The 288358-nt window shown below is 42.0% G+C and overlaps 1 protein-coding gene and 1 long non-coding RNA gene across 5 annotated transcripts; both read left to right on the top strand.

The window, feature by feature from the left end:
* The first annotated feature begins 88775 nt into the window (after positions 1 to 88775).
* Positions 88776 to 213062, top strand: LOC148016664 (uncharacterized). 4 transcript variants are annotated; one of them, XM_087663731.1, is made up of 8 exons: positions 88784 to 89027; positions 125337 to 125455; positions 126554 to 126619; positions 129447 to 129560; positions 163000 to 163071; positions 180902 to 180967; positions 181641 to 181684; positions 212601 to 213059. In XM_087663731.1, exons 1-8 carry the CDS (start codon positions 88841 to 88843, stop codon positions 212728 to 212730), a joined length of 798 nt encoding a protein of 265 aa, XP_087519857.1. In that variant the 5' UTR covers positions 88784 to 88840; the 3' UTR covers positions 212731 to 213059. The 4 variants fall into 4 exon arrangements, with proteins under 4 accessions (XP_087519859.1, XP_087519860.1, XP_087519857.1 ...); XM_087663732.1 differs by having other exon boundaries at positions 88786 to 89027; positions 126554 to 126613; positions 212601 to 213058; XM_087663733.1 differs by lacking the exon at positions 163000 to 163071 and having other exon boundaries at positions 88776 to 89027; positions 212601 to 213062.
* A 28085-nt stretch (positions 213063 to 241147) lies between these two features.
* Positions 241148 to 242549, top strand: LOC148016665 (uncharacterized). Its single transcript, XR_015688170.1, has 3 exons — positions 241148 to 241264; positions 241350 to 241560; positions 241665 to 242549. It is a non-coding gene; the product is annotated as an uncharacterized LOC148016665 (long non-coding RNA).
* Positions 242550 to 288358: the final 45809 nt, after the last annotated feature.

A 288358-nucleotide genomic window follows, 5' to 3' on the forward strand; every position in this document is an offset into this window, starting at 1 on the left:
CCTTCATCATCAATAGGCAGAAGCTCATCAACTGTATCAATAGGATCAACATAGAAAGGCTTGAGCTGACTAACATGGAATACATTATGAATCTTAGTGGAAGAGGGTAGCTCCAATCTATATGCCAAGTCTCCAATGCACTTCAGGATCCGGTAGGGACCATAAAATCTGTGAGCAAGTTGTTACTAGATCCATATTTCAAAATAGAATACTGAGAATTGCGCACCTTCAACAAAACTAATTATTCTTCTTGGAACTCTAAAGGTCACCTCTTCTCATCTTCATATATCTTCATTTGGTCTTGGGCTTTCCTAAGATTCATCTTACACTACTCAAGAAGGTCTGAATTATTTTCAATTATTCTTTCCCACGAGGATTGATTATTTCATTGAAGATGACTGTGGGTAAGGGCACCTTATAACCATACATAGCCTTAAAGGGTGAAACTCCAATACTAGAATGAGTGGAGTTATTGTAGGCAAACTCAATCAAGTGTAACCAATAATCTCATAAATTTCAGATATCACAATAGAAATGGCAAAGGTAAGTCTCCAACCACTTGTTTACCCTTTCTGTATGTCCATTAGTTTGTGTATGCTAGGCTATAGAGGGAGCCAATTTAGTGCCCATGGATGTGAATACAGTGTGTCAAATGTTACTCATGAACTTTGAATCTCTGTCATGATCAATCACCTGCGGTAATCCATGTAATCTAAAAATCTGCTCCATAAATTGACTAGCCACTTGAGAAGTAGCAAACTAGGTCTTGGTTGTGGAATGAAATGGGCTACCTTAATGAGTCTATCCCCCACCACATATATACTATTCCATCTCTTTTTAGTAGTAGGCAAGCCAATAATGAAATATATGGTAATGTGTGTCCATTTTCCTGTAGGAATGGATAATGGCTGCAACAAACCACCTAGCTTATGGGTGTTGTACTTAGACTACTAACAAGGCATTCACTTCATGACAAAATCTTTGACATCTTTACATAGTCCTTTCCAACAAAAGCTTTTGCTAATCCTATCATAGGTTTTGAAAACTCCAAGGTGTCTGGCTAACGGTGAAGAATGCAACTCCTCCATAATTTTTCGTGTAAAAGAAGAAGTAGAGGGAATGACAATCATACCATTTAACCAGATTAGGCCATTTTGAAGCTAATAATGCAATTTATCTTCCATGAGACCATGCTATGATTTCTAAAAAATATGGCTGAGCTCTTCATCCAAAAGATAAGCCTCTTGTAATTCTTCAATCTAGTCACTATGTAGCTCAACCATTGATGAAACTTTGGAGGCCCACATACGAGAAAGAGAATCACCCAGTACATTGTCTTTGCCCCTTGTATGAGTGATGTCAAAATCATAATTTTGTAGTGTAGCTACCCACCTACGCTGCTTAGGAGTAAGATTGGACTAAGTGAGGAAATATTTAAGGAGCATGTGATCACTTTGAACTCTGAATTGATTGTCATACAAATAATGGTGCCATTTCTTAATTGCATGCAAGATAGCCAACATCTCTTGGTCATAAACATTCATAGCCGTTTTGTTATCTATAAGCTTGCGACTTTCAAAGGCAATCAATCTATGCTCCTGTAACAAAGCAACCCCTATACCTCAGCCACTAGCATCACACTGTATGGTAAACTCCTTCAAAGAATTTGGGCATACTAGAATAGGAGCAGAAGTAAGAAGTTCCTTCAAGTAGTTGATGCTACTATCAGTAAGAGCATCCCAAAAGAAAGCTTCCTTCTTCAACCTATTAGTCAAAGGAGCTTCAATAGCTGCATAATGTTTGATAATTGGCGATAAAATGAAGATAGATCAATAAATCCTCTAAGTGAAGTAGTGGTAGTAGGTTTTGGCCAATCTTTAACACATTGCACCTTCTTGGGGTGAACCTACATCCCTTTTTCACTAATAATATATCCCCAGTATTCCACTTTAGTCTACACGAAAGAGCATTTTTTTCTCCTTAACAAAGAGTTTGTGATACCTCAATACATCAAAAACCTTCCTCATGTGTGATAAATGGTCCTGAAGGGAACTACTATAAATCAAAATGTCATCAAAGAAGACCAAGACAAACTGAAAGAGGAAATGATGCAAAATCTTATTCATTAGAATTTGGAAGGTAGCTGGAGCATTTGTAAGCCCAAATGGCATCATTAGGAAATGATAGAGCCCTAGATCAGTCCTAAAAGCAGTATTGATTTCATCACCTTCTCGTATACAGATTTGATGATACCTTGACCTCAAGTCAATCTTAGTAAAGAATCTAGCCCCTTTGAGCTCATCAAGAAAATCATCAATTTTGGATATAGGGTACATGTTCTTCAATGTGATCTTGCTAAGACTCCCATAATCAATACACATCCTGAAAGATCCATCTTTGTGTTTAACTAACAAGATCGGAGATGCATAGGGTGAAGAACTAGGTTCAACGAATCCCATTTCAAAAGAAGCTCCTTGATTTGCTTGGCTATTTCTTCACTCTCACATTTGGACAATCTATAAGGTGGCTTATTAATTGCATTTGAGTTGGGCTCCAAATAAATTGGGTCATCTATTGCTCTCTTAGGAGGCAATGAAGCAGGCACTTCAAACAAGTCCATGCACTCCTCAAGAAGAGCTACTGGATGACTTGCTGAATTTATGGATTGACCTTCAACCTCTTTATTCAAGTGCAAAATAAATATTTGTGAGTGCCCTTGTACTCCATTTTAAGTTGTTGAATGGTGATAAGCTAAAAATATAATTTACTAGGAATTCCTTGTAAATGAATGAGCTATCCCCATCAAAGATAAACTCCATATATAACTGTGACAAATCTATAGTAATGTTTCCTAATGTCATCAACCAATCACAATCGAGTACAATATTTATGGGCCCCATTTCTAAGGTTATTAGGTTTACTTTTGCTTCATAATTTTCAGGCAGCTGTAAAGAAACCTGTGGGCCTAATTTCTTCTTTACCATTGGCTACCTAGACTCTTATGGGTTGCTGTAAGTCAGCGGGAAGACAATTCAACTTGTCCATAATGGAATTACTAACAAAATTGTGTGTACTACAACTATCTATCAAGATGAACACATCCTTACCATGAATATTACCCTTCATACGAAGTGTATTAGGCCTCTTAGAACCTACCCAAGCATCCATGGAAATGGAATAACTAGTGGGAACAAGTGGCTCATCATAAATCCCTCCTAGGTCGAAAGGAACACACCCACCTAGATCAAAGGAAAAGAGTCGACAGGATCATAAAAATATTATTGCCCAACTTCTTCCTCAAGATCATCATTTTCAGTAATAGATACAAATGCATTGGCCTCATCGATGTCATCTTCATAATCTTCAAAGACTAACTATACTATGAACCTTGGCTTCTGTATTTTTGTATACACACTTTGTGGCATGATCAGCTGTATACTTTTCCCCACATCTAAAGCATAAGACTTTTTCATTTCTTTCTTTGTAGAGGTCCATAGAAATAGAATTTGAATTTATATTGGTTGGAATAAATTTAGGCTTGTTATCCCCTTTTTTGAGATCTACTCTTACGCTATTTGCTATCCTAAAATTGCTTTGAGGTCTTGAAGCATTGAATGATGGATAAGTCGGTACTCTTAAGCTCCCACTTGGTGCATGATTGCTGCCATAAACATTGCCAAATTGTCCCTATTTTAAAAGAATCCTTGGTTGTCCATAACTAGGCTGAAATGGGGACTTCCTTCTATATTTTCTTCCATAGCGTTGTGCAAGCTCAATAGCTTTGAAGAGAGTGGTAGGGTTTTGTGCCATAAAATCAACTAATAAAGATTTCTCTAAACCATACATGTACTTGTGGAGTTCAAATATATCACTAATGCTCTCTACATACATGGTAAGATTGAGGAATTGGTTTGTATACTCCTGTACAATTAGGCCTCTTTGCTCTAACCCATACCATCTTTGTGCCAATTTCTCTTTTTTAAGAGGAGAGACAAAGACCTCAGCCACAAGTGTCTTGAATGCATCTCAATTCTCTACACGTATGTTCTTCTTCTCTTAATGTATCTCCACCAAGTATGCACAAATCCCTCCAAATGCAAGGATGTAAAATGAATCTTTATATCATCAGTTTTGGAGAATATATCAAAGTAAGATTCCAATTTTGAAATCCATTCCTCTAGATTGGATGGCGAAGATGATTCACCATTGTACTTTGCCAAAATAATCTTATCCTTTAGCTCTCTTTCATGAAAGGGTTGCTGCCCCAAAATAGACTAATCATGAGTATTAGGCATGGAACCTCCAAAATAAGATGGAACTCTCCCAATAGGTGGCTGAAAACTAGTATGAAACCTTCCCTTTGGTAGAGGACCTCTAGGAAGTTGAGTATTTAGCCCAAAATCTTGGGAATGAGCACCATTAAAACTGCCCAAATAGTCATCATGCCTTTGTGAAGTCACTTACTTCATATTAACTATTTGGAATACCCCTTCATCCAATGATACCGTGACCTTAACCATTTTGGTTAGGTGGCTGAAGTGGGACTGAGTGTTCACTGTTTGAATGAGCTTTCTCCTTAGCTTCTTTGGTTTCCATTTGCATTTGCATCCATTGGGATATTTGAGACATTATTTAAGGATTAGATTCACTTTTCAATGGAAGCCTTTGTTGGGGTAGTGGAATCCACCAATTTCTCAATGGAAGACTAGTAGATGATTTCGTCTGCTCCACTTGTGATAATATCTCCATATATATTTGGGCATATCTACTCTCATGGTCACACATGGTATTATTGAGTACACTGATTTTTCCATGCACTTGCGGCTCTTCAGGGCTGAGGTATATTGTCCAACATGAAATCTCAGATTTGCTATGCATTGTCATCCTGGGCCTTATTCTTGTCTTTATGTCCTCCTATAGTAGTGTAGTTCTACAGTACCCCCTGTCAGCAAATTGGCTATAACTTAAGCTAGGAAAATCTGATTCGCAAATTTTATGATTCAAATCAAAGCCAATGATGCCTCTTTAAGATGAGATATAGCACGTTATAACAAGTTTAGGATAGAAAATTTTGCGATTCAATCTCTGAGTCTGAGAGCTCCAGGCCTGCACCCTGTTTCAACCTGTAAATACCATGTTTCCACTTGTAAGAGTAAAATGGTGGTCCAAAATGGATACCAAACCCTATAGAAGGCTGAGTATGACCTATGGACACCCTATAGTACCTGCACCTATACTTCAATATAGTGAAGTTGGTACCTGTAATGGCCTATATATACCCTATAGTGACCTACAATCCCTCGTTTTACCCTATTTTTCTCTTGAAGGTACTTGAGTCTTTGAAAATGCCTCAATCTTCAATACTCCACTCGTTGTACCTATGTGATATCAAGAATCGCATGGTGGGGGACTTTGCTTGAGTTGCTGCGCCAAACACACACTGTATACTCAAGAGGAAGCTCACTCAAGAACACAAGAAGAGAGATGGAGGCCAAAATGTTTTCTTGCTGATTTTTTCTTCTTCTTCCACACAGTATACAATGTACACAAATTATAGATAATATAAAATATAAATGAAAGTGGCCTTCTTAGTCAAACAGTGCATAACGGACTACACTAATCGACTGGTGCTATATCTTTGCCAAATGTAGGTAGGTGTAACAACCTAAATATAATAACTGATAAGTCAGTGGCCATGTGAGTATCATAATGACCACCAACGTGCTAAGTGTAGATGTGTGGACCCATCTAGTTGGGCAGTCCATCATCAATGTCCGCACGTGTTGAGCTTGCCATCTCAACACTCCCCCTCAAGCTCAACTCTATCTCTACAACTCCAAGTAAGCTTCGAAACTTTCAAAGTTTCTCTGCACCCAATGCCTTTGTGAAAATGTCAACTATCTGATCCTATGTGCTAACATATACCAAGTCAATCTCTCCTGCAAGTATCTTCTCTCTCACAAAGTGGTAGTGCACCTCAATGTGTTTTGTCCTAGCATGGAACATTGGATTCCTAGCTAATTGTATGATGCTTATGTTGTCAGAATGAATGACAACTGGACCATCTCCCTGCACATCTAAATCACCTAATAACTTTTGCATTCATACCACCTCACATGCTGCCATAGCAGTACCTCTATACTCAGCCTCTGTACTTGATAAAGCAACTATAGGTTGCTTTTTGTTGCTATAACTGCTGCACTAGCAAGGGAAAACATGAATCTACTAGTAAATCTTCTGTCTGACATGCTACCAGCCCAATCAGCATCTATGTATCCAAATATATGTACGTCCTTACTTACCTCATAAAAAATTCCATAATGTAAAGTGGACTTCACATATCTCAATATATGTCTAACTGCATCCAAATGAGGCTTTCTAGGCCTGAGAGGCATTCCTCCCAGCCTAGCTCTTCATACCATTCCTTTGAAGCAAGGTAGCCACCCTATGCGCGACAAAAAGTAAGGCATATGCCTTTCGAATTAAGGGACGAGCTATTTGAAGATTTGACAAAGCTACAAAAGGCTAGCCTGATATTTTCGATTTAACACATAGAATGGTGTTCACCAATTGTTATCAAGAAGAAGAAGAACAATCAGATTTGGCTTTGCATAGATTTCAGAGAACTTAATAAGCAAATGGTTAAGGATTACCACCTATTGTTATTCATTAATCAAATTTAGGATCAATTAGCGGGTAGGGAAATCTATTTGTTTATGGATTCCTTTGCTGGATATAACCAGATGGGTATTGCAGAGGAAGACAATTTGAAAATTACATTTATCACTATCTTAGGTACCTTTTCATATCATGTGATGGCCTTTGGTCTATGCAATGCGCTTGGATCTTGGCAATGAATAGCTGACTGATAAGAACTTTGGTGATATCTCCCTAGAGGAGTTAAAAGTATTTATTGATAATCTTGGGATAGCTACCACAAGGGAGTGACAATTGATAATTTTGAGGAAATATTTTGAGCGTTGTAGATAGTTTTGCATTGCTCTTAACCCTAGAAAGTGTGTATCTGGAGTGCCCTATGGGTTGTTACTCAGCTATGTGGTTAGTTCAACCGATAATGCAACTAACCCTGAAAATATAAAGTTTATAGTCTGTAGGAGTCCACCGCATACTCCAAAAGAGGTGCACAACTTTCTATCCATCAATAGGATATTATCAAAGATTTATCAATGCATTGGCGAAAAGAGCATTGCCATTAACAAACCTTCTATCTTTTAACAGTTTGTTTGAGTGGAATGAAGCTTGTTAAGTATCCTTTGAGGATGTGAAGCAGGAATTACCAAAAGTGCCAATCCTAAAAGCATCCAGAAGAGGTGAAGTTTTCTATATATTTTTAGCAACCACAATATATAGTATTAGTTGTTGTTTAGCTCAAATTTGGGAGGAGAAATAGTATCATCCAATTTCCTTTGCTAGTAAGAAATTGGAGATATCTGAAGTTAACTATATGTACATGGAGAAATTGTGCCTTGGAATGGTCTTTATGACAAAGAAATTTAGGCATTATATTCTCTATGAGAAGGTAGTATTCTTTATGAAGGTGGAAATACTTAGATTGTTGCTGTTGCAACCACCTAACCATTTAGCAAAGTAGTTAATCACCTTGCAAGTGTCCGATTATGAGATTAGGAGCAAGCCACCGAAGCTGCACGATATTGTAGAATGTCTTGTGGATTTTGGGGAGCCAAAGAAAATTCTAGCTGAGGGAAGTGATATTGAAGGTCTATTTAAAATCGATACAACTTCCATCCCTTCCTGGTATGTGGCTATAACACATTATTTATCTACAGGAGGATTTGGGACTACTTTGTCAAAGGTTGAAAAGAGAAAGATCAAGCAACAAGCATTACACTTTTCAATTATAGCAAGTGTCTTGTATTGGAGAGGAGTAGATGATATCTATCATCATTGTGCATTACCCAATGAGGTACCATTTATTCTTGAGGAGTGCCATGATTCAGCATGTGGGGGACATTTTGTTGGAAAGCTCTCTGTGCAGGATATTGGTGGCCATTGATTTTCCAAGATGCTTTCAATTATGTTAAGTGCTGTGATTTTTGTCAAACATAAAATGCGAGGGAAAATCGTAGGCAACCTTTAAATCCCATTTTGGTTGCATTACCCTTTGAAAAATGGGAAATTGATTTTGTGGGACCAATATAACCTTCATCAACTACGCAAAAGTGATATATTATTGTAGCAACATACTCCTTTACAAAGTTGATGGGACCTAAAATAGGCCGGCATTGGCTATAGCACTAGCCAAACCTCTGACATGCACAAGATAACCCCAGGGCCTCACAGTTAGGAGCGTCTACAGGACACATTGCCCTGCCATCGTACGTACATTTTACATTTGTATCATGTTTATAGTCCAATCCTTAACCTTCTCACACTCCACAGAGGGAGACCCTACACATTTTGGTGTAATTCACCACGTAGAACAATATAGGAGGCACCCCTCAGCTGATTGCCGCGGCCTCACTACGACCTTCCTATACCTTGGGGATTGGCCCCTCGATGCGTCACTAACACATATAACACATACAAAACAGACTTTTCTCTTAGTACCAATATTATATCGTTCCAGGAATGTACCAGTCCTCACTTACTTGTCCCCTTGGACTCATCGTCTAAACCTACAGCTTAGGTGTCACAAATCACGTGTGGTGGGGGGACTTGCTCAAGATACTGCGCCGAACACACACAGAATGCACAAGAAGAAGCTCACTCAAGAGACAAGAGATGGAGACCAAAACGTTTTCTTGATGTTTTCTTCTTCTTCTTCCACACACTTTACAATGTAAACAAAGTATAGATAAGATATGACATAAAGGAAAGTGGCCTACTAAGTCAAACAATGCATAACCGACTACACTAGTCGACTGGCGCTATAACTATGCTAGCTGTAAATAGGTGTAATAACCTGAATATAATAAGTAATGAGTCAGTGACCATGTGAGAGTCATAATGACCATTGACATGCTAAGTGTAGACGTGTGGACCCATCTAACTAGGCAGTACATCATTAATTTCCACATGTGTTGAGCTTGTCATCTCAACACTCCCCCTCAAGCTCAACTGCATCTCTGCAACTCCAAGTAAGCTTCGAAACTTTTAAAGCTTCTCTGTACCCAATGCCTTCGTAAAGATGTCAGCTATCTGATCCTATGTGCTGGCATACACCAAGTCAATATCACCTGCTAGTACCTTCTCTCTCACAAAGTGGTAGTGTATCTCAATATGTTTTGTCATGGCATGGAACACAGGGTTCCTATCCAACTATATACTGCTCATGTTATCACAATAAATGACAACTGGACCTTCTACCTGCACATCTAAATCAGCCAATAACTTTCGCAGCAATACTACCTCACATGCTGCAACAGCAACACCTCTATACTCAGTCTCTGTACTCGACAAAGCAACTATAGATTGCTTTTTGCTACTCCAAGTAACTGCTGCACTACCAAGAGAGAACATGTATCTGCTAGTAGATCTTCTATCAGACATACTACCAGCCCAATCTGCATCTGTGTATCCAAACACCTATACATCTGTACCTGCCTCATAGAAAAGTCCATAATATAATGTGGGCTTCACATATCTCAATATGCATTTGACTGCATCCAAATGTGGATTTCTAGGTACTTGCATAAATTGACTCACAAGACCAACAGCGTAGCTCAAGTCTAGCCTTGTAATGGTTATGTAGATCAAACTCCCCACTATCCTCCTGAACATAGTAGGGTCTTCTATCTCATCCCCAACATCAGCACTCAACTTTACATTCTGCTCCAACGGGACTGAAAGTGGTTTGCATGCTGTCATACCATACTTGGACAACATATCCAAGCCATACTGTCTTTGGGACAGCCATATACCATCATCACATCTGATCACCTCAATGCCAAGGAAGTACCTTAGCTCACCTAAATCCTTCATCTCAAACTTCTTCTTCAAAAAGTCCTTGACTTCAGTAATCCCACTATCACTATCACCTATAATAATCAAGTCATCCACATAGATGACTATGATGACCAAACCTGCATCTCCCTTTCTCACATAAAGTGAGTGATCAACATCAGAAACATAAAAGCCAATATTGACAAGATACTCTCTGATATTGTCAGACCATGATCTAGGTGCTTGCTTGAGCCCATAGAGCGTCTTCTTAAACTTGCACACATATCTGGGATGCTCTAAATCTTCATAACTTGCTGGCTGATCCATATACACTTCTTCTTGCAAATCACCATGCAAGAAGGCATTCTTCATATCCATTTGCTGCAACCTCCAACCTTTGGCTACTGCCAAAGTAATCACACATCTGACAGTTTCCATCCTAGCAATTGGATTGAAGGTTTCTTCATAATCTATGCCATATGTCTGGGCATAGCCTTTTGCAACCAGCCTAGCTTTGTATCTACTAATAGAACCATCTGCATTGTGCTTAATCTTATAAACCCACTTACATCCAATAGCTTTCTTGCCCTTCGGCAATGATACTAGATCCCAAGTCTTATTGGCTTCTAATGCAGCCATCTCCTCATCCATTGCTACATCCCAATGAGCATGACCAACAGCCTCCTCAACACATGTGCTCAACATCCTCAATCACTTTCACCATATAAGCATAATGGTGAGCTGCATAACCTTCAAAACCAAATCTATTAACAGGGTATCTCACCCTGCTAGACCTACATACCATTGGATCACTCAATGGAGTCTTTGCATTGGCGCGTGCTCTCTGCACACCTGGAATCCTCACTGAAGGAATGCCAATCTCATCATCCAAGCTCTTTGAGCCACTAGAGTCTCCATCAAGAACTGCATCAATGCCATCTGACACTTCATTCTTTCCTTTGTCTTTGCTTGTAGTGCTACTAGATGCACCTAAAGATGTAGAGCTAGTCCTTAGTCTCCCAGACCAAGGACTACCAGATGATGTCTCTGGTCCACTAAGAGTCCGTGATTCTTGCTTTTCAGCCTGCACATGAGTGTCATGATCATGATCATCATCCAATGCATCACCACTAGATGCATACCAAGTGCTCATTTCATCAAAGATGACATCCTTGCTCACTTTGAACTTACATGTGACAGGGTTATAACAATGATGCCCTTTTTGCTCTAAAGAGTATCCAACAAAGACACACTTTTCAGCCGTTGGATCCAGTTTCTTCCGCAACTCATCTGGCACATGAGCATATGCAATACAACCAAACACTTTCAAGTGTGAGACATCAGGCTTCTTATCTGTAACACATTCTTCGGGGGTCATACCATGAACTGCAGATGTGGAAGTTCTGTTCATAATATAAACAACAGTATGAACAACCTCAGACCAAAAATGCTTAGGCATATTCTTTTCAGCCACCATCAATGAGGGTGCAACTTCTGCAATATGCCTGTTTTTCCTCTCTACAACCCCATTTTGCTGTGGGGTATACCTGCATGTAAACTGTCTCTTTATCCCATGAGACCTCAAAAAATCACTGAACTCATTCGAGAGGTACTCTCCCCATCCATCTGAGCTCAAGCACTTTACTTTCAAGCATGTTTCTCTTTCAACTGCAGCCTTGAAAGTTCTAAAGTGCTCAAACGCTTTACTCTTTTCCTTCATAAAATATACCCACAGCTTTCTAGAACAATCATCAATGAATGTGACAAAGTATGAACTGCCTCCAAGAGATACATTTTGTGCAGGCCCCCAAATATCTGTATGCACAACATCAAGGATATTTCTGCTTACATCTCTGTCATGTGAAAAGGGTTGTCTTGCCTGCTTATCAAACTAACATACTTCACATACCTTATGAAATTCTGCAATTCTAAATGTAGGCAACCCTTTGGATTGCATTAATTTTAGCCTTTGTACATTTGCATGTCCAATGCGTTTGTGCCAAATTTCAATATCTGCAACAACACCTTTTCCTTTAGCATACATAGTAGGAATTCCAGCATCCAAAGTAAACATACGTCCAACTCTACTTCCCTTTGCAACCAACCTGCACTTGTCATTGAAGTCTTCTACAAAGCAACCCTTTGTATTAAATCTAACTTGCAGTCCTTACTCTACCATCTGACCAACTAACACCAAGTTCTTTGTAATAGATGGCACATGTAATACATCTGAAAGACTCTTTGTCTTATCATCATGCAAGGACAAGGGAACTTTTCTAATGTGTGAAATTGGGTGGCATGAATCATCATATGTCTGCACATAGCCTATATTTTGCAAATCCTACATCTCTCCAAACCATTATGCATGGCTAGTCATATGATTGGATGCACCCGAATCAACATACCAAACATCATCATGTGTTCCCTTTCCTGTAACAGCATTCAGCATATACTGCATAACAAACAGACGTTCATTTTTGTCTTCATTCTGTCATGAAGACGATGCAAGCATAACATTGGGCTGCAATATGGCCTGTTTTTCCACAGTAGTGACACACAATACCAGAGTTGTTAGAACCTCTGTTTTACCATCCACCTCTTCCTCTAGAGCTCCCCCTACCTCTAAAGTTACCATGACCTCCTAAAACTTTCATATCGCCAAATTGCTGATTCAATTTGTTTTGCTAGTTGTCACTACCACGTCCTGTACCATGGCCTCTTGAAGAGGACCTGCCACGTTCCCTTCCTGAACTGGAGTAGAAAGCTTAGACTTGTTCACCACTTTCTTTAGATGTCTCACTCTGCATGTTGATCTCTTCAGTGATCATAAGGGAGACTAGCTCATCGAAATCTGAAAATGGCTTTCTGACATACACAGAAGTTACAAAAGACTTCCAAGCCTTTTCATTGTTAAGTCCACCCAAGGTAGATGACACCAAATCATCATCATCGGGCATTGCACCAATCGCTGCCAAGGCAGCAATGCTCCTTACCTTTTGTGCATACTCATTGATAGACATCTTCCCTTTCTTCAATGTATTCAACTCTTGCTTGAGTTGAATCTTTCGTGCCTTTGTATTTACAGAAAACATATTTTCAAGTATGGTCCAAGCTGCATATGAATTCTCTGCATTTCTAATATGTCCAAGCATATTATTGTCAATTACTGCTGCAGACAACCAATACATGATCTTTTTGTCTTTTGCATTCCATTCCTTCTATGCCTTTGTCTCTTCTGCAGTTAGAGGATCACTCACCTCCGGCTCCTTTTCTTCACTTGAAACAAACTCGTAGAGGCCTTTTCCAATAAGAAAGTTCGTGACACGGAACTTCCATGAAGGGTAGTTGTTCTTGTCGAGCTTCTCAATGATGGGGTTTCCACTGTTCTCTGCCATTATCACAAAACTAATACCAAACAGCAATCAAATCTTCTGCAACCCTCGACCTGTAGTGCACAGCAATACACCAAACAGCCTTTTTCACTATTTGCTCAACAATACATGCAATCTACAACCAGTTTGCAGATAAACCTTTTATTTATTCACTGGTAAACACCTTTGAACTTACAAATCTGAAATCTGTTAACCTGTGCACATGTATACGACAGACACATCTGAAATTGCAAGATACCTCAAACTGTTGTCCGCAACCTTGCGAGTCTAAAACGAGGCTTGAAATGACCTCGGATGGCCAAAATAGCAGCAGATAAGTCCTAAAGGATTTTTTTGCAGAATACACAACGCTCTTTGTGCACACCAAATCTCACTGCAATCTGAGATTTTTGCTCTGCCCTCCTGCTTCCGGTGCCTCCATAGGCACTGTCCAAGAGAAGAACTAGAGAATGGAAGAGCTTCTTACCCATTGCTTGCTTGCTTGAATCCTTGGCTCCTCTCCTTTGCTTTAGCCTTCAAAATCAGCCTCAATTAGTCATGCAGCTCTGATACCATGTCACAAATCGCGTGGTGGGGGGACTTGCTCAGGATGCTGCGCCGAACACACACAGAATGCATAAGGAGAAGCTCACTCAAGAGATAATAAGAGAGATGGAGGCCAAAACGTTTTCTTGCTGGTTTCTTCTTCTTCTTCCACATACTTTACAATGTACACAAAGTATAGATAAGATACAACGTAAAGGAAAGTGGCCTACTAAGTCAAACAATGCATAACCGATTACACAAGTCGACTGGCGCTATAACTATGCCAGCTCTGTAAATAGGTGTAACAACCTGAATATAATAAGTAATGAGTCAATGGCCATGTGAGAGTCATGATAACCATCGACGTGCAAAGTGTAGACGTGTGGACCCATCTAACCAGGTGGTCCATCATTAATGTCCGCATGTGTTGAGCTTATCATCTCAACATTAGGTGCCTTACTCTCTCCAGCGTGGGTCATTTATAATACAACCAAGTGCTATTCATGCCAAGAATAGATACCATGTGTATGATTCATGCAATGGTGGATGCATTATTATGCACAAACAATTATGGTTTAAAATCAGCCTATGTGTCGTGCAAAAACAGTCCTTTTAATGAATTTCCGCTAGTACGCAATGCTGTGTTGTAGGAACCTAGCACCAAGGCAAACCTCATGTTGCTAGATCCATTATTTCTAAATAAACCACATCCTAAATGTTATGCATAAAGAGAACAATCACAATTTATATTATTTCAGCACTTAAACTATGGTATAACATCATCCTCCCCCTCACCGTTTAAATTTTGCTGCGATGCATAGATGTAAAGGTTCTTTTATGTCACTTTTGGTATGTAAAAGCAATAAATACGCACTTTAACACAAAGGAAAAGGCCAAACTGAGGCTTAATCCCATGCTTTAGCCCCATCAGACATTCACATATATAGATCTTATTTTTTTATTTTTTTTAAACTCAAGAAATCCATTTTTTCTATTTTTCTCTATTTTTTCTATTTATTTTTAATAGAAAATAGATATTTTCTAGTTTTTTTCTGATGACTAATCATTTAAACGGAAACTCAAAAGCGGATTTACGCTGCACTTGGTTCAAGGAGAATGGGAAACGAGAGGGATGCAAAGCTCAACCTCTCTGCCACCATAAGGCATAGTCCCATTCCGTTCCCCTAAAACAGCGTAAATCGGTTAAGACATGACTCTAGGTCATTGCTTTCGTTATTCATTTTCTTTGACGATCATTCCGCTGTTCTTTGAGATTTTGAGAAAAGTTCCCGGCTAACCAGGACTGCCCAACCGTAGGACGGACCCATGGCCCATCCTCCACACTTTCCTCGGTTTGTTTTAGTTATGTAATTATCTAACACATTAATTTGACATATAACAATCAGCTTCTTTAATTAATCCGTTAAGCACTGGTTCCTTCACGTAATCTTATCACGTGACATAGAAAAACAATATCAAACAAGTTCTTTATTAACATTTCATCATTTTATCTTTGAAATACAAGGAGTTCCGCAAATAGCCAATATGAAATAGGTGAGACTTCACAAAGGCATGATGACTATTTGGGCAATTTGAATGGAGCCAACTCTCAAGCTTTTGGGCTGAATACTCAACTTCCTAGGGGTCCTCTACCAATGGGAAGATTACATAGTGGTTCTCAACCACCTATGGGGATATTTCCATCTCAATTTGGGGATTCAATGCATGGTACTCATGATCAGTCTATTTTGGGACAGCAACCATTCCATGAAAGAGAGCTGAAGGACAATATCATTTTACCCAAGTTTAATGGTCAATTATCTTCACCATTTGATTTAGAGGAGTGGACCTCTAAGATGAAATCTTACTTTGACATATTCCCCAAAACTGATGACATGAAGATTCATTTTTCTTCTTTTGCATTTGGAGGGATTTTCCCATACTTGGTGGAGGTATATAAAAAGTGAAAATATACTTGTAGAGAATTGGGAAGCTTTCAAGGCACTTATGACTGAGGTGTTTGTCTCCCCTCTTGAAAAAGTGAAATTGGCACGGAGATGCTATGGTTTGGAACAAAGAGGCCTAAGTGTAAGAGAGTACAGTAACCAATTTCTCAATCTAACTATGTATGTAGAAAGCATCAGTGATGAAGCTAATCTCCATAAGTATATGTATGGTTTAGCGTCATCTTTATCAGAGCTGATGTCATGGCACAAAATCCTACTTCTCTCTAGGCTATTGAGCTTACGGAGCACTATGGAAGGAAATATAGAAGAGAATCTTCATTTCAACCTAGTTTTGGATAGCCAAGGACGAACCCGGTCACTTCAAGAGGCAATGTCCCAAGCTCAGCGGAGGACATCGCCAAGCGCCTTTCCAAGGAGCAGGCCGTGGTCAAGGAGCCACTACCCGAGGAAGAGGAAGAACCGCCTACATAGCTAATAGGCAAAGATGCGAAGAAGAAGAAGAGGAAGATCTGACCATGGAAGCAGAATTCGAAAGAGCGACAGTCCATGCCGCTTTACACAAGAAAGGGCCAAATCACCAATTCTTGGTGATTCAGACACCGTCGGACTATCAAGGTAAAGGTTTCAAAACCTTGATTGATTGTGGCACTACACATTCCTTTATCTCACCAGCATGTGCAAAAAGATTAGGAATAGCCACAGTAGAAGCACCTACCCTGCTTGTAACTTGTACCAGGAAAACTACTAAGGTGAAATTCTTTCTGGGAGAAAAGAAGAATTCAGTTAAATTCAGAGTTATGAATTTAGGCATCCATGAGTGTTTACTCGGAATGGATTGGCTTAAGCCCAACGATGCCCACATTCACTGTGGAAAGGGTCAAGTTTCCTTTCGAAACACTGAAAGGGAATTTGTCACAACTCAAGGTGGGGCAGGAGTGCCAAGAATCCAATTGGCCAAAGTATCTCAGATCATAAAAGGAGTCAGAAAAGGATTACCCTTATACTTGATCAAACTCAACAAGTTAGATCAAAAGCAAGAGTCTCATGAAGGACCTTCTTGGCTAAAGGAATACGCTGATGTATTCCCTGAAGAATTGACTGAACTTCCGCCTCAAAGAGAAGTAGATCACGAGATTAGGTTAGTGCCTGGAGCTGCACCAATTGCAAAGAGACCTTATAGAATGTCCATACCAGAAGAAATTGAGCTGAAGGAATAACTCAAGCAACTCTTAGATCAGGGCTACATCCGGCCTAGCAATTCACCATGGGGAGCTCCAGTACTATTTCAGAAAAAGAAAGATGAGACACTTCGACTATGTATTGATTACCGAGGGTTGAACCAATCAACAGTCAAGAACAAGTATCCCATTCCTAGAATAGATGAGCTTCTTGATCGTCTTCAAGGTGCAAAGATCTTTTCCAAGATTGATCTCAAGTTAGGTTACTATCAGATAAGGATCAAGGAAGAAGATATCCCAAAGACGGCCTTCAATACAAGATATGGACACTTTGAGTTCATGATTATGTCATTTGGGCTTACGAATGCACCTGCCACCTTCAATAGATTAATGTAGGATATCTTTAGACCATATCTTGATAATTTCGTGCTTGTCTTCTTCGATGACACCTTACTCTATTCTAAACAGGAAGAAGATCATGAACCTCAACTTCGGATTGTCCTTGAGACAATGAGGTCACATAAGCTGTATGCAAAAATGAAGAAGTGTGCATTCTTCAAGCGTCAGATTGAATATCTGGGATTCATAGTATCATCAGAAGGAATATCAGTAGACCCAGCCAAGGTTAGAGATGTGCTTGAATGGCCAATACTAGTATCCGTCAAAGAGATACGTAGCTTTCTTAGATTGGCAGGATGGTATAGGGTCTTCATCAAAAGCTATGCTTTGATTGCAGCACCTCTTACAGACTTACTAAAGAAGTAGACTTCCATTACATGGTCAACTTCCGAACAAAATAGCTTTGACAGATTGAAGCAACGTTTGGTATCAGCACCTATTCTAAAACTTCTGACCTCAATAAGGAGTTCGAGGTAGTAACTGAAGCTAGCATTCTTGCCTTGGGGTGTGTACTTATGTAGGAAGGTCATCCAGTAGCATACTCTTCAAGGAAATTGAAGAGCCATGAAAAGAATTATGCTACGCATGATCTAGAATTACTAGCTATCATCCATGCTCTAAAACTTTGGAGACACTACCTGTTGGGTAACAAGTTTACTCTAGTAACCGACCATAAGAGCCTCAAATGGATCTTTACCCAAAACGAGCTCAACATGAGGCAATGTCGGTGGATTGAAGTATTGGAGGAATATGACTTTGAAATCAAGTACCGACCAGGGAAAGAGAATGTAGTTGCCGATGCACTTAGTCGCAAGGCATTTCTAAATTCCCTAATCTTGCAGAATCCATCAACGGCTAGATCTCTAGCTACAAAAGTATTTATGCCAAACAATCCAATACTTGAATTAGCTAGAGAGGAAGCATGCCATGATTTGGCCTACCAAGAAATGCTAAATGAGATCTCTACCAAGGAGCAGAATCAAAAGTTGCAAGCTAAATATCAGGAATTTTCCATTGATAATGGACTTGTCTACTACAGAACAAGGCTATGTATACCAGCAAGCCAATCACTTAAGCAGAAGATAATGTGGGAAGCTCATGATTCTCCTTTTGCAGGACATCCTGGCTATGCTAAGACTCTTAATGCAATTAGGAAGAGCTACCATTGGGAGAGTCTCAAGGGTGACGTTCTCAAATATGTCACTGAGCGTTTGTCTTGCCAACGTATCAAAGCCGAACATGTCATGATGCCAGGGAAACTGCAACCGCTTGACATCCCTCAAATGAAATGGGAATTCATCAGTATGGATTTTGTTGTAGGCTTACCCCAAGTCTAGGGAGGATACAACTCCATCATGGTTGTGGTTGACATGCTTACTAAGGTTGCACACCTTATTCCAGTAAAGACAAACTATAAAGCCTCCAACATTGCAAGATTGTTTATCAAGGAGATATTCAAGCTACATGGTTTATCCAGAAGAATCATTAGTGATCGAGATTCTCTCTTTACATCACACTTCTGGAGAGCTATCTTTGAAGCTATTGGGACTCAACTCTGTTTTAGCACCGCCTACCATCCCCAAATGGATGGCCAAACAGAACGAGTAAACCAAGTCATCGAGGATATGCTTAGAGCATACTGCTCTCGAGAACCCAAGAAGTGGATTCAATACTTGCCTTTGGTAGAATTTGCCTACAATGCTTCTTACCAGCAAAGCATTCAGATGACCCCTTTCCAAGCATTATATGGTCATGATTGTCGAAGTCCTCTAAACTTTTTTGATCCAACCCTAAGGGTTGAAGCATCAAGGCAGATGTTGGAAGAGATGGATGATCAAATAAAGTCAATAAGACAAGACATACAGGCGGCCAAGGATAGACAGAAGGTATACGCGGATCTGAAACATCAAGAAAGAGTCCTCGAAGAAGGAGACATGGTCTTCATTCACGTATGCCCTAAAAAGAGTTCTCTATCCCTAGAAGATTGGAACAAGCTAAGTCCAAGGTATTGTGGGCCGTACAAAGTCCTCAAATGCCTAGGACCCAATGCTTATAGATTGAAACTCCTTGAGATCTAAAAGTTCACAATGTATTCCATATCAGCCTATTGAAAAAATATGTACCCAAACCTAACCATGTACTTGATGACCAACAAATTGTAATGCCTAGTCAAGGAGTCCTTAAACTAAGGCCGGATAGGATCTTAGATGTTAGGGAGAGACAATTAAGATCCAGAACCTTGAGAGAATGCCTCGTCCAGTGGAAAGATTATCCCGAAGAGGATGCCACTTGGGTAGATGAAGGCACTCTCAACCATCAATATCCCCAGTTTATCCTGAGATGAGGTCATCTCGATTCCTCTAAGGTGGAGAGAATGTAATATTCTTGTTAAAAATATTATAAAGGCCATGAGAAGTCTCGGGGAAGTGACAATGTTACATTGGGACGGGTTAATCTAATACACTCTCCACTGAGCCCAATTGAGACAATAGCTTAACGAAACCCCGTATTTCTCATGAGAACCTCCTCTTGGAAGGAGGATAAGGGATAAATATTGATTTAATGCAAAAAATTTTATTACCTTCCCCCAACCGAAGTGTGGCTGAGGGAAGGGGATGGTGCTAAAATGGGAGAGTGAATGAGGTGGAGGGGAGAGTCTACATGCGGCCAAACATGTGGGGGGAAGGGAAGGCCTTATCCCTTCCTATAAATACCCCCTCTAAGGGGTGAGTAGAGGGAGGGTCATGGTGAAAATCGGGTGGATGGAGGCATCCACGCAGGCACGGACAAGAAGGGACGTCGCGAGCCGTGTCGTGAGTGGAAGGCCGCTCAATCAAAAGAAGTTGATAGAAGAGGAGAGTCTCCACCCATTTTTCTTTGATGTGAATGCGCAAATAGATAGGTATGCCATGGTGAGATTACTCATTTGTGCTACATTACTACCGGCATACTATTTTGAGCTACTAGAAGACATGAACATTAGCCAATTCACTAGTTGTAGCCACCCTTTTCGCCCAACAACACCCTTGGCAACAAGATCTACACTCTAAAGACCTATGCAATTGAGAAAGCACTCTGAAGAACTATATAGACCTTTCTTGCTGGTCATGTGATAGGAGGCACCACTATTCAATACCCATGAGTTAGTATTAGATATTTTTTGCACTGAGGAACACACTTCCTCAATGGTTGCCGTGAATAACTCCAACTCTGCTTCAACGGTATTGGTTGTCTCCTTTCCTTTTGTCTTCATGATGCTAGTCTTTTTATCTACCTTCTTGACATGACAATCTACAATTGCATGTCCTTTCTTCTTGGAGTAGAAGCATCTCTTTGAAAATTTTTCTTACCACCCTTCTTTTTTTGTCACTGTTGGTAGAAGAACCACCTTTGCCTTTTGCATTGGTGGAGAATGTAGCATCTCCATTGATGTTATCTTCTTGGCCTTTAAGCCTCAACTCCTCCTCCATTAGTAGTGCACAAAATTCATCAAATGTCAAAGATTGGGGTCTCACCTGAGTGTTTAGGGTAGTTACCGATCCATCAAACTTTGATGGACAAATCTAAAGACACCTCCGAGCTAGTTCCTCACTAGTTTTTTGTATCCCAGTGCTAGCCATCTAGTCATGCAGATTCTTGATTCGAGTGATGAATGCTTAAGCTATCTCTCCTTCAAAAAACGTATATCCTGCTAATTGATTCTCTATGTTCTGAATCCTTGTTTGATTCCGTATTCTTCTAACTCCTCAGTATGTTTCAAGCCTTTGATGCCTTGGTTGTATGTTGAATCAAGGTCAAAAGAGAACAACTTGTAACTAAGACACACAATGCATCCATGTTCCTTCATTTTCAAGCTCATAGGATATCTACATTTGGAGGAATCATATCACACAAATTTGATGGATTGGGGGTGGGTTGTGGTTTTGGGTGTCAGCAGTCCCCAATACTATCTCTAGAAGCTCATAGGAATCAAGGATAGTTGTGATTTTAAACTTCCACAAAGTATAGTTTGTACCATCTAACTTGCCGTCTTTTAAGGTTGGTGGATGAATCCTCAATATTTGAATTCCCTGTATAGCACCACCACCACTTGATACAAGAGATCGCATTTCTCCTCTTCGTTGTTGAAGCCCTTGCCTCTCACGTAATATTCACTCCTCAAAGCTCCTTGGGTTTTGATACCATGTAAAAATTACATGGCATAGTGGACAGAGCAAGGAGTAGAGAACACACAGCAAATATGAGAAGAACAAAGACTGCTTTAATTTCAAATGTACTAATACAAAGATGGCTCCATCTACCTATGCGCTTCCACTATGAAGCTTGGATGGTGATCTAGACAGATGATAGGAAAAGAGCTTAGGGTAGCTAGAGAAACTTTGATCGGGTGAAAGATAGGTTGACAATTGATTTAGAAGGGTTTTCTTTTTATAGCCCAAAAAGGTAGTCTAGTTGGCATGTTCAACCATATTATAAACCTTCTCTAATTAGCATTTCTGACCATATTATGAACCTTTATGAGACCCCCCAGCCATAGTGACTTCAATGGCCCTTGGACCCCAAAATAGGGGTCTTTGATAACTCCCACATCCTGCAACTTGATGCATTGTGCCTTGAGTTGCTACCATCATAACTACTCAATCTAACCCAAAGGCTGCACTCACAAAGATCACCTTCTTGCCATTCAGCCACATAGACCTCATCTGACATACAAGTCAGGACCCACCCAATGTCCATGCTCACACATGGCTTCTCCGAAGAAGAAGAAGAAGAAGAAGAAGAAGAAGAAGAAGAAGAAGAAGAAGAAGAAGAAGAAGAAGAAGAAGAAGAAGAAGAAGAAGAAGAAGAAGAAGAAGAAGAAGAGGAAGAGGAAGAGGAAGAGGAAGAGGGAGAGGGAGAAGAAGAGAGAGGGAGAAAGAGAGGAGAAGATGAAGAAGAAGAGGAGAGAGAGAGAGAGAGAGAGAGAGAGAGTCTCTAAGGGTTCTCCTTCCTTTCCTCTCCTTAGAGGGTGACCACACGTGTTTACCCCCCTCCTATCTACATGCCTAACCCCTCCCATCGCAGTAGAAGGAAGTCACCTCGCATGCCATCTCTCCAATAAGAGAAGGGGAGAAATAGATTTACAATTTGAAGTATGGCCCCAAAACAGAGGATGACATGCACCAATGGGAATCCAACGTCCAACAGTGGAGCCATTAGTCCGGGAAATACCGTCAATTCGAATGCAATGTTGGGTATGGTTAAGCCATCTTCGAATACCCTGGTATTAATTGCCTTCTTCCCTATTCCTGAGTCATAGGCTATATCACTTTGGTATGTGCAAATGGCTTGAACCTATTCCTATCATTATAATTTGGCATTTCGATTGTTCTTTTTAACCCAACTTAGTTGCATACTTTCTATTTGTTGATAGCGCAATTGCAAGGAGAAACTAGACAAGGGTTGTGAATGGTATAGTCACTAAAAGAATGACACTAGAAGATTGTGCATGCAGGTGCTAAGTTAAAGCATAGTCAAGGTTCACAACTAGCATAATTAACAAAAGAGTATGATATTAAGATTTGAGAAATAGCAGGTTCTAGTTTAAAGTTTGGATACTTCAAAAGTACCTAGCCTAAGGGCCCAAATAACAAGGAACCCTAGATTCTAGTTCAATGCAAAACCTGTTAGAGTCCAGTTTACCTAAGATTTTCTAGCACTTATCTTAACAAGTATATACACATTATGCCTAAACATATTCGATATATGGCAATAACTTCCTATTTCTTCATGGCTTGACTAGGGGCTAGTACAAGAAATTAATCATGAGGGATTGGAACTGAGATGCCTTAAGATCCATATGTTTACTACGACTCCCACCAATCCAATTCAGGGTTGGGTTATCGAACAATGCAAGTGACCTATAGAAATTACGTCGCGTACAATGTTAAAACCCCTAGCATATGCCTTAGTCAAAAGAAGGGTATGTTAAGTAAATTTTATGTAAAATCGCTCCTGATCCCAGGGGGGAGAGTAAATATGTGATGGAAAGGTTATTGCGACTATTCCTGCAATGTTTGAAAAGTATACCATTGCTTTTGTTGAATGATGAAATAACGTGCTAAATGCTCTTGCATTAAATTGACAGTGGGATGTGATTTGGGTGATTATTCTAAGTGTTTGTATTTGATGATAAATGCATGGCAAGGGTCTATGATGACAAGTTGCCATGGGAATAAAGGAACATTTTCTTGGAGGATGATAATAGGCTGATTGCCTTGATTGTGCTTGGTTCTTAATTGGATTAATTAAGGATATTTTGCACGGGTGGGTCATCTCCAAGGTCATGCCGTGTTTCAACCCGAGAGGGCACTACTCGATTCACGAGCCAAAGTTTGAGTAGTGAAAAAGCCAACAACGGAAGTTGTATCTCACTCCTAGGTTGCTTGGGGTTAATGGAGCTCTATACACCCCTTGCCTAGACTGGAATGAAGTTGTAGGCTGTTGTGAGCCCAACGTCTAAGGCATTGGAAGATCCTATTCTAGATAAAGGATGAAAATTATGGTGCCATGTGATTTGGATCGGGTGCTTGTGTTGGAAATAAAGGATACATAATTTCTCCTATATGGGCAGGAGACAAAGATTAACGTGAAGATAAGGTAAGGAATTTGTTTGAAATTGTTTATCAAAGGATTGCTTGCTCTATATTCGTGCATGTGTTGTAAATTACACGAAAAAGCCTTGTTCCCTAAAAGGCTTAATTAATGAAGCTAATTTTAAATGTCACACATAGCTGTGGTAGGACCTAATTAGAAAACTAAAGCTATCAAGGGAAGCGATGGGCAGAATCTCACCCGCAGAACCCTGACGGGTCTATAGCAAGGTGGTCCCAAAGATGTAGGAGGCTTCTTACAAGGTTTTATCACCATTCGACCTTTAGGTATTATTAAGTTAGAACCCGATTCTTGCCATTTTAGGGGACCGAAATGGTACTATGCCCCACAGACAGAGAGGTTGATCGGTGCATCCCGCTCGTTTCCCATTCTCTTTGAACCAAGTGCAGTATGGATTTGCTTCGGATTGGGTATCTCTACGTAAAGTAGGATGTCCAAAACCCAACGCTAGAATGCTATCAGGGGACCTTGACCACTAGGGACTCAAGTTTCAGGTCGATCCTAGTGGGTTCGGCCATAAACGTTCCATTGCGAGGCGACTCGGGAAACCCTAGGTGACAAACCCGAAAACATTCCATGGGAGTGTCGGGCAGCAACGCTTAAATTGTTTCCTTGATGGACCGCTAAAACGTGCTTGGATATCCGATAGGCGGCGAGCACATTACATCTTCGTTTGACCCTCTATTTGAATCATAATCTTTCCCAAACTCTGAGATCACCCTATCCTAATGGGTCCACCTTATAGAACATGTAAGATACAACATGAGTTCAAAAGAATGGGTATTATATTTTATAAAATTTATAGGATTATATTTATAAATTAGATTTTCTAATTACAATTTGAAAAAAAATGTGTAAGTTTGGTAAAGTAAAAGGGGTTATTTTAAGGCCTTATATCATGTAAAGAAAGGGTATTTATTAATATCCTTTGAATGCACGCTATATAGATGATTTCTTATAGGTGGAGCCCTTGAGCACCCTATATTCTTTCTCTCACTGTAACACTGTGATGCTAGCCAAGATGGTCTAGTCTATAGTCATATATTTCTTCTAAGTAATTACCCTTTTGGGATGTACTCTATATTCTAATGTTTACTATTAAACCTCGTAAACTCGTGATGGAATATACGAGCATTAATTTCTAGATTAAGCACTTGTCTCGGTTGTGTAGATTGTATTCTTCTCTTTTGGTATACTATGTTATTGAATCCACAATACTAACATAACCTTGTGCCGAGTCTGGTTATGATAAGGCTCTATTATTTTGCAAAGCTAGTGCAACCAGTTTGCACTTGGCGACCACAAATGGAACTTGGACCCACATGGAAACCACAATGATCTTTCCCACATGTATAGGTATGCATGTGCATGCACTCTCAGGGTTTGCCAGAGGATATCTAGCCTCTATACTCATGGTGGTCTAGGTGTGAACTATGGTATCGAAATCCATCTCTTGAGGAAACTTCATTCCTAAGTGATGATGATTTCTAAGCATAGTAGCCCACTTTGAAGCCTAACAAAAACACTTGTGCTCTATCCCTAGACCTTGAGATGTTCACCTTGGTTGACTAATCACTCTTGTGATATGGATAAAGCTAGTAGGGCGGTTGTTTTCATTAGTTCTCAACCAATTGTGGTTTTACCCATTCTACCTTGTGGTATTCCAATTAACACTTGGATGGTTGTCTAGGCATGAGTTTCATTTTCAAAGTTTTCTAGCTCATGAGCTAAGGACCTAGGATGGCCATATTTGAGTCATCGAATGTGGAAAGAGGTGGTAGCTTGGCTTGTGGTGGAAAATAACTTGGCAAGGTTTGGTGCTTCCTAGACAACATTCCCTTTACAGTTTCAGTTGGACATGACTAATACCCAAAAGTTAAAAAGATTGTGTAGGCTAAAACAAGGTGGTACCATAGTCCAGAGCTATATAACTCAGTTTAAAGTCTTGAGAAGATGTATATTCCTAAACACCCAACCCAATGTTAAAATGTTGCACTGATCTTCATATGTACAAGGCTTGAATTGGGATATTTCAAAAGCTTTGGCTTTAAAAGACCTATCAATTCATACCCTAGATTATTTTTACAAATGTGTTAGTTTCATTGAGATGTTTTTGGCCAAGGAGCACTGACAAGTCCCATCATATGAAACCCAATGACTCTGATATAGATTTGGACCTAGAGGAAGAAAGTAGCAATGAGGAGGAGGACTCTAAGGAAGAGGAATACTAGAAGCCAACTAAGTCCAAGAGAAAGGACAAGACCCATAAACCCTCAAAGGGTGCTAGAAAACCTACCATTAAAACCCTCTAGCACCAAGTGTAGTAATCCAAGTCACCTAGCTATCTAGTGTAGTCTAAATCAACGGTGGTGTGGCATTTGCCATACGGCTACACAAAATACCAAAGTTTACTAGTGTAATGCCCATAGTTAGATGGGAAATGCCAAATCTTAGCTATGCATGAAAGGAGCATAGTCAACCCATTAGAATCACCCCAGACCATCTACTACCATGTCTTTGATAGTGTTATACACACAACAAGATTATATGTCTCCCAACATGGACCGCAGAGGAAAAGGAAGACATTGAGGAGGTGGAGGAGGATATTACTACCCCCCAAATAAATCATGTTTCTTTTGTATGCATGAAGGCCATTGGAGATCTAAGTGTCTTGAATCCCAATAGTATGATGCTTAGAAATAGCAAAGTCACGATCAGAGTCCATTATCATCTATCAATATGGTTGAAATCAAAGAGCTCCCTAAGCCAAAGATCAATGTGGTTACCCTATCAAGTAAGAAGCTAAAAGGTAGAGAGAAGAAGCCCACACGAATTTCCTAGGGTGAACAAAAGAAAGTCCACCACTAGGTGGTTGTAGTGACAGTAAAAAAAACTAGTAGTGTTGAGGGACCTGTAATCACTACATGTACTAGATTCAAGACTCACAAGTACAAAAGGGATTGCAAAAACATTGGCACCCCAGTAGAGACTATAGCTGATTCCGATTCCAAAGTCAACATTTTCCAAAACCAAAGCGACCATCAGAGTACTAGTTGTGGTGCAACATCCATCATTGAATCCTAATCTTGCACAACCTGTGATGGTGAAAGGGATCAACCTGCAATTACAACCAAGACTTTGTCCTCCACATAGAAAATTCCAACCAAACTAGATACCCAAACTTTGTGGGATTCAATCTCCATTACCATTCCCTTGGGATAGCTATTGAATCTAGTCCCAACATTCAAAGACCACTTGCTAAAGATGATCCAACCATGTCACCTTTCTCTAACATAACCCAAAGTTGTGGTCCTAACTGCATCTGCCCTGAAGGAGGAAGTTTTGAAAGTGCACTCTAGATAATACCAAGGAAGCAAGGAATCTACTACAAGAAAATCTATCTTATGTTCATCAATAAGCATGTTTTCATCCTTTATGTAACTGCAATAGGAAAAAGAACACCAAGCACAACAAAACTTCATGCAACATCATAGAAACAATCTCCCATGGCTTTATCTTTAACAAAATTGGTCACATTCTTCATATTCTTCTTAGAATCCATCAAAGAACCACAAAAATAGAAGAGAATGCTCCATTTTTAATGGAATTTCATGATATAGAATTCATTTTCAATGTCCTCATGGTCTTCTCTCAATCTCTAAAATACAATCAATAATACTAAATAACCCTCTTGGCCTTCTCTCAATCTCTGAAATACAATCAATAATCCTCAATAACCCTCTATTGGTTGTGGATATCCCTCACAAAAGAGGTATGTCTGATATGAAGAGTCACCAAAGCAACTACAATATCCCTTGAGAACTCGCTACTATCATTGTCATTGTAGTCTTCACTTCAAGTCTTCTTTAGCTACTTCTTCTACTTCTTTGAGCTATTTTAAGCTTGTATTCTTCCTCTCCTAAGATTGCAAAACATTCCCAAACTAAACATCCATCCATCAAAACATTCACAGAAGCAAAAAAAGACTTACAAAATAAAGACACAGGCTCTACAGAACACTATAGAGGGTCAACACAAGGCATAAAAATATCAGGACATAAAATGGGTCCAACATTGGCTCTAAGGCTCTAGCTAGGCCTCTACGCTCAACCAAAACAACCCACAACCTCGCAACCAGGAGCATCCAGAGGCTACACAAATATCTAACTTCTAATTTAGATATTTGTTTGTATGGCTCGTAGTCCAATGGATAACCCTTTCCAAACTCCTCATCATAGGGATTCCCTACACATATTACTATTATACACCACATAGAATAGACACAAGGAGCACCCCCCTCAGCTACTTGATGCGGCCCCACTCTATGGCTCTCCTACAACTCAGGGATTGCAGAGTGACATTGAACATAGCAATCTCGACCAGTGTGTTACCCCAAGTTTGGAGTAGTGCATGGCTTAGCACACTCACTCTTGCCCCTGTGTCTACAATTCCCTTTCTTGTGACATCCCCTAGAGCTAGGACTAGCAGGACTACATTTTTTTCCGTGCCTTCCTAGAAATCATTGATGTGCAAGGATTTAGGCATGGAGTGTAGCATCAGACTCAGTATTTGAGTTTCTACGTCGTGCTCAGGAGAGGTAAGTTTGTGGTAATTGGCTCATTTGGTTCTTCAACCCACTGCTTTAGTTCTAGCCATAGCGTTGGATGCTGCCTAAGCAAGTTGCTTAAGCTTGACACCAAGAACAGGAGGATGTCCTGGTATTCTAGTTGTGGTCAGCAATGGAGGAGCAAGGAAGGCTGTAAAGAGAGATAGGAGTTTTGTTGAAGGAAAAGGAAGAGGCCATAGAAGAAGCGACCAAGAGCCTATAGGACAACTTGCAAAATGCCCAGCAGGAAGTGGAGGGACTAATAGACATGGCCATGACCAAAAGAAAACTGCACCTGGTGGAGCTAGAAAGCCAAGCACAAACTACTGAAGATCAATTAGAAAGGCTCACAGAGGCCCACCAGCACTTGTCCGTGGTGGGTTGATCAAGGTAGAAGAATAGATAAAGAGCAGTTGAATTGTCAAGATAAAGAGAAGATCCAAATGCTAGAAGTATGGGATGAACAGCAACAGGTGGTAATGATATTGTCTCAAGAGATGGAAAGGAGCAAGGAAGATCTAGAAGAGAAGGCACAACAGTGGGAGAGGCACAACTTTGAAAGAGTGTGAAGGTTGACAGAGCGCCTAGCAGTGGCAGAGTGCAAGTGGGTGCTCGCAGAATCTAGAGCTGAGGCTGCTTAAGCGTGCTCCAACATGTAGAGGGGTAAGCCTTTTTGAGCACTTGCTTCATGTCAAACAAGTTGAAGGAGAGGATTTGGTGGAGAGAACGAAAAGGAATTTGGAGTTGACAACCAGAGCCTTAAGGTATGGCCTGCAAGAACGCATACTCCCAACCGGCCCAAGCATAACCAAGGAGCAACAACACAACTACCTACGACAAGCCAGCCTCTCCACCGATGAGCTCAGGGAACTTGGATTCGAGGAACAAGAGCAGCCCCATACACCCCCAATCCAACCCACTATCGAACAAGACACTGAGGAAGGGCCTGACTTCAAGCATGCATTCAAGGAAGAACTACGAATCAGAGAGCCCAATCTGACCTTGTCTAATCTATCCTTAGAAGAGCCAGATGGTGCCCAAGTTCCTTAGTGCATTATTGTTGCAAGAAGAAGAAAACGAGAACTTGTGGAGCAAGCCCAACAGCAAAGAGCATGAGCATGGCCACAATAGCTTCCTGACGAGCCCATGCCACCACGCAAGGATCACCATCCCATCAATTGGCCATAGGAGCTGACTATCTGGCAACAACGGGAGCTCCAATCCCAACCCTTCGAGTTCTCCTTCCTCTATCCACAAGCCTGGACCGAGTCTTACTCCTGGAGGTAGTGGAAAGGATCATTCATTTGGGCAATACTCTAGCGAATCGAGGGGTCAAGGAGCGGAGCATTGTAATCACACAATGGAGGTGGGAACCCACAGACTACTGGTAGGATAAGGTCTATTAGGTTCCCAAAGCCGTCCGAGGTTATGAGCCACAACGAAAGTGCTAGAGGAGGATCTAGGACACCAATTTTGATGCATGGATGGCCTTCTGTGACACGCTACAGGAAGAACGAAATGATCCTATCTACATGTCCTATCCTCACAGACACGGAGTGGATTATGATAGGGGGTGCATGGTAGGTACAACTTCCCGAAGATCTACAATGTCAATGCAACAACTCCTGAGGACTGCATGACCTTTAAAGCAAGGGACTTGCACCCACCCATCAACCACTTCCTCAAGGATTTCTCTTGCTGCCCAGACCCAACCTTCATAACTACTTGCAATTACCTTAGGACCATTAGGTTCTTACTTAAACAAAAGCCAATAGCTAAGGAGGCCCACCTTTCCCCACTCTTTTTTTACATTAACCTAGGAATAGATAGCTACATTATGGCTAAGCTCATGATGAGGGCAACCCTACTTCCCTCATTTTGTATGAGGATTCTTGAAGATATGAGCGATAGCCACTTTACGAGGTGTAATCATCCTTTATTGTCAACCACACCTCTTAATGTAAAGGTTGACATCAAGGAATACATGCAGAGCCTTACCTTTTTGACTAAGTCCCTAAGACCACCTCGCGAATCATCCGAGGAAGATTAGGGTGGAGCCTAAGATCACCCCTTGCATCCAAATGCCATCTATACTCATCTACGTCCAAAAAAAAAAAGTAGAAACATTGAACCCCCCAAAAGCACCTTGAGCACCACAATCACTGCATCTAGGGTTTCCATGCCTAGCCTCGGCCCCCATGACACATGCTTAGGGCACATCAAGGGTAGGGCATACCTAGCAAGATAAATCTTGCCTATAGTTTGACCTTTCACCCTAAGCCCCCTGCACCCCACCTCCCTTAGGCACAAACCGGGTCCTCAAGTGTGGAACACCATCGAGGGCACCCAACTCCTAGTTCCACAAACACGGGCACCACTCACTCCATGATAAGGCACAAACATCCCCAAGTAGTGCACCTTCTTTTCTTTCCAGATACAAACAACGACCCCGACTAGAGGCCCCATCGTCCATGCAATGCACTCCCTATCTTATGTGACATGTCACCATTTAGGCACAACAAAGCAAGGAGCGAATGCAACAGCCCTAGTCAAAAAGTGAATGAAGAAGCTCGTTTGGAACAACACAGGAGAAGGCAGCCCCACTGAGGACCACATGATGGATCTGTCCAACTATATCTTCAATTTTAAAGATGGATCCGCACATCTGCCTCTCTCCATGCACGAATTCGCCCAACCTTATCTTCAAATTCAAAGGCATGAATCCCTCCAACATACCTTCCAACAAGGCTCGTATCGAAACTCAAAATGTCACCTAGCTACCCCAACCACACCATCCGACTCACCACCCAGTAGTGCCATGGGGCTAGCACTCGGGCTAGCACTCAACTAGGAGGGGGGTAATGTTTACTATGTTTACTGCAAAGTGAAGGAAGCTGAAAACGAGGCATCAACAGGAAAAGCACAAGGTGGAAAAAAGGAAAGGGTGCCCTACAAGAGAGTGGGCCACTCAAGAGAAAGCTAAAAGCATGGAAACAACCACCTGGAGTACAAGACACAACCATGGAAGCCACAAGCAAGAAGGTGCACCTTTAAATATGAAGGCATAGCCAAAACCTCTGTAAAAGAGCGTCAGCGAGCTCTCACTTATGCAAATTGTAAAGGTAGATAAGCGTTAGGAAAGAAGCTAGGAAGATAGGAGAACAATGAATAAAAAGGGCCTAAGATATGGCCGGCCATGTAAAAAGAGGATGACCGCCCAAGGGAAAGAGGGTTCTATATATAAGGTTCAAAAAGTGAATGAGAGCTCATTTTTTGGTGCATGGCAAAGTGGACTCTTCTTCTTCCTCTCTTCTTCTCTTCTCTTCTTGCTTCTTGCTTCTTGCGTGTGGTTGCTTGAGGTAGGGAGTGTGAGTGAGTGAAGGAGTGAGCGTGTGAGAGTGAGTGAGTGAAGGAGTGAGTGTGTGAGAGTGAGTGAAGGAGTGAGTGTATGAGAGTGAGGGATCTTGGAGGTGAAGCTCTCTACCATCTCCTCTCTTCTTCTTCTCTTCTTTTCTCTCGTCTTGCACGTGGCTATGGAGGATGGAGCTTGGAGGAAGAGGCTTGAGAATGCTTGAGATTGCATCACGAATCATGGAGCTATCGGAGTGCTTGAGAGAGGAAGAAACTCAATCAAGCACCAAGGTAAGCTCATTACACTCGTAGAGAGGGATGACACGTCAGCTATGTGAGAGATGTCCATTAGTGCTCGCTTGAAATGCTTGAACAATAAGCGGTCCATGGGTCTTGGGGGTTGAGCTTGAGCTCGCCTCTACACATTGGTTGCATGACCTTTCTCATCTCATTTCACCATTTAGCCTTCTTTTTTACACACAAGTGTTTAGAGAGAAACTCCATTTTTGAGCAACTTTAAGCAATTACCTCAGTTGCATTTGTATATTCAGTGTGTGGTAGGATGGCATATAATGAGAATGAGTTATTTGGAATGCTTTCTCCTGATGTTGGATGGTAGTAACTACTCCACTTGGATGTACATGATAAAACAAGTATTGGTTGTTGCGAAAGGCTTTTGAAAAATTGTCATGGGTTCAAAGGTATGACTAGTAAGCCCTAATGCACTACCACTTCTAGCTCTTCAAGAGTTACTATTGCTACTCCACCTACTACCGATTGGCTATGTTGAGATTTTCATGATGCTCAAGCACACTCTTTGATTGCTATTTTGACCAAAATACTCATTATTCCATACATCCCTCTTGTCAAATTGTGAAGAGAACTTGGGATAAGCTTGCCTCTTTTTATCAAATTAGAGTGTTGCCTATTTGAGGCAATAGCTAGATTCCAAGAAGAAGCATGACTTCCATAGTCCTTATCAAACTTTCACATAGTTTCTACCACCTTATGACTGGTTTCTCAAGGAAATTGGCATCAATATTCTCTTGAAAAACAAGATAGTCAGGCTTTGATACCATGTAGAAAATGTCGAATCTAGAGCATGGCTATGGAGGTTGAAAGAGGAAGAGTGAGTTAATGAGGTAACAAACATCAATACTAAATGTCACACAAGTGAATTAGGTTCCAAGATGGAAGCTTGGACTCATAAACACAATCTTATGTAGTGGACTAACAATGACACAAACACTATGTTAGAAGTACAAGAGTACTATGACATCTCATTCAAAAAGAGAGCAAGTACAATGCTTTATAGGAATAGACTAGGCTACAATTTCCACCTATGCATATTGGATTCTGCATCTTGAGCCCACATTGCTCCATATAAAGAGGCTAAGCTGAGTGTGATTGCCAATATCTCGACAAAAGACTCATCCTCCTCACATGTCTACTTATCTTCATCCTCCTTTTTGTATCCTAGATCCTTCATAATATTTTCAATCTTTGAACTTGCATCCATTCTCCATCCTTCTCCCTTTCCATAATGCTCTATCATTTATCTTCTTGTTGAACTCCTTTGGGGTAGAGGTAATACACTTCTCCTTCTAGGGGGTAGTCAACATAGAGGTAATCTCCTTTTAGCAGGTGGAAGTAGATTGGGTATTCTTCAGAAAAGTAGCATCCATCTTCTTCTGGGTAGTAATCACTAGGTTATTGATCATCATGATAGTCTTCCCTATAGTAGCCTTTCGGGTAGTAGCAATTGGCTCCTAATTGTCAGTACACTTCTTTTTCTTCTTCATTTAACTAGAAATATTTTTTTTCTATCACCTGCTTCTTTTCTTAGCTTTTCTTGGCATTTTTATTCTTATTTTTCTTGCTTCAATCCATTCTTCATCTCTTGGAATTTTCAAGTATGGTTCAGTCTGCTCATTGGCTTCTTTAGATCCAAAAGTAATCTCCCAATCCCACCTCAACATAATTTCTCCTTGTAGTTCCATATCAAGGTCTCGGGCAACCTTGATTTGCCATAGCATGGCTCTTTAACACACCATGATCAATTGGTAAACCTCCTCTAGGTCCTCATCTAGCTCTTTGGTTCTCTCTTCCAAGTTACATTATGCATCTGTTCCTTTCTAAGCCTTCTCCAAGTTCTTGATTATTCATATTTTCTCCATCTATTTGAGCCGCAACTCCTTCTTGTATGTGGTCTTGATCCATTGACATAGCTTGTCATCCTCTTCAAAAACAATGTCCTTCCATAGTTTGAGCTCTCTCCAAGTCATTTTGATTGGTATGCACTGTGTCCTTATCACACCAGGGCTTCTTCTCAACTTTGGTTGTTGCACATCAAGTTCACTTTTATTTTCAGCAAGTATCACATCCAGGGGGGCATTGGGACGTGGGGTGTCGCACCATGTTGTGTCATGTCGTGTTCTGTCACATCATGTCATGTTGGTGTTTTCATGTCACAGTGCGTTGGGATCCTATCTACAATCGTGAGCCTCCTTCCCTATTGAGCTAGTATGCTCCATGCTAGAGTTGCTCTTATACCACATGTTACGGACCTTCATGGGATTTCAAGTCATAACCTATCATGAGGCATAGAAATGGCATAGTGGAAAGATACACAAGTTAAAGATACACAAGTTATATCAAGGAATCTTTGCATTCATGATATCGAAAGATACCACATTGAGGCATACATCAGGACTACACCCTTGTGACACTGCACATTTGAGGGCCCACCACTAAGCCTAGGGAATCATATGTAGAAGCACAACCCAAGCAAAGCTTGAGTGAGTACTACCCCCTATATATATGCATCGATATGCATCCCCCTGGTATACCTACAGAGTCCTTACCCTTACACCCCCTCTTTTCGTTTTTGTAAGTATGAATAAAGTTAAAAATTTATACTAAATCCATTAATATTTTCTTCCTTCTAAAGCTAACTAATAAACAAAAATTCCTCCTCATATAATAAAATAGTTAACAAAAAGAGTCCCCTATTATTGTCTTAAGACAAAGCCTCCCCTTGGAAACTATTTAAAGGAAGCCCCCCCCCCCCTCTTCGCAATTACAACTCATGATGTGACGAGGACACACACACACACACACACACACACACAGAGCATGAGTGAGTCATGGAGAGGTGAGGAAAATTCTGTGCGAAGAAGATACCACCCATTCATGCACTCGCATCCTACCTTCAAAACCCTTCATTTTCATCACTTTTCCCTATCCACTATGGTTGTTGGGATAAAGGGCAAAGGGCACTGCCCATGTCCCCCGCCCATAAGGGCCAGGTTGTACATAGTACATATACCTATCTAAAATCATTTTTGAGGTACACTCTTCAATACCACAAATCATGTGTCTCTGTCTCTTCTCTCTCTCAACATGTATCTCTACACAGAAGCTCCATTGCAACTAACTCAACAAAGGGGAATCAGAGCTTGGTTCAGGCAATCAGGAGCTTGGCATTTCTTCAGATGCAAGAGCTTGAAGTTGAAGAAGAGTTCATTGTGAAGAGTTTGCAGGGAGAACAACAAGGTTGGAAGCTTCTTCTTGAAGCTTGAAGCTTCCTTCTTCATTGAGCTTGTTGGTAGCCATCATTGGCCACTCATTAGGGGCCCTTCCCATCATCCACAACACTTGGACCAACATTCCAATCTCTTCATGGTTGAAAGCATCATCACCATGGGTATGTAGATCTTGTTTTCAGCATGCTCATGACCTACAGCAAATCTTCTCCTCTTCATTTGGCATCATGGTTGTGCTCCAGACTTTGCATCTAATGCTTAGCACTGAGCAGAAGTGTAGTATTACACTTGGGGTTGATGTACATTCAATGTAATAAACATGGTAGAAACTATTTCTTGAGTGAATAATGCTTATGATTCACTTATGTGATGATCTGATGTCCATTAGGTGCTACATGACTTGGAGATGTTATATCCATGATTAGAGTCATCATTTTGCTTGGTTTTGACAGAGATTTAATTGTTGGAATAATAGGGTTGAATGACATTTTGACTACATATGCATTATGTCTTGCTTCTAGACTTGGTCTCGAGCATTCTAAACCAAGTATTCATGCTTATGGTTGATGTTACATACTTGGATTTGATTCTGCAGAATGCATTTGAGGAGCGATTAAAGTTCATTTTTGGATCATCTTTACCTACAAGTCTACTACTGTACATTCAAGACAGTTTTCTGCTTATTCAGGACAGCATACCTCACTGCCAGGAATTTTGATATGTTTCTATGCAAAAACATTATGGTGATGTTTTGAGAAGCTTTGCATGATCTTTAGAGCTCAATCTCAATCAGTTTGAGAGGTTGATAAGTAGTAGCACCTCAAATCTAGTAATATATGCACTAGATCCCATGGATTTTTCACTACATTTACAACACCTTATCACATAAGTATGACCAATCAATGAGGATAGAGCACATAAGGAGACCCATGAAAGAAATATTAGCAAACATGGAAACTTAAAGAAGGATAGGTAGAGGCCTCTTGCAATAATTGGCCAAGGACCTAAGCCTGAAGAAGAGCTAAGGGTGTTGAACTTTCACAAGAAAATCTTACACCCTTAGAACTCCTAATCAAGTGAAATGAAATAGCACTACTCTTGCTGCTTCAATCTTAAACTAACTAGGATGAAGGGCTAGTCATCAATTCCAATTGTCACAAGCCCATATAGTTTTGATGAATAATTTTAGGTTTTTGAGGCTTATTGTTAATCGAATTTTGAAAGGACCAATTTTTTTGAAAAAATCGATTATTAGGAAGACAAGAGGTTGTGCTTGATGTTCAAAGCCTCTGTCAATGTCTGTATTTAGAAAGTGAGTTCCACATACATAGACTAGCTTTTTAAAGGACCAAATTGACATATAATTTTCTCTAAGATACAACTTGCCATTTCCTTACCATTATCCTTCACAATTTCATGGGCGTCAAACCACTTTGTAAAGTATGTGTTGCAACAATAATTTATAGTTTATGTGATGTTGATGAAGGATGCACAAGTCCAACAAAATCAATACCTAACCTTGTTAAAAGGTAACATCACTAGAATGGGGTTTAAAGGCTTCTTATGGTTCTCACTAGTGTCATGCCTTTAACAAATATCACGTCGCTTCCCATGTGTGAAAGTATCCTACAAAATCATAGGCCATCAATATCCAATGCAAAGGTCTTTTGGGTGGTAAGCTGCCTGGCAAAGTGACCTCCACATGTTGAATCATGGCATTCTTCTAAAATTAAAGGCGCCTCTTTTGGTACCACATAATGATAAATCCTTAGAATTGCTAAGGTTGGCCCATTCTTCTTTTAGCTCATTAAAGTCCACAAGGCATTCAACAATACCTTGCAACCTCGATGGCTTACCATGAATCTCATAGTCGAATTCTTGAAGCAAAATCAATCATGGTCAATCAATTAGGGGGTTGAATCTTATTAAGTAATAATCATGTCCCCTTAGCATTCATAAAGAATACTACTTCATCATACAAAATATAATATCTAAACTTTTTGATAGAGCAAATACCATAGCTAAGCATACATTCTCAAGATAACTATAATGAGTTTGAAAGCTTCTAGCTTTTGGCTCACAAAGCCTATAGGGTGATAAATTTATGCCTCGTAGATCTCAGATAAACAACTTATGTTGTGCACTATCGCTATTTTAAAGATATAGAAAACTTCCCCTCTTTTGGGTGTCTTAAGGATTTGTTTCTTAAATAATTCTAGCTTCACGTTCCTCAAGTGCCACCTTACATGGCTCCATCAATTCAAATACATGGCTATGTGATAAGATATATATCAATGGCAATGAATTCTCAACTAATGAATTAATAAACCTATGATGGTACAAGATTGATGAGATGAAACTATGGACCTCCTTGGGAGTGGTGGGTGGATGGTTCATGGCTCGGATAACAACTACCTTTTCACGATTGGTAGCAATGACAAGTGCACTCAAAAAATGGCCCAAGAGTAAACTATAAGCACCCCAAGTACACATTCCTATGGATTTAGAGCAATATAGTGCTCTCAATAATACCAAAATCTTTTACCTAATAAAGCAAGCTATTGATTACCCACATCATCTATGAATACATCGAGATCCTCAAGTGAAATATCACCGAAGGACTTATTGACTATCCTCTTGGGAGATTGCATAAACCAAATGCCATCACGTGGTCTGTAAAAGTACCAAAAGCTATGATAAATGTTGTTTTTGACTTCTTTTCTTTGGTTATGGCTGTTTGATTATACCTAGAAAAATACTCCACATATCTTGCCCCTAATTGATCCAAAATCTTATCAATGAAAGGCAAGGCACAGTAATCCTCGACTATTTTCTTATTCAATTCTTTAAAGTCCGTATATAAATGAATTTGACTATTCTTCTTTATCCTTATCACCACCACTTAGCACCATTTTGTATGCTCTATAGGAAAGACTAGTCCAGCTTACTTCCATGTTTCAGGAGGATTGCGTCCACAGAAACAGTAGGGGGGATCCCCTTTAAGTTGTTGTAGCTCCATGTGAAGACATCCCCTTTGAGTAGGATTGCTTGTGTCCACAGACATCATTTAGAGTTGCAAGTTCGAGCTCCACTACATAAGTATAGTATAATAGATCTAGTCTTTGGCCCAAGTAGACTTATTTAAACTGACTTCATACACATCATGTGTGGTGGAACCCTCATCAAATTCACGTGAACTTGAGGGTTCATCAACCAAGGCTCCTTCAAGATTCTCCCACTCTATTGTAGAAGGTGAATCTCTTTCATTCAACAGATGCATAGCTAGGGTAAGCATAAAAAATAGCTCTTTCTAGACCACATCAAAAAATCAAGCAACCAGCTAAAAGATTAACCACGTAATTAGCCATTTCTGTACATAGCCAGCCCAAACTCCTTGCCTTGTATAGCTCCGAAAAAAGGGCTTCCAACTGTCACTTTTCATCGTGGATGTGCCAGATCTAGGTGATGGTTTTGGGTCCAAAACTTTGGATGCCAATGTGTCTTGATAGCTCACCCGTAGGTCCACATAGGTTGCATATTTTCGGATGTATATGGGATAGTTACACCCAATGATAGTCAACCGTGGTTGGTCGTGTATCCATGTTGTGGGAGCCAAGTTTTGTTGTCAGCACCATCTTTTGACGCAAACATCGCACTCTTCTCTGTATTCTTAGTTTACAGTGAAAAAGCCGCTTTCCCAATGAGACGAACATTGTAGGGAGCCCCGCATTCCGTTCTTATTTGTCTTTCATATATTTGTGATGCATAGCTAGGGTAAGCATTAAAAAACCACATCAAAAAATCAAGCAACCAACTAAAAGATTGACCACGTAATTAACCATTTCTTTGTATAGCTCCGAAAAAAGGGCTTCCAACTATCACTTTTCATCGTGGATGTGCCAGATCTAGGTGATGGTCCAGCACTTTTTGGGTCCAAAACTTTGGATGCCAATGTGTCGCGATAGCTCACCCGTAGGTCCACATAGGTTGCATATTTTCGGATGCATGTGGGATAGTTACACCCAATGATAGTCAACCGTGGTGGTTGGTCGTGTATCCATGTTGTGGGAGCCGAGTTTTGTTGTCAGCACCATCTTTTGACGCAAACATCGCACTCTTCTCTGTATTCTTAGTTTACAGTAAAAAAAGCCGCTTTCCCAATGAGACGAGCCCCGCATTCCGTTCTTATTTGTCTTTCATATATTTGTGATGTTGGCCGCTGGATGATTGCACATGGCTATGCACTAGTTCAAGGCGATTTTTTCGCCGAACATGTTAGGAGGAAGAGGAAAAAAGCTCCCTCGAATGGGAGCATGCTGAAGATTTGAAGAAAGTCTGAGTGTCTCCATGGGGATAAAGCGAGGTGGGTTGTGTAACCATGTTGCGGTCACGCGGTGGCACTACCACTGCCATAGCATCTTTCTTTTGACACCACCTTCGTATCCCCATTTCCGTAGGGCTCCATGGAGCGGTGTACGACTCGAAAGGCGAGAAGCGAAGTTCTCCGAGGCCCGTGTAGAGTTGTTGCTCGTTTGTATGCTTTCATGTAGACCGGATCCAATGGCGTGGATGTTTCCTATACAAAAGGGAGCCAGCAGTGGTATGATGATGGGGCTTTACTCGATTTCGGTTACATTGAAGGGTGGCTTTTCTTGCCAAGTCCCATGAAGAATGGGTGTTGGAAAACGATGCTCAAGCACGTGGAATAGTAGCCCTCGAGGGGGCAACCAAAATAAATTAGGAGGGTCGTTAGTACGCGCGTGTGAGAACGTACGTACGTAAAATGAACAAAAGAATCGAGGATAACGGGGGTCGTTAGAACGCACGTGCGAATCCGCGACTGGTGTGGCATGATGCATTCGCACATTTGCAGACTCTCCCCTCCTCGGGTTACAGGCGTCACAATACACCCAGGAACGAAAGGGAAGCGCGCCAACTGCGGCTATCTAGATCGCATATTTTGCGCAATCTTCACATGTGGGATAGTATACAACTTCCACCAGACACACGCCTACATTTGGAGCCGCCGTCCTGCCTCCCGTGAAATCCGGAGCATCATCGTCCGGCGTTCGCTTGGATTCTGAATTGGACGTCTGACTTTTGTTCTTGAAGTAAATAAATTACCTACGCGTAGGTATATGCCGTTATTATGCATGGATGCCGGAATCGTTATGAACTCTAGAATGAGCTTTGCACGGACACTCGTACTGCGCTCAGCATACGTGTTCACTATATCCCCTATGTCATAGGTGGAGCTGTAACCGTTTATATTTTGCCATTCCACTTCTACTTCGCCTCACCTTGTCTTCCTCTTACCATCAACATCAACGGTGGGTCAAGAAGGGCCTCATACCAAAAGCCCGGCAAGTATAGCCAACTTAAATCTATAGGTTCTCGGTAACTTAACTATTGGGCTCACCTCGACACCAGGCTGTTTATGTGAAGATAACCTCCTCTCCCTCCTCGAATTGGAAGCTTAGCGCACTGTTCCTGCTCTGTTCCTCGAATTGGAAGCTTTGCATAAGGCAATTGAGGTTGGCTAATTCATCAAGCGTGATCTCAACACAACTTCATTTGAAGGAGGTAATTAATCTTCCTTTCAGTACCTGGTCTTGTGATAAATGAGTTGTAATAAGCTCCTTGTCGATTGAAGCAACCTTGGTGAAGATGAGTTCATATTCTTTGTTATGAGCATGGTAGAGACCTCACATCATCTACGGTGTTTTCATCAAGTAGGCCCAAGTTAAGCCATTTGTAGCTACAAGCAAATAGAGTGAAGGTGTTATCAAACCGTCAAATACATGATACCTTGTCTTTGTGTATTTAGCGTCGAAACCCATAGTTGATTGTTCCTATTGGATGGATATATCTAATTGGTTGGCCTATCATGGGCTATTCAAGCCTTGAGCAACTCATTGAGAAGAGAATCATTTCTCTTTTTGAAGGGTGAATTGGGGTGTATGGGGAGCATCGATGGTACTTCCTTTTCCGTCGAGGCATTAGTACCCTTGCTGAAATTTGTGATAACCTTGATGTTGGGTAGCTCCAAATGGATACATTGTAGTTGGAGGTCAAGTATACACTTGATGAGTCATTTAAATAGGCATCCCAATAGTACCTCATTACCAACTCATTCCGTGTTAGGCAACACATAGAAGATGGCAGGTAGACTTTCAATCTTGGCAGTTAAGGTGATTTGACATTTCCCTAATAATGCATAAGGAGACCCCCCATATGGACAATAATTCTATGTATGTTGACATTGGGCATGGACAATATAAAGATGCCAAACTATGACATAGAAGGATTAGGCATGCGAATTCGCAAAGGCTTAAATAGATGTAGTCTACATAGGTTATTCATGGGTTTCTCTAGTTTGGATATGTCAATTTTGATAATATATGTGAGTCTTGTCAGCTTGGCAGGCAGTCTAGACTCCCATTTTCAAGGGGGGGGGGGGGGGGGCGGGGGGGGGGGAAGTGAGCACTTATCTTTTGGAAATGGTACACTCTGACATTTGGAGTCCATGTCAGAATGTTTCCTTGAGTGGAAGATGCACGTCCTATATCATTTTTATTGATGATTTCAATAGGATGACATAGGTGTACTTTTTGCAACATACTAGTGAAGCATTTGAAAAGTTTTGGAGTTTTAAGGTATGGCAGAAAAGAAATTTGGGGGTTACATAAAATGCTTGAGATCAGATAATGGAGGAGAATTTATGTCAAATGATTTTTCTTACTACTTGAGAGACCATGGGATTAGAAGACACGTTACATGCAAGTATACACCATAACGGAATGGTGTTACTATAGAAAGGAAGAATAGGATTATTACCAAAGTTGCAAGAGCTATGATGAATCAATCAAGCTCTTTTTTCCCAGCTATAGGTTAGCTAGATGTCATGTGTGCCTCAATAAATGAGTCAAGATCTAACTCTAGTTAGGAACATGGTTAGGTTAGCATTGTGGTTTGAACTATATTGTAGTTGTGTGTAGTATGTGGGTTACTCAATGAATAATGAAGAATACTATTGAGAGCACTGTGCTCTTTGAGCTTGCCTCTCTCCATATCTCTCTCTCTCCCTCTACATCTTGAACATGATATCAGAGGAGGAAGGCCTTATGTGGCAATGAGTAGAAGATGAAGAGTGACCTTGACCTACAGCTTGAAGAAGGAACCCTATGGAAGTGCATTGACAGCCCCACAGATTACACCTGGAATGGTATGTTTTTTTTTTTTTAAGTCTACACTTGATAGAGCCTATTAGGGCTTGGAAGGAGGGGTCATTGGCCTTCACTAGAGCATGTGATGGAGCTAAACAACACTGGCACCTTTAGCAACAAATCTGCATGATCGGTCTAGACTGCACTTGTTTTTTTGGGGGTTGAATGGGCAACATTAGCAAGTGGGTATCATGACCAATGGGCTGACATACTTAGCATTATTTAGGGCCACTTGAAGCTCATTCGTAGTAGGATATATAGAAATTGTGAGTGCTCATTAGAAGGCCATCAACAACAACCTCATGGACTTTAGAAATTAGCATGGAGTTGGGAATATTGTAAGTATACCATTTTTTAGCACTCTTGGTACATTACCAGCCCCTGGGTTGTTTGGTTGCATTTACAAGTTAAAGACTTGTTTTCCTCTATATTTATTGCTCCCTTTCTCTACCCGGCATTATGTGTTCCCTTCGATATCAAATACGCCTTGTCTACCTTTCCGCGGTTAGTCTTCTTCTATACTATGGCCCGATGAACCAAGAAATTTTGCATGGAAAATTTCCTATTTGGCAAAGGGTATTGGGACCTTATTACAGGTGTTGAAGTTGTGAACCCAAGCTTCCAAAAAAGAGTCCAACTGTTGAATAGCTATGAAAGGGGATTTTTAGAACCTGTTTTTGAAGTGGAAAAGTAGTCGGGGAGGCATAAAATATCAAATTTTCATGCAAAATGAAACAATTCCAGATCGATGAGCTAGAGTTTTCCTAGATGGAGTTTCATGCCATGAACACAATGCAAGTCTCGGTTCATTAATTTGAGGTCGTTTACCCCCCATTTAATCCCCTCAAGGTTTCACGTTATAAAGAAGCTATGTGATTTGAGAGCGAGAAAGTGCATGATAGAGGCCAACTTTATAGATTTCGATGCCACGGAGCCTAGTGTCCAGTCAGATCTTGAATATGAGTTCATTTGCCTTGCCAAAATGCCAAAATCCACTTATTGGCATTGTGAAAACACAAAACTTGAACTAGTTATTTTAAGGCTTTAAGCCTTAAGCCTTGATTAAAGAGGCTTAAGATCAGTTTTTAGTCTTTCTCTCTTCTCTCTCCTCTTGTTGTGTGTTTCCATGGTTGATTCTATGAGGGAAGGGGGTGGGCTGAGATGAAAGAATTTAATCATGGGATGATACTGGAGCATAAAGAAGTATAGATCAAGGTTGGAAGGATCATAAGCAGCTGTTGAAACTGTCAATAGGTCTCCAATCACAAGATACGTACGTCATAAGGCCCGATTCTATGAGTAAGTGATAGATTTTATTATTTTAGGATACATTTTGGTTAAAAATGGTTGCATTTGGTTGTCAATACTCTAATCTATTAGAAATTTTAAAGAAATAAAAGAAATCAATCATCTAGCAATTTCTTTATAAACACACAAAACCCGCAACATGGCACTTCTAAAAGGGAAATCATGCGGTTTTGGGGTTTTGTCGTTGCGTATAGTGTTCGTATGGAATGGAATATGTTAGAAAAATAGTTCTCGATAAGATTAATCAGTCTAAATCAACAAATCAAAAAAATTTAACAAAGTATCAATAAATAAATAGCAAAAAATAAAGAAAATTTAAATTTATGCATCCGAAAAATAGAAAAAATAACATTTGTGTTTGTGAATGTATCATAAGGCTGAGGCATGAGATCTAGCCTCAGTTCAACCCTATCTCTATGTTAAAGTGGATTTTTATTGCTTTCATGAAGGAAAAAGACATTAAAAAGTTGCTCTCTCTAAACCTACCACCGAATGCACAACTTTAAGTGGTAGGGAGAAGGGGGCTGTTAAGTGCTTAAAATACTTTCTTTTTTTTTTTTTTTTTGCATGACATATAGGATACGTGTGATTTAAAGTTAAGAGGGTCCAGTAGCTCGATCATCTTGGTGTTGGCCCTATGCAACATAGCAATCTTGGTTTCGAGAAAAGGCATGAAAAGACATGTTTTTGCACCTTCACAATGCTAGTTGCCAATAATAAAATTGTTTGAGCACTATAAATCATACAAATTGCATTGCACGCAACATATGGTATCATCCTGGATGCATAGCAATTGTTTTCATGAACAATGACCTACATTGGAGGAGGTGAGGCACCCTAAGCTATAGGGTTATTGATTCGATCTCTTTTGGGAATATTCAGTGAGGGATTATCTATTATCTCCTGGATCAATCGATTAAAAGAGTGGATTATGTATCAAACATGATTTATGTGTCCACGGTGCATCTTAGGGGCAATCCCTAAGGTGTAGGAGAGACATAGTGGGGCCATGGCAATCACTTGAGGGATGCTCCCTTTGTTTCTACTTATGTGGTGTATTGCACCAATATGTGTAGGGACTCCCTCTGAGGAGTGTGCAAAGGGTTATCTGTTGGATTACAATCCATACAAATGCAAAGTTCTGCATTAGAGATTAGGTTAGTATACCCCTTAGACGCTCCTAGGCTGCAAGGCTATGTGGGGTGGTTTGGGTGTGTAGTAGAGGCTTAGCTAGTGCCATAGTGTTAGTGTCAAGCCCGTTTTCGGTCCCGATACACTAAGAGCACATTGTGCTTGGCTAGAAAGAGCTTGTAGAGTCATGCATTGGCTCTCACTTTGTATTTCAAATGATGCCATGGTAATGTAGATTATGAACTGCAAGATACCAAAAGATGCATGGAATATCTTGATGAGATATTATGGTACTACTACTAGTGCAAGGAAAATACAACTGAAACAGAAGTTCAATACCATGGATAGGAAAGGAGGCTCCACTCAAGAGTATGTAATAGAGATAAAAACTCTATATCAGTGAGATCTGAGATGCCCAAATTTAATTGGCTAGTCTCATTGTAGGTTAAGTTGGGTTTAGCTACTAGCTCAAGTAGCTTGAAAGGCAAGGATGTGGCGGTATTTTATTCAAACTAGAAAGGCCGAGATAGCCGTGGTAGGGGGTCCTTTCATGGTCAAGGGAGTCAATTAGAATATGCAAAATCAACAATGACATAATGTTAGAGGCATCGTGGATACTCCCACGGGGATAGTCCCAAGCATAAGGCCATTACTGTGGGAAGTTTGGACACATTGTTGAAGAATGTTGGAAGAAGTAAGAAAATCAAAGTGGTAGGCAGCAAGGTCATTGTGTCTCATCCAGTCATGTAGAGCATGAGAGTGGTGACTAGTTATTTGCTATGACTTATGTACAAAACAAGGCTACTCATCAAGAAAAGTTAGATGACATATGGTGTATTGATTTAGGAGCATCAAACCATACGACACCACATGGGGAGTGGTTTGATGAAATGAAAGTAGGAACAAATAGTTATGTATGCGTAAGAGATGACACTCAACATGACATAGCTCATACAAGAGTTGTTCCATTGGTTATGCTTGATGGTAAGAAGAAGAAATCGTATGATGTTTTGCATGTTCTATCAATCACAAAAAGTTAGTTATTTGTTGGCTAGATGGTTAAACAAAACTTGTAGGTACGATTTAACAAAGGTGGTTGTTTTCTAGAGGAATATGGCAAAGGTAACAAGCTAATTACAAAGGGGAAAAGACATGGAAGAATGTTTACTTTGAATGCAAATATTCCTAAGCTAAAGGCTACAATGTTTGCTCATGATGATGCAAGTGTTAGAGACATAGATATCTGGCATAAATGCATAGGACACATAAATGTACAAACAATAAAAAATATGTAGCAAAAGGGTATGGTTTCAAGATTTCCAAATTTCAAATATGTTGATTTGGGACAGTTTAAATCACAAAGATAAAGTTCTTGACAGCTTTATGGATTCTAAACATCATGTAGAGAAAGAGTTCAGTTGTTATGTCTCATGCCTATGATCTGATGGTGGCAGTGAATATGTGTCAAAGGAGTTTGTTGACAAGTACTTGACTAAGTATGGGATCCATTGTGCATGCCTATTGGTTGCTGATTGTCACTATTTGATAGTATAAATTTTCATGCAATATACTAATGTATTCTTGAGCTATTTATTAATCAATATAGCATTATTTTGTCTACTTTGTCTCTTGAATGCCATTTGTAACTATCTATTGATACATAAGTTTTCATGCAATGTACTGATGTGCAACCAAACTATTCATTAATCAAGATACATAACTTTGTCTACTTCATCTTTGAATAATTTGCCCTCTATTTTTTTCATAATTCTTTTATAATCAATGCATTGTGAGTAGTATTCTTAATCACATTGCACCATGTGTCAATTATAGATATGATATTATGTGGTATTTTGGATTGTGATATGTGGTATTTCTAGTAAGATTTTTATACCTATTCTATTCAAGAATGTTCATGATTGTGAGCACCAAGGCTTACATTATTTTGTCCACTTTGTCGCTAAGTAATTGTCTCTTCAAATTCATTTGTAACTATCTATTGACATATAAGTTTTCATGCAATATACTGATGTGCCCCCAAAGTATTTAGTAATCAAAATACATTACTTTGTCTACTTTCTCTTGAAATAATTGGCTCTCTATTTTTTTGGAATTCTTTTCTAATCAATGGATTGTGGGTACTATGCTTAATCACATAGCACCCTATAGTGAGTATAGATATCAGATCATGTGGTATTTTGGTAAGATGCTTATACTCAATTGTGATGTGTGGCATTTTTGTGAGATTTTTATACTTATACTATTCTAGTAAGATGGTTATATGTGTGGTATCGTGGTAAGATGTTTATACCCAATTAGACCTTCATGTCTCAAAATGTCAAATGACAGCCTTCCACCTTTGATTTTTGTGTGACTTACTAACCTAGACTTTTAGCAATTTATCGATCCTTGATGAAAGTTGTGGTGATATATTGGGTGTCTTTAATTAACACCTTTTTTAGGAACATTCATAAGGTGTGGCTAATTACATCACATGGTCTTGGATATAGATGGCATTTGATGTGGCTAGCATTTTCCTAGGTTCACATGGTGGCAATAAAGTCAATTAAAGGATCTATTAGTCATATTATGATCCGACATGTGAGGTTTCTTACCTATGTAGTGAACCTAGCATTTGAATGCTACTTTGTACAAGCATCCTAAGGCCATGTATTTTTCTATCTTAACATGTCATAGCATGTAGCAGGATCTCACACTCGACCGCCAAGACCCATGGAGGACCGCTTATTGTTCAAGCATTTCATGTGAGCTCTAATGGCTATCTCTCACCTAGCCGACGTGCTTTCAATCCTACGGGTGTAGTGAGCTTACCTTGATGCCCGAATGAGTTGCCTTCTCCCTCAAGCACATGCTACATGTCATACTCTCACACTCCCTCAAGTTTACACAAGCAAGAAGGGGAGAAGAGAAGAGAAGAAGAAGATGTCACTTTAGCCACACACAAAGAATAAGCTTCTCATTCACTTTTTGAGTTGGTCTCCCTTACGATCACACTGAAGAGATCAACATGCAGAGTGAGACATCTGAAAGAAGTTGTGAACAGGTCCAAGCTTTCTACTCCAATTCAGGAAGGGGACGTGGCAGGTTCTCTTCAAGAGGCCGTGGTATAGGACGTGGTAGTGACAACCAGCAAAACAGATTGAATCAGCAATTTGGCGATATGCAGGTTTCAGGAGGTCGTGGTAACTTTAGAGGCAAGGGGAGCTTTAGAGGAAGAGGTGGATGGCAGAACAGAGGTTCTAATAACTCTGGTATTGTGTATCACTACTGTGGCAAAACAGGTCATATTGCAGCCCAATGTTATGCTAAGAAAGATTATATTCGCAGTAGTAAGTTGCAGCAAGGAAACTATACATCGTCTTCACGACAGAATGAAGACAAAAATGAACGTCTGTTTGTTATGCAGCATATACTGAATACTATTATAGGAAAGGGAACACATGATGATGTTTGGTATGTTGATTCAGGTGCATCCAATCATATGACCAGTCATGCAGAATGGTTTGGAGAGATGCAAGATTTGCAAAATGTAGGTTATGTGCAGACGGGTGATGATTCATGCCACCCAATTTCACACATTGGAAAAGTTCCATTGTCCTTGCATGATGGTAAGACAAAGAGTCTTTCAGATGTATTACATGTGCCATCTATTACAAAGAACTTGGTGTTAGTCGGTCAAATGGTAGAGCAAGGGCTGCAAGTCAGATTTAATGCAAAGGGCTGCTTTGTAGAAGACTTCAATGACAAGTGCAAGTTGGTAGCAAAGGGAAGTAGAGTTGGACGTATGTTTACTCTGGACGCTGGAATTCCTACTATGAATGCTATTATGTATGCTAAAGGAAAAGGTGTTATTGCAGATATTGAAATTTGGCACAAACGCATTGGACATGCAAATGTACAAAGGTTGAAATTAATGCAGTCCAAAGGGTTGGTTACAAATTTACCTACATTTAGAGTTGCAGAATTTCATAAGGTATATGAAGCATGTCAGTTTGGTAAGCAGGCAAGACAACCCTTTTCACATGACTGAGATGTAAGCAAAAATTTCCTTGATGTTGTGCATACAGACATTTGGGGGCCTACACAAAATGTATCTCTTGGAGACAATTCATACTTTGTCACATTCATTGGTGATTGTTCTAGAAAACTGTGGGTATATTTTATGAAGGAAAAGAGTGAAGCATTTGAGCACTTTAGAACTTTCAAGGCTATAGTTGAAAGAGAAACAGGCTTGAAAGTAAAGTGCTTGAGGTCAGATGGAGGGGGAGAGTACCTCTCGAATGAGTTCAGTGATTTTCTGAGGTCTCATAGGATAAAGAGACAATTCACATGCAGGTATACCCCACAGCAAAATGGTGTTGCAGAAAGGAAAAACAGGCATATTGCAAAAGTTGCATGTGCCTTGATGGCTGAAAAGAATATGCCTAAGCATTTTTGGTCTGAGGCTGTTCATACTATTTTTTATATCATGAACAAAACTCCCACAGCTACAGTTCATGAGATGACTCCTGAAGAATGCTTTACTGGCAAGAAGCCTGATGTATCACACTTGAAGGAATTTGGCTCTGTTGCATATGTTCATGTGCCAGATGAGCTACGAAAGAAGCTTGATCCAAAGGCAAAAAAATGTGTCTTTATTGGATACTCTTTAGAGCAGAAAGGGTATCACTGTTATAACCCTGTCACATGTAAGTTTAGGGTGAGAAAGGATGTCTTCTTTGATGAAATGAGCAGTTGATATGCATCTAGTGGTGATGCATTGGATGATGATGATGATCATGACACTCATGTGCAAGCTGAAAAGCAAGAATCACGGACCCTTAGTGGACCAGAGACATCATCTGGTAGACCTTGGTCTGGGAGACTAAGGAGTATCTCTACATCTTCATATGCATCTAGTAGCACTACAGGTAAAGACAAAGGGAAGAATAAAGTGTCAGATGGGATTGATGCAGTTCTTGATGGAGACTCCAGTGGCTCAGAGAGCTTGGATGATGAGCTTGCTATTCCTTCTGTCAGGACACCAGGTGTACAAAGAGCTCATAGTAATGTAAAGGCTCCATTGAGTGATCTGGTGGTACGCAGATCTAGAAGGGTCAGATACCCTGTTAAAAGATTTGGTTTTAAAGGTTATGCAGCTCACCATTATGTTTATATGGTGAAACTATTTGAGGATGTTGAGCCCACATGTTTTGAGGATGCTATTGGTCATACTCATTGGGATGTAGCAATGGATGAGGAGATGGCTGCATTAGAGGCCAATAAGACTTGGGATCTAGTATCATTGCCGAAGGGCAAGAAAGCTATTGGATGTAAGTGGGTTTATAAAATTAAGCACAATGCAGATGGTTCTATTAGCAAGTACAAAGCTAGGCTGGTTGCAAAAGGCTATGCCCAGACATATGGCATAGATTATGAAGAAATCTTCAGTTCAGTTGCTAGGATGGCAACTGTCAAATGTGTGATTGCTTTGGCAGCAGCCAAAGGTTGGAGGCTGCAGCAAATGGATGTGAAGAATTCCTTCTTGCATGGTGATTTGCAGGAAGAAGTATATATGGATCAACCAGCAGGTTATGAAGATTTAGAGCATCCCACGTATGTGTGCAGGTTGAAGAAGGCACTCTATGGGCTCAAGCAAGCACCTAGAGCATGGTCTGACAAGATCAGAGAGTATCTTGTCAATATTGGCTTTTATGTTTCTGATGCTGATCACTCACTTTATGTGACAAAGGGAGATGCAGGTTTGGTCATCATAGTCATCTATGTGGATGACTTGATTATTACAGGTGATAGTGATAGTGGGATTGCTGAAGTCAAGGATTTTTTGAAGAAGAAGTTTGAGATGAAGGATTTAGGTGAGCTAAGGTACTTCCTTGGCATTGAGGTGATCAGATGTGATGATGGTATATGGCTGTCCCAAAGACAGTATGGCTTGGATATGTTGTCCAAGTATGGTATGACAACATCCAAACCACTTTCAGTCCCGTTGGAGTAGAATGTAAAGTTGAGTGCTGATGTTGGGGATGAGATAGAAGACCCTACTAAGTTCAAGAGGATAGTGGGGAGTTTGATCTACATGACCATTACAAGGCCAGACTTGAGCTACGTTGTTGGTCTTGTGAGTCAGTTTATGCAAGTACCTAGAAAGCCAACATTTGGATGCAGTCAGACGCATATTGAGATATGTGAAGTCCACATTACATTATGGACTTTTCTATGAGGCAGATACAGATGTACAAGTGTTTGGATACACAGATGCAGATTGGGCTAGTAGTATGTTTGATAGAAGATCTACCAGTGGATACATGTTCTCTCTTGGTAGTGCAGTAGTTGCTTGGAGCAGCAAAAAGCAATCTACAGTTGCTTTGTCGAGTACAGAGGCTGAGTATAGAGGTGCTGTTGTTGCAGCATGTGAGGTAGTATGGCTACAAAAGTTAATGGCTGATTTGGATGTGCAGGTGGAAGGTCCAGTTGTCATTTATTGTGACAACATGAGTAGTATACAGTTGGCTAGGAACCCTATGTTCCATGCCAGGACAAAACATATTGAGGTACACTATCACTTTGTGAGAGAGAAGATACTAGCAGGTGAGATTGACTTGGTGTATGTCAGCCACACAGGATCAGATAGCTGACATCTTCACGAAGGCATTGGGTACAGAGAAGCTTCAAAAGTTTCGAAGCTTACTTAGAGTTGTAGAGATACAGTTGAGCTTGAGGGGGAGTGTTGAGATGACAAGCTCAACACATATGGACATTGATGATGGACCGCCTGGTTAGATGGGTCCACACGTCTACACTTAGCATGTCGGTGGTCATTATGACTCTCACATGGCCACTGACTCATTACTTATTATATTCAGGTTGTTACACCTATTTAGAGCTGGCATAGTTATAGCTCCAGTCGACTAGTGTAGTCGGTTATGCATTGTTTGACTTAGTAGACCACTTTCCTTTATGTTGTATCTTATCTATACTTTTGTACATTGTAAAGTATGTGGAAGAAGAAGAAGAAACTAGCAAGAAAACATCTTGGCCTCCATCTCTCTTCTTGTCTCTTGAGTGAGCTTCTCCTTGTGCATTCTGTGTGTGTTCGGCGCAGCATCTTGAGCAAGTCCCCCCACCACGCGATTCTTGACAGACATCGGCGAGCTTGGAGAGGCATGCAAAAGGTGACCTGAAGACAACGACAGAGGAGTGACAACGCAGACGAAGTTGCGACAGAGGAGAAAGAAGTTGCTGCAATGGAGGAAGACCAGAATGCTGCAATGAAGCTGAAGGAGGAAGACCAAAACGCTGCAAGGAAGCTGAAGGAGGAAGACAAAACTGTGATGGAAGAGAATGAAGAAGCCGTGATGAAACGCCATTACTTTCTTCATTATCTTCTTCATCAAGCATCGGGGAAGTCCTATAGAAGGTGACGAAGGGGAAGACGAGCTTCATGTAGATGAAGAAGAGGATGGCCAAGTGTAATGATTTTGATGCAACGTGATCATGTGAAGATGATGGCAATAAGCACAGCTTGTGTGCAAAATTCTCAAAGCCCCCTCTATCTTTTTGACTTCGACTAAGAAGCTGTGTGTAGAGGAAGACGTCCGTATGAAAGGGTGATCCGAAAGCAAACAAAGTAGAAGAGTGAAAATATGCTTACTTGTATATTCTAGTCATTGGAGCTGCAGACCATCAAGAAGCTCAGCATCAAATCTTCCAAAGGAACTTTCGACCTCTTTGCAACCTATCATCCATGAGTGCCCTTAATGAGACTGGCCATATTCTACCTTCCTGGTCATGCAAATAGTTCCTTGGTCAACCCTGATTTTAGCACATATTGTTTGAGATCAAGGTGTTGATACTTGAGTTTATCATTTGGACTGAGAAGTTGCAATCATAATTGTTTACTTTCTTTTGCTATGACAAGGAATGATGCCATGTTGTTCCTTACACGGGAACGAAGATGCCAGAAGCTACTTAAAATTTTGAAAGAGATGGAGCTATTATTTATCATATTGACATTGACATCCAAACAGTTGACCATATTTCTCTTCATGTTTGATGTATGAACACCTAATTTGGTATGTATTCCTTATAACTCTCCTGATAGAGTTTTGGATTTGTAATTTTTCTTGGATTGTGCTTGGAATTCCCATCTTGCTTATCATCCCTACGGCGAGCAACTTTCACAAACCCTCGCGTGTATTATACCGTGCGGCATCTGGTGAACGCGACGTGAAAGCGTTACTTCTGATCGTCAAGATGAGAGACTTTTCGAATACTCCACCCACTTCATCATTGAGTGCTTCTTTCTTTTTGACCAATGAGATGAAGGCTTTATTGCAAACTCTTTCTTCAACCATTATGATGCAGAATCAGTAGATGCAGTTATCGATGCAGCAGCAGCAGTTACCCTAGTAACAATTTGATCAACAACGAATGCTACATAAAGAACAAGAGCATACGCATGGTGCAACCAAAGAGATCGAAGCTGTGGTTGCACAAATTATTTGATGGACGGAATGTTTCAACCTATCTTAAAGCCTTTGAAAGCCATATGCACTTCCTCAGAGTTCCTATCAACTGGAGCAACTATTTCCTACAGCTTGTCATACGTGCTTTGTGGGTTAGAGTGACTAATTTGTTTGTGCAAGACTCAAACTAAAAGTGCTCAAAGATTAATATTTTTTGGAGGATTATGGTATTGCTACGCAGAAGACATTCAGAGAGTGGGTCTATCAGCCCAACAAAGGACTTGTTGCTTCTGAGTTGTTGTGGGAATTTGAAGAGCGATATACCCAATTGGATACATTAGAGCAAAGAGCTCTAAACTCGAAGAAAGTGGAGTTATTCTTGCAGGCCACTGATCCTACACTTCAGGATGAGTTGGGAGAACTTCTTGAAAACCGTACGCAGCCTATGGGATTGAAAATGAATTTGCAAGATGTTGTTGATGCAGTCTCTACATTGACAAAGAGGCAAAGATGAAAGGCTCACTTGCAAAACAGCATGCAACCACCACTAGCGATGTCTTCTCCTACCTCAACTTCACCTACTTCTCATGTTGCTCCTTCCACTTCTTCTCCTATTTATCATCTTGTGTGTATGCCTATGCCTATTCCTGCTGCGGTTGTCAGACCATCTGCCAAACCAACTGTCGAAGACATGGTGGAGGAAATTTCAAAGAACTTGAAAGATCTTCAAATTAAGATGACCAGAAGAGAGTAGCAGCCACTTAACCTAGCTCCAATTCCTTCCCCAACCTCTTCTACTGCTATAAATTCTTCCAAAAATGATCATGTTTGCCATTGCATGTGGTGCGATAGTCCAAACCATGAGCAGAAGGACTATCAAGATTTTGAGGAGGCAAAAATGCTGAAGTTGGTAGTCTGGAAAGACAAGATGATATGTTTCGGAGATACGGAGCAACCAATTAAACCGAATTTTGATAAAGGTGGTATGAAGAAATTATTGGAGGAGTCTCTTTTGCGCTCCTCTTATATGATGCGAGAGGTGGCAAGAGAAGTTGTTGCCTATGGTCTTCAGTTGGAGCAGTTATTGGAAGACAAATCTCCTTTATGGTCCTATGCATTGCATGCAAAAAAGAAAAGTAAAGCTTCATGATCCAAACTTTCAGCCATAGGAGATACATTCAAAAAAGGGATTGGGTGGAATGATCGAGTTGATGTCTTTTCTATCTATGCTTACGTCACAAAATCTCAAGGATTTGAAGCACTTGTTGAAGAGAAGTAGAAAAGAGATAATGATCAGCCTGAAGGATCGAAGAGGGCGACTAGGAGGAGTAATCCAGTTCTTCAACCTTCTTCTTCAGGACCGGAGTAGAGTATGGCTGATGTTCAAAAGCCAAAAGTTCAAGAAGATTAGAAGGCCCCAAAGACAAAGAATCCGAAACTGAAAAAGCAACCTGGATTCAAGCTGCTATCTAACATTGAGACAACCACGAACTTGACAAAAGGTACTTGAGGATCAGATTCTTAATTGCAAAATTAAATTTACTCTTGGGAAAGTCTTGGGGATTGCTGAAAGAGAATTTCATGATGTTATTGTCAACATCATTAAAACAAAACGACAGGTTATTGAAGAGCCGACACAAAATATGATCCATCAAGAGGCTTTAGCTGTTGCCGAGGCTATTCTCTATAAGTTGTAGATTGAGGAGATTGATTCTGATGAGGTGACTATTAAGGAGTCTATAGATAGAGCTTTATGTATGCAATCCAAGAAGTCTCTTCATCTTTTACTTCAATCTGTACAATATGATGAGAGAAAATATGTGCCTGGATTAGTGCCTCGTAGCCATTTTTTTCATAGTCACTGGGCTTGTGCGACTACAGAGACTGTAGTCAAAAGCTTAGTGGGACAGAGACTCCTTGTGTTGCTCTTTTGGATCATGGCTCTGAGATTAATGCCATAGTGCCAGGTTTATATGATACTAGTAGATGGCTAGTTGATGTGGATCATGGTTGGCCCATGCGTGCGGCCAACAACACTACAGGAGATTTGTATGTTGCTTGTCCAAACTTGAAGATTTCTATTGGAGATGTGGGTAAGTCTTATCATTTATTTGTGCAAAACTCTTGTTCCTGTAGTTCATGACTGTTTGTATCAACCATTGACGGATTAAGGATTCGTTGGGGATTCCCCTCTTCCAGTAGGAGAGATGGATTTTTGTTAGGTACCACTGTCTTGCGAGACGATGGTGGTACGAGTCAAGGAAAGCTCTCGCCTCCTAGCAATGGCAGTTTTTCCTCATGTGTTTATGGTGTATCCACTAAAAGTACTTTGTGTTTTCAACATATTTTTTATATGCTTAGATCTGCCAAGCAGTATGTAAAAAGAAAAGAAAACGAATTGATGCTTGCAAGTGTTTTGTAAGAAGAAGACCAGATAGATAGTCTCTACGATGGCCTTTCATGCTTTAATACTATGGAAGATCTTTCGATATTGCTAAATACTAACAATCAAGAGTTGTCATATGTCTTACAGGTCCATTCTTTAGTCATGTATTGTGAATTGCTAATTTCATGCTTCAAGAAAATTTGGGTGCTGAGAATTCTCAGCAAAAAGTATTCTTTGCTTACATATTTTAGCAAAAAGAGTTGGATGTTGCTATTTATACACGGCAAAATTTGTGTCTACCACAGTATTTTCAACAAGGGCTGAAATTTGTAGGTTGTAGCAATGAAGCAAGAGTTCAGACAAAATATAAGATAGTTGACAAGAAGGTTAGACCATTGCAGGACCGCTACCTTTGGACAGTGATGAGATGGTTAGGAGAGCTGCTTTGCAACCTCCTTTACGAGATCTTGCAGGTGTCAGACATAAGTTTTCAATTGAGACATTGAAAGAAATGAAGATTGGGACTGAAGATTTTCTACATTCTGAAGAGGTAAGATGTTTTGAAGAGATGTTATGCAGACATGGGAAAGCTTTTGCTTTCTTCTCACATGAGATTGGATGTGCTAATCCTAGGGTTGTGACACCTATGGTTATTTTTACCATTCTGTATGTCCCTTGGAATCTACGGCCTAATCTTGTGCCGAGGGCTCACTTGCCCAAATTGGTAGAACTTTTGAATGAGCAGATCAAGATGGAGATTCTAGAGCCATCTTCAGCTCCATTTTCCAACAGATGGTTCTCAGTTCCTAAGAAGAAGGGACACTTAGATTCATATATGACTTACAGCCAGTAAATAAGGCCACTATTCAAAATGTTGGTGCAGGACCTATTGTGGATGAGTTTGTTGAAGCTTTTGTTGGACATGCTATCTATTCACTCGTGGCTATCTTTATTTTGGATATGATTAGAGCCAGCTTGCCATTGAGAGTAGAGATTTGACTAGGGTGAAGACACCTTTGGGCCTTGTCCGAATGTGTACGCTTCCGCAAGGAGCTACTAATTTGTTTGCCCATATGATGAATGGGATGAACAAGGTTCTACGAGATTTTATTCCTGAGCTTACCATGCCCTTCATTGATGACTTACCTATCAAGGGTTGCTTGGAGAAAGAGAAGGATGATTCTTTAGACGATCATGGATGCTAGTTCTTTCTGGCTTCACATATTAGAGATGTTGAGAGAAATCTTTCAAGCTAGAGGAAGTAAATTTGACCTTATCATGGTTGAAGTCTATTTTTGGAGCCACAGAATTTTTGATTGTTGGACATATGTGTGGATATTATGGCAGGAAGCCTTCTCCTATGAAGGTTGACGCCATAGAGAAGATTGCGGAGACTTGCTCTTCTACTTCGAAGGTTTGCAAGTTTCTTGGAGCTTGTGTGTTTTATCTTATTTGGATTCCTCATTTTGCTCATATTGTAGATGATGTCTACCAGCTCTTGAGGAGAGAGCAACATTTTTCTTGGGAGATGAGACGTACTAAAGCTATGCAGAAACTAAAGAAATTATTGAGAGCTGCTCCGACTCTTCGAAAGCCAGATTATGAGTGTGGGAGACCTATTGTTCTGACTGTTGATACTAGTCCTATCAGCATTAGATGGGCTATTGGCCAAGACGATGTAGATGGGAATAGGTATGCTATTCAGTTTGGGGCAAAAGTCCTAAATGAGCGACAATGTAGGTATTCTCAGATTAAGAGGGAGCTCTTGGGAGTTGTCACGGCTTTCAAGAATGATAGAGAGTACTTCATTGGTGCTGCCATGGTGGCCGAGACTGATTGTTTGCCTCTTCTAGGTATGATCACGAGTTGTTCTACTCTAGATATTGCCATGCTTAGGTGGATTGGGTATATAAAATCCATGAATCTTGGGTTCAGGCACATAGTAGGTAAAGACAACCTAGTGGCTGATATGCTTTCACGAGCAAGGTATGATGGTATGGATTTTTTCAACATTGATGATGATGATGATGATGGGGCTGATCTTTCAGCCATGCATGTTGATCATATTTGTCATGTGTCTGCTTTGGAAAGCTTTGATGAGTCTTTGTATACAGAAGAGTATTTACAGATTGGTCGTTATTTGAGTACCATGTCTAGACAGGATAGATTGTGTGATGTAGACTTCAAGAAGATTAGGAGAAAAGCTCATGGTTTCTTCTTGAGAAGTGGGCTACTTTGGAAGCATCCATGAAAGCGAGGAGGACATCCATTGAGAGTTGTCTGTGATAGAGCTTCACATGTGCAGATCATGAAAGAATTTCATGAAAATCTTTGGGTTGGACATCGAGCTATTTGGGTGACCTATGATAAGATTAAGGAGCATTATTGGTGGAGAGGCATGTATAGAGATATCTCACAGTTTGTTGAGATATGCCCTGATTGTCAGTTGTTCTCTTTAGTGAAGCATAGAGATGAGCTTCATCCTAGCTACCCGCTATGTATTCATTACAAGTAGGTTCTTGATTTCATTACTATGCCTGTTGGTTTATGGCGGATGTGCTACAACATAGTTTTGGCACGAGAAGATCTCACAATCAAGTGGAAGGAAGAGCATTACGAACAAAGTCTACTTTAGTGGTTTGTAAGTTCCTGTAGGAAGATGTTATTTGCAGGTATGGATGTATTGGAAAAATTAGTGCAGATAGAGGTGAGTTGGATACTGATGAGGCTAGGGAATTTTTCTCTCGCCTTGGCATTAAACTTGCTTTGACTTTCGCATATAATTAAGAAGGAAATGGGAAGAGCGAAAGAGGCCATCCACCGATTGTGAAAGCCTTAGCCACAAAGCATGTGGTGGACGAATTAGGGAGTGGCCTAGGTTGTTTCCTTATGCCTTATGGCCTGATCGCACTACTCATAGTGTGACTATAGGTTATATGCCAATTGAGTTGATGTATGGGTAGAAGCCAATCATGCCTACAGAGACTTGCACACTTACTTGGAGTGCTTTACTGTGGCAATAAGAAAAGATGACTAGAGAAGATATTTTGGCTCTTCGTATTCATCAGTTGGAGAGAAGAACTGAAGATATTGAGAGAGCAATTCAAAATCTCAAAGAGGCCAGGATTTGCAACAAAGATCACTTTGATAGCAGACACAGATTGAGACCTAAAAAGATTAAGGAAGGAGATTGGGTGTTAGTCTCTATGACAACAATCTAGACAACCAATATAGTGCTATCCACAAGGTTTCGAGATGATGGTTTGGGCCCTATTTAGTACAGCATGTCCATAAAAATGCTACATATTCCTTGGCAGAGCTTGATGGTACGGCCTTGTGGATTCTGATTGCAAGGAAGAGAATCAAACTATTCAAGAGAAGAGATGATGCAAGCTATGCGATTGAGGAGTTGGGTGGTGAGATTTATGATGGACTTGAGCCAAGAGATAATGAAGATGAAGATGTGGACATTGTAGATTCTTTTACAGAAGATGAAGAAATTGCATTGACCATCGAGCTTGGCAGTGATGAGCATGGGTAGTTGTGGCCCATCTGGAGGATGTGTAGATTTGGAGGGGGCGGATGTCACGACAATGTGCGTCCACCACCATGAACCTGAGGGGACGAAGTTTTTTTTGCCAAGGATTTGAACACATTAGTCAGCATCATTAGGATTTTGTTTCCCGTTGTGTGTATCTTTTGTGTTTGCATTTGCATGACGCACGAGCACCTGTAGTTAGGCTATGAACAAATTCTTCAATGCATTCATAATTTTTTGTGTGGAAGCATTGCTCAATTGATTGCATTGCATGGATTTTAATTTTCTAATTGCATGAATGAGTGGGAACAAAATACTCTTTTCAAAGCATAATTTTGATAGGGCACAATGCAGGGAAAAATAGGTTCATAAGAAGATATCCACGTTGAAAGCTCAAAGACATGGGTTTTGTCCGCTAAGAAGATTACACATCCTAACATTGCCTTCTTGGCATAGGTTGATTGTGCTCTGAAGTTACATACTCCTCTTTGCGATCAGTTTGAACTTGGACATTATCCTACTCTATTGTGGGGTCTTGTTTCAAGTCTTACACGCTCAAGATGGCCATGCAAATTGGGAATCTATTGAAAAAGCTCGCAAATCAGAATTACTACCACAATTTACCAATATCAAGATTGGCAATGCATACTTTTTGGAAGATGCACCTTCCCTTGAGGCCCAACTAGTATCAAAGGAGTTGATAAGAGTTGTGATTTTGTGGCATGAGACATGGTATGAAGCAATAGAGGAAGCAAGCCGCTTATATTTTGGAGAGCACAATGTAGAGGAAACGCTAAATGTGTTGTTACCTTTGTGCAAGTTGCTTGAGAAGGAGGGTGCTACAAACACCCAAGAGATCACCATGCAAGAAATGCATTTTGTTCAGAATTATGGATGGGAGCTTCAGGAGGCCTATGAGTGTTGCATGAAATACTAGAGAACAGGAAAAGAAGCATGCTTGGGACTTGTACTATCATGTGCTCAAGAGAATACATAGGCAGTTACCAAGGCTTACCACACTCGAGTTACAGAATGTATCACTAGCACTTCTAAATGCATGAGACTTGGTGCTTGCTATGCCACGAACTTACAAAGCAGGGGCTCATGTTATCACAATCATTGGATTTGCACCTCAGCTTGTTGTTATCGTATCAAAGCAACGCTGAAGAAAATGCACAATTCATGGTAGTGATGGTGAAGACCATGCATTCTTATTGAAAGGTCATGAAGGGTGTGTGGCTATAGATCTTTTTGCTTTGGTATGATCGTGCTTATAATAATATGGTCAGAGTTCAACAACGAGCTAGAAGAAGTCATTGACTATTCAGTACTTGTGAACTCAAAAGGAGCTAATGAAAACCATGATGCACTTATTCGAAAGATGTGGCATGATCGCATTCGTGGCACCAAACGCAATGTGGAGGTCGCAATCTTTGTTCACTATTCGTGCTCTTGTTCTTCCTCCTAAAGAAGATATTGAGACATGGCTGAAGTTTGCCTCACTTGCCGGAAGAGTGGCCATATAAATCAGTCCCGTACTACCCTTGTGAAGCTATTTCAATATGATCCAAAAGTTGTATCTCCTCCAAGGGTAGACGTGTACCATAAAGCATCTGAGGTCATGTTTGCATATTTAAAGCATCAATGGAACTTGGGAGAAGACCACAAGTAGTTAGAGGCATTTCATCAACTGCAGGAGCTTGCTGTTCATTTGGATAATGCAACAAGACACTCTTCTCCACTGGACCTAAATGCAGGCTTATCTTCAGCAAACAATGAGCTAGCAACTACAACAATTCCATTAAGAGCGTGAGTGTATCAAAAGCTAGGGACATAACATTGATTGTTGAACTCGGTGTTGAATGAAGAGTCAATAAAAGGAATCATTTCTACACTACAAAAAGCTACAAAGTATGCCCCATTGTGGGCAAAAACGTGGCATCATGTGGCCACAAAGATATTATTGTAAAAAAACTCACCAATGAAATCTCTAATGTTAGAAAAATGTGAATTTCGGAAGCAACAAGTTTGACGTATGCATTAACGTCAACCAACAAAACCTTTTCTGAAGCTTTTCTTTCATGTAAAAGCCATGATCTTTCAAGGTGGTGGCGCTAATTATAAAAGGAGGAGGGGGCGAGCTTTGTAGGAGGGAGGCGGACGAAGTGCAACAGTGGTGACGGCTAAAGGTGATGATGAGGTCACGATGAAGTTGAAGATGAAGCAAGAGCTGAAGAAGAAGTTGACGAAGACGAAGACACAAACGAAGGTGAAGGACGACAGTCAAGTAGCGACGGCAGAAGGTGTCAACGAGGGGATCATTGATCACAACAGTCATGCGGAGAAGAAGGACCAAGCTGCAAATGTGATAAAGGAAGCGGGATGTGTGATGATGGAAGAGGGACGAAGTGAAGCCAAAGAAGCATTTTTGCAGCGAACGTAAAGGTGACGATGGGAGGCAAAAAGACAAAGTTGACGACGGGAGGCAAAAAGACAAAGTTGATGATGGTAGGCAGAAGGACGAGAAGACGAAGGAACGAGTCAACGACATCGGTGAGCTTCGAGAGGCACGCAAAAGGTGACCTGAAGACAAAGACAAAGGAGTGACAATGCAGACGAAGTTGCAACAAAGGAGAAAGAAGTTGCTGCAATGGAGGAAGACTAGAACACTGCAAGGAAGCTGAAGGAGGAAGACGAAACTGCGATGGAAGAGAATGAAGAAGCCGTGATGAAACGCCATTACTTTCTTCATTATCTTCTTCATCAAGCATCGGGGAAGTCCTGTAGAAGGTGACGAAGGGGAAGACGAGCTTCATGCAGATGAAGAAGAGGATAGCCAAGTGTAATGATTTTGATGCAACGTGATCATGTGAAGATGATGGCAATAAGCACAGCTTGTGTGCAAAATTCTCAAAGCCCCCTTTGTCTATTTGACTTCGACTAAGAAGCTATGTGTAAAGGAAGACGTCCGTATGAAAGGGTGATCTGAAAGCAAACGACGTAGAAGAGTGAAAATATGTTTACATGTATATTCTAGTCATTGGAGCTGCAGATGATCAAGAAGCTCAGCATCACGTCTTTCAAAGGAACTTTCGACCTCTTTGCAACCTATCATCTGCGAGTGCCCTTAATGAGACTGGCCATATTCTACCTTCCTGGTCATACAAATAGTTCCTTGGACGGCCCTAATTTTAGCACGTATTGTTTGAGATCAAGGTGTTGATACTTGAGTTTAGCATCTGGACTGAGAAGCTACAATAATAATTTTTTATTTTCTTTTTCTATAATGGGAATGACACCATGTTGTTGATGGGACCTAAAATGGGCTGGCACTGGCTATGGCACTAGCCAGACCTCATGCACAGAACAGACAACCCCACCACATGGCCTCGCGGGCCAAGAGCGTCTGAGACTCACTCTACACTAAATGCTAATGTCGATTCTGTGTTAAGTCATAGTCCAACATTTACCATCCGTTCTCCTCAGAGGGAGATCCCATAACATATAGGCATGGTGCCTCATAGCTCAAACATAAGGAAGAACCTCTCGGCTGATTGCCGCAGCTCCACTGCAACTCTCCTACACCTTGGGGATTGGCCCCAAGATGCATCGCTCCAACATAAAGTACACACGAGACAAGCTCCACACTTTCATTTTGAACGTATTCCAAGAGATACCATGTGTCCTTACCAAATAATTCCCCAAGAAAATGACCAACTAGCCTACAACTTAGGTCATCTTCCCACTCAAGCGTAGGTCATCATAACAGAAAACAAGTACTATGCATCCATCTCTTCATATTCTGATACCATGGTTGATATGCACATGAAAAAGTGGATGATCCTAATGTGCTCAAACATAATTTTCAGTCAGAAATGTGTCGTGCACAACCAAGCTTTCCAATGCTCATTCACTAACTCGTTGCGACGATGTAAGGATAGCACTGAGACAACGCTCATGCTACTATTCTTTTAATTAAAATACAAAAATCCCTATATCATGCTATGCATTAGCAAAATCAACAGTAAACAGCCCCCAAATTGCATCATTCAAACACCCCACACCCTACTTTTAGGTAGTGCTTCCATTGCATAGGTCTAGGGGTTCATTTTGTCATGTTTTGATGTAGGAAAAGTGATAAATCACAAACTTTGACAAAGAGATGGGGCAAACTTAGGCTAAACCTTATGCTCTACCACTACCATACATTCACAAACACTCGTATTTTTCCTTTTTTTAATGAAGTGTATTCCTATTTTTTCCTTATTTTTTTAAGCATTTATTTGACAATAATCACTATTATTTTCTGATTTTTTCATGCCAACCATTCTAGCATAGTCAAATTTAATTTTATTTTTCATTTTCCCCCATATGAATACATTTCACCCACTCGAAACAACAAAACCATCATTTTACCCTTAAATACCGCATTTTGGGTTTTACGAGATTTAAATAACACATGTAAATCATTATGAAATCAGAATTTTCTGATAGACAGCAATTAAACATGATGCAACCAACACTCAAACAATTTTTCATCACATGAGAACATCATTTCCATCATAAAATGTCAAAAAAGCTTCATTTCCTTCATAAAAAATAGTCATATCGTGTTTCTTCGAAACCCGAGACGCATTAAATGACTGTGTTACCAGTGGATGAAGCCTCCATTGCTCTCAATTTCATGCTAGACAACAAGCTTCAGCATCTCCATTAATCTCCATCATCATTTACTTCAATCTCCTTCCCAATTCCTCCTTCAAGATAATGCGCATGAACATCCCATAGAGGAGGAAGGAGAGAGAAAGACTTAAAATGAGATTTTTAAATTCTCCATTAAAATGGGCAAGCTTACAACCATCTTGTTCCTCTCTCTGCCCTGATCGAGAATCTCCCTCTCTCCAAATGGCTTTGAATTAGAGAGGCATCGAGCAAAAATGAGGAGGGGCATTGACGCTTCCCTCTGCTCAACAGTTGTTGCATTAGTTTCAAGGCTTTTATTAAGTCTAAGGTCTAAAACATTAAAATAATCAGTTCATCTTTTTGCGTTCACACTATCCCACAAGTGGATATTTCAATTTTGAGGGGGCAAATGAGCTCTGATTCGCAATTCGACTGGGCATGCCGCTTTGTGGCGTCGAACTCCATCAACCTGGCCTCTCCCACGCACTTTAGGGCTTCCCGATCCGGTAGCTGCTTTATAACGCCGAACCACCCCGGATTAAATGGGGGGTCAAACAACCTCCGAATGACAAACCAAGACTTGCATTAGATTCCTGATGTCAAAATGCATCTAGCAAAACTCCAGCTCAGCCATCCGCCATCGTTTGATTTTTCATGAAAATTGACTTGTTAACTCGTCCTAGCCATGTTTCCACTTTAAAACAACCTTTAACCGCTTCTAGATCGGCTTAAAGTTGGCTCCTAAAATGCAGCTCTCATTGGCAACCACGGGATAGGGCGACTTAGCCCATCGAACCCCACGAACAAATCTGCACATCAACACAACCACAAAGAGCATCAAGCTGATACAAAAAATACTCAACAAAACACATCACAACTTTCACCCTACCCCTTTACAAAACCAAGAATGAAATCCACGAGGAGTAGGTCTAGCATAATCCAACAGAAGGCCAAAACTAGTTACTAAACGACTGCTCCAACATGGCAAAGCTAAAAAGAACTATCAAATAGCTCATCCTAAGTGGTAGTCTGAACTACCTACTCAGGTCCTATCTCGATACCCAAGAACCTACCAAGTCCTCGCAAGGCGATACTTAATCCTTTTCTAATGCTCACTTTTATTTTCGCTCCAACTATCTTGTATTCTTATTCTTGTCTTTATAGCTAGCTACCACCCCCCGGAAGACAAGGCATTGGCCCTGGGTCTGACTTGTCCCTAGAAACCTACCAGGCCTTTGCAAGGCAATGAACAACTGCTTAATACACCTCCGTATATTCATATATTTTTAGCTATTCAAGATATTGCTTCTTTGCATCATCATTTTGGCTGGCTGGCTTTTCTAACTGCCTCACAACTAACAGAAACTCCTAGAATGGACACCTAGCATGTCAGCAGAATAGGGTCACTAGGATTGTCTTCTAAAGCAGGTCTTTTAATGCTTGACAATGCCTTTATAGGAGGCAATGACTACTCAGACCTCCCACATGCATACTAACCTATACCTAGGACTTCATGCCTTGATTGCTGGTCCCCAACAAGAAAATGAAATCCCTCACAAGTACACAGATGCGTATAACATAAAAAAATGGTACTCACAAAAGGAAAGATATCACTTGGATTGGGCCACAAGAAGCTTTGGTACAGCAAAGGCTCCCCCCAGTTCCATGCACTCTATCTGGCACATCACTAAAACAGAAAATCGTAAAATGCACCCGTACTACACAGACAAATGGCCCTCTTAGCCTAAAATGGATAGGTCATTCTAATCCATGCAATACATGGTCTTCTTGGTATATACACCACATCCTATCAAACTAACCAAGATACCAAGGATAGCATACAATAGGACAGCTAGCCCCATGCTACTCATGCCACGCAGCTCAAGGTTTGATCTTGGGCTCTTGAAAATCCACTAGCCCAAGCCTTTCTATTGATATAACCTCGATATGGCCTATCCTTCCTTGGGAACCATTGGCTAGGTGAATGACATCATTGGACTCGCATGTCCCACATTTATTATCATCTAAATGAACCAGTCATTCAAGCGGCTTAGAGGCTCCTTTGGAAAAAAGAATTACACCTTGGTGCTCATTCGAACCTTCCCTATTTGGGTTTTGGCATAAGTCAGTGTTGCAACCCAAATTAGGTAGGGTTTCAATCCGAGACCCATCACATGATTATATCCTAGAGCAGTGCATATTGTCAGATGTATCATTATGGCCTTTTATCACACCTACGTGGGAATTGATCACAATATATCCGCATGGTGTTATTGACCTTGTATCTAACGCACCAGCCACATTTTGAGAGATCTTGGGTTTCCAACCCCATCTCACATCCCTTCTTTCATTCTTAGGCTGCCTCAACTACCCACATTGGTCCAATGGACTCATTGTGGATTTATCACTATTACCAGATGGCCTCACATCCTTATGGCTTCTATTTAGTACAAGTGGCCCTTTGGCATGCTGCATCTTCTCTACCCGAGATGTCTTTACTTGCCTTTGTCCACTCTGCAATTGCCTATTTATATGAACCATGCTCTTCCTAATAGGAACAAAACCTACTCGAAAGCATGAATCATTTAAAGATGGCAAAGGTCTCTTTAGAGCCTTTCCACTGGCAAAACTAGAACATCCACACTCATAGGCCCAATGGTTCTATCAATGTTACTATTACAACTACCTCTCATGGAAGCATTGCAAGCCTTGATGGGACTTGCTGGGCTTGGAATCTTTTGATCCCTAGGGGGTATATTATCCCTACTATTGCCATTTTCTGCTTGGAGATTTTGGCTACCAAGGTTCCCCTCATAGGCGTCCTTGGTATCAATAAGTGAGTTGTCTCCTTGTAGAAATGGTTGCAAGCTGGGATGCAATTGTACTGAGCGGGGAAAACTTTTGGCCAACATCTCTGAATATGCCTCTCATAATCAATGGCATGCATCTTGGCTTCCCATAATGACTTAGGATTCCGCATTCCCACTTGGATTTTCATGTTAATCTCTAAGCCACTCAAAAAGAGCTCACATAGCACATCACCTGGCAATGCGGTAGCTTTTCTTGGCCAAAGCCTCAGAATGTCATCAAAGGCTCTAGCGTATTCTTTAACAAAAGGATAGGACTCGTGCCTAATCCGCATTAGCTACCCTAAAACTTGGGTCATAGGCACCTTCTTCTCATATTCATCTAAAAATTGATCACTCAACTTGGATTTAATAGACCCTCTTGGGAGGCTCCAATACCATTTTCTAGCTTCTCCCTTCAGGGTACTAGAAAATAGAAGCATTCGATGAATATCATTGAACCCACTTGTAAGGCAAGTTATGCCATATTCTTTTAAGTGCAACATTGGGTCCTCATTTACCAACCGATGAAATACCAGGAGATCCCTATAAGGAGGAGAGCATTTAGTCCTCTCATTTGGGATTAGCACTGGGACCACTAAAATCTTCATATTCATGACCTAACTCTAGTGTATTGGGATCTCCAACCTCTTCCATTTCCACCTTTACTAGTGTGGGGAGGTTAATATTATCCTTGCCATCTGTTTCTGCCAACTCACAGAGTGGTCTAGGGAGTCCTATAGCTCTTAGCATGTCATTCCGATCCTTTCTTAGAGGATCTTCCATAACTTGCCCCTTCCTAGGTAGCTCCATGATGGCTTTACACCTAGGAGCTTCTACCCCTCATCAAAGCAAACTTATCCTTAGCACTTAAGACTTGGGGACCATGCCTTTTAAGCAACGGTTTTCCCTTTTACAGCTAGGGCTTCTAGCATCCTTGTGATACGTAGAATTTTGGCATGATGCCCCACCACATGGGATGTTTCAGCCATAACAGCACTCCACTGTATGTCGAGTTTTTCCCATGGCACTATAGCTTTAGCATAATCACTTGTTGATGCCATGACCGCCATAGCTTCCAACATACTTGTTCCATGCCCTCTAGGTTGATGGATGGTTATACATGATTTCTCTTGTGTAGAGACCACACCAAGGCGAACCTTAGCCCATGCCATCGCATTAGAGGATGGGGTAACCACTAATTGGTTACTCTTCTAATCACCTAAATTATCTTCTATAGAGGACTCATGCTCTACATAACTAACTAAATCCATCAGTAAGTTTTGTATAGGGAAAGCCAAGGTCTTCCATTCTTGAACGGACCCCATTTTATGGGCAACTTAGCACACTACTAATGGAAATTATAAACCTAGGTCCCTTTACAACCTAGATTCGAAAACCGCCACTTATAGGCAGCTTCCGACAAGTGCACCATTGATGGGACCTAAAATGAGCCGGCACTGGCTATGGCACTAGCCAGGCCTCATGCACACAACAAACAACTCCACCACACGCCCTCATGGGCCAAGAGCGTCTGAGACCTACTCTACACTAAATGCTAATGTTGATTCTGTGTTTGTATTAAGTCATAGTCCAACGTTTACCATCCCTTCTCCTCAGAGGAAGATCCCATAACATATAGCCATAGTGCCTCATAGCTCAAACATAAGGAAGCACCTCTCGGCTGATTGTCCCGGCTCCATTCCGACTATCCTACACCTCGGGGATTGGCCCCAAGATCCGTCGCTCCAACATAAATTACACATGAGATAAGCTCCACTCTTTCATTTTGAACGTATTCCTCCAAGAGATACCATGTGTCCTTACCAAATAATTCCCCAAGAAAACGACCAACTAGCCTCCAACTTAGGTCGTCTTCCCACTCAAGTGTAGGTCATCATAACAGAAAACAAGTGCTATGCATCCATCTCTTCATATTCCGATACCATGGTTGATATGCACATGAAAAAGTGGATGATCCTAATGTGCTCAAACATAATTTTCAGTCAAAAACGTGTCGTGCACAACCAAGCTTTCCAATGCTCATTCACTAACTCGTTGCGACAATGTAAGGATAGCACCGAGACAACGCTCATGCTACTATTCTTTTAACTAAAATACAACAATCCCTATATCATGCTATGCATTAGTAAAATCAGCAATAAACAGCCCCCAAATTGCATCATTCAAACACCCCACCCCCTACTTTTAGGTAGTGCTTCCATTGCATAGGTGTAGGGGTTCATTTTGTCATGTTTTGATGTAGGGAAAGCGATAAATCACGAACTTTGACAAAGAGATGGGGCAAACTTAGGCTAGACCTTATGCTCTGCCACTACCATACATTCACAAACACTCGTATTTTTCCTTTTTTTAATGAAGTGTATTCCTATTTTTTAAGCATTTATTTGACAATAATCACTATTATTTTCTGATTTTTCATGAAAACCATTCCAGCATAGTAAAATTCAATTTTATTTTTCATTTTTTCCCATATGAACACATTTCACCCACTTGAAACAACAAAACCATCATTTTACCCTTAAAAACCGCATTTCAAGTTTTACGAGATTTAAAAAACACATGTAAATCATTATGAAATCAGAATTTTCTGATAGACAGCAATTAAACATGATGCAACCAGCACTCAAACAATTTTTCATCACATGAAAACATCATTTCCATCATAAAATATCAAAAAAGCTTCATTTCCTTCATAAACAATAGTCATAGCATGTTTCTACGAAACCCGAGATGCATTAAATGACTACGTGACCAATGGATAGCCTCCATTGCTCTCAATTCCATGCTACACAACAAGCTTCAGCATCTCCATTAATCTCCATCATCATTTGCTTCAATCTCCTTCTCGATTCCTCCTTCAAGGTAATGTGCATGAACATCCCATAGAGGGAAGAGAGAGGGAGGAGAGAGAAAGACTTAAAATGAGATTTTTAAATCCTCCATTAAAATGGGCAAGCTTACAGCCATCTTGTTCCTCTCTCTGCCTTGATCGAGAATCTCCCTCTCTCTCTCCAAACGGGTTTGAATCAAAGAGACATCCAGCAAAAATGAGGAAGCTCATTGACGCTTCCCTCTGTTTGACAATTTTTGCATTAGTTTCAAGGGTTTTATTAAGCCTAAGGTTTAAAACATTAAAATAATCAATTCATCTTTTTGTGTTCACATTGTCCCGCAAGTGGATATTTCGGTTTTGAGGGGGCAAACGAACTCCAATTTGCAATCCGACTAAACATGCGACTTCATGGTGTCGAACTCCATCAATATGGCCTCTCCCACGCACTTTAGGGCTTTCCAATCCGGTAGTTACTTTATAACGCTGAACCACCCCTGGATTAAATGGGAGGTTAAACGACCTCCAATAGACAAACCGAGACTTACATTGGATTCTTGATGTTGAAATGCATCTAGCAATACTCCAGCTCAATCATCCGCCACCATTTGATTTTTCATGAAAATTGGCTTGTTCACTCGTCCCGGCCATGTTTCCGCTCATAGTATTGGCGCAACTGTCAGAGCTTTTTTCAACTTTTCATATGCACATTGGCATTCCTCAGTCCATTCGAATATTATTAGTAGTTTGTAGAGTGATCTAGTGATTAACACATAGTTCAACAAAAATCGCCAATAGTATCATATATGCCCTAGGAAGCACATAACTCCATCGTAATTGTTTGGTGATGGATGGTCAAAAATAACCCTAAATTTTGAGAAGTCAGTGTGGCAATGTTGTTCTTGGACACCACATACCCCAGGATGCATCCATGCTTCACCCAAAACTAGCACTTAAGGGGGTTTAACAAGAGACGATACAGTCTATATCATTCAAAGATTGCGTGGAATTTGTCTAGGTGTTCTTTCCAACTCGAGTGAACACATAGGTCATCAACAAACACCTCTAAATCCTACTGAAGCATGTCCTTAAAGATGGTACATATGAGTCGTTGGAATGTGTTTGGTGTGTTTTTCAGGCCAAAGGGCATGACTATGTAGGCAAAGATACCCCACTCGGTAGCAAATGCGGTCTTATGCATGCCATCAAGATACACTTACACTTGATTGTAACCTGAGAAACCATCCATGAAACTATAGGCTTCCTTGCCATTCACTCTCTTGAGCATATACTCAGTGTACGTCAATGGATAGTTTTCTCTCTTTGTTGCATCGTTGACTTTCTTATATTAATGCATACTTTGATACTTTCATTCTTCTTGAGGACGATTACAATGAGTGAGACCTAGTCCGTGTGCTCAATTTCATAGATGAATCCTACTCTTAAGAGTTTTTCTATCTCCTCCTTGACTGCATGAGCATGCTTGGGATTCATCGAATACGGTCGTTGCTTTGACCAGCATTGCATCAATTGTCATGGGGATGTTATGAGTCACTATATTCAGATCCACTCCTTTCAGATCAAAGACGCCTATATACACGTAGGAGAGCAATGAGAATGACTTCTTCTTGCTCGCTCAAGTCATTAGCGATAAAGACATGTCAGGGCATCTCCCCTTCCTTAGCCAAATTAACCTCTTTCACTTCGGCACGTCCTTCTATAGGCTCGCTCACTTGCCCTTATCTTTTGGCTCATAACAAGATCACTATCCTATCGCCTCTCTTAAACTTCATAAAGCATTTCAATAGGTCTTTTGGTTTTTTCTATTCTCTAGCTTTTGGCTCCCTAGACTACCTCTTCCTTTCCTCCTCCAATCTTCAATGCCTTAGGTGGACCGGTAGGTCCCCCTTTGTGCATTTTGTATTAGGAGGTCGAGGTATCTCAGGGTTGCTGTCCGAGCTCACTTCTAATTCAAAATCAAACTCTCCGTCATCGCTAGAAGAGAGAATCTCTCCTAGTGAGCGTGGCTCTGATGATGATTCCATTCTCAATAGAGGCGCAACAAGTGGTTGAACTAGCCCTGCTGCTTGCTCATAGTCTATCACCCCTAAATGGTCTAGCCAAGTGCGATCACATTCGGTTTTGATAAGTCCTCTTTTGATTCTAAATGTGTTGGTGCTCTGCACCTTTGAGTTTACTCTAATCTGCTCAATTACCCGACTATCTATGTCATATTCTATTGTGACGGTCTCCTCTTTACTATCTTCATTCGTAGAATAGCAATCTTCACACTCATCGTCTAAACTATCCTCATCCAACTACTTGTCATATCCTATGCCTCGATGCTTTTTTTTCTTTCTCATTGGTGGCTAAGGCCTAATTGTACATTAAGTTCAGATCATGCATCTTGGTCCTCCTCCACTTTGGTTCGTCTAAGAGATCCTTGACGGGTTTGAGGTTAGAGGTTGGGTTGCCAGGCTAGGTCATCCATCAAGTGCTCTAAGACCTCGTGGAGCTCTCGCTTGTTGTTCGGGATATGGAATGAGATAGGGGTGGGCTATTCACTAGGGTTTCTAGCCATCATGCATAGTCGCATTTTTTAGGGTTTGTTGTCCTTGGGTTCACCAATTGCATTAGCAACTTGTCCGCATTCCTCATTGTTTGAGAATGGCATATCAATCATGGCTAACACATGCATCCAATCGCGCTCATCCTCAAGGTGGCAGGGGATATACTTTGTTAGCAGCCCAACCCATAAATTTCTAACCTGAGTATCACCCCTCTCAGCAGAGCTGAGATGGTATCAAAGTTGACTAGTGTAGTCTTCCAGGTATCCATCTCTACCTCTCATTGCTTCCATTTAATAGCCTAAGAAGATTAGATCATTGCCCCAGTCTTCTATGACTCATGTATTCTGCATCCAAGGTCGATCTAGCAAGATATCGTAGTTGACTCCCTTCATGATGATGAAGTCTGCTGAGAACTAGACTCCTATGATTTTCCATGGCAAAATTTTCAGCACTCCAAATGGTTTGACCTTTGTGAGAAATGTGGGATCTAGAGCATGGCAAAACCGGAAGCTATGGAGGATGAAATGAGAAGTGTGGACTCATGATGGAGAAGACAAAGACACTGTTTGTTACACAAGTGAATTAGGTTCCAAGATTGAGACTTGGACTCATAAACACAATCTTGTGTATGTGGACAATGACATTGACACTTCACTGAAAAGAAAAGAGTACTATCATTTTGCATTAAGAAAGGAAGCAAGTACAATGCTTTATAGGAAAGTAGGAAACTGCAGTAGGCACCATTGTGCATATGGGATAAGTTAGCCTGCATATCCTTGACCCTGAGGCTCCATATAAAGAGGCTGTTTAGTGAGTGTGATTGCTGATTCTCAACACCCCTTCTCAATCACAACTAGAAAAAGCACAAAGTGTGTAGAGGTTGTAATGAGAACCACCTGCAAAGTGTGGGCATACCGCAGACATGGCAAAACACCAGAGGCTGTCGCAAAAAAGGCTAAGTGTGGGTACCATAAACATGATGGACATCCAGAGGCTGTAACAGGGGCCTCACAAAGTGTACAGGGACTGTAATGCCAAGTTACATAAGGAGTTTACAAAGCTTATGGCAGGAAGCATTAGGGCAAGGAAGTACAAGGCTTTTAAAACAGTCTATCAGAATTATGAGAGTACAAGGACTGATGAGTCTTGTCCTTCCGATCCTGGTGGTCTTCATCTTCATCTTCTTCTTCCTTTGCTCCATTTTCTTCTTCTTCTTTGACTGCGACTAGATAGGCCTTTTGGGATCTCTTTCTTGCGTGGCAGAACTTCTCGGTGTGTCCGGTCCTTTTGCAGAAGTCACAGAAGAGCTGATCCTTCTTGCCTTTGTACCTGTTGCCAACATATAATGCATGCTCATCTCTAGAGGTACTTGGTTCTTCCTTAGTTTTTAGCTTCTTTTCCTCTTCTAACAGTGATGCCTGGATATCAACAAGTTCAGGATTTGGCATGTTGATTAAGGTTGTTGATACATTATTATATTCAGGAGGCAAGCTCTTAAGTAGAACACCAATGCAAACATCTTCATCCATTTTAATGTTGATTCCTGCAAGTTGGGTTAGGAGTCCTTCCATGTAATTGAGATGTGTGGCAAGTGATGTACTGGACTTCATTTCAAGTCTGAAGAACTCAATCAGGAGATCATACTTTGATGATTTAGATTGTGCACCAAACAGGGTGTCAAGTCTTTTCCATGTATCCTGTGAGGTCTCACAGTTATCCACATGATGGATATAACTATCGTCTAGCGCCAGTTTGATAATGGCCTGGGCTCTGTCATCATTCTTTTGCCAAGTAGTTGCAAGGTCTGCGTCCCGAGGTTTCTTCTCTTTGCCATTTGTGATGGCCCAGAGACCCTTTTTCATCAAGATGAGCTTGATGCGGGTTTGCCAGGTGTGGAACCCGACTCCTTTGAATCGAGCATTTGGAGAATCTTTTCCCATGTTGAGGTTGCAAGAGCAGCAGCAAATCAATACCAGAATTCTGAGATTTTATCAGTAGAAGAGCAGAATGCAGTGTGTCAAGAGACACAGTTAATGACAGTGTGAAAATACACTATGTCAGTGTTGATGTTTGAGCTTGGGATCGTTCGGTCGTTCTTCAAATCTTCTCAGGTTCTTCCCCTCCTTGATTTGATGCTGATACTTTCAAATCTGAGTGACAGTACTTTAATGAACTTCAGAGAGTATTGCTCAGTGATTAAAATCACTGTTGATAACTTCAGTGAGAGAAATAGTGAAAAATGTCAGAATTTTGAAGCTTTGGCTATGGCTTTTGCATTAGGGTTTCTGGGGGCAGCTTGGTTTTTTGCTGATTGCAGGAGCTACAGTGGATCATTTTCAAAAAATTTTATATGCCTAGGAAGCTGACTTCATGGGCTATCAAAGCCCCATGATAATCGTCAACATCGTGGATTGTATGCAGTACGCAGGCAGCTCGAACGTAAGCAGGTGCAATTCTGATAGATTTCCGCAATTTCCGCAATGCTGGAGTCAAGGCATAGTAATGCAGTCTATTTTTGTTACAGGATGAATCGCCTTGAGTAGAGGAACAACTCCCTAGAAGAAATCGTGGGCTGAAATGGCCTGGTTGAGGAGTTATTGAAGCTCCAAGTAAGGTAGGTCCTGTCTGGCTATGGCAGACACAGAGCAGAGATTGAGGATTTTCACAATGCTGAGCTCCAGATGGTCCAATGTCCTGGATTGATGTGATACAGGGAAGCTTTGTGAGTTGGAGAATACTTTTCTAGAAGGAAGCTCCAAGAGATTTCACCTGTGGAGTGAGGTATAAGCAGCTCAATCTGAAAGGGTGCTGCTGGCTATGGCTGCCATGGAAGCTTCAGTGAGAGTAGAGTTGGGAGATGAAGTCATGAGCTGACATTGAGTTGCACTGAGGTTGAGAGGAATCAAGAGAGGCTAGAGAAGCAATGCCATGCCCAACTGGGCTCTGATACCATGTGAGAAATGCGGGATCTAGAGCATGGCAAAACCGGAAGCTATGGAGGATGAAATGAGAAGTGTGGACTCATGATGGAGAAGACAAAGACACTGTTTGTTACACAAGTGAATTAGGTTCCAAGATTGAGACTTGGACTCATAAACACAATCTTGTGTATGTGGACAATGACATTGACACTTCACTAAAAAGAAAAGAGTACTATCATTTTGCATTAAGAAAGGAAGCGAGTACAATGCTTTATAGGAAAGTAGGAAACTGCAGTAGGCACCATTGTGCATATGGGATAAGGTAGCCTGCATATCCTTGAATCTGAGGCTCCATACAAAGAGGCTGTTTAGGGAGTGTGATTGCTGATTCTCAACAACATTCATCCTATTGGTCAGTGTGACATTAAACCTAGCGTTCTCAACATGCAGGTCACCCTAGACCTGGAGCCTGCATGGCTAAACACACTGACTCCTATCCCCGTGTCTATGATTTGTTTCCTTGTTGTATCTTCTAGTGTTAGGACTGGCAAGACTACACGCATCTACATGTCTTCCTAGAAAGTGTTGACATGTAAGGTCCTGGGCACTCAGTGCAACGTCAAGATTGGTATCTGTGTCAATGCATTGTAGTCATGCAAGTCAACTGCCCCTTGCTGAGGCGAAACTTCCACCCATTGTTTCAACTCTTGCCATAACATCGGATGCTGCCTAAGCAAGTCTCCAAAGCTCAAAGTTACTGGGGTGGTTACTAGCGTTGTAAGAACATCGCTAGTTGCTTGCTTATCTCCTAATTCTACACTCCTTGGGTAATGCCCCTAGCTAGCTTGTTGGCTCATGGTATTCAAGATTTCCCTATTTGACACACTGTTTGAGGTGTAGTGGCATCTCTAGACTTCGGTCACATAGGTAAAACTAGTGTGCTCACACTAGCGAGATCATCAATTTCATCCTCCAAAATGGGCTCAGCGTCCTTTAAGTGTTCCTGGACTTCTCTCACCCACACCTTGACTTTATCTATGGCTTCGAGTTGGCACTTTGGATTGTGGTACTCCCCAACCTTAGCACTCCCTTTTTCCATAGTGTTCAGAGTGGATGTTCCTGCCTCTGTGTCCATGACTTTCTTCCTTTGTGGGTAGTGTCATGGCACTCTCAATTTTAAGCGATGACCTTTTATTTGCTTTTCTTCTTCCTTTGCCTATGGCTCTTCTTTCCTATTGAGGCTGCGTCCATGTTGCTAGGCCCTGGCACTGATATGCCGGCTTGCTTCATCTGTGCTCGGGTCATAACATGCAATGGGATGGGCATAGCCTCTCAATCAAGAGTTTCAACTCCAAATAGCGCCAATGGTACTAATGGAATGATTGTCGAGCTAGAAGATGGTTTTCGTCTAGGTCATTCGGCAAATTGATGGGTGATTCCACACTCTATGCATCTGAGGTTAGGCTTTTCTTGGTTGGCTTGCTCCCTCTCGGGGCAATGTGAGGACATGTGCCCTCAGTGACCGCAAGTCCAATAAGCAATCAACTCTTGGGTCTACCCTCCTAGGCCCCTACCTCTACCTCTGCCTAATGCCATTATCGAAATTGGACGATAGTCCATAAGGATCAAATTGCCCTTTCATCGTATAAGATGTAAGGGTTTACATATGCCTCTCTGTCATTTGGCTCCTCCATGTAGTGGACTAGAGCATCGCTCTGGTGGGTGGGTTACAAAAGGTCCTATGTGGTGTAGGTATGCTTGTGGGGTTAATTTCCATCCTAGGGATGGCTAGTTTTGTGTCATTAGGTATTGGAAGAACCAATGGGGCTCCCCTCCCAATCAAATTCAGTGGCCTACTCCCTAAGTATGATTGGTTGTAAGAGTGTGAGTATGGAAGTCTTCTTGGAAGTCTACAATGCATGGCATCATGACCAAACCTACCGCAATTGGCACAAGGTCAAGACCAAGCTAGTAGGTGGTTTTTGTCACAATGCACGCATTGGACATATAGACACATAGGTATCCTTACCATTCCTTACAGTCTAGCTAGCTCCATCTTCATTTCTACCAGCTACTCTTGACTCTAGTCAGTGCTTTTCCTTATATCTTGGGTGCTTGGGGCTGACCATCTGCTAGATGTTGTGGCCCTTTCTAGGGATCTAGGGTCAACTTCGTTCTGATTAGAGCTCCTAGAGGTTCTCTCCTTGAGCTTGTCATCCACTAGTATAGCCTCTTCAAAGACCTTAGCTAGTGCATCTCTCTACAAGCTCGAGTTTCCTACCGAGGCCTTGTAGTGTTCCTAACTACATATTCCATTGATAAAGACTGTGGAGACCACTCTCTTAGTGGGTCATTCATTAGTTGGAATCCTCTTATAGAGACTCTGCACTTGGGTAACATAGTCCCTAATGTTTTGTTTGTCCTTCTCCTTGATATTCATCAATCGACCTATGAGATTGTGAGAGTACCCAACCTCAGAGAATCTCTTAATGAAGAGATTATCAAGGTTGTTGAAGTTTTTTGCGCTTTACAGCGTCTAAGCTTGGGTACCATGTCCTACCCTTATCGCCTAGGCATAGGCTAAAAGCTTGTGAGCACTGAGCAAGATCAATGAGGCCGTTAGCCTCACAGACCTACTTGAATTTCTCTATGAAACTATAACAATTGTTGTCTAGCTATTTCTTTACGACTACAGGGATCTTTGATTGGCTCTTGGAGCTCTGGATGACTCCTAATCCTATAAGCAATGAGGTTGCTAAGGCTTTAGCGCTTTGCTCTGCTGATGTATTGTCAATTAGCCTCTTTGTGAGAAGCTTGCTCAGTGTTAAGTCTGCCTCTAGTGCTCTCTCACTCTCTCTCTGCATTAGGTCCTGTTCAATTCCTATTCACTAGAGCTAACACACACTGGACTTCTCGTATCTCTATGTCCTGCTGCAATTTCCTAGTATTTTGCTCCTAGTTGTAGGCTATGATGCTTTGTAGCGCCTTACATGCTAATTTCCTCTCTTCCTCAATGTCTATGATGATGTCCTCTGATGGCCTACCATGGTGGTCCGTTCAAGTTTGTAGATCGGACTTACTCACCATTTGTTGGATTTCGACTAGGAAATCTCCCAAGTTGAGTCGCTTTCGTGGTTTGCACTTGTTTTTGCCATGTTTGCGGCCTCTTGCTCCACCAAGTTGTTGATGAGGTTGAGCAAGTTAGGCAGTGTTGCGCCTCCAATAGTGTTGATCCTTCTACGCATCTGGCTTTCTATATCGAGATTCTCTCTCGGTCCTATAGATCAAGACTCTCCCATCTCAGTTTGAGGGTCATCTCCTATTGGTGGTTTTGTTCTGCTTATTATGTGTGAGTGTGTTCTTTTCTTTATTACAAACTATCCTCAACTTATATACACTTTGAGTGCATGTGGTGTTCTTTTCATGCACTCTATGCAAAATCAGGCTTTCAATTTTTTTAACTGCACTTGAAGTGTCAAAAATAGTATAGTGTGCACATGTAGGATGACATGTGCAACTCTCAAGCTCCCTTCTACGTCCTCAACCAAGTATGGCTCCATGCTCAGTTGTTGGTCGCTCCTAGTGGTCTCTAAGGCCTCTACTACATCTTTTAGCAACTCGATCAATTTATAATCGGGGTCTATAGGTCGATTTGTGGCTCTAAGTAGGCTGGATAGCTAGCATTGCTTCTAGGTCTGCAAGTCACACTACGAGCAGTCAGGAGGCTCCATGAGCCGTCCGACGCATCTGGAAGGCTACCGAAAGGTGCTCTGCTTTGCAAGGGATGCACTAGATTTGTCAATTTTCATTTCCAACTTGGACCAACTTGAGAGGGTTTGATTCTCAGTGTTCGATTCTCAAGATCGAACGTCTGAGTGTGGGCAGTTCAACTTTTGCGAGTCTGAGTGTCTGATGAGCCGATAGTCTGACTCAGATGAGTTATGCATCCGATTGGATGGGTCACAAGGGGTCCAAATTTGATTGTTAGTTTGCATTTGATCAGATGGTTCAAATAGTCACTGAGCATTCAATTTTTGAGAATCGAACACCGTCTGATGATCCAAAATTGGACACCCGAGTTCGATTATGGGAATTAGACTTTGAGATGATCTGGTCTGATTTCGACGGTGCAACAACTACAATGGAAAAATCTTTATTCGTGGTGCTGATTTAATGCATGTAAGGTCACACACACCTCCAGAATGCAATAATGGGCAAGCGGCCAGGTTCATATATTCTTGGAATGCCCTGAAAATTCCCGCACAAGGTAATGGATCTGTCACAAGCCCTAAGTATCTCTCTTCTCTCTTCTCTCTCTCTCTCTCTCTCTCTCTCTCTCTCTCTCTCTCTCTCTCTCTCTCTCTCTCTCTCTCTCTCTCTCTCTCATTGCTGAAGCTAAAAATGGGCCCTCAACCCCCCTTCCTTGGGTCTTAAACATTTTTTCTAATGCCTGAGTGTTGCCTCATTAGTGCTCATGCCTTATCAATGGATTTCAACACCATTTTTTCCCCTGTTTTTTCCATGTTTTGGGCATGTTTACGATAGCAACCCTAAAGCAATTTGCTTCGATCTCTCGATCCTATCCTACTCTAAATGCAACAAAAATCAAAACTCAAGTACTGAAATGATTTATCCTAATTGCTGAATCATCAAAACCCGAAATACTTACTTGCATTGAAGATTAAACTCTGAAATCTCCTACCCATATCAAGCATCGATTCGAGGATGAAACCCTACTTCGATGCTCGATTTGAAGCGTGCAAGTGCTCAAGCTTGAATCTGCTGGTCCCGACAACGGAACCAAAATGTAGTGGGAGCTCATGCTGGACTGTTAAGACCCACAGAGATCGCTTATTGTTCAAGTGTTTCAAGCAAGCTCTAATGGCTATCTCTCACCTAATCAACACACTTTCGATCATCCTAAGGGTGTAGTGAGCTTACATTGATGCCCAAATGAGTGGCCTCCTCCCTCAAGCACTCCGATAGCTCCACGATCCTAAATGCAAGCTCAAGTAACCTCAAGCCTCCTCCCTCAAGCTCCATCCTCCACAACCATGCGTGAGAAAAGACAATAGAAGAGAAGGAGAGAGGAGAAGATGGAGAGCTTCTCTCCTAATATTGAAAAATTTGGCATAAAAACTAAGTTTTGATCACCTAAAATGACTATTTCTATAGAAGAAAATATGGATATCTGAAGATATCCATAGAAAAGTATATACCAACATGTGATAAGGTATCTCTCAAGTTGAGAACCTTGTTGCGAAATAATGATAAATTTTTGAAGAGAGGTCTTTGGAAAAGAAAATCATTGATCGTGGAAATTTTGAGTGACTATGTACATGCATATTACCACAATATCATGAAAACAAAGTAGGCTAACTTTAGAGAAGTTTGTTAGGGGAGAAGCCTTCATTTGTTGCTTGAACTTTGCCATTTTTTTAATATTCTAGGACAATGAGAGGTATATCAATGGGAGGAATATCTCTCCATCATTCATCTCTACTATGAAAATGATGGTAGTAATAGCTCTTGTTTCTACTACTTGTAGGAAAGTGACAGAGGATTGTCTCTTTTCCACAATAGACTTGCACATACAATGATGGAATGATTGTTGCAATTTTCCTCATATAAAAGGATGATGAGGATATCACTTATTCAGGGCTTTTCCAAAGTGAGCTATAGAGGGTTGTGATTCCTCCATCATAGATGGTTTGTGCAACATGTGGTCTAGTGGATAATATTTCTTAATCCTAATGCTATTCTTTTATAACCCTCGGTGAGCTCCTTTTCTTTCCAACTCCACGTTATTTATGTTGGATATAATAATGTAAGGGCCTAGTCTATGGTACTTGAGTTTCTACTTGTTGTCCTTAATCAAGATTAACAATCTCCTTCAAATTAACTTGATTAATATGTTGGTTGGCATCTAACTTAATATAGGCTCTTAGCATGCTAGTTGTTAGGCAAGGAGGACAGGTGTCAAACTCATGGAAAATCTTATAGGAAATTTTGTGGACCAAAAAAGTGGTGTCAAATTTTTCTTACTAGCCCAAGAAATAGGCATTCATTGTTCCAATGAGGAATAAAACAAGAAATTTGGTCATCAAACCAACCCATGCATTTTCTTAGGGATAGTATGGTGTCGATTTCTTACGAATGAGCATGAAGGTATTGACGAGATACCCCTTTTCTTTATTCATGATGTGTGCCTTTAATTGTCTTGTAAGGTCATACTTCCCCAAACTAACTTGGTAATTGTCCTACTGTTAGCCTTTAGGTGGGATTTTCTTTAGCCAACACTACTTTGTATGTCGAGCACTACACCAATGTGAATGCTCTAGCGTGCTTTAGATTCAGGACAAGATGCAATTGACCCCAAGCATCATCAATTTTTTGAAAAGTGAGCATCTCACTTTGTAGCGCTAGTTAGTTTGACCATTAACATACATAAGCAAGCTTATTCTAGTTTTCGCGTTTAAGGCCAACTTGATTGAGATTGAATGGCTTTTCCAACTATGACAATAGTATTGGCATTAGTATATGAATTGTCAGAGCACACTATTAAGCTCTTATTATCAGCAATTGGCCTACCAAGAATTTTTTATATTGTGTTTTCTAAACATTATGGGGCAAAGGAGCATTGTCCCTTTACAGGAGGCTAGGATTGAAGACAGACACCGTGGCTCATAGTCACGAGCCTTAACTAGCTCAACTATTCATTTTGTTGGTTGTGATTTTTTTTCAATAATTCTACAATTTCATTGCCTCAAGAAAGTTATAAAAATTCGTAAAACTATAGACAACTTCTAGATTAGGATGACATGTAAAAGAAAGCATGTAGCTTTCAGCCAAATTGAGAGAATTTTATGTAAAAAGAGGGATTGACAAAATTGTGCAATCGTTGTTTTCAGGCAATGAACAACACTCCGAGGGGGAGATGAAGAAGGAGTGATCTGGCAGAATTCTGCCTAGGTGTGCTAGTAATTTACCCCCCTTTCGGAGCCAATGGAAGTATCAAATTGGCGATCTGAGTAGCATAGAGGAAGGTATTATTTTATACATGTTTTTGTCTATTAGAGTTATATCTTCTCATAATGCTAAAAGAAACTGACTTCTTTGTTAGTATTCTTCTTCATTTTCTATTTCTTTTTTTGAGTATTCTTCTACGTCTTCAATTTCTTTGAACCCCTTCTCTTCCGTCTACTCCTCTCCCTAAATCTACCTTTACCCTACTGTCTCTTATCTTCAAGAACTTGGCTTGAAACCTTCAACCCTTCTCTTATCTCTACCATCTCCGAAGTCTAAGCTCTTGAACCCCCATACATTCTTCTCTTGCCAAACCCCTATGGTGACCTTCAACCCTACGCGCTGCGACAACGTGTATGTAGGTCATGTCAAATTTTTTCTATAGGCTATATCAGATCCTACCCCACTTCCTCAGGAGTCTCCTCCTTCTATTCCTTCTTCTCCTCCTATGCAACCCAACTTAGATTCAGCAAATGTGCCCCTTGTCAGGTTCATTCGTAAAAAGCGCTACACACAAGCTGCTCCTAGCCGTGTCCTTGTTCCATTGCCTATGGTACAGACTCCCATACTTGAGGTGTCTCTTAGCTCCCTTTCCCCATTCCTTGCATATCCTGATTTATTTGAGGTATAATGGGAAGGTAAACTCGATTCACAAATTCCTTCATCTCTCCAGACATTCATTATTGGCACCCTGTTCTCCCAACTCGTCAAATATCCAAGCTAAAATGGAAATAGCTTTGACTTCATGTCTCTGGTCTATCTACACAAGAGTTTCTACCTCTTTGCAAGACAAGGTGGATTCCTTAACTTGTCAATTGAGCAATGTACTAGAAGATTTGGCTTCAGAAAGGTCTATCATGAGTGACATACATAAGCAAATGCAAGGAGCTACTGTTTTAATGGATTCTCAAAAAGCTACTATTAGAGAGTTGGAAGTTAAAGTTGCAAGATTAGAGCTAGATAAGGTGTCCATTACACAAAAGAAGGATGATGCTTTGGTAGAGATGCTTACTTTAGCCATGAAGCTTAGTCTTTGTGAGGGTGGATTAAAACATGCCCAAGTAACTGTGGAATCTCAATAGAAGCATATTGATGAGTTGTAGTCTAAAATAGTTACCCTCTCTGTTCCCCCTCATGCTCTTATTATTCCTTCTATTTTGCCTTCTAAAAAGAAGCTAGAGAATTCATAGGAACATCCTAGGTTGTGTGATATCTTTGATACTAAGGTGGAAAGGTTACAATATCGTATGGATTGTGTGCAGAAAGCTTTTACTCATTACAGTGAACTTGTCTCCCCTCTACCCTCTTTTTGGCTTATCATCAGCAAAGATTGGCCTACCAACCGTCCTTGTCACATGGATACGATGAAGTTGCTATTGAAGAAGATTGAAGTTGAAACTGATCAAAGCTAGTTGGAGGTTGAAGTTAAAGATTGCCTATATAACTATGTGCTGCAACACAGGATCTCTTATATCCTTTACTGATTTGTTTGGTTCTAGTTTGTCATACTAAGGATTGATCTATACTTTAAGGTGTTTTCCTTTCCTCAATCTGTTTGCTAGATCCAGATTATTTTAAAGAATGGATGGAGTAGTGATTGGTTGCTGCCTATTGGATGATTGTTGTGATGAAGATCAATGTGATGAGTTAGTATTTTGAGCTTTTATTTTCTTTTTCTACGGCTGTGAGGATGCTCCACGATTAAGTGTGTGGATATGTTGAGAGCTAAATTGACTTGTTTTTTGGGTTGATTTTTGTTGTTTTTGTGAGCTAAATGATTGATTTTGAGTATTTATTGATCAATTTTTTGTTGTGTTAGAAGTATCTTGGAATGTGTTAGGATGGGTTGAGTTGTTTGAGAAGCTTATGATAGTTTTTGGTTGAGATATGATGTTTTTATATGTTCTATGATGAGTTTGTTTGGTCCTGATAGGGTCCATTTTGCCTCTGTTTTGATCTAATTTGATATTTATTTGTGAGGTTAAGATTGTGAATAAGTCTTTTGAGGAATGATTGAGAGCGTGTTGAATGGTTTTGGATTGTTTGAGGTGGTTTTGGTTTCAAGATGTATGTGTTTTTGAGAGCGGAATTTAAATGCCTAAGACATGCCAAAAAGGAGTGGAATGATGCAAAATTTATGCTGAATTTAAAGCTCGACCGAAGTGGAAGATGTAGATTCAACAATTTTAAGTGAACGTGGAAGACAGAAATACAAATTTCAACCTTCACAGTGGCTACAGATTTTTCATAATTTTTATGACCACACTGGATCGAGGTAAGATGACTTTTTGGCCATTTGGGACTTCAAGGCGGAGGCGTAGGATTTTTCAAATCGTCAATTGAGCACTGGACAGGGATGAAGCAGAGTTAAATGATGACCAAGATTGTAAAAATAATGGCCATGGGCCTTTGGGGGGCCTTGGGTCCCCCCAAATTTTTGATGATTTGGGGAGGGGGCATTTTTTCCATGGCGGTCGTAACAAAACAAAACATCCTCTCCTACACAATGATTTTGAGAGGGGAATTTGAGGCAACAAAGAAGCAATTAAACATATGATATTAATGGAACCTTTGAATTTTTCACTCCCAATTGCTAGTTATCTTGAAAATAGCTATTGATGTCAATTTCCTTAAGAAACAATAGAATTTGATAAGGTGTTGACACCTTGAAGAGGATGCCCCCCTCAAGATTTAGTTGTAAGTGGTCCAGTGGCTTTTCCTAGGAATTGTCAAAATGTTAAATGTGATATATATGGTAAGTCCTCCAGCCACTTAGCTAGTACCTATTGGAATGAGATTAGCTCTCTCTAGCAAGGAAGTAAATAGCCAGGTTCAGTGAACCATCGAGTGCAAGGGAATAATCTCTAGCATTTTGAGCATTGCAGATAGTTTTGCATTGCTCTTAATCCATAGAAGTACATCTTTGGGGTGTCTTATGGGTTGTTATTGGGTCATGTGGTTAGTTCAACCGGTATTGTGGCTGACCCTGAAAAGATAAAGGTCATGGTCACTATAAGCTACCACACACTCCAAAAGAGGTACACAACTGTCTGTCCAGTGGAATATTATCAAAGATTCATCAATAAATTGATAGAAAGAATGTTGCCATTGGCAAACCTATTATCTTTTAACTGTCTATTTAATTGGAGTGAAGCATGTCAAGTATCTTTTGAGGATGTGAAGCAAGAACTAGCGAAAGCACCAATCTTAATAACATCCAAAAGAGGTGAGGTCTTTTATATATTTTCAACAACAACAATGCATAGTATTAGCTACTATTAAGCCCAAATTTGGAAAGAGAAATGGCATCATCCAATCTCCTTTGCTAGCCATAAATTGGGGATATCTGAAATTATATATATATATATATGAAAAAATTGTGCCTTGGAATGGTTTTCATGACAAAGAAATTTAGGGACTATATTCTTTATGAGAAGGTGGTATTTTTTACGAAGGCAGAAGGACTTAGACTGTTGATGAACAAGTGGGAGCTGCTTGATCATTTAGCCAAGTGGTTAATCACTTTACAAGAGTTTAATTATGAGATTAGGAGTAAGCCACCAAAGTTTCAGGGCATTGTGGAATGTCTTGTGGATTTCAGGGAGCCAAGGAAATTTTTGGTTGAAGGAAGTGACATTGAAGGTTTATTTAAAATTGATACAGCTTCCATCTCTTCTTGGTATGCAAACTATAACACATTATCTCTCTATAGGAGAGGTTGGGGCTGCTCTATCAAAGTCTGAGAAGAGAAAGATTAAGTAGCAAGCATCACGCTTTTTGATTATAGTGGATGTCTTGTATCAGAAAGGTGTGGATGAGATTTATTGTTGATGTGTAGTACCCAATGAGGTACCATTTATTCTTGAGGAATGCCATGATTCAACATGTAGGAGACATTTTGTTGGGCGGCTTACTAGCCTAAAAGCTCTATGTGCTAGATATTGGCGGCCATCGATTTTCCAAGATGCTTTTAATTATGTTAAGTGCTCTGATGTCTATCAAAGGTACAATGCCACGGAGAATTGTAAGCAGCCGTTGAATCCTATTTTAGTTCCATTATCCTTTGAAAAATGGGATATCGATTTTGTTAGACCAACATACCCTTCATTGACTACGTGAACGCGTTATATTATTGTAGTGATGGATTGCTTTTCAAAGTGGTTAGAAGCTTGAGCAACGATGAAGGATAACACTAAGGAGATGGCCAATTTTATTATGGAACAAATTATTTGCCATTTTGGTCCACCTAAGGAGTTAGTGTTTGACCAAGGGACACACTTTTTGAATAAGGATATAGTAGCCTTAACGAAAGCTTTGAAGATTAAACACAATAAAACCACCCCATATAATCCGCAAGCAAATGGCCAAGTCAAGAGTATGAATAAATAGCTTGTAGGGATGTTATCCAAGATAGTGTTTGAAAGTAAGCGAGATTGGGATAAGAAATTGTTTGTGGTAGTTTGGGCTTACAATACGATATTTATGAGAGCTACATGCCACACCCCATTCAAGCTAGTATATGGGGAAGAGTGTGTCTTACCATTGGAAATAGAGCTTCCCACTATGCGATTTGCTCTCAATCATTTGTTAGATGAGGCAAAAGCATTGTCAGAAAGATTGATTTCTCTTGTGCATCTTGATGAAATTTGATTCCAGGCTCTATTATATCAAGAGGTAGGGAAGAAGAGAATAAAAGTGCTTCATGACCTTCGGGCTAAGAAATAATACTCTATCATTTTTTCCTCATCTTGACTTTCTTTAGGTTGGCATTCTTTGGGATAGAAATAGTCGGTGTAGAGGTATTTTCCTTCTGGGTGGTAGTTGATGGGAAAATCTTCGGGGTAGTAGTATCCATCTTCTTCAGGAGGATATTCGTTGTAGAGGCATTGGCCTTCAAGATAGCTTTCTGGGTAGTAGTCTTTAGGATAATAGTTGGGGTCATAGCAGTCGGCTCCTTGTTGGGGGACTAGGTGTTCCAAGATCTAGGCCGAGCTCACCCTCTCCCTTGTCTTCTTCTTCATCTTCATCTAACCAACGATCTTCTTCTTCATTCACTTGTTTTTGGTTGGCTTCACACCATTCTTCAGCTCTTGGACTCTTTCAACTCTTATTTACCTCAAGTATAGTTCGACCCATTGTTTGGCTTCTTCAGATCCAGAGGCAGTCTCCCAGTTCCACCTTAGCATGATTTCTTCTTACAGCTCCATGTTGAGGTCTCGGGCCATCCTTACTTGCCATAGCTTGGCCCTCTCTCACACCATGATCAACTAGTAGTCAACCTCCTCATGGTCTTTATCCAGCTCTTTAGCTTTCTATTCGAGATTATGCAATACATCTATCCTTTGTGGGTCTTCTCCAATGCTTTAGTGGTCTTCCTTGTCTGCTTAATCAGTTTGAGCCGCAACTCTTTTTTCTTGTATGTGATTTTGAGCCAGTGACATAACTCGTCTTCCTCTTCAAAGAAAGTATCATTCCATAGCTTCAGCTCTCTCTAAGACATTTTTGAATGGTATGCCACGCGTCCCTATCACGCCATGGCTCCCTCTCAACTTTGTTGGCATAGTAGGTTTTCTCCCAATTTCCACTAGGTAAGTAACATGTCCGGGGGGAGGACACTGCGACATGGAGTATCACATCGTGTTGTGTTGTGTCGTGTTGGGATCATCGTGTCGCATATTATAGATCAAGCTTTTGTAGCTAGTTAGAAAGGTAAAGGAAAATCTTCTTTTTCTACCAATAAGCATAAATCAACAAATCCTATTTAGATAAAAAAGATTGATAAGAATGTGAAGACACCAAAGAGAAATATGTTTTGTAGGTATGTAGGAAAAAATATAGATAATTTAGAATAGTCCTAAATTAGCTACCAAGTGCTATGGACTTTCATAGGACTTCAAGTCATAACCTATCATGACACATAAACAGACACAACGAAAAGACACACAAGACATATCAATAAAGAATCCTTTGTATTCATGATATAAAAAGATATAACATTAAGATATATCTCAAGACTACGCCCCGTGATGTTACACATGTGAGAGTTCACTATTGAGTATAGAGAATCACATATAGAGTGAAAACTAAGCAGAGCTCAGAGTCACTACTACTCGTTACATAAGTGTTTCTGGCTTCAACACCATGGTATAACTACAAAGTCCATACCTTTATACCCCTCCAGGCTCCCCCCCCCCCCCAAACGAAAAAAGAAATTGTAGTGGGAATAGCTCCTTCGTATAGCCCCAAGTGTGAGAGTGAGAGTCCTTGGGGTTCCACCCACGCACTCCCCAATATTGACCTCCTGGATTATTAAAAAAATAATTAATGAGATACGTCCTTAACTTAGGTGAAATTTGGTGGATAAAACATCGTATTTATTCGACAATGGCGGCTTGGCGGGGATGCGTGGGAGTACGGAGAACGCACCTGTCGCTGGCAGCTGCCTCTGCAGCAGCCGTGGCTATTCTCGAACTGAACACTACTTCCCACCTTGAAGGTGCAAGGCAGCCAGGTAATGCTTAGAAAGAGATGGGTTTGCACCATTATGAGAAAATGAGCCGCTTGAGGTCCAGGCTACTTTTTGTTACAGAATTTGATTGAATGGATTGGTTGTGAATATGGATGGCAATGCAATATGATATACAGTGTATGCTCAGAAGATATAAGGCTGACACCGTGGGTAGGCACGTCTTTAAGGAGTCTGGATTGCAAGAGTCGTCCCAGGCTGCGCAACATCCATAACATTTATTGACGACCATGATAAACCACAATTTATTTGGTTTATATACTAACAGTCTATGGATAGTGGCAAGGGCAGAAAAATATGGGCTTATACTAACAGTCTATGGATAGTGGCAAGGGCAGAAAAATATGGGCTAGCGGAAAGAACTCCTAATGCCCTCCATTGAGTTACGTGTGGCCTTAAACTCACAACTCTATGCCAAAATTATGGGTCACAAACTCATTGCAATTTGTTGCAATTGATAAATTTCTATGTCAAAATCTTTTCTTGCAATTGTAGAAAATCCTTGATAGTCCTTGTATTTTGTGAAAATTGATAACCACCCATGTCCTTGTAGACTTTGTGGAAATCAACAATTTTCCATGCCAAATTCAGCTTCTCCAAGGACACAATGGCATGGCACGTGTGGTTGCATGTCAAAGGGGATCTTGGTAGTCAAGGTGAGGTCTTGTGTTTAGAGTTACCTTTCTAGAGTTGTCGTGAACAAAACCCAAGGAGCGGAGGTAGCTGCACGCGACCATCAGCACTCGACTGTGGCCAAAGCGTCTCCATCTTGCCTATCTCTTTCAAATCCATTTGTGTCCCTATAGTGTCACTCTCTTGTGATGTGGTCCCATAGCAAACTGCCCACATTCTTGAAAATATGCATGGGATCCAAAAAGTGATTGACCTGTAAGTGGGTCCAATATGACAACTTGTAGAAAACTGAGAACCGTCGCATTCTATTTGGATGTGACTCCGCGTGGATCATTTTCAGCTCGTTCCAGCTTGCGGCATTCATACGTGTTGGAGATCGTCCAAGAAAATCTTCCCTGAGTTCATGACCCTCTGGTAAGAAAGCGGCGTGTCTTTGATATTTAATAACCTGAAAAAAATCATAAAACACCTTGAAAAAACACAAATATTTTTAATAATAGTGCCCAAAAGAAATCAATAAAGCGTATGTACAAGGTACTTGAACAACTCGATCACACTTGCATCACTCCACCCGTATTTTGCTCGCACACTTAAGAGTGCAAGCAGTGTCTTCAGGCAAGATACTCGGTACCCATCATATAATGGTATGGATGTTTCCTCTCTAAGCGAATTAGAAGTCTCGACATCCATGGGAATCAATGCATCGATCGTTACCTCCATCTCATGAGGGGTCACTTTGGTGGTCTTATTCAAGGCAGGGAATCCATGGTCATGATGTGCTTTTCGCAAAGCTAGCTCATGATAGGCATTGAGATTTGATATGGCTACTTTCTATTTTCAAGGCTTAGTGCAATCGACATCAACATAAGTATCTTTCCAAGCCACCTTGACAATGGCGTGATCACTCTATAGCTTGTGTATCCATAATCCTCTCTGAGTGTCATTGATATAGGTACTATGATAAGTCTTTATCATTGTATCTTTTATTATACTCATCGTCCATGATATGAGAGAGGATATTAGTAGATTGTATATATAATGGGTTAGAGTTTGTGCTTTAGTGGGCATTTTTGTGTTTTATACTAGCGACGATTGAGGTTGGTTGCCATGAGTCATATTTCTAGTAATTGTTTAAAAAAGAAAGCTGAAATCAGAAATGGAAAAATGCAATAAGGAAATGATGCTTCCACTAGCAAAAATAATGATGAGACAGAAGTGAGTAGCTTTTAGTCATGTAGCATTTTATAAACACTGTGATTATTGATGGTTCGTCTAAGAACGATGTATAGTACATAGATTCAGGTGTCTCCAATCACATGACTTCTTGTGGGGAGTGATTTAGAGAGATGAATAGTTCAATATTTTTGTATAGGTGGAGATAGGGGATGATATAGACCATCCTATTACTTATATTGGAAATGTTTCCTTGAGTATGCAGGACTGTAAAACAAAGTACTTGGTTGATGTGCTGCATGTATCAAACATAACTAAAAGCTTGGTTTTTGTCGGTTAGATAGTGGAATAGGGATTGTAGGTTTGATTTACATACGATGTTTATTATGTAGAGGATCTTAGAAATGATTGCAAGTTGATTGCAAAAGGTAGGCGTGCTGGCAAATTGTTTACTCTTGATGTAGGTTTGTGTGAAATGAACGTTGTTGTGTTTGCACAAGGTTCAGGAGTTGTGGCTGATATTGTAATTTGGCATAAGCAGATTGGTCATGTAAATGTGTAGTGTCTGAAAAATTGTAGTAAAAACAAATTATGGATGGCTTACCGAAGTTTAGAGTTGATGAGATGCATAAAGTATGTGCTAGATATCAATTTGGAAAGTAGTTAAGGCATGCATTTTTGCATGAAAAGTATGTATGCAAAAAGTCACTCGAGTTGATATATTTTGATATGTGGGATTCTATAAAGATTGCATCTATGAGTGGTTGCAAGTATTATCTCTTTCATTGATGATCATACTTGAAAAATATAGGTTTATTTTATGCATGGAGAAAAATGAGATGTTTATTAACTTTAAAGCTTTAAAGCTTCGATCGAGAAGGAGATAGGGTTATATATTAAATGTCCAAGGTCAAATGAAGGGGGAGAGTACTTTTTCAATGGGTTTTCCGATTTCTTGCAAAAAAATGGTATTCAAAGGCAGTTTACTTGTAGGTACACTTCGTAGCAAAATGGATCGTTGAGCAGAAAAATAGACATTTTACAGAGGTGGCTCGAGCATTGATGTCTAAAAGAAACTTATCTCATTACTATTGGGCGTTCCAAGCAGTTGAAATCGAAATCTATTCCATTGAAAGTTTTTGGATATATTGCTTATGTATATATTTTTGATGAGTTACGTAGTAAATTGGATCCCAAAGCATAAAAATTTGTATTTGTTGAATACTCTCTTGAGAAGGGTACAAATGCTTTAACCTTGTTACACGTGAGTTGAGAGTTGTTTTCGATGAAATGGGTAGCTAGTATACCAATGTGTAAGATATAGTTGGGGCTAATATACATGAGAGTGTCACTGTGCAAAAAGTAGGCCAATAGTCACAGACATTGAGTGGGCTATAAGAGTCTCCCAGTCATGGGTTTGTTGATAGACCTTGGAGTGGTAAATTACAATCACAAGTGGCTCCACTAAGTATATCACAAGAGTCAAGGAAAGGCAAGGAGAAGGTTGGGGACTCACCTATTATAGCTAATGTATCGTCAAGTTTCTCTCATGTTGATGTGGATTCAAATGGTTTTGAGCAAAGCTTGGATGAAGAGTTTGGGATTCCATCTGTTAAGACACCTCGTGTGAGGAAGGCATAAGGGGATGCTAAGACACTTGGTAGTAATCCAAGTCTATGCAGGTTAACACGAGTTAAAAAGTGTATGTAGCGATTGAAATATGATGCATCTATGGCTAAGATTGTGCAAGATATAGAGCCCACTAGTTTTGAGGATATAGTGGGTAATGAGCATTGGGATAATGCTATGGATGAAGAAATGGTTGCACTTTGAGTAAATAATACGAGATTTAGTACCTTTATTAGAAGGCAAAAAAGCTATTGGCTGCAAATGAGTTTATAGAGTGAAGTACACTGATGGATCAATTGAGCCATATAAGGCAAGGCTAGTTGGCAAAGGGTATGTACAGACTCATGGTATTGATTATGCCGTTTCAAAAAATTTAAGTAGAAAAATTTGGGTCTTTTTGCTCTTGGGCCTTATAGAGCACACTATAAGTGGTGGTACATCATTAAATTGCTTTTTTGATCAGTTTGGGCGCAAAAATGGAGGCATTGACATTCATTGTTTAGCAACACATCAGTGATTCAACACTTGATACTTTTGGTACAGCAAGTGTACTTGTTTACATTGGGATCCCAAAGAGGATTTTTTTCATTTTACGCCTCTTTCACTTTGGAAATTTTAGTTACAGCTTCTATTTAATTTCTATTCAACAATGGTAGGGAATAACAACGATGTTCTTGGCATTCTTACCACTGAGGACAAATTGGATGGTATAAATTACTTGCTTGAGAGTTTCATGATTTGGAATCCCCTTGTGGCTCTTTGGGATTCAATCCTTAATGAAGAAATCAACCCTTAATGAAGAAATCAGAAGAAAGTCTAGTAGTGAAAGCAATGGCTCAGCTTACCATGTAAGAGGCAGGTCTGAAAAGAGGGGTAATGCAGTTAGTAAAGGCAAAAACAGAAGCAAAAGCAGGGCAAACAACAAGATGTCACATGCTATTAGTGTGGGTGTAAAGGGCATAAAAATCTCGATTGCCGGTACTTCAAGAAAGAGCAAGAAAGAAAGAAATTGCAGGGTAAGAAAAAGAAGATGATAAGAAAGATGATGACAGCTCTTCCTCAAAAGAAGTTGCAAAGGCAAATGTTGCATCTAGTGTGGTTATTAAAGAGCTTCCTGACACTAAAGAGGTACTTGTTGCAGCCTCATACACTGATGTAAACGTTATGGCAGCAGTAGGTGATATGCACATCACCAAAAAGGATGTAATCAATGCTTTACTTTCAGCTCATGATGGGTTGTCACAATCATGGATAGTGGACAACATTGCCTCTTTTCATGTTACCCCCTCTTTGGAGTCATTTTCTGAATACATTGCAGGTTGCCTAGGCAAGGTTTACTTGGGTAATAACTATGCATGTGAGATAGAGGGTGTTGGCACCATTCACTTGGACCTTGAAAATGGCTAAGAGCTGATTTTGCAGGATGTCAGATTTGTACCTGGCATAAAGAAAAGTCTACTATGAGTTGGGCAGCTTGATGCTAGAGGGTACTTTACTACCTTTGGTGGTAGATCTTGGAAGGTCCATAAGGGCTCTATGCTGGTTGTTAAAGACAGCAAAAGGGGGAATTTATATTACTTGCATTGTAAAGCATTACCTGGCAAGTTCTTGGCTGTGGCTGAAGTCCATTTACAAATGGAGCTTTGGCACAAAAGACACGGTCATATAAGCCAGAAAGGCCTTCAGGTTCTCTCCTCTTTGGGGAGATTTGATATAAAAGGCTTTGGTTTCGAATTTTGTAATGATTGCTTATATGGAAAACATGTGAAGTCTCCTTATTACTCTGGTGTCGTTAAGAAGTCTAATGCTCTTGACTTAGTACACTCTGATGTGTGCACTATGCCTATTAATTCGTATGGGGGTGCACGGTACTTTGTTACTTTCATTGATGATTTCAGAAGAAAGTCATGGGTGTATGTACTTAAGAGCAAAAAGGATGTGTTGGATGCTTTTAAAAAGTTTCATGCTTTTGTTACCACATAGAAAGGGCTTAAGTTGAAAGCCATAAGAACAGATAATGGGGGTGAGTATGTCTCAAATGAATTTAACAAGTTTTGTGAGATACATGGCATTAAGAGGGAGTTGACAATCCATTATAATCCTGCATCAAATGGCATGGCTAAAAGATATAACGCACACTTTGTGAGAGAGTCAGATGCATGCTGTCTGCAGCTAATCTCCCGCAATAGTTTTGGGGAGAGGCTCTTAAAACTACATTTCATGCATGCAATCGCTCTCCCAATTATGCATTGGAAAATGACCTTTCTAAAGAGGTTTGGTCTGGCAAACCTGCTTCATATGACCATTTGCGTGTCAAGAAAATGCTGAAAATCAGCCACCTGGTGATGGTGTGTACATTCCTCAGGATATAGGCCTACTGTCTGATAATACAGATCATTGGGTAAGAAGGTCTACACATGTCAGAAGCTAGCCATAGAGGTTTTAGCCATGTTTGGATTGCATTTTGTTGATTGATGAGGGCGAGTCTTTGACATTTATAGCCATGTGAAAACAAGAGAAAGTGGGAGCTTGCTGCGCAGGAAGAGATGAAGTCTCTATATGCAAATAACATATGGGAACTTGTAACTTTGCCCAAGGATAGGAAAACTATTCCTAATAAATGGGTTTACAAAGTGAAATGTATTGATGGAAAGTCCAAGTACAAGGCATGATTGGTTGCTAAGGGCTATACACAGAAGGAAGGCATAGACTTCCAGGAGGTCTTTTCACCGGTGGTGAAGATGACTATGCTCCGTGTTTTGTTTGCTCTCACTGCATCCTTGGATTTAGAGTTGGATTAGATGGATGTGAAGATTGTTTTTCTTTATGGTGACTTGGATGAAGAGCTGTACATGAAGCAGCCAGAAGGATTTGCTATTCCAGGAAAAGAGCATTTGGTTTGTAAGCTGAAACACAGCTTTTATGGGCTGAAACAAGCCCCTAGACAATCGTAAAAAAAAATTGATACCTTTATGCTTAGCCATGGATTTAAACACAGTCATGCAGATCATTGCTTATACACTAAAAAGGCTGATGATGGAAGCCTTATTGTGCTGGTTTTATATGTGGATGACATGCTGATTGCAGGACAGCATAAGAGTACTTTGAATGCTCTTAAAAGGCACCTGAGTACAGCCTTCTCCATGAAAGATTTTGGGGCAGTTGAACACATTTTGGGCAAGCGCATTAAAAGAGAAAGAGGGCCGCGTTTGATGTTTCTCTCATAGGATAAGTACATCAGCAAAGTACTTGACAGATTTAATATGGCTGATGCTAAGCCTCTTGGTGTGCCTTTACTGCCATATATAAAGCTTAGCAAAGCTGATTGCCCCAAGGATGATGCAGCTGCTAGTGCCATGAAGGGTATACCTTATGCATCAGCTTGTGGATCTTTGATGTATACCATGATTGCAAATCTCCTTGACATTGATCATGCAGTGGGAGTTAGTAGATTCATGTCTAACCCTGGCAAGCCACATTGGGAAGCAATGAAATGTATCTTCAGATACTTGAAAGGTACACAAGAAAAGTGTATATGCTATGGAAAGGGTACACTAGAGTTGCAGGGATTTTCTGATTCGGACATGGCAAGAGATCTTGACAGTAGGAAATCTATCAGTGGGTATGGTTTTACTTTGGCTGGTGGGGCTATCTATTGGTGTTCAAGATTGCAGAAAATTGTGGCATTGAGTACTATAGAAGGTGAATATATTTCAGCCATAGAAGCTTCTAAGGAAGCTATTTGGCTTGGTCGTGTGGTCAAGGATTTTGGTCTTTCTTCATGTACTCTAGTGCTTGGTTGTGATAGCCAGAGTACAGCATGTCTGGCTAAGAATGCTATGTTCCATGCACGTACCAAACACATAGATGTTCGGTACCACTTCATTCGATAGGTCTTGGATGATGGCCTTGTTACATTGACTAAGGTCAAAACCCAAGATAACCCTACAAATGTTCTCACTAAGTGTCTTGCAAAGGCTTAGCATAAGCATTGCATTCGTTTAGTGGGAGTTGGTTAGCTTAAAGGTACCACTTCGGGCCTTTAAGTGGGAGGTTGTTGGGTGTGAAGGTGTAAAGTCCCTTCGTCTCCGTGTATATAGTCATACGGGTGTGAACACACCCTTATTGTACCCTAAGATACAAATACATTATTTCATTCTTTGTGTACCATCACATTCTAGTACACCTATCTCTCCGTTCACTCTCTCTAACTCTCAACTCTGCTGTTTGTGCCTCTATCTTGCACTCCATTGCTCACTCTCTCCCCTTCATTTTTTGTGTATAGAGGCAAGGGGATGCTTTTCTCTTTACTCTCCTTCTCTATTAATCAAAAGCCATATCAATGACCCAATCGATTACTTGTAGTGCTTAGCATCCGCCACTGGTGAATCTGTATGGGTCTTAGCCTTCCAGTTTGGATCCATGGAAGTAGAAATAGCCTTACATTCCTCCATATCAAAAGCAGTCAATGTTGGGTGTAAAGGCCCTTTACGTGCTCTCCCGTGTATATATTACTTCACACATGTGAACCCACCCTAACGGGTGTAAGTGTACCGTACCCTAAGTATAAGTATATTCTTTCATTCTTTGTGTGTGCCACACTAGTACACACCCATTCGACGACTCACTCTCACTCAATCACTGTCAAACACTCTTTAGCTCTGAGTCCTTAAACTCCTCGATTACTGTGCCTACTCTCAGCTCTCTTTCTTGATTTGCTTCTGCTTCGACTCAACAAACTGGTATCAGAGCTAATGGCTCACGCAAGCAGGCAATCGGTCTGTCAGGCTGTTGAGGAGTAGACGAGAAGGTACCAGGCGACTGATCGTTGGCAGTTGTAACAAACGTTAGTCGCAGCGTCAACAATCAGACCAGGCGACTAGTCGTAGGCAGTTGTAACAAATGTCAGTTGCAGCATCAACAGTCGGGCCAGGTGACTGGTTGTGGGCAGGTGTAACGTCAGTCTCAGATTGATGACTAATGGACTGCGTGAAGTTGAAGACCTGCATGACGGGACTGGGCAAGACCGCGTGACGGGGCGATCTGCGCAACACGACTGCATGCATGCGACACGATGACCCGACTGCATAGGGCTGCACAATCAACAGGGAGAAGATCAATGATACTTTTCGTTTAATTTTTCATTGCCTCGTTTTCTTTCCCCCCCTTCTACCAGGTGTTCACACCTATAAGCACAGAGTGCAAATCTGTGCAAGTCTGGGTCTTAAAATTTGGGGCTTTTCCCAAATCTAGTGCCTGACACATATTGCAGTGATCTCTGGACCATAAATTGCAGACATTAAGTGTACAGGCCTCAGAAATTTTCGGGGATTCTCAAATGCAAGTGAAATTTTTGCTTGGACGAGTCAATTTCTTGGAAATTGTGCACTGTGGGACCTCGAAATTTGGGGCTTTTACCGAAATTGTGAAATTTCTGCAACATTAGCCTGCACTTGATGCTTGGGATGATGTATTTATGCAATTGGAGCAGATTCACTGCGGAAATTTTGGGGCATTTCACATTGGTGATGTATTTTTGAGTCGTGTTGAGATTGGACAGTTAAATTTTGCAGCATATTCACTGCTGAGTGGGAGTCTTTATAGTTTTGAATGCTTCAAATGTTGAAAAAGGGCAGTTTCTCTTGGTAAATGCATTGCTAAATACTCATTATACAGTGAAACAATGGTAAATACAGCATTTGGGTCATTGCATTTGGGAATTTTGGTGATGTACTACTGAAGTGGGATCTATCCTTAATGCAAATGTATCAGATTTGATTCATGCACATGCTGTAATCAGTACTTGAGACTGAAATTTGCAGCTAAACATATGCTTCTTGGACACTTTGGAAGTACAAGAGTGTGTACTTGTTGTTACAATTTAGAAACTTTGCTATTGGCTGAAAGCATTTAGCTTGTTATTGCAGTTGTGTATTGCTAAGAATGGCTGGCAGTGTATCTATATCTGACACAAAGAATCTCTTTGAGATTTGTAAATTTGACGGAAATGGTTTTGATCTTTGGAAAGATCGTATGCAGGGTATACTCTTTCTAAAGGATTGTGATGATGCTTTAGAAGAACATAAGCCTGTTGCTTTGTCAGATGAGGATTGGGCTAAAATGAATAAAAAGGCCATTACTTACATTAAAATGGCCGTCACAGATGACATCTTGGTTAATATAAAAGGGCTTGATATTGCCTATGTAGTCTGGGAAAAGCTTAAGGCTACTTATGAAAACACAACTCCTGTCAATCAAGTACATCTCATGTGGAAGTTGGTCAACTTGAAGCTTGATGAGTCCAAATTTGCTTCAGAGCATTTGAATGCTTTCACTGGTATTTTGAGTCAGTTATAGGATGCAGGTTTGCCAGCTTTTGATCCTAAATTGAGGGCTATCTTCTTGCTCATGACCTTACTCGATTCATGGGAAGCATTGGTTGTGTCATTGAGCAATAACTCCAACTTGACATTTGATGGTGTGCGTGGTTTTATTCTAAATGAAGAGATTAAACGCAAGGCAAGTGAAGATGATAAAGATGCTGATTTGCTGGTTGCATTTTCAGATCAGCTTGCTATGACAGTGGAGGACATGTATATCACTAAAATAGATGTGATAGATGCTTTGTTGTCAGCTCATGATGGTTTTTCACAATCGTGGATTGTTGACAACGGTGCTTTTTTTCATGTAACTCCATCTCTGGAGTGTTTTTCTACTTATATAGAAGGTAATCTTGGAAAAGCCTACCTTGGCAACAATCATGCATGTGATATTAAAGGAATGGGCATCATACACCTGGCTCTAGAAAATGGTTAGGAATTGACTCTTCATGATGTTAGGTATGTTCCTGGCTGGCATCAAGAAGAGCTTGCTTTCTGTTGGGCAGCTTGACAGCAAAGGTTACTTCACTACTTTTGGTGGTGGCATGTGGAAAATACAGAAAGGATCTATGCTAGTCACTAGAGGTGGTAAAAAGGGGACTCTGTATTATCTCTACTGCAAGGCACTTCTTGGAAAGTTTATTGCAGTTGCCGAAGTACAGTCACACATGGAGTTATGGCACAAGTGTCTTGGACATATGAGCCAAAAGGGTTTGCAGGCACTCTCTTCACTTGGAAGAGTTGATGTGAAAAGTTCAAAGCTTGACTTTTGTGATGATTATATCTTTGGTAAACATGTAAAGAGTCCCTACTCTCATGGAGCCTCTAGGAAGGCATGTATTTTGGATCTAGTCCATTCTGATGTTTGCACCATGCCAATAAAAACTCATAGTGGTTTCTGTTATTTTGTGTCTTTTATTGATGACCACTCTAGGAAGCTATGGGTCTACTTGCTTAAGCAGAAAAGTGAGGCATTGGATGCTTTTAAGAGGTTTTATGCATTGGTTAATACTCAAAAAGGCCTAAAGTTAAAATGCATAAGAACAGATAATGGGGGAGAGTATGTATCAAAATAATTTAATAAGTTTTGTGGTGACAATGGGATTAAACGAGAGCTTACAGCTCCTTACAATCCATCTTCTAATGGTGTGGTTGAGCGAATGAATCACACGTTATGTGAGAAGATTCGGTGCATACTGTCCACAACTAATCTCTCACAATCGTTTTGGAGAGAGACACTTAAAACCGCGGTGCATATTTGCAACCGATCTCCACATCGTACACTTGACAGTGGCATTCCTGAAGAGGTTTGGTTTGGCAAACCTACTTCATATGACCACTTAAGAGTCTTTGGCTGCGAATGCTATGTACATGTACCTGTTGATAGCAGAACCAAACTTGACATGAAATCTCATAGAGGCATCTTCATGGGTTATGGAGATGAAGGAGAAATGGGCTATCGAGTTTGGGTTCCAAGCATAAAAAAGGTGCTACACAGTCGGGATGTGATATTCAATGAGTCAAAGCTGCTGAAAAATGTCACATCTAATGACTTAGACAAAAAGAAAGTTAAATTTCAGCATGATCACTAGAGCAGCCATCATCCATTGAAAATTCAGCTCCTTTTGATGTTGATTATGACAATCAGCGTATCATCATTGAGCTAGATGAAAATGGGCAGCAAGGGGAGGCTGAACATCAGCTTGAGCACCAAAATCAGCATGCTGAAAATGAATTACAGCAGCCTGAAATTGTATTATAGCAACCTGAACATACAGTTTTGCAGCCAAACAATGAGGTCATTGACATTTCCTTGGATGTCGATCCACTACCTGATAACACAGATCATTGGGTAAGAAGGTCTACACGTGTTAGAAGACCTATAGAAATATTTGATTCTTCTTTGAACTGCATTTTGCTCACAGATGAAGGTGAGCCTCTTACGTATAAAGAGGCCTTATCATGCGAGTTAAAGAAAAAGTGGGAGCTAGCTATGCAGAAAGAAATGAAGTCATTGTATCAGAATGATACTTGGGATTTGGTTACATTGCTTAAAGATAGAAAAGCCAGTCCTAACAAATAGGTCTATAAAATAAAATGCGTGGATGGCAAACCCAAATACAAAGCCAGACTTGTGGCTATGGGATATACACAAAAAGAGGGCATTGATTTAGGAAGTGTTTTCGCTTGTTGTCAAAATGACCACTCTTCAAGTGGTATTTGCCATTGTAGCATCTATGGATCTTGAACTTGATCAGAAGGATGTTAGAATTGCATTTCTGCATGGTGATCTGGAAGAAGAGTTGTACATGAAACAGCCCAAAGGCTTTGTTATACATGTAAAGGAGCATTTGGTATGTAAGCTTAAGAGAAGCTTGTATGGTTTGAAACAGGCTCCTAGACAATGGTATAGAAATTTTGATGCCTTCATGCTCTCACATGGTTTTAAAAGGAGTAGTGTAGATCACTGCTTATATATTAAGAAGACTGATGATGGAAGCCTTATTATACTCGTGCTTTATGTGGATGATATGCTTATTGTTGGTAAGCATAAAAGCCAGATTAATGCATTGAAAAGGCAGCTGAATTCAGCCTTTTCTATGAAGGATTTGGGTGCAGCTGATCATATTTTGGGCATGCATGTCACACAAGATAGAGAGCAACAACTCTTATTTCTTTCACAAGAAAAGTACATCAGCAAAGTACTTGATTGTTTTTCTATGTCTGATGCTAAGTCTCTTGGTGTACCTTTTCCACCATACCTTTGTTAGCAGATTAGTCAGCTCAGGTGTGAGTCTGTGCTGCAGAGGCTACAACATTTTATGTAGTATTTATCTGGCATTTTCTGGAGTGCTGTCTAGGGCTGGGGAGCATTTAATACTGGTCAAGTTGGCCTATGAGACCAAAACGTTGCATACAAAGTGTCTGGGAGATTTCAAAAGTCCCAGTGGAGCTAACGTTTATGCTATGTTGAACTAAATTGAGTGGGTACAAAATGATATCTAGACTGGATACAGTCTAGAGGTACTCCCATTGCGGTGTGGAATTGCTCTTGGAGTGTTCATCCTAGGATGTCCCGCATGGGTCAGTCTAACATGGAGAGACTAAAGCGGCGGGATAGGGCCCTTCGATGGCGGCGTAGTATCCCTTGTATCTTCGACATGTGTCTTTTGCGGGGACGGGGGCCGGTGGGGCGTGGGCGCCGGGATTTGTCTCTCGCTGTGGCTATTTCTAAGGTGGTCCCCTGGGGTCGGGAGGCCGGTGGGGGCTCGGTGGTGGGGAGGGTAGCTGGTATTTGGTAGAATTCGTTGAGTGTGTGTTGGTTGGTGGCTCCTTGTCTTTGCTCCATGGTTCGTAGGAGGTGGTCTCTGTGGCGTCGTATTTCCAGTAGAAAGAGCCCCAGGCATCTTTGGTCTTTGAATTCCATCACCTTGGAGAGTGGTCTGAATCCTTCGCTGAATAGGCAGTGGAAGTGTCCCCGGATTTCGTAGTACATTGGGCATCTACAGATATAGTGTTCCTCTGTCTCTGGCTCGAGATGGCAGAGCTGACAGATTCGGTCTTCTGGGGGGAGGGGGTTGGCCCCGTATCTGCCCGTTTCGACCCGTAGTTGGTGTGAGGACGTGCGGATCTGTCCGATGGCACTTCTGACCCCATGAGACAGGTGTGTGTCCATGTAGCTTGGGCGGGTGATGAAGCCATCTGGGGAGATGTGCAGGAAGTGCTCTCGGTAGAAAGCCTTCTTGGTTCCTAGTTCCGACGTGGGGGTCACCCATGTCCTGGCTGTGTCTGTCTGGATGATATCCATTCTGATGATGCGATTCACCTCCTCTCGGCTGAGCTGCAGGTGTGGGCAGTCTAGGCTGTATTGTAGTGGGGGGAGGTGGTCCATGTGCAGGCCATGGAGCCGTAGCCAAGTCTCTGTTCGGGCATACTAGCACTTAGTGTCCCCTTGTGTTGCTAGCTGTTTGGATGGCTCTAGGGCGAGTCTGGGGTATCGGTGCCGGGGCAGGTCCCATATTCGGTGCAAGAAGGTCACAGTCTGGAAGAGGGCCTCAGCCACGAGGGGCGGTGCCCCCAGCTCTGCGCGGATGATCTCCTGTGGTACGGAGGGCTTGCTTTGGATCATCCGTGAGATCATAACTATTAAGGGTTTCTCCATCTGCTCCCATCCCTCATAGGTGGCCTCCTCCTTAGGCAGTGGCTGGTCCTGTGGGGCCCTCCGTGTGTGGTAGAGACTGGACCCCCATATGGGAGTCCTGTATAGGAGGGCTGGTGTGACCAAGGTGTCAAAAAGCCAGAGCTTTGTTCGGGGTTCCTGGAACTGTATGCGGGCACATTGGTTCTCCATTGACCCGAGGGCTGCATAGCCTCGGGTTAGTCTATCTTCTGCTGCTTTTCTCAGGGTAAATCTCGGTCCAGAGAATGTAGTCCCCAGATAGACGTATCTTTGGACCACGTCCACGGTCTCTGCGCCGTATGTGAAGGGGGGTATCGACCGTCGGAGCCATTGGGTTGACGTGTTGAACACCATGACCTTGGTTTTCCCCAGGTTCATAGTCAGGTCTTTGTCTTGGCAGAAGGTCTGTAGTGTGTCCAGTTGGCGCTGTAGCCCTGCAGGTGTGCTGGAGATGAGGATTATATCGTCCACATATAGTAAGATGGGTATCAGTGTCCCTCCCAGGCTCGATCCCTCCTCGCCCAATCTATCTATGTACTCTGAGATCTCATCAATGTAGAGGCCAAATAGGGTGGGTGAGAGTGGGCACCCCTGCTTGACTCCGATGGTGCTGGTTATCTCCTTTGACAGCCCTCCTGGTGCCCGGACTCGGCTCGTTACCGATTCGTATAGTGCCACTATCCCCCATCGCATTTCGGTTGGGACCTCCAGTTCCTGTAGTCTCTGCATCAGTCTCGCTCGTGGGACTGTGTCAAAGGCCTTGCGGAAGTCCACGAAGCAGCAATACACCCGTCTTCCGTGTGTTCTGCCCTCCTCTATGATGGCTCTCAGTGTGAGGATATGGTCAAGGGTGCAGAAACCCCTCCTAAACCCTGCTTGTCCTGCCGCCTGATGTTGGTGTTGCTTTGCCCACTTGCTCAGCTCGTGGTCCAGTATGGATCCATAGAGCTTGGCTAGTACATCGCCAACCATGATTGTTCGGTAGTTCGTGGGAACCATGGGGTCTCCGGTCTTCAGGATAGGTATTATGGTGTTGGCTGACCAGCTGGCAGGGAACCCTTCGCATAAGGCTCTGTTGAACATATGTGCTAGGAGAGGTGCCAGTATGTCTTTGGCATGGGTCAAATGCTCTGCTACCAAGCCTTCGTGGTCTTGGGCACGGCCATTTTGGAGTCTATCAATGGCATCCCGAACCCACCCCGTGCTGAAGAATGTGGATGATCAAGGTCTGCTCCCTGGGGGCCGGGGTAGCTGGGGCTGCTTGGGTACTTGGTATAGTGAGGTTGCATATGCGTGCCAAGTGTCCGGGGAGGTGATGGGTGTCTGGGCTCGGGGTTTCTGAAACGCCTTCCATGCCTCTCTGCTGTCCTGTTCTAAGAATAGCTGGTAGAATTTGTGTTCCACTTTGGAGAGGTAGGCTCGTTTCTTCCGTTGCACTAGATGACGGAAGATCGAGTGTGCCTGTTTATGCGTGTGTACTCCCCGTGCTTCGTCCTGTTGAAGACGGAGCCGGGTTTCCCTGCACTCTGCGTCGTACCAGCTATTTTGTGGGACCTTCTTGTTCGGAGGGGTGGAGTGGGGGGATGTGTGGGGGAAGTATTCGGCAGTGGAGGTGTATAGTGTGCCCGCCAACTGTGTTGTGACCTCCTCCAGGGGTGCGTGGGGGTCCATTTCCTGCAGGCTCCAGTAGAGATGGTCAGAGTATGCGCTCGCCGTTAGCCTGGTAAAGTGGTACCTAGGGAATCTTGGGGGGGGGGGGTTGCTTGCTGGGGGGGTTAGGTCATACCTGCAGGTTATGTCAAATTGCAAGTAGGCATGATCGGCAGCCACTGCCAGTGGGCGAGGTGATATTTTAAAGGACTGGATGTTGGGGATAAGTGATAGAGGGCCGAGGATATAGTCCACTGTGCTTGCTCCCAGTTTCTGTGTGGGTGCTCCATGTGCCCCCCGTCCGGTGCAATTGGCCGCGTGCTTGTGTGGGAAGCATGTGAGGGCCTCCGACCCGGTCCATCTGTTGAGACCGTTGAGGATGGCTAGTCCGTGTGCCCCCCCTAACGCCAGTAGGTGTTCACCATATTCGGTGCATTCAGCTGTGTCCTGTGATGCCCGGTTGAGTCCTATCTCCTCCGGTGCGATCTCTTTGTACATGTGGTCTTCGCTCTTGAAGAAGGGGGTCTGCCTCTGTGCTGTGCGTGCGTTGAAGTCTCCGGCCAACATGACATCCCTCAAGCTGGAGTAGTGCATGATATCTTTGTACAGTGGTAGGTATGGTGACTCACCCTTTGGTGATGCGTATGGGGAGTGTGCTCGTGGGAAATAGCACACCGCCATGTATATGTCTCGGGGGCGATCTGTGTGTATCCGGATCCACATGAACCGGGCTTCCTCATCTTTCCGCATGACTTGCACCGTGGGCTGTAACTCCTCCTTGTACAACACAGCCACCCCTCCGGACCCTCGGGTCCCTCCTTTTGTTCGGGCTCTAGGGCGGCATGCCGTCTCCCATCTATATCCCCTCACTTCTGGTAAGTAGGTGCCTGGGCTTTGGTGGGTTTCTGTGTAGAGGACGATGTCTTTGCTGTTGAAGGTCTCTTGGAATAATCATGCATCTGTTTTCATAGCTCCGTTGCAATTCCACACTGCAAACCTCATGTGGGTCTCATAGGCCGCGCCCCGTCATTGGCGTTTATCTGTGATGATGACACGACCATCTCTGTATACTGCCCATTTTCCCGCTTTGCAAGCCTCCAGGATCTGTGGCATGCATTCTTTACGCTGCGCCACTTGTGCGGGTATGAGGTCATCCTCCAGGTAGACTTTTTCCCCTTTTAGAGTTGTCCTTTTGGAGAGGAAGGCTCGTCTAGATTCTGGGTTTGCAAATTTGAGGATAAGAGGCCTTCCCTTGGTGAGGTCTTTCCCTACGCGCTATGTGTTCTCCACTATTTGAGGGTCCGCTACTCCCAGCTTTTCACATATCTGTTTGGCATCTGCCAGGGGGCTATCCCCTTCCTTCCATCCGACTACCCGGATGTGGAGCGCTCTAAGCTTTCTCCTTTTCTCCTCCTCCAGTGCGGCATTCACAAACTCCTCCTTTGTTGGTGACTTCTTGGCTATCTGAATCCATTTGGAGTTCTCGGCCACTTCGGCTTGTGCTTGTTTCACTATATTTGCCCATGTGTTGAGCTCCTTTGTTACTTGTGTCTTCAGCTCGTTGATCTCGGTTTGCACCTTGGTGGGCGTTGTTTCGGTGATTTCTCCCTCCTCCTTCTTGAGTAGATCCAGCTGGTTTCTATATTCATCGAGCTCGTGCCTCAGTTCTTCGATCACCCTGTTTCTCTCCTGGAGGGACGTTTCAATGTCCACCTTCCAGGAGGTGAAGTGTGATGCGATCTCGGCGTAAATTTCGTTCTTCCAGTCTTGCACTTTCCTGCTTATTTCCTCCTTGATTTAGTGTGCAGTTTCTGCACACATTGCTGCCATGATTTCCTTGATGTTGCTGATGTCTTGGTCATGCGCCTTGCGTACATCTCGGAGGGCCTCCATGCCTTTCCTTGTGTGGTAGTCTGTCACCTTGTCAACGCTGCTCCAAATCGCTGAGTATTTCTCATTTTTCTCCCCTCTTGTGCGGTTGCCTGGTGACGGGGATGTCTTGCTCGAGCCCATCCCTTCCTCATGGTTCCTGGGCTTGCTCAGGGGATGTGTGCATCTGGCCTCATTGTGGTGGCGGATGCGTGATGGGCGGTGGTGGGAGGTGGCTGAAAATCGGGCGGTGTGATATGGGTGCGGAGTCCGGGGCGCGAGGGAGGCTTGTAGCAGGGCGGGGGAGAGGGGGGCTGCTGCTACGAAGAGAGGAGAGATGGCGACTGCTCTTGTCGGAAGAGCAGGGAGGGCGATGGTAGGGGCGGGCTGACGTGCATGGTCCGGCGGCTCGGACGGTATGGACGGGGAGGATGGTCACGTGGAGAGGGGGGGGGGCGTCCGATTGTGACGTGGGGAGGGGGGGGGGGGGCGTTCGATTGTGGGGGGAACTCGGACGAGATTGTGGGGGGAACTCGGACGGGGGCGGGACTCGGACGAGAGACGTTCGAATGTTGGGGGAACTCGGACGAGATTGGGGGGGGGGGGGAACTTGGACGAGGGCGGGACTCTGATGAGGGACGGATGGCGGGGAGAGACGGACGATGACGGCGATGATGGGGTGATGACGGGGCGAGAGAGCGAGAGAGAGAGATGGTCCACGTCGCCTACGATGTAAAGGAGCTCCTGAAGGCCTGTTCGGTGAAGATCGAGAGCGTAGCCCTGTGGGGATCGCGTCTGCTCGAGAGAGAGAGAGGACCTGTGGACGTGCCTACTTGGGCGTGCCTACCTGCCTGCGGACTTGCGGACGTGCTCTGAGAGAGAGAGAGAGAGAGAGAGAGAGAGAGAGAGAGAGAGAGAGAGAGAGAGAGAGAGAGAGAGAGAGAGAGAGATCTTCTATGATGTCAGCTGACCTGGTTCTTCCAGATATTGCTGCTCCTTGGCTCGCTCTACTCCAACTGTTTCTTTTGTGTGAGAGAGTGCTAGGAGTGGAGATGGAAGATCCAACCCCTAGTGTGCTTTGAGCGGAAGTGGAATGTAATCCAATATGTTGGAATGAAGATGTGAGTAGATCAAAATGTGGAGAAGATAGTGATGGAATGGGAGGGAGTTGAGAAGTATGGTTTACTTGCTCAAATGAAATTGATCATAGTTACCAGGAACGGGGAACGGGAACGGGAACGGGCCCCCCTGGAACGGGGGAAACGCCCAAAGTGAGGGAACGGGAACGGAGGGAACAGTGTGTATATATATATATATATATATATATATATATATATATATATATACAGAGAGAGAGAGAGAGAGAGAGAGAGAGAGAGAGAGAGAGAGAGAGAGAGTCAACACTTGTCTTAGAATCTAGAGAGAGAGATCATATCAACCATAATTCATGAAATTAGACTCTAGAGACATAATAATCAAGTTTCAACAATAATAAAGATTCAAAACATTGTAACCAGCAATGGATTGTCGCATTCATAATTCAACATTGTAATCAACAATGTTGCATAAGTCCAACTGGCAACAAGTGTGCATTGCAAAAACACAAAATATGCACTAAACTTTAAAGCCTAAATAGTAAAGATCCAAGTTACAAGAGCTCCAATTTCCAAGTCAATACTCTAAAGTTCCAAAAGGCTAGCTACTAAGTGCTCTGATTCTTGGAAAATGGCTCCACTGTGCCTGAATGCTCATCCTGCTGAACAACATCCTACCCATCACCATCACCATCATCATCATCGTCATCTTTTTCCCAACATATAAAAGAATCAGCCTTTGCAAGTGATGTACGAGCTAGCAAGCGAAGATTGGAGCTCACATAAACTAGGTCATTCGTCTTCATTGTACCAAGACGATTTCTCTTCTTTGAGTGAATGTGATTGAATGAGCTCCATAGTTGCTCTAAACAAGAAGAGCTAATTGTTTTGCTAAGAATACGAATAGCCAAACTCTGCAACTCTGGAGCTTCTCCCCCGTAGTCCTCCCACCATAAAGCAGCCCCAATATTTGTCCTGTCCTCTAGTGCATCCTCTGTACCAAAAATCCCTAATGTTTGCCGATATACAGAGAGCTGATTTTTAATTTTGCGTTGCATTACACGGCTAGGATAAAGCCTTGCAAGCAATGTGTTCCAAGCCTTGACCATCTCAAGGTCTCTTTCTTGCATCTTTCCTTGAAACTCAGGATCAAGCACATATGTTGCAGCATGCATAGGAGAGTCATACTCATTCCATCTGTTGATGCATAACTCCTTGATCTGCTCATACCTATCTGCATTTGGTTCCAAACTCTCCAACCTCTCAATCATGCGATCCATACCTTCATAGATCTTCCCAATGCATGGATCCATGCCATTTGCAAGCCTCAACATGTGCATAATAGGATCAACCATTTGGTTGGTGCGATTAACCTCATCCCAAAAATCTCTATCAGAAACAAATGCATTACATAACATAGCAGTAGCAGTGGCAGCCCCAGTCCAATTTTCATACTCATCATAGCAAATAGCTCCCTAATTGCACCTTTGCAATAGTGCAATCGACCAAGCATAAGAAAGTTATATGCAAATCGTGTATCCGAGTATTTAAGAAGTTCTTTGTCACTTCTCTTGCGAAACTCAGCATGCAACTATTGATGATTACATATAAATGTGATAATCTTGTTGCCTTTCGCAACAAGAGATGCAATCCATGGCAAGTCCCCAATATCCTTCAACAAGTTATTCAAGCAATGCGCCGTGCATGGACTAAAGGTGATATGTGGATACATTGCCATTAAAATGTTTCTTGCTGCCCTGTTTGTAGGTTCACCATCTGCCACAAACTGCACTACATTTTCTGCCCCAGCAGCCTGCACTGCCTCGCACCACTCGGATGCCAATACATCTGCACTCTTTCCAGTCTCTGAAGCATCATGACTACCAATGAAGTATACATCTCCAAGAGAATATGCAACAACACCATGTATGGACCTATGGCGTGTGTCACTCCATCCATCTGCTATCAATGTCACTCCATTTCTTGCCCATTGATTGCGAATATTTGCTGTTGCAATATCTATGGCTACTTTCTCCTTTTGAAGCAATGTAGTCCTGATAGTTTCTGATGAAGGGGGCTTATATGTGGGTCCATACTCTGCAATCTTTGTCACCATATTTAAAAAAGAAGGTGACCTAGCTGATTTGAATGCAATATGATCATGGTAAAAAAAGCGTGCCACTGCTGCATCTATTTCCTCTTTTTTCTTTGGTTCCCATGAAGTGTGCAATGAACTCTGTTTAACACCACGACCTGTTGCCATTGATGGCCCACGAGAAGGCTGCGTAGCCACTAATCCTGGTGGTCTTCTCCATGAAGCACCATGCCCTGCTGGCCTTGGAGTCCATGTTGTTGGATCCACTGCTATATTTGGCGTCCTCCTGGCATGTGAATTCCCCATAGAAGTGGCTATGCGGTTAAGTAACTCCTGCCTTTTCTCAATTGATACATTGGTGCAAAAACGCACCTCTTTCCCCTCCTCATGTAGAAGATGGGCTCTCACTTTATCAGCCCCACTAGTGCGAGCATAAGGGCAAAGTTTGCATTTCCAAGGGCGAGCCCCTCCACCTCTCAATGGCACCCCTGCATCTAGCTCATCCCACCATGACCAAGTAGTGCTTCGACTTCGTCCAGTTGTTGACGAAGTACGTGCTGAGGATGATGAAGATCCCATAGATGTCAATGCTGCCATTTATATAGAAGTGACATATAATCAATAAACTTCAATGAAATTACAGAAATTTGCAGCCAACATTTCAACATCCATGTGTCAAAGTTGAATGAAATTGCAGAAATTTCAACCAAAGTTGAAAGTCCAATGAAATTGTAGAAATTTCGGCCAAAATTTCAACATGAGTATCGAGAATCTAAATTCCTCGGACCTCACCTAATCGCGGGCGGGAGTCAAGCCAAGCAATCAATAGAGGTGTACTGTGTGCCGCACGTGACGTAGGCGGGAGAGGCAGGTGGGAGAGTCAGGTGGGCAGAAGTAGGCACGGCCTTGGCGAGGTAGGTGTGGCAGGCGGAGCAGGTGAGTGAAGTGGGAGCAGGCGGAACAAGTGGAGCAGGAGCAGGAGCAGGCAGAGCAAGAGCAGGCGGAACAGGAGGGAGAAGGCGGGCCACAGGTGGAGCGACACGCGAGTGTGGAGAAGGCGGGCGACAAGCGAGAGAAGGCGGGCGACAGGCGGGAGTGTGGAGAAGCAGGCGGGCGACACGCGCAAGATGCGGGAGGTGGACGGGCGACAGGCGGGAGAGTAGCGGGCTACGGGCGACTTTTTAAAAAATAAAAATAAAAATTACCTTGCTGGAACGGCCGTTCCAAACAGGGAACGGGCGGGAACGGGCTAGGGAACGGGAGGAAACATTTCGCCAGCGTTTCTTGGGCTCGTACCTCCTGGAACGCGTTAATCCGTTCCTATGCGCCGGAACGGGCGTTCCCTGTCGCTATGAAATTGATGTTAGAGACATACTTGATGAAGGGTATCTGCTTCGAGAGCCTCCTCTATTAAAGTCAACATATTGAAAACCATCCGGCTCTTGCACACCGAAAGGAGAAAGGGTTTTGGCTTATACGACTCAAAAGGATTATATGAACTTGACGTAAGGCCTCTAGCTGAGATAAAGGGGATCGATGGCTAGATGTGCCGAATGTTGTGGTCCCTCCAAGATTAGAGATGGCCAATCTCACAAATCGGTCCAAATGGAGTAGCAACACTCGTTGAAGGAGTGTAAATCGAACTATTCGTTGTGCAAGAACTTCTTAAACTCTTCATCTATAAGATGACCAAAATGGGAAGAAGAAGAAGATGGTAAAGGTAAAGGTGTGTCTACCTCCTCCTTGAGACCATAATTCCTTCTCAGAGCCTCTAATGATGGAGAAGCTTGATAGGGCGTCATAGGATCTGAAGAAGAAGGTGCTGGAGACATTATCAGTTAGAATCGAGTTGTGTCGCTTGTGTGTCTCGCACAAAGACTAGCCTCCACAATCATCGCAGGATACTCTTTAGAAGAGCACCGGCTCTGATACCATGTGAAGATATGCTAGGGTTTGCATTGAGGAAACACATGTACCATTGAATTTCCATAGGTACATAGATGCAGACTGGGTTGGTCATTTTCTTTGGGAGTGTTGCTATTACTTGGAGCAACAAGAAACAATCAACAGTTGTCTTGTCTACTATAGAGGGAAAGTACAAAGGTACTGCAATTGTAGCATGTGAGATAGCTTGATTACGTAAGCTACTTGGTGATTTGGGGATATAGGTGGATAAGAAGGTTATCATCTATTGTGATAACCTTAATAGCATTCAATTGCTAGGAACCCAGTGTATCATGCCTCCACCAAACACATAAGGTTCAAGAGTAAAATACAAAGATATAAACAGAGGTAAGCAAAACTCAAACCCAACAAAATGCAAAACTCAAAAACTCAAAACTCAAACACAGAGAAACATAGAGAGAAGAAACTTTGAAGTGAATGAATGTTGTAAATGAATGTAAGAGTGTATAGAATGCCGAAGGGTAGAGCAATATAGTGTCGAAGAGTGATGTCCACCAGAGATGGATCCCAAGTGCAGTAACGACCAGTCAGTGTCGGAGTGTGGGAAACACCAAACGCTGATTATCAGAGTGTTAGGGAATTGAGGCGACAATAGGAAAGATGTTTGTTGATGTAGACGACTTGCTAGATAGCAAAGACACAGGTATTGCAACAATCGGCCGGTGGGAGAGATGGCAGCAGCCTGTCGCCTGGCATCAGATGTTGAAAACGCAGGCTAATCAAATGCTATGATGATGCAGCAGATGGAGGTCTCCAAACAACAGGGCGATGGATAAAAACAGGCCACCTAGGGCTGGATAGTGATGGGCTGTAGTCAATGATGGCTGGACAGCAAATGGTAGGTCTCTGATGGTTGAAATTTGCACAATAGAGTGAGATTCTTTCACAAAAGAATTAGGCTGAATTGTGGGCAGCCTGTCTATTTATAGATGTTGAAGGGTGTCCCAAAAAATTAGGGTTTTGGGGGACCAATGAAACTCTCTCGAACTGCGCATCGAATTTGTGTTTATCATTAATTAAGCATGTTTTGGGGCTGTTTAAAAATGCTAATTAGCTGTAAAACGTGTTTTAGCTCAACAAGGTGGTATTTTCTTGCCACCCTTAACCACCTCAAATGGAGCTTTGCTAGTGAAACTATGCATTGTATTGCTATGTGCAAACTCAACTAATGGCAAATAGTGCTTCCACTGTGTCTTGTGGTTTGAAACATAGCACCTTAAAAGATCCAACACTATGAAATTAGCTTCCTCAAAATGACCATCTGTTTGCAGATGGAAGGAGGATGAGAAATTCAACGTGGTATCCAGATTCTCGAACAATCCCTTCCGAAGTAAATTGGTCATCCAAGGGTCTCGATTATCAACGATTGACTTTGGTATACCATGATACTTAAAGACGTATTGCAAAAAAATCGTGCCGTATGATTAGCCTTTATTTTCTTCCTTGCCGGAATGAAATGGACATGTTTGCTAAACTTGCAAACGAGTCTCCATATCCCATCATTCCATGTAGGTATCCTAGGAAGATCAAAAATAAAATCCATTTAATCCTATCTGGAATAGACAAGGGATGCAACAAACCCAACATCTTTTGCCTATCATGCATTACCTTCTAAGATACAATGCATGTCTTGACAAATTGCTCTATATGATGTCTCAAAGCTGGCCAATAAAAGAAATGCTCCACTGCACCGTGGCATCAATACCTGTGTGTCATGCATATACGGAGGAGCATGACTTTCAGTGATAACTCCAGGCCTCAACTGCTTTGTGACATACAATTGTCCATGCATCATCAGAAATCCATCTCTAAGTACAAAGTGCTTATGCCTGTGGCCATTGCAAAGCTGATCATAAACATTAGCAAAGTCTGAATCAATAGTATATTGCTCTTTCATGGCATCCAACTAAGTGTCATAAACCATGTTGACGACTGAAATTTGCACCTTACGTGACAATGCATCAATTACCAAATTCTTTTTACCATCAATATTTACAATCTGAAAATGAAACGTAGAGAGAAAATTTGCCTATCTCATATGCTTCTCTAACAACCTTGTCTACATAAGAAAGTATCTCAAAGTTTGATGATTTGTTTGCACTGTAAAATCAGCCCCCAATAAATAATGTTTTCATGTAGACAATGCTTGAATTACAGCCAATAGCTTTTTCTCATAGACTTGGAAATTCTTCTCTGCACCATGGAGAATTTGGCTCTCATAAGCCACAAGGCGGCCATCCTGCATAAGAACAGCCCCAATGCTGTTACCACATGTATCACATTGAATGATGAATGGCTTCCTTTGATCGGGTAACACAAGGACAAGATCTGAAGCAATCTTTTCCTTTAATTTTTCCAGTGCTGAAATTTTCATTGTTGTCCCTCTAGATGGCACATTTTTCTTCTATAAAGCATGCAATGGAGATGCAATTTCAGCAAACCCGCGTATATACTTCTTGTAGTAAGAACATAAACCCAAGAAGCTGCGGATCTCATGTACATTTCTCAAAGGTAGCCATAATCATATTGTCTCAACCTTTGCACAGTCCATGCGAATACCATCAGCTGATACAATATGTCCCAAAAAGTGGATTCCATGTAAAAGAACTCACTTTTCTTGTCATTGATAACCAATCTATGCTTATGTAGTTCATTGAACGTAATGCCCAAGTGTCTTCTATGCTCTGCCTCATTCTTTGAACTTTAGGGTCGCTTATTAGGTGGGCTATTTCTAGGGATAAGATTTATACCACGATCTTCAGGCCGTTCAGGCAGTAATTGCCTTGGAAGTGACTGAGAGAAGCAATCAGTGTATATTTTCAAAAATGACATGCAATCCTTCTCTAACTTAGAGATGTTCCCAAGATTCTCATTATCATCTTTATCCTTAGTAAAAACCATGTATGTTGAAAGATGATTTTTCATTACTTTATAAATGGCAGCTGCAGATACAACAAGGATAGATTGTCCTTTTAACTTTACATCAAGTATGAATGTCTTTTTCTAATATTGAATAGTGATCTCTTTTGCATGAGAATCAATCATTGTATGCATACGATGACACCATGACATTCCAAGCAATACATCACAACCCTCAAGTGGAGCAATGAAAAACTCTTTGCTGTCCACATATCCCTGTGTATGCAACCGAAGCTTTCCAATGAGTGGTGTGACAGGCTCTGCATGGCCTTCGCATGCCATTCCAACTTCCCCCATGGATCCCATCTCATGCTCTCGGATGCCCAGACAGGTTGCCATGTTTATAGAGATGAAGTTGGCTCGTGCACCATTATCAAAGAAAAACAATGTATGCCACCGCACAGCCATCTCGGTCGACAACATTCTCAATTCTAGAGGGCTTGTCTGACTAGTCTGCATAGGCCCACATCGTCTCCATAGAGACATCAGATGCGAGTCTCGTCCATATCTATGAGTTGCCTCCCGATGAGGTTACCGCAGAGGCTCACTCGACACAGCCAAGCACTTCAGCTCCTGTTTGGATTGTGGGCAGTGGAGCTACACATCACACGACTCCTATAGAGGACATCTTCCATACCCGAGCCCCTGCAGTTGGGCGGGTCCGCGTAGGAAACAACTCCTCGGTCAAGATTCAGGCACAAGGTTGCGTCAAGTTTGCCACTAATAAGGGTCCGGATCTGGCTACGCTAGACAATGTATATCATGTCCGTCAGCTTGGGGTGAACTTGTTATCTGTTCAGCAGCTTTGCTGGTTGGGGCGAGCGGTTTTCTTTACAGCGACCATAGTTGAGATGGTTCACTCTTTGACTGGTTTAGTGATTGCTCGCGGTGAGGCACAACCTAATGGCCCATACCACATGATACACTTTCTGACCAAGCTAACAGTCGAGGGCTGTGTGTTCCATAGCTTCCAGGCCTTAGCCATCTCTTGGGAGCCTACGAACAAGGAGCGTCTTTGGTATTTTTCTTAGGGCATCTTGGCTATGACTCACTTTATGAGTTGTCATGCCGTGAGATGGTTGAGGGCCTTACACACCTGAAGCTCACTCAAGATGTTTGTAAAGCTTGTCAGCTCGAGAAGCAGCACCATACCCCATTCCCTCAGTAGTCCTCTCATAGAGCTGAGGCGCCTCTTAGATTGATTCATATTGATCTTTGTGGGCCGACATCCACTGCTGCCTTGAATGGCGCACTATACTTTTTTTTGATAGTGGATGATCATTCTAGATACTTGTGGGTGTACTTCCTTAAGCATAAATCCGATGCTTTTACATACTTTTTCTGCTTAGGTGCTGTTGGTTCATAACCAGATTGGTCGTCGTGTCGGTTGCATGAGGAGTGATAGTGGTGGTGAGCTTATCTCCCATGAGTTCTCCGAGTTTCTATAGTAGCATGGCATTTCTCGCCAGCTCACCTCTACCAACTCCCCTTCTCAGAATGGAGTTGTAGAGTGTAGAAACTGGACAGTCATGGAAATGGCACTCTCTATGCTGTTCTCAGCAGAGCTTCCTGAGTGCCTTTGGGTCGAGGCTATTAACACTTCGGTATACATCCTTAACCGGTACCCGACTGCGGCTCTTCCATCCTTAGAAGACCCCCTATGAGGCATTCTTTGGCTCTTGGCCTATTATTTTCCACTTTAGAGCCTTGGAGTGTTGTGCGTATACACATACGCTTGACAATAAGATAGGAAAGCTCACTCCCCGAGCTGATCTTCTTATTTTGGTGGGATATTTCGTAGCATAATACATGGCAGTTCTCCTAAAAGGCAGTTTTCCTATCCTTGCTTGCTTTTCTTGTCTTGCTAAGCCCACCATCATATTTTTTGCCTCTACATATATTCACTACATGATTGGCACACACACACACACATTTATCATCCTTAGGCACTTATCCTAGTCAGTGTGAGGGATTGGCCTGTTAGTTTTGTGAATGACTTGGGTTTAAAACTCTCTTTATTCTTTCCTATCTGTCACTTAATCGGTCGCTTTCCCTATATTTCTTATGTATTTTCAAAACACTTTTTCAAAAAAAAAAAAAAAAAAAACACAACAAACATAGTTCATTGTTGTATCCATCCGCCTTTGTAGGACTTGGTAGGCCCTTGGGCAGTTGATGTGCACCCTTGGTCCGATGCCCTGGCCTCTGTGGGGTGATTACTTGGGCTCCCTTGGTAAAATAACCATGGTCTCTGTAGTCTTGGTAGGCCATTAGACAGCCGACGCGCACCTTTTGTCCGATGCCCTAGCTACTTTGGGGTGGAACGCCTTGGGGTAACTCAAAATTTAGGTTGGCCTACTTTTCTAGCCCTATTTTGGGCCTGAGAGGAGGTGTTGTGCTAAGAAATGCACTTATCACTTAAACAACCCCAAAACATGCTATTTTAGCCAAAACCCTAAAATGGGGAGCGGATCAAGAGAGTTAAGTAGGAGAGGATTTTGAACCCTAATTTTCTATAAATTGGCAGCCGGCCGTCCACTCTTCCCTAAGTCTCGTTTTTGCAGATTTCAAGTGTTTCAACTTACTATCCATACCCCGTTCGCGGAGGATATCTCAACCGAAGCTGTCCATTGCTGTTTCCATCAGTTGGTGCCTGATTTCCAGCCCTCTTCACGTAGTTTGGAGCTGATTGTAGTCAGGCGACTGCTGTTCCTGTGCAGACCTGCTGCCGTACAGCCTGCCATGTCATCACAGTCTTGCTGTCTACGTTTTCAGTCTTTCTCTCTCCTGCAGGAGGCTGACATGCTTGCGGTTTTAGTATTTCTCTCTCCTGCAGGCTTTCTTGCCTGCGTTTTTAGTCTTTCTCTCACCTGCTACCTACGCTCTCCTGCACGTAGTTCACTCACAAGGGGGTGACTTACAAGCTTGAGATTGTCATCACATCATCAAAGATGGATTTTCTTTTTCTCCGTCTCTTTATCACAGAAGTAGTTGGTACTTCATCTTTTGGGGTTTCTTGACCTGCTAAACAAATGCAATTTTGAAACCCTTCACTATTGACAACATGGAAGTAATTGGGTAAGAATGATTCAAGAATAACGAAATCATTATGTAAGATAGGTACTTGATTTGTACCAAGGATACTTCCAAGTTTGTCAACATCCTCAGAAACAGGCCCAATACATTTAGCAGGCATTCTTGAAGGACTTCTATCCATCATGGCATGCTGATCCTCTAGATTTTTGTATTCAATTACATGTTCAATCCTAGCTTCAGCGTGCTTTTGCTCAGCTTCACCTTCAATCCTATCTTCAGCATGTTTTTGCTCCTTGTCTACGTCCATTGTTGCTTGTGCCTGCTCAAAATTTGATCCAGGCTCCTTTTCCACAACTATGGTCTTCATTCGCACATCAATAGCCTTTATAACTTTGCCATCTTGATCCTCAGCTGTAAATTTTGTGTGGAGTTCCTGTGATTGCGCCACCTCTTCCATAACTTTGACTTGCGGATCCCACTCTTGATTTGGGGGTTCAGTTGAAGAGACTACATCAGCATCCATGTTTACCACACCATCAGTAGCCACTCTCCCCTGGCCATTACTGATCTCATGTAGTTCCACATCTTCTTCAATTGGCAAAGGAGGAAGTATACTGATCAACCAATAGAAGCCAAGTTGAATCATCCAAAACAAAACTCAACTCCAATAATGCATTTGACAGCAAGTGACTCACAAACTGTTTGAATAAATGTTTTACAGCCACCACTTTTGAAGCACATTGGTATCACTCACTCTTCTTCAAGCATTTCTTGAATGGTTTCTTCTGAAGTGGGAGGCACGGGAACTGGTTTTGCAATATCGGATTTTGACTAACTTCCTACAGCATGATCAAAGTTTCAACAGAATGTATCATTACTGTGTCATGTTTCTACAGTAGTGGACAATGCATATGTCAGGTCTTATCTTGTCATGAATTATTTTTTTCTCTATGCTACTTCAGTAATTCAACTTTAACCATACTAAAAGTTCAACTACCGAAGAGATGAGGACACACCTCATTTGATATACCCAATAATGTGTTAGGGTTTGCACCATCTGAGAATTTTACTGTAAAATCATACACATTTGTTCAAAAGCACTTAAGCCAAGCATGACATTTCTATATAAGAAAATCCTACATAAAATTTCAACTAGATCTACACACATAAGATGCACTAATGCATTTAAGAAAAATGCCTAATAACAGTTGTGTGGTATCAACCAAGAAACACAGTAGATAGATCTACATAACACTAACAATGAGAGCAGTAAGAAAATGTCAACACTTCTAGCATCAAAAGAGGGTTATCCATCCATTGATGAGCATACCATCAAGAGTAAAAAGGGATTGAGAGCAACCACGATCCTCCATAGGTTCTTGGAGTGTAATAAGATCCCTAGCAGTAACATGGTGTTCAAACTCATCCCTGAAAATTTCACGTATCATACTTCTCTCTCTCTCTCTCTCTCTCTCTCTCTCACGGGTCGGACGGGTATGCTTTGACGGGTATGTGCTGACGGGGAGCTGACGCCTGGAGTGACGGGGAACTGGCGCGACGGGCGTGTGTGACGGGCGTGACGGGACCGTGAGCTGCGTGACGCTGGTGTGACGGGCACGAAGGATGGATGCTGACACAACAGGTGTGACGAGCCAGATGCAGACAAGACAGACGTGACACCAGCACACGTATCTGGCAGAGCAGTGTACTCTGACGAATGTAGTTTGACGAATGCACTGTGACGAACGGACTGTGGCAGTAGCGGCGAATGAATGCTGTGGCAGCAGTGACGGATGTACTGTGCCAGCAGTGACGAATGCAGACACTCTCTCAGATTGCACTTACTCTCTCAGACTGACATAAATGCAGGCATTGTGGAATGTATCTCCAGGGTCGAGTAGATATGGGAAGACATCCCGCAAAATTAATGAAACACTATATGAGGAGATGTTGACCATACTCCATGCTGAAATACGTACCATGAGGAAGGAAATGGAAAAGGACATACAAGAGCGGGTTCGAGCTGAAATGATGGAAGAACTAAAAAAGAAGATGCAACAAACATTGGATGCACGCATGGCAGAGAAAGACTCATTGATCTCTAATCTACAAGAAGAACTAGAGGAGTGCAAAAAGAAACTGGACGCACAAAAGGAACCACAAACCACACCGGAACTACAAAAAGAAATTGATGTTTTAAAAAAGGACATGCACACCTATGCAAGTGTGGTGGAAGGCACCCAAAAGAAAATGGAGAATGTTGAGAATACCGTCAAAGAAAATGCAGAATGGATAGATGTGGCAAAAAAGAACAAAGGAATGCATGGCAACAAAGTGGAAGTCATGAATGCCACCTTGGAAGAAGAGGTACGTAAGAGTGGTTGGACTAGATGAGAAAAGCTCCCCAATTGAAGATGCTACAGCTCTTGCCACCAAAATTGGAGCTACAAATGTACCCATCATTGGGGCTTGGCGAGTCGGGAAGGTTGACACAAAAACAAAAGTCCTCATCTTGAAGTTTGGAGACCTGGAAAAGAAAAGAGCCTTCCTCTCCAAGAGGATCGCTCTCAAAGGAGAAAAGATCTACCTAGATGAAGACCTCACCCCAGCCCAGTTAGCCCACAGGAGGGAAAATATGCCATGTGTTCTAGAGGCACGGAAAGCAGGTAAATGGGCTGTATACAGAGATGGAAGAGTCATCATCACAGAGAAAAGGACGGCATGACGGTGCACGGCCTATGAGACCCTGAAGTTCACACTGTGGAATTGCAATGGATCCCTTAAGACAGATGTAGGTTATTTTGAGGATACTTTCAAAGGTATAGACATTGCTATGTATACTAAGACACATCAATGTAAAGACAGCCGTTTACCTGATGTATATGGATATAGATGGGAAAGTGTATATCGCCCTCAGCCTAGATGGCCTGGAGGGACGAGGGGATCAGGAGGTGTGGCATTTCTATTTAGAGAAGAGCTTCGAGATACAGTCCAAGTGGTACATAGAGATGTAGAGGCAAGATACATGTGGATCAAGTTACGTACAAGCAGAACTCGAGACATGTATATTGCCATATGCTATTTTCCCCCTGCATACTCTAAGTTTGCCCTTAAAGAGGCATCCCCGTATACCCCACTATATGAGAACATAATGGGATACATGAGAATTGGGGATGTTCTACTAGCAGGAGACTTTAATGCACGCACAGGAAACAACCAATCTGCTTTCTTTGACACTAGTGATGAGATGTTTAGAGATATTGCATTAGATGAAGTGGGATTAGTTAGATCAGCCCAAGATAGAGAGATAACAGAATATGGAACACACTTGCTGGCATTGGGAAGTGCACATGGTTTGGCCATCCTTAACGGGCTACCACAGTGGCCAAGATCTAATGGCTTCACATGTTGGAATAACAAGAAAGGGTCAAGCACAGTGGACTATTTGATTGGATCACCCAACTTGCTACTTGACATAAAAAGTTTTGAAATCTCAGACAAACCAATTGGATTAGTAGCAGACCATGCTATTCTAGCTTTCACAATGCAATATGGGCATATGCACGAAGCACAGTCACACATACCAAAATTACCACGCTATGATTTTGTGGAAGCGACCTCACACATATACAACATTACTGTGCGAGATGCATTGAGGGATCTAGACACATAGGCCTCTCTGGATGAGTTTACAGGACAGTTGGCCGAGATAATACACACTTCAGCAGCATATGCTTTCCCACACACTACACCGTCAGATAAACCTCCACGAGGTAATGCTCCACAGAATGGCTGGTATGATGATGAGTGCAGAGAGACATGAGCACGTTTCAGCGAGAGATGGCACTTGGCATATGTACACATAAGCATGCTCGAACACTCTTCAGACGGTTGGTACGCAAAAAGAAGCGGGAATACCTGAGCAGACTAGAAACAGAAATGTATTCCATGTTCTTGGGGTAGGACAGCAAGAGAGCATGGAAAAAGATGCACGAGAACCAGCCACCCCTACAAATTACTAGATCGGATGATTGGCATGGATATGCTTGCACACTCTATGATATTCCTGGCCAAGAGCCTATGCCACTCCCCTCAACCTCAAGACCAGCAAATTGCAGATTTTTCACAGAAAAAAATGTGAGGAATGCCATATGGAAACTGAAAAATAGAAGAGCCCAAGACCATGAGGGTTTAGTGGCTGAACACTTCACGCATGCCTGTGATATTCTGGCACCAACGCTGGCTCACATCTTTAATAGGGCAGTTTGTGAGGGATTTCCAACCTGTTGGTTAGACCATATTATTGTGCCGCTCTTTAAGAGTGGAGACCCCGCGCTACCTAGTAACTACCGAACTATCATGATTGGACACATGCTGGCCAAGATATATGGCTCTATCATGGAACAAGCATTGAGTGAATGGGCCAAGATGCATGGCCTGAGGTCAAAAGGCCAGGCTGGCTTCAGGAGGGGATATACAACTCTAGACCATATCTTTACGTTGAGGGTAATCATTGAAGAAGGCAAGGCATTCAAGAAAAAGATCTATTGCTGTTTTGTGGACTTTCGCAAGGCCTTTGACACAGTGCCACATCCTAGACTCATGAGAAGAATGCAAAACATTGATGTGCCTGTAGAGATACAGTGGAGATTTTTCCTCTTGGAGCTCCAGAGGCACAGAGCAACAATTCTACGGAGTAGGAGGCCCCCACAGCTCGGCTCACATAGACAGAGAGTAGTCACTGACTTTTTCACTGATACACGATAGAGTATGGCAGATACCACTATTACTGCCACACAGCCTACAGGAGTACATCATCATCGGACCTCATCTTCTGTAGATGTTCCTTTGGATAGAGCAGTGGCACTTAGCCGGTCTAGGCGCCCACGTCCACCCGGACGAAGGCCTAGACATCCACACCACAGACAAATTAAAGCCATCATTGAGCGCCACAGGAGACAGATGCTGAGACGTCTCAGCCATGCAGAGATACACCTCCCTAGAGAACAGACATATCATTGATGGAGAGTTTTCCTTTCTCTACTCTCACTTTCAGATCACTGACATGTTTCCCTTTTATAGGACACTATTTCATTTCTTTTTCAGTCTTATAGACATGTTTTTCATCTTTTTTCTCGTTCCAGATGAGAAACACACCATCATTGTATGCACTACTTTGGTCTCATAGGCCACATTGGCCTTTTAGAGACGTTAATATACTCTCTCTCTCTCTTTCTCTCTCTCTTAGCTGTATGATGTACTAGAACAAATATACATGCAGACTCCACAGGCTCCTAGGCCAACACAATGGTTGTTCTTCATCGATAAGATGGTGAGAGAGGCAATCTACATTCTATAGAATGGGAGGGCACATGATGACGACGATGGTTTAGTAGTAAAGCACTTCTCGCCTGCATTTTTGTCTTTCTCTCACCTGCTGCTTGCGTTTTTAGTATTTCTCTCTCCTCACTGCTATCTGCATCAGATTCAGCTTCTCAGTACTGCATTTGCTGGTGTTCTACATTTGGAGGCTGCCTTGCTGCGATTCGGGATCCGTTCGGAGTATAACACTCTCCAGCTCATTACCCCTGCCCTGATCCTTGAGATACAGGAGTTCGAGGTTCAGTAGTCATTCACTGCATAGTGTGTTTGCTGCATGAGCATCGTATTATTCAGTAGTTATATCACTTCATTTATTCACTGTGTTCATTGTCTCTGAGTTACCCTAACCCTAACTGTGTTATTTTATCAGTCTGTGCTTTGTCGTATGGTTTCTATTTATGTTTTTGTGTTAGGGTATTTCTTAACAGAACATACTCAGAAGAATGTTGCATTGTGTTTGGGTGATGTGGCTATGCTGTCAAAGTACAACGACAAAGGGAAAGTTGGGTAAAATGTGAAAAAGCAGCAAAAGGATGATGTAGGACAGCCGTCAAATAAGGCTATCCCAAGAAATAGAAAAATCCAAGAAAAAGGATAATGTCATTGTTGTAAGAAGCTTGGTCATTATATTGATGAATGGATGAAGCGATTGGCCAAAGAGAAGGACTCCGGTTTGGCTGTTCAGGAGACATCAGCCAGCAAATCTACTGATGGTGACGCTTTAGCCAACTTTGTGGAGGACTACACATTTCTTACATGCCGTTTTGATTCTTCAATGTCCGATTTAACATTTTAATGTTCCTAAAATGTAGCACACATGGTATTTCGATAGTGGGGTATTAAAGCATATTACTCCTAGGAACTGTCTCTTCATCTCTTTGCATTCCATCTCTTTCTTAGGAAGTGTGTTACATGTGCAAATATAGTGGTTATGATGTATATGGCATTGGTTCAGTCACAATTATTACTGTAGATGGTTCCGATTTCATGCTTCTAGATGTTTTATTTGTGTGTGGTATCACAAAGAATTTGTTGTCTATATTTGCTTTTAGTAAGCATGGTTTTTAGGTTATCTTTGAAGATGATAAATGCATTGTTGGATATAGAGAGATGGATTATGCACTCAGGCTATCTGGTACCTTGTACAAGGGTCTCTTTTTGTTGGATAGATATAATAGACGGTCTTATGATGCTCTTGCAGTTAATACTCTTTTCCTTGTAGTGCAAAATGCGGAGCTGTGGCATGCCCGCTTTGGACATATGAGTTTTGGTAGTCTGATGAGCCTTCAATGGTGTCAGATGGTAGATGCACTACCTTTAGTGGAGACCCCACCTCCTCATGCATGCAAGGGATGTATTTTGGGGAAAATGCATAGGTTTTCTTTCAAGAAGGATGGTGCAGTGCGTGCTGCCTGGAAAATGCAGCTTATTCACTCCGATGTTTGTGGTCCCATGAGGACACGTGCACTTGGGGATCATCTTTATTTTGTCACCTTTAGTGATGACTACTCTTGGTATACATGGGTGTATGGTTTGAAATTAAATTTGATGTGTTTATGCATTTTAAACATCTTGTTGCAAAGCTTGAGGCTGAAATTGGCTTGAAAGTGTAGACACTTCTTATGGAACGAAGGGGGGGGGATACATGTCGCATGCTTTTGAGACATATTTGCTTGAAAATGGCATTATGCATCAAGCCATGGTAAGAATGACACCTCAGCAAAATGGTGTTGCTAAAAGGAAAAATCGGATGCTTATGGAGATGACTCCTTGTATACTGAAAAGCAAGGGGTTACTACATGAATTTTGGCTAGAAGGCCTTCAATCTGCAAATCATGTATTAAATTGTGCACCACCAAAGCATTGAAGATGATCACACCGTTTGAAGCTTGGCATGGCAAGAAACCAAAGTTGACTGCTTTTAGGTGTTTGGATGCATAGCCTATGCACATGTTTGGAAAGAGCTTTGTGGAAAGCTCGATGACAAGGCTGTAAAATGCGTATTTATTGGCTATGCTTCAGAGAGCAAGGGCTATCGCTTGTATGATCCATGCACGAAGAAAGTTTTTGTTAGTTGGGATGTCATTGGCATCATCTTGTTGTAGGTGATATGTATGAAATTAACACATGTAATCAAAGTTTGTTCATGTAATGATTTCCTTAAGGATGTTGGGGTGCATGCTTGGATAGTGATCATCACTATTACAATGGTTTTGGTTTTGGTGCAGTATGATTGAAGTGAGGTGATGCATAGTGTGTTGCTAATGTTTGGATTTTGAATGCTGACAGATAAGGTGAAGGAACCCTTTACTGGTATTGAATTTGATTGGAACAGGGAGATTGTTCAAAATGAAGCAAAGGGACACTACCATTTGCTTGGCACAGCTGTTCGTTGCATGCTTGGTCAGGTTAAACCATTACACTTTCCCTGTTTGATAGAAGTTTGTTACATGGGCTGATAACCAACTCACCTTGAAGGAAAGACCAAAGAAGCGCATGTACTGCTTTCCTTGATTTTCTCTTTTACCATGAGTTTTTGACCAATATGATTTGTCTTGAAGTTGGAGCCTGGAGTTGTACTACTCATGAGCACATAGTTGTACTACTCATGAGCACATAAGGTTGTGTAGAGAGGAGCATACAGTGTGAAAGGCACAGAGATAGCTGTACTGTGTTGCTTTGCATCCAAATAGCACTGCGGGAGCAGGGAATTCTTTGTTGATTCCCAGTAGACTTGTTTCAGATGTGGAGAGCCACAAGAGACACAAAGGTATTGCTTATGGGGTTGCCCTAGGGTCCAATAGTATGGAGGAGAGCCCTTAGGATGGTCTTATATTGTGCAATTGAGACGATGATAGTGTCTTGGAGGACTATAGATTGGGTACAGCCAAGGTTCAACATGGGGAGTTATTCCTATTTCTGGGCATCACTTGAGCATGATTCCCATATAAGATTTCTTGATAGAGATTGAGTGGATTGAGAGATAGAGTCACAATTGGGAGGTGATTGCTACCCATATTACTCGGTTTATTTGGACATCAAGATGTAGTCATGTCATTGTCTTACACAGCACTTCTATAGCAGAGATTCTCTTTAGGACATGGATAGAGATCATCCATACACTCCATGGGAGATGGAAGACAGTATGGACTCCAAGCACATGAGGAGGGGAGATGCCTTTCTTCATACTTGTATCATTATTCTCTAGAAAAGGCTTGTATTGCATATTTACCTTGATCTTTTGACCTAGGTGTTAAAACAGAAATTCTCTTTTCTTGAAAAGAAAAAGGTAGGATTGTTTGAACGGTAGAGGCTTTAAGAACATGGAGTGTCATCAAAATTCCAATATTTACTGAATCAATGTATTGGCTTTATATCAAATGCCATCGTCATTTACAGATTTGGCATCCCATTAAAGGTCATTGTAGAGTCTAATTGCAATCTATAAATCATTGCTGACTATTTTCTGTCTGTTTTTTTGTTTGGGTGGATGAAACCAACTCCAGTGCAAATTTGCAAAAGCTCGTGCTTATGCTGTAGGTTTATATGTGGAGGATGGGAATGAGGTACAGGTATTTGGTCTCTTTTGACAGCTTACTGTCATTTGCTATTACAACCAGGCTAGAAAGTTTGAAAGGTTTGGATGATGCTCAACTGTCATGTATGGAAAAGTTTTGAATATCTGTCTGTTTTATTAGAAAAATTCTAAAAGTAAAGATAGACTGTCCTACTGCAGTTACTTGAGAGCAAGGTCTCTATCAATTTGTTAAGAATGAGGTCCCTATTTATTTTGATAACAAGTTTGATCATGTGCTTTGGCACATCCATATCTTTCCACTATGTAATCTACAGCAAGTCTCTGATCAAGAAAGTTCAATGTGGCTGACTGGCATGGCGCCTGCCATTCTTGACAGTCTGGCCATTTCTTTATTGAGTGGAATCATGGCAGTGCTATTGAGATTAGTACCCTTGATGATGGCTGTTTCCATCCACATCATTTGTAGGGTGGCCAGGGCTGGTCTAGCAATTCCCTTTTGTTTGCCATATGTGGCACATCTTTGTAAATTAATGGAGTGAATAATTGTTTGTCTATATATCTAAGTAGCACACAAATGTGCACTAAACAATAAAATTGCTAGAAACCATGAGAAGACAACTTTCAGGTGAAATGTGTTTGTGTGTGTGTCCGTGTGCTCTTGCAACAGAAACAGCCTTGGTCTATTGTGTTAGCAGCTTTGTGGAATTGAAATGTCAATGTCAGCCTTTGTTAAAGGGTGGTCTCTCACTAGGAAGTGGTATTTGATCTCTTTGAGGGCAAGATATTGGACTGTGCTTTCTCCATTAAGCACATTTGACAGTGTTGGAGAAAGATTCTTGGCCACCTCAATGGATTCCTCGACAAACATGGCAAGCCAACTCTTTGCGCTTGGAAAGTATTCATTCGAGTAGAGTATTTCCTAGCTTTTCAGGAGCCCAGAAGAACTTCTTTTATTGCGGAAGAAGGCATTACTCATATGGACGGTGTGGTTGATGACCAGTGTCATGCACTGTCCTTTGTGTCTGCTTCTACCAAATGTGATCTGGGGATTCATTATTAACCAATTTGGCATATAGCTAAGGACCTTTGGTTTCTGTTGGAGCTCATTCCTCATTTGGATTAGCATTCTGGTGGATCAGATCAGAGTTTACAGCAGGTTACTCCTGTTTCTGGACCTTTGCATCTTTCTACATTGTTTGTTAAATCGGTGTATCTTCTTATCTGCACTCCAGTGTGGGTCCAGATGCATGTCAATGCCTTGTGGTACATGGTGGTGCAAGCATCTTCACATGATTTGGAAAAGCAAGCTTCCTCTCTACTGAGACATTCCATGGCAGTGTTTGTTTCATACCTTGTTGGCAGGCAGCTTCCTTGCAAAGTGTGGCATGGGTGATTGACTTATCTATCTTGTGTGGCACCAGAGGAAGCATTACAATGTATTCTTAGGGACTGCCATGTCTTCCACACCCTCCTTGATTGTATGTCAGTATATTTGAGAGCTCACTTGATCACAACTCCTTAAGGTCTTACTTGTAAGTTTCAGATTCATTAATTAGCAGTCCAATATACAGGACACCAGATCTCCCTAGCGACTTGCCTTGTGTGGGTGGTGAGCTCCTGGTTGGCCATCAGCACTTCGGTTGGGGCATGTGAAGATATGCTAGGGTTTGCACTGAGAGAACATAGAATGTACAATCATGACTAAACACTAACTCAAACAAAAACACAAAGTGCAAAAGTAGAGAAGAAGAGTAGAATTTGATGAATAATGAATTAATGAAGAAGATGATACTGTATGATGCTCAAGGAGTGGTGATTTCCAACAACCATTGACTCTCGTGGGAGTGGGCTGAGGGGGAGTGCCGGAGAGTATGATCTCAGTGCAGCAATACCACCAAATCTGAAGAAGATGCACTACTAACTAGACTAGAGCTGAGGCTGATGTTATGCAGCAACTTAGAGCCAATTGGGGTAGAATGTGACTGAAAGTCTGATGCAGAAAGCTGTAAATCTGATCCATGAAGTGCTGTAGATGCAAAATGCATTATGTAGATCAGCTTGAGGTGAGAGATTGAAAACACAGCTGTGCCTGATCAAAATGTGCCGACATGCAAACTTGTGCCAAAACAAAACTGCAAACTTTTAGTTACTCTCTGCTAGTTGTGTCCACCAATACTGCCAAAATGGCCAGCAATAATGAAAAGCAGTAGAAAAATCATTAGTTTTTATTTCCCTATGAAATTCCTTTCGAATAAATATAGCTGAAAGTTGTAAACCTTCCCTGTGAATTTTCTCATGGCAACATTATGTACATCACTCACTCATTCTCTTGCCCTATCACCCTGATACATTACGGTTAGGCTTTGCACAGTCATTGGCTCATTTTACCTAACTATTTGCCAAAATTGGTGAGTGTTGTAATAGCAGCTCCTTGTCATAAGCTTTGTCTCTTGACTAGAAGATATCCCACCTTAGTATAGTTTGTTATGTCTAATTTCTAATGGCTTGGGTTGGTTCAATTTATTGAAAAATAGACGAAATGGAGGCACCTCAACAGCCATGCTTGATGTATGCTATGTGTCGCTCACTATTTTGTTTCCAACTTGTTTAAAGTCTTTAGATTGAAGAGCTAGAAAGGTGCATTGATGGATTACATGTTGAGTTCTCTTTACTTGCATGCCTTTTGGAGCAAAGTGTCTAGTGTATAACTTTAGATGGTCAAAATCTACTATCATATTCAAATCTAGGAATCATTGTTTGATTCTCATCTTGCTAGTGTTCATTCATTGAAGTGATTTTTCTGCAAAACTTTGATATTTAAGTTCACCATGAAAGTTCTTTTTTTCCTTTTTTTACATTAGGAGCTGGAGAATGTAGATGAAGAAGTTCGATTTCAATGTCTTCTCAAAATGCACACTCCGCGCAGCCTTTTGTTGATTATGGATCAAGATGTTGCTGGCCATCATATTGCAAAGGTATCTCAAGATTATAAGTGTCGTATTATGTTTATAGCAAAAACATGTAGTCAATTCTTGTGTCTTCAAGTTGCATTATGGCTTGTGGCTTTGTGCTGACATATATACAGTTGGTCGATAGTTTTGTATGCATTTGTTTGTTATCGAAGATGCTAAATTGCACCGCTCTATGTTGTTCGCAGCAGAGCTCCTTGAGTGCCTTTGGGTTGAGGCTACTAACACTGCGGTGTACATCCTCAATTGGTGCCCAATTTTCGGCTGTTCCTCAAAAGACCCTGTATGAGGCATTCTTTGGCTCTCGGCCTGTCATATCCCACTTCAGAGTCTTTGGGTGTCGTGCACACACACACACACACACACACACACACACACACACACACATACACACACACCTGATGATAAAATAGGGAAACTTCTTTAGTTAATTCATACTAGGTTAGACTTAGCTTACTATTGTCTGGTTTCGATGCTCTACAACTCCATTCTGAGAGAGGGAGTTGGTAGAGGTGAGCTGGCGAGAGATGCCATGCTACTGTAGAAACTTGGAAAACTCGTGGAAGATGAACTCACCACCGCTATCACTCCTTATGCAACCAACACGATGACCCGTCTGGTTATGAACGAGCAGTACCCAAGCAGAGAAATATGTGAAAGCATTGGACTTATGCTTGAGGAAGTATACCCACATGCATCTCGAATGATCATCCACTATCGAAAAGAAGCATAGTGCGCCGTTCAAGGCAACAGTGGATGTGGGCCCACAATGATCAACGTGAATCTCTTGAATCATGTCCCAACTACATTGACATATCCATTTGCTCTGCGATCACTGCATAAGTGGATCTTAGTGTCATATATCTCCTTTGACCGCATACATGTCAAGTGTCATACATGGGTACCATGATCATTGAAGGTGTATCCAAATAGGGGTATTTCATCGGGAATGTTTGTTTTTGACTTTTGTACAAACCCAAAATGCAAAAGGCAAAACCTAGCACAACCTTTATGGCTTTGAGAGTTCAATAGATAGAGATTAGGGAGTGTGGTTATTCTTTGTTGTTAATTCTTAATTATCATCATCTATGTGTCCTTATTCATTGTTTGCCTTATTAAAGACCTCCATATGTGAACACACTTTAGTGTTTGTTTAAGTGTGAACACATTCTGCACCACCCAACATTTAAAAAGGGTCAAAAGTTTGGATGAATATCCAGACCTATATATCTAGGCCTTAGTCTTGTACTTTCATATCAATAAATCACACGAACCAATCGTGTCACTGACCGTGGTGTCATATAAAAGTTTTATGTATGTGTGTGTGTGTGTGGTGTGTTAGATATCATTGACTTTACCCTTCCAGGTAGATCTATTGGTTTAGTAGTAGATCATGCATATTTGAGTTTTACAATGATAAAGGTTGCACCAAGAGCTCAACTACCACTCTACTTTCTAGATACCCTAGATACTACTTTTTGCAAGAGATGGCTCATGGATGTAGGATCGCAATATCTAGTGGATTGTTTACTATGGATGCATATTGCTCTTTGAATGAGATCACAACAAGGTTGGGAGAAGTTTTGCATGCATCAACAACACATGCCTTTCCTCATACTATGGCATCTTCCACCCCACCAAAAAGCACTACCCCACAAAATAGTTGGTATTATGATTGTTATTATGAGACATGGACAAAGTTAAAGCATGAGATAGCTATTGAGGATACTACATATAGGAAAGATTGATCGATCTTTGGATACCTAGTGCGAAGAAAGAAATTATCATATTTGGCTAAAATGAAGGCAAAGATATACAAGTTGGTTTTGGGGCGAGACAACAAGAGGACATGGGAGATGTTTTAGGAAAGGCAGCTGTGTCTCCTAATCTCAACACTGGAGGAATGGTACAACTTTGCAAAGAACTTATGTAGAAGGTGAGTTCTCTATGTCTCCCTTGCAAGGGCTCTGTTTATCTTGTAGTTTATACTTTAGTATAGGGATGGTGATAGAGGTGATTTGTAGGTTTGAGTATGGAAAGGCACAAGATCATGATGGCTTGGTTGGGGAACATTTTACACATGCACGGGAAACTCTTATTCCTTTGTTGAGGCATGTTTTTAATTGAGCCATATGTGAGGGCTTTCCTTCGAGTTGGATATAGTATACCAGTGTGCCGCTCTTTAAGAGTAGGGATCCTATGGTTTTTGAAATCTAAAGGACCATCATGATAGGTTATTACTTGGCCAAGATATATGGTTGCATTCTGGAGCATAAGCTCAGTACATAGGTTGAGAGTCATGGGTATAGAGTATGGGGGCTGGCGAGCTTTAAGAGGGGGTTCACTATACTCGATCATATATTGAACCTTAAGGCTATTATAGAAGAGAGTAGGGCACATGGAAAGAGGATTTATTGCCTCTTTGTGGATTTCCGAAAAGCATTCGATACTCTATCCGAAGCTAGGCTCATGCTGATATGAGGATACAGAATTTTAATGCTTTGATTAGCATTTGGTTAAACGTTAATGAAATGTGCAAACGTGACTTGCAAATGTGAGCTCCAAGTTAATTATTTCATCATGTGGGACATAGAACCTTGCAATATAAGTTGGTGCCAAAGGCAAAAGCAATAAGTTATGCTCGATAAGTACCAGGTGGTATCCGATGTTAGATTCGGGCCTAGACCAATTCTTTGGCTACGAATGTCAATGGTGAAATTAGAGATTAGGCATTGATTAATGAAGCAAAGACAGTCTAAGGGTCAATAACTATTGAGAGATAATTGGGAGACAAATTGGCCTAGCCAGTTTAATTATTGGTTGGTGAAATTATTTTTTTGGGCATTAGAATAATTATTAAATTAATTTTCATAATTAATATTCTGAAAATTACTTTAATAAGTTGGATAATGCTAGAGGCAAGGGATAGTAGCAATGACTGTATCTGACAAACGACTAGCGGGCTGCACGGATGCACTGACGGGCGACCACGCAACGAGACAGCAGGCGTGAAGCATGGATGACTGGAGGCAACTGCTGCGCGACACGATGGCAGGCTCGCACCCAACGGGGACAGACGACCGGGCTGCATGGACAATGGGCAGCAAGTCAACGGCCTATTTTTTTTGATTTACTTCTTTTTTTTTACCCTCTTTGCCAGGTGTTCACACCTATAAGCACAGAGTGCAAATTTGTGCCTTGAAATTTGGGGGTTTTCCCAAATTTGTACCCAACACACATTGCAGTGTTCTCTGGACCAAAAATTGCAGACATTGAATGCGTATGCCTCAGAAAATTTTGGGGATTCTCAAATGCAAGTGAGATTTTTTTCTTGGATGAGTCAATTTCACTGAAATTTGTGCAATCTTGGCCCGAAAATTTGGGGCTTTTCTCGGATTTGCGGATTGTGATGTAGGACAAGACAATTTGTCTCAGAAATTGCAGGAATTTTTGACATTTTGTCCCCGACATTTGGGGCCTTTCATGTACATGCACAAATTGGACTGAAATAACCCAATTTCTCGACATTGAGGCACGTTGGACCCCGTGCAATTTGGGGCTTTTGCAATTTGGGCAAAATTTGTGTAGATTTGGTCATTTTATGTACATACAGGTTGAATTCTGCGCAATTGGGACATCAACACTTGGTAAAATTTGGGGGTTTTGCTGAAATTGCTTTATTTTGGCAAGGACAGTCCTATGCATGACAAAGGAAATGCAGATGTGTGTTTGACACTTTGAGCACAAAATTTTGGGGCTTTTGACTGTTCGTGTCAAATTCTATGCCCGTGGGTACATGTACAACAGAAATTGCAGCTGAAATTTTGGGATTTCTCATGTAATGTGATACACATGCCCTTGGAACAGCTGTAATCAGTTGGATAATGCTATAGCACTTGGTTTGGTGCTCTGAAAACTTAATTACAGATCTGAAATCTGTACTTCTGCGTGGTCATTTATTGCTGATTGGTACTTGTTTGTACCTTGGTCACTTGGGTGACAGTTTGGCCCTGCATTTGTTGGTTTTTTGGTCACATTTGGGCTGAAAATCATGGCTGGCAGCAATGACAGCAGTAATTTGATGCGCATAAAGAAGCTTGAAGGTGCACACAATTTTGCAGTTTGGCAAAAGTAGTGTTACAATATCTTGTTACAAAAGAAGTAAGCAAAGCCGATCAAAACCAAAGGGGCAAAGCCCGCAGACATGGATCAAGACGATTGGGATGAGTTGAATGAGCTTGACGTTCAACCATAGAGCTATCGATTTTTGATGCCTTGCTCTTTAACATTGAAGGTTTGGATTCTGCATATGCTATATGGACTATACCGGAAGAACTGTATGCACAAAAGAGTGCTGCAAGCAAAGTGTATTGGCTGAAAAAGCTTATGGATTTGCATATGAAAGAGGGCACAGCAATGTCTACTTACTTGAGTGAGTTTATCTCCATTTTTAGCCAGCTGGTTGCCTTGAAGTTCATGATTGATGAGGAATTTAAGGCTACTTTCTTGCTTTGCACTCTACCAGAGAGTTGGGATACATTCAGGACTGCTATGAGCAATTCTAATGTGATCCTTTTGTATGCTGATGTAGAGAGTGCTGTACTTATGGAAGAGATGAATCGGTAGAACAATGCATCGAGTAAGTCTTCCACAGATCACAACAAAAGGGAAAATATGATGGCAAGGGACGCAGTAAAACATGTGGCAAAGATGTTGAATGCCATCATTATGGCAAGAAGGGTCACTTTAAACGTGACTGCTATAAATGGAAGAAAGAGACAAGAAAAGGCAAGAAGACAGATGATAGCAAGGAAGAGAAGAAAGACAGTCAGCCTAAGAAGAGTAGTGTAAAAATTGAAGAGGTGAATGTAGTCACTCATCACAGTGATAGTGGGAGTGATGTACTCTTTGTCTCTTCACACTTTGGTGCATATGCTTTACTTGCAGATATAGATGATGACATGCATACCTGGATTCTTGATTCAGATGCTTCCTTTCATATCACCCCTCATCATGAGTGGTTCTCCGCCTATACAGGGGGTCGACATGGTGTTGTCCATCTTGGGGATAACTATGCATGTGAGATTGCAGGTATTGGCAGTGTGCAGTTACAGTTTCAGCATGGCTCTGCCTTTACACTTCAGTATGTACGGCATATACCTCGGCTCAGGAAGAGCTTGATTAGCACAGGGCAACTAGATAATGATGGTTTTCATATCACCTTTGCTGATGGAAAATGGAAAATCTCTGTAAGGGATCTAGGGTTATTGCCAGAGGTTGTAAGAGTGATACTTTGTATCCACCTCATGTATCTAGTGTGCGTGACGATGTTGTTTCCGTGACCGAGCAGCCAAGCGTTTCTTTGTGGCATGGCCGGTTGGGACACTTGAGTCAAACAAGAATGAAAGTGCTTTCTCGTTTGGGTTACTTGCCTTGTCTTCGTTATGCTGATTTTGAGCATTGTGATCATTGCATTTATGGCAAATATGCACAGACGCCACATAAAAAGTCTCTTTTTTTGAAATCTTCTTCTCTAGAGTTAGTACATTCGGAATATGTCAAATGCTAGGATTATCTTTAGGGGGAAATAAATATTTTGTCACCTTTGTCGATGATGCTACATGGAAAGTATGGGTTTACCCTATTCATAGCAAGGATGAAGTGCTTAACAAGTTTAAAAAATTCTTGGCATTGGCTGAAAATCAGACAAATAAGACACTTAAGTGTCTTTGCTCTGACAATGGTGGGGAGTATGTGTCCAAGGCCTTTCAGGCATTTTGTGACAGCGAAGGGATTAAGAGGGAGCTCATTGCCCCTCATAATTTACTCCAAAATGGAGTTGCAGAGCATATGAATCGGACCATACAGGATAAGGTCCGTACGATGTTGTCTCATGCTGCATTACCCCATGGTTTTTGGGCAGAGGTTGTTATGACAGCCGTTCACTTGATTAATCGGTCACTAAATAGGTCTTTTGGGGGGGGGGGGGGGAGTTCTCGAAGAAGCATGGTCGGGCGAGCCACCTTCATATACTCATCTAAAAGTGTTTGGCTGCGAGGCTTTTGTGCACATTCGTAAAGAAAAACGCAGCAAACTTGAGCCAAAGTCCTGTAAATGCATTTTCCTAGGATATGGTGACGAGGGTAAAATGGGGTATAAATTGTGGGATCCCGAGAAAAGGAAAGTAGTACGCAGCAATGACGTTATCTTTCGGGAAGATCGCATGCACAAACTGCCCGAAAAGACTAAGGAGGTCCGTAGGGTTGTATTCCGGGAAGAAATACCTTTTGGACAGTCAAATGTGCCCGCTGTAAATGAACCTATGAATGCAGGAAATGATCAGCCAGCTATTGCCCATGAAAATGAGCCATTACATGTGCAGGAACAGCCAGGACAACAAGCTGTTAATGCTGATTTGCAGGCTGAAATTCCAGGACAGCATGCTGAAAATGGAAATTTGCAGGAACAGCCAGCAAACAATAACCATTGGGTTAGAAGATTTTCTAGAGCTACTAGACAACTTGATAGATTTGTTCGTGGTGTAAACAATGTGGCTGATTATGTCATGTTGACAGACTGTGGTGAACCGTCTTGCTCCAAGGAAGCAATGGACAGACGGGATATCAAGAAATGGTATAAAGCCATGTTGTCAGAGATGGAATCTCTTGAAAAAAATGGCACTTGGAACTTGGTGCAGTTGGCTAAAGGGCAAAAAACCCTTCCATGCAAATGGGTTTATAAGATGGTCACTTCTGGTTCCTCACTAAAGTACAAAGCAAGATTGGTTGCAAAAGGGTACAAGCAGGAGCATGGAATTGACTTTGATGAGATTTTCTCTCCTGTAGTCAAGATGACTATATTAAGAACCATTTTGGACTTGGTTGCAGTTGAGGCTATGGAGCTTATACAGATGGATGTAAAGGCTGTGTTTTTACATGGTGATCTGCATGAAGATATTTATATGCATCAGCCTGAAGGGTTTGTTGAACAAGGGAAAGAAGAGAGGTATGTAAACTCAAAAGGAGTTTGTATGGCTTGAAACAAGCACCAAGAGAATGGTATCATAAGTTTGATACATTCATGCAGTCCCAAAGTTTTCATAGAAGTCAAGTGGATCACTACTTGTACACCAAGAAGGTAGTAGATGGCAGCCTGATTATCTTAGTTTTGTATGTAGATGACATGCTGATTGCTGTGGCAGGGATACTTATGCCTTGGATTCACTAAAGCAAAGTCTTCATGGCAGATTTGACATGAAGGATCTTGGTAATGCAAATCACATCCTTAGTATATGAATACTCAGAGATAGATCGAAAGGCTTACTCTATCTATCTCAGTAGGAGTATATCTCCAAAGGTTTGCAGCGTTTCAATATGGAGGGCCGGAAAATAATTGGGGTTCCATTGTCTCCATATGTGAAACTCAATGTAAAGGACAGCCCTACATTTGATGATGAGAAGGCTGAAATGGCCAAGATACCATATGCTTCAGCTGTTGGCAGTTTGATGTAAGCTATGGTTGCTACACGTCCTGACATTGCCTTTGCAGTGGGAGTGGTTAGCAGATACATAGTGAGGGCTGAAATGATGAACGGGTTGCCTCTTACCCATCCAACCTCCAATCCTTACTAAGAGAACTAAAGAGGGGCACCACCTAGCCAAAGGGAGGATGGGCTAGGACATCCCTTTTCTCAAAGAGAATCAAGAGAACCAAGACACAAATTTACAAGAGAGAATATATGTACTAGACACCATATTAGAATATGAGAGAGAGAGATGAGAGAAGAGAAAGACAATAGGAGAAGAGGTAAAGGAAGCTTGCCATTATGCTACATAATAAAAGAACTCACTCATAGCTCACCTCAAAGAGATGGACTAGCATGAGGGTATTCTAGAGTGCTCTCATGGGCTTGTCATTCTCCTCCTTCCCCCTCTTCATTCTCCATGGGCTTTTTATATAGCCTCCATGAGGGATTAGATTAAGCTAATCTTCTTGATTAACATAATCCTAGATGATGTATGGCATCTTTGAAAATATGGAGAATAGTGGATGGGACAAGTCTCCACCTTGGTCATCATGCAAGAAGCCAAGGGTAGGGGTGGTGGTAGACAAAATAGAGAAATGGAGCTAGATTACAAGAGGTGGGTGCCCAAAGCACATTATTATAATATATTTACAAGAAGGATAGAATGGAAAGTTGGTGTGGTGAAAGAGAGAAGCAAATTGCACGTAGCCAGCAGTCTGCGCCTTCGTAACTTCAAATCCGTGAGGAATTTGAAAAAAGTTTCTTCTGCAACTTTGTAGACCAGGTTGAAACCAATCGGGCAACGCGGGAATTTTGTTGAAATTCGCTTTTTCTTGGGAGTTATTGAGATGATAAAAAATGGCTTCCAAAAGCTGCTTTGACTTTAGTCCCCCATATATATATATATATATATATATATATATATATATATATATATATATATATATATATATAAATACATATAAGCATGTGACAGAAGGGGTCCATGCTTTGTAAGCTTTTGTGTAAGATCCAAATGACACCATGATGTGGATATTGACTTGTGTGCTAGGGTGAGGTATCCTCTAATGATGGTGATAGATTCCAAATCTTAGTGATGCAAGCGGAGCCCATGTGTAGTTGGAGGCTAGTCCTTTGAAAAATCTATGGACTCACTCAACTCCTAGGTGTAATCCATTTTCATCTTCACTAAGATAACCATCCCTTTTACCCTTTACATTGACATGCCTCCTAAGAACTTGTTCCCCCCATTTGCTAGAGTTATCATAATCGAGAAGCAATGTAGCATACCTAGTGCTTGAAGAGTAAACCCAAAGTGATATGGTAAGCTCTTGATAGGGGCTTTGGCCAAATTTTGTGGTAATAATCCGGATTGTAAAAAACCCGGATCAATGGCAAGCCCTGGCAAGAAGCATTGGGATGCAGTGAAAGATATTATGAGATATCTCAAAGGCACAAAGGAGTTGTGCATCTGCTTTGGAAAGTAGAAGGCATCTGTTGTTGGCTTTACGGATGTAGACTATGTTGGTCATGCGGACTGCAGGAAGTCCACTTCTGGGTATATGTTTACTTTGACAGGAGGAGCAGTCTCTTGGATCTCCAGGCTACAAAAGTGTGTTGCATTGTCTACTACAGAGGCAGAGTTTGTGGTTGCCAATGAGGCATGCAAGGAGGCTTTATGGCTTTCACGTCTGGTGGGAGAGCTTGGCATCTCAGAGTTACCTGTTCTCCATTGTGATAGTCAGAGTGCTATCATGCTAGCACGGAATCCTGTCTTTCATGCAAAGACAAAGCACATACAGGTGAAGTACCACTTCATTAGAGATGTATTTGATAACAAGAGCATTGAGCTTGTCAAAGTGCATACAGATGATAACCTTGCAGACCTTCTCACGAAGGGTCGTCTAGCAGAGCGGTTTGCTCATTGCCGACAGATGATGGGAGTTGGATAGATATATTTATTTCAGCTTTGTACATATCTACAGATAGCCGATTCTTTTTTCCTCTTAAGGCACATAGCCTTTAGATGGGAGGCTGTTGGGAATAAAGGCCATCGTGCCTTTTATATGTACACGGGTGTGAACACACCCTTAGCACATTGTACTTTCATATATATATATATATATATATATATATATATATATATATATCTGAAAACCTAAAGGTACACTCGTTAGTGTATCAAAAGAAACGTGCCCACTCTCTACTCTGCTCTCTCTCACAGCAAGTAACGACTCTCTACCTTGATCTCCGTGCCTAATCGGTCCCTACATCTCGCACTCATTCTTTACGGGTGATTCATTTAGTCCGTCACCTCTTCTCTCCAGCCTCTCCATTGCCCTCACACCCCTTCAGGAGGAGAGCATTGTGGTTCGTGGTGTCACGATTGTGGGAGAGAAGGAAGGAGTCTCACTTGTAGCTTTCTTGCTTGCACAATGGGGGAATACACACAGAGGTGGAGGCTGAAAACAGTTTTCCTCTTCTTAGTTGTGTAAGCCAAAAGAACTCTCATACAAAGAAATAGAAGAACCCTATATATGGGTCTCAAACCAAACTCAACTAACTAAGGTGGCATACTAGCTGAGCCACGAACTAGAGTAGATAAGGATAGCTATCGTGTAGCTATTATTCATGGGCGATGTATCAACCGCATCTGTAACTAACACGTCGGTGACATAAATGCACAACGGTCACCTTGGCATATCACGAGTGGAGCTCGATATCTCAACACTCCCCCTCGAGCTCAATCCCAATTCTTGCACACCAAGCAGGTCTCTGAACTTGCGCAGCTTCTCTGCTTCCAATGCCTTCGTGAATATGTCAGCTACCTGATCCTCTGTGCTGACATAAACTAGATCAATAAGACCTAGTAAAACCCTCTCCCGCACATAGTGATAATGCACCTCAATGTGCTTTGTTCTAGCATGATAGACTGGGTTATTTGCCAAGTGTATACTACTCATTTTGTCACAATAAATGACAACTGGTCCATCTGTAGACTGATGCGTATCATAAAGTAGCTTATGCAACCAAGCTACCTCACATGCAGCCATTGCTGCACCCCTGTACTCGGCCTCTGTGCTCGACAAGGCAATTGTAGGCTGTTTCTTGCTGCTCCAAGTGACTGCAGCACTCCCAAAAGAGAACACATATCCACTAGTAGATCGTCTATCAGAAATGCTACCAGCCCAATCAGCATCAGTGTATCTATGCAACTGTATCTGAACCCCAGTCTCATAAAATAGTCCATACTGCAATGTGGACTTCACATACCTGAGTATGCGTCTAGCCGCATCCAAATGCGGTTTCCTTGGAGCCTGCATAAACTGACTTACCAATCCAACATCATAGCTCAAATCTGGCCTGGTAATAGTCATATAAATCAAACTTCCTACTATGCGTCTGTACATAGTAGGGTCTTCCAGAAGCTCACCTACATCTGTGCTCAACTTTACATTCTACTCCAAAGGAACTGAAATAGGCTTACAGCCTGTCATCCCATATTTGGACAGCATGTCCAATCCATACTGCCTCTGCAAGAGCTGAATCCCACTTGGTGATCTAATCACCTCAATGCCCAAGAAATAACGCAGCTCTCTCAAATCCTTCATCTCAAACTTCTGCTTCAATAGCATTTTCACATGAAGGATATCTTCATCACTGTCACCTGTCATAATCAAATCATCAACATAAATAACAAGTAGCATAATACCTTTCTCTGTTTTTCTCACATAAAGTGAGAAATCTGCCTTGGAAATCTGAAAGCCAATAGTGATAAGATACTGTCCTATCTTGTCAGACCATGCTCTAGGTGCTTGCTTCAAGCCATACAAGGCTTTCTTCAACCTGCAAACAAACTCAGGATGAACAGCATGCACATAACCTGGTGGCTGCTCCATATAGACCTCTTCTTGCAAATCACCATGCAAGAAGGCATTCTTTACATCCATCTGATGTAAAGACCATCCCTTTGATGCAGCCATAGCAATGATTGCTCTTACAGTTGCCATCCTTGCAACTCGACTGAATGTTTCTTCATAGTCAATGCCATATGTTTGTGCATACCCCTTGACTACTAATCTTGCCTTGTATCTGTTCACAGAACCATCTGCATTGTGCTTCACCTTATAAACCCACTTACAGCCAATTGCATTCTTACCTTTAGGCAAAGGTACTAACTCCCATGTAGCATTTGCTTCCAAGGCATCCATTTCTTCATCCATGGCTTTCTCCCATTTTTCTTTTCCCATGGCTTGCTCAAAAGAAATGGGTTCTGGTTCCTGTATTACTTTGACCATATATACATAGTGAATGGCTGTAAATCCATTATATTTCAGCCTATCCACAGGATACCTAGCTCTCGTAGACCTGCGTAAAATAGGTTCACTCCCAGGTGCTCTCAAAACATCCTTGGTCTTCCTTACTCCAGGTGTAACAATAGAAGGAATACCCAACTCATCATCAATGCTCTGTTCTGAGCCACTGGATTCACCATCCATATAAGAGTGACCTGTATTCACATCAAACATGGGCTGATCAACCTTCTCTTTTCCTTTTCGTGATACCTGCATACCACTATCTACATTGCTTTGAGAAGATTCTCGTGATCTCAATCTGCCTGTCCATGGCGAAGAATGTGAACCACTGCTAGAGGACGCTCCAGGTCCACTAATATTTTGTGACTGCTGTTGTGAATTCTGTGCAGCATTATCATTTTGTGCATCTACATCATCAATCACATTTACTGGTTTATACCAGCTACTCATCTCATCAAAAACATCTCTGCTCACAGTAAACTTACGAGTAGAAGGGTTATAGCATCTATACCCTTTTTGCTACAGAGAATAACCAATAAAGATGCACTTCTCAGCTTTTGGATCCAACTTGGATCTCAACTCATTTGGCACATGTACATAGGCAATGCAACAAAAAATTTTCAAATGAGAAATATCTGGTTTCCTACCAGTATACCTCTCCTCTGGAGTCATCCCATGTATTGCTGCAGTGGGAGTCCTGTTCATTATATAGACTGCTGTAGCAATTGTTTCAGCTCAATAAAAATCTGGCAAGTCTTTTTCATTGAGCATGGCACGAGATACATCTCCAATATGCCTGTTTTTCCTTTTTGCAATTCCATTTTGTTGTGGGGTATGACTGCATGAATATTGCTGCTTTATGCCATGCTCCTGCAAGAACCTTGCAAACTCATTTGAGAGGTACTCTCCCCCTCCATCTGACCTTAGGCATTTTATTTGTAGGCCTGTTTCTTTTTCAACCATCGCTTTAAGTGTTTTGAAATGCCCAAAAACTTCACTTTTCTTTTTCATAAAATACACCCAAACTTTTCTGCTATAGTCATCAATAAAACTGACAAAATAATGACAGCCTCCAAGAGATGCAGCTTTAGTTGTTCACACATCAGAGTGGATTAATTCCAATGGCTTCTTACTCTCTTGAACATGTCTAAGAAATGGTTTCCTTGCCTGTTTTTCAAACTGACAGGCTTCACATACCTTATGCATTTCTGTAACCTTGAATTTCGGCAATCCTGCAATAATATTTTGGGCCTGCATTGATTTAAGTCGCTGTACCTTAACATGACCAATGCGTTTATGCCAGATATCAATATCTGCAACTACACCGGTCCCATGTGCAAACATTGCTGTAGTCAATTCAGACATGTCTGCATCCAACGTAAACATTCTGCCCTTCTTCTTTCCTTTTGCTATCAAGCGATCTTTATTTTTCATATCCTCAACAAAGTATCCATGAGGATTAAATTTGACCTGCAAGCCTTGCTCAACCATTTGACCAACAGAAACCAGGTTCTTGGTGATATTCGGGACATGAAATATATCGGACAGGTATTTCTTTTTCCCATCCTGCATAGACAAAGGAATTTTTCCAATCTGCACAATAGGATGTGCAGTATCATCACCGGTCTCCACAAATCCTGGTTTTTCCATTTTCCTTGCATCCTCCATCCATTCTGCATGACCTGTCATGTGGTTTGATGGACCTGAGTCAACATACCATACATCGTTGCTTTCTTCTGCACTTGTCACAGAATTGTTCATGTGCTGCACCATAAACAAATGCTCATTTCTGTCATCACCCTGTCTACTGGAAGATGCATAATTCCCTTGTTGCAATTTTCCATTCATGATGTCATTCTGCTTTTTATAGCAGTCTTTAGCCATATGACCCATTTTACCACAGTAATAGCATTCAACATTGCTGTTTGCATTTTGGCCTGTTTGCCATCCACCACGACCTCTTTGGCTCCCCCTGCCTCTAGAGTTACCACGTCCTCCTCCATAGGACTGGTTTTCTTGAGTTTGCTGCATATTCTGATTTTTACCACGGCCTCCAAATCGGCCTCCTCTACCTCTGCCTCTACCTCTTCCAGCATTTGAGTAGAAGACAGCTTCTTTTGAAGTTCCTCCTGAAGAGGATGCACCACCATTTCTCTGCTCCTCAGAAATTAGAAAAGCAATCAACTTCTCAAAATCAGGAAATCTTTCACGGACGGAAATGGATGTTCGGAACTGTGCATAATCCTTTCCTAGACCATTCAAGGTCACATAAACTAAATTATCATCTTTCACTGGCGACCCAATGGAAGCAAGTGCATCTGCAATCTTCTTCACCTTCATGTGGTAGTCATTGATGCTCATACTTTCTCTTTGCACATTATGCAACTCTTGCTTGAGCTGCATTTTCCTGGCTTGCGTATTTGTGCTATACATTTTTGACAAAGTATCCCATGCCTCCTTTGGCGTACTTGCATCTTGAATATGCACAATCATAGAGTCTGAAATGTTGATAGACAGCCAGTACATAACTTTCCTGGCTCTCTCATGCCATGCTTTAAATGCTTGCATTTGCTGTTGATTGGGAACATCAGGAAGAACTGGTTCTTCTTCATTTCCTGCAACAAATTCCCAATATCCTTTTCCTATAAGGAAATTCGTCATTCTAAACTTCCATGCTTAGAAGTTGTTCTTGTCAAGCTTTTCAGTGACAATCTGTGAAAGAGAATCAGACGCCATTACAGAACACTGCAAAAAATTCTGTCACTGCAAAAAACACAGCTTCACCCTCACAAGGGTAAATTTGCAAAACTGGCGAAAGTGGTATTTGACCACACAGTCACTTCCTAGTGACGATTTTGCATAAACAGGAACCAAGGATGATTCTGTAACTCCCAATGTCTCTGCACATAAGCATACGATGCAATTTCTGCAGTAACTTTTCACCGACCTGTAGAACAGTGGTCGCACAGCATAAAACTGGGCCTTTTCCTGAGTGCGTGCAGAAAACTTCCGCCTCCAAAACAGGCCCTGAAATGGCCTCAAATAAAAAAAACAGGGTCGCCAGGGGCTAACGCCCTGTCCCGCAATATATACTGCCCTCTTGCTTCACCGCGAAGGGCGTCTCAACCTGAGACAATGCACTCTTGCAATTTCCGGCTGTGCTACCTGCAGAGATCTGCTCCCAAAATAGAAAATGAAAGCAACACTGCTCCTCTTACCAGAACACCGCAAGCTTGGCTTGCTTTCTTGAGCTCCTTACCACGAACAAGACTCTGATACCATGTCACGATTGTGGGAGAGAAGGAAGGAGTCTCACTTGTAGCTTTCTTGCTTGCACAATGGGGGAATACACACAGAGGTGGAGGCTGAAAACAGTTTTCCTCTTCTTAGTTGTGTAAGCCAAAAGAACTCTCATACAAAGAAATAGAAGAACCCTATATATGGGTCTCAAACCAAACTCAACTAACTAAGGTGGCATACTAACTGAGCCACGAACTAGAGTAGATAAGGATAGCTATCATGTAGCTATTATTCATGGGCGATGTACCAACCGCATCTGCAACTAACACGTCGGTGACATAAATGCACAACGGTCACCCTGGCATATTACGAGTGGAGCTCGATATCTCAACAGCGTGGTTCGTGGCTTTCTTCATCATCTTCCTTGTGCTACGGTACCCTTGTTTCCTTGTATCACATTCACTCCATGATTCAGAACTTCATCATTCCATTAATTAGATTTTCTTCTCTCTTCTCTTCTCTTCTCCATGTTTGCCGAGTTCACTCCGTATTCCTTCCCCCAAACCGTACTGTCCCGCTGGTACGTCATCTTTTGACATGGTATAAGAGCTGGATTTGCTCAAACAGCGGCAAAGATCCTCCACTCCAGTGAAGGCAAAGACCGGTGGCGGTTCGACATCCACTTCTCTTATTCTTCCGGTGTATCAAAATCTTGTTTTTGCAAGTTTCAGGTGTTTTCAGCTTGCTGGCCACACCCCTTTCGCGGAGGACATCACAGTCTCAGCTGTCCCTTGCTGTCATCTACAGTCTGGCGTTTGTTTTTAGCCTTCCACCCGCAGTTTGCAGGTGTTTACAGAAAAGCGATTGTTGCTGATCACTCTCCATTCAGAAAACAATCTCGTTTTTGCAGATTTCAGGTATTTCAGCTTGCTGGCCACACCCTGGATACGGAGGACATCACGGTACAAGCTGGCCATTGTTGTCTACAGCAGTCTGGCGCCTGTTTCCAGCCTATCATACATTGTTCGGAGCTGATTTCAGCATATTAATTGCTGCTGCTGTTTTTTACTTGCATTTTTAGTATTTCTCTCTCTACAACTTGTGTTTTTAGTTTTTCTCTCTCGTCACTTGCGTTTTTCTACTGATTGCAACCTCTTACTACTAGTCGCATCCTCCTTTCACTGGTAGCTCACTTCCAGCCCTTCCACTGCCCTCCCACCCTTAGAAACAGCATGCCACCTTCCTTGAATATTCTTTATGGATCTTTCAAGATCTACATAGGAATTTTTTCGCATCACTAGACACACCACCGATGCTTGCGGACTCCGACCTTTGCTCCCCACCCCCTGGGAGTATATGCGTGGCACTCCTTGTATCACCTCTCATTTTTGGGCTAGAGAGAACGTTCTGCATCGGCTATCAGAGTACTATGCTCAAGGCAATAAGATGCATCCGGTGCGCACTAAGTCCGTTCAAGCACATGGAGGATCGATTGGTGCTATGACCTCTTGGAGATCGCCGCAATGCCAGCAACAGTCTTTCGCCACCTCTTTTCGAGTCCAGTGGCTCCCTCGTCATGTGGTTGTGCAGTCCGCTCCATCGAGAGAGCGATTGTTTGATACCGTCTCCCCATTAGTCCGCTCCTTTGAGAGACAGTGGCTGCTCGACTCCTTTCTCTTCTTCGGCTATTCAATCCACTCCACTGAGAGATAGCCACTGTTGCCAACCTCTTGCTCATTCCGAGCCTCACTCTTTCCCACCCTTCCCCACCCTTGACTACTTAGGCTTGAGAGGCTACCTCTGGGAGCTCTTCAGCGCCCCAGATACCTTCTTCGGTTCGATCGGCGGCACTTCCTTCGTCATCAGACATTTCAGAGTTCGGGATCCATGAGTTTTTGGATTCCCTATCTACTTCAAAGGGGGATTTAGAGGGGGATGTTATTTCTTTGCCCTCAGAGAGGGGGCATCTACTTCTTCGACTTCAGCGGGGGTCCCTCCACCTCCCACCTCAAAGGGGGAACCTACTCCACATGAAGTTTTTCACCCATCCTCTACTTTCTTGGGGTGGCTGTCTTTGACCAATCATCTCTTCTACTGATACCCAGGATCTTCAGGTACCACCTAGATCAAGACCTCGGAGGTTCAGCCGTGACTTGGTGATGAGGCCTTCGTATTCCTTCCAGCATGGATGCACGCAGCTAGTGGCTTCTCTCCCGAGGTTGAGTTTCAGGTTCTCTAGTTCACTTTGTCTACTATTCTTTACTGCAGGTTACCTTTCCGGTGGAAATCTTGGATCTTAGGGATCCTCTACATCTTCTTCCTCCTTTTCTCTTCTTGCCTTGGTCACTTGGTTAGCATGGAGCCACCTCCCAAGATTGAGTACGGGCATATCCTTATGGTTCTTAGCACCACACAACGTCCGACATTCCTTCTATGCATTGCATGTTTTCATCATCTTTGTACTAGGACGCCTGGGTAAGTGAGCAATTTCCCACGAGAGACACTGTCCAAGTTGCTGCATGAGCATTCTTTAGCATGTAGTATTGCATCTCCACCTTAGTCTTCTCTTGTTCCCCTTTTTGGGCCTGAGAGGGGGTGTTGAGAAACCCTTCACCCTTCACCCGCAGTTTGCGTTTTTACGTTTCTGCGTTTTGCTTTTAGAGTTTGCGTTTAGGGTCTGTAGCCCCAAAAAGGGGCGCTACCCTAGATTGACTATGCCAATTTATAGGCCACTCTTTCACTCATTCTTTACGGTTGATTCATTCAGTCCGTCACCTTTTCTCTCTAGCCTCTCCACTGCCCTCACACCCCTTCAGGAGGACATTGTGGTTCGTGGTTCATTGTTGTCTTCATCATCTTCCTTGTGTTACAACACCCTTGTTTCCTTGTATCACATTCACTCCATGATTTAGAACTTCATCATTTCATTCATTAGAGTTTCTTTTCTCTGCTCTTCTTTTCTTCATTTTTGCGGAGTTTACTCCGTATTCCTCCCCGCAAACCCTACTATCTCGTTGGTACGTCATCTTTTGACATGCCACCCTTTCATACTGTATCTTTCAAATACCCCCACTTTATCACATCCTTCCATTCTGGGATTGTTGTGATGGGCATCCCCCTCATTAATTGCGAACACTCACAAACCCCCCCACATGACCTTTTAGATGCAGGGATATCCATCCTCAGCCTATGGAATGTTGTTACACATCCCGTGGGTCACTCCTACATAGGGATTTCCATCCTCCGGTTCTTGTGTCCCTATCCCTCCACCTTGGGCTCTATAGGTGGTTACCATATGCCCATACCCAGTCCACTCTTACCCCCATTTGGATCCGCTATGTACACTTCTCATATGCATGGTGGGTACTCTAGGATTTCTTCCCAAGTATACTCCACTCTCCCACCCTATCTACTCTATACTCATTTCACACCTTTTCTATCTCCTAGCACTACTACTCATGTTGCAACGGCAAAGAATGCCTTCATGGATAAGACTCGTTTCAATGGGTCGAATTTCACCACTTGGTCGAACTTCATGCAGCAAGTGTTTGAATCTCAGGGACTTTGTGACCTTGTCGTTGGTACCAAGGACTCTTGATCAGCTCACCTTGATCGCATCCGTCAATGAAGAGCGCACAATGCCACAGCAATGTGGAGTTAATGAAGGGGTTGCTTCCTAAGTTCCACTCTCAATTACAACATTTTTCCCTTGCATCTTAGTGTCGGAGTCATCTCATTGACCGTTATGTGGCTTGAGATCGCACTCAACATATCAATCTCGATCTTGAGCTTCAAGAGTTTTTCATTAAGGAAGGGGATGATTTGAATGTCAATTTGGCCGAATATGGGCAGTTACTTGCCATGTTTGCCACTACGGGCTCCTTGAAGTATTATATTCTTGTTGAACAAGTTACCCGACAAATAGTTTCTTTTTATCCAACACATTATCTCACTCCCTAGATTGCCAATGTTCTATAAGTTTTAGTGCTAGTTCTTGCTTTATGCGAGGTTGCACAATCAAGTCCACAAGAAGTCCTCCACATCCATCCATTCAGACCTGTGAGGGTTGGTCGCCTCTTCCTTGGGAGGGAAAGCGACTAGCTTGCAAGATGCGAAGGCAAGCCAAAACAAGGGTGACATGGCTTCCTCCGAGAAAACCAAAGAACCACGACTCCTTTGGCAACAAATTCTTAAGAAAAATAGGTTTTGCACACACTGCCAAAGATAGATCCATGTGAATGAGGAGTGTCATTCCAAGGCCCATGTTCTTCCTCCTAGAAAACCACAGTAGACTGTTGTGATTGTCTCCACTCTTACTGGCTAGTCTAGTGGGGTTACGTCTCCCACCGCCGCCTCATTTGCTCCATCTACCCTTGCCGCTACTAGATATGTGGCATGCGGAGAGTCTTAGTAGCCTCTATCCTTCACTACTCTTGAAGAATTAGCTTATTGGTTTGCTAGTGACTTATCTATTGCACTTTATGCATCCTTTCCTAGGGCATCCACTGCACCTTTTAGGACCCCTTTCCCACCTCTCCGTACGCGATGGTGGCCACAAACTTAGCCTTTTCCTTTTTTAGAATTCCATTGTATACCCACATACTCATTGCATTGCCCCTAGCTTTGCTTTTTTTAATTTTCAGTTTTGTTTTTTGGAGCATCTCACTACTAACCTTTGTGCTTGCAAATTTTGATCTCTTTTACAAGGTTTTATAGTTCAATGTAGAGCTAATATACAGGCTTGCACCAATTTTTCCTAAGCTGGAGATAGGAGCTGCGTGTTGTTCCTTTCATAGTTCCATCTACTAGGAGTTTTGCTCTTCTACCAGCATGGAGGCTTCTCCTTTTGCTAGCGGATCGTACAACATCTCTCTTGATGCTATTATGGTGGTGCCTTCTATCCTTGCTCTTCCAGTAGGGATGCTTCATTATTTTCATCGCCATGGTTCTCAGTACCACACGAAGACCGACATCCTTAGGCTTCTCTTCCTTCTTCAACATTGGCATCTATGTTGACAAGGGGTTTCTACCCTTCTTGTTGGTATTCTACAAGTTTCGGCACTTGTCTTTGACATCAGCCTTCCCCCCGTTGTATCTTCACCTATGCATTGCACGATTTCATCATCTTTGTACTAGGGCGCTTGGACAAGTGAATAATTTTCCCACACAATCATTGGGGCCACCATAGGGCTTTCATAGCCCCCTCAATGGGCCATCTCCCTCTAAGCGGGTTTGAAGAGGGACATTGTCCAAGTGGCACCTACTGCATGAGCTTTCTTTAATATGTAGCATACTATGCATCCCATTGTTTAGAGCACCACTAGACGGATCCTAAGCTGTTTCCACTAGTAGATTACACCTTCATCCTTCTTCACACAATACTCCATCACCTTTCCCTCATCATCGATATCCTTGAGTGGTTGGGTAGGCTTGTATTATTTTGTGATGAGTTGGGTGTACCATTCCTACTCCCATATTCTAGGCCATTGTTTCTTAATCGGCCACCACCCCTAAAGTTAACTTTCCATCCAAAAAAAAGAAGTGCAATGTCGTTCCATCGGCCTTGTAGGGCTTGGTAGGCCACCAGCAGCTGACGAGCACCCTTTGTCCAATGCCGTGTCTTCTCTGGGGTGACTACTTTTGAACTCCCTTGGTAAGATAACCATGCCTTAGTCTTCTTGGTAGGCCACTAGGTAGCGGACATGCACCCTTTGTTCGTGCCTTGGCTGCTTTAGGGTGGGACGCATTGGGGTAAACATTGTGGATCTTCCCTTTTAGGCTCACTTTTGGCCTTGGGAGGGGGCGTTGAGCTAAAATACGCTTTAGAGTTGATTAGCATTTTTAAATAGCCCCAAAACAAGCTTAATTAATGAAAAACACGAATTTGGTGCGAAGTTTGAGAGACTTTTAGTGGTCCCCCAAAACCCTAAATTTTTGGGACACCCTTCAACATCTATAAATAGACAGTCTACCCATCATTCAGCCTCATCCTTTCGTGCAGGTTTCTCACTCTATCGTGAAGATTTTAGTCATTAGCCATCTACCATATGTTGTCTAGCCATCACCAACTCTAGCCCATCACTATCTAGCAACCGGCCTATTTTCAGCCATCGCCCTGCTATTTGGAGGTCTCCATCGGTTGCATCATTATAGCATATGATCAGCCTGCGTTTTCAGCATCTAATGCCAAGTGACAGATTGCTATCATCTCTCCCACAAGCTACTGCTGCAATACGTGCATTTCTGCTGTCCAGCAGGTGGTCTACATCAACAAATACCTCTTGTATTGTCGCTTGACACTTATCTGCCTCGGATCATCAATTTTCAGCCTTCTTTGGTGGTAGACTGCTATTTTACTAGATTTCGGCCGTTGATTGCTGTGCTTTAGTGACCAGCCTGCTGTCCTTCTTTATTCAACACTCTGTCATCTCTGACTGGTGGTCACAACACTTGGGATCCGTCTCCGATGGACGCTACTCTCGAATACTCCATTGCTTTGCCCTTGGGCATTTTGTACACTCTTACATTCATTTACAACATTGATTCACTTCAGAGTTTCTTCTCTCTGTGTTTGAGTTTTGAGTTTTTGCATTTTGCGTTTTGCGTGTAGGGTTTGAGTTTTGCTTGTCTTTGTCCGAGTCTTTGTGTTTCAGTCTTGGTCGTACATGATGTGTTTCCTTCGTGTAAACCCTAGCATATCTTCTGAGTAATACCCCTAAGTAGATGGTTATGAGTTAGATTTGAGCGCTAACCTTTGAGTGAAGGGGCCCTCAATATTCTTACATCCGTATTGTTGGGATAAAGGCCCTTTATTCACCTTCGTGTATAGTACACGTGTATTATTTAGTTGCACATGTGAATGTACCCTTATGTGCCCTAAGTATAAATACATTTTATTCTTTGTGTACCAACACATTGTTGGTACACCCAAATCGAATCGTACTCTCTCTCTCTCTGTCACTCTCACTCACCTGCTCACTCCTCTAGTTAATAACTCCAACAAGTGGTATCAGAGTATCAGGTTCTGCACGCTTCCTGAGACCAAGGGCAGCTGACAGTGCAGGCAACTCGCAAATAGATTGAGAAGACGGCTGCAGGGAGTAGGGGTACGTGGACCAGTCGGCAGGTGCTCATGACTAGGTAACGGGTGTGGACCAAGCGGTAGGTGTTGCGCACATGATAGGAGTTCGTGGCGGCTAGCGAAACTAGGTCAACGCAGGGAACCGGCGTGGTGGACGGAATCATAGAGACTAGGTGATGCACAGGTCACAGATTTGAGCATATCTAGCCCGAAAATTTGGGGCGTTTTCTAGATTTGATCCCATTTGTGCCTGGCAGTGACATTCGTGTAAGAAATTGCAAACATTGCGCGTGTTGACCTCAATCAAATTGGGGATTTTGTCAAATTTGTCAGAATTTTTCTCAGAGTAAAATTTCTTGACATTGGACCTGAAAAAATTGGCGCTTTTCATGTTTTGCTGAAGTTTTACTCAGCCGGGTCAGATTGATTGACATTTATGCACTGTTGGACCTGGAATTGTGACATTCTGTGCAGAATTTGGTAAATTTCTGTAGTATTTGCCGGTGGTGTGGCTGGTTTATGTATAAACAAGAGATATTTATTACTATTTGAGGAAGAAACAGTAGTGTATTTGCTAGTTCAGCTTGTGCTTTTGCAGTTCAGTGCATTTACTCGTGTTCGTGATAAAAATGGCTGCAACTTCTTCCAGTTTTGACATTAAGAGTTTGATGGAAATCAAACGCTTTGATGGTCAGGGCTTTGACCTTTGGAAATTGCTCTTAAGGATTGTGAGGATGCTTTGCAGGAAGATAAACCTGCACAAATGTCTGATGTAGAATGGGTCAGAGTTAAGAAAAAGGCCGTGGCTTACATAAACATAGGTGTCATTGATGACATTTTGACAGACATTAAGGGCTTAGATACAGGTTATGCAATATGGGAGAAGCTGAAAACTACCTATGAGATCACCACACCTGTTAATCAAAAGCATTAAATACGCAAGTTGGTGAATATGTGACTAGATGAGTCCAAGCCTGCAGCTGAGCACTTGAGTGCATTTACTGGCATTTTAAATCAGCTCAAGGATGCAAATTTGGATTTTGATGATAAGCTGAGGGCCATCTTTTTTATCATGACACTGCCTGATTCTTGGGAGACCTTGGAGGTTTCTCTCAACAATAACCCCAATCTTTTTGATCATGACACTGCCTGATGTCCTTACCTCTTTGAAGAGGGTTGATGGAAATGGCTCTTAACTTGACTTTTGTAATGACTGTCAGTTTGGAAAGTAAATGAAAAATTCCTTTTACTCTAGTGTCTCTCGTAAGTCGAATGTCTTGGACTTAGTGCATTTTGATGTATGTAGTATGCTCGTGAAATCGTTGGGTGGTGTTGCATATTTTATCTTTTTTATTAATGACTGTTCTAGGAAGATTTGGGTTTATTTGTTGAAAAAGAAAAGTGAAGTGTTTGTTGTTTTTAAACTTTTCATGCATTTATGACCACTCAGACAAGTAGAATGCTTAAATGCTTGAGAATTGATAATAGGGGTGAGTTCACATCTACTGAGTTTAAGTCTTTTTGTGACTTGCATGGAATCAAGAGGGAGTTTACAACTCCTTACAGCCCTTCTTCAAATGGGGTGGTTGAAAGATACAATAGGACTTTGTGTGAAAGAGTGCGGTGCATGCTGTCCACTGCTAATATTCCACATGAATTTTGGGGAGAGGCACTTAAAACCGCGGTTCGCATTTGCAACTGCTCTCCAAATAGGCCCTTAGGTAATGGCACTCCTGAGGAGGTTTGGTCTGGCAAATTGGCCTCATATGACCATTTATCGATATTTGGTTGTGATGCTTTTGTGCATGTTAGAGATAAGCTGAGGAGTAAACTTGACCCGAAATCCACCAAAGGCATTTTCATGGGCTATGGTGATGAGGGTGAATTTGGCTATAGAGTGTGGGTATCTCAGACCAAGTAAATTGTTTGCAGCCGTAATGTCGTGTTTAATGAGGCAAAGTTATTGTAAAGTACTTTAGCCGTTGATGAAGACATGAAAATGGTCAAATTTCAGAATTTGCAGCCACCTATTACTTCAAATGGTGAGCCTTATGATGCTGTACCACAGGCTGAAATTGATGATCAGCCGGTTATTTTTGAGCCAGATAATGATGAACAACAAATAGAAGCACAAGGAGGTCATGGACAACAAGATAGACTTGCTAATTATGAAAAAACAGGTGCTGGTAATGAAAATGAAGGTGCTATACAGCATGAACAACATGCTAGAAATGGCTTACAGTAGCCAATAAATGCTGAAAATAACATACCTCCTGATGTGGACCCAATTCTTGAAGATGTAGATCATTGGGTACGCAAGTCTACACGTTTAAGAAGGCAGCCACATAGGTATAACCCCTCTTTGCATTATGTGATGCTTACAGATGAGGGTGAGCCTCTACATATAAAGAGGCCAAGTCATGTAAATTCAGCAATAAGTGGGAGGTAGCTATGTAGGAAGAGATTAAATCTCTATATGCTAATGATACTTGGGATCTTGTGTCGTTGCCCAAAGGAAGAAAGCCTCTTCCAAACAAATGGGTTTACAATGTAAAGATAGTTGATGGGAAACCTAAGTACAAGGCAAGATTGGTTGCTAAAGGGTATGCATAGAAGGAAGGGATTGACTTCCAAGAGGTCTTCTCACCTGTTGTGGAGATGACCACTCTACGTGTGATTTTTGGTCTCATTGCTATATTAGACTTAGAGCTGTACCAAATGGATGCGAAAGCAACTTTTTTGCATGGTGACATCGATGAGGAAATCTACATGAAACAGCCCAAGGGCTTTGTAGTTCCTAGAAAAGAGCAGATGGTGTGTAAACTAAAACGTAGCTTGTATGGGCTGAAGGTAGCACCACGGCAGTGGTATAAAAAGTTTGACACTTTTATGCTCTCTCATGGGTTTACACGCAGCCATGCAGATTATTGTTTGTACACGAAAAAGGATGCAGATGGCAGCTCCATCATACTTGCTTTGTATGTGGATGATATGATGTTAGCTGGGAAAAGAAAGACTAGCTTGGATACTCTTTAAGATCAGCGGAAATCAGCTTTCTCCATGGAAGATTTGGGGAATGCAAAGCATATATTGGGCATGAGGATTCGTAGGGATAGATCACAGAAATTACTGTTCTTATCTCAAGAAAAGTACATTGAAAAGGTACTGGATAGCATTAACATGGCTGAGGCTAAGTCTTTTGGGGTGCCCTTACCTCCATATCTTAAGCTTTGTAAAGCCAATAGCCCAAAAGATGACGTGGAAGCCAATGCTATGAAGGGAGTTCCTTATGCATCAGCTTGTGGCTCTCTTATGTATGCTATGGTTGCTACTCGTCCAGACATTGCTCATGCAGTGGGAGTTGCTAGCAGGTTTATGTCAAATCCTGGCAAAACAAATTGGGAGGATGTCAAATGTATTCTTCGATACCTAAAGGGTACACAAAGAAAGTGTATTTGCTATGGGCAGGGTGCACTTAGTTTGCAGGGTTATAGTGATGTAGACATGGCAGGTGACTTGGACACTCGTAGGTCCACTAGCGGGTATGTCTTTACAGTTGCCGGTGGGGTCGTTTCTTGGTGTTCCAGGTTGCAAAACATCGTAGCACTGAGTACTATTGAAGCTGAATACATATCAGCTCTATTGAAGCTTCTAAGAAAGCTATATGGTTGAGCAAACTTGGAGAGGATCTCAGCATGTCTATGGGTACTGTAATGTTGGGATGTGATAGCTAGAGTGGTGTGTATGTGGCTAAGAATGCCATGTATCATTCATGCACAAAGCATATAGATGTGCGATATCACTTTATCAAACAGATTCTGGAAGATGGTCTAATTACATTGACCAAGATCAAAACACAGGACAATCCTGTAGATGTTCTCGCCAAAAGTCTAAGCAAGGCTCAGCATGATCATTGCATACGACTAGTGGGAGTTGGTTAGAGGTTCATTTTGGACCTTTAAGTGGAAGGTTGTTGGGATAAAGGCCCTTTATTCACCTCCTGTATAGTACACGTGTATTATTCAGTTGCACATGTGAATGCACCCTTACATGCCCTAAGTATAAATACATTTTATTCTTTGTGTACCAACACATTGTTGGTACATCCAAATCAAATCATACTCTCTCTCTCTCTCTCTCTCTCACTGATCTGCTCACTCCTCTAGCTGCTAACTCCTCCAACATGTATGGCTACGTGTTTTCTTTCAAAGGCGTGCAGTAATGCTTTTTGCCTTTGCCTTTTGAGCATGGCTTTTTCTCTTGAGGTGGTATGGTTTCTAGTGCCCTCCACAACATGTTCTTCTTAAAAGTACTCAATGCATTTGTGCTTTAAAGCATGCGATGTGTTTGCACCTTTAGGAGCACTTGATGCTTTGAGAGGAAGAAAAAGCATGACATTGTCTAGGGTGATGGAGGCCATGGCATCTCGAGTTGTGCCTTGAGCTGCACATGCTCCTTGTGTCACCCACAACCACCTTGAGTCAATGAAGGCAGCTTTGCCTTGAGTTGGTGAAGGCCTTGTCTCGAGTTGCCAATGAACCCATCTCAAGTTACCAACAAACTTATATTGAGTTTTTCCATGAAAATAATGATGAAAATCAATCAATAACAGTAAAAACCCTGCAATTTACTGATTTTTGTTTCCCTTTTAAGCATACAAAAACTCAGGTCACTTGCCGGTTGCTTATAGTGCAAGATTCGTCTTCCTAATCTATGACATGCTAAAATTTCACATCGAGCTCGTCCTTGTGAGAAAGCCTATCTCACTTGAATTGGCGTAATCTGCCCATGGTCTATGGTCAAAAGATCAACCAAAGAGATTCCATCAGTGTCTCGGTAGTGGAACCAAAATGTAGATAAGAATCTATGACTTACCAAACTTGGACAAAAATATGCATATCGGTCATGCACTCCCTTTGGTCGATTTCCTCGCAATCTCTCACACTATGGGACCTCGTTCCGCAAATTCCCACTCACTCAAGTAGCTGTATGCAAAGCCGGAAACTTCTCAAAGCAAGCAGAAATATTCTAAACAGTAGATAAAGCAAGAGAGGACGCACCAGCTGTTTTAGTCTAGGATTCATTGATGAGCTTCCAAGCTCTATTGATTCCACTAAACACGCAATCACCAGGCCCCGCCAATCTCGTTCCCATGAGATTGCATGAGAGTGTGCTGCCTTGCTTAAACCTCCAGTCCACACTGGCATACCTCCCATGAGATTGTACCATTTGGAGCTCATTGTTACTAGACAGAGCTCTATGGTTTACACACAGCCATAGTTAGTTTCCTTTCTTATTTTGCTTTGTGCTACATATTTTATCCAGACAGTTGTACCATCATACACCTGATTGTAACTCATGGTCTCATCGGTCATTTTGGCCCTTTGTAGACGTTAATATATCATTTCATTTCATATTTATATCATTTCTCTCTTTGTCTCTCTCTATCACTGAACCTCGCAGGTCGTGGCCTGTAAATGTAGGAGAGAAACCTTACTTCCCTTCACAATTTCTTCTCTACTTTGCTTAATGCCATGCATGCTCTCTATTCCTCCCCCATTATAGCCAAAATCTCCTTCTTTTTCTCCTCTCGTGTGGCGGCTCTTTCCCTACATGCCCAAAAAGCTAAGCTTTTTGTTTAACCCCTTTTTGGTTCCTTCCCATTAAGATGTACAAAACATATGAGATTTACATGCTTTCCATAGCCTTCTAATGACTAATATTAGTGTTCAAGACATTCAAGCACTTTGAGATTAGTGTGATTCTCCTTCTCCTTTCCAAGAACATCTTCTTAATCAACCTCTTAGATCATGGTTCTCTGTTACATGAGTTTCAACCTCTCTGCCTCTAAAGTTGAGCCAAGCTCAAGAAAATAAGGAGATGAGATGAAGACGCCCACAATAGAGAGAAGGGGCACCAAGAAGAGAGTTAAGCTATGGCACCCTCACAAAGCTTCTCTTCTCAAGCTTGCATGCGATGGCTCCGTTATGAGGATAGAACAAAGAGGGAGTTGACAACTAGAGAGAAAAGATAAGCCTTTAGATTAGAAAACCATGGAATGAATTAGCCTAAGGTTTTCCCAGCTTAAATATGGGCCTTCTTTTTTACAAATGGACAAGGTCCAATTTTTGAAGGTGCCTGTGACTCGAAATTTCATTCATACACGTCCTTAGAGGTCCTAGTGCCTATCCAACTTCTCATTAAAGTTCATAACTCAATCCTCTCACAAGCCTTTAAATGCACATTAAATTGTGTTACAATTTGCACAAGAGTTTATAAAATTCCAACCACTCAAATTTACAGTTCAGCATGTTTCTAGGGTCTTTGCTACTTTTGGTCTTCTTTGGTCTTTTTTAGTAGCTCCCATGTCTTTTCTCTCTCTGACTTTGAATTTTATGAAATTTTCCATCGTCATTCCCACTTGATCTTTTTTTTTTCTTTTTTGGGTAATTTTGTATAGGCACTTGACAGTGCGCCGTTCCTTGAACATACATAGGGTTAACATGCTGAAAATTTCCAGCCAAAATAAACAAAACATAAGGCTTATGAAGAATCCAAAACTTCTACTAGAAACCCATCAAATGCATCTCTCAATAGCATATCTCAACTATTCTAGCCAAATAGCCATAGCAAAGCATAAACTAAGCATAAACCATGGCTGAACTATCAATGGAATTAGTGGCAAAGCCTGAAGAATGCTCCTGTGTCTCTTTCTTGGGCTTGACCTTTGCTTTCTCCATCTTCAAATTTCCCCCTCTTGTACATGTAGTAAAAGCTTTCGTGGACCTAGATCTACTCGCTAGCTCTTTCAGATGCTCCTCATGCTCCAAGACAAGCAGGGCAAGCTCTTCCCATAGACGAGTCTCATGGGTCCTTGAGCTAAGAAGACCGGTGTAGAAGACATCATACTGCAGAGATGACAGTTGAGTCAAAAGAATCATGGTTATATTCTCCAAAGAGACGATCTTGTTGAGGAAAGAAATCTCATCCTTGCACTAGCTGTAATAGAGGAGCTAGATGAGTGGCATGAATAGTATACTTGACAGTGAGGATGGTTTACTGCTACGGAGGCACTTGAGAATTGTCAGCATGAAGAGATGTTGAGAGTCCTACATAAGTGCATCCTATATCTGAGTGGCCCAACATCCATAGATCTGGTTTTCAACAATATGGATCACATTTTCGGATTCATTTTTCTTCTCCATTCCTATGTGCAAGAACCATAAATCATCTCCCCAAGAACGTGATAGAGAATGTTTTAAAACTGAAAGTGAAGGGTGGTGAGAGAGAAAGCTAAAAAGCTTTATTTAAAAGCTTTGAAGTTTACATGCCTTTAAGGACTTTCATGTAAATCCGTTTTTCAGCATTATCAAACTATTTAATTAGTTTGCAGAATTAAATAATCTAGAAAATTAATTTCAGGCCTTCTGATCGTGCCCAAAATTAAATGTGTCCATCCATAATTGAATTGACTAGGCCATTGCAACTTGGAGTGATCCCCAATCTTTGTTGACCCTTTGATTGGCATTAATTAATGCTAGTTCCTAGTGTCACCATTGACACTTATTGGCCAAACAACTATCCTAGGGTCAAAACCGAGTTGATATAACTTATTACAACTTTTTCCTTTGACACTCACTGCATCCTCGCGGTCCTTGGTCTGTTACTATACAATAACTACCATGTGCTAAACAACCTTGCACATTTGATTAATAATTTAATCAAATGTTATTGGCAAGATTAAAGCATCTCAAAATTTAACATTCGCTTGACACACCCTTCCTTTTACAGGTTGACACTCCGGTGTTGTGACATCTCCATAGGCAATTGGATAGCCTACTGGGTGCTTCTCTTTTGACATCACGGGTCCCTCCGCTGATGCTTGCTGACATGGACCTTTGCTCTCTACACTGCTAGAGTGTATGCGTCTATCCCTAGGCACTTGTTGTGCCACTTCTCCCTTTTGGACCACATAGTTTATTTTGCACTAGCTTTCAGATTTTTATGCTCAAGGCAACAAGACGCATTTGATGCACACTGAGTCCTTTTGAACCGAAGGAGGATCACTTGGTACCTTGCATCCCTGAGAGACTATGATTGTTGGATACAATCTCCTCATTAGTTCGCTTCTTCAAGAGATAGTGGTTGTTTGACACCTTCCATTACTTCGGCTCCATTTAGTCACCCTAAAAAATAGTGCCGAAAAATTGATGATGTACGAATGGAAAAAGGCAACATAAATACTTTCTTTTATCTAAAAGATTTCTACAAACTCATATGGAAAACTACCCAAATAGAAAACCCTTGTAGGATAAGGTGAAAGAGGAGTTAAAACCTACAGGGGCTACATATAGCCTATCAAACTAGTCCTTGTTTCAAGCACTTTTTGGATTGTGAGACAACTATATCTGAAAACATCTTAAAGAGAGAAAGTACTAATATTTTCCATCCTCGAGTTTGAGAGTCTTCCTTTGCACTTTGAAATCCCTCAAAGTGATGATTTTGGTACAAACCAAACATTCATATGTTAAAAAGGAAAAATATTTTTTCATCCTCAACTTCGAGAGTGTGACTTTGGACTTATCTTCTGAGCTCTGGCTCCACTGTATTAGCTTTTCTTCACATAGCACAATTTAGTGCTTCTTGTGTTTTTGAGTTTCTCCTCTCTGAGTGTTTGCCATACACACACTGTGTTTCTCCCCATAAACCCTACTGTCTCTTTGCATTGTTGCATATTTTGAAAGGCGAGTCTTCATCATATATGGGTCTCGGTTCGGGCTTTATCCATGCGGCCTTGGCGATGGATGTAGGGGCCTCCCTTCTAGTTTGCTAGTATAGGTGATATAAAACATGCCTCACAACTCTCCAATGCTAGAGAGGGAGTGTGAGAGGATGGTTAAGTGGGGTGGTGACTTCATTTATACTTTTGTATAGGTGCATAGGATTTGGAGAGGGGTTTCCTTGATGCATTGTTTGAAGTCTGGTAGTTTGAAATCTTGGAGCTGGGATTGTCATCTAGGTTCATGATGAGCTGTTTGACACAGAGCAGGATTGGCTCCTAGTCGCGGAGTTCACATGAGGGGACACTTTGGCGGTTTAGCCAAAGGCATGGAATCCATGGTCATTTGTGTTGTAGCATTGGTGAGAGGATGGTTACATGTGCTACTTTGGAGGCATTGTTGATAGACATTGAGAGCTGCTATGGTTCTTCTCTATTTTCAAGAGGCGGTACAATTGACATCGACCTCAGGTTTTCTCTGAGGCACCTTGGTGGTGGGCTAACTACCCATTGCTTGGATATCCATGGTCCTATATGATGGTCATTGTTGTATGTATTATGATGAGTCCTTATTTTTGTATAGTGTCATGCACTAGATTACTCATGATGTGAGAGAGGATGTTAGTGAACATGTTAGTGCATGTGCGAGTCTATGTATGTTCCAATGGGCTGGGCACAATAGAGTATTTTAGGCCTTTTTTTGGTGCTTCATTTATGAGATTTTGGATATTTTATGCTGGACGATGTGGTACATATTTGGCATTATTTTATACCTATATATTCATGCTCTCCCCTTCTCAGTGTCCTTCACTCTTCATACCTCCATAGCACTCCCTCTTGTCGACATTTTCTAGCTTGTGTTTTGCTGTTCAGCCCTTCCATACAGCTACCACATCATCAACCTGATCTATGTTTGCAGATTTTGCACTCTTTGCTGCCCGTTTTTGTCATTGATCCGACCTACACAAGTTGCATTTGCTGCTGCTTGACACATTAGGATGCTGCTTGCTGCGTCTTGGGATCCGTAACCCTAACCCTTACCGTGTCTCTTTATCAGTCTCTATGTTTGTCATACAATTGTACTTGTATTCAATAGACAAGCATTTCTTTCTAGATCCACCATAACTTGCGACTACTCAGCAATGCCAGCTCTAATGCACTTTCTAGATACCTAGTAATTACAAAGGAAACAAATTCAACGGATGACTCTTCTTTATTTTTATTTTCTATTAGAAAAAAGTGATTCTATTAATAAATCCCCTTCTCTGCTTTATTTCTCGTATAGTCTGAGTTGGCAAATGAAGTGAGAGTGGTTTGCCGTTCGAGCTATTACAAGAATCTAGAATATAAAATCATCTTGGGATAGAGTTGTGTATCTCATGTGAGCAAAGTATCACCTTGAACTTGCCATTGATTGAAGCATACAAACCTAACTTGTATCATCACAATTGATAGGTTATGAGAAGCTACCCAAGAGTTGCATCTTTCCATCACAAGTATATATATATACGTTGCTAACTAGCATGGTGTAACCAAAGGATTGAGGTATATTGTTGTCCAAGTGTAGATGAGAAGTAACCCATGTAGCAAAGATAGGCTCATATTTTGTTCAAACTTCTTGGACAATCGATCTTGCAAGTTGCAGGGTACTCTTTGGAGGTGTTTATTCAAAACTTGTCATGATAGCCAAACTCTTGTAATACACCGGTCAAGATTAGTCACTTGTGGTTGTGACTGACTATTCACTCACCTCTCTCCTCGCCCTCAACCTAGAGGAAAGAATGATTCTATTAATGAATCCCCTCCTCGCACCAATGCTTCATATTTAGTGTGAGTGGCAACATTGCCACCTGTTATTGATGAATGTTTGTTGGGGTAGGTGGATCGTGTCAAAATAGAATGTTGCTACATACCATAGCATGATTTGGAATGCATAGAGTTTATTACATCAATAAAAAATGTATTGCTTGTCGCTTTTGACAATCCAAGTCTATTTGTTTATTTACGTATTGAGGAGATAGAGCTTTTTAGAGTTGTGCATCATGGATGTTTCGGGTTTAAAGAATCATAGGAATATTGAAGGGACTTGTATAATAGAGGGAAAAATGTGTGCATTTGGTATCATTAACCCACATCTCATGACTTGTTTCTTACTTGTCCATGTGTCAAATTGGTTACCTTAACCTTTTCTTCATTCTTGATCGATCTCACTATGGAATAATATCATGCTTCCAAGTAGTAAGCAATTAAATTTGGTGCAATACTCTAATGTCATGCAAAGTATCTGTATCTTATGTCGGCGAAAAACTTTAAGAAATATTATTTTCTTCCAAGAAAACAAAATTTTAAACAACGCTTTGGAAGAAAGTTGAAAATTTTGATCCGGATAAGTAGTTATATTTTATTGACTCTTTCTATCTTGTTATTATAAGAATTATAAGGATTTTTCTTCTTATTGTATTAATATGATATATTTTTTTGACAATCGACCTTTGATAGTGCAGGGCTTTGATCGGTCTTTGCTGTCGCGCATACGCAAAGCCCAAGGTGGCAAGTTTGGTCCTGGCAAGGATGCTGTAAGAGCTCACTATAAATTTTACAATCTTGAGGTTCCACATTGTTAATTTTTTTGAAAAAAAACACTCATTGTGTCCTTCTTGGTCATTTTGGTTTGAATGATCTCTTAACACATTGGAACTTTTTATCTTTGTGCTAGGAAGGGTTTTTTCCCTTGTGAGCACCCACTTGAGTCTTGGGGACTGGGGGGCCGGGGTACTTTGATAACTTAGAGATATAGGGCACATTCACTTCCACTCATTGTTATTAAAATGTGATGATGTTCCAAAATTTAGTGCATGTTTGTGCTAGGGTGCACACACACACACACACACTCTCTCTCTCTCTCTCTCTCTCTCTCTCTCTCTCTCTCCCCATAATGGGAGACATGTGCACACAATTTTTTTTTCCCGTAATGGGTTGTTTATATTAATTACGAAAAAAAGTACGAGATCAGAGGATTACAAAGTTTGGAGTGGCCCTAGGCCATCATATATAAGCTAGTTACAATGGATTCAACAAACACAAAAGAACAAGTATGCAAGAGCCACCTTAGGACTCAATAGACATAGGATCAAGAGTGCTGTTGAGATTTTGCTGCATGGGCTTGGGCCTTCTCTACCAGTGTCTCCAGTACATTGTTTTCAAAGAAATCTCCTAGCACTGAAAAAAGATTGGGCCTTCAAGAATCGGCCCTTGAGGAGGAAGGTCCATCTATAGTGTGGGAGGTAGAACCTGGGTACTTGCAATCCCGCGGAGTATTCACTCAATCATCTGTGTCGAAGGCCATTAGGGTTGGTGGATCACGTGTGGGCTGTTGTTGTTGTGGCTCTTTGGGGGATTGCGGATCCTTGGGAGTGGTAGAGACTGAAGTTTGCACAACTTGACGGCGCCAGTAAGTGCGGAGAGGGTCCAATGACAAAGAAGGGCCAATAGGTACTACAAGCATAGAAGTCTCCTTGGCTTTTCCTTTTCTGTGGCGGGCTTCCATCCATCCTTGTGTCCCCAGATTTGAGGGAGGAGCTGGTGTTTTTGGTTTTGTATGGCTGGCCTCAATAATTTGTTACTAAATAGGATAGGGGGTGTGTTTTGCTCTTTCTACAAAGGCTTGTCCACCATGGTAGTCTTTCTATCTAGGCATTATGCGAAGAAGTGACCCAGCTGTCCACAGGAGACCAGTTGGGCCTCTTTCTGGTTGCATTCCAAAGCATGCATATCTTGTTTCTGTTAGCTACCTTCAAACTAGGGGGCACCCACACATAGCCGGAAAAAGCCATCTCATCCTTGAGGAGGGTCCAACAGAAAAATGGGCATCACTCCACTTCCACCCATATCGGACATGCTTGCTTGAGCAGACATTGGAAATCTGCCATTGGATGCCAAGAAACAATATGCCCCAATTGTTTATAAAAAAAAGAAGGGCTACTTTGGAGAAGAAAGTCCCGAGTTGAGGGAGAGCGAAGCACACCCTCATAGAAGCCATGTGGACGAGTGAAAATCTCCACACCATCAGTCTAAAGAAGTGATACCAACCACTGATGGATCCTGGTGAGGACAGGGATCCAGCCTGTAAAGAAGAGAATAATACCTCGCTCATGAAAGGCAGAAAAGGAGCAAAGAACCTCATGGGTTTTCACCTATGCATCCAAGATCTCTTCCTCCGTGCAGGCAGGAATTTGTCGATGATTATGCTCAACATACTCCTCCAAAAGAGAGTTAGCAAACTCTAACAGCTGCTCCCAATTTGGCTTTGGCAAATCCGGCAAAGGAGAGGCCACCTGTGCATATGAGCATAGTGGAGACTTACCCGGATTAGGGGCCTCTGGTGCAGCAGAAAATTCTTCATGCTTGCTGTGCTTGATAGAAGGCTGATCATCATGGGGTGATGAAGCCATCTCATCAGTGCAGGGGACCATATCTACTTTTGCTGCACCATCTTCGACATCCATGGCCGGGTCTCTGGCCACGGGAAGTAAATCAGTGCAGTCCACGAACAGGCATCAGCCCCGAATAGAGAAGGTGCAGTAGTGCCCTCCAAAGGGCAAGGGCATAGGGCACAGCTGAGGACAGAGGCATGGTGTAGTCAGCCTGGTGTTGACACAGAGCAAGGCAGAGCAGGTACCATGAAGGTCAAGCAGGACACAGGGTACTCTGTGTGTTGGGCAGGAGCCCTGGCCTAGGGCAGCCATGAACAACAGGAGGACAAGTGGCCTTCAGGCTGTGAAGCAAGCTGCCAGTTGCAGGGTGACAGGGCGGCTCCCTTTGCAGAAGGTGCCCCGCAGCAAGTCGAAGACAAATAGGGCACAGGGCATATAGTTGAGGGGGCACAGGGCAATGAACAGTCCAGAGGCCTGAAAACCCTAGGCAACAGGGCAGGTGGCGACCATCACCTCTCTATCTCTCTCTACACACACACATACTCTCTCTCTCTCTCTCTCTCTCTCTCTCTCTCTCTCTCTCTCTTCTCTCTCTCTCTGTCTCTTTCTCTCTCAACTCTCCCGCTTTTGGTGAAACCAATGTTGTGGAGTGTAGAGCAATCATGCACTGATTGCTGAAGATATCTTCAAAAAAAGGGAAAATGGATCAAATGTAGTCTCATTAAAGACAATGATTCTCTTGTCTTACAGGTGGTCCAAAATCCCCAAAATCTGACCCAAGTCAAAAAGTGAGAGAAGCCTGTAAGAGCTGTACAAATTCAAGCAAAAAAGAAGCTTTTCTAGCCAACATGGGACATGCCCATACATGCACACACTTACCTATGGACATGGATTGAGAGACCACAGGTCATCATGCTATCATGGATGATTTGCAGCAAACCATTAGTACCACATGAGATCATTAGAGCTGAGTTTGCTGCACTCCTCATGATGATGGAGGAGGCCCTTTCTTAGACTATCAACTTCATACACAGAGTACATGACATGCATCTAGATGGACTACCTAGGACAACCTTTGAGGCCTCTCGACAGCTGCATTGGAAAGGTCTATGAGGGGGCAGATCGCATGATTGAGAAGCTAGGACAGCTTGGTTTGGATGATGCAAAGTATCAAGAAGTCCGAGATTTATGTGAGGCAAGATGGAATGCTTATCGCTCACCTATGCATGCAGGAGCATATGTATTAGATCCAGAGTTCCAAGGGTGTGGTCAAGAGAAGGATGAAGAGGTAATGCAGGGTTGCGACATAGTACTTTCTAGGTTGGTTCCCAATGATACTAAGAGAAGATTGGTGAAAGATCAGCTTGGTTTTTATAGAAACAAGTTAGGAAGGTTTGGGTCAGCTAATGCACAAATAGATCGGTTTAAGATTGGGACTGCCTTGTGATGGGAAGATTATGGGGCACATACACCTGAGCTTTAAACATTGGCAGTGCGGATTTTGTCTCAAGGTGCAAGCTCCTCTCCCATTGAGCAACTATGGAGTGTATTTGGGCATGTTGCAAAAAAAAAAAAAAAAAGGTTTGGGGACAAAACAAGTGAATGACTTGATATTTGTTAGTAGTCTTTTGGATAGTCTTGTTGCTAGTGGCAGCCATGTATGATCCAATTGTTACTTTGAGAGACTTTCAAATTCCAAGTTGCCATATTTTGTCAACTATACTTGTTTTTTTTTTTTTGCAAATAAAATGTGGCTAATTATATTACTTAAAAAAACTGATTACAACGGAGTGCTCATACTCAACAGACGAGTTGGACTAATGCAAAGTCACAAATACATCATGTATACAAGCCTCTCAAGGTGGTCTGGGGGGGGGGGGAGGGGGCAAGAAGCCATGGAGGGGAGGGTGTATCGCCATCTAGGGCTGTCTGCCTACATCACGAAAAACAGGTCCTGGCAGCCCTAGATATGCATGATGTGACAACGGAGCTCCTGATGAGCCCTGGACTCGCCGTGCACCTGATACCAACGGCCGCGGAGGGAGTGGATGATGGAGGTCCAGAGCTCTGCTAAGGTCGCCTATACTGAAAGTCTCTTTCCGCTGAAAGCTTCTTGACAGTGCGCCTTCTAGATATGCCATCCAGTAAGACTTCCTATGATCTCCCATACCTCCAGCAGTTTGCTGTGGGTTCGAGTACACCTGGCGGATGGGTAGAGCCTCCAAACCGACCACTGTGCACGACCTTGCCTTGATAATGAATATCGTGTCCTGCATCCCTCATATAGAAGATGATGGCATTGGTTGACTGCTTGCTAACAGAAAGCTCCCCATGAGATACATCCAAGGCTGGGTGCTATATGGCGAAGGATGCGGCATACTCCTCTCCACACGAGCTGTGCCTCCTCACATGACCAAAGGTAGTGCTTTGGGGTTTCCAAAGGTTGCTGTGTGCAGCGCTTAAAACCTCCCTCCTGCATCTGGGCAAGCCAACTTCCCACCGCCAAGCCTCCATGTGCCACCATCCATAAGAAATACGACACCCTCCTCGACCTCCAACTATCCCATAGGCGACGCCAGAAGGTCCGTCGGAAAGACTCCATGATGCTGTGCTCCGCCCAGTGCCTGCTATGTGACGGCGCCCAATCCATATCCTCGTGCATCAGTATGTGTTTGCCAATCCTGGTAGTGTAGTCTAGGAACTTGGGTGGCTTCTTGGCAACCGCAGTGGCCGGCTATAGCCACTCTCCTGGATCCCACTCCAGCTCATCAAGTGGTCTGCCCTCCCAGATCCAAAGGCGCCACTCCCTGAGCTCCTTCCAGAAAACATAAGGGTCTAGTCGCCATGTTTTCCCCTGAAGGCCCACCATCTGAATCTTCCTCCACGAAAGGGTAGCTATCCCCTCATCCTCCTGCCCTTTGTCAAGGGCCACCCCCCCGAAACGGTTAAGAAAGTCCCTTGCGGGGTGCCGCCCACTCTACCTACTCCGTGTAGGGGGGTGCATGTTAGGGAAAGCCTAGTGGCCCATACCTCCTCAGGCCCTATTGGCTCTTGTATTGGGAGAGAAAGCCACTCCAGAGGTATTGTTGCGTCTATCTCCCTTCTCCTCAACTCCACTCCTCTCTGGGAGCCTGATACTTGCTGCAACGCCTCCTTGTCCGCCATCCTATACACCTTCCGCCATGTCGTGATGGTACGAGCCGAACCAGCCTCCCAACCAGCCCACTGGATGTGGGGGCGCTCGCCAATATGTGCCCCTTTCCGATCTTTGACTGGAGGATTCCAGATCACCGGCTGATGGTCCATCTCCTCTTGGCAGCCTGGGGGGCTCTGGATTAGGGCCTTACAGAGGCCCTGCCACATGCGGAGTAAGCTGCGTAGGAAATGTGATCTAGGGGGGTGATCTGGCCTGATGTGAAGATCCATCTCATGGACGATCTCCACTCACCGCCAAGCCTCGATCTACAGTCCTGAAGGTCCTCCTACAATAAGACCTTCCAGGTCTGCCCATTTGGTGTGAGGCCACGGAAAACTAGCTTGCCCAAGAGGGCCATACTCTGATACTTTGGGTCTATGATCCCAAGTCCTCCCTCTGACTGATGTCGTATGATAGTCGCCCATGCCACCTTGGCCGGGGAATCCTTGGAGCCGTCTGACCCAGAACAAAGGAACTTCCGCACTAGGCGGCGAAGCTGCACTACGCAGGATGAGGAGAAGCACCAACACGAGGCGATGTACCAGGTCGTCGCTAGGAGCACCTGGTTAACTACCAGGGCTCGGCCGGCTAGTGAGAGGCAAGCCGTGTTCTAGTAGGTGAGCTTTCTTCGAATAGAATCGAGGATTGGAATAAACTGCTAGGCGAGAGTGATGTCGAGTCCCACCTGAAACCCTAGGTACCGGACGGTATGCCCTCGACACATGCATCTAAATCCTAGGTGGACATCCCACTCCGTGCTAGAGTCCGGGTCTGTGAGGAAACCAACCGACTTTTGCCATTTGATTTTTGCTCCCGTTGCTGAACAGAACACCTCAAGAGCCAGCCTCACTCTCTTTGGCATCAACTCATCGTCCTCTAAGTAGAGTACTGTAATCATCTGCATACTCTGAGTCTAGTGACTCAGTCTTCTCTCTCACTCGAAGTCAGAGGCTGGGTAATCTACTCACACGAGACCTGAGGAAGTGAGACATCACCTCTGCAAAGAGTAGGAACAGGTACGGGGCCAGGGGGCAGCCCTTTTGGACCGATCTCTCCAGCCAAAGCTCCTCCCTCTGTCTACCACCTATGAGAACCCTGCTGGTGGCCGATCTGTAAAGTGCAGCGACCCCGCGAATCCAAGCTTGGGGGAAACCTAACCTCACTATAGTGCCCTCTAGGAAATCCCAGTCCACCCTGTCATAAGCTTTCTCGAAATCCAAGAGTAATACGGCGAGTCTCTGCCCACGGTGTTGAGCCCACTCTGTCACCTCAAAGAAGGTGAATACATTGTCTAAGATACTTCTATCCTGGACAAAGCCTGTCTGTGTGTCATGGATGATGTCTCGCAGCATGGGGCGTAGTCGCCCACCAATCATCTTTGCCAGTGTCTTATAGGCCACTGACAATAAGGTGATCGGTCTCCACTGGGAAAGCTCCAATCGGTCTCCCCCTTTGGGGAGAAGACTAATACCATGCCATCCAGACCTGCCATCAGTAGGGGGTCCTTCACCACCTCCCAGTATGTAGTAAAGAAGGCTTAGAGAGGCCATTCTCTCTCGGGCATTTCTGCCCGTCCTGTGTATGGAAAGCCTTCTCTACTTTCTTCTCTGTGAAGGGGGCTAGGAGGAAAGGCCCCATCTCCTCTGTGACGAGGGATGGGATGTGATCCCAGACTTGCTGCCTACATCACTGTCCTCTAGCTAAGGCTATCTCTGTTGTAAAAGGCGCCTGTAGTAGTCAGTGGCAATCTCCTTCACCTTGTCTGGGGTAGAACGAGTCCTCCCATACTTATCTGGAAGGCTATGTATCTGCTCTCCTGAGGTGCGAGGATGGTGTACCTGGTAAAACTCCTTGCACATCGTGTCCCTCTTCCGCGTCCAAAAAGCGACTAAGGTGTGGAAAGAGAAGTCTGAGCGCTTGTTCTCTAAGCCAGCAATGGCTGCTCGTGCTCGCACCTCCTGTGCGTGGAGGGTGGGATCCCTTTGTGCCTCCTGTAGTAATCTCTGCGTGGCTGCAAGGTCTCGCCGGAGAGCTCTCTCCTGCTCCTAGCTCTGCTGCTTGGCCTGTATGGTTGTCTTTTGGCAGATTCTACTGGACTCGGCTAGGACCTCTGCAACTTCCTCTGTGATCCGGTCCCTCCTGTTCCACTCCCTAGCCCAGAGCTGCTCTATCTATCTCGTCACCTCCTCCCTCCTATAGATCAAGTCAGGGATCCAACAGGATCAATTGTCTAGGGTAGATGTTGGGAGATCTAGTGTCAGGAGAACCATGCAATGATCAGACAACATGGTGCCTGCCAACTGCTCAATCTGGCCTCCACGAGAGCCTCCCCACTCTCCCACATAAAACCCATCCAACTACTCCAGCAGTACTCCACGTAGCCGCCTGTATCCCCAAGAGAAGTCCAGCGACCTCTCCCTCCTGTGGAAGGCAGGGTCTCTCCAGGCATTGCGTGCACCAACTGCTAACAGAAATACCTCCCATGCCTCCTGCTCCTCCGGAGCCATGCCCTCGTAGTTTCTACCTTTGCCCTTTTGGTCCTCCAAAGCCTCGAGGTTGTTGAAGTCTCCTCCAACGATCCAGAAGTCCACCTTTGGGAGTCCATCTGCGATCTTCACCCAGAACCTGCTGTGTATCCTAACCTCCGTAGGGGCATAGATATTGAGGACTCCAAAGCACGAGTCCCCAATATCCAATTTGATCCATAGAACTCTCCCTGCCACTATTGTCCCATGGTCTCATACAGAGGCGGTGAGACTCGGACCAATAGAGGTGCATACACCTCCACTCTTGCTGTGGGTGACTATGGCGTACTCCCAATAAGTGTGCGAGCTTCCCGGGAGTACCTTCCCTACCCGCTGGGCTTGGGAGGGAGTGAGCTTGTGCTCCTGTAGAAGTAAAATGTCGATTTGTTTGGCAAGGGCAGGCTGCAGCTCTTGCCGAACAATCAACTTCTTGGAACCACGTATCCCACTGTAGTGGAAACTATTCACATTCCAGGATGCAAGGTGTAAGCTCATGGGGAAACTTGCGTTGATCACGTTTTACCGAAAATCTTTTGCCGAAAGCTCTGCCACGCTCTGATCGATCCGAAGTAGACTCCTGACCTGCAAGCTCTCTCTCCCTCTTTTTCTCTCTCACAAAGCCAAGACTGCAAGTGAGGCTTTCCTTGGTCACCCAGGATCTTAAACCCTTGCTGTGTATAGTGTTAGCCTTCCCGATCACTCTCCTTGCGACTCCGACACATGTAAGGACTCTTTCTTTTCCATTTTTTTCCTTGTTGGGCCCTGTTCAGGCATGTTTAACGATAGCGAACCCTAAGCTTTTCACTCCGATTTTTCCCTCCTATCCTACTCTAAATGCAACAAAAATCAAAAGCAAAGTACTGAAATGATTTTTCCTACTCAACTAAAAATACTTACTTGTAGCGTGGATTAAAAACCCAAAACCTCAAGCGTGCAAGCGCTCAAGCTTGAATCTGTTGTCTTGGCAACGAAACCAAAATGTAGAGGCGAGCTCGAGCTCAACTGCCAAGACCCACGGACTGCTTATTCTTTCAAGCATTTCAAGTAAGCACTAATGGCTACCTCTCACATAGCCGACGCGCTCTCCCTCTCTACGAGTGTGGTGAGCTTACCTTGATGCCCAATTGAGTTGCTTTCTCTCTCAAGCACTCCTAGCTCCACAATTCGTGATGCACACTTAAGTATCCTCAAACATCCTCAAGTCTCTTCGTGCAAGCTCCATCCTGCATAGCCACGCGCGAGACGAGAGAAGAGAAGAGAAGAAGAAGAAGAGAGGAGATCGTGGAGGGCTTCACCTCCAAGATCCCTCACCCTCACACACTCACTGCCACACTCATTGACACTCCCTCAAGCACTCACAAGCAAGCAAGAGAAGAGAAGAAGAGAAGAAGAAGAGTCCACTTTGCCACACCAAAGAATGAGCTCTCATTCACTTTTTGAACTTTATATACATGCCCTAAAATCCCATGGGCATCCATCCCCTTTTCACATGGCCCGTTGTGGCCTAGGCTCTTTTTTTCTTTACCCTAACTTCCTAGCTTAGTCCTACCGCTTGTTCACGGTTACAAATTGCATAGGAGGGAGCATGGCGCTCTTTTACAGAGGTTTTCGTTGCGCCTTTATATTTAAAGGTGCGCCTTCTTGCTTTTGGCTTCTTGCAGCTTCCATGGTTGCATCTTGGACTCCTGGTGGTTGTTCCCATGCTTTTAGATTTTTTCTTGGCCCAGTCTCTTGTAGGGCACCTTTTCCTTTTCTCTGCCTTGTGCTTTTCTTTTTGATGCCTTGTTTTTCACTTCCTTTGCTTTGCAGTAAACACTTGGGCTTCCCATTAGTCCATTTCACCTTGTAAACCCATTTGTTAGGGATAGCTTTTCTATCCTTGGGCAAAGATACAAGGTCCCATGTGTTATCTGCATACAGAGACTTGTCTCTTCTTGCATAGTAAGCTTCCACTTTCTCTTGTTTTCACATGATTGTGCCTCTCTAAATGTCAGAGGCTCACCCTCATTAGTCAACAAAATGCAGTCAAAAGATGGTTGAAACCTCTGTGGCTGGCTTCTAACACGTGTAGACCTTAGTACCCAATGATCTGTATTGTTAGGCAATGGACCTACATCCTCAGGTATGTGTATGCCATTACCTGGTGGCTGTTTCTCAGCATTTCCTTGCTGCCGTAACCTGTTTTCAGCATGTTCTTCTTGCTGTCCTATTCCATCCTGTGCATCTATTTGCTGTCCATTATCTTCTAGCTATAGCATAATGGGTTGCTGCTTATTTTCAGCATCAAAAGGAGCAGAATCTTCAGCTAATGGCTATTGAACGATTGGATGTTCATCCTGAGATTTGACCTTCTTTTTATCAAGGTCACCATGTGTAGCATTTTTCAGCAATTTTGCCCTCATTAAATACTATGTCTCGGCTGCGTACTATCTTCCTTCCCCGAGGAAGCCAAACTCTATAATCCATATCTCCCTCATCTCCATATCCCATGAAGATGCCCTTCATGGATCTTATGTCTAGTTTGGTCCTTTGATCTACAGGTACATGCAAAGGCATCACAACCAAAGACACGCAAATGGTCATATGAAGCACATTTGCTAGACCAAACCTCTTCAGGAATGCCATTTTCCAATCCACGATTGGGAGAGCGATTGTATATATGAATTGCAGTTTTAAGAGCCTCTTCCCAAAACTATTGTGGGAGATTAGCTGCGGACAACATGCATCTGACTCTCTCACAAAGTGTGCGATTATATCTTTCAGCCACACCATTTGATGCAGGATTATAGGGGGACTGTCAACTCCCTCTTAATACCATGCATCTCATAAAACTTTTTGAACTCATTAGAGACATACTCACCCCCATTATCCATTCTTATATCTTTCAACTTAAGCCCTTTCTGTGTGGTAACAAAAGCATGAAACTTTTTAAAAGCATCCATGACTTTCTATTGAAATCAAAGTTTCATAAGCATCCATGACTTTCTACTGAAATCATCAATAAATGTAACAAAGTAACGTGCATCCCTATATGGATTAACAGGCATAGTGCACACATGAGAGTGTACTAAATCAAGATCATTGGACTTCTCAAGGACACCAGAGTAATAAGGAGACTTCACATGTTTTCCATATATGCAATTATTACAAAATTCGAGACCAGAGTCTTTTACATCAAATCTCCATAAAGAGGAGAGAACCTGAAGGCTTTTCTGGCTCATATGGCGAAGTCTTTTGTGCCAAAGTTCCATCTGTGAGTGAACTTCAGCCACAACCAAGAACTTGCCAGGTAATGCTTTACAATGCAAATAATATAAAGTCCTCCTTTTGCTGCCTTTAACAATCAGCATAGAGCCTTTGTGAACCTTCCAAGATTCACCACCAATGGTAGTAAAATACCCTCTTGCATCAAGCTATCCAACTAACAGTAGACTTTTGTTTATGCCAGGTATGTATCTAACATCATGCAAAATCAGCTCTTGGCCATTTTCAAGAGCCAAGTGAATGGTACCTACACCCTCTATCGCACATGTATAGTTGTTGCCCAAGTAAATCTTGCCTAGGCAACCTGCAGTGTATTCAGTAAATCTTGCCTAGGCACTGCTGTCCACTATCCATGATTGTGACGTACTGCTGTCATAATATCTGCATCATTACATAAGGCTACAACAAGTATCTCTTCAGTGTCAGGAAGCTCTTCAATGACCACACTTGATGCAACATTTGCCCTTACAACTTGTTTTGAGGAAGAGCTGTCATTATCTTTCTTGTTATCCTTCTTTTTCTTACCCTGCTGTTTCTTTCTTTCTTGCTCTTTCTTGAAGTACCGGCAATTAGGCTTTTTATGCCCTTTATGCCCACACTCGCAGTAAGCAATATCCTGCTCTTTGCCCTTGCTTTTACTCCTACTTTTGCTTTTATTTGCTGCATTATCCTTCTTTTCTCACCTGCTTATACTCCTACTTTTGCATGTATTTGCTGCATTACCCTTCTTTTCTGACTTGCGTCTAAGGTGATAGGCATGTATTACTTCTTTCTCCATTGGACTTTCTTTTGATCTTCTCATTGAGAATAGAGCTCCTAGCACCATCAAAGGTGAAAGGAGGGTTGTTGCTAAGTGAAATAACCAAAGACTCCTAGCTATTAGGCAAAGTCATCAACAAGAAAATAGCCTTGAATTTATCATTGAAGGCCGGCAAACCAGAGTCTTGTAACTGACTCAAAATCCCTATGAAAGTTTTCAAATGCTGAGCTACTGGCTTAGATTCATCCAACTCCATGTTCACAAGCTTGCGCATAAGAAGCACTTGATTCACTAGAGTTTTATTTTCATAAGTGTTCTCTAACTTTTTCCATATAACATAACCCGTATCAAGGCGCTTTATATCTGTAAGTACATCATCAGACACGGCCATCTTAATATATGCAATAGCCTTCTTGTTGAGTGTGGCCCAATCCACATCTATCATAGTTGTAGGCTTAGTTTTCAAGAGAGCATCTTCACAGTCCTTGAGGAATAGAATGCCCTGTATCCTGTCCTTCTGCAAATCAAAACTAGTGCCATTAAACCTTTTGATTTCAAAGAGGGATTTAGTGTCATTGGTGCTAGAAGTATTTGCAGCCAGTTTTCAGCAATGCACCAAAAATCGATGCTGCAATTTATGACAGCAAACAATGAGCTGAATATTCAGCTGATTTAAACCCAGATTTTCAGAAAATAAGAGCGAAATTCAGTCTAAGCACATGTACGGCAGTAGAATGGATGACTTTCAGCAGTATAACTGAAATTTCAGCATACATTACATGCATACATCACGCCGGGTGACTCCCACTTCAGCAATATCACCGAAAATAGATCTACAACAATCCCAGATCTGCAAATGATCACTAAGACTGCTGCAACATGAATATTCAGCAATACATCAACTCAATGGGAATTTCCCAACATGTGTATTGCATACCCAATATGTGTACTGCATACATATGTGACCAAGTCAACTTCTAATACACAAAAAATACCAAAATTCACTGCAATTTCTCCAAAATCTCACAAGTGGGAGATAAATCTCACTGCTTACAACACCAAGAATGCTTTAGCAATGTTCCCAAAGTGCATTTGTCACATCAATTTTGCCAAAATCCAGAGATTTTGACAAAAGCCCGAAAATTTCACTGACCGATCTGCCCAAATTGCATTAATACATGTTCCTGAAAGTGAAAGCATAAAACGGGTAAGATTAGCAAAATTTCACAAAATTTTGCAAAAGCCCCAAATTTCTTGGGTCCAAATGTGCACCAATGTCAGTAAATATGACTCAGCTGAGCAAAATTTCACTGATACATGAAAAGCCCCAAAAATTTCAAAGCCAATGTGCACAATTTTTGCAATTTCTGGGTCAAATGTCATTGTTTTGCATGAACAACATCAAATCTGGGAAAAGCTCCAAAATTTGAGGCACAAATTTGCACAAATCTGAGAACTGTGCTTACACGTGCGAACCCGTGTTAGTGAGTAGGGGGGCTGCTTAAAAAAAAAGGTAATAAAAATTGATGAAAATTTGTCAAAAAACGTGACGAATTAGCTGCTTGCCTGCCCGTTGACTGCTGCGTGACCTGTCGATTGTCACTTGCTGTCACCTGCAAGCCGTCGCCTACGGTCGCCTACCTGGGAGCAGCCGATTGGCTCTCGCTTGCTGTCGCCTACCTGGGAGCTGCCGTCTGGCTATCGCTTACTGTCGCCTGCCTGCATATGCCTGTAAATTGACGACTTGACTTGTCTGAGCAGAAAACGACCTGCGCCTAGGTGTCAAGTGATTGTCTAAGCGAAAACGAGCCTAAAACACCGTCGCCTCGATGCGCGTGCACACCTTCGCCAAAGCTCTAATACCAGTTTGAAGGGGAGAGTGCGCAATGAGAGTGCGAGATAGAAGCGAGAGCAACAGTGTTGAGAGTGAGAGAGAGTGAATGCAGAGATAGATGTACTAGATTGTGATGATACACAAAGAATAAAAGAATGTATTTATATGTTAGGGTACAATAAGGATGTGTTCACACCCGTATATCTTTATACACAGATTCAAAGGGACTTTACATCCTAGAGAAGATACTCCCCTGCTTTGTTAGACTCTTTTTGTCTTACTTTTCCTTGCCAAGCTTTACTTCAAAGACATATATCCCAAGTCATCCGTTTAATAAATCTTAAAAGTTGAATCACAACCTTGCTCACAAGGGTCCAAGAAGAAATAGAGCAAAGAATGCATTAGAAGAAGTTTGCCTGCTATGATGGCCCCAAGCGGTGGAGAGTTGCAACGAGACAAGAGGTTGCACGTGTGGAGGAAGTCCCATCAACACCAACTTCTATTTAGGTGCCTTTGGATAGATTTAAAGAGAATTTTATTAAGTAAAATGATTGATTGATTGACTGATTAGTTTATATCTAGTTGGCTATTATTGCTACTTGCAACAATGAAGGGTAAAGAGCAGTTTCTATCTAGGTAGTCAAGACCCTTTAATATCCTTAAATTACAACTTACAATGTCCTTAGAATATGGAAATGAATTGTCCATTAGGAACTAATCATAATTATCCCTGAAAGGACGTAACTACTAGAAGTAAAGATAGATGCATTGATCATGCATGTTAAAGCATTGCATCACTTAGAGGAAAGCTTATGACTTTTTGAAAAATAGGAAGAGGTTTTGAGAAGTATTGCATCTTAAACACTAGGGGGATTGTCATGTATTGCTTTATGTGGTTGCACTCTAAGGAGAAATAAGTTATGGATTGTATCTTCTCTTGTGGGATATTCAAAGAAAACTCTCTTGGTTTTGATGAAATGTTTCAAGATATGCTTGTTTCTTGAAAAAGAGATGGTTTCCGAAGGGAGAAGTTTGAGTGGGAGCACAAACACACGACTTCTGTATCTTGGCCACTATAATATATGTACATATTTGCAGTGCCTTAAGGTACCTTATGATATCCCTTCATGGCATCCCAATGCTGCCTGTGAGGTGTAGCTATATATTATATAGCATGCCACAACTCCCACTGTAAATGTGATTGGCAGAGTATAGACACTTGAAGGCTTTTTAGTACCTGCCCACTCCACCATAGGGGTGAAGGAAGGGTGTCCCCTTTCTTTGACACTGTTTGGCCTCTACATTCATGGGATCTTTGATTACATATCTTTGGGAGAGGGGGGGACAGAGGAGATAGAGGGGCCCCACTGGTTGGTACTTGGGTATCTCTCTTATTATATGCTGGTGACATTGTATTGATAGGTGACTCTCCATAAGGGTGATAGAGATACTTGGATGTACTACAATTCTATGCACAAGATAGTGGGTTGTGAGTGTATCTTGTTAAAACCAAGGTAATACCACATCACAATGGACTAGGAGATCAACACCTAAGTTCACCTATGGGTAGGAGAAGATGGAGTATGTAGACTGTTATACATACTTGGGAGATTTATTCATAGGCCCTTCCTTCTCTATGAGAGAGGCAGTAGACACCAAATTGACTAGGGGATATGCAACACTAGGAGACTTGGAGAGGATGTGCTTAAAGTTACAATTCTAGGAACGGCCCACTAAGTTGTGGCTCTTTAATATGCTGGTCACATCCACATTACTATATGGAGTGCAAATACGGGGGCCTAGGCTCGATCATTGTATGCAATCAGATAGCAACTAGAATGGATTGAGATGGATGGAGAGTACCCATGATCTCGAGTGTGATTAGATGTAGGGCCTCAATTCCACATGAGATCATCAGAGCCAAGTTAGTAGCTACGTTGATTGTAGTAGAGGCCCTCACCTGGTCCATCACCTACATATAGGCTTATGGGATCTACCCAAACATAGATATGCCCGACTGGCTCTTGAGTCCTATCAGCTTGCTAGAGAGGGTGACAACTTCGTGTTGGTATGCATAGATGTCAGTCTAGTTTGAGTTGCATGGCTTAAGCATGGACAGACTACCCCTCTTTCAGTAGTCCCTTGATGCACCATCCCTTGCTTTGGGCCTAAGCAAGATCATCAGGCTAGATGGCACTAGGATATGGTTGGCACCAATGCATGAGTTAGAGACAAAGATAGTCTTTTGTAGAGAGCATATTCTCCACATTATAGATGATGGGTTTATTGCCCGCCCAAGATATATGGATGCCCACCTCTCTCATGAGATCTGATGTACTATTGAGACTAGCAGATATAGATCCATGCCACTTGGGGAGCGCATATGTTAGGTATGTCAACTTGACACAGAGACTGAGAACTATTACATTTGCCACTGCCAAGCGTACTATAAGATACGAGTCCACTTTCATTGTTTGTTGAGAGATGGGTTTGGTCCACTATCAAGAGGCATGGATGATGCAGATCAAACATGTCTTGGCCTCTTCCTCGAAATACAAGGGCTTAGAGAGGCACTCAAGAGTATACGACCAAGACATCCAAAAGCTACTCAGAGGTAGCTTACGGACTTCTTCACAAGGGAGATCTGGGAGACATCCTAGTCCCATCCCATACATAGGTGGATCATTGAGGAGATCTCGACATTGCTGCAATCTACATCCATACGAGGGACACTAATTGATTGAACTGTCTAGCATGGCTGATCCCACTGCCCCAGACCCTGACAGGGACAGCAATGTCACATGCATGTGCAGTTACATGAGATCATTGCTCTGGCTAGAGCTAGGTCCCATGTACCTTTATGATATTCCTTGTAGTGCTTTTTGTATATCAGTCCAAAATGTTGGAATTTGTAGAGAGGTCAATTTATATGTGTACTATGAATTAAAGCAATTCAAGTTAAAGAAATACATGGGGTGCCAATTCTGGGGTCAACCGGCTGCTGCCTGTCCAAGATTAAAGTGGTAATGCATTTATTTCAGATTTGTGAATTCCATGCTTGTTGTAAATTGAGTCAAACCAGGTCATCTACTACCCTATCCAAGGAGGCAGAGGCTGGTTTCAACTGCCATGAGAGGAGATAGCAGCAGTGATGGTGGTAATCACAGGCAGTAGTGATGAAGAGTGGAGGCTGAGATGGTGGGAAGGGCAGCGGTAGTGTGCACGGGACTAGGGGGGAAGGCTGGGAAGGCACACAACTTTGAGGATGGGGTGCAGGTTTGGTCCAAACAACTGCCTCTAGCAGACCATATGTGCCGGCTATGAGGCATCAACACCCATGATATGTACAAAGCTAGCAGGCTGGTGCTTGTATCTGTTGAGACATCCATCCTTCGATGAGCACCCTTCAAGGGGGTTGATATTTGGTTCTCTTCTTTCCGTCTTGGCAAGGGGAGGCTTTAGGGTGTCTCCATGCCTGACTGCCCCTCCTATTTGTAACCTATCTTTTGCTAGCTCATTATGCAGATTGGGAAGCTTGATCTCTTGAGAGGATCCTATGAGAGCTCATACTAAAGCTGATGAATGGATATCAAGTCCTCTGAAGGATCATCACCTCCTCCTGGCATTCTTCTCTTGCCATCTACATTGCCACTTGACAAATCTGGCTTGATTCATCAATCAGACAAGCCAGCATCCCTATGGTTCCTCAAACCTGCTCTCTGTCTTGATTCCAGAGAACCCCTTTTTGGGGGCTGCCCTGTGGGGTGTTGGTTGGGGGGGGGGGGGGGAGAGGATGATGTTTGTGATCCAAGTGTGTGCTATAGTGATGCAAGATAGTGGTACCTACCTACTTACTCATGCGGCCACTCCTGGTGCACCACCTACTCTACCACATCGTCTCTATGGAAATGCTCTAAAAGATAGCTATCCATCCTCTGGTAAGGCCAAGAGAACTCAAAGGAGCTGTTCCACCTGAAGAAGGCTGAATCTCTCCAAGCATCCCGATCATAAAACTTGGGTTGAGCATCAAGGAAATCCTTGACTGCATCCAAACATGTTAGCCTCACAATAGGGATACCTGTCCCAATGCAGTATGACCTCTGCCAATTGTCAGACACCTATAGAAGCAACAAGGTCCTGAACCAGCTACATAGTTAGAGGGTCAGCTTACAGTCAGCAGTGATCAGTCGTCTCTTTATCTTTCCATTTCTATAGTGCCATTTCATACCATTTATGCAGGTAGAGGCTGGATTGATGAGACTCCAAAGGAAAAGGTGACACCCATTTGGTTTTGACATTTATGGTTTTATGCTAAATGTAGTCATTAGTTCAGCTCCTGCTTAACCTTGTTAATGTGAATAAGGCTGAACAGGACTTCAATATCTTTTTGACAGTTGAAAGAATTCACACAATGCTTCAATCAGCAAAAGGTGTTGCGTAAAGGAACAGAGATCTCATTGGTAAGGAAATTTCTAGTCATTCTTGATACATGTAAATCAAGTTGGGAAAAATGTTCAATTGTGTGTGTACTCTTGCTCTTCACTGCTGTATGTATCAACCAAGTTGCTTGCATTCTTAAATATTCATTCGGGCTGCCTGTCAACTTTCAAGAAGCAAATAGTTTGTCACTGTACTAACCCATGTCCTCACAGGCTTCTAGTATGCAAGGCTTCTTTTTTTCTGGCATGAGGAATCTGGATTTCAACCAGAGTAGCTCTAAATGAAAGGGAAGCAAGGGAAGACAGTATGAAAAAATGTCACATAATGTTCTTAAAGGTCATAAAACCTATGGGAAAAAACAAAGATCTTACAATACTGATAAAATACCATATCTGATATGTTGAAGAAACCAGAAACAAAAAATACTACCAGGTAAACTCGAAGTTTCAGAGGTCTCAAAGAAGCCCTTGGATCATCTTCATCCATTTCCGGTAGATAATTGCAGCAAAAGAGTTAGGGTGGAATATTTGGAAACATTGGCAAACTCTTTAAGATCTAGTAGGATCTCAAGCAACAACTTAATAGATTTTCTTCTATTTGTTTGTGAACGTTCTGTTGATTTTTACCAGCATACTTGTTATCGTTTTCTTAGGTTTTTGTCAACATACCAAATTGAAGGTTCTTTTATTTCAGATTTGGAGACCAGATGATGCACTTGTGGTCATGATTGATTCCAGGTGCTATGAACTTTCATTTGGCATTTTTGATGATTGGAAATGGAATAGTTGAGATTGCAAAGCTTGTTCTTTATTGTGGCTTTATTAATGTGGAAAGTGCAAAAAGGATTTCCTTTTGGAAACTTTAGCATAGTTGAAAGAGAATGTTTGAGATTGCAATGGTTATTTACTTCAATCATAATAATCTGGTTATATTAGCAGCCCCCATGATGACTATTTTCGTTCCCTCCTCCCAGTCAACTACCTTTTGTCTCTTATATGTATTCATTTGCTCCTTTAGGGCACCCAGTTTGGGGGGGCAGTATTTCAGTGCCTTTTACTGTTTACATTTTTTCCCCCTGGAAAGAAAGTTCTATTAATAACATCTTGGTGAAAAAACCTGAGGTAAAATACAAGTACAAGGAACTCTATAAAGCGTAGCCGAGTACATCACAAACACAGTGGTTGCATGAACAACCAATCGGGTGGACTATAAAGCCAAACCATCCAAGGGGCAGTATGGAAGAAGTGCTAGAGTCCCAGGTCTGCAGGAAAGCCTCTCTTCTCTTCCTCATCCTCTTAGAGCTGCCCTGCATTCTCTCCCATCTCCCGCGGAGAATATGAACCATCTCTATCCAAATCCTTGATTGAATCTCTGCTGTGGATACATCCTGAAGGTCAATAACATGGTTGCATCTCACAGTCCAGATCAAGAACATGGTTGCATGCCTTCCATATCAAACCAAGTGCCAACTGCTAAGCTTTTGTGAGCTACAAGTCATAGGAAGAGAGATATCTTCCTAAGCTTGAAGCTGTTATGTAGCCTTCTCTGAAAGTTTTATAAAAACTCATCTGAGATTCCCTCGCTGTGCCAATGGGGGACGTTTTTTGGCTGTGCTCTGATCCTACTCATCTGCATCCTCCTCCCCAGCCTAGTAGTGTTGCCAGAAAAGGCCATGTAATATGGTCTATCAAGGAATGTTCCCTCCACACCCCACCCACTCTTCTAGATCCCACTATAATCTCTGTAGAGGCCTCCACTGATAAGCCCAATGTCTCCATCCATCTACAAGACAGGTGGTTGGGTCTAGGTCAATGTGCCACTTCCTCTTGAAGTGTGCTACTACTATGATCCTTTGTTTGGAGCATCCAATGAATGCTGTCTCTGGTCAAGGTCTTCTCGCTGGTGGCTACCATCCTCCTCAACCATAAAAGTGAATGTCTTGTCTTTGCTAGTCGCAGTAACTGCTAGAAGAATGTCCCAGCTACAGCAGAGACCAATTCAAGTCTCAGAAGTACATATATTCGTTCACCAATCTAGTGGAACTCCTTCCGTCATAGCCTCAATCATAACTCTCGCTTGCTTGCAACCATGTAGGTTGTTTTTTTTTTCGTGAAGCTAATTGAATTAAGTAGAAAATATTTACTTCAGATCATCAGGTCAGCAAAGAAAAAATACAATTGAAAGTCTACCACAACTCTAACGCAGAAATGTCACTTAGAAAGGACAGCTGGAGTGGAGCGAACAATATCCAGCTAGGGAGTAGCAATGTCAGGAAGAACCAGATCAGTTGAGACCATAGAGGAGATCTGCCATAACACTAAACCACGAACACGGGCCACATGAACATGGATACCCGATACTGAATCAAAAATGAAGGCATTCGGAGTACGCCATATATGCCACAGGGCTGTCCATCTAAGGAAATGGAAAAGGCAAGAAAAAATTGAGTGCAAAGAGGACGAAGAAGTCACCTTTCCCATAATCCACGAACGAATTGATATCCAGTGCTAAGTTGCCGCGGACCACACACGGGAAACAAAACTCCAAATTTTTCTAGCAACAGGGCAAGAGACAAAGAGATGAAGCACTATTTCATCACATGTAGTGCAAAATACACAACCAGCAGAGATCTTGCGGCCATGCAGTACATCGCCAGTTGGAAGACCCCCAATAAATAGCCTCCACATGAACACTTTACCCTGATATGGAACCTTAGACTTCCAGAGCTGGATGAATCTTTCCTGCCACTTCTTTTTGCTATCCCGAATATGCCATAATTTATTTGCCTTTCCTGTGACCGATCTCTTGGCCTCCACCATTTGATGATAAATCTAGTTAGCTGACCTTTTCTCGAAATCATCAGGAATCATAAACTTCCAATCATGCTATGGAGACAATGGTTGTAATACTGGCAAAGGGGAAAACCTCAAAAGCATGTCCTATATAGATGACCATGTATTGGCATTCGAGTGGTGCGAGGTAGTACAGGCTGTTGGGGGAGAAAATATAGTGCAGTTTGTGGCAGATGGTGAACGTTCAAACAAGGCAGCAGGAAATATTTTAATGGCAATGTATCTACATATCACCTTTAGTCATGCATGGTGCATTGCTTGAATAACTTGTTGAAGGATATTGGGGACTTGCCATGGATTGCATCTCTTGTTACGAAAGACAACAAGATTATCACATTTATATGTAATCATCAGTACTTGCATGCTGAGTTTCGCAAGAGAAGTGACAAAGAACTTCTCAAATACTCGGATACAGGATTTGCATATAACTTTCTTATGCTTGGTCGATTGCACTATTGCAAAGATGCAATTAGGGAGCTATTTGCTAGTGATGAGTATGAAAATTAGACTGGGGCTACCACTGCTACAGCTGTGTTATGCAATGCATATGTTCCTGATAGAGATTTTTGGGATGAGGTGAATCGCACCAACCAAATGGTTGATCCTATTATGCACATGTTGAGGCTTGCAGATGGTATGGATCCATGCATTGGAAAGATCTATGAAGGTATGGATTGCATGATTGAGAGGTTGGAGAGTTTGGAACCAAGTGCGGACAAGTATGAGTAGATCAAGGAGTTATGCATCAGCAGATGGAATGAGTATGACTCTCCTATGCATGCTGTAGCATATGTGTGCTTGATCCTAAGTTTCAAGGAAAGATTCAAGAAAGAACCTTGAGGTGGTCAAGGGTTGGAACACATTGCTTGCCAGGCTTTATCCTAGCCGTGAAATGCAACACAAAATTAAAAATCAGCTCTCTGTGTACGGGCAAACATTAGGGATGTTTGGTACAGAGGATGCACTAGAGGACAAGACAAATATTGGGGCTGCTTTATGGTGGGAGAACTACGAAAGCTCTAGAGTTGTAGAGTTTGGCTATTTGTATTCTTAGCCAAACATTTAGCTCTTCTTGTTTAGAGCAACTATGGAGCTCATTCAATTGCATTCACTCAAAGAAAAGAAATCGTCTTGGTACAATGAAGATGAGTGACCTAGTTTATGTGAGCTCCAATCTTCGCTTGCTAGGTTCACCAATTATGGTTGATATGATATCTCTCTCTAGATTCTAAGACTTAAGTGTTGATTCTCTCTCTCTCTCTCTCTCTATATATATATATATATATATATATATATATATATGTATGTATGTATGTATGTATGTATGTATGTATGTATGTGCCGTTCCCTCCGTTCCCGTTCCCTAACTTTGGGCGTTTCCCCCGTTCAAGGGGGTCCCGTTCCCATTCCCGTTCCCCGTTCCTGGTAACTATGCCTCTAACAAGGTATGATGGATTGTTGTCACACTGTACAGACTTGCCAACCGGGGCTGCAATAATAGAAATAAACAAATCTTTGCGAGATGTGATGTGCCTAGATGCACCATTGTCAAAAAACCATGTAACTGCATCCTTTGTAGAGCTAAATGCTCTATTAGCCCAAGAAGAGCCATAATTGCAGGTATAAAAACAATAGCCCTTGTCTACAACAAAGGACGCTGACTTAGTAGCAGTGGAAGGAGCATCGGAATTAAACATCTCTGATTCCTTCTTCTTCTCCTTGGCTATGCACTTTCTACATTCACTGATGTAGTGGCATGGCTTTTCGCAATAGTAGCACTTACCTTTCTTGGTTTGCATGTCCCCTTGTTTCTTATTACCATGTGAAGTGGCTGAAGTCCCAGAGCTTTGCGGAGCATTCTTTGCTTGGCTGCCCTTATCCTTTTGTCGTGCTATAAAAGCTTGCTCAGAGGCTATAACATCCACACCAATGTCTTTCATGTCTGGTTCTCCTCTAGGAGCAAACTGACCAGTTGAAGAAAAGTAAATGGTTGTGGAGCAATCCTCATGGCGAGGTTCAAGGCTGTATGAAAGGCCAGGTACAAGGGGAGTGATGAATTTAATGTAGTAGGTAACTACTGTGCATCTGAGTATATACTCATCAACATTCATAAGCTGCTCATGCAAGTCCTGAATTTTATACAGGTGATCCTGCATAGGATCACCCTCATCCATCTTCATTGTTTTAGGCTCTTTCTTCAAAAAAGAGATGCGGGTCTAATTCTTTCCAGCAAACATCTACTCCAAGGTCAATCAAGCTTCTCGTCAAGAAGCTGCAGACTGAATGTGAGGGATAATAGACCGTTGAACTGCCAATGCAATCAACGACAAAGCCTGTGCATCCCGTGTATCCCATGCCTTTTGTGCTACTAATCTTTGGGGAAGTGGCTGCGCTCGAGCAGGCTGAACATGATGGTTAATGGCGGCATTTCGTTTTTCGAACTGTTTTCTCCTTTTCTTTTTCACTAAGTTTCTTCTAACCTTAGAATTTCAGTCTCCTTCCCTCTGCCCCTACTAATGCTAGATCATGTGGAAAAAGGGGGGAAAAATATTACATCCTCTTTCCCCTAGAGGAATCGAGATGCCTGCATCTCGAAAGAACTTTGGATTTGATTCAAACAAAACGGAGATTATAGTACTTATTGGTTAGGACTTATTAATGCTTCTGCCACGCTACTTACTTGTACCATCAAAGCTTAAGGTTATAAGGACAAGGTAGAGTAGTCATTATAAAGTAGTGCAAGTGTAGGGTTGATTACAAAAGAAACGGGGGATATTGTTTACATAGAGTATCCTCGTTCATCCACATGGCATCCTCCTTACCATAGTCTTTGCATTGGACAAGATATTCCCTAATGGTCTCGTTTGTAAGGATATGCTATCTTACATCAAGTATATTATCAGGTTGAAGCTCAAGGATTCCTTGGCTTGACATTACAACTTGTTGATCATTAAGAACATGATTAGGATTGGGTACACAACCTTTTAGAAGGCTAACATGAAATACATTGTGAACTTTTAGGTTTGAGGAAGTTGTAGCTTATAAGCATTGAGTCCCAGACATTTGAGAATCTTGTATGGCCCACAATATCTAGAGCTTCGCTTCTTGAATTGCCCCAAGGATAAGGAACTCTTCTCAGGCCGAATACGAATAAAAACCATATCTACTTTCTTGAAGATCTGTTCTTGCCTTGCTATTTCAGCATATGCTTTTTGTCGATCTAGGAAGCTTCTACCTTTAAGGTAGGGTTTGAAAAGTTTAGTGGGGTTAGGCACTCTTGTCCATACAAAGCTTGGAATGGGGTAATCTAGATGCTTTGATGATAGGAGGCATTGTAAGCACACTTCACCAAAGGTAGGTATTGTAGCCATCGCTCAGGCTCCCTGCAACAGTAAACCCTAAGTATGTCTTTGATGACTTGGTTGACTCACTTAGTTTTCCCATTAGTTTGAAGATGATAGGGGGTGTTGAAACAAAGTTGGGTACCGATGGCCTCAAATAAACTTCCACAAAAATGAGAAGTGAATAGAGAAACATGATCGTTGATGATCTTTTTAGGCAATCCATGTAGCCTAAGGATTTCTTCACAAAGATTTTTGTAATATCTGAAGCCTTGTAGTTAGTTTTAATTGGCATAAGGTGAGCATCCTTAGTTAGCATATCCACAATGACTAGGATTGAATTGTATCCTCCTTGGACACACGGTAATTCAACTACAAAATTCATGCAATAAATTCTCACTTCATTTGTGGGATGTCAAGTGGTTGGAGTTTTTCTGGCATCTTGACGTGCGCAGCTTTGATCCATTGGTAGCTTAGGCATTTAGTGACATGCTTAAGCACATCTCCTTTGAGCTTTTCGGGATGAAAGAAGCTTCTTATAGTGTTGAGAGTCTTTGTATAGCCCGAATTTCTTGAGAAAGTAGAATCATGGGCTTCCCAAAGTATCTTCTTCTTGAGGTCTTGACTTCTTGGAATGCGCAGTCTCTTCTTGAAGTGGATAAATCCTTCATTTGTAGAGAAGTCTAAATACTTGAATTTAAACTTAGGGTTTGTATCTTTGGATAGGATTTCTTTTATCATCTGTTGGTACCTGGGGTCCTTGGCGACTTCCTCTTTAGCCATTTCTATGATTGGGTTACTAGGCATTGACACCATTGTTGTTAGAGATCTTGCCTTGGAGGGTTCTTGTGAGATAAGGGTGTTGAGAAATGCTTTGCGGCTTAGGGCATCTGCAATGGCATTCTCCTTATTTGGCCTGCACTTAATCTTGAAGTTATACTCTTGCAAGACTTCAATCCATTGTTGTTCCCTCATGTTTAGATCGGGTTGAGTAAAGATCCATTCGAGACTTTCATGGTCGGTGACTAAGTAAACTTCCTGCCAAGCAAATAGAGTCTCCATAGTTTGAGAGCATAAATTACAGCAAATAGCTCCAGATGATGGGTAGCATAGTTCTTCTCATGAATTTTCAGCTTCCTAGAAGAGTAGGCCATCAGATGGCATTTTTGCATGAGTACACAGCCTAATGTGAGTGAGCTTGCATCAGTGACAACTTCAAATTCTTCGTTCAAGTTGGGTATTTTTAAAGTAGGAGGTGTGGTCAAACTCTTTTGAAGCTTCTCAAAGCTAGACTGTACAATGGGAGTCCATATAATGATAGTTTGCTTCTTGAGTAAGTCAGTCAAGGGTGTGGAAATCGAGGCATAATCCTTGATAAAAATCTTGTACCATCCTATCAAGGCCAGGAAACTTTGGACTTTTTTAATCATCGTTGGGGGTGCCCATTCCTATATATATTTAACCTTGGAAGGATCTATCACAATTCCTTTGTCAGAGACTAAAAATCCAAGATACTCAATCTGTCTTTTAGAGAAGGTACATTTCTTCTTCTTGGCATAGAGCTTGTGCGTCCTCATTGTTTCAAGGACAACTCAGAGTTGTGATTCATGATCTTCATCCTTCTTTGAGTAGCTTAGGATATCATCGAAGAAGACAAGAACAAAGTCATCAAGATAGGGCTAAAAAATGTCTTGCATCAGCCTATTAAAGGTTGTGGGTGCATTGATTAACCCAAAAGATATTACAATGAATTTATAATGTTCGTACCTTATATTAAATGTAGTTTTTGGAATGTCTTCTTCTTTGATCCTTATCTTATAATAGCTTGATCGTAGATCGATTTATAGAAAATCTTTGCAGCTTGAACATGGTCAGGTAATTCATCTGTCCTTGGGATTAGATATTTGTTTTTGATTGTCACTTGGTTTAGCCCACGGTAGTTGATGCAAAGACGAGGGGTTCCGTCCTTTTTTTGGAACAGCAACGATGCTCTTCACAGTGAATTACTCGGTTTGATGTATCCTTGATCCAAAAGTAGCTTGAGTTGTTCTTTCAACTTAGTGGCTTCTAGAATGGACATATGATAGGGTTGCTTTGCTACTCGCACAACTCTTGGTATTAGCTTAATCTCACGATCAACTTCTCTGGTGAAGGAAGTTCTGTCAACTCTTCGGCAAATACATCTGCGTATTTCTTTTGCCACGATGGTTCTTCATTGGCTTCCTTCCCTCACTTAATCCTATTAAGTTTGATTAGGTAGATAGGTAGTCCTTTTCTCAACCCTTTCATGATCTGAGAAGTTTTTGCTTTCCAACTTCCCCTTGAGTGGTTATTAACTCTCCTTTTTGATCCAAGAATGTGATTTGACCTTTCTCGCAATGAATATGAGGGTCATTGGGGATTAGCCAATGCATTCCTAACAAGCACTCGTAAGCTCCTAAATTCATGAGTCTGAATCCCATGTTGTAAAGATTGCCTTCTATCTTAAAACCCACTCTTCTAGTCTGTTGAATAGAAATTACCTATTTTCCATTTGCCAATTCCACTAATAATTTAGATGCAGGTTTAGTGTTTACTTCTAGCCACTTTGCATACTTCAGTGAGATAACTGAGTAGGTGCCTCCATAATCAATCAAAATTTTAAAGGTTTTACCTTTGGTAGGTTTGCTGGGGTCTAGATTACTAAGAACTAATGGTTAGCTAACTTTCTCTTGGTGACTTTGTTGGTCATGAATTTATCCAGGTGAACATATTCCTTTGCATCAACAGTCCTCGTGCTAGATGATGTGGTTCTTCAATATTTCTCCATGCGCTTAGCCCGTACGTTCCCAAAGGATCCCAATACTTTTTCACTATAGGAAGCAATGACTTGAATATGCGTGACAACTCAGAAGCATGGGAATGAGTACTAGCTTTGTAGAGGAACATACATAGCTTTTCATCCAAGGTCTCCTCCAAGTCATCCTCAAACGCCAACTCCACCTTGTTTCCTGTGCCTAACAAAAAAATTGAAAGAAAAAAATAATTGATTCTCCAAGCTAAACAAACAGTTTTAAAACAAGCCTCCTTCACTTGGTAGTGAACCATAGTGCATTCAAGTATACATGAAGGTCAACACCAAGTGATGCTCTTTGCCCACCACCCAACTGAGGGGCCTCCCTTGATTGCTGGTGTTCCATACTATGTTCAATGCATATGAGGGTCAAAATCAAGCAATGTGGAAGCTCTTAAGCCTAGGGAGAAGCCTCCCTTTCTTGGTGGTGACCCATACTACATTCAACTATATATAAGGGTCAACACCAAATGATGCTCTTTGCTTGTCATCGCAGTAAGGGGCCTTCCTCACTCAGTGATGACCCATATGGTGCTTAGTGCACACGAGGGTCAAAAACAAGTAAGGTTAAAGCTCTTAAGCCTAGGAGAAGCCTCCATTTCTTGGTGGTGACCCATACTACATTCAAGTGCACATGAGGGTCAAGACCAAGAGACAATCTTTGCCACTGCCCTGGTGAGGAGCCTCCCTCACTTTATGGTGACCCATATGGCATTCATTGCATACAAGTGTCAAAATCAAGAGATGTGGGAGCTCTTAAGTCTAGGGAGAAGCCTCTTAACTCGGTGGTGGCCCACACTACGTTCAAGTGCCATGGAGGGTCAACACCAATCGATGCCCTTTACCAACCAACCCAATGAGGGGCTCCCTTTCTTGGTGGTGCCCTAGACTGCATTCAATGCACACGAGGGTCAAAACCAAGCAATGTGGGAGCTCTCAAGCCTAGGGAGAAACCTCTTGGGCTTGGTGGTGACCCATACTACATTCAAGTGCACATGAGGGTCAACACCAGGCGATGCTGGGGCCTTTCACCCCAATGAGGGCTGTCCCTTTCTAGGTGGTATCCCATACTGCATTCAAGTGGAAAAGATGTCAAAACTAAGAAGTATGGGAGCTCTTTAGCCTAGGGAGTAGCCTCGCTTGCTTGATGGTGGCCCACACTATGTTCAAGTGCATATGAGGATCAACACCAAGGGACCCTTAAGCGTAGGGAGAAGCCTCTCTCACTTGCCAATGACCCTTACTTTATTCAAGTGCACATGAGGGTCAACACTGAGTGATATGAGGACCCTCTGTCCCAATGAGCTACCATCACTTGCTTGGTGGTGACCCTGCAGTGTTTCAGTGAATGCCTAGGTCAAAACCAAGTAACCCTTGTGGTGTTAGTGTATAGAAATACCACTAATCCTAAACCCTCTATATCGCATGTGTTCAAGGCCTATTAGAAAATACCCTTATGTGTGAGTACCCTCTATATCACATGTGTTACCGTTGTTTTTTCCATGTCTACTCTTTACTTTATTCATTCCTTTGAAGGTTACTCTAGCAACTTTCCATTTGGTGGTTGAAATTGCTTAATTTTGGCCATAAAATTGCCCTTCACAGATGGGTTGCCCGAACTTTGGACATTGTCTTTTGAACTGGTTGGGTTCATTGCAATGGAAACATCTTGCTAACTCTTTGTTGCCTAATGTAGGTAGGAAGTTTCCAACTACACTTATCTTAGCCTTCTTCCTTTGCCCCGGTTTGGTATTGTTCTAGAATCCTCTTGGCATATCCTGGTGGCCCTTTATATGGAGAACTTTGTCCTCAAATTCTGCCACTCTTGGATGTCGATTGAAGTTCTTGTATAATGGGCCTTTCTCGAATTAATGTATCTTGTAGGTCAAATGGATGCATGGCTTCGAGATGAGTATCTAAGAAAGAGTTTAGCGTGTGACAAAACTTTAACCCTTGCTGGGTGATATCCATGTTGGGGCATACTTCAAAAGGAATACAAATGTAGATTAGTAGACCTCCAAGGTTAATCTACATTGCTTTAAGCTAAAAAAATTCTTTCATTTTGAGTGTACAATAGGCCAGTGCAAGGTATCGCCTGCGTACAACTTCCTTCAGCTTGTCCCAAGTAATGGTCACTTTCCCAACCCCTTGGTCCATGCACCATTGCTTCCACCAAAGATGGGCTTCACCCGTCACCTTCAGTTTTGCTATCATTGCCTGATTTGGAGAAGCAGTTCCTGCAACAACGAAGTAATCCTCAATAGATTCGATCCAAATTTCCGTTTCAAACTTGACATCCTTTCCTTTGCCATCAAACTCGGGTAGTTTGATTTGCTTGAGAAGGAATTTTATCTCTTGTACTTCGGTTGGGGTAAGCATAAACATGGAACACGCAATACCTTGGTTTTGTTAACATTTGCAGGATTAGTTGCACATCTTGAGTGCTTACAATACTTGCCTCTCTGTAAGGTCTTTTTCAACACTTGAACCCACGAATTTTAAATTTATAGCATACAGTTAGTATGAAATACACAATCTTGCAAAAATTTGAGACTCTTTTATTATTCGCAGTTTGCAACAGGGCTAATTGGATTTCTTTATTACATCAAATAGATAGTTGGAATCAAGCTAGGAAGACTTTTGGGTTACAACAATTCTAATTGTCAAATTCAGATACATCAATGGTTTTGTAGTTTGGAGGTTCATCAAATATTTTTAGGATTTTATATTTTTAGGGATTTGGAAAACTGTCTTTACAATAATTGTGACAGTGTGAGTACCCTGAAATGAAAGCGCGCTCGGCTAGGAGAATTAGGAGCACTTGATCATAAAGATAACGGTTTTGGCAAATTTGCTCTCCGCCTATGCTGAGGATTAGGCGTGATTCTTTGAAGATGAATAGTTTGACTAGTTTTAGGTCTTCCATCCACTTGATTCTGTTTAGGTTTTTTTGAAGGTAGTCAAGTCGATTGGCTTTGATGAAGCAATAGACTCTGCTTTGTGTCCACCGATGCTCTTTATACAGTGGCGAAGGATTATACATATGCTCCAAGATCCTCATGAAGTGATTTGGCTACTCAAAATTACGAGAATGCATCACCGAGCTAAAATTGCTCGGAATAGTGACAATTTTGGCCAATCTTCATTATTTTGAAAGAGATTCCACCAATTGTTAGAGGTGAATCATTCTTGCATCGAATATTTCTTTGACAAGGTTACAAAAAAATCTTCCTATATGTTAGTTTTATTTCTCTTTGATACCACGTGTGATGTACCCGCTTGAGACATCTTGAGCGGAACGATTTAGTGGTCCATTGAGATAATATTTCTCAACAGTGCAACTCGGCTCTCTTTTGAATAACACAGGGTTTGTTGCCTAGACTTTCTTGAGTCCACTTCGCAATAGAAAGTCTTGGTCCTTCCCATGAGAATTGACGTGAATTTAAGTTCTAGGTAAGTTAAGGTCTCCTATTTGGGATTAACCAGCGTCAGTCTTCAAGCAACTGCTTGTGCTAGATTGCTCAAACTGAAGCTAACTAGTATCGTACTTGGTTCAAAGAGAGTGAGAAATGAGGGGAGTATGAGTACATGGACCCCTCTGCCCATAAGGCAAAGTCTCACTCCATTCCTCCAAAATGATACGGAGTCAAGGTCCTAATTGGTTCTAGGAGTCAATTTTTCCTATACTAACGCATTGAATTTGTGAGAAGCCCTCAGCTTACCGAGACCACCTTGCCTTAAGGTGGATTGCTAGGGATCACGCCTTTCCACTTCCCTTGATTGGGTAGTCTTAGTTATCTAATTACCTACCACATTTAAGTTGTACAGATAAAATCAGTTTCTTTAATTAAAGCGTTTAATCACAGTGTTCGTTTACGTAATTTAAAATCACAATACATAAACAATGAAAACAAATCCTTTGGAAGACAGCTTCTTTATTCAATAGAAAGTTCTTATACAAGTGTTCATCTTCCGCCCATACAGAAGAATAGCACAAAGGCCTTTTTTTCTCCAAGATTTACACCCCTCACTAGTACCGAGGCCTCAAGAAATCCATCTTGAGTCACGTGGAAGGTGGACGGTTCCTAAAGTTATAAGAGTTTACTGGCCAAAGCCTCTTTTCCTAGGGTTCTCCTATAGAGCAACCTCTTGCCATTAGGGTTGATCCAAAACTCTCCTAAGTGGCAATTTATTTCCCCTTGAAAAAGGGACCCGCAACTAGCCTTGGGGGAGGTCTAGTGCGCTTTCCTTTTTATCCTATTGCAGACTTAGTGTATCAGGATTTTTGACTATTCAATGAATTTCCTAAGTGCATCAAGTTAAACTTCTATGCATTGCTATAAGTACATGTAATTTTCTTCAAGAAATATTCCTGACAAGTAGAGAGGCAATTAAGCAAGATCTTAACTTAGAGGCAATCCTTCCCAATTTGGCTCTATTTTAACTCTTGGGTTTTCCCTAGTTTCCCTTTGGACCTGACTTTTCTTAGTCTCCCTTTAAACTTCGATCAACCTTTTTTCTTTCGGTCTTTTCCTTAGTTGTCATTGGTTTTTGTTTGTAATCTTTCGTTTGTAACCCTTGTCAAGGATTGGTCGCTTGACTTTATTAAGAATCTAGAGTTTATCCTAAATTGTGGGAATTTATTGGATCTTGAAAATAATAGTGAAATTTTCTTTCCTAAGAAGTACTCCTAATCGACCGTTTTTAATCATCCACTTTAATTGTCCTAATTCGCTTTAAATACTAAGAAAAAGTGAATTTTCCTATGTTTATAAATACTAAGGGAATATTTTCTTTATATTTAGGAAATTTGTAAACGCAAAGAGAAATATGCTTGATACAATTTTCACCTTCCCCTACATCCGCATAATTTATAAAAGCTAAAAGAATTATTTATTAATGCAACTTTCACTTGTCCTAACATTTAACATAATTTATAATGATTTTTTTAAAATTCTTAATGCAGCTTTCACTTGCTCTAATGCTTACATAATTTATAAATGAAAAAATTTTCTAACTCCTACATAAATTATAAATGCAAAAAGAATTATTCTTAATGCAACTTTATTCTTAATGCAACTTTCACCTTTCTCTATGTTTACACAATTTCTAAATGCTAAAAGAAATATCCTTCATGCAACTTTTTACCTTTCCTAAAGATTTACACAATTTGCAAATTCCAAGGACTTTATTCTTGATGCAATTGTTTGTTTATAAGGAACTTAATATAATTTATTCAATGCGATGTTTTGCAATTTATCACAAATTCGAAGTGTACAACCTAATTTAATTGTCTTTACTTGTCTTTTCATTTCCTTTTGCTATAATTTCTTTACCATAGTGAAACACCTTTCTTTACGTTTCTAGACATGTATTGAATGAACATCAAGATGTGAAGGAACTTGGTCTTGTGCAGAGTGCGATGGTGTGTCAACCACGTTTAGGACCATGTGGGTAGCTACCGAGCTCCTTGCTCCAGAATACCTCCTCTTCGAGGCCATTGCGAGAAGATGTCCGCAACACTAGCTCCAAGCTTTGACGGTCATGAACTCTTTACGAGCAGGAGTTGTGCTCCCCTTTTTTGTGATTGAAGATGATCTCCTGTTGCTTCTTCATCTCACTCCTCTCTTTTTTCACTCTCTTTTTCTCTATTCTCCTTTTCTTTTCATCTACTCCTCTTCTCCTTCCCTACTTTCGCTCTTCCCCTCCACTTCTCTTCTTCCTCTCCTCCCCTCTTCCCTTCTCCTCCTCCTCTTCTCTTCTTCTCCACCTATCCACTTCTCCTCCTCTCTTCTTCCCTACTTCCTGTTTTTCTCCTTCTCTTCTCTTCTTCTGCTATTTACTTCTCCTCCTCTCTTCTTCCACACTTCCGCTGCTCTCTCTCTCTCTCTCTCTCTCTCTCTCTCTCTCTCTCTCTCTCTCTCTCTCTCTCTGTCTCTGTCTGTCTGTCTGTTTGTCTGTCTGTCTGTCTCTGTCTCTGTCTCTCTCTCAGCAAAGTGGCGGTGGAATAATAGCATTAGCCTAAGCTAAAGCTAAGGCTAGCTTATATAGCCTTTCGCTAAGGCCAAAGGCCTTAGCCTATTATTTTGTCATGGAGTGTTGCCTTCCTGTCATCATCGATGCTTCAAAGTGTGACACTTAGTTGAGTAATTGGAGGATGTTGGTTAGTTACAACTGATGACGATCTCGAGGATCAATTGCATGTGTGAATTGTAACAGAATTGAGAAGGCGACAATTTCTTAGTGGCGGCAATTCGTTTTTCGAATTGTTTTTTCTTTTTTGTTGAGAAACACGGATCATTAAGTAAGGTTTAGCTATGTTGGTTGGAATTCATGGACAAGAAGCATGATGACTTAGAGTATTACTCAAGTGAATCAGGCTCCAAGTTAGATTAGCTTAGACTCATAAACACAATCTTGAGTAGACCGGGACATGATTGAAAGTACAAAGTAGAATAGCATTGTCCACAAATGATTATCAAGTACATTGCTTTAGAGTTGCATAAAAACAATCTTGAGTAGACAAGGACATGATTGAAAGTACAAAGTACAGTAGCATTCTTCAGAAATGATTGTCAAGTACATTGCTTTATAGTTGCAAAATAGTTTCACTTTTCCGTACTGTCCCTATGGGATACAAGACAATTTTTCTAGGCTGTTGCATCTTCCTTGCTTTACTGCTCCATACAAAGAGGCTATCATAGGAGTGTGATTGCATATTTCTCAACACTCGTCCTCAATCACAACCATAAAAACATTGAGTATATAGAGGTTGTCATGAGTAGAATCTTGCTAAGTGTAGACATGTTAAAATCAACCATATAAAGCTAGAGGCTAGCACAAGGCCTCACTAAGTTACATGAGGATTACAAGGCTTATGATTGGAGCAATAATGCAAGGACATACAAGGCTTAAAAAAGTCGGTTAGAATAGTGGGAGTAGAAGGACTGATGAGGCTTGTCCTTCTGCTCTTGAGTATTTTCTTCTTCTTCTTCATGGTCTTCTTCGTCTTTGACAGTTGCAAGGTAGCCTGTGATCTTTTCCTAGCATGAGAAAATTTTTCAATGTGCCCAGTTCTTTTGCAGAAGTTACAAACATCTTTCTTCCCTTTATACCTGTTATTGACATAGAGCAGTTGTTCTTTCTTTGAAGTGCTTGCTTTTTCTTTACCTTTGAGTTTCTTCTCTTCTTCAAGGAGTGATGCTTTGATGTCTAGCAGCTTTGGATTTGGCATATTAATCAGTGTGGTGGATCCCTACCCCAGACTACTCATAGACACATTGGACTCAGGGACATTGTCACAGATGGGAGCTGATTTCCAGCATTATAGCTTGGTACATATGGACTGCGAGATGTAGCAAAGTCATTGATCTTTAGGATATACCCATTGGGGAGTCTTTATTGAGGATTTGCATAGAGATAGTCCACACTCTCCATGGGAGATGGGAGAGGTTACAGGGCAGCTCTAAGAAGATGAGGAAGAAAAGAGAAGCTTTTGTGCGGATTTTGGATTAAGACACCTTCTTTCATACTACCTCTTAGATGGTCTGACACTTTAGCCTACCACCAAACTGGTTGTTTACATAGCCATTGTATCTTTGATGTTCTTAGCTACTCTTCACATAGTTTCTTGTACTTTGTATTTATCTTAGGGTGTTTCTCCGAGATGTTATTAATAGAATTCTCCTTTCTTGGAAAAAAAAAAAAAGTGTGGTGGAGACATTACCAAATTCTGGAAAAGGACTTTTGAGCAAGACTCCAATACATATGTCTTCTTCCTTTTTTTTTTCTGCAAGTAAAATATGGTCGATTATATTACTAAAAAAAAACTAATTACAATGGAGTGCTCATGCTCAATAGACTAGCTGGAGCTGATGAAGGTCACAAATACATCATGTATACAAGCCTCTCAAGGTGGTTTGGGGGGGATGGGGGCAAGAAGCCATGGAGGGGCAGTGTATCGTTATCTGGGGCTATTTGCCTGCATCACGAAAAACAGATCCTGGCCATCCCAAGTGCATATGAAATGACATCGGAGCTCCTGACGAGCCCTAGAATCACCCTGTACTTGATCCCATCGGCTGTGGAGGGAGTGGATGATGAAAGTCCAGAGCTCTGCTAAGGTCGTGTGTGTAGAAATTCTCTCTTTGCCGAAAGCCTCTTGACACCACACCTTCCAGGTATGCCTACTAGTAAGACTCCCTATGATCTCCCATACCTCGGAGCGGTGTGCTGTGGGCTCCAGTACCCGGCGGATGGGTAGAGTCTCCAAACCGACCACTGTGTACGACCCTGCCTGGATAATGAATATTGTGTCCTACATCCTGGCCTCATACAGAAGGTGATGGCCCTGGCTGAACGCCTGTGAACAAAAAGCTCCCCATGAGATACATCCAAGGTTGGGAGTTATACGGCGAAGGATGCGGCATGCTCCTCTCTATATGAGCTATGGCGCCTCACACGATCAAAGGCAGTGCTTTGGGGTTTTGAGAGGTTGCTGTGTGTAGCGCTTACAACCTCTCTCGTTTTGCATCTAGGCAAGTCAATTTCCCACCGCCAAGCCTCCCTGTGCTACTAGTCATAAAAAATACGATATCCTTCTCGGCCTCCAGCTATCCCATAGGTAGTGCCAGAAGGTTCATCGGAAAGGCTTCATGATGCTGTTCTCCGCCCAGTGCTTGCTACGTGACGACGGCCAATCCAGGCCAATCCATATCCTCTTGCATCAGTACGTGTCTGTCAATCCTGGTCCTGTACTCCAAGAACCTCGCTGGCTTCTTGGCGACCGTAGTGGTCGACTATAGCCACTCTTCCGGATCCCACTCCAGCTCATCAAGTGGCCTACCCTCCGAGATCTAGAGGCGCCACTCCCTGAGCTCCTGCGAAAATACAAAAGGGTCCAGCCGCCATGTCTTCCCTTGAAGGCCAATTACTCTGATCCTCTTCCATGAAAGGACGGCTATCCCCTCATCCTGCTGTCCTTTGTCAAGAGCCAGATGCCCCCCCTCCTGTACAGAGAAGGTCCCAGGTGTAGCGCCACCCACTCTACTTACCACCTGTAGGGGGGTGCCTGTTGGTGAAAATAGCGGCCCATACCTCCCCGGGCTCTATTGGCTCTCGTATCAGGGGGAGCAAGCCACTCCTGAGGTATTGCTGCGTCTATCTCTCTTCTCCTCAACTCCACTCGTCTCTGGTAGCCTAATTCTCGCTGCAGTATCTCCTTGTCCACCATCTTGTACACCTTCCGCCATGTCTTTGATGGTACGAGCCGGGTCAGTCTCCCAACCAGTCCACTAGATGTGGGGGTGCTCGCCAATGTGTGCCCCTTCTCGATCTCTAACGTGGGGGTTGCAGATCACCGGCTGACGGTCTATCTGCTCCTGGTAGTGTGGGGGACTCTGGATTAGGGCCTTACGGAGGCCCTACCACATGCAGAGCAAGGTGCGCAGGAAAGGTGATTTGGGGGGGTGATTTGGGTTGATGTGAAGATCCATCTCAGGGATGGCCTCCACTCACCGCCAAGCCTCGGTCTACAATCTTGAAGACCCTCCTACAATAAGACCTTCCATGTCTGCCCGCCGCCTCGTAGGAGGCCGCGGATAACTAGCTTGCCCAAGTGGGCCATACTCTGATACTCTAGGTCTATGATTCGAAGCCCTTCCTCTGACCAATGCCGTGTGATGGTCGCCCACGCCACCTTGGCCTTGGAATCCCTGGAGCCTTGTGACCCTGACCAAAGAAAGTTCCGCACTAGGCGGCGAAGCTACGAAGCTGCACTACGCAGGATGAGGAGAAGAACCAACACGAGGTGATGTACCAGGCCGTCACTAGAAGGACTTGGTTAACCACCACAGGGCTCGGCCGGCTAGTGAGAGACGAGCCGTGCTCCAGTAGGTCAACTTCCTCCGAATAGAATCAAGGACAGTAAGAAATTGTTGGGCAGGAGTGATGTCGAGTCCCACTTGGAACCCTACGTACTGGATGGTTTGCCCTCTACTCACCCATCTAAATCCCAGGTGGATGCCTCACTTCGTGCTAGAGTCTGGGTCTATGAGAAAACCAACCGACTTTCGCCAGTTGATAAATGTGGGGGACTGCAGTCCTGCTGAGTGGGGCGAGCAAGAGGGGGCTACGGAGTGCTTTGTTGAGCGGGCGTCGCTCACCTGCTTGCTCCTTGTTGTCAAGGTTGGGTCTGAGGAGCTGGCTGTGGCTTCCCCTGCTGTCTCCCTCTCTGTTGTCTTTGGACCCGTGTAAAGCCGTCAGTGTCTACCTGAAGGCCTGTTGGCGGAGCTGCCTTGGCTCTGAAATACGTACAATCTGCTACATAATGCCCAAACTCGTGGCAGCACAGGCACTGCCCTGGTTGTCCAATCACAATGACCTACTGCCTAAAGGAGTGACCTCCTGCCTCAATCTCGAGGAAGTTTGGTATACTCTTTGTGTCTTTCACAGCCACTCGTATCTTTGGGACTCCTGTAGCTGTCACTGCATCCATGAAGGAGGCAGTAAGAACTGCACCAAAGAGCCGTCCAAAGTCCACCGCCAGTCCGGGGAAAAGTAGGGTGATTGGGGATTTGAGAAATCTATTGTGGAGCGTAAATGTCTCCATTGTGAATCCGCTATACCAAGGAACCATGTAGATGGCCCCCTTCATGGAGGCATAGGGTGTGCTCTCCACTAACTCACAAGCCGCGTCCGTAGAGGTGAGTCGAACCATAAAGATCCCTCGGCCCATGAGGACTGTCTCCACGATCTGCGCTGTGCCAATATGCAGCGTGGAGTGGAGCCAATCCCGCAGTTGCGCCCTCGTTGGGGAGTGTCCAACGACTTGACCAAAGATTGTTGTTTCTTTAACTCTAGCTCTGTGGCCCGAACAGCTAAGAGCTGTTGCTCAGAGAGGATGATGCGCAAGGTGTTTGACTGGGGGGCACTCGCAGAATGCGCCGGTGTCTGACCAAGGGTTTCCATTGCGCGTCCCTGCTGGGAACCTACCTATCATGCTGTTGTGCTATATCGGGGGGGGGGGGGGGGGGGCGGGCGGGGAGGTAGTTACTGCATGGGGGAGGGAGCAACTGGAGTGGGGGAGGGAATCGATGGCGAGGAGGAGGGGGGGGGAGGGGAAATCATTGTTTTCCAAACGGTGGTACGACTTGTCCTCAAGGCGGAAGAGGCCGGGGGGCAATGGGCGGCTAGGGGGAAAGGCAAGGCGAGGGCCCAGGGGGGGAAGGCGCAAAGCAAGCACAGTTGGAGGCAGACAGGGGAACGCAGGGCAGGTGGGTGCAAGGTAGGCGCAGGGCAGGTGTTGGGAATACAGGCCTCGTGCCTTTTAAATGTGCTCGGGTGTGAACACACCCTTAGCACTTGTACTTACACATATATATCTATCTAAAAACCTAAAGGTACACACTCATTATTGTACCTAAAAACGTGCTCACTCTCTACTTTGCTCTCACTCTCTCTCTATGTCTCTCACTGCGCGTAGCTATAGTCTATCTCAATCTCCATGACTAACCGGTCGCTACAAATTGGTATCAGAGCGTAAGGTGTTGTGCAGACAATCGTCAGGCTGAGGCAGAAGACTAGCATGGTGATGAGACAGCTCAAAGGCGAGTAGGAGAGTCACAGGCGACAGGGCCTGGCTCTAGCGAGGAGAGTGTGGCGGATTGGCGACTAGTTGATGAGTGTCTCTAGTAGATGTGACGTGTAGGCAGTGGGTAGTGGGAGCAGCAGTCGATTGCAGCAGGCGTGCACCAGACATGCGACTGGGTGCAGTGCTGACGAACACCAGGTGACCTTGCAGACGACCTGATGACTGCAGCACTGACGAACGAGGAGGTTGCTACTACGTGACACGAAGGCAGGCTCGCGCGAAACAGGGACAGGGTGCCGGGCTGCACAGGTGACGAGCGTGACTAGCACGGACGGAACCGGGAGCGGGGGTCACGGCACCCGATTGACGGGTCGACGGACCCGTCATCTATTCCTTTTTTCCATTTTTTTTTTTTTGGAAAAGTCCTCTCTTCTAACCAAGGTTCGTGCACATGAGCACAAAATTCAAATTTGTGTATATTTTGGCCAGAAAATTTGGGGCTTTTCCGAGATTTGAGAAATTTGATGCAGGACAAACAAATTTGTCTTAGAAATTGCAGGAATTTGTGACATTTTGTCACCGAGATTTGGGGCTTTTAATATACATGCGCAAATTGGGCTGAAATTTACCCAATTTCTCGACATTGATGCACATTGGACCCCATGCAATTTGGGGCTTTTGCAGTTTGGGCAAAATTTGTGCAGCATTTGGTCATTTTATGTACATGTAGGTTGAATTCCACACAATTTAGACATCAATACTTGGTAAAATTTGCAGGTTTTGCTGAAATTGCTCTATTTTGGCAAAATTGGACTGTTCTAAACATGACAGAGAAAATGCACATGCGTGGTTGATGCTTTGAGCACAAAATTTTGGGTCTTTTGACTGTTCGTGTCAAATTTTATGCCCGTGGGTACATGTACAACAGAAATTGCAGCCGCAATTCTGGGATTCCTCATGTAATGTCATGCACATGCCCTTGGAACAGCTGTTATCCATTGGATAATGCTGTAGGACATGGTTTGGTGCTCCTGAAAATTCAATTACAGATCTGAAATCTGTGCTTCTGCATGGTCATTTATTGCTGATTGGTACTTGTTTGTACCTTGGTCACTTAATGACATTTTGGGCCCGCATTTGCTGGTTTTTTGGTCACATTCGGGCTGAAAATCATGGCTGGCAGCAATGACAGCAGTAATCTGATGCACATAAAGAAGATTGAAGGTGCACACAATTTTGCAGTTTGGCAATATCTTGTTACAAAAGAAGCAAGCAAAGCCGATCAAAACCAAAGGGGCAAAGCCCGCGGACATGGATCAGGACGATTGGGATGAGTTGAATGAGCTTGCACCCTCAACCATAGAGCTATCGATTTTTGATGCCTTGCTCTTCAACATTGAAGGTTTGGATTCTGCATATGCTATATGGACTACACTAGAAGAGTTGTATGGACAAAAGAGTGCTGCAAGCAAAGTGTATTGGCTGAAAAAGCTTATGGATTTGCGTATGAAAGAGGGTACAGCAATGTCTACTCACTTGAGTGAGTTTAACTCTATTTTCAACCAGCTGGTTGCCTTGAAGTTCATGATTGATGAGGAATTTAAGGCTACTTTCTTGCTTTGCACTTTACCAGAGAGTTGGGATACATTCAGGACTGCTATGAGCAATTTTATGTGATCCTTTTGTATGCTGATGTAGAGAGTGTTGTACTTATGGAAGAGATGAATCGGTAGAACAATGCATCCAGTAAGTCTTCCAGTGCTTTGCATACGAGGGGCAAATCACAGCAAAAGGGTAAATATGATGGCAAGGGACGCAGTAAATCATGTGGCAAAGATGTTGAATGCCATCATTGTGACAAAAAGGGTCTCTTTAAACGTGACTGCTACAAATGGAATAAAGAGAAAGGAAAAGGCAAGAAAATAGATGATAGCAAGGAAGAGAAGAAGGGCAGTCAGCCTAAGAAGAGCAGTGTAAAAATTAAAGAGGTGAATGTGGTCACTCATGACAATGACAGTATGAGTAATGTACTCTTTGTCTCTTCACACTTTGGTGCACATGCTTTACTTGCAGATACAGATGATGACATACATACCTGGATTCTTGATCTAGGTGCTTCCTTTTATGTCACCCCTCATCATGAGTGGTTTTCCGCCTATACAGGGGTTGACATGGTGTTGTCCATCTTGGGGACAACTATGCATGTGAGATTGCAGGTATTGGCAGTGTGCAGTTATAGTTTCAGCATGGCTTTGTCTTTACACTCCAGCATGCACGGCATGTACCTCGGCTCAAGAAGAGTTTGATTAGCACAGGGCAGCTAGATGATCATGGTTTTCATACCACCTTTGGTGATGGAAAATGGAAGTTTTGTAAGGGATCAAGAGTGATTGCCAGAGGTTGCAAGAGTGATACTTTGTATCCACTTCATGTATCTAGTGTGCGTAACCATGTTGTTGCCCTGACCGAGCAAACAAGTGTTTCTTTGTGGCATGGCCAATTGGGACACATGAGTCAAACATGAATGAAAGTGCTTTCTCGTTTGAGTTACTTGCCTTGTCTTCGTTATGCTAATTTTGAGCATTGTGATCATTGCATTTATGGCCAATATGTACAAATATCTCACAAAAGTCTTTTTCTTTGAAATCTTCTCCTCTAGAGTTAGTACATTCCGATGGATATCAAATGCCAGGATTATCTTGGTATGGGTTTACCCTATTCGTAGCATGGATGAAGTGCTTGACAAGTTTAAAAAATTCTTGGCATTGGTTGAAAATCAGACAGATAGGACACTTAAGTGTCTTCGCTCTGACAATAGTGGGAAATGTGTCCAAGGCCTTTCAGGCATTTTGTGATAGCAAAGGGATAAAGAGAGAGCTCATTGCCCCTCATAATCTACCCCAAAATGGAGTTGCAGAGCGTATGAATTGGACCATACAGGATAAGGTCGGTATGATGCTATCTCATGTTGCATTACCCCATGGTTTTTGCGCAGAGGCTGTTATGATAGCCATTCACTCGATTAATCGGTGACCAAATAGGTCTTGGGGGGGGGGGGGGGGGGGGGAGTCCCCGAAGAAGCGTGGTCGGGCAAGCCACCTTCATATGCTCATCTGAAAGTCTTTGGCTGCGAGGCTTTTGTGCACATTTGTAAAGAAAAACGCAGCAAACTTGAGCCAAAGTCTTGTAAATGCATTTTCCTAAGATATGGTGATGAGGGTAAAATGGGGTATAAATTGTGGGATCCCGAGAAAAGGAAAGTAGTATGCAGCAATGATGTTATCTTCCGGGAAGATCGCATGCACAAACTGCCCGAAAAGACTGAGGAGGTCCGTAGGGTTGTATTCCGGGAAGAAATACATTTTGGACAACAAAATGTGCCCACTGTACAGTAGCAAATACCTGATGTAAATGAACATGTAAATGTAGGAAATGATGTTGGAAATGATCAGCCAGCTATTGCCCATCAAAATGAGCCAGTACATGTGTAGGAATAGCCAGAACAATAAGTTGTTAATACTGATTTGCAGGCTGAATTGCTAGGACAGCATGCTGGAAATGGAAATTTGCAGGAACAGCTAGCAAACAATGATCATTGGGTTAGGAGATCATCTAGGGCTACTAGATAACTTGACAAGTTTGTTCATGGTGCAATGAATGTGGCTGATTATGTCATGTGGACAGACTGTGGTGATCCGTCTTGCTTCAAGGAAGCAAGGGACAGACAAGACAGCAAGAAATGGTATAAAGCCATGCTATCAGAGATGCAATCTCTTGAAAAAAATGGCACTTGGGACCTGGTGTAGTTGCCTAAAGGGCAGAAAACCCTTCCATGCAAATGGGTTTACAAGATGAAGGTCACTTCTAGTACCTCACGAAAGTACAAAGCAAGATTGGTTGCAAAGGGGTATAAGCAAGAGCATGGAATTGACTTTGATGAGATTTCTCTCTTATAGTCAAGATGACTACATTGAGAACCATTTTGGGCTTGGTTGTTGCAGTTGAGGATATGAAGCTCATACAGATGGATGTAAATACTGTGTTTTTACATGGTGATTTGCATGAAGACATATATATGCAGCAGCCTAAAGGGTTTGTTGAACAAGGGAAAGAAGAAATGGTATGTAAACTCAAAAGGAGTCTGTATGTGTTGAAACAAGCACCAAGAGAATGGTATTATAAGTTTGATACATTCATGCAATCCCAAGGCTTTCATAGAAGTCAAGTGGATCATTGTTTGTACACAAAGAAGGCAGCAGATGGCAGCCTGATTATCTTGGTTTTGTATGTTGATGACATTCTGATTGGTGGCAGGGATACTCATGCCTTGGATTCATTGAAGTAAAGTCTTCATGGTAGCTTTAACTTGAAGGATCTTGGTGATGGAAATCACATTCTTGGCATGCGAATACTCAGAGATAGATCGAAAGGCTTACTCTATCTATCTCAGTGGCCAAAGGCTACACACAAAAGCAAGGCATTGACTCTACATCCCGTATGACTACCATTAGGTCTATGGTTGCTTTGGTTGCCCATCATGGTTGGACCATGCACCACCAACTTGATGTAAGAGACCCGGTTTAGGGCATCGTGACATTATCAAGAACTGACTCTTCACCTTTCTCTCGAGTTTCCATGGCTTCCTTCTTCTTTCTCCCCTCTTTCCTATCTTTCTCGCTTCTCTTTTAGTCTTTCTCCTTCTTTCTCTCTTTCTCTCTGTTCTGCTCATTCTCCTCTCAGCTTCATTCATTATAATAAAACTCATAAGGTGACAATGTGAACTACAAAAGTATGAGAGGCACCCACAACTACATAGATTAATGTATGATCATATCGATACAATACTCTCAAACATTGGCCATGCCTTTCTTCTATTGCAATATTCAAGTGGCTTAAAAATAATAGTTCTCCTCCTCTCATTTTCCTTTCAAGCATTTGACTATATTTAACTCTTTCATTTTAGTAACATTGAAATATGTAAGAATCCTTATGCCTTGCGACTGTTACTTTAGTATTGAACATCCATCAACCACCCTAGTTAGTTAGTGGAAGGTTGGTTAGGTCAACCCTTCACCTAAACATTAGTTGTACTTTCACTCTATCTTATCAGTCTCGTTTTCTCTCTCCATAGCTTGTGCCATTTCTCACAAGACATAAACTAGATACAATGGATTCAACACAAAAAGGACAAGTGTGCAAGAGGCACCTTGGGACTCAATAGACACACAGAATCAAGAGTGTGCCTCTTTAACTTCCCTCTTTTTTCTCTCTCACATTCTCTTTGTCCATCCTCTCTTCTTGCTTATACTTGTATAGTGGCTTTGGATGCTTGGAGTTTTGAAAGTGGAGCCAACAGATTGCTCTTAATTGTTATGGATGTGAGTCTTGAGTTTCTTGTATGCACATATTTTTCATATAAGATAGATCCATTTGCAAGTTCCATGGTAAGTGTCAAAGCTCCAACCGTATACTTTGTTGTACGGTAACCCAATCTTGTGCTCAGGTGAGAGTTGGTGGTCATTTTTCGTTCATTGTGGTAACCAAGCTAGCTAAGGATTTTGCAAAGTAGCAAAGAGGCCTTTGATTTGTAGATGATCTTTGAAGATGGTGTGCATTAGTGAACTGTGGCTTCTCTGAAACTCTCTAAGAAACAAATGGAGGCAAGCCATCTACACAATAATGAAAAGATCAATTTGTGCATATGGTAATGATAACCGACACATTCTACATTCTTAAGAATACGATGGATTTACCTCAAAAGGGTGCATGAAGATCTTTGTAGTGCATTGTTAGATGAATCAACAATTTAGACTATCTTTTAAGATTTCAAAATTCCAATGAATGAATCAAAAGTAAAGATTTTCAATCTCGAGAGAGTATATCATTGTTTATAGACAGATGAGACAAACCAAGAAGAAGAAGTTGAAGGAGGCTTCAGTCATCTTTCACAACCACTCATATCCTCAAAATTAAGCTAGTCGTCGCCGGCCCTCCTCCTCACCATTTTTCCTTGCCATTAGTAGCACCACTCCTCCCTTCCCTCATTCCTCTTATCTGAGGACTTACATCTTCCCTCATTCTCCATTTGGTGGCCTACATATGAAGCAAAAGAGGATAGGGAAGAGGCCTTCTTGTAGACCTGACACTTAGTAACTTTTTTCCATATGACCCCTCAGATGGTTTGTCATTATAGCGCACCAAATTGGTTGTTCATACAACCATTGTTTTTGTGATGTACTTAGACACTCTTTACAAAGTTCCTTGTAGTTTGTATTTGAACTCAAGGGGATTTTCTCCAAGGTGTTATTAATAGAAAAATGTTTCCCTAGAATTTCCTTGGAGTCAATTCTTCATGCACAATATGCTTACTTGTATGATCTAGCTGTTGAGTTATCAGCTTGTATATAGTATAAATGTATCGATTGCCAGCTATTGCAGTTTCGACGTAATTGCCTCTTTAGGGTCAATTTTATCGAACCATGTTTTCATTGTATCGATACTTATTGATTTTGCAAGTAGTGTATCAACATCACCAAGATGTCTTTCAAAATATTAAAAAAAAAAAAAGGAATCCTATCATGAGACCATCCTAAGTTGGAGATTTGTAGTTTCCCAAAGCTTTATAGCATCATCCAATTCTATTTGTGAAAAAAATTCTTTTAACATTATAAAAAATAGCAGTATAAGAAAATCAAAGTTGACCATTAGTAGCATAAAATGATGGAGCAAGTAACTTAGACAATTGTCATAGGGACATGAATTCTTTATGCTTTGCTTAGCATTTGATTTAGTTGTCAATCAAATGTGCACCTATTGTGCAAGTCAATTAAGTCACAATGATAGGCCTAGGAACCTGAGAAGTTAGTGGGTGTTGTATGCAAAAGTTGTAATCAGTTATATTCATCCGGTAGTAGGTGGTGCTTGACAACAGATGGTGGTGTCTCGATAGATTTTGGCCTAGAATATTTTATTAGCTACTAATGTCTGTGGTGACATTAGGAACCAAGCATTAATTACTTAATGATAGTTCAAGGGCTAATAAATGCTTAGGATTGCTTGGATGATAAACTGGCCTAGCCGATTTGATTGTTGGGTGGCACAATTATTTTTTAGAGCAAGAATTAATAATTAAATTAATTTTAAGAATTAATATTTTAAAAATTAATTTAATTGGGCTGAATTTACTGAAAAGTGCAATTAGAAGGTTGCCACTTAGCAAGACCTTCCCATGTGAGAGGGGGAATGGCTGTTGGAGGCTGGTGGAACCTCATTCCAACATGGGGACAGCTGAAGGGAGCAAGAGAGAGGCCAAACTGCTGCAGGCACTTGCTTTGGAGGCTATTCTAGACATTGGAGAGTGCACAAGAGGTAGGCGAAAGCTGATCAAGGAGTTCTAGAGGCTGGTGACAACAGGATTTGGGCACTGAAATCCAGTTGCTGAAATTTGGGCATTTCAGTGAATTTCGAGGGGCCAGCCTCTAGAACTCCTGTCTAGAACTCCAGTTGCTTTGGAGGCTATTCTAGACATTGGAGAGTGCACAAGAGGTAGGCGAAAGCTGATCAAGGAGTTCTAGAGGCTGGTGACAACAGGATTTGGGCACTGAAATCCAGTTGCTGAAATTTGGGCATTTCAGTGAATTTCGAGGGGGCAGCCAGCCAACATGGGATTTGGGGCAAGATTTGTCATCCAAGGAGTGAATTGAGGCCAATCCCCAATCAAACCAAGGGGCAAGTTGGGTTGAAGTCTTGCTGTTTGCTTTTGGCAGCAAGATGCATTGGGTAGTGAAGGAGATTGAAGTCAAATCTCAGTGTACTTATCCAATTCTAATAGAAGTTAAAGAAATACTGCAAGAGGCTGTTTTGGGGCCAATTGGGTGCCCAATGGCCAAGATTGATCAGTAACATTTGTATTTCAGTTTATGTGTATTTCATGCTTGCTGTAGTTAGTGTTTAATCAACTTGTCATTCCCACCCTTTCTTTGAAAGAAGGAAGACTGGTTTCAACAACACTTTTGCAAAATGTTGCTTACATTGATGTGCAAACTGCAACTTTAACTATATCCACAAGCCATTATTCAACTTAATTTGAAGATAGATCTCCTATGTCAATCTTTTTCAAAGAAAAACCAAGTCTATTAATGACATCTTGGAGAAAATCCCCTTGAGATAAAATACAAAGGACAAAGAACCCTATATAGAGTAGCTAAGTACATCACAAGTACGATGATTATGTGAACAACTAAGAAAGTGGCTATATTGCAAGATGATCTAAGGGGCTATGGGAAAAAAGGTGTTAGAGTCTCATTTTCACAAGAAGGCATCCCTTTGTCTCATCCTCTTAGAGCCACCTTGCAGCAGCAAGAGCCACCCTAGAGCCGCTCCCATGTCTCACAAAGAGCATGGATAATCTCTGTCCATATCCTCAAAATTGTCTTCACTGTGAGACATCTTGGAGGTCTATCATATGCATATACCTCATAGTTCAAATGTACCAAGCAATAATAGTGGCAATCAGCTCCCATCTATGATAGTGTCCCTAGGTCCACAGAGCTTGAGTGTAATTTGAAGTGCAGATTTTGCAGATACTGACCAATGATGAGAAAGGAGTGGCTTCTTGAAAATCCTCACATCCACATGCTAGGTATTGTATTTGTGACCCAATCTAGGGCCCCCAAGTCGCAAAGCATGGTCTTTGCGGTAACGGGAAAAACCATCTTGAGGACTCTTCTCCATACTGTTTGGGTTTTGGGACAGTCCCAAGTAGTGTCTCTGCATCTTCTATGGCTCACCACATCTTGCACAGGCCATTGGATCCCTTGTCCAAGCAATGTACCTATTGCTATGCTCTTTGAGCTAATAGCCATAGGAAGAGGAGTATCTTGCTAGTCCTAAAGCTGCCATCTAGCCTACTCCACAAGTTTAATAAGAAATGATTTGAGATGCCCTTTGTGTGCCAATGGGAAGTGCCCATTGGTTATGCACTCTAATCTTGCTCATGTGAATCCTCTTTCCCACCCTGGTAGTGTAGTCAAAGATGGCCACATGCATGGCTTACTGAATAAGGGATCCTTGCAAACCAACTCTCATGGATCTCGTAATAATCTTTGAAAGGTGCCTCCTCTGATAAGCCCAATATCTCCATCCATGTTGTGAAACCTTTATAGAATTTTTGGAAGAGCTAACTTCAATGAAGAATAGGCTTTTCTTGTGCTTGAAGCCTCCATATTTGAAACTTATACTCACTATTTTGGGAGTTACATGGTTTGGGTGATGCAAAATATTCTACTCTAGTGCCAACTATAATATTTTGTACGCTACATTGTTTGCTTGACACAAAATATCCTACTTCAGTGGATCCAATTGTTTGATATGACAAATCTCTTCAAGAGTCTGACTTTGAGCTTAGGTCCATGATAATTTGCCTCTTTCTTCTTCCCTTATACTACCTTCCCCAATCTTGAATCACAACCTACATCCATAGGACAAAACTATGCCATGCATTCTCCAAATCTAAATCCTATTGAGCATCTTTGAAGGATCAAGCTATGCATGTACACTCCAAATTCTGTTGAATATGTAATATAGATTGGATGAATAGCCATTTGTATGATATGCTAGAAAATTGTGTGAAAGGTAACTATCATTTGAATGCAACAATCTTTGATAAGCAAGCAGTGTGCCATCTATCTGCATGTTTGAAAAAACACCCTATCTAGATTGGGCCTGATCGTATGGTTTTAGAGATAATCCTCCCAAATCTTACATGTAAAGGAAACATATCGTTTGGCATGTAACATTTACCATTTATCCAACGGTCCACCAAACCTTGTAAACGAAACATATAGTTGAGCATGTAACATTTACCATTTGTCCAATCTAGTCTGATAGTTATTAAATGCAGTGTGATGGTAGGTGCAACCAAGCACACCTGGCTGCATAACTTTCCAAAGATCTGCTTCATGCAAGGAGAAAATCATATCATTCCATGGCTGCAGCTCAGCTCTATGGATACACAAGTTAGGAGTAGTATTACGATCATGATCTGGAGAATTATTAAGGTGTCATCCCCAGCAAAGATACAGTTTTATCCTGCCATGATGCTGATTATTGGGGATGGAGAAAATGTACTTCAATTGTGAAATTGTAGCTGTCTCAAAGTTATGATATTTTCAGATTGCTACCATCCGTCTTGAACAATTCCATCATGGTTCTTCAATCTTTTCTTTGCAATGCTGTAATGATCCTTCCACATTTCTTTACTTTTGCCTTCTGATTCTATGGCAGTTGGCTGACTTTACATTTGGTTGATTTGCTTGTCTTACAGCTTTATCACCCATTGTGTTTATTGGTATACCTTATAGATAAGAATTTTGTTGAACACAGTTTTTGGAATGGCATCAGCAAGAAGCTGATGCAATATCCTTTAAATATTCAATTTAATGACAAAAGAAAACAAGCCCCTTTGAAAACACCCTATTATAGCTTGAAACACTTTTCACCCATATGCACATCCTCCACTGCTACTGCTGTAGAGGGTGGGGTAAATTTGTTTCTCTCTCACAAAATAAAATATGTTCTGTTTCCAGTTAGATGAGGAGGGAAATTACTTGTCCCAATGAAGCAACTAAACTTGGCCATTCATCACACACGGAATCTGGAAAATCTACCACTTCAACCCAGACCAGTCATGAACACTGAATCTAGCTTTGATAGTCCTTGCTCAGGGACCATGCACCATCTGTTTGCCATAAAAGGAGGAGAAACTTTAATCAAATTTCCATATGCATAGCATCCATAAGATATACTCACACACGCACATCCCATGTGTGCACGCATACACACACCCAGGCATGTTATTATAGAGATAAACTAATTATTAGTACAATGCATGTGCACTGAATTCTTTCACTTGCAATATCTACATTGTTTGATATTTTCTTACACATGTTAGGCACTCAAAAAGGTGCTGTAGTACAGCCACACAAGTGAACATACCCTTGCTTTCAATAAGCTGATCAAATTAGTGCATTGTGACAGGGTGTGTGCGGTGATCTCTTCTACAATCTTATGTCAAGCATTATTTGACATGTACTTGGGTCCCAATTCAGTTTTCAAACGCTATCGAAACATGTCATTCACCTTTTATGATAAGCAGGGTAAAGATTGAGTACAGTTTGCTTTCAAGTTTAGAGGGAGTTCCCTCACTTATGTCATCAGTTTTTTGTAATAATGGGGCTTTGAGACCTCCTTGCCAAGCTTATCAAATCAATGCATTGTGATAGGGTTTGTACTGTGGTCTCTTAGGCAATCTTATCTCAAGCATTATTTGACATCACTCATATATATCATTCACCCTTTGCAAGAAACATTTTATAGATTATACAGCACAATGTACTTTCAATGTTAGAGGTATGTATGCAATTAGCTTTCTGTATGATGTGGCTTTGAGGCCTGTTTGCAATAAGGATAACATTCGATTCTTGTAAAGATCAAAGCCCTTGTTGACGATTGGTTAAATTGAATATTTCATGTGATTAAACATGGCATAATCTCGTGTGAAGTAATTACACTAAATGGTGAAGTTATTGATGTTATATAAGCTAAGTACGATAGTTACCAACTTGTTACATCAAGATACTGACAAGCAGGTACACTTGAAGCTACTTTGAGTTTGAAGTTGCTTCAAAGAGGAACACCACCTCCTACATGGTGCACTCCCTGCTCATTACTGACATGTATAGTCATGATTACAGAGCAGTATGGAGCTCAAAAAGCATGCCAGACTGCATGATGAACAAGCTAGCATCCATCAAGGATGCTCCTAGTGCTGGATCTGGGCAAGAAGAGGTTTTGTATATAGACAAGAGACATTAAAACTGCGATTCTGGATTTGGAGGAGTGGGGAGTTGGAACAGTAGGGAAATAAGAAAGGCATGTTGAAGCTCTCCTATAAGGACATACCTTTCATGAATGCAACTTCATCATGAATGCGGAGAGGTCATAAGTGGGTGAACCCTTTCCATGGAAGGTGGAACTTATCTGGTTATTGAGACTTGGACCTCCTTTTTGTTGTAGCAAGATTCTGGCTGTGCATTCTCCATACATTATTCCAGATGCAGTATTATTTCTGATCCTAAAGTAATGGTTCAATTCTTATATTTGTGTTCAATTCAAGCAGTGGATAGGAATATGCAGAACACATAGAGCATGCAAGAAAGTCAGTCATGTTGGCAAGCTTACATTGGTAAGGACATTATGGTGTTGATTCCATGTACTGGTCCTGCTGTACTGTGACTATCAGGTGATCACTCCGGAGAAGAAAACCCAAAGAAGGAAAAGGAACTTGTCTAGTGAATCTTTAAGAATAAAAGGTTCCTGACATTCCTATGAAGTCAATTAGTCAATTTCTGAGATCTTTTCAATGAGTGGGCTCAGACAACAAGTTAGAAGGCCATGGGACGAGCTTATGATGGTAGCAAGGGCATCCTCCACCTATCTTAAGAAAAACCCCTGCATCTGTTTCCTATTAACAGCAGATAATTTCATTGTGCTATTAGAAGATAAGTTAAACAATCCTCAAAACACTTTTAACATTTTTGTGACTGAAGCCCCACCCCCAGTGTGCTGCCAGGCAGCCCACAGCCGACTCGCCACTACCTATAGCCCAGCTTGCGCTGCCTCCCTCGACTTGCGCCACCTCCTCTCAACACCTGTCAGACTGGCCTCACCCCTGTGCCTATCCCCCCGCTATTTGCCACCTGCATCTGCCATTCCTACCACCTACGCCTGCCCCCAGCCATCTCCATCACTCCGTCTCCACCTCCTTGCATCCACATTCTAGCCTCATTTGTTTCTTTCCAACACCTATGTCACAGAAAACCTCCCCCCCCCTCCCCCCCCCCCAGCCCACAGTAGATCACTATGTAACACAGAGATTTGTCCCCCGAAAGTGGATGGGAACAATGATCTAGGATCAGCACGTGAATCTCCACACAAATGCAGTGACCTTGGCAATGTGAGTAACCCGAGGATGGGCGCGCTGGCATTTGACGGGATTAATTGCATTCCTCAGTTTGCGTGTTGATTAATCATGATTAAAAGTGTGGCATCGAAGTGGGTGCGGGCGAAGTTGAAAAAATGATCGTGCCACATGTGTGGCTCGGCCAAAGGCTGGAGAATGGGGAGGCAAACCATTTGGTACTCCCTTTCTCCTGTTTTTCCCTTTCCTTGCTCACAAGGTTGCTGTCGCCCTCTTCGCTACAGCCCTCCTGCAGTGTCCTCCCATTACCCCGGTATGGTTTGTTGAGGAGAATTGCTGCCTGGCCCAGTTTTCCTGCACTGTCCTCCTGCCTTCTTGCATCATTCTCCCACTACCCTGCCCAGTTGAGGAACACTGCCTTGCCCAGATTCCACAGAACGCTGCCTCATTGTGCGCTGCCTCGTCAAGGAGCATGCCGAGTAGCACCGTAGAGGAGCACCACCCTGCCGAAGAGTGCCACCCTGCTGAGGAGCACCGCGGAGGTCCCCAAATAATGATAGCCATCCACTGTCAGTCCGGATCAGCCACTCCCAAGCCCCGCCACTGACAGGGATTGTCCACCCCTGCCCAACCATGGTACTCCAATGATTGCTCTGTGGGGACAGAAAACAAGCAGTAACTAGACTTCAAAGATATGATGGGGTCCCCCAAGAAAAGCAGGATATCCCCACCATCCAACAGCCACACAAGAGGGGAGAAGAGTGAGAAATACTTGGTTATTTGGAGTAGCATCGACAAAGTGACAGACTCTCATACGAAGAAGGGCATGAAGGCACTCCGAGATGTATGCAGAATGCATGACCACGATACAAGAAATGTCAAAGAGATGATGGCAGCAATGTGCAATGAGGCCACACAACAAAATCACAAATCAGGGAGATGGCTAGGAAAGTACAAGAATGGAAAAACAAAATATACGAGGAGATTACATCACACTTCACCTCTTGGAAGGTAGACATTGAAGCTTCTCTTCAAGAAAGAAACAGGGTGATTGAAGAACTTTGGCATGAGATTACCAACTATCGGAACCAGCTTGACCTCCTTGCAAGGGAAATCACAAAAGCGATGTCCAACAAAGTATAAATTGAAATCAATGAGCGAAAGACACACATGATGAAGGAGATCAATACATGGGCAACCATAGTGAAACAAGCACACGTTGAAGTAGCTAAAAACTATAAATCAATCAAAGCGGCAAGGAAGACACCAACAAAAAAGGAAGAGCTCATGAATGCAACACTTGAAGAGAAGAGACGAAAGATTAGAGCTTTGCACATCTGGTGGTGGGATGGAAAGAGGGAGACAGACCTTTGGAAGACGCCAAGAGTATATGTGGAAAAATGAAACTGGAGGATCCCTCCACCGTGGAAAGCACACGGTGCGTAGGGAAGGATTACAAAAGGGCTGGCCTCTTATCCTTAAATTTGCTGACTTGGAGTCACGACAAGTCTTCCTCTCCAAAAGGAATTCTTTGAAAAAAGGAAAAGTCTATCTTGAGGATGATCTCACAACCACACAGATAGCCCACCGCAGGAAATGCATGCCACAGATTATGGAGGCCTGTGAAGTGGGCCAATTGGGTAGTATATAGAGATCGTCACATCATTATCATAGATAGGTGCCAATGATGGGGCGTGGCCTATGAGATGCACTTGAAGTTCACAATGTGGAACTATAATAGAGCCAGGAGGACTAATGTAGGGCTATTTGAGGAGACATTCACTCGCAGGGACTTCATCTTGTATATGGAGACATGGCACGCACTTGCCAGAGGTAAGAGACTACAAATGGGAGACAACATGCTGCCCTAGAGCTTGATCATGAGAGGGGGACCAAAGAGTTTGGAGTATTTGTACTGTACGGGAAGCTATAGCATACGGTGCAAGTCATGTGGAGGGATAAGGAGGCTTGCTTCATGTGAATTCGGATATGTACAGATTGCCCCCACAATACATACATGGCAGTGTGCTACTTTGCTCCAGTCAATTCCCCATATGCACTGCAAGGGGGAGGAATCACCATATTTACCACTAAATAAGGATATTATGCATTATTCCAGTATTGGAGATGTCTTGTTGGCTGGGGACTTCAATGTTCGAGAGCAAGGACCACATGTACAGAGAGAGAACACTAGAGGAGATTGAGCTTAGCTGGATACCAAAGAACATAAGAGAGTTTACAGATTATGATGATCCTCTCCTAGCCTTGGGAGGCGCACATGGATTATCCATCATTAACGGCTTGAATAAATGGCCTAGATTGGAAGCTCTCACATGTTTTTTACATAAGCATGCACCCAAACATATAGGAGAAGGCCCAGTTGGAAGATCTATATAGAAACTACAAGTGAGCATAGTGGACTATCTATTAGGGCCCTTATCTCTCATCCTTGAGTGTTCTCTTGTCCACTAGCAGTAGTAGCCACCCATGGCTACCTATAGTTTACCATTACTTACAAACATGATGTGATCCCCCCCAATGAGTAGCTACCCAAGATTCCCCAAATGCCACTTCACCAGAGTAACAATGAGTGCCTACTCAAATCATCTCTACTAGAGCCTATGGGAGATAGATCCCCACATACCCTAGAGGATTTTATAGCATAGCTTGTTGGAGCACTTCACATTTCAATCGCCATGTATTTTTCCCACACACATTCCCATTTCACCCCTCCAAGCAAGAATGTCCAACAAAATAGCTAGTATGATGAGGAGTGTAAGGAAACATGACTTCGTCTCTAGGAAGCCAAAGCACGAGGGGTATACACATACAACCAGACGTGCTCAATCTTTTGTCACCTCATGTGGTGAAAGAAGAGGGCTTATTCATCTACATTGAAGCACGAGTTACCAACTATTCTTGGGATACATATGCATTACCTCCCCAAATATGTGGCATACATATGCTACCTCACGATATCAGGTATGCAGGTCACTCCCATTACTCCAACCACTAGAGGACAAACCTATGTCATCTACTTTCTTAAGCATGGGGAGGGTTTGTGACACCATGGATATACTCTTGAATGGCTGAGCTCCATGAAGGACTAGTAGTAGAGCACCTATTACATGCCAAAGATATACTTGCATCCCTTCTAGCCCACCTATTTAATAGGGTCTATGTAAAGGCTTCCCTTCCAACAGCTGGTCAACTAATCTTGAAATCTAGAGACTGTGAGGGAGGACAGGATCGAAGCTCAGCATAGAAAACCAATAGACAGTAGAGAGTGAAGCATGACACCCAATGCAATAGACTGAAAGAGTGTAAACTGAAAGTACAAGGTACAACCCTTGAACCTTAGGGTTCTAGGGGGGTGTTCACACCCGAACACGCTAAGTGCCCGTAAGTGTGTGTCATAAGTACATACGAAATAATACCATAAGTTTGGGGAAAAAAAAACCTCTCCTACCAAGAGTAAAAAGTGCCCTAGTTTCCTATTGATCACCAACACTTCTATGTGAGTGTAGGCATAAGTGAGGCGTGAGTGAAATACCCAACAAACCCCCCTGGAGTGAAGAGTGATCTAGAGTACAAGGATCGTCCGCCACCAAAGGAGATCAAATTTAAAGCATGGCAAAATGCTTCAAATCTCTCACGAGGAAGAGCTTTGGTGAAGATGTCTACCACATTACTGGTGGTAGGACAATAGACAAGGCTGATATCACATGCATGTAGCCTCTCTTTGACAAAGTGATAATGTATCTCAATGTGTTTCGTGTGTGCATGAAACACTGGGTTCCGTGCCACTACAATGGCACTCTGACTGTCAGTGAACAAAGGAGTAGGCTCGATAACAGATACATCCAGATCAGCAAGCAAGCGCCTAATCCATATGCATTCAATTGTGGTAGTGAAAGCTACCTTGTATTCAGCTTCACATGAGGATGTGGCAACAGTGGACTGTTTCTTGCTAAGCCAAGATATGCAAGACGAGCCAAGAAAGAAACAATTGCCACTAGTGGAGTGACATGAATCATAAATACCAGCCCAATCAGAATCACTGTAAGCATGTAACTGCAGTAGTCCCCCCTTGGCATAAAGCAATCCAAGAGATCTAGTACCCTGCAAGTAACGGAAGACACACTTAACAGCTTGCCAATGTGACATGTGTGGCTAATGTATATATCTGCTCAGGGCTGAAAATGAAAATTGTATGTCTGGCCTAGTGTTGCATAAGTAAATAAGACATCCAACTGCTGGAGCATATGTGTGGATATCAAACAAATCACTATCATCATGTAATGACAGTTTAAGTCTAGGTTCCAATGGTGTGCAAACTGGCTCGCAATCTTGTAAGCCAAACTTCTCAAGAAGTTACCAATGTATCTTGACTGTGATAACCCAATACCTCTAGCATCATGTATGAACTGAATGCCCAAGTAATAATGCAAAGACCCCAAGTTTGACATGTCAAAATTTTGCTGCAAATTTTGTTTAAATACTGAAATCTGATCAGCATGTGTCCATGTAAGCAAGAGATCATCAACATAAAGACAAATGATCAGCATGGATCCCCCTTCTTTACATACGTAAAGGGTAGACTCAGATGAGCTGTTTATGAACCCTTGTCTAAGCAAGAAAGCATCTATCTTTGCATACCAAGATCTAGGAGCTTGTTTCAAACCATACAAAGCTTTTTTCAGCTTGTAGACCTAGTGTTCCAAGCCCTCAACTGCAAAATCAATGGCCTGTTGTACACGTACTTCCTCATGGAGTTCCCCATGTAAAAATGCAGTTTTAATATCCAACTGATGCACAGTCCATCCATAATGAGCAGCCAAAGCAACCATAGGCTTGATGGTCATCATACAGGAAGTAGGAGCAAATGTCTCCTCATAGTCAATGCCTTTTTTCTGTGCATAGCCTTTAGTTACAAGCCTTGCCTTGTATTTGTCAATGGATCCATCTGCATTCCGTTTCAGCTTGTAGACCCATTTTGTTCCAATGGCTTTCTTCCCAAATGGCAAAGACACCAAATCCCATGTTTGATTCTTAGTGATAGAATCCAATTCAGCTTTCATTGCTGCCATCCAATGCACATTCTGTTGTGCATCCTCAAAACATTCAGGCTCTTCTTCATCAAGGGTGCTTGCTGCCATAACAAACTCCATGGTATGTGCAATATCATGCATACGAGCTTGCGCTCTAGCACGACCAACCGTGGGTGCATCTAGATGACTATCTTTCATAGTTTGTAAATACCATCTAGGCATTTGTCTTGCCTCCTGACTGTGCATAAGATCTTTTTGAATTTCAGTTTCAGCACTTTGCTGAATAAGCCAATGGCTGATTTTCTGTATTTTCCAAAGGAGCAGCTGGCTGAACATTGAGTTCACTTGCTGAACTCAGCTGAATCACCAAATGTAATGGGCAATAGCCCTTCAAATACATCATGGGCAGCTTGATATGTGTCTAAACTAGCCAAGGACAATTCTCACTTTTCATCAAATAGTACATCCCTACTGACAAACATCTTTTTCAAAACAGGATCATAGAGTCTGTAGCCTTTGCTCTCACTGCTATATCCCATAAGAATGCATTTAACAGCCTTGTTATCCAAGTTTTTCCTGAGTACCTTTGGAATATGTGTATATGCAAGGCACCGAAAGATACGAAAGTGTCCAATAAAAGGTTTTCGGCTGTTCCAAGCCTCAAAAGATGTAATTTTCTTCAAAGCTTTGGTGGGGCATCTGTTCAAAACATGGCAAGCACACATGACGGCTTCCATCCAGAAACTGTGTGGCAAGCTCTTTGCCTTCAGCATACATCTGGCCATCTCCATGAGTGATCGATTCTTTCTCTCTGCAACCCCATTTTTCTGTGGAGTATAAGCAGCAATGTAGTGATGGACAATGCTCTTCTGCTTCAAAAAGGAATTCAGCATAGAGGACATGTATTCCCCCCCTCGGTCCGAACGGAGAGTCTTAATTTTACAACCAGACTGGTTTTCAACAAGTGCAATAAAAGCCAAGAATGCATTATACACTTCTAACTTTTTGACAAAAGAGTAGACCTAGCAAAATTGAGTAAAGTCATCAATAAAAGTCACAAAATAGTAACATCCTCCCAATGACTTTGTCTGCATAGGCCCACATACATCTGAATGCACTAACTGCAACCTGGTTGTTGCTCGAAAAGCAACATCATGGGGAAACGAAAAACGATGCATTTTTCCCAAAATACATCTTTGGCACAAGTGCTCAGGAGGTCTCTCCAGTAGAGGTAATCCATCTAGCATCTATGTACGCTGTAAGAGCATCAAGCTACCAAAGTTCACATGCCCCATCCTAGCATGCTATAACTGTGCCTGTATCATACCAGGAGTAAGAGTGGATGTTAAATACACTGACTAATCAACTGAAAGAGCATCCAACTTGTATAATCCATGACATAAAGTGCCTATCAAGACCAAAGTCATGTGTTCTTTGTCTCTCACCATGCATCGGTCATCATCAAATGTGACCTGCAATCCACAACGTGCCAAAGAATAGATAGAGAGCAAATTCTTCTTTATGCCTGGCACAAATAAAGCATCTTGTAGGCAAAGAATAGAGGCATCAATGGCTGAGCACAATCTCCCCAATACCTCTAACAGGGTATGATACATTGTTGGCACACTGTACAGACTTGCCAACTGGAGTTGCATGAACAGATGCAAATAAATCTTTGCGAGATGTAATATGCCTAAAAGCACCATTGTCAAAAAACCAAGTGTCTGGATTCTCAGTAGAGCTGAATGCTCGATCTTTCCAAGAGGTGTCATAACTGCATGTGTAAAAACAATAGTCCATGTCTGCAACAAAGGACGCGGACTCAGTAGCAGTGGAAGGAGCATTAGAAACAGACATTCCTGGCTTCTTTTTCTTCTCTTTGCCAATGCGCTTTCTGCACTGAGTGATGTAGTGGCTTGGCTTCTTGCAATAATGGTATTTGCCCTTTTTGGCTTGCGTGCCCCCTTGTTTTTTGTTTGCCTGTGATGTGCCAGAAGTCCCAGAACTCTACGGAGCATTTTTCACTTGGCTGCCTTTGCCCTTCTGTCCAGCCATAAAAGCCTGCTCAGAGGCTATAGCATCCACACCACTATTCCTCTGTGTTTGCTCCTCCTCTAGAAGCAAACTGACTAACTGAAGAAAAATGATTGGCTGCGCGGCAATCCTCATGGTGAGGTTTAAGGCCGTATGAAAAGCCAAGTACGAAGGACGTAATGAGTTCAAAGTGGTAGATATCATCTGTGCATCCGAATAGTACTCATCAACATTCATGAGCTGCTCTTGCAAGTCCTGAATTTTGTTCAAGTGATCCTCAACAGAATCACCTTCATCCATTTTCAATGTCTCTAGCTCTTTCTTTAAAAAAGAGATGCGAGTCTCATTCTTGCTTGCAAACATTTGCACCAAAATTAGCCAAGCTTCTCATGAGGAAGCTACTAAACGAATGCAAGGGATGATTGACCATTGAACTGCCAAAGCAATCAGTGACAAAGCCTGTGCATCCCGTGTATCCCATGCTTTTTAAGCTGTTGTTCTTTGGGAAAGTGGCTGAAGTGGAGCAGGCTGAGAGGTGCCCGTGGTACACGTCCTCCTGGAGGAGGAGTAGTTGGAGCCACAACTCCAGGTCGAGCTTCTTCCTCCACTCACATAATCCCAAAGTTTTTTTGCCACAAGTACATTCTTCATCATAAAGAACCAAAGTGAATAGTTATTTCCATCTAATGTGTCCTCTTTGGATACATAGGTGAATACATCTCCTCCCTGATTTGCCATGATTTTCAATTACCAAATAAAGATGCGAAAGAGCAATGTTGAAGCAGGACTACACTAGAAATCTGAAAATTGTCAGAAATTGCAGGAAATAACTTTATGCAATTAGTGTGCAGAGGTGCACTCTGTCAAAACTGTTTGTTATGCATACAGTCCAACGTGCAATCAGTGTTCAACAACACTGTACTAGCAAAATCCCCAATATTTCCTGTGTCGGGTTTGTCAAAACAGTTTCTCAGTGTCTGTAACTGCAGTGCGTATGTCAATGTTCCCAGAAAACATAAAAGCCCCAAAAAAAATTTGATATAGTATCACGTGCAAGACTCATGTAGAGGTTGCGAATCATTGGGTTCCTAGAGGATACGCAATGGTGTATTTGTACATTGTATGAGACAATGGTAGGTACAATATGGGTGCTTGGAGACATACTAGACTCAGTGTCTAGCATGGTTGGTGTAAAGCAAGACTGTCCGCTCTCTCCTTTGCTGTTTGGATTGTACATTGACGAGATTTTAGATTACATACAAAGATGGGGTGGTATAGGAGCCACCTTGGCTGGGGTATTGATACCAATTCTGTTATATGCAGACAATATTATGGTCATCTCCAATTCACCCAAGGGGCTATAACAATATCTGGATGCATTGCATGTGTTTTGTGAAGAGAAAGGGCTCAAGCTTAATCTTGGAAAGACTAAATTTATGGTCTTTAACACCTCAGTAGCTTGGGTGACATGCTCAGAACATCACTTTATGTATGACGGTTAGTTTGTGGAAATGGTTAGACAATATGTATACCTTGCCACAGTTTCATGGAAGGAGACTTCAAAGACTAGGCTTGCATGGGCATATGTAGCTTTGGGCACTCTAGAGCGACAGTGTGCACACATACAATTCCAGGAGCCCCATACCAAATTGTCGCTCTTTGACACTTTAGTTATGCCCACACTACTCCATGGAGCAGCCATTTGGTGCCCAAGCCTTTATCATACTGGACGGGCACCTCTCATGGACTGTAACAGACCTAAAGCATAATATTATGATGGTTGGGAACATATGGAGAGATTACTGGTCATGATGATAGCACATATGATAAGGGTGAAAGCCTCAGTACCACAAGAGATCATCCGAGCAAAATTGGATGCAACACCCATGGTAGTGGAGGTACTATTGTAGGCAATCACCTTTCTCCAAAGGATATGGCAGCTCCCTAAGGACCAATACCCTAGACTAGCTCTGGAGTCTTTAAGACAGCTTGCAGCAAGGGGAGATAGACATTGTTGGTATGCACACATGAACATGTGGCTGAACTTGCATGGCATGAATATAGACAGATTGCCACCGTTCAATTACAATCTTGATTGTCCCACTTAGAGTCTCAGTCGTTGAGAATTGAATAGAGTGATCAGAGTAGACATCACTAAAGTGGAGACAGAGAAGCCTTGGTCCAATCCCCCTTTTCCATTAGACACGAAGATAGCACAATACCAATGTCACTTATTGCAACTTTCCCATGAGGGTTTCATAGTGAGGACGAGATATATGGATGCTTAACTTTCTCACGGGCTTTGAGTTGATATTGGACAGATCAACACATCATCACATCAACCGATGATTGAGAGAGGTTGATGGAGCCATGTTGCAGCAAATGAGAGGATGTGCCAGCTTTGTGGATAGGAGGTAGAGACAGAGGAACACTATATTTGTAGACACTGTATACTATGATATCTGAGGTCACTACCATTGCCTCTTTAAGGAGGGCTTTGGACTATTGAGATGTGTGATGCACTATGAGGACCAGAGATGTCTGGGCCTTTTCTTATTGGAGCTCCAACGGCACAAAGGAGCATTGTTACAGGATTAGAGGCAATCTCAGTCACATCCACCCCTCCAGAGAGCAGTTACAAACTTTTTTAGTATAGTTGACCCCGACCACTGCCACCATAGACACTACATGAAAGGGAAGTGGAACCCAGGAGGAAGAAGCTTGGCAGTGAGAGCTATGGCGGATGGAGAGCAAGAGCCAAGAGAGAGAGAGACTCAAAAGTGGGAACTCCAACAACCACAATGTGTGGCGGGGCCTTCCTTTATTCAAACTGTCACTAAAAGAATAAAGAATAAGTGACTGTGATGGGCACTCGGCACTTGCAGTGTGTAGTGGCGGGTACTGTCAGTGTAGTAATACACGGGCGGCTAGGCAGAGGTGCCTTTACCCCCAACAACCTCCCACTTAAAGGCGAATCTGCCCTAGTGAGAGAGAAAAAAGAAAGACGGTATAACATGTACACATGTATAACAGGATGAGGAAAAAGACGTCATCTCATCCAATGCCCATCAATCTCCTGAGGAAGGCAAAGCGCTCAGTAGTGAGGCTTTTCGTGAGCAAGTCTATAGGATTCTGCTCAGTCGGAATCTTGACAAGATTAGCAGACTTGTCCTCAACGACCTCGCGAATGAAGTGATACCTCACCTAAATATGTTTTGTCTTCGCATGCAAGACTGGGTTCTTGGCCAACTGAATGGCACTCATAGAATCTGAATGCAATATAGGCATAGTATCTGTCATACCAAGGTCTGCAATCAAACGGCCTAACCAGATAGCCTCCTTGTAAGCCTCTGTGGCTGCACTATACTCGGCCTCTGTAGTAGAAAGAGCCGTACACTTCTGCGCCCTGGACATCCAAGAGATAGCCCCTCCAGCATAAGTGAACACATAGTCAAAACTGGACTTCCTACTATCTGCATGTCCTGCATAATCAGAGTCAGTGTACCCCACCACTCTTGTATCATGGCTGCCATAACAAAGATACATATCTGTTGTGCCCTTGAGGTACCTTATGTATAGAGATAGGGAACGCCCGTTCCGGCACATAGGAACGGATTAACGCGTTTCGGGATGTACGAGCCCAGGAAACACTGGCGAAACGTTTCCTCCCGTTCCTTGGCCCGTTCCCGCCCGTTCCCTGGCCATTCCCGCCCACGTTCCTTGGTCGTTCCGTGTTTGGAACGGCCGTTCTAGCAAGATAATTTTTAAATTTAAAAAAAAAAACAGTCTCCCGCTACTCCCGCCTGTCGCCCACTACTCTCCCGCTTGTCGCCCGTCCACCTGTACGCAATCGCGACTCGCCTGCATCTTCTATCTGTCGCCCGCCTTCTCCTGCCTATCGCCTACTACTCCGCTTGTCACCTGCCTTCTCCCGCCTGTCGCCCGCTGCTCCGCCTGCTCCCGCTTCACTCACCTACAGGCAGCTCCGCCTGCCACACCTACCTCGTCAAGGCCATGCCTACTTCTGCCCACCTGACTCTCCCACCTGCCTCTCCCGCCTACGTCGCATGCGGCACACCTCTTTTGATTGCTTGGCTTGACTCCCGCCCGCGATTAGGTGAGGTTTGAGGAATCTAGATTCTTGATACTCATGTTGAAATTTTGGCCCAAATTTCTGCAATTTCATTGAACTTTCAACTTTGGTTGAAATTTCTGCAATTTCATTGAACTTTGACACATGGATGTTGAAATGTTGGCTGCAAATTTCTGTAATTTCATTGAAGTTTACTGATTATTTGTCACTTCTATATAGATGGCAACATTGACATCTATGGGATCTTCGTCATCCTCAGCAGGTACTTCGTCAACAACTGGAGGAAGTCGAAGCACTACTTGGTCATGGTGGGATGAGGTAGATGCAGGGGTGCCATTGAGAGGTGGAGGGGCTCGCCCTTGGAAATGCAAACTTTGCCCTTATGCTCACACTAGTGGGGCTGATAAAGTGAGAGCCCATCTTCTACATGAGGAGGGGAAAGAGGTGCATTTTTGCACCAATGTATCAATTGAGAAAAGGTAGGAGTTACTTGACCGCATAGCCACTTCTATGGGGAATTCACATGCGAGGAGGATGCCAAATATAGCAGTGGATCCAACAACATGGACTCCAAGGCCTGCAGGGCATGGTGCTTCATGCAGAAGACCACCAAGATTAGTGGCTACACAGCCTTCTCATGGGCCATCAATGGCAACAGGTCGTGGTATTAAACAGAGTTCATTGCACACTTCATGGGAACCAAAGAAAAAAGAGGAAAAAGATGCAGCAGTGGCATGCTTTTTTTACCATGACCATATTGCATTCAAATCAGCTAGGTCACCTTATTTTTTAAATATGGTGACAAAGATTGCAGAGTATGGACCCACATATAAGCCCCCTTCATCAGAAACTATCAGGACTACATTGCTTCAAAAGAAGAAAGTAGCCATAGAGATTGCAACAGCAAATATTCGCAATCAATGGGCAAGAAATGGAGTGACATTGATAGCAGATGGATGGAGTGACACACGCCATAGGTCCATACATGGTGTTGTTGCATATTCTCGTGGAGATGTATACTTCATTGATAGTCATGATGCTTCAGAGACTGGAAAGAGTGTAGATGTATTGGCATCCGAGTGGTGCGAGGCAGTGCAGGCTATTGGGGCAAAAAATGTAGTGTAGTTTGTGGCAGATGGTGAACCTACAAACAGGGCAGCAGGAAACATTTTAATGGCAATGTATCCACATATCACCTTTAGTCCATGCATGGCGCATTGCTTGAATAACTTGCTGAAGGATATTGGGGACTTGCCATGGATTGCATCTCTTGTTGCGAAAGGCAACAAGATTATCGCATTTATATGTAATCATCAGTACTTGCATGCTGAGTTTCGCAAGAGAAGTGACAAAGAACTTCTTAAATACTCAGATATACGATTTGCATATAACTTTCTTATGCTTGGTCGATTGCACTATTGCAAAGGTGCAATTAGGGAGCTATTTGCTAGTGATGAGTATGAAAATTGGACTGGGGCTGCCACTGCTACTACTGTGTTATGTAATGCATATGTTCCTGATAGAGATTTTTGGGATGAGGTCAATCGCACCAACCAAATGGTTGATCCTATTATGCACATGTTGAGGCTTGCAGATGGCATGGATCCATGCATTGGGAAGATCTATGAAGGTATGGATCGCATGATTGAGAGGTTGGAGAGTTTGGAACCAAATGCAGATAGGCATGAGCAGATCAAGGAGTTATGCATCAGCAGATGGAATGAGTATGACTCTCCTATGCATGCTGCAGCATATGTGCTTTGATCCTGAGTTTCAAGGAAAGATGTAAGAAAGAGACCTTGAGGTGGTCAAGGCTTGGAACACATTGCTTGCAAGGCTTTATCCTAGCGGTGAAATGCAACGCAAAATCAAAAATCAGCTCTCTATATATCGGTAAACATTAGGGATGTTTGGTACAGAGGATGCACTAGAGGACATGACAAATATTGGGGCTGCTTTATGGTGGGAGGACTACGGGGCAGAAGCTCTAGAGTTGCAGAGTTTGGCTATTCATATTCTTAGCCAAACAATTAGCTCCTCTTGTTTAGAGCAACTATGGAGCTCATTCAATTACATTCACTCAAAGAAGAGAAATCGGCTTGGTACAATGAAGACGAATGACCTAGTTTATGTGAGCTGCAATCTTCGCTTGCTAGCTCGTACATCACTTGCAAAGGCTGATTCTTTTATATGTTGGGAAAAAGATGACGATGATGATGATGGTGATGGTGATAGGCAAGATGTTGTTCAGCAGGATGAGCATCTAGGCATAGTGGAGCCATCTTCCATGAATCAGAGCACTTAGTAGCTAGCCTTTTGGAACTTTAGAGTATTGACTTGGAAATTGGAGCTCTTGTAACTTGGATTTTTACTATTTAGGCTTTAAAGTTTAGTACATATTTTGTGTTTTTGCAATGCACACTTGTTGCCAGTTGGACTTATGCAACATTGTTGATTACAATGTTGAATTATAAATGCGACAATCCATTGCTGGTTACAATGTTTTGAATCTTTATTATTGTTGAAACTTGATTATTATGTCTCTAGAGTCTAATTTCATGAATTATGGTTGATATGATCTCTCTCTCTAGATTCTAAGACAAGTGTTGACTCTCTCTCTCTCTCCCTCTGTGTGTGTGTGTGTGTGTGTGTGTGTATAGATATATATATATATATATATATATATATATATATATATATATCGTTCCCTCCGTTCCCGTTCCTGTTCCCCGTTCCTGGTAACTATGACCTCATGATACCCTTCACGGCATCCTAATGTTTCTTGCCAGGTGTAGTCATATAATGTGCCAGAACTCCAACTGTAAAAGCAATATCTGAACGGGTGGCTATCATGGCGCGTGAGACAAGGAAATCAAATCCCAAGTCTTATTCTTATGCAATGAGTCAAGCTTAGACTATGTAGCCCTCTCCCAAGAGTGACAATCACCCTTACGCATAGTCTCATTATAAGTTAGAGACTCTTATATCTGTAACTAGTACATAATCCATAGAGGGCGCAAAATGGTCAGGAGGTCGTCTATCTCTAGTAGAACTCCTCAATCTAGGCTCTGCTGCCTGACCAACGTCCTGTCTAACATCAATACATCTAGTATCTGGGCCATGAGCATAAGGTGATGCTGCGCACCGTCTAGCTGGCCATGGAGCGGCGGGCTGAACGGGAGTAGGTGGCTCGTCCTGAAAGATAACTCTACGTACCTCAACCACTTTCTCAGGCTGCATGTGCATTTTGTCCTCATGAAAGATGACATCATGGCTGCAGATCACTTTCCGCGCCTGCGGATCCCATAGACGATAACCCATCTCTCTTGCATCTCCATAGCCAATGAAAATGAATTTAACACTTTTAGGATCCATCTTATTGCGTTTGTCCTCGGGCACATGGCAGAATGTCTCACATCTAAAGACACGCAAATGATCATAAGAGAGGGGCTTGCCTACCTATACCTCCTCTGCAACCTAAAAATCAATGCCACTGCTAGGCGACCTGTTAATGAGATGCACGGGAGTAGTAACTGCCTCAGCCCAAAAGTGCTGCGGTAAGCCAACCTTGCTAAGCATGCTACAGACCCTTTCTTAAATGGTCCTATTCATGCGTTCAGCCCTACCATTCTGGGATGGGGTGTAAGGAGCGGTTAACTGACGCTTAGTACCCTGCTCACCGCAAAATTGCTCAAAAGCACGTGATACATACTCACCCCCATTATCTGACCTTAGACATTTTAGCCTTTTCCTAGATTGGTTCTCTGCCAATGCAAGCCAACGCTGAAATGTGTCTAAGACATCAGATTTTCTCTTTATGGGATAAGCCCAAACCTTACGTGAGTAATCATCTATGAAAGTAACAAAGTACTTTGCCCCACCAAGTGATTGACAGGGCATGGGCCCACATACATCTGAGTGCACAAGAGCCAAGGGCTCACCCATGCGTTTCTTACCAGACTTTTTATACGTATTTCTAGTCTGCCTACCATACAAACAACGATCACAAGAATCAAAATGAGAAGAGTCAAAAGACAGAAGATACTGCAAAGCATGGAGCATTTTCATTCCTTTAAGAGACGTATGTCCCAAACGAGCATGCCAAAGGGATACATGGGAAATAGAACCCATAGACAAAATATGATCCAATGTAACTCCAGATACAAGTAAGGGATAAGAGGCTGCCAGACTTGGCATCTCTTGCAAGCACAAGCCTGCCACGAGTAATCTTCCATGCAGAGTCTCCAAAAGACACAAAATACCCTGCATCATGAAGCTGTCCAGCTGACATAAGGCTGCGAGTCAATGCAGATACATGGCGTACATCATGCAAAACAAAAAAATTGCCAAAAGGAAACTGCAGCCTAACATCTCCAATGCCCACAATGTCAAGAGACCTATCATTACCCAAACGCACAGATCTAGACATGGTATGATAGGTATGAAACCAATCTCTGCAGGGTATTACATGAAAGGACGCACCCGAATCCAAGAGCCAGCATTGCACATACATAGAATGTATCTCAGAAGTCTGTAAGGCATCGCATGAAGAAGCTGCAAGTATGTAATCATCATTTGAATCAGTGGCGTGCATGATATTAACCTCTTCTATCTTCACACTAGACTTTGTAGATACAATACTATGCTCAGAAGACTTTTCCTGCGCTTTTTCCTTACCCTTTTCCTTGCGCTTATCATAACGCATTTTATGGCACTGCGGCCTAATATGTCCTGCTTTCCCACAATAATGACAGGTAAGATCAGACTTCCGTCCACGGGACTTACTGTGACCACGTGACTTGGACCTGGACTTCTGAGAGTCCGTGCCCTTATGATCATTATCATGCCTGCCATGTCTGCCACCTCTAACGGTCAATGCATGTGAAGAGCAGGAAGCATCATTATTTCTCTTGTTGATTTCCTCAATCAATAAAGCACTTTCAACATCTTTGATTTTCAGCCCATCAAGCTTGTTCGTGCATATGGTAGTACGGAAGACATCCCATGATTCAGGCAAGGTGCCAAGCAGAAACAACGGGTGCAAGTTGTCTTTGAACTCAATACCCTGTGACAACAGACTCTTCATGATAGCATGAAATTGACTGAAATGAGATGAAAGGGAGGTCCCCTCCATGCGAAGGTCCATTAACTGCTTCAGCCAATACATCTGTGACGCAGGACTCTGCTGCACATAAAGCTCCTGAATCTTCTCCCATAAATCCCATGCACTCTAATTTTCATCTTCAACAACATTATGATGGACCTCTTCTAAGAGTGATAGAATAATGGTAGACTTGCATAGCTCATCAACTTTCATCCAAACATCATCGTCCATATCTTCAGGTTTAACACCCTTGAAATGCAAGGGTTTAATTTGCAACTTTTGCACCAAAACCTGCCATATTTGGGACTTCCAATACCCATAGTTTGTGCCATCCACCTTGGCAATGTTAAAGAGAGCTGTGTCTTTCCCGGCCATACTGTCCCAAATCAAAGGCAAAAAGCAAAGTTGCAGGTTGCTGTAATTAGCAAAAAATACACTAAAACCACCACTAAAACTGACCAAATGGGTGGATTTCACCAAGAGAAGCACCTGTCCACCAAATATAACCAATATAATATCAAATAGTAAGCATTACCCTCATAGAAGTACTCAAAATCTGCAGATTTCAGCTTGCTGTAATAAAGGACAACAGTATGTAAAACTGTCCCAAAATGAAGCAATTACTGAGACATATGTCACTGCAACTGCCAGGTAGCAAGATACATCCAACAGTGAGTTTCCAGGGGCAAGAAGGTACCAAGAACTGTGATAGAGATAGGTGCCTGCCCCAATAGGCGTATCAAATCAGCCCACTACAGACAAACTACAGACATAAAGCTCTCAAGAGAGCAAATGCATGTAAGTGTCCCACAAGCTCAAGCTCATCTATAAATAAGACTCTGTGTACATCTGAATATACCAAGAGACTCCCACTGGAAGTGAAGTCAGATGCAAAGAGAGCAAACAATGCTCTAATACATCAAATACATAGCATCAAACATGCCAAATCCCAGTAGGGTACATTCGGAGCATAAATCCCAAGCTATCTCAGACCCATAAAGCATAAGCCTGAAAGCATTCAAAGAGCATGTAACTGTCAACCAAATATAATGCCCAGTAGATCCAAAATGCTCAAATACATCTAAAGATGAAGCTCCAAGTAACTGTCAAGCATGGGCAAATCAAGTAGCATCCATATCTGACCAAAGCATAAATGCAAGAAGCCTAAATGTCAAGCAATGACAATAGGCATAGACCGGTCCAAAGCATGCCAACTGAAGCCAAATTCCAGTGAAGAACGACCAAATCGGAGCCTAATCCAAGCTCAATAGCGTTCCAGAACCAAGAAGAAGCATTTGACAACCTCCAGATACATCAATATGATCATTCAAACCTCCAGGAAGCACCCTGTATTCATGAACCAATGCATACACCAAGTAAATGAGCTTCAGCCCACTGTATTACAGCAAGCAATTTACTATTATATGAAGCTCAAACAGTGCTCGAATTTGCTCCAAATCAGTCCCAAAGCATAGACATAACATCCGGGGATCACCGGTTATCAATAGGCATCAAACGGGCAATGCCAAGAAGCATTAAACAGTAAATGTCAAGTGCTGCCCTGTTTTGACAGTCCTGGGACTGTGTATACAGCAAAGGGCTGAAGGGGGAAGCACTCGATTGGATCATCGGAAGTCAAGCACCAATGCCGGGGAGTCAAGGAATGCTCGGGAAGGTTGCCAAGAGTGCCGGGAAGCCAAGCAGGAGCAGGGAAATGTCGGAGAGTAGATCAGTCCAGCCCCCTAAAAATGCGCTGAAAACTGCACTGGCTGTTCTTGGGAGCTGGGGATCTACAACAGCTCTTGGGGGCACTTGGCAAGGTCAAGGGAGCTCCAATGCAGCCTAGGAAGAAGCCGATGAAGGTCCAGAAGCTCGGGGAGGAGGCAGAAGATCAAAACATACCTGCAAATGAAGGTGCCATGGCTGCCATTGAAGCTCTTCAAATCCGGGCTGAAGAGAATGCCGGGCAAGCTCCAATGCCTTTGCTCTGATACCAATTGAAAGGGAAGTGGAACCCAGGAGAAAGAAGCTTGGTGGTAAGAGCTATGGCAAATAGAGAGCAAGAGCCAAGAGAGAGAGAGACTCAAAAGTGGGAACTCCAACAAGCACAATGTGTGGCCGGGCCTTTCTTTATTCAAACTGCTACTAAAAGAATAAAGAATAAGTGACTGTGAGGGGCACCCACCACCTGCAGTGTGCAGTGGTAGGTACTGTCAGTGTACCAATACACAGGCGGCTAGGCAAAGGCGCCTTTACCCCCAACACTACATCTCCTACTGACAAGAGCCATGGAGGGACATCATCAGGTGGCATCACAGTAGACAGAGCTATAGCGTTATACAAAGCACCACGCTCTAGGGTTCTTGCTCGGCAATGTAGGCATGCTCATATGCGTCACAATCGTGTCATGATTGCTTGTTAGAGACGAAGATTACCATGTCGAGTTAGGGGGGGTAGCTTGCAAAGTCTTGGTGGATTCCATATACTGAGAGAGAGATATTCTTTACTTTTTTCAGTTTCTCAAATTTCCATATTCTTCATTTTCCATTTCAATTATCATGTAGATCTAGACATAATTTTGTTTTCTTCTCTGATGAGAGATGATGATGCAAGTTGGTCTCATAGGCCATTCGGGCCTTCTAGAGACTTTAATAGATCTCTCTCTCTCTCTCTTTTTTTCGTAAAAGGTAATTGTATTAATTGCGAAAAAGTACAAGTTTACATGATTACAAGATACACGATGGCTCTACCCCATCGTGTGTAAAGAACACACTGTCTCTCTACAATAACCAGGCGATCTAAGAGTTACAAAGTCATGGCAAAGACGCAGAGGAAATTGCCATATACCAGGGACGTAAGTCCTCCCGAGAGAGCATATCAAAGTGCCTGAGAAGATCCATCTGCCAATATAATAGACCCTTAAGCCTAGCAATATGCCGTTGAACATTATAGGCGGAATAAAAAAGAAAAGCATTCTGAATGGTCCAGTTATGCCAACAGCCCCAATATCGAAGAAAGTGAAATACGATTTTCATATGTGGGTGTGTCGGTGTGGGAAATTTGGGCTGCACAAAAACCCAATCAAACGGGCTTAGCGAGAAACCAACCACCACTCGCCAAACGGCTGACAAGAATGACCAGATTTTCTTAACGATGGGGCAAGAAATAAATCAGTGACGGGCAGATTGGTGCAAAAGAAACAGTTGCCGTTGGAGATTCGACGCTTGGAAAGAGCTGAAGCAGGCAGAAGACCACCAATCATCACCCTCCAAAGAAAGACCTTATATTTGAAAGGTGTCTTGTTCAACCAGCCCTCCATCACAATTGCCCTCCACCATGACCAGGATTTATGCAATCCCCGTAGGGTATTAGCTTTAGTAACCAACCATTGATGATCTTTAATCAGAAGATGATACACCTGGTTAGCTGAAGCCTTTTCTAAATGCAGCCTGTTTGCAAAGTCCCAGTCCTGCCAGGGACGATCCAAAGCAAGGGCAGGAAAGGGTTGTCTGCTCTGGAGCAGCATCAAAAGCTGTTTCCATAAATGCCTGTAACCATGAGGGATCCTGAAAAGCCTCCTGGTTGTACGAAAGGCTATCAACACATTGCGACTAGTAAGGTGGGCATCCGCGACTGAAGTTAAGCCCAAACGTGCCATGCGGTTGATTTTTGGTCGAAGCTCATGTTTACCTTCCAACGAAAGTAACCGCGAGACTGCCAACAATTCCAATTGAAAAGAATTACTAGCCAAGTGATCCTCCGTTGGATGCCACTAAGCCTTTCGGAGGACGAGTCTCCAAGAACATACCAAATGGGCAAGCAGAGATGAAGGACTGGAGAACCGAGAATCCACATTAAGAACATGCCACCAAGAACTCCGGATTTAGGTATTTCCATGCAAAAGCCCGTGATTCTCAAGAAAATAACGGGCTATAACGACCCATGGGTGATGATCCGAGCACATGGTGCAGAAAAGAGACCAACGAAGCGCCAGCATATGAGTTTGGGCATCTAAAATAGCCCCTCCACCCATGCGTTTGGGGGTGCACGCATGCGACCAAGAAATCTAGGAAATGCCTGCATGCAAGGAATCCTTCTTCCACAACATGAAACGAATAGACTGAGTAAGAGCATTCAGTGTAGTAGTAGTCCAGGGCAGCAATGGCAAGAAATATAAGAGCATCGGCAACATAATTGTCTGGGCTACTTTGAGGCGAAAATGGAAGGGCCAGGCCTGAGACTTCCAATACAGAAACTTAGCCGCCAGCTTGTGTGAAATCCACTGTAGTAGCTGCTTTGGGGGAACATCAACACCCAAAGGGTACCCAAGATGCCTGACAATGGAGCCACGGGGAACAACCATACCCTGCCAGTCCAATGACTGCAAGTCCGACTCTGTGCAGGTGCAACTGAGAATGGCTGATTTCAAAGTATTGATGCGAAGACCGGAAGCCTAACCAAAGAGAGCCCAAACATCTAGTGCTTTGCGAAGGTTATCCTTGTCTGCACGCAAAATCATAAAGCTGTCATTAGCCAAGGATTGACTAATGAAGTGTTGTCCAAAAGGAAGCGACAATCCAACCAACTGAGTAGAAGCTGCCATATGAGATAACATCGAAAGAACTAGATGAGTCGCAAGGGCAAAGAAGAGAGGACTCAAAGGGCACCCCTGTCTGACAGAGCAAGCAAGGACAAATGGCTCGGTAACACCTCCATTCAGCATGACTCGCGAAGATGCCGCAGCACTGATGGTGTAAATCAGACAAGACATCCGAGCACCAAAGCCCATAGCAGACATAAGTTCTGCAATGAAAGACCAATCCAGATAATCAAAAGCCTTTTCCAGGTCCAATTGAATCAGTATGACCTCCTGATTAGAATGCCTTGCATAATCAATCGCCAGTTGTGCATTTAATACATTGTGCAGAATGTTTGGGCCCTTAATGAAACCATATTGGAGAGGATGCACAATGGCAGGAAGATGCTTATGGAGCCAATTCGCTATAACTTTGGAAAAGATTTTATACATAGAACCCATCAAAGAGATTGGGCGCCAATGTGTCAACATAGATGGCGAAGGAACTTTTGGAAGCAGTTTAATAAGTCCTTTCCATGAGGCAAGCATGATCCCCGTTTCCCACACCTGCTGAAACAAAGCCGTCAATGGTTTCACCAGTTGGGTAGCAAAAACCTCAAAGAACTCATTGGTGAGACCATCCCAACCAGGACTTTTATCCTTGGGCAAGTGTAACAAAACATCCATAACCTCTGCCTCACAAATATCTGACTCCATAGAAGCTTGCATGTCCTACGGAACCTGATTGCGGACCATATCATAAAAAACTGAACGAGCATGAGTAATTTGGCCTGAAGGTGGAGAAGTGGAACCAAGAAGTTCGAGGAAATAATTCCTACACATATTCACAATAGTCTGTGGATCATGGACCATTTGACCTTCTGCATCCTGGAGTCTAGTCATATTCTCTCCAACAGGAGAAGCATGGAGAGCTCGAAAGAACTTATGAGTCTGACAAGCACTATCTTGCAAAGTCTCCGTCAGATGTTGCAATTTGGCCTGCTGATAAGATTTCAAGTGAAACTCTTTAATAAGATCAGCCAGATGCATTGCCAGGGACAGCAGAAATTCATCATCTGGAGTGTCCATCAGCAGAGAATGAACCAAAGTCAGCAGGTCCTCTATTGCTTGTCGACGCCGCCGACAAAGAGAGGCATGATGGATTCCATACTGCTGAGCAACCCATTGCACATTAGAGAGCAATCGTTCAAACAAAGCAGTGCCCTGAGAGGAGAAGTCCAATAAGAATCTATCAATCAATTGCTGCATATAGCCCTGAAAGATTGCATGCTTTAAATAAGATGAGTTGAAACGCAAAGGGAGTCTCTCCAGAAATTGCTTAAAAGGTGGAATGGGTTGTGTAAGTAGCTCAAGCGGTCCAACCACGACCATGTTGTTGCATAATAGGCAGAATGGAAAGTAAACCCTGTAGAAGAAGGGTGTAGCCAAGACCAGAGATCTTGCTTAAGAATGGCAAGAGCCAACTCATGCCACCTATGACTTTCCGGTGCGTCCATTACCAAATGCTCCGATGTGGACTGCGAAGAATCGATACACATATTGAAATCCCCCATCAAAAAACCCCGTCTGCCAAGTGACAAGGAAGTCTGCAAAGTATGCCAAAGCTCCCGACGAGATAGAGAATCATTCGGAGCATAGAGGCCAAGTAACCATAAGATCTCTCCTTCAAATAAAATTTCAATTACCACAAAGCGGCCATGTACATCATTTTTAATAAGAATAGGCTGATATTTTTCATGTACAATCATGAGCACACCAGAATAATGCATGGCATGTGTCCCTGCATAGAACAAACGAAAGCCATGGCAATCCACAACTTTTCCTTCTTCACCGTGACTCTTGTGCTCAACAGCACACAAGACATCCCACTGATTCTCATGCAATACAATCCACATGGCATGTTGCTTGTGGCGAGAACAAATTCCTCGCACGTTCCACGTGGCTGTTTTCATGTGTATTCAAAAGAAAATCAGATACGAGGCACAGCTTGCCTCGATTTGACATTTTCTGCAAGAATGTCCAGGACTCCCTCATCCAAAAAATCAGCCAACACGGCAAAAGAGTTCTAACGGCCAGATTTGGAGGTAGACGGCATATCCACTGTCTTGGGGATGGAATGGGGATAACGACGATCCCATGGGTGATAACGTTACCTCTAGTATCAAAAGCCAGCTTAGCAAGTGGACCCTTTGGACCATCCGAATACACTCTCCTAGTGGGCTGTTGACGGGGAGCAAAGGAAACCATACCAGGAGCAGAGTGCTCTAAAGCCAACATTTCTTTCCTGCGCATATAAGTATGCATGGAATCTTGTGGGGCAGTAGGCACAGTATCCACCATGCCAGCAACAAGCCTGTTGCCTTTTTTTGCACGTACATCAACCCAGTCATTGCCACGGGAATCCAAACCCGAAACCTGTTGTTTACCTTTATCCAAACCTTGAGGTGACTGGGTGGCATCCTGCGACGGAGCATCACACACCATATCTTCCATGGGCAGCGCAACATGCTCAGCTTCTGAAGTGTGGTGCTTTTCTGGGCATCGGTGCTTTTCTGGGCATTCGGCCATAAAATGTCCCAATTTTCCAAAGGAAAAGCAATGTCCTGCAAAGTTTCCCCATTTCAAACGGAAGTGTAAAGGATGCATGCCAGAGCAATTAAGACGTAACCAACCAGGCCTTTTCCTAGCAGTGTCCCATAACATACACAAACGGTTGCGATTCATGGCCCTTAAGCTTGGGGGGACCAAAATAGTGCCCACAGCGGCCATGGCATCCTTTAACAGTGGCCAATAGATAGCCGGACAGTTTTCCACTTCAACCCACACAGGGCATTCACGTTGCAGCAGGCGCTGAAAATCTGCCATTGGGCGCCATGGCACAACATGGACCAAACGGCGATCAAAGAACAATGGCAGTTTGGACAGAAGAGCAGCACGGTGTGCCCCAGATTTCAGCAGCACCTCAAAAAAGCCTCCGAGCCCAACAAAAACCTCTTCAACACATTCCCCTTGAAGCAGACTGTGCAGCCACTAGCGAATACGAGAAAGCTGTGGGATCCTGCCAGTGAAGAAGAGTATCACATCGCATTCATAGAATATTGAAAAGGAGCACAAGACATTTTTCGGGTCCACAGTGGCTTCCAGAACATCTTCAGTTGCAGAGTCAGAAAAGACTTCCTGATTATGTTGAACATAATCGCCAAGCAGAGTGTTGGCAAACTCCGGCAAATGCTCCCAGTCAACATCCTGAGAGTCCACAGAATCAGAAGCAACCTGAGCATAGGAACGATCCTGACGATCCATTCTCTTCCGAAGTATGCTTGGTGCATTTGCCCGCAGGCTGGAAGTCTAGACCAGGGGGCATCTCTTCTGTGCACGGAACCATATTCTCTGGTTCCTCGGTGTCAGAATCCGGACCAAGAGCGGCCACCGTTTGGTCTATAAAAGCGAGATCCAGACCAACCATATTGTACCACTGTGTATGGCGGTCAGAGGCCTAGTGAAGAGCTCACGGGAGGCAGAAACTCACAGGCCTCTCTCTCTCTCTCTCAGGCAAAACATGCCCTGCACTGGACTAGCGGCTTCAGTCGTGGCCTGTCCCAATAACGCGAGTGACAGGGCACAACCCTGACAGTGCAGGTGCAAGAGGGCAAACCACAAGGCGGGCAGACGACGGCATGGCTGAACAGTCGACGGAGCAGGGCAGGGACGAGGCGACGTTCAATAGGGCCCGCAGTTCAAGCGGACAGGCGCAAACCAGGGCGGACAGGCGCGAACGGGCGCAAAGCAGGCATGAACCAGGCACGAACCAAGCGCGAACCAGGCACGAACGGGCACCAACCAGGGCAGACTGGTCAGGCGACGGAGGCGATGGGCCAGACGGGCCAGACGAGCGACGACAGGTCACGCGACGGGCCAGACGGGCGCAGAAATGACCAAGCCTGGCGGGCAGGGCCAACAGGTCAGACGACCGTTGGCACGGCGGCACAAGCAAGCGGCGCCATCGCAATCTCTCTCTCTCTCTCTCTCTCTCTCTTTCTCTCTACCACAGGAGATAGCACGTATGATAAGGGCAAAAGCCTCAGTACCACATGAGATCATCCGGGCAGAATTAGGCGCTGCACCCATGGTAGTTGAGGCATTATTCCAAGCAATTACTTTCCTTCAAAGGATATGGCAGCTCCCTAAAGACCGATATCCTAGACTAGCGCTGTAGTCTTCAAGACACCTTGCAGCAGAGGGAGATAGACAGTGCTGGTATGCACACATGAGCACGTGGCTGAATTTACATGGCATGAGTACAAATAGACTACCACCATTTGATTACAGCCTCGACTGCCCTACTTTGAGCCTTAGTCGTGCAGAGCTGAATAGTGTGATTAGGGCAGACATCACTAAAGTGGAGATAGAAAGGACTTGGTCCAAGCCCCCTTTCCCATTAGGCATGAAAACGGCACAATACCAAAGTCACTTCTTGCAGCTTTCTCAGGACAGTTTCATAGTGAGGCCTAGATACATGGATGCTCAATTGTCCCACGGACTCCAAGTTGCTACTGGTCAGATCCGCACCTCATCGCATCAGCTGATGATTGAGACAGGTCGATGGAGCCATATTGAGAGGATGTGCCAGCTTTGTGGATGGGAGCCAGAGACGGGGGAGCACTACATTTGTAGATGTACTGTATACTATGATATCCGAGGCTGCTGTCATTGCCTCTTTAAGGAGGGGTTTGGACCACTAAGATAGGTGATGGACTATGAGGACCAAAGATGTTTGGGCGTTTTCTTGTGGGAGCTCCAGTGACGCAGAGCATTATTGTTACAGGATAGGAGGCGAGTATCATCCACCCCTCCAGAGAGCAGTTACAAACTACTTCACGTAGCTGAATCCCTAGCCGTGACCAACCCAAACACTACATCTCCTAGTGATAGGCGTTACCAAGATACAACATCAGGAGGCATCATAGTTGACAGAGCTACAACACTACGCAGAGCACGACGCCCTAGAGTACCTACACAGCAACATAGGCGTGCCCATATGCGCCACGTTCACATCACGCTAGCTCAGTACAGAGGCAGATGAGCGCAATGACTTAGTCGGAGGTAGCTTGCAAAGTCTTGGTGGATTCCATAGACTGAGGGGGAGATACCCTACACTCTTGATCTTTTTAAACTTAGGTCTTTTTCCAACTTTTTCAGTTTTTTCAGTTTCCATACATCTCATTCTAATATACCATGTAAACTTACACATAAAGTTTATCTCTTCTTATGTGGTGAGAGATGATGATACCAGTTGTATTGGTTATGGTCTCATAGGCCACTCTGGCCTTTTAGAGACGTTAATAGATCTTTCTTTCTTTCTTTCTGTGGTGTGTTTTAAGTTCATCGATGCTGTCATGTGTGTTTGTTCTCTGTGTTATCCCGCACTTCTAGTCATCCATTGGGGAGATCGCGAGTTGTAGGGATTCTTGAACTGTGCAGGCCATCTGTAAAAATGACAGATAATGGTTGTCTTTGTTGGCTATTGGCGGTCCTCGCGGAAGCCTTAAGAGATGATGTCATATCTGTTAATGATGCCCTATGCTATCCATTGATGCCCTATCTACTCTACCAGGGGCAAGATGGTCTTGTGGAGATTGCTAGGTTACCACAATTGCAAGGTTTACCCAACAATGCCAGGATTACTGTCACAGTGAGGTAGCATAGGATGACTTAGAGGGGTTCTCATGTGCTCATGTTAATTTCTATTGATTTTCCTTATCAACATGGGCCTTATGATGTAGGTGTCTTGTGCAAAGGACAAATTGCGATGGGGCCACTAAAGAGATTGCGCACTTGAAAAGGTTAACAGGACATGTGGTTGTCATTTAGTAATGCCACATGTTTCACAGCCTATGATGCTAATTTATTATTGCGGTGTATTGCTAGGGGCGATCATTGAACGGCGAACACGAGTCTGATGCTAAGTCCACCTATCAGGCAGGTGATGGGGTTGAGGCCTCATCATGTCGTCGTGCAGTAGACTCATTCTCCACCAAATGAGAGTGCACTACAGCCCATGTGGGATACCTAGACCACTATGGCGAATGATTGTGCCCTGACTGATGAGGGTGGCTTGGGTGATGCTGCTGCACCATTGGCAAGTAAACTCTTTGGTTTTGAATTGTCTTTGCGAGCAAGGCATGAATAAGATATTTGATGCATGCTTGCGATGCCCCTGATGTTGACTTGGAACTCTTGTAGATGAGCGGCCCTACGACGAGTGTCATGATGAGGCAAGTTTGCCCAGAGATGCATCGTGGACATATATTGTCCAAGAAGGCACGTCCCATTCTATAGATGGACAGCCTTGGTCAAAAACTTCAAGGAGCACGAGATGGATGTTGATATCCCCTTGAGGCAACTTGGTGTGAAGAAGGGCCCTCTTGCATATGAGAGGGATCGCATCATAGCATGCTTCCACGACACGGAAGTTTCAAATCAATTATCAGCAGTATGAGTGCGGGCAACGCAAATATGTTGTACTTTATATAGGACTTATTGCCAGGTGAGGATCGGATTGTGACTAGGGACAAGTACACTATTACATACACGAGAGGGCCATGGAGAAGTACATGGCCGCTGAGGATGCGTGCGTGGAGCTCATCAAGAAGAAGACAGCCGATGGTTACGATTGCACATGAGTGACTTGTCTACCTGCGACTAACGTGATTTTGTTTAGGATTGACTCCTTGAGTTCTAATGTCTGGTGAAGGCTCGAAAGAGCTCGTGATGCTTTGTGCAATAGTGAGTGCGAGCCCCTCCGATGCCTCCAGTGAGCAGGTGAGGGACAAGGCGCTGGGTGCTACTACTATGTACTGCTAGGGGGATGGCATAGGTCATGATGGGGAGGGAGGTGATTGAGGAGTGAGGGAGTTCGAGCACAAATGTGGAGGCTGTGGACTCAGACGATGAGAACGTGTGGCCTTCGAGCGTCTAGTCCCATTGGCATCACCTCCTCGTCCAAGTTCCAGTGTTGCCTCCCCATGGCATGACCGTTGAGGTCTTGTCGCGTGCAGAGGACTCACAGCACGGCCCATGCCTTGGAGCACCGCTGTGGGTTTTCTGCATTTTTTATATTTTCAACGCTCGTACTTGAGGCTCACTCGTAAGAACAACTTTTTGATGCAGGGGTGGAGGTGGAGGTGGTGCATGTGCGATCTGGTATGGAGGTCCATGGTTGCAAGGTTGATCTTGCTCTTATAGACTCCTTGTCATCTATCAAGGTGAGCATGCGTTCCATGGCCTTATTTGCACTGTGGTTGCGGTCCAAGCTCCTTGAGTATCCTCTACATCAAATTTGCATTGTGGACCCGATGTGGGGCCCTTTGCTTATGAGGGAGCACCTTTGCTTATGAGGGAGCATAGAGACCACTCGCCTACAAAGGCCACGAAGAATTTCTTTGTTGGTGTTTATGCTTAGAAGGACTTCGTTTTTATCACTCATGCATAAGTGGGTAATTTGTATTCGTGCCTTTCAATTGTACATGCCAGGGATGCTATTGCATTGTAGCTCTCATCCATTTTCATCATGGGAAATGTTTAGGGGTCATTGAAGTTTGTTTGTCGTCTCGAATTGTGAGGAGTATGGCCTTTCCAAGTTTCCTTCATCTCATTGTCTTGTACTTGGATTCCATGAGGGTAACATTGCCCTCTAAGGAGCTTCATTCATTGCTCGACAAGTACCAACATTGAATTTTCTACAATGTTGTCCTCCAAGGGCCTTCTATAGTGTCTTGATGGACTTTCGTTTGCATGAGTATACCTTCACGGGGTTTGGATGTGTGTAGTGGCTGGAGAGTCTGTTGCTCCATAACAAGTTTGGGGACATCCAAACATTGAAGATTATGCGCATGCGGGCATGCAGCTAAATGCCCATATGATTGCGGGTTCTATGTGATGCTTTTCATTGATGCATTGGTAGAGAGTGCGGTTTTGGAGAGATGGTGCACTCTTTGCTAGGTTAGTTCATAATGCAACAAGGCATTGCTGGGTTATCAAGTATGACACTCTGTACTCTTTGTTGGGTTAGTTCACTGTGCATAAAGGTAGTGTTGGGTTACCAAGTTTGACACTAGACTCTTTGTTGGGTTAGTTCAAAGTTCCTTCAGGCTTTGTCGGGAAGAACACAAGAAATAGGGATTAGTGTGGCAACAAGGCAATACATCCAAGCAGAGGAACCTATAGGTAAAGCACAAGCACAAGAACTAGCCCCTTGCTTTTGAGCGTCTAACTTTGTGGGTTGAGGAACTTCAATCATTTTCAGAATATTTCTAAAGCAAGTGTAAAAATGTTTAACCTGACGATACTTCACATTTATAATTGTCAAATGCTACTTCGCAAGTTTTGTGAACATACAAATGTTTTTAATGAAAGGGATTGCGAATAGTGTTTGTTCGTGAGAATACAATCATGGAGGGCAAACTCTAGGGATTCCACACCACAATCATGGCACCATGGCATTAAGGATTTTGCATCGTAATCATTGTGGCTAAGACTTTGACATTTGCGATATCTCCATTGGGGAGGAATACATCAAAACTGTAGTCCTCATTATCATCTTGGTGGTGTTAGGGCAAAATTGTTCTGCAAATGTCACCATAGTGCTCTTGGTCATTAATTGCCACCAAGCTTGTTGAGTATTCCTTTGGCTCATGAGGGGACCATCCTTTGTCCCAAGTGGAAGAAGGATATGGCATGTGTGGCATGTGAAAGTCACCAGGGGGTGGATCCCAAGGGTACGTGTACAACAACGGTAGCAATAAACACATTTGTGTTTGGGGAGGCATGCACGTTTGTTGTGCTAATGCTTGTGCCTTTGTGTATCAGTCTGGTGGTGTGGCTTCTCCAATGTGTGCTGAAAGTTGAATGCATCAAAGTCAAGGTAGTCCTTTGCACCTAGCCCATCCAGTGAAGTGTGAGCCTTCTTCCCATGACCAAGCTGTCTGAGTCACATTTGCCTAGATCATGCGAATGCTCCCCTTCATGGGCGTGTTACTTTTCGTCGGTGAGACTTGATTGCCAAGGACATCACTGCATTTGACAAGATGCAAATAGCATCTCTCTTGCTTTGCCTTACCAAGTGATGGGAGATCTTGCTCCATTGTTTCAAGATCACACCATCTTTTGGATCAAAAGAAGGGATGAGTGCACTACTATTGCCATGCCTAGGGGAAAGGGCAATTGCAAACACCTCATCATTATTACAAGGTGATGAGTGCAAGGCTCATGCATTGTTGATCATTGGAAGGACTCCAATTAATTGTGCATAGTGTCTCTAGATAATCAATTGCAAGCATAGAGGTGTTTGCACTCATGGCCCAATTTGGGCAATCACAATAAGTAGATTGTGCGCTAACATGATATCACATGCTTGGACTCAATCTATTCCATATCTTGAACAACAATTCAGACTCATTCAAGATCTGTATGGAGTTGTGGATCATTCTCATTCTTCTCTAGGATCTACTCTCCTTGTACCAAATTTTCAGTGTGCACTTTGCTAGAGTCATGGGTATTGTATTGCCTTGGATTGGTTGCATGAAAAAGGCTTGTTAGTGTAAGATACGCGTTCAAAATAGCCAAATGCACATAATGTAGCCCAATATTACTGATCCAATTCTTTTTGAAGAGCTCCAGTATCATTCCCCCCATTGGTGCTTAAGATTTTGAGTCTCGGACAAGGTGATAGAGTAGATTATATATACATCTATTAATCTAGCATCCAAGTAGTGTGCACTTTATGTATTTCCATAGTCTCTCCACCACGTTTTTAGTATCTACATTATCATGGTGGAAGAGATGATCAAACTTGGGCTAGTACTTTCTCCGAATGCAAATAGTGGTACGCCACCCATTGGTGATTTACCTTTGAACGTTGGGATGTTCAACACGCTTTTGCAGGAGGATGTGGTACTTGGCATTGAGCTCGCCCTCTATGCTTGAGTGCAATCGAGTTTGACATAGATTCGTTGACTATCACAAGAGCGTGTTTGCACCTACACAAAGAGAAAACATCAAAACAACAAATCACCATCTTTTATTAACAAGTGTGTTTTTTGGAAAGGCTTGCAGTTGTGATGTAGCATCTATGGTAATAGATTCTCAACCCATTTTGCATGGAACCAACACGATAAAATGTGACTAGCAACTGCATCATTATGAATGACTTTTGAGAACTCCTGGAGCTCTAGTGGTTGCAACTTCCTCATGTGGAAGAAAATCTTTTGGAGAGTCATTCGTAGAGCTACCCCCTTCTGATTAGAGCCAAGGTCACATGTACACATTATAAACCATAGGAGGATGCCAATCCCTAATTGGTCGGGTGACACCATTGCATAGAGAGGAAGTCGATACACATTACTTTTGAATATTTGGTTGACGGTCCATGCATTGTTAGGAGACAAATGCATCCCCATCTCAAGTATCCACTCAACTTGAAGTATTAGAATGAATGGTCTCTCCATCCATTGACTTCCCTAGGATTGTATGGCTAGAAATAGAGCACTTCCCCTTGGGTGAGAACCTCCTTTGCCTCCATGCACATGGAGATCTAATCATTACCAGATGGTCTTCTTATGTACAACACCATATATCAAGATATGATTTCACATTGCTAAACATTGAAGCACACAGACAATGAAGATGAATACCTTGGATTTGCAGTTGGAACAACATCATCTGCACCTCTTTTTGGATCATAACGAAGCGAAAGATTGTGCGATCCATGTGGGTTGCTTTTTTTATATGAGACTTCTCCTTGGGGAGGCTCAATTTGGACATGTGATGACATGCTCCCACATCAAATAGATATTCCATGTAGCTTTGGATGACACTTGGGTGTAGTGGAAGGTGATAGAAATCTTCTCGAGTTAGGGTCATGTCCAGAATGAGGAGCATGGGCATATATATTCACATTGGCCGAATTGTGCACGAACTCCACAGTGAGTCGAAATGACCAATCACATCTCTTTGAAGTCATGTCATTTCATACCTTTCTACCTCTAGTTCTTGCTACCTTATGGCAAAACCACTAGACAATGGATTACAATGATTGGGAGACATGTTTAGTGGACTGCTTGATAGCAATCCATGTCTTATGTTGTATCATAATCTACTCCAACAACCCCTCTAGTTTAGTTTGGTTGGTGATATAGATCTTGGTCACTCTTGCATTTTTGGTAACTTTGTTCCCAAGAGACGAATCTGCAATAGACATGGATGATGCCTTTCTTAGTCAAGTGCATCCACAACCATTAGCAAATGCCTTCACAAAAGCAATAGAAAATCCACACTGGTGTGAATGCTCTCAAGCATATGCACGGAAATCCATTAGGTAGTTGGAATACACATAACCCATCTCTTATCCTCCACTTTTGATCCCCAAATACCTCATGGCATTGTGCACTTTCAGCACTTCCAACATAAGAGATCTTGGCCCGATCAAATTTGACTTTATCAAAGAGTAACTAGTCCTATTGAAGACAAAGTAGTGCTTTGAGTTGTACACGAGCAAGTTTGCCATACAAGGTAGTGCTATTTTGATCCCATCATTATACATGCCCTTCAAGTGGTGTGTCCTTGCTACTAATGGGCATATCATCAAATGGCGTTTGATTTGTACCATCAACCAAAGCATCCATACCCACAAACCTACAAGAAAAATGGAATCCATAAGATTCCAAACACACCTACCATGATTTGTAGAATACAGCTAACATGTTTGCAAGTTGTGGCCATGGTGCTACCCATTCACTATTTTCAAGTTATATTTCTATGTCATGGATCTAGATGCTCCATGCACATGCCATGCATTCAAATTGCATGCACTAGTACAACATTGCAAAGATCAAATGAATGACACAATTTAGCAAACTCTCACCTTTCGGCCAATGAGCTTGGATCATGCGATTTATTCAAGTTGATGGGAATGGCTCTCCAATCTTGCAAGGAGCTCCTTGCATGGCTCTTGATGCATAGAACATAGTCCATACACAGTGGTCGATTTAAGTTCCACACATGCTTATGATTTTGCATCCTACGCCAACTAAACTTGCTTGGCTAAGAACATTAAGTTTTGCTCTTAGAAACGGAATTGAAAGAAAAAATCGAAAAGATGTATTTTCCATGTCAAAAGTGGACCTTCATTTTTCGGGGTACTAGTTTATCCCAGGTTAGTTGGTGCCATGCCATCTTAAATTGCACGTGCCCTAGATCAAGACGAGGGGTCTTTAAATTCAGAACACTATTGTCTCAAGTTACTGTAATCAAGAATGTTTACATTTCTCTCAAATCCCACACCGATCTTAGACCATTGATCTCATCTCCTCTAGGAATAGATATCTATGTTGTTGAGAGTTTGGCAATCACACCCATTTGTATGCCTCTTTGTATGGAGCAGTGGACAAGGGAAGTGCAAGCGGTCTAGGTCCTAGAATCCCATAGGCACAGTGAAGGAAAAGGGAACTATCTTGCAACTATAAAGCATTGTACTTCATTATCAATTTTAATGGACTGCTATTGTCCTTTGTCCTTCCAATCAAGTTCACTTGTCTGATAGTCATTATTCTTATCTATGTCTTCATGAGTTTAGTCTCTCTGTTTCAACCTCCATAGCCATGCTCTAGATCCATGTTTCTCAACATGGTATCAGAGCCATGGTGAGCATGGCTCAGCTCTGCAAACTCTTCTCTTAGCTTTTCTTCATCTTTTTCCAACTTATGACGCCATCTCCCACCTTCATCTTCACTTTGTCTTCTTGTGTGCCATAGTTAGCCTGCACCTAACTTCAATGGAGCTCTTAGATCTCACTCTACAAGCCATATCTTTGCAAGGTTTCTTTTGGGGACTTTTTCTTCTGCTCAAGGTGTAACTTTATGTCACTTTACCTCATGACATTGTGTAGTCTGTAGCTCAGCATTGTCAAGATTGGAGCTTGCTGTTTGAAATCATGCATGCAACTTGTCGTAGGATTTGTTTTTCTTCCATGCAGCGACTCATCTTGCAACCAGAGGGCAATTAAAGATTGGTCCATGAGCTCTCTCCCCATCAAAGGATTCATGGAATGATTCATTCTACATATTGATGTGACCAAAAACCCAAGGCCCTATCTAATCCCTATTAGGAAAGCCATGGCCATTTCACTAGAAGCTCATTGTTTTCTTCATTTTCTCTCTTGCCACTTGGACCAAGTCCATGCCACTCTGATTTGATTAACCATTGAAGTTTCCAGCAAGTCTACACATCAAATCAGCGAGAGGGGAGATTTGAAAGACCCAAGGAACAACATCAAATTTCAAACTAGTATCTTTTGATACTACATTGCCATTGCTTGTGTCTCTTGACACATCCAAAGCCAGCTCATTACTAGCCTAAACTTGAGAATTCTTATGTTGATTTGTTGTTGTTCCAGTCACTTAACATGGGAAAAAACTCACTGACATGTTGCTTTAAAGGAGTTGAATTTCACACCTGAGAAACATGGATAAAGCTTATCTTGATGAATAAGGGATTATGGGCGATCAGTAGTATAGATTATGATAATGTCTTCACCACCTTGATCAATATGCCAAATCCAAAACAAGTTTACATTAAGGTCTCTCTGTTGGAAGAAAAGAATATCAAAAGCAAAGAAGAACCAAGTACTTCAAAGGAAAAAGAAGTGTTGTATGTTAGTAACAAGTACAAAGGCAAAAAGGACCTGCTAGTTTGTGACTTCTACAAAAGAACCGAACATACTGAAAAGTTCTTTCATGCCAAAAAGAGATCTCAGAAGGCCTACCTTGCAGCTATGAATGAAAAATATCATGAAGATGAAGCATAAGAAAAAGACTATTAGGAGCAAAAGGACAAGCCTCATTGGTCCTTCTATTCCCACTACTTTGATCAACTTTTTTAGAGTCTTGTATAACCTTATATTAATTCTTCTATCATAAGCTTGTAAAACTCCTCATGTAACCTATGCATAACAACCTCTACACACTTAGTGAGGCCTTGTAACAGCCCTAGATGTTTGCCATGTTTGGGTGTATTTACACTTAGCATGATGTTTTGTTTTTCCTAAAATAGCCTATGGATGCTTCACTTGTTTGTGGAATGTCCACATTTAGTAAGGTTCTACTCATGACAATCTCTATACATTTGGTGCTTTTTTACAATTGTGATTGAGGAGTGTTGAGAGTTTGGCAATCACGCTCGTTTATATGCCTCTTTGTATGGAGCAATGGACAAGGAAAATGCAAGCAGTTTAAGAAGAGGTTCTTGAATCTCATAGCCGCAGTGGAGGAAAAGGGAACTATCTTGCAACTATAAAGCATTGTACTTGACTATCATTTTCAATGGAATGCTATTGTCCTTTGTCCTTTTAGTCAAGTGTCAGTGTCATTGTCCATATACACAAGATTGTGCTTATGAGTCCAAGTACTAATCTTGGAACCTAACTCACTTATGTGACAATCATTGTTCTTGTCTATGTCTTCATGAGTGTAGTCTTTGTGTTTCAATCTCCATAGCTATGCTCTAGATCCATGTTTCTCAACATACATTATGTGGTGATGAGTCCTTCTCTCCCAAAAAGAAAAGAAAAGGAAAAAGAGACTAAATAGTAGCTACTATTTGCCTTTGTCGTATTTTTTCCCCTTGCCACCTAATAGGACAATGGGGTGGTGCCTCAAAAAATGGACAATGACGACCTTTGGTTTGATACCAAATCACTTGACAAGTGCCCCACAATGCAATGCCTTGCTTGTTGTCATTATCAAGTAACAACTCTAGTCAATCTTCGCCACCAAGCAAGGGTAAGAGGAGAGCATGATCTTCAGAAAGATAAGGGCACAACTTCAAGATTAGCTTAACTCTACCTTGCATGTTGGATTCTAGCTAGAAATTATGGTTGGATTGCTAGAGATGGACTTGTGGATTGTTGGAGGTGACTCTAATAACTTGAAGACCTTAGAGGATCAAGTACTGTCAAGGCATGGCAAATTAGGAGCAAGGTGCTTAGAAGGCTTTTATCTATGTAGTAGGAGCCCATGATACCTAGTGGGACCTAGCATTCTATAGGGATGATGGCTCATGAAATTTCTCTTAGGGTTACATGCAATTTGTTCATATCCTCCTAGAGGGGTTGGACATGCTTTGTGTGGGGGAGGGTAGATGGGACAATTTGCGAGGACCACCTTAATAGATCATGCTCCCATTCTCCTTGCCTCTATCTCCATTTTTCTCTCTGAAGAATCTTAGTATATTAGGCTCTTATTTTCACAGTTGGCCAAAAGACTTGATGTAAAATACTTTCATTTAATTTAAGCCTCTTCAAGAAAAAAAAAGTAGAAAGAGTTATATGAATATTTATAACATGCCAAATTAGTCTAGAAGACAACAATATATGCATTTGAGGTTCAAGTAATTATCATATTTTCCAAATAGAAAACAACAAATAATTGGAAATACTAAATGAAGCACTAGAGATGTAATACACTATGAAGCTCATATTGGGATCATTATCATCCTAAGACATCTCTCATGGGTCTATCCAACATGGATAGGTTGAAGTATCAAGGTAAGGATGCTCGATGATGTGTCAGCATCGTTAGATCCTCGTGCTTTGAGCATAGACATGACCCAGCGAGTTGGGTCAATCTGCTCTGCATCTCTCAATGGCTCTATCTATGGTAACTCCCCCTGGTGGAATCAAGGGTTAGTGTGGGGTATACTTTGAGGTATCATATGTAATTGCTCCTCAATCTCAACTTAAGTTCACAAAGCTTGCAAATCCAACACTTTGGAAAAGGGGATGGGCTTTAGAGCGATGAATCTCGTAATTGGTGTGAGGATATGTGAAACTCACCCCCAATGGCAAACTATACTTCATAGGACATATGTGTATCCATGTATCTTTTTCGGATCACAAAATCATTAGAAAGAACATGTAGAAAATGCTTTCCATAGAAATCCATCTTTGTCCTTATATCGTGGGTAAGCATAGTCGAGGTGTTGGTTGTATGTAGTTGAATACTATTTTTTAGATATGCTCAATTTCCCACCCTTGTAAGATGCCACTAATGATCCATATTGATCTAAGTTGTAAGGTTTCCATTAGAGGAGAAGCCATGCGTGAGCCTAGTTGGTTGGGTCTTGGCTTGTATATCAAATGAGGTCTATGTGATCGGATGGCAAAAAGGTAACTTGTGTGGGTCTAGCCTTTAGGTTAGATAGAAAAGTTAAGTTGGTACTAACTCCAGGCACAGTGCATCCTATTGTCGACTATGGGAGTTATCAGGGACCCTTATTTGGGGTTTAGGGTTGCTTGAGCCACCCCTGTATGGCTCTTGGCTAAGGGGTGACAAGAGGGCTAGTGGCCCCTCTAACGAGGGTTTGGTGGCAATGCCCTCAGCATGATGGTAAAGGAAATATTCCTTTGCCGCCTAGGCAAGGTTCATAATATGGTTAGACAAACCGTCCAAGGCTATAAAAGGAGAGCCCCTCCAAAGCTATCACCAATCTATCTTTCATACCCATTGAGATTTATTATTGCTAGTCTTAAGCTCTTCACTTGTTTGGATCGCCATCTAAGCTTCATAGTGGAAGCATACACGTGAACAAAGCCATTTTGTATCAATTTATTTAGAATTAAAGTTTCTATTATTCTCATATTTGCTATGTATTGTCTACTTCTTGCTTAGATTCTATTTGTTGTATCATGTAAGTTTTACATGTGCTTTAGAAGGAAAGATGCATCTATTTTTGGATACATAGATATTGATTGTGTGGGGAGTCTCGACTCTAGGAGGTCTATTATGAGTTTTGTCTTCACTTTCATAAGTGATGCAATCTCTTAGGTTTTGTAGCCATGTATGACTTTATCGATACTACTGAGGCAGAGTATGTTGCATTCCTTTGAGGCTTGCAAGGAAGTTATATAGCTTACTTATCTAGTGGGAGACTTGGGTATTGCAGAAGAGGTATTTGTATTGCAGTGCGATAGTTTGAGTGTCATTCAGTTGGCATAGAACCTTATCTTTCATACAAACACAAAGTACATTGAGGTGAAGCATCACTTCATTAGGGAGGTTCTTAAGGACAAGCATATTCAGCTTGTCAAGATTCATATGGATGATAACCTTGCAGATCTCACTAAGAGTTTACCTTATGAGCAATTTGCATACTATAGAGTGGTACTGAGCATTGGATAGTATCTTGACTCTCTTCTTACACTCCCATAAAGGTGCATTGGCCTTTAAGTGGGAGGTTGTTGGATTGTACATATGATACACATGCACACTACACGTGTATACATACATGCATGCATGTGCATGCAAACATGTGCACGTACACACACAAACTCTTTAACATTGGCATATGGGATGCATGTGCTATTTCTTTATCGAAAAACACATACATGCATGCAAGTACAAATACACAACTCTTTATAATCGGCTTATGGAGTGCACATGCTATTTTCCTATTAGTAGGCGTGTACACACACACACATTCTCTCTCTCTCTCTCTCTCTCTCTCTCTCTCTCTCTCTCTCTCTCTCTCTCTCTCACTCTCACAACACCCTGCCTCGGCACAAAGAGAACCACGAACCGGCTAGGTAGAGGTTGCAAATACATTTGTTGGCTATTAAAACTTGCAAGAAAACTCTCCTCACCAAGAATCCATATCCTCAAAACACACAAGAAATAGGCATACAAGAAATTGAGAGATCCAAACCATCCTCACCCTCTTCTTCTTCCTCACTCTCCAAAAAAATGAGCATGAAGCATAAAAGAAAGAGAAAAGAACAAAAAATATGAGGGTTGTGCCAAAATGGGAGAGGGGGAAATGAAGCGTGTGAGGAGAAGATAAAGAAAGAGAGAGGTTGTAACCACCTCAACCTCCCACCTTCTCAAATCACCCAACAAGCCTCCTTTTCCTTTCTTGATATTATAAAATTGAACTTGCATGCATTTTGGCTAAGGTCTAAGACCCTTTTATTTTAGCATGAGACAAAAGTGTGACCATTCCTTTTAGTAGGACAATATTTTATAATGTGAGCCTTTTGGACTACACATTTTACATTGCTTCATATTTGAATTTTTACAAAGGGGTACAATTGCAATGAGTCAGTTTACAAAAAATGTTTTCATGTTGAGCACATTTTGGTGCCTTTATTTGCACAAATTTCTTAGTCATCACACACACACACACACTCTCTCTCTCTCTCTCTCTCTCTCTCTCTCTCTCTCTCTCAACCTTTTTATAGTCACCAACATTTCAAGAAGAAATTTATCCAAAGAGAATATCTCTATCATAATTTGCTCTTGATAAGCATAAAGAGTACCACATAAAATAAAAGGATAATAGTGAATAAACATTAAATGAATACATACATTAATGTTGCCACAATCATCCTATAGTGTGAATGGATGCAACAATTGAATATGCACTAGATGGATCCAATCTTTCTTGTAACTATTGGAGACATTATTCTAGATGGACCAATGTTGATAATGTGGATTACTTTTGTTACATTTAATGTTTTGATATACATATAAGTAGAAATACAATTAATTATTTATAGTTTGAGGAGAGGGGGAGAGTGAGAGAGGATTCTCAAATCAAATGGTTAGGGCATAACTCAACAAGAAATTTGTGTTGCTACCTAAGTGGCAATATTATAACGATTTAAGAGAATGAGATGATTTGAGATATGAAGACTACATGAATAATTGATCACTTTTTCATATGAGAGAGAGAGAGAGAGAGAGAGAGAGAGAGAGAGAGTGTGTGTGTGTGTGTGTGTTTATGACCATATGACATAAAGAGAGAGGCACCTAGATGTAAATGCTTGTGTGGGTCTAGCAAAAGTGTCTTATTTATCCATTATAAGAAGCAAGTCACAAACTTGTAAGATAAATTTAGTAGGGAATGTGTTGGTTTATGGGTGCCCTCATGACTCATGCTTGTGCAAGTCCTACCATGGAGTATTGGTTCATATTTAAAAAGGAAAAAGGATTATTTGAAAGTGAATATCAAAGACAATAATTCAATGGAGAATTTATGTAACAATGTAGTAAACTTTAGATTGTCTATTATAAAAATTAGTGGGAACTTTTCTTAACAATATATCAACCAAAAATTTCAAAAATTTATTGTTGATTAGAATAAATACTATTCACTTCAAATCTAACAAATAGCATACAATAGTCATTATCAATATCCATGATTTAAGAGAAGTGTATGATTGGTCTTCTTAGATAGCTTGGACATACAATACATCTAAAACTTATAAGAATTATGAACCTCTAAATTTCATCCAAAAAATCAAAATATTGATGTTGATTATAAGAAACACTATACACTTCAAAAGTAACCAATGATGTATAAGGTAAAGTTGTTATTAATATCCATGACTTAAGAGAAGGATACAAATGATCCATCGGCGATCATTCTCCTCATTTTACCCCTTTATATTATCTCTAAACAATTCAATATAGTGGTACAAACTTCCTTAGCTTCAATAAACAGTAAAAACAATCCATTTTTCAATGCTTGCCTCATATAGGTATTGTGTTAGCTTCATAAGGGGATTTGTAATAAGTTGGTTTGGTCATGAAATTTTGCAATTCTTCCTTGGTTCTTAGACTTCTACAATCTTCCAACACTTTCTATCCTTTCCTTCAGAGTCATTTGCTTAATTTTCAGCCTAATGGAGATGATGGCAATTTGCCCGACTACGCACCAAAGATATATAGATCTTAAAGGAATAGCAAGAAAACAATGAAAGTACTGCAAGAAAACCTATCTTTTGACATTAACAAGCAAACTCTTTAATCCTCAACACCAAGGAAACAAAATCCAGAAAACTAAAACTACGCAGCATACAACAAAATTCCCATGGCTTTATCTTCAATGTAGCACATACTATTCTTCACTATCACAAATAATAAAGAAAGGAACATATCCAATGCTAGATTTTCATGGAAGAAATGTCATAGTATTATTGCACATAATGAAGTCATCATAATTGATCTCTCACAATCTCTCTCACAAAGACACAATGTTTAAATCAAAATTTGCAATCTTCTCTCTCAATCACTCTCTTAGTTCAACTCAACTACACACAAATATCACTTTTTGATCACCAGTCTCCATTTAACATGTATGCCTTATCCAAAGAGTCAGAAGAGTCAATACAATGTCTCTTCATAAGTGTTACTATCACTATCACTTTAAGTCTTTAACAACATCTTCTTCTGTTGCTAAGCTAGCTAGAAAGAACCTCAACCTATCATTTTTCAAGAGGTAAAAACACTTGACATTTCCATCCCACATACAAATCCATAAAGTAGAATACAAAAGCATAATAGATGCACACATAACCAAATAAAAGTTTGCATATGTTCATCAAAGCAATGATTTGTAGGAAATCCATATTAATTAATAAAAATTTTAAAAAGAACCACCAATCAGAGATTAAAATCATACGTCCATTCATACACTCAAGCAACAAAAGAAAATAGAAACAAAAGTAACAAAGGACCACATAGTATCATAATAGAATACTAGATGACACTATAGCATAACAAATCAATCTTTAAGACCTCCTGAGCTTACAAAAAGAACCAAATGCATCTCCAAACATCCCATACATATATGATCATGTACAAAATCAATAAAAAATATCCAATAAACCTCATCAATTGTATCCCACAAACCACACTTTCAACTAAAAAACAATATAAAACCAAGAAAAAATCAATCATATTATGCACTTAACACTAAATCATTGTTATTGCATTAGTGGATGTCCACCTAATACAAATTTGTAGACTACCCTTTCTGCAAATTAGAGATAAGCATTAAAAAATCATTAAATGTATGCATAGCAAGTAGAATGACAAAAGAATAGTTGAAGTGGGCAAAACTATACATATCCAAAAAACTGCCTGGGATAAAATAGAACCAAAATGACTTCAACTGGCCATTCAAGATCATGTCTACTCATTACAATTATTGACTCAATTCGAGAATTTGGCTTCATTTTCCTTTTCCTTCTTAAAAGGTGTAGATACAACAATGAAGAGAGTAATCCTTCCCTACATACTTTACTTCTTCCTTTTGTGTTGCTTGTTAATCAAGCTCCTTACTTACTCCTTGCTTGCAACTCAAGCTTTGATATCACTGCAATAATGTGGATGCGACAAAGATAGAACAAACATGAGATAAATCAATAAAGAACGATACAAAAAACATTATTATTTTTAAATATTCCTCTTCATTTCATATAATCAAAGTGATAACAAGAGCCTCTAAAATAAATGTAAATACAAATAAAAATAGACATGTTGCCATTATAACTATGTTACATATATAATAGGTGTGTAACCAAATGGTAACCATGATAAAATAATTAATGTTATCAATGATGTCCATCACCCATGGCAGTGTTATAAGTACAAAGCTATCCTCTTGGTGGATCCTCTACAAATACACATGAATATTGAAATAGATTCCAATATAAGTCATTGATTGCCAATGACGACATTATGAGCTTTTGTAAAGAAGGGTTTGCATACCTAGCTAGGTACCATTCAAAGAAGAGGGATGCTTACCTGAGGTAAGGGTCAATGACCATGTGCCCCCAACAACACCTAGAGGTATGCAATGCCTCCCAAGTTGAAGCTCAAAATGTTGAACAATGTAGAAAAACTAGGACTATCTCTAGTCTTTTTGTAATATTAATGTGGTTAGAAAATAAAATTGTTGATATTAAGGATCACACTACTATATAATATCACAAATTTACCATTTAATAAAGGTAAAAATTTGTGTGGACTTCTTGTGATATTAAAATCACAAAACAATAATATATATAAGCCTATTAAGGTGAGTTGGTGTAATAAGAAAAGGAAGCCATGGAGGGGGGAGTGTATCGCCACCTAGAACTACCTACCTACATAATTAAAGATAGGTCATGTATACCCCAATTGAGTAAAAAGTACTATAGTAGTAGCACCAATAAAAGTGGTTTTAGTCACAATAGCAATAGTTATAATTGTTGTAGTCATAGGAGTAGTAGTCACACTTGTAGTGGTAGTCATAGTTGTAGGAGTGGCAATAGCAGTAGTGATAGTCCTAGCACGCTAGTATTAGTAGGAGCCACAACAATAGAAGGAGCAACAACATCAGTAACAACAAACCAGAAGAGGGAAGATGATGTGTATGTGTGTGTGTGTGTGATTTGGCTATAGAGGATGGAGGAGATAAGAATGCATTTTTTCATGTTTTGAACTTTCATGAGTTGATCCCATTCTTATTTTCTTTAGAATTTACACATGTTTAATACCCATAGCCTTTATAACTTGTCTATGGGGATATTAACAATTGTGGATTACTATGGTTAGGTTTCAAGTATTTATCTGTTATGGTTAAAAGAAAATGAAAATCGAAAGCAAAGGAGGATTGTAAGCCATTAGGAAACCAAAAGAGAGGATGGTGTGGAAAGAGAAGAAAGTAGAAGCAAACTTCTAAGAGTTTGATTTAGTGTATGCTCCATGTGAAGTCAAGCCATATGAAAATGTGCTACAATTAATTCAGTTGTCATCAAATGTTCACAAACAAAGAGTTCAAGAAAATCCTACAAATGGATTATGTTGTGGATCATACTGGTGTTAATCAAGTGGGCAATGAATGGTGGAAGCATGTGGAGAAACAGTGTCCTAGGATGAAATCTTATGAGAGAGGCTAGGTTTTCTTATTCAAAAAGATGTCAAAACTATTGTAAAAATGGCTCATGATAGTCTAAGACAACATGAAAGTATGGTATTGTGAGTGTATGTGCCAATACCTCAGATCGAGTGCATTCTTGACTTGTGTCACTTGATTCACCAAGGGGCTATGCTATCAATTGTTGCTTGAATGGCCTTGGATTTCACTCTAATTGTTTGGTAGATATCCTAGTTCGTCCATGAACTTTTTGGTTGTGGGTTAAAAAGGATGGTTTTGGATGCTTATCTTGAGAGTCCATTGAATGAAAAGGCATTACCCCCTACTATAGAATGGAAGGCACTTGAAGGAACCTCTGCAATGGGAACATCGAGCTCTAGTGACTCTAATGAGGGTTACACCATGAAGAAAGTTTATCAAGTGTGTCTGAATGAGGCCATGACAAAAGATGAGATCTATGATATTGATATGGTAGAGTTTTGTTGAGATATTAGAGTGGAAACATGAAAATGTGTGCACAAGAGGGTGAAGAGAGCTCAAAGTACAAGAACAAAATCTTGCTTACTAAGTTTCTTATGGAATACAAATAGTAGACTCTCATCCCACTTGAGAGTGAGCTTTGACCATGTATATATAACCTTACAAGAGCTAGGGTTAGGGTTTTCCTTGTCCTCTAGTCCATTCACACCTCACCTTTCCCTTATGCACCCTTGTTTACATAGGGTTCCCATGCTATACTTCTAACGCTCCCCCTCAATGCAAAGGTGGCATTGGATTACATAGCATGTAAATGGTTTTCCCCCTCAATGAATCAATAGGATGCCTTTATAATATAGGATACAAGGATGTTTAGTTAACGATAGAACTGCACATGTTTATGGATTGGAAAGATGATACATGGTATTGGATAGATGTCAAGATATTTTGGAGTGTAGCCTCTCTGACTCAAGAGATGATATCATTTGACTACATTGTTGAGGTCTCTTATTCAGTGATATGCATGAGCACTTAATGATAGTGTGCTTAATCTTCCACTTGAAGTAGATCTTGGGATGATGCCCTGTATATCTTGTTGTCACCTTGACTCTTCTGCCACATTGAGAGCCTTTGTAAGACTGCCACTTTTTCTTATTATAGTGACTTGATAGACAAGTTCTAGTTGCATTGACCATGAGTATTAGAAATAATTCCCATGCGCATTGATAGGGTGAAGCATAGGGTCTTACCTCTTGCCTTATATATCACTAAGAAGGGCAGTGTCTACTCCATGTTTACAAAAGATTTTAGTCATGAGATTTACTTGTATCATCATGACTAATAAACCTAATGTGCATGGCTAATTTTTATGCATATGCTTTTCAAAGTTTCCCATAGCAAGAGGGTCTTACCAATTAATGGTAGTGTCTATTCCTTTACAAAGAGGGTACTTGAGAAAGGAAGCAAACTAATGTTTAAACTAACAAATATTAGACTGAAAGTGTGTTAAGAGATCAAATGGTCTTTGTGTCTTACACATAGCCTTACAAAAGAAGATTATGCTTTATTCAAGCACTTAATGGATGTGCTTAAGGGCTTTAAAAATTTTTAGATTTCTGAATAAGAAGAAATCAAATGATGCTTTGGATTGCCCTATGCTTATAATTTTGCATAGCTTTTACAATGGTATAGAAGAAATAATGAGATGTAGGTTTAGATGTTGACCATAGATTTGAAACAAATGCTTATCCACTTGTGTTGATTTAAGAGCTTCTTCCAAGTGCTAAAAAGCACTGATTTGAATAGCAACCAGTAGTGTCTCAATGTGTAAACATAGTCTTGATGCTTAGAAGCACCACTCAACCAATCTTATCAGATACTCATTGAAGAAAGGTGATTGAGGCTTAAGTAAAACTATATGTGCTCCCCATTGCTTGAGAAAGACCTTCAAAAGAATGAGTCTTTAGACTTGAAATGGGATCGTAAGATTGTTTGACAATAATTAGAATCATTAATAGAGTTTAAATAATGATTGGATTCAAGAAAACCCTGAAGCAATGAAGCTTTCATGGCTGCTAGGACCCACAATTAGGGTTTGACTCAGTGTGAGCAATAAAGAGAGAGTTTTGGCAAACCCTTTTAGGGTTAGAAGGCCCACTTGGGGGGACTACAAAAGCCCTATGGGATCTTGGATGATTGCACCCCATACAACCTATGGCACCACATTGATCTTCACATTCTCAAAATTGTGTTCGATTCTAGAAAAGTGGTAATGCCAGGCTGTATGGTGATGAACATCAGGTTTTGAAGTGCCAAAATGCTACGCCTTGAGTTGGGTAAGAGATCTCCAAGAGAAATCATGAGTTGAAATGCTCTCTTTTGGCCACACCAACTCCTCCAAGGTCTGTAGGTCTAGAACTAACTATGAAGGTCGAGAGGATAAGGTGAGAAACCACACACTCATGTGCATTTAGGTCAAGATGGAGTTAGGGGTAGCTTATTGGATTATAGTAGATGGCTCTAAAACCATGTTGAAATATTAGAGTGGCATCATGCAAATGTGTGCACAAGAGGGAGAAGAGAGCTCAAAGTACAATAATAAAATCTTGCTTACTAAGTTACTTATGGAGTACAACTAGTACATTCTCTCATCTCACTTGAGATTGATCTTTTTCTAGTATTAGGGTTTTCCATGTCCTTGAGACCATTCACACCTCACCTTCCCTCATGCACCCTTGTGTACATGGGGTTCCCATGCTATACTTTTAACAAGTTTGACCTTCAAACTCTCAATGATCCTTGCCCAATTAAACTCAACACTATATGATCCAATGATGAGCATAAGGTTTATGTGAAACTCCTACTAGAGTTTAGGGATGCATTTATTGAAAGGAGCCAGCAAGCCTATAAAGGAAGAAGGCCAAACAAATGGCTTTTGAGTTGAGAGAGCCCTCTTTTTGGTGAGTTGATACATCTAAGAAAGACATTGTTAATCTTTCTTGTTGAACACACTAAATGGTACTCATAGTCATAATTAGAAATAAGAAAAACCATCAAATCCACTTATGTGAGGATTTTAAGGAGCTGCACAAACAAACAATCAAGGATTACTATCATTTTCCCTTTATCAATCAAATTCTAGATCGGTTGATCAGGTGAGAGATATATTCTTCTATGGACTATTTTGTAAGCTATAACTGTTGAGATGGCAAGCTCAACACGTGTGGACATTGATGATGGACCGCTTTGTTAGATAGGTCTGCACGTCTACACTTAGCACATTGATGGTCATTATGGCTCTTACATGACCATTGACTTACCACTTATTATATTTGATTTGTTACATCTATCTATAGTTGGCATAGTTATAACATCAATTGATTTAGTATAGTCCATGTTATGCAGCATTGTTTGACTTAATAGGCCATTTTCCTTTATGTTGTACCTAATCTATACCTTGTCTACATTGAAAAATATATGAAAGAATAAGAAACTAGTAATAAAATATTTTAGCCTCAATCTCTCTTCTTGTATTCTTGAGTGAGCTTCCTCTTGTGTGTATGGTGTGTATTTGGAGTAGCGGCTCAAGCAAGTCCCCCCACCACACAATTCGTGACATAGTATCAGAGTTGCACTTGATAGAGGCTAGTTGAGAGGTGGGGGGGGGGGGAGAGGAGGTTGAAGTGAAGGAGAAGAAGCAAGGATTTGAGCAATCAAGCAATGGGTAAGAAGCTCTTCCATTCTCCCACTCTTTCTCTTGGATAGTGCCTATGGAGGCATCAAAAACATGGTAGATCAAATTCCTCAAATTGTTGTGAGATTTGGTGTATGCATAGAGCACTATATTTTTTAGACTTGCAATTTAGGGCTAGTCCATAGCTTTTTTGGCCATTCGAGGCCATTTCAGGCCTTGTTTAGACTCCCAAGGTTGTGGATAGTAGTTTCACAATATACTACCATTTCAATTGTGTTGATCGAAAGTAGGTACATAGGTTATAAATTTCAAATCTATAAGTTTTGAGGGTTTGTTAGGAAGCAAATACAAGTTTTATCTACAAATAGATTGTAGATTACATGTATTATTGAGGAGTCATGAAAAAGGCTTTTGTATGTTGATGTGCACTTGTTGTGAAAGGTTGTATAAGACTTGCTTGCTATTTTGTATCAATTTTGTGATAATGACCGAGAACAATGAAAACCCATCATTGATAATTTGGATAAAAACTACTACTTATCATGGAAGTTCCGTGCAATGAACTTCCTTATTGGAAAATGCCTCTGCAAGTTTGTTTTAGGTGAAGAAAAAGAACTAAAGCTAAGTACTCCTATGAGCTTCAAAAGAATTAAAGGCATGTAAAGAATGGAATGAAAAAGATAAAAAAGGTAATATATTGGCTATTTGGAGTTATTTATAATACTATGTTGGGGCATATCAGATATGCAAAAACTTCACGTGCAACTTGGTCAATATTTAAGAATATGTTTTTAGTTAATACAAAGGCACGAAAGATTCGACTCAAGGAAGAGTTGAATACCTTAATGAAAGTGAGCATGTCTCTAAATGAGTATATTTTGAAGGTGAGAAGCATTGCAAATGCCTTAGCAGCTCCTATTGATGCAATGTCTAATGATGATGATTTACTTTTATCTATGAAGAATCAAACTTATCTTTCATGCCCAACATGATAGCTCTAGACCTTAGTTGTCACCTACATGTGTGTTTGTTAAATAAGTTGGGCAGACTAGACTTAACTCTAGTTATTATAATGGTCAGTTAGACCTAGGTGTGACTTATCCTTTGTTATGTCACTAGTGTAAGGTGTGTAAGTTAGATGGATAAATAATTAAGAAGAATCATGAGAGTACTCTACTCTCTGAGCTTGCTTAATGTCTATGTCTCTCTTTTCCTCTCTAAATCTCAAACATGGTATCAAAGCAATGAGACCCTAAGAGCCTATGAACTCGGCATTGTCATTGCGGGAGCTGGAGTGTGAATCTCTGCAGAAGGACATTGGTAGCCATAGCCAATACCTAAATGGTATGTATAAGTGCATTTGAAGTCTATAATTATTGGAGCCTATTGACGCATGGTAGAAAGGATCAGTGACTTGTACTAGAGCCTTGGAGCATGCTTTTGAGGTCAGCGTAAGAAGCAAGTAGTCAATGTGTTCATCTCAAATTTGCACCTTGTTGTTGACTGCATGGACAACACAAGATCTTGTCATGTTAATGAAGCTTGAGATGTTGGATATTATATTTGGTATACTAGGCACTATATAATGCTTTTTGTGGCTCATGAGAATTAAGTCATATACTCAATACCCAAAAAGAAGGCAAAGAGATCAGTGTGAATCTAGGGATATGGTGCCTACCTCTACTAAAAATTTCAAGCATATTTCAGCTATCAAATGCTTGGTATTGGCATCCTCAAACATCATGGGATGCTTAACAATAAGCATGGCATTATTCATAGACACTTGGGCATCTTGGAAGAGGGCTAAATTACACCATTGGATGTGTATTCATCATCGGTTACTGTAGGGTGCTATCTTGAATTTATGATAGTTCATACTTGAATTCTTGAAGCTCAATTAAGCTTAATTGGTACTTGAAAATGCTTAGATCTTTTCCATATGAGTTGGGGATGCTTTGTGGATGCAATGAGGATTAAATGCTTATATCTAGACTAAAATACTGCTAGTTATATAAGGAAACTGGCTAAAAACTATCTATCATTGTTACTTGAAGATTGAGTAACCATTGATGCTTGTATGGTTATGTATTGATCCTCGAATGTATTGGCCTTTGTCTACTATGCTTTAAGAGGGGTTTGAGTTGAGATGCTTTGGTTTCTATAGATTTTACACTACTAGTACTTATAGATTGTTGTTTGTTAGTGAATTTGGAGCATACTATCGAGACCAAAAACCAACATGGCTCTAAGGCTCTAGCCGAGCCTCTATGTTCAACCAAAACACCCGACAGCCTCACAGCCAGTAGTGTGTTCGAAGGCTACACACGTTGATCTAACTTGGACATGTATTTGTAGCATTCATAGTCCAATGGATCCCTTGCCAAATCCTCAAAAGGAGTACCCAAACAGATCATATCATATATACAGGGCTCCCCTTGACTGACTGCTACCACGGCCCACTTTGACTCTCTTACACCTCGGGGATTGGGCCCAAGATGCGCCCTTCAAATGTATAATGCATATGATACATAGTCTTCTCTTATTATCAATAGTTCCAAGAGATAAAGTATAATTCCCATTGAATAAGTCCCCTAAAGGAAACAAATGACTAACCCTACAACTTGGAACTCCTCACTATCAATGTGGGTCAATATTTACAAAACCGAGTGCTATGAGATCCAGGAGTTGATACTCGTTTGATAGCATATATATGGAATGCAATTCAAAGGTGAATTCCCACTAGTACACAAACAATTTATTTAATCAAATCAGCAATGTGGATATGCACAACCAATTCTTTTCATGCTTTCATACTACTAGCTTATTTGCTTCGTTGCATAGGAAACATCACTGAGCATACTCATACTATTGAACCCTTTAATTTTTAAAATGTGCATGTCCTATATTTAAAGTGCATTATAAAATTTAGATTTCACCCTATATTCAGCACTCATGACCCCTCCCCTCCCTATCATTTAATGTTATGCTTCCAATGATAGATGTAGAGAATATTTCCAGGTGCATCTAATCATATGGGCAGCCATGCTAAATGTTTGGAGAGATATAGTATTTACAAAATCTATGTTATATGCAGACAAGTAGTGATTCATGCCACCCAATTTTACACATTGGAAATTTTTCCTTATCCTTGTATGATGGTTAGACAAAGAGTCGGTCAGATGTATTACATATACTATTCGTCACAAAGAATCTAATGTCTATTGGTCAAATGGTAGAGTAAGGGCTATAGGGTCAATTTAATACAAAATATTATTTTATGGAAGATTTTAAAGATAAGTGCAAGTTGATCACAAAAGGAAGTAGAGTTGACTACATGTTTACTTTAGATATTGAAATTCCTGCTATGAATGTTGTTATGTATGCTAAAGGCAAAGGAGTAGTTATGTAGACATTGAAATATGACACAAATATATTGGACATGCAAATGTGCAAGGTTAAATTTAATAGATTCATAAGGGTTGGTTATAGGGTTATTTGCTTTTGGAGTTGCAGAATTTCATAAAGTATGTGAAGCGCGTTAGTTTGTAAGTAGACAAGACAACCTTTTTTCCATGATAGTGATGTAAGTAGAGCTACACTTGATATTGTATATACAAATATTTGGGGACCTACACAAAAAGTATCTATAGCAAATATTCTGTCACATTTATTGATGATTGTTGAAGAAAATTGTGGGTGTATTTCATGAAGGAAAATAGTGATATATTTGAGCACTTAAAAACTTTCAAGGTTGTTATTGAAATAGAAACATGCTTGAAAGTTAAGTTCCTGAGGTGAGATGGAGGGAAAGAGCACCTCTCTAATTATTTCAATGACTTCTTGAGGTTTCATCAAATAAAGAGACAGTTTACTTGTTGTAGGTACAACCCACAACAAAATGTGATTGTAAAAAGAAAAAATAAGTGTGTTTGGCAACACATAAAAGATCATTGATAGGCTCGCAGACTCCATAGAGATTGTTACCTTGCACTTTTCCAAGAGTGCATATGATCAGCCCCCAAAATGGGCTAAGTTTGACATTAGTGGGCTATAACTACGATTTGCCAATTTGGGTCCAATGCTCGTGAGTTTGGACATTAAAGTCAGCCCCCTCATCGATTAGTGCATTGAGGGTGGTCGTGTGCTTAGGAGTGACCGTTATGCTTAAGTAAGCTAGTTCTACTATTTCCTTATCCTCATCTTCAATCTCCATAATTGTGGCCACTCGTATGTTGACAAGTGATTCTAGCATTGGAGGTTCTTGCAATGGGTGCATGGGAGGGTAGCACTTCTTGATGCGACTGCCATTGAAGAAACCTATGCCCTCCCCCTCTAGGGTTTCAAGTTCCACATTACCTGTTTTACTGATGGGTGCAGACTCTGAAAGGCCCTAGTCCCCCTAAAATTCATCTTTTGTTTATGACCCTTGACTGAGTACAAGAGTATTAAGTCTCCTTGTTCGAAATCTCGTTGTTTGACATGCTTTTCAAACAAGCTTTTGCATCTTACCTTCTCACATATCAGTGCGTGGATGGCTAGAAGTCGAGTTTTTGATAAGCATTTGAGCTCAAATATGCACTATGTCCATGCCTCCTTCCCATCCCATCTTTCTTTAAGAGCAAATCTTAGGCTAGGAATGAAGAACTCTACATGCAAAATTGCTTCAGTCCCATGGGTCAACTTAAAGGGAGTCTATCCTACAACTGTTTTATAAGCTATACGATAGGCCCACAAGGCTGCCATCAATTTTTTACCCCAATTGTTGCGTGAAGCAAAGACTAATTTTGTTAGGACTTTCACTAAGATTTTATTAGTAGACTCAGCTTGGCCATTCCCCTGAGTATAGTAAGGTGACAACTTTCTATGACTAGAAAGGTAGACAGAAGGTGAGCGATCACTTCATTAATGAAGTGTGTGCCTTGGTCACTAACCAGTTCGATGGGGCAACCGAATCGTGAGATTACCTGCTCCCATAAGTACTTGGTAGTTATCCTAGTGTTGTTATTCTAAGTTGCTCCTGCTTCAGCCCATTTCATGAGATAATTCATGGCAACGATGATGTATTTGACTTGTGAATACTGTGCTGCAAGACTAATTCGCCCAATGAAGTCAATTCCCCATTTCTCAAAAGGTTGTCTTGCAATGATAGGGGTTAGCTCCATATGATCCTTGTGAATCAGGAATTTAGTCCATTGGCACTCATTGCAGTGTCTTACAAATCGTGCTGCATCACGGAAAAGGGTAGACCACCACAGTTGAGAGACTGTAGCACCTTGCAGGCTGGTGTATCTCTGCTGAAGTGTCCTACAATCCCGCTGTGTGCCTTCGCCACTAGTATGTCATGCATTTCATGCTCGCACACATATATTTGTAGTAACTCGTCGTCTTGCCCTAGCCTATAAAGTTGATCTGTTACTAACTGATAGAGCTGGATTTTAAGAATGAGTTGCCTAAGTTGGGTCTTGTCACTGGGTCGATCAGGGAGTCCATACTTAAGAACTTGGACTACGTCGTCTACCCAATATGGAGTCAAATCAGCTCTAAATAAATCTCTGGTGCTAGGCAGGCGAAACACATGCGCATCTAGTAATTCTCCAAGATGCCTTGTCTAGCGGCTTCTCCTATGGGTAAGCAAGACATATGGTCAGCCATGTAGTGCTACTTTCCCTTGCGTACCACCATAGAGAAGTCAAATTCTAAAAACAGAAGTAACCATCGAACAATGTGTCCCGTAGCGCAAGGTTTATTAACAAGATAAAGCAATGCCTGATGGTCAACAAAGAAGGTAAAAGGCGTGGCCAAAAGATAATGTCGAAATTTCTTTACAACAAATACCATGGCTAAGCCTTCACTTTCCGTTGTTGAGTAATTCATTTTGGTATCTATGAGTTGTCTACTAGCAAAGCTCATTGGATAGTTGAGGTTGTGTTTGCTAGGTTGGCACAACATGGCTTCCATTGTGAATTTTGAAGCATTGATGTGGACATGGAAGGTGATTGTCTAGTAAGTCTGGGGCTCATAGGATTGGTGTAGTGGTGAGAGCCTTTTTTGATTGCTCATACGCGCGTTGGCATTCCTCAATCTGCTCAAATATAATTAGCAACTTGTATAGAGGTCTAGTAATCAATGCATAGTTCAATGCAAAGCATCGATAGTAGCCCGTGTGGCCTAGGAAGTATTGAACTCCCTTGTAATCGGATGGGGGTGGAAGATAAAAAATAGCCCTAACTTTCGAGAAGTCTATGGCAATGTCATTCTTTGACACCACGTGCCCTAGGATGCATTCGTGCTTTACCCAGAACTAGCACTTCAAGGGTTTCAATGAGAGGCGATATAACTAACATCGTTCAAAGACTACTCGGAGCTTATCTAAGCGTTCATTCCATGTAGAGTGAATACACAAATCATCTACGAAAACCTCTAGCCCCTTTCTAAGCATGTCTTTGAAGATGGCAGACATGAGCCTTTGAGAGGAAGCTGGTGCATTAGTCAATCCAAAGGGCATGACTATGTAGGCAAAGAAACCCCACTCAGTGGCGAATGCACTCTTATGCCTATCATCGAGATACACTTGCACTTGATTGTATCTTGAGAAGCCGTCGAGGAAACTATAGGCTTCTTTACCAGCCACTCTTTCAAGCGTGTGCTCAGTATATGACAATGGATAATTGTCTCTCTTCTTCGTAGCAGTATTTACCCTCTTGTAGTTGACGCATACTCTGATCTTTTCGTTCTTTTTCAACACTATCACTATGGGTGAGACCTAGTTCATGTGTTCAATCTTGTAAATGAATCTTACTCTTAACAACTTATCAATCTTTTCTTTTACTACGCGAGTGTGCTTGGGATTCATTGGATATGATTGCTGCTTGACTGGCATTGCATCGGGTGTCATGGGTATATTGTGAGTCACTACACTTGGATCTACCCCTTTCAGCTCATCGAGGGACCAAGCCGACACATCTATATACTCTCGCAAGACAGCAATGAGATTTTCTTCCTCTTCCTCGGTCAAGTCATCAGTTATAAAGAAAGGTTGATGTTGAGATGACAAGCTCAACACATGCATACATTAATGATGGACCGCTTGATTAGATGGGTCCACATGTCTACACTTAGCACATCGGTGGTCATTATGACTCTCACATAGCCACTAACTCATTACTTATTATATTCAGGATGTTACACCTATTTATAGCTGGCATAGTTATAGCGCCAATCGACTAATGTAGTTGGTTATGCATTGTTTGACTTAGTAGGCCACTTTTCTTTATGTTGTATCTTATCTATACTTTGTGTACATTGTAAAGTGTGTGAAGAAGAAGAAGAAACCAACAAGAAAACGTTTTGGCCTCCATCTCTCTTCTTGTGTTCTTGAGTAAGCTTCCTCTTGTGTATACAGTGTGTGTTTGGCACAGCAGCTCAAGCAAGTCCCCCCACCCCACCCGATTCGTGACATAGTATCAAAGCCGCGCCACTAAGAGAGGCTTATTTCGAAGGGTGAAGTGAAGGAGAAGAAGCAAGGTTCGAGCAAGCAAGCAACGGGTAAGAAGCTCTCCCATTCTTCCACTCTCTCTCTTGGATAGTGCCTATGGAGGCACCAGAAGCAGAGCAGAGCAAAAATCTCAGATTGTAGTGAGATTTGGTGTATACAAAGAGCGCTATGTATTCTGTAGATAAGCCCTTTAGGGCTTGCTGCTGCTATTTTGGCCATCCGAGATTATTTCAAGCCCCATTTTAAACTCGCAAGGTTGCGGAAAGGTTCGAGATATCCTGCAATTTCAGCTGTGTCTGATGTATACAGGTACACAGGTTACAGATTTTAGATCTGTAAGTTCAAAGGTATTTACCAGCGAATAAACACAAGGTTTATCTACAAACTGGTTGCAGATTGTATGTATTGTTGAGCAGATAGTGAAAAAGGCTGTTTGGTGTATTGCTGTGCACTACAGGTCAAGGGTTGCAGAAGATTTGCTTGTTGTTTGGTATTAGTTTTGTGATAATGGCAGAGAACAGTGGAAACCCCATCATTGAGAAGCTCGACAAGAACAACTACCCTTCATGGAAGTTCCGTGTTACGAACTTCCTTATTGGAAAAGTCCTCTACGAGTTTGTTTCAGGTGAAGAAAAGGAGCCGGAGGTGAGTGATCTTCCAACTGCAGAAGAGACAAAGGCATGGAAAAGGAATGGAATGCAAAAGACAAAAAGGTCATGTATTGGTTGTTTGCAGTAATTGATAATAATATGCTGGGACATATTAGAAATATAGAGAATTCATATGCAGCTTGGACCATACTTGAAAGTATGTTTTCTATAAATACAAAGGCACGAAAGATTCAACTCAGGCAAGAGTTGAATACATTGAAGGAAGGGAAGATGTCTATCAATGAGTTTGCACTGAAGGTAAGGAGCATTGCAGATGCCTTGGCAGCGATTGATGCAATGCCCGATGATGATGATTTGGTGTCATCTACCTTGGGTGGACTTAACAATGAAAAGGCTTGGAAGTCTTTTGTAACTTCCGTATATGTCAGAAAGCCATTTCCAAATTTCGATGATTTGGTCTCCCTTATGATCACTGAAGAGATCAACATGAAGAGTGAGACATTTGAAAAAAGTGGTGAACATGTCCAAGCTTTCTACTCCAGTTCAGGAAGGGGACATGGCATGTTCTCTTCAAGAGGCCGTAGTACAGGACATGGTAGTGACAACTAGCAAAACAGATTGAATCAGCAATTTGGCGATATGCAGGTTTCAGGAGTTCGTGGTAACTTTAGAGGCAGGGGGAGCTTTAGAGGAAGAGGTGGATGGAAAAACAGAGGTTCTAACAACTCTGGTATTGTGTGTCACTACTGTGGCAAAACATGTCATATTGTAGCCCAATGTTATGCTAAGAAATATTATATTCGCAATGGTAAGTTACAGCAAGGAAACTATGCATCGTCTTCATGACAGAATGAAGACAAAAATGAACGTCTGTTTGTTATGCAACATATGCTAAATGATGTTATAGGAAAGGGAACACATGATGATGTTTGGTATGTTGATTCAGGTGTCTCCAATCATATGACCAGCCATGCAGAATGGTTTGGAGAGATGTAGGATTTGCAAAATGCAGGTTATGTGCAAACGAGTGATGATTCATGCCACCCAATTTCACACACTGGGAAAGTTTCCTTGTCCTTGCATGATGGTAAAACAAAGAGTTTTTCAGATGTATTACATGTGCCATCTATTACAAAGAACTTGGTGTCAGTCGATCAGATAGTAGAGCAAGGGCTACAAGTCAGATTTAATGCAAAGGGTTTCTTTGTAGAAGACTTCAATGACAAGTGCAGGTTGGCTGCAAAGGGAAGTAGAATTGGACGTATGTTTACTCTGGATGCTAGAATTCCTACTATGAAATGTTACTATGTATGCTAAAGAGAAAGGTGTTGTTGCAGATTTTAAAGTTTGGCACAAACGCATTGGACATGCAAATGTATAAAGGCTGAAATTAATGCAGTCCAAAGGGTTGGTTACATGTTTGCCTACATTTAGAATTGCAGAATTTCATAAGGTATGCAAAGCATGTCAGTTTGGTAAGTAGGCAAGACAACCCTTTTCACATGACAGAGATGTAAGCAGAAGTATCCTTGATGTTGTGCATACAGATATTTGGGGGCCTACACAAAATGTATCTCTTGGAGGCAGTTCATACTTTGTCACATTCATTGATGATTGTTCTAGAAAGCTGAGGGTATATTTTATGAAGGAAAAGAGTGAAGTGTTTGAGCACTTTAGAACTTTCAAGGTTGCAGTTGAAAGAGAAACATACTTGAAAGTAAAGTGCTTGAGGTCAGATGGAGGGGGAGAGTACCTTTTGAATGAGTTCAGTGATTTTCTGAGGTCTCATGGGATAAAGAGACAGTTCACATGCAGGTATACCCCATAGCAAAATGGGGTTGCAGAAAGGAAAAACAGGCATATTGCAGAAGTTGCACGCACCTTGATGGGGCTGAAAAGAATATGCCTAAGCATTTTTTGTATGAGACTGTTCATATTGTTTTTTATATTATAAACAAAACTCCCACTGCTGCAGTTCATGGTATGACCCCCGAAGAATGTTTTACATGTAAGAAGCCTGATGTCTCACACTTGAAAGTGTTTGGCTGTATTGCATATGTTCATGTGCCAGATGAGTTACGAAAAAAGCTTGATCCAAAGGCAGAAAAATGTGTCTTTATTGGATACTCTTTAGAGCAGAAATGGTATCGTTGTTATAACCATGTCACATGTAAGTTTAGAGTGAGCAAGGATGCCATCTTTGATGAAATGAGCAGTTGGTATGCATCTAGTGGTGATGCATTGGATGATGATGATGATCATGACACTCATGTGCAGGTTGAAAAGCAAGAATCACGGACTCTTAGTGGACCAGAGACATCATCTGGTAGTCCTTGGTCTGGGAGACTAAGGAGTAGCTCTACATCTTCAAGTGCATCTAGTAGCACTATAGGTAAAGACAAAGGAAAGAATAAAGCGTCAGATTGCATTGATGCAGTTCTTGATGGAGACTCCAATGGCTCAGAGAGTTCGGATGATGAGCATGGTATTTCTTCTGTCAGGACACCAGGTGTACAGAGAGCTCATAGTAATGTAAAGGCTCCATTGAGTGATCCGGTGGTACGCAGATCTAGCAGAGTCAGATACCTTGTTAAAAGATTTTGTTTTGAAGGTTATGCAGCTCACCATTATGCTTATATGGTGAAACTAGTTGAGGATGTTGAGCCCACTTGTTTTGAGAATACTGTTGGTCATACTCATTGGGATGCAGCAATGGATGAGGAGATGGCTGCATTAGAGGCCAATAAGACTTGGGATCTAGTATCATTGCCGAACGGCAAGAAAGCTATTGGATGTAACTGGGTTTATAAGATTAAGCACAATGCAAATGGTTCTATTAGTAAGTACAAAGCGAGCTGGTTGCAAAAGGATATGCCAGACATATGGCATAGATTATGAATAAACCTTCAGTCCAATTGCTAGGATGGCAACTATCAGATGTGTGATTGCTTTGGCAGCAACCAAAGGTTGGAGGTTGCAATAAATGGATGTGAACAATGCCTTCTTGCATGGTGATTTGTAGGAAGAAGTGTATATGGATCAGCCAGTAGGTTATGAAGATTTAGAGCATCCCACATATGTGTGTAGGTTGAAGAAGGCGCTCTATGGACTCAAGTAAGCACCTAGAGCATGGTCTGACAAGATCAGAGAGTATCTTGTCAATATTGGATTTTATGTTTCTGATGTTGATCACTCACTTTATGTGAGAAAGGGAGATGCAGGTTTGGTCATCATAGTCATCTATGTGGATGACTTGATTATTGCAGGTGATAGTGATAGTGGGATTGCTGAAGTCAAGGACTTTTTGAAGAAGAAGTTTGAGATGAAGGATTTAGGTGAGCTAAGGTACTTCCTTGGCATTGAGGTGATCAGATGTGATGATGGTATATGGCTGTCCCAAAGATAGTATGGCTTGGATATGTTGTCCAAGTATGGTATGGCATCATGCAAACCACTTTCAGTCCCGTTGGAGCATAATGTAAAGTTGAGTGCTGATGTTGGGGATGAGATAGAAGACCCTACTATGTTCAAGAGGATAGTAGAGAGTTTGATTTACATGATTATCACAAGGCCAGACTTGAGCTATGTTGTTGGCCTTGTCTGTCAGTTTATGCAGATGCCTAGAAAGCCTCATTTGGATGCAGTTAGACGCATATTGAGATATGTGAAGTCCACATTACATTATGGACTTTTCTATGAGGCACGTACAGATGTATAGGTGTTTGGATACACAGATGCAGATTGGGCTAGTAGTATGTCTGATAGAAGATCTACCAGTGGATACATGTTCTCTCTTGGTAGTGCAGCAGTTACTTGGAGCAGCAAAAAGCAATCTATAGTTGCTTTGTCGAGTATAGAGGCTAAGTATAGAGGTGCTGCTATTGCAGCATGTGAGGTAGTATGGCTGCAAAAGTTATTGGCTGATTTAGATGTGCAGGTGAAGGTCCAGTTGTCATTTATTGTGACAACATGAGCACTATACAGTTGGCTAGGAACCCTATGTTCCATGCCAGGACAAAACATATTGAGGTACACTACCTTTTTTGTGAGAGAGAAGGTACTAGCAGGTGAGATTGACTTAGTATATATCAGTACACACGATCAAATAGCTGACATCTTCATGAAGGCATTGGGTACAGAGAAGCTTCAAAAGTTTCGAAGCTTACTTGGAGTTCCACAGATGCAATTGAGCTTGAGGGGGAGTGTTGAGATGACAAGCTCAACACATGAGGACATTAATGATGGACCGCCTGGTTAGATGGGTTCACACATCTACACTTAGCACGTGAGTGGTCATTATGACTCTCACATGGCCACTAACTCATTACTTATTATATTTAGGTTGTTACACCTATTTACAGCTAACATAGTTATAGTGCCAGTCAACTAGTGTAGTCGGTTATGCATTGTTTGACTTAATAGGCCACTTTCCTTTATGTTGTATCTTATCTATACTTTGTGTACATTGTAAAGTGTGTGAAGAAGAAGAAGAAACCAGCAAGAAAGCATTTTGGCCTCCATCTCTCTTCTTGTGTTCTTGAGTGAGCTTCCTCTTGTTTTTATAGTGTGTGTTTGGCGCAGCAGCTCAAGCAAGTCCCCCCACCACGCGATTCATGATAGTTGATGTGTCTCCCCTGTTGGCTAAATTGACCTCCTTGACTTTAGCGGGTCCTTCTATTGGTTCATTGGCTTGGCCCTGGCATTTAGCTCCTAGCAAGATCACTATTTTATCACCTTTTTTGAACATTGTGAATCACTTTGGCAGGTCTTGTGGTTTCCTTTTCTCGTCAACCTAGTGGTTTCTTGGTCTGCTTCCTTCTTTCCTCTTTAGCCTTTGGCGCCTTTGGTGAACGGGTAGGTCCCCTTTGGTGCATCTAGTCTTAGGAGGTTGAGGCATTTTGAGATCACTATCTAAGCTTACTTCTGACTCAAAATCAAACTCTCCATTTTTGTTGGAAGAGGAGGTCTCTCTTGGAGGCCGCACCTCAGAGGGTGAATCTATCTTGAATAATGGTGTAGATTGGACTAAGCTTGCTTGCTCGTAATCTATTGCTCCCATGCGCTCCAACCATGTGCGGTCGCAATCCATACGCATGACTCCTTTCTTGATCCTAAAAACATTCTTCTTGCTTGGTTTGGAGTCTACTCGTATTTGTTCTATCAATCAACCCTCGTTTTCATATTCTATGGTATCCATCTCTCCGCTTTGGTCACTAAGGGAACAACAATCCTCATACTCATCATTTTAGTACTATGTTTATCTGACTGCTCATCATCTCCTAAGTCTTCAAATGGCTCCTCCATTTCGTCAGTGACTAAGACCCAATTGTACCTCAAGTTTAAGTCATGCACCTTGGTCCATCGCCAATCAGGTTCATCTAAGAGATCTTGGAGAGATGTAAGGTTAGCAGTTGGGTTGCCTACTAGCTTGTTTATTAGATGCTCGAGGATCTCAAGGAGTTCTCGCTTGCTGCTGAGGATATGCAATTTGATAGTGTTTGGCCATTCGTTTGAGCTTTTAGCCATCATGCAAACTAACATTGAAGGTTTGTCTCTAGGCTTACCAATTGCCTTAGTAGCCTGCTCGTACTCCTCAGCAATCGAGAATGGTAGATCAATAGTGGCTAGCACATGCATCCGATCTCTCTCATCTTCTAGACAAGGGATATACTTAGTCAACGGCCTGTAAGATGTTCTAATCTGGGCGTCACCATTTTGCATGACTGAGATGGCATCTAGGTCGACTAGCATTGTCCATCTCTACCCTCACTGCCTCTATCTATTGCCTAAGAAGATTAGACCATTACCCCAGTCCTTTATGACGTGTGCATTGTGCATCCAGGGTCGGCCCAACATGACATCATAGTCCACCCTCTTCATGATTATAAAGTCCACGGAGAATTGGACTCCTGTGATCTTCAAATATCAGTTCTTTAGTACCCTGAATGGCCCTATCTTCATTACATTAGCTAGTGTGACATTAAACCTAGCATTCTCAATAGGTGGGTTACCCCAAGCCTGGAGTACTACATGGCTAAGCACACTAACCCCTGCCCCCGTGTCTACAATTCCCTTTCTTGTGGTGTCTTCAAGAGCTAGGATAGGTAAGACAGCATGCATTTTCGTGCCTTCCCAGAAAGAATTGACGTGCAAGGATTTGGGCATTGAGTGCAGCATTAGACTCAGTATTTGCATCTTGTTTATGCAAGTCAGTGGTGGCTTGCTCCATCGAACCTTCAACCCATTGTTTTAGCTCTTGCCACAATGTCAAGTGCTATTGCCTAAGCAAGTCTCCTAGGCTTAGCATCACAGGGGTGGTCATTAGTGTGGCGAGGAGGTTGCTAGCTGCTTGCTTTTCTCCAAATCCTGCATTTCTAGGTCAATGTCCTTGATTGATTCATTGGCCTGTAGCATTCGAGCTCCATCTAAGCGGCACTACTACTTATGGTGCAATCATGCCTCTTGATTTTGGTGATGGTGGTGAGATTGGCATGTTTATGCTTGAGAGATCATCGATCTCATCTTCCAATAAATGGACTCAGTATCTTTTAGGTGTTCTTGGGCCTATTTCACCCACTCCTTCACTTTCTCAATGGCTTTGAGTTGGTGCTTTTGATTGGGGTATTCCCCTACCTTGGCACTTCCCTTATCAGTCGTCTTAGGAGCCGACATTTCTGCCTCTGTGTCTATCACCTTTTTTCCAGCAGGCAGCGTTGTGCACTCTTTGTTTTTAGTGTGACCTTTGCATCGGGTTTCCTTTTCCTTCATTTATGACTCTTTTTTCCAATTGAGGCTGTGTCTAAGTTGCTAGGCCCTAGTAATGATATGCTGACCTATTTGTCTGGGCATGGGTCGTGACATGTAATGGAATAGGCGTGGCCTCCCCATCGAGTGTCTGGGCATGGGCAAATAGATGAATGATTCCACACTTCGCACATCTAAGACCTGCCTTGTCGCGGTGGCCTACTCCCTCTCAGGGTAGCATGAGGAGATATGTCCTAGGTGACCCCAAGTCCAACATGAGATCGTGGCTCTTGGGCATGCTGCCCTTCTATGCCTCTACCTCTACCTCTACATAATGCCACCACTGGTATTGGTCACACAAAGAGAGAAATCCATAAGGATCAGATCATCCTCTTCATCATACGAGAGATGTAAGGGTTCACGTAAGGTTCCTCGTCGTTCAGCTCCTCCACATAGTGGACTAGAGCATTGGTTGTCAGTGGATGGGTTATGTAGGGTCCAGGTCTGTGGCTATTTGAGAAGGGTTATCTCCATCCTAGGAACTGTTGGTTCAGTGTCATTGGGTACCGGGAGACCTAGTGGGGTTCCTCTCCCGAAGAAGTTTGGCGGCCTATTTGCTAGGTAATGCTAATTGTAAGGTTGCGAATATAGATGTCTCCTTGGTAGTCGACAATGCATGGCATTGTTCAAAGAGTAGAGAGAGAGAAAGGGAAAAACTCCATATCCATGAGCCTTCAGGCTCTCAAGCTCATTCCTTCATTTCCACACACTCAACTGAAAAGCACACACACACTACAAGATAAAGTGACCTAGTGTAAATGTAGACTAGACTGACTAACTCTAGTCAGGTCACTGACTGACTACTAACCCAACTTATTTAATGTAGTCACATGTAGACAGCTGTACACACTAGCTGTCATAGATGTCGGTCATAGATGAAGACACACTGACGGTGAGCTTGATTTCTAACACTCCCCCTCAAGCTCAAAAACAAAACTCAAATCATCTGCATCACTCCAAGTAGCTGTCTAAAATGAATGAACTTATCTTTACCAAGTGATTTGGTAAATATGTCTGCTACCTGGTCTTCAGTCTTCACATGCTCCAAGTCAATCTGATATGCTAAAACCATTTCCTTGATGAAATGGTAGTGAACCTCAATGTGTTTTGATCTTGCATGATAAACATGATTGCTTGCTAACATAACACTGCTCAAATTGTCATAGTACAGCTATCCAAGTGTACTCCCAAGTCAATCAGTAACTTCTGTAACCACTTAGCTTCACAGGCCGCTAAGGCCGCACCACGATACTCTGCTTCTGTACTGGACAATGCAACTGTAGGCTATTTCTTACTCTGCCAACTGATCATGCTACTACCCAATCCAAATGCATAGCCGCTGGTTGACCTCCTGTCATATGTGCAACCATCCCAGTCAGCATCAGTGTACCCCATCAAGTCAAGGGTTTTCCCATATGCATAAAACAGCCCATGATCTGTGGTACCCTTTACATATCTCAGAATTCTTCTGACTGCATCCAAGTGTGGTTTGCGAGGCTTCTGCATGAACTGACTGATCAGCCCCACAGCATAACTCAAGTCAGGTCTAGTGATCGTGAGATAGATCAAGCTGCCTACCATCTGTCTGTACATAGTAACATTCTCAATCTCTATCCCAACATCAATCTGCAGCTTGAAATTATGCCTCAAGGTGTAGAGACAACCTCAATCCCCAAAAAATATTTTAGCTCTCCAAGATCCTTGACCTTAAACTCAGCCTGTAAACATGTCTTTATTTCTGCAATCCCATTTTCATCATCTCCTGTAATGATTAAGTCATCAACATAGACAACTAGAAAAACATAGCCACTATCTGTCTTCTTCGCAAACAGACTATGATCAGCATCTCCCAATCGGAAACCATGTTGCTGTAAATAACTGCTGATGCGAGCATTCCATGCTCTGGGTGCCTGTTTCAACCCATATAATGCCTTTTTCAGCCGACATACATTTGCTGGAAATTCTGGATGTACATAGCCTTCAGGCTGTTCCATGTAAACCTCTTCCTGTAATTCTCCATTGAGAAATGCATTCTTTACATCCATCTGCCATAGTTTCTAGCCTCTAGCTGCTGCCAAAGCAATCACAGTTCTAATTGTAGCCATCTTTGCTACAGGGCTGAAAGTCTCCTCATAATCAAGACCATACTGCTGCGCATACCCTTTTGCAACCAGCCTGGCCTTATATCTTTCCAATGATCCATCTGATTTACATTTTACCTTATACACCCACTTGCATCCAATAGGTATTTTGCCCTCAGGCAACTGTACCAAATCCCATGTACAATTTTCAGCCAAAGCTGAATATTCCTCATCCATAGCAGCACACCAATTCTCATCTGAAACTGCCTCATCAAACTTACTTGGTTCTCTAAAACCTGTTACTTTCGTCATATAAGCATAATGACGGGCTGAATATCCAGTGTAAGTATACATGTCAACAGGTCGTCTGACCCTCTCTGATCTCCTGAGCTGTGGCTCACTGTGAGCTTGCCTCTCATGAGGCGGCACATAACGACTCTGTCTAGCACCTGGCATCATAACAGACGGAATCCCCAATTCACTATCTAAGCTGTCACTGCTAGATGAATCATAACCTGCAGTGAGTGGGACCTGTTACATCTTCAAAAACTTTTTCTTTTCCCTTATCTGTTCTCCCCCTCACTGACATATCCGTGTCAGTGGATGCAGTAGTGCGACTTCGTAATCGTCCTGTCCAAGGACTCACTGTAGATGATACATCACCTGTCTGACCAGTCATGGAAGTACTCTCTGCAGGAGTATTTTCAGCATGACTCATACTGGGTGAGCCATCAGTAGGCACTGCAACAGAATTCCCATACCAAGATGCTAACTCATCAAATACCACATCTCTGCTTATGAGTGTCTCATGCATAGAAGGTACATAACACTTATAAGCTTTCTGTTCCTATGCATATCCAATAAACACACTTTTCACTGCCTTAGGATCCAATTTCTTCCTCTTCTCATCCGGTATATGCACATATGCAATGCTGCCAAATACCTTCAAGTGTGAAATATCAGGTTTATGACCATACAGCCATTCATACGGAGTGACATCATGAATCCCTGTTGTAGGGGTTCGATTCAGCACATATACAGCAGTCACCACTGCTTCAGCCCAATAACCATTTGGCAAACATTTTTCATTCAGCATAGCTCTAGCTGACTCCATCAAAACCCTGTTTTTTCTCTCTGCAACACCGTTTTGCTGCGGTGTATAACTACATGTGAGCTGTCTTCTGATCCCATGTTTAGCAAGATACCTGTCAAAGTAGTTTGAGACATATTCACCTCCTCCATCTGATCTCAAACATGATATGTAACAGCCCAATTCATTTTTAGCATGTTTCTTGAAGTCTTTGAATGCATCAAACACATCATCCTTATGTTTCAAGATATAAAGCCAAGTGTACCTGCTGAAATCATCAATAAATGAGACATAATACCGTGCACTGCCAAAAGAAGCATTATGTGAAGGACCCCAGACATCAGAGTGCACCAACTGTAAAGGCCTAGTGCTGTTTTTTACATGTCTCATGAAAGGAAACCGTGCCTGCTTCCCAAACTGACATGCAGGGCATACATGACCAAAATCATTATACTTGAATTTAGGTAATCCAAGTACTACTTCTTTCTGCTGCATAGATTTCAGCTTTTGTACATTGACATGTCCAATCCCCTTGTGCCAGATCTCTACATCTCTGATGGCACTCTCATCATGAGCAAACATAGCTGCTTTAAGTTCAGGAATGGTCGCTTCCAAAGTAAACATCCTGCCATCCCTTCTGCCCTTGGCAATTAGCTTGCAGCCATTTCCATACTCCTCAATGAAACATCCATCCTTGTTAAACCTCACTTGCAGATTCTGTTCTGCCATTTGACCCACAGACAACAAATTCTTTGTTATGGTCGGTACATGTAAAACATCATGCATGCCTTTCTTCTTGCCATCAGGCATCATCAATGGAACAATCCCTTTATGGTTTATGTCATGTTGGGTATCATCCCCAGTACATACATGACCATGTGTACCTGCAACCATCTCATCAAACCACTCTCCATGCGGGGTCATGTGGTTTGACGCTCCAGAGTCAATGTACCATCTGTCATCTCTATCATGTCTCGATGCATTTTTAGATACATGTTGCATGGCAAAGAGTCTATCAACCTGATCATCTTGACCACCACTAGAGGATGCATAATGCCCATGCTGTTTCCCTTTTGTCTTCATGTCATTCTACTTTTTGTAACATTCCTTCGCTATGTGCCCATACTTACCACAATAATGACAGTCCTTGTCCTTGTTGGACTGATCAGTAGACTGCCATGAAGCAGAACCACCACCTCTACCTCGGGGTGATCTCCCCATGCCTCTAAAACCACCAGATCCTCGCTGGCCCTGTGTATTGGCACCATGCCAATTACTCTGCTGCTGCTGCTGCTGTCCATAAGTATTACGAGTGTCACCACGACCTCGAAATGAACCACGACCTCTAGATCCTCTGCCACGCTGGCTAGAGTACAACACAGTGTCTCTACTCTGAGATGCACTAGAACATGTATTCAAACCAAGTTTGACTTCCTTATGCAGCAACAAAGCAACTAGCTCTTCCCAGCTAGGGGGCTCTTCTCTGACAGAAATGGAAGTGTCAAAAGCTTTGTACTCTTTGCCTAAGCCATTCAAAGCAACAGCAATCATATCATCTTCTGACACACTTGAGCCAATAGTAGCAAGTTGATCAGCTATGGTCTTAATCTCCGTGGTATACGTCTGGATGCTCTTTCCATTCCTAGATATGTTGTTGAACTGCTGTTTCAACTGGATCTTTCTTGCATGTGTCATGGTTCCATAATTTTTCATCAGTATGTCCCAAGCATCCTTCGGAGTCTCACATCCAGTGATTTGAATTTCCATAGCATCAGATATACATAAGGAAAACCAATGCAGCACCTTGCATGCTCTTTCATTCCATAGCCTGTAGGCTCTTTTCTGTTCATTTGTTGGATTGTGCGCAGGCAACTCAGGAGCAACTTCATCTCCTATACATAAATCCCAATAACCTCTGCCAACCAGAAAGTTTTTCATTCTGAATTTCCATAATGTAAAGTTCTTATTATCCAACTTCTCTCCAACTATCTGAGTGATATTGTCAGTCCCATGTGCATTAGCCATGATGCAATAGACTGTATATCAAGTGCCTGACTCCCTGCAGTCCAATAAGTATGACTGACTAAGTTCAATCCATAACAGTTTATGACAGTTTTCTGCACTAAATTGTAGAAAAAAACCAGGGTATTTCAGCCCACTGACGCCCCAAAACAACCCACAAACAAGTGGTCTCAACTGAAGATATAACTGTCAATACATAAGCTATGTGTTTGCTTCAGCTTAAGCTTATGTAACCTCACTGCCAAGGTACATACATGCAGTCTGAAAACTGTAAACTGTGAGTAACCAGCAACAATTTCAAGTCCAAAACTGAGTGTGTCAACAAATTCAGTTTCAGGTTGCAGTCAACCAGAATTCAGCATACCAAGCTCCAAGCAGCTCCAAAATGTCTTTTGACCATGTCATATATTTACTTTGTAGTGGCAAGTTCAATACATGATCATCTGAGTAGGCATAGACAACCTGTCTTCATTGACCAATGGCATAAACCTCATGAGCTGTTTGTAATTAACCAGGATAGTGTAACTGCATTTATTTCAGCTTCAAAATTCAGTTTTCAATGATGCTCATTGCTTGCTTCAATTCTCCATGCATTCAGCATGTATAGGCCAGTTTATATAGATGATGGAACCCCCAAGATGACCTGTATTGCTTCAGTAATGCACAGTACTTGTCATTGACTGTGTATGACAGTTTTCAGCCTGTCATTGATTTTCAGATCTGAGTATTCTGTCATTGACTGTGTATAACAGTTTTCAGCCTGTCATTGATTTTCAGATCTGAGTATTCTGTCATTAACTGTGTATGACAGTTTTTAGTTTTTTAGATCTGAGTATTCTGAGCAAGAGATCTCAGCTCCAAGACATTTGATCCAATGTATACATGCTTTGACACATTCTTATGCTCCAAAGATGCCTTCTGAGTGTAGTACAAGGCTCTTGTGTGTTAGTAATGACTGAATGCATGCTGTCCATTCATGTTTACAGCAGTTCAGAAATGATTACAGGTCTGTGTCTGTCACTCCAGCTCATAACAGAGCTCCCACACAAGCATTTACTCCTTGTACACTTCAAATACCTTCAATAGTGAGCATACATGCTCTATGAACCTTGTCCAGGTGCCCCAGGTTGCTATCCACTCAGATCAGCAGGCGCTGATTTTCAGACCAGGGGGCGCAGATTTTCAGGCACAGGTTGCTGTTTACTCAGATCAGCAGGCGCAGATTTTCAGATACAGATTGCTGTCCATTCAGATTAGCAGGCGTAGATTTTCAAATACAGGTTGCTGTTTTTCAGGAGGCAGTCCACGATTTTCAGACACAGGTTGCTGATTTTCAGGAGGCAGTCCACGATTTTCAGAAGGCAGTCCACGCTGATTCCTTCCTTTGACTATGGCTTCATTTGCAAGTGTCCAGCTTCTTCCTCATTCCTTACTTCCATCTCCTTTGCACTGCAAGTTGTCATGCCCATTCTCCCACAGCCTCATGGATGAGGCTCTGATACCATGTTCAAAGAGTAGAGAGAGAAAGGGAAAAACTCCATATCCATGAGCCTTCAGGCTCTCAAGCTCATTCCTTCATTTCCACACACTCAACTGAAAAGCACACACATACTACAAGATAAAGTGACCTAGTGTAAATGTAGACTAGACTGACTAACTCTAGTCAGGTCACTGACTGACTACTAACCCGACTTATTTAATGTAGTCACATGTAGACAGTTGTACACACTAGCTGTCATAGATGTCGGTCATAGATGAAGACACATTGACGGTGAGCTTGATTTCTAACAGGCATTGTGATCGAACCTACCGCAATCTGCACAAGGTCGGAACCTAGGGTCCTAAGATTCCACTGGCATGTGGTTTTTGCCACAATATACACATTGAACATGAGGGTGCATTGGTCTTCTCATCATCTCTTGTAGTTTGGCTAGCTCCATCTTCATCTCCACTAGATACTGACTTGGATCAGCGCCCTTTCCCTTGTCTTGAGTACTTGGGCATGATCCTTCGCTTGACCTTGAAGTTCTCTTGGAGTTCCAAGGGTTAATAGACCTCATTTGGCATACAAGTCAGGACCCACCCAATGCCCATGCTCACACATGGCTTCTCCTCATAATGGAGACTTACAACTTAGAGCACCATGGATCATTGGTGGCACCTTACGAGGACGGTGCATTGAGCTTATCTAACAAGCCTTGAGTGTGTGTTGTGGGGATGGGATGAACCCACCAAGTGATCCAACTTAAGGATCCCTAGGTGCGGTGATAGTGTAGTATGCCTACCCAAATTGAACTCCTTTATTTCTTTTTTTTGGGTGGAGGTTGATTTTCATTCCTTACGAAGTTGCTAGAGTTCTCTCATTAAGCAATCCTTGCTGAATAGATATGCTTTTAGTGAGAGCCTTAAGCTAAGAGAAAGCTTTAGGTAGAATGAATGATTGCATTTGGCAAACCAACTATCAACTATGTCTTCCAAATTACTTATGTAGTAAGAAGGCAATAGTAACACATGAAGGTGTAGCATACATGGCCACTCTATCATTCCCCACATTCACATCAAAGAGAGAGGTGGGAGTCCATCCTCATAGGGTGTATGTTGTTGTTGTAGTAGTGTGACTAGTAGACGAAGGTAATTATAGGTAGTGATGAACAATGAATCACAACAATTACCGAATCTCCTAATGAACTTGCTAAATGAGGGAATCAAGTCCCTAGTCTAGAAAAGATATGTCTTCTCATAATCAAGGGCCTAAGTGCCTCTAAGTTTGCAACTTTTGTAGAGGGTTTCCATATCCTAATAATCCAACCATCATTGGGCCAATCTTTCCCTTGTCTCGATTGTTCAAGATTCACAGAGAGAGAGAGAGACAAAAGCATGAAGCTATAATAGAGAGTAGTATACTCTCATTGTTCTCCACTTCTCATTATTCCATAATGCTTACTAAAGTCTAGTCACACATAACTAAAAACACACTAGGTCACTAACTGACCATACCACTAATTGTGGTTGAGTTTGAGCGACTCAGTTATTACAACACACATGGAAAGTGAAAGCTAAGGTGACAGCTATCTAGATTATGTCGGTCATGTCAGTGATACTGATCACGAGCTTGATTCTCAACACTCCCACTCAAGATCAAGCTAGATGTACTCCAAGTAGCTCCCTGAAATGCACAAACTTCTCTTTACCAAGTGATTTGGTAAAGATATTTGCTACCTAGTCTTCTCTCTTCACATGGAGTAGATCAATCCTTCGAGCAAGTACCATCTCCCAAATGAAATGGTAATGAACTTCTATGTGCTTGGATCAAACATGATAGACGAGGTTGCTAGCCAACATCACACTACTACTGAGATTGTCAAATGCAAGGTGACCTTCATGTGTCACTATATACCCAAGTCATGTAACGATTTCACAAGCCAAACTGCTTTGCATGTTGCTAAGGCTGCAACCCTGTATTTTTCTTGTGTACTAGATAAAGCAACTGTTGACTACTTCTTACTACTCCAATTGATCATACTATTGTCTAGGCTGAAGGCCTAACCACTAGTTGACCTTCTGTCATAAGCACAACCAGCCCAATCGGCATCTGTATAAGCTATCAAGTCAAATGACTTTTCATGCTCATAAAATGACCCATAATTAGCAGTACCCTTCATGTACTGCATAATCATGCTCATTGTATCTAGATGTGGCTTACGAGGCTTCTACATAAACTAGCTAATTAGCCCCATTGCATAACTGAGGTCAGGATGGGTGATAGTGAGATAAATCAGGATTCCCACCATCTATCGGATACATAGTGACATTCTCTATTTCATTCCCAACATCAATTGTAAGTTTGATATTCTGATCCAATGGTGTTTCCATGGCTCTATACTCCATCATGCCATATTTCAGTAACATATCATGAGCATATTGTTTTTGCAACAACCATATACCTTGAGTTGTAGAAAAAACCTCAATCCCAAGGAAGTATTTCAACTCTCCAAGATCCTTCACCTTGAATTTAGCATGTAACCATGGCTTAATTTTAGCAATTCCATGATCATCATCTCTAATGATGATCAAATCATCCATATAAACCACCAAGAAAACATAACCATTCTCTGTCTTCTTTGTAAATAAGCTATGGTCTGCATGACCCATCTGAAAACCAAGCTACTGTAAATTAGTACTGATATAAGCATTCCATGCTCTCGGTGCATGTTTTAGCCCATATAAACATTCCCTTTTGAAGTGCCCAGGTTCATTGCAGTGGAAACAATGCAGCCTTTGATCATTTCTTTGAGTGGGGACAAAGTCACTGATTGCATTTGCTCTTGGCTTCTTTCGTTGGCCTTGACTTTGTCCTTGTGCCCTTTTAATTTGAGCTTTCAGTGTCCCTATATTCTAGTCTTTGTAACACCAAGGTCTGGACTTTGGATGTTGGACTTGGGCTTTGTAAGACCAAGGTCTGGACTTTGGCTTGGGACTTCTTGGGCAATAGGTCCTAGTCTTATCAATGTATCTTGCAAATCTGAAGGATCCATTGATTCCAACCGAGTGTTCATTGGTGGGTTCAGCACATCACAAAACTTTGAGACTTGTTGGGGGATACTCATTATCGAGGCATATTTCAGCAAGGAGACAAATTTCAAGTAGTACGCCTCTAGAGACAGGCCTAACTGTTTCAACTTTAAAAACGCATTCATCTTCTGAGTTTTGTACGCAGGTGGCATGTACCTTCCTTGCACTACTTTCTTTAGTTTGTCCCAAGTTATTGTACTTTCCATGTGACCACTTGGTCTTTACACCATTGCTTCCACCACAGTCTAGCTTCAAGGCCAGTGAGCTTGAGCTTGGCAATCATGGCTTGGTTCACAGGTGTTGTTCTGGCCACACTAAAATAATCCTCCATGGATTCAATCCATATTTCGGCATCGACTTCAACAGTCTTCCCTTTTCCATCAAATTTAGGTGGTTTAATTTGTTTGAGAAGAAACTTCTTCTCTTATGCCTGTGTCGGGCTTAGTACAAAAGCAGGATTCTAGATCTGTGCTTGGGGTTATATCTGGTTACCAATTTAAACTTTCTATGTTAGGATTGCATTTACACATCCCTATAAAACTTAAATCAATGTGCATATATTTTCCATCGCTACTATGCAACAATTTGAATAAACATAAAATTCATATTTAACCATAGGGAAGTGTAAGCCTCAAGTACAATTATTTAGGAATAGATAGAGATTCCCTATTGGATTCATTAATAATTCCCCATTGGATTCAGCTATAAGGACAGAATAATAGTATGGATTGGGGGAATGGATTCTTAGGAAGCGATAAGTCATGGGAAGTTCAGGAAATCCATGTTTTTTATAGCCATGATGATTATTTTTCCCCATTACTTCAATTCTGTCTACTGGTAAGACTTTAACTACTTTTTCATAGATGTAGCGGTTCTGATCTACTTGCCGGCATCCGATGTGTAGGGTTGAGTTTACACGAGCCTCATGAAAGATGAATAACTTGATAATCTTCAAGTCCTCCAACCACTTTAGCCTCTTCAAATTGTTTTGAAGATAGGCGAGTTGGTTGGCATCTATGTAGCAGTATCTTGCGCTCCAAGTCCAACACCTTTCCACATACAGTGGTGAGGGGTTGTAGAGCCAATCCAGGATCCCCATCATGTTAGATCCTCTGAGATAGCTTGAAGATTTCATAACTATCATGAACATGATATGAAATACGAGGAACTTGCTCCATGCCGTGTAAGTCTAGAAGTAGCAACAATCCACGAGTAAAAGAAAAAACATTTTCTAATGAAAATATTACTTCACTCTTCCCAATCTATCCTAATTGTTTTAGTCATTGGTCGGCTCTGACACCAACTGTGATGTGCCCATCCAAGCACTTTTTGGCAGTCCATCAAGAAACAAATGTAAGCGTCGCCGCCCGGCACTCCCATGGAATGTAACGAGGTTTGCTGCCTAGGATTTCCCGAGTCCACCTTGCAACGGAACTTGAGTCCCTAGTAGTCAAGGTCTCCTGACAGCATTCTAGAGTCGGGTCCTTGGCATTCTACTTTACGTGGAGTTACCCAATCCGAAGCAAATCCATACCCCACTTGGTTCAAGGAGAATGAGAAACGAGAGGGATGTGTCACTCCATCTCCTTGCCCGTAGGGCATAATCCCATTCCAGTCCCCTAAAAATGGCATGAATCGAGTTCTAACCCCATGCTCCCTGAAGGTCAAACAATGGTAAAACCTTGTGAGAAGCCTCCCACTTCTCTGGGACCACCCTACTACCGACCCGTCGGGGTTCTGCCCACCCACTTCCCTCCTCCATAGGTGTACTTTAGTTATCTAATTAGTCCCTATCACATTTATGTGCAACATTTAAAATCAGCTTCCTTAACTAAGCCTT

The sequence above is a fragment of the Lygodium microphyllum genome, chromosome 23, assembly GCF_053477565.2.
Source record: "Lygodium microphyllum isolate KBCC chromosome 23, Lygodium_microphyllum_v1.1.10, whole genome shotgun sequence".
NCBI lineage: Eukaryota > Viridiplantae > Streptophyta > Polypodiopsida > Schizaeales > Lygodiaceae > Lygodium > Lygodium microphyllum.

Excerpts from the sequence above, each read along its gene's own strand:
- LOC148016664 (XM_087663731.1), top strand. The coding sequence starts at position 88,841 with ATGAGATACGTCCTTAACTTAGGTGAAATTTGGTGGATAAAACATCGT. Across the intron at positions 89,028-125,336 it reads TGAAGGTGCAAGGCAGCCAG|ATAAGGTGAAGGAACCCTTT; the intron begins GTAATGCTTAGA and ends GAATGCTGACAG. Across the intron at positions 125,456-126,553 it reads TTCGTTGCATGCTTGGTCAG|TGCAAATTTGCAAAAGCTCG; the intron begins GTTAAACCATTA and ends AACCAACTCCAG.